Raw genomic sequence first — 288,358 nt, forward strand, 5'->3', positions numbered from 1 at the left:
ATATCTTGGTGCATAGAAAATACTGAATAATCATAACAACAACAACAACAACAATAATAATTTATTTTCCCTTCCCCTCCCTTCAGTTCTCTCTTTCAGCTTCTTCCCTTGGGCTGAGGTCCTCCTGTTACTGCCCTGCGGCTGTGCGCCTGCTTCTTCCAGACCTTACTTGTGCTGCACTGGGCCTGTTAACCTTATGTCTTTGACCCCTTTCCTCTATTGATTTATCCATACCTTCTTTTCCTCTTTTGGCCTTTCCACTGCTGGACTTAGATAAAACCTCTTTCCTAAAAGAGAAGATCATTGAGGTGCTCTTTGCTTCATGCATACTGTCTCATTTGCAGCCATGTTATCTGTCTTCCTTATTGCCACCTCTATCACCAGAAATCTATCTTCTCTGTTTTCAGTCTCATTTCTGGAGCCTCTACTCACTGCACTGGACAGTCTCATGTGGCTTATTTTTAAAAAAAAAAAAAACAGTCATTTAGGCAGAAGTAGCCAATTTATTTCTCTAATTTCTCATTTTATTTTTTGGTTTGAAAGTGACCCGATTGTGTCCCTCTTATTTTGTTATGACCGGTTACTCCAAACCCATGGAGCCCACAAGGGATCCTGGGGGATTGTAATCCAACTCCTTCAATCTAATGATGAGAAACCAGAAGCCCATGTTTCCTGATTTCTGGCCCAGTCCTGGAACTCTTCATGATACCTCAGTTCATCATATACTTTAATAAACTTAGTTTATATTTACATAATACTATTACCTTTGCAGTGGGCTTTCACATCTAACTTCTCATTGAATATAGTTTAAAAGCTACTCTTAACCACTACCTTCTAATCATATCAGCCACAACCCTGCAGTATTTCTGCCCTGTGACTGTACCTCCTTGTTCTGGGCCCTCGGGTAACAACACCGAGTCCTAAATTGTTTTCTCTAATGCTTTCTTACTCTCTGGAGAACAGATTTTGTTACGTGCTTCATTATCATGGTAATATTTGCCTCCAACCCTAAGTAGAAGCATTAAAAATGTGCATAATTACATATCCTTAAAAAATATTATCTTAATAAACATCACTTGGGGTGGAGGGGAGGTGATGAGTAAAGAAAGGGTAAACTTCCTCCTGAAAAGAACTATGAAGCAGTCTGAATGAAAGGTTCACTTCAACAACCGAAGCATCACTACCAGATACTCAATGTAACCTCACATTACATCTCTGTGGTGCTTCAGCATTTTCTAAATCTTTTCACACACTCTCTCTTTTTTACTTCTCTGGGGTATCACATTCTAGTCTACATATAGTTCTTTTTTTTTCCTGGAAATTAGTTATGTCCTTTTCCAGACACGCAGCACTTTCTGCTTTGTTGTTGTTTTTCTCTCTGACAGCTTGTGTCAAGAGGGACCGGAGGAAGAATAAACCTCTTCGGATCTTAAGCCTGCAGAGTCAGTAGGAGCAGAAACGGTGTTTTTCACCTGGATATTCTTAGCATCGTGCACTGTTTCTGCCACATGCAGGTGTTAGGATTGTGTAGATCAATGAAAACAAAAGACTGTGGTGGGATTTCCATGGCATGCCCACTCTCCACACCCTCTTCTGCAGCCCACCTTCCTCTAAAACGTGCTGTTCTACCCGTTTAAGTCATTTACTAGTTGCTTGTAGACATACTTACTGTTTAGACTGTCTTGCCTTCATCTCAGCAAGCATCGATCCTTAAAACAGCCCCCGAAGGAAAGCAGGCAACTTCACAAAAGAAGTGGTTGAGAAAGAGAGAAATTAAGCCATTTATTCAGACATAACAAGTTGGTGACAAATCCTGAGCTGGACAGAACTCAAGTCTCTGGCTGAGAGTTCATTGCTCTTTCCGTTTAAACCACACTGCTTCGTGAAAGTAGACCTGCAGGAATAATAGAAATCCCTGTAGTGCAGTCTGACTAGGAAGATTATATGGAAACAGACCCACTGCACAGAAGACATTTGACCACGCGTCATCCTGGTCCCCCTCATGTCTTCTGTTTATACATTTTACTTGAGTAGCAGGCAGGTAGCACAACAACCGTCAGGATGAACTGAGGCCACAGGTTTATGGTGCTGAATGTGTTGAGTCATTTCCCTTAGTTCACACGTCTGCCTCACTCTGTCTTCTAAGTTATTATCATGGCTTTAATCGCTCCTTTATTTTGACGTTTGGGATTTTTTTAGATGTTATTCAAATGAAATATTGATTCTCACTTATGAGACCCTAGTCCTTCCCCCTTGGAATTGGCTATTTATTTGATACAATAGCTAAACCAGTAGGATTGAAAACACTTTTACAAAGACATTAAAAAGTTGTTTACAAAAACGACAGTTAATTTACAGAAAATAGAAACCGAAACTTGAAATGATTGCCATCAGCCTTCTCTAATGTGTACTCAGCTTTTTCCCTCTATGATGTAAATTATTTTTTAAAAAGACTATTACCATTCAGGTGAGGAAAAAAAAAAAAAAAACAGCCAAATCACTGAATTAGTTGATAGACTGTGATTTCTAGTCTCCAGCTATTTTTATATTCTTTTGTAATACAGTCGTTATTTCTTCAGGCTTCTGTAAAATAGTAATTTAATCCCTAGGTAAGGAAACTCTATCTGATTTCTGTATTATTTATTATTCCCTGATTTTAATCTTTTATTTGATAAAACCTCAGCTTCTTCTGAATACACGTATTAATAGTAAGCTAAAAATGCTGCCTCTCAGTGAACAGAATGAATCAACTTGGGGCATCAGGGAATCACTATCAGAGAAATTAGCAAGTAGGAGGTGCCCACCCCGCTGGAGGGAAGGCAGGCAGGGCTGCAGCCTGAAAATATTGGAGAAGCTTGTTGGGAGGGCAAGACCTCATATAGATGATCTTTACACTTGTAAAATATTTTGCTTCTTGCCTCTGCTTGAATGCCCTTTGTCATTTATTATGATTGGATTTATTGTTCCAATAAGGTTGTACCTGGAGTTTTGACCACAGTCAGAACAAACCAAATCACTGGATCAAGCTGAAGCCATAGATAAATGACATAGTAAGGATTCATGCACAGATTTGCTCTATTGCCCTCTCAAATTTCTCTTACCGTTAATCCTTCCAGCAGGTGCTCTCTGAAGGTCATCAGAGGTCAATATGATTTCAATAAGGTTTTAACTGAAGAATGGTCTTAACATTCAGTGACCTGCAGCCATGTTTATAGCTGAGACGCCACTCCCCCTGCTGAATGGTCACCTTGTACGTGAGTCACCCAGTCTGTGTCTCATCTCCCAACACTGCTCGTGCTCTGATACGTTAACCACTGATTTCCATAAGCCCAGCTGCCCCCAACACTAACGATCCAAACGATCTGAATCATTTCCCTGCCTTTGTCAAAGCCATCTCACTTCCTGTGTTTTACACTTTTGCTTACCCTGTTTCTATCTGGAATGTTCATATGTATCTACTTCATTTTCCTCTTCATCATTCTATCATCTACGTGCTCTACAGATTATCTCATCAGAGCTGATCTTTGCTGACTCTCCACCAAAATACTTTCCCTGAACTCATCCTGAAATAACTTTGTTATCTGCTGAATTACCGTTTGCCATGCATTAGTATAGGCTTCTCTAACTGTCATGAAACGGAATAAGTGGGGAGATGGAACTTGAAACCTGCTCTCTTAAGGCAGGCTCTGGGGGAACAGGCCTGTCTGGAGGTGATGGAGTCTAGATGCTGTTTTCAGAGTTTGAAGATGGTAACAACCAAAAATCAGTATTAACCCAGGCAAGCTGTCAGTGCAGGGTCTAAAATCAGGTATTTCAAAGCATGGGTGAATCAACTTGGGAAATTGTTTTAGTAAATAGAAGGCAGGCTGGCAGGGGTGTGATATAAAACTATTGAGGAAGATAGCTAAGAGATAACAAGAATGACATGGCCTAAGTTGTTAAGTAATTAAGCCTGTTACTGAGTTACTAAGTCATTTATGGGGTATAAGACAACATAAGAACATAGATTAGGTCAGGATTAGCAGCAAGGGTGAAACAATATTGAGTTCTGAAATAATGAGCTAGAAATACTTAAATCCTTCTTGCCAAAGGTAAATAAATATAAAGGACATTTATTGGTTCTGGGTGAATTTCAGTTCTTTTGTTAAGAAGGCTAGAACAAAAATATTCTCTTCCACTGAAAATGAACAGTGGAGCATAAAATCCCAAATGTAGCTGCAGGTTCCATCACCTACTGATTTGTGTGTGTGGAGCATGAAAGGGAAGTCTCCAAAACAAAAGCAAATGGGAAAAAAGTAGAAATCAGCATTTACTTGCAAAGAAATGTAAGGAAGTCAGACTTCAGAAGATCCACCCCAACGAATTTAAAAACAGGACAAGTTTTTTTTTAAAGCAAGCAAACATTATTATGAAGACTATCAAGTTTACATAGTGTGTTCATGGTGGAAAACAGCAATTTTATCGTAGTTACCATATTCACAAACTTCATGACATTTCTTTAGACAATAATATTGCAAAAGTTGACAATAAAGTCATTCTCATTAAGGAGTTAGCAATTGAAAGGAAGTACTCAAGGTTTTATTTACTTGGAGGACTAGAGCTAGAGAGATAGGTTCTTTTTTTTTTTTTTTTTTTTTTTTTTGTCTCAGAGTGTGAAATGTGAGGTTTTTTTCTTCTTCCTTCAGTCGTAGGTTATGATGTATGTGTTTACAATGGTGGCAGTGCCAGGTGTCACTTCTGCTTTTACATCCTTCTTGTGGTCATGCTTCCTCCCCTCTAGGACACATTTGTCTACCTACATTTGCTTAACAATTTTCTAGATTAGTATGATTGATTTTACATTTTACTCTGACTCATCTAATTTGCAAGGATATAACAAGAAATGTTGATTAATATATAATTACCTCTTTATATGTTTTTTTGATGGGACAATATGATACTAAGATTCGAGTTTACTTCTGTCTATAGGGTAAAGCCCTATGGTTTTAATTTATTTTAATGCATTTACTAGCTCCATTGAGAGCAGATTAGCCTATCCAATTCTCTCCACATGATTTCTTCTGCAGTACTTGTAATTTTAAGGGTGTCATTTTTGTAAAAGATACCCAAATTTCTCAGTGTCTCTACCCTGCCAAAAAGTGACATTCTTTCCCATCTCCAGGGCTGAGACTCCCTATTCCAACAATAGAAGTTGCAGGTTCAAGGACCCTGCCATTAGGTAACCCCAGGTGGGCTCCCAACTCAATTCAGCATCCCAGCTGTGTTGGCACTACTCTGGAAAGCACATCTTCTAAAGGAACAAGAATCTTGCCCAGCCTCCTACAACTCCACCCCAGCCTATTATACTCCTGTGCCCACTTTCCCCACGAATCCCTCTGTCTAGGGATCAGGTGCTGGGGCTTAAGTTGAGAGCTCTGCTATGAAATGTTTGCGGCCCAGGTGCCACTACCAATGAGTTTCCAGCAGAGGTAGTGGAAACCTTGGCCCAGAGCAGCCGGCCACTCGCCCAGGGGGTTTATGGGTCTGGGCTTTCCCATTATCAGTTAGTGGGAAAAGTCATGTAAATGTGTCCCTACCTTAGACTGTACTGACATGTGGTTCTCCTCCTCAAGGAACATCAGAAAACAGACAGAAGGTGATGGAGCACTTCAAAGAGAAAAAAGGCATCAGATAACAGTTGCTCTACAAATGAAGAGGAAAGCCAATTATCCCAACTGACGGGGAAATCTAGAGCCTCCCCTCTGTCCCCAGAGGGTTACCGGCTTTATGACTGTAGTGTCCCATGACCTTTATAAGTTAAAGTACAGAAGTCGGAAAATGTTCGTTCATTTTAGTCCCATGAGAGTTGTTACTCAAGGATTAGTCGTAGGACTTGTAATTCTGGGTGTTCTTTATACTGCATGTAAGAATTACGATAGACCTGAATTCTTTAACGTAACCAAAAAATGAAGATGCTTGCTGGGAGCAGGAAGACAAGAAGGTTATAGAAACAAGTTTTTATGGAGAATGAATTTTCAGTATGTAGTAAGTTACACTGCGGAAGTATCAGATAGAATTCTCATAGCCTTGGTATATGAAATCTCAGAGTTTTAAGAAGTTAATTTCCAAATCAATGATCTTAATTAGGCTTAAAGCTATCCTTTGTTGGTGTCTTTCAGAACTTAGGACATGATTTTCTGACTTATAATTTTTTTTACTTTAGACCAAAACTATCAAACCATATGCATTTATTCAAGAATTTCCCAAGATTAGAAATATTAGTAAGCTTCATTTTAATTAAATAGAAAAACCCTTCAAATTTGGTTTTAAAGTACCAAAGTCCTTAGCATTATTTGATTCCTTTCACTCACCTGCCTTCCTTTGTCTCACATAGCAATGAAGTCCATTAATTCAACTCAGAAATAAACCTCTATATTTTTTCCTCTTAGCTACACAAAGTTCAGGAAGTCACCTGTGTATATATAGGTAAGCCAATGAAAATAGGAGCTTCATTAAATTTAAGAGATTGTTTAACCTAATTTATTAATTTTCTTCAGAGATAGTAAAATATATAAGAATTTGTCTGAAAGATATTTATATCAAATAACAGAAGGTCATTATCAAATTCTGGGCCAGTGATGATTTTCTCCCTATTTTATTATGTACCTTTATGTGCTGTTTATTTATAGTCCTCATCCAGTCAGATGGTGAGTCAACTTAGGGACATAATTGTTGAGATTTAGTAATACCTACTGTTGGCATACAGAATATTCTTTGCATCTTATTTTGATTCATTTTTATATTTCTGTGAGATTTTCCTGTTTTCTTTTGAGAGGACAGAGAAAGCTATACACTTGAAATGCTTCAGAGTTTGCGGAAGGGGATGCAACTCCAGACAAGTCAAAAGCAACAATTCCCACTACAAAACGTATTCAGGCTCATCAAATGCTTGGTTTAGGCAAACCAAGCAAAACCTCTCAAAAGTTAGAACTCTCCATTTTACAAGCTATGTAAAACTGTCTTCATTAGCTATTGCTACAGCAGTGATTCAACTTCAGTGTGCATGAGAATCACCTGGAAAGAAGGCTTATTGAAATACAAATTCCTTGATACTCACCTGGTAATAAGTACTTCAGTAGGTAAGGCCTGAGAATTTGCATTTCTAACAAGTTCCCAGGTAATGCTGATAACACTGGACTGGGGACTACTTTGAGAACCACTGTCCTAGAGTGTTCACAAAATGACCAACTTTTGTGTCACATTAACTGTCCAAAGTTTCCTGACCTGGAGGGGAGGGGTAGAAAGGGTAGTAACACTTAAAAACAGACTGTAAAGGCTAATTAACCTTTTTTCATAAGAATAGGGAAAAACTTTCATTTCAAACCCACAAAAAGCTTTACGATTTCATTCATCTGTCAAAAGGAAGCATAGAACATGACAATTCACTGACCCACATCTCAAAAGGTTCCAATGAGTGCAAAAATTTTGAGCTCATGTTGTGCAAAAAGGAAAATAACACAGAGGATGCTAGAAAGTATCAAAATCTTCAGTACACACAGACTCCCCAAAAAAGTGTAAAATGTTATTTGCTAGATTTCTCAACACTTTCACCCAAACGAGAATGTCTCCCTGACATTACACAAAATCAAAAAGCTGTAGCCTGACAACAAATTTCCAAGAGTCTTGGACACAGAGGCCCAAAATGAGAACGTCTGGATTATGCAGGCAGAAGTGGTATCACATGGGTGATCTGTAGTCCAGTCCATGAGCTCCAGGCCCTGCTGGTTGCACTGGTGTTTTGTTTTGTTTTCTCTGTTTTTGCTATTCAAGAATTCTAAAAATTTATAATTTCTCCCTTTTCTCCTAAGAAGACATAATATATTGAAACAGTAAAATTTTTATTCTTTAATAGTGAGTTCCTGGAATTCTTACTGGAGAGATGGTAATGTTTTGAAGACTGAAATTTCTTCATGAATGAATAGGTGTCCTCTGTGAAAGTATATCATCAGCTCCTGCATCCACTCACAGTTCCTCTTTCCAGTATTTGTACATCTTTACCATTTGTCTCTGTAAATTCACTCATGCTTCCCAATTGTCTATTCTTATACTTAGAATCAGTTTATCAAATGGTAGTTTCCATTTGTTTTTCCTTGGCTGGTTCAAAGCACTTCATATAATTTCCTTTAAATCATCTTCCTCCCATCTCACTATGCTGCATTATTTCCAATAAACTTTTAATTGTCCATGCTCTGTTAGAACTAATAGGGTTAAACCGTGCTTAAGCTAATGGGTTTAGCTTCTTCAAAAACAAATCATTCATGAAAGCTGCTAACAAGCCAGAGTATTCACTGAATCTAGTTTCATTACTTCTCAGTTTCCTTATCTTTCTCTCTCTTATTCTCTGGGAAATAGTCATAACATGCTCGTGCTAATAAATAATACGATGAAAAGTAGAGTACAGGCCAAGGAGTCAGAATCTTCTGAAAGCTGATATGATGCTTTTTTGAACACCACGCTTCAGACTAAAAGCTCATAACTCTCCAAACTCATCTTCACCATAAGGCAGAAAACCACACATCTGATAACGTGTGGTTTCACCATTACTTTACACAAGCACTAAGGATGAGAAAGCCCTGTTGTGTCAGATACAATGATACAAAATTTTTCAGTTGGAATTAATTTTTCCAGAGGGAAATAATTTCACTGTTATTTTTTGTTACAAAAGTAATATGTTCTTATCATAAACAATAAGTACAAAATGCCTTTTAAAAAGTTTTGGGGGGGAGGGTATAGCCCAGTGGTAAAGCTCATCCCTAGCATTCATGAGGTCCTGGGTTCAATCTCCAGTACCTCCATTTTAAAAAATAAATAAATAAAAATAAATAAATAAACCTGATTATCTCCCCCCAAAACAAAACAAACAACAAAAAATAAAACTTTAAAAAAATTTTAAGGGGAAAATTACCAGCAGTACTACATCCCGAGATAATCACTGCTAACATTTAGATGTAAAATATCCAAACAGTTTTCCTATGGATAAAATTATTTTTGCAAGAAAGAACATATTAGACATGTTATTTTGAATAACCTATGTTTTTCTAATTGTGTATACCACAAAATAAATGTCTTCACATGACAGTATAAACCAATCCATTCTTTTAAACAACAAAATACATTTCATTGTGTAATATACATAATACAATATACCAGAAGATATTTATGGAGGCCTATGGATGGGAATTTAAGTTGCTCATAATTTTCCTGATCACATTGTATTACAAATATTATAAAAATAAAAATAATATTTGTAAAGATAGTTTTCTCCTGTATTATTTGTGCAGGAAAATTACTAGAAAGAATTTGCTACATCAAAAATTTATAATAATTTAAAGATACTGGGCCTAGTTGACCTTCAAAATATTGTGCTGAGTTGTACTGTATATTTGTTTCTTTTTCTCCATTTTCACTACAGCCAATTATTTCACTCTTTGCTAATTTCTGAAGTGAAAAAGACAAAAATCCAATATAATAATTTACAAGGGAGATGAATAGGTAGAAAAGGAAACACAAATGGCCAGAAGTAGTAAGAGATGTTCAATGTCAGTCAATCAGATTAGTGAAACTTTAAAAAATTCAATAATATTCAATGTTAGCAAGGGTATGTGTATTAGACATTCTCCTAAGATGTTAGTAGGAATATAAACTGGGGCCATGTTTTGGGAGTATATTTGGTTACAGCAACATAAAACGTTAAATTCATACATTCTACAGCAATTTCACTGACAGGAATTTATTGCACAGATAATCTTGCAAAAGTACACAAACCAAGATGTGTTATTAATATTATTGGTAGCAGATTGTTTAAATGAAATAGTCATACAATGCAGTTGTTAAAAGTAAGAATATCTTGAAGATAAATCATTGAACAAAAACACAAAGCCTTGGTAATCATTTTGTAATGTATACATAAATCATCAGACTGTACACCTTAAACCTACATAATGTCAATTATGTTTCAGTAAAGCTGGAGGGGAAAGCACAAAGCCTAGGTTCTGAACATCCTTTTGTGTGATTCTAAAAAGTAAAGTTATATTTTCTATAACTTGTTTAATATATACATTCTTTACTGGGGCTATGTGTTAAAATCGGGTTTAGAAAGGCACTCAAGAAGTTGTCAACAGTTACTACCTTCAAGGGAAGTTCTGGATGTCCATTGGCAGGAGACTAGAAGGGGAGAATTTTATATTTTATTTCTACCCTAATTGAATTCCTGGATTTTCTTACCAGGTGCATGAATTATATTTTTTATGTCAGCATGAGTTATCAGGTAAATGAAATAATGGGCAGTTTCTATTTTCTCCCATCTATTTTTGTGTGTAAATAAAGAAAAATAAGTCTTGTCTTTTTTAAACTTGATAATTTGTTTATCACTTTTAGGAAACTACTCTATCTTCCTATTTCCTTTCACAAAGACTATTTGTTTTGTACAGTAATCATTTTTTTCAAGACAAAGTTCTTATAAGGTAGATACAGAAAGTAGCATACACCTTTTGTATACATACATACATAAATTCACATTGTGAACAAAATTGTGTAATGTCATTTTTTCAGGCTTCTCTCTGATCTATCAATCTACAAAGTTAAATACCTGAAATCACTTCCAAAATAAGTCCTTTTGTAGTCAGCAAAATGAAGCAATTACATGAATAAGTTTTTCCACTTGGCCTATTTTTCTGCCCATGATTATTAATCAGTCTCAATGACTACATTTTCCATTTTCCATTCACTTTCAGTCACTATTCCAAGTGGCCGGACATTTCAAATTACATAAATAAAATAAAACAAAACCTTTGCCCATTGAACAAATGATGCACTTCATTCATATCTAACTCTTCCAGCCTCTTTCAAAGCACTCAAAAAAAAAAAAAACAAAACCCACAGTATTGTTTCTATAAGAGGACACTCAATATTTTCATTCTATTTGGCTAGCTGGAATTTAAGTGAAATTTTACTCCAGCCAATTCTAACCAAATAACCAATTAATTTAAATTGACACCTTGTTATCTACCAGCTTTTTGAGACATTTGGCTTGATTGTTTTATGGCTTTGCCTTGTCTCTTCTGAATTCAAAGTCTGGAGACTGTCTCTTCTGAAACAGCTGTTTCACATAACGGTTCTTTTGAATGCTGGCTCTTTACCCTGGCTGTGCATCAGAATCACTATTTCTAGACACAATCAGGTAGAGATCTGGATTTAATTGGGACAAAGTGGGGCCAGGGAACTTTTTTAAAGCTCCAAAGATGATTCTGCTGTGCCCATACCTAGATCCTGGACCTCAAACATGACCAAACATCATTCTACATTAATGATACTTACTTACTCTCTTAAATTTAATTCAGTGGTCATCTTTCTTACCACTGATAGATTCCTGTAGACTGATCTGGACTAGTGATGATGTGGCTGTAACAAATCTACTTAAAACATCTGTGTTCCTCATAGGAATTGCAGTGTTTTAAGACTGATGGTTCTTAGGTCTGATGGTTCTTAGCTCTAAAAAAAGAACGATGCTTGTCCCACTCCCAAAGTCTAAAGTGATACTAATGTGCAGCCAAGGTTGAGAACCACCCTATAGGACCAAGATGCTTAAGAAAATCCAAGTCCTGTCTTGTCAAAGACAGTGTCCCTCTTTCCCAAAGAAACCGCAAGTATAATCTAACCACAGGATAATAACACACAAAGGGAAACAAAGCATAACCACTATGTGTACACATACTCTGTTCTTTGAAACTTCATTTAAAAATTCCTGTATCGCAGTTCATTACTAGAACTTTGATAGAAAATATATGTTCATTCTGCAATACAGGGCCAGTCCTAGGAAAAATAATGGGATTAGAAAAAATTTTCCATGGCCACCTGTCAATTTCTTTTATCAACGTCCCTTTTTTCTCTACCCCGGAACCTCTCTTATATGGCAATGTCTGAGAGCTTGGCTCTCAGCTGATTAGCCAAGACATTAGCTTTCAAAGGCATAAGATATTTTCTTACAAGGACGGAGAGTATTAGTGTTTAATAGGGCAGGCTATGGGAAAATTTCAGTTCTCTTTCCAGGGATATTACATCTTCTCACTCTATTCATCAGAACAGTCAGGTCTCTAGACAAGGACAGAAATGCACAATTAAAAGTGAATTCCTGGTGTGTCCAGTACTATGTTGATATTAGCTATGGTCTGAATGTTTGTATCTTCCAAAATGTATATGTTAAAGTGATGGTGTAGGGAGGTGGGGCTTTGGGAGATGATTAGTTCATGAGGACAGAGCCCTCAGGAGTGGAATCAGTGCCCTTATGAAAAAGACCCCAGGGAGATCCCTTGCCCTTTCTGCCATGTAAGGACACGTGAAAAGACAGCTGTCTATGTACCAGAAAGTGGACTCTCAGCAGATACCAAATTTATGGGGGCCTTGATCTTGGATCTCTAGCCTCCAGAACTGTGAGAAATAAATTTCTGTTGTTTATAAGCCCAGTCTGCGATAATTTGTTATAGCAGCCCAAACAGACTGAGACAATGGCAAAGGTCACAATTTTTTTCAAAAATTGTATCGAGTGCATTACTCATTGCTGTTTTTGCATTTTTAAAACAATACATACCCATTATGAAGCATTGGAAATGTATATAAAATAGTGAATAAAACAAAAATCCTTGACAGAAATAGTCACTATTAAAATCTTAACATATTTCCTTTCAATATTCTTTCTCTGATTTATATTACACCTATTAATATCAAAAGAAAAAAAATCAGAGATTTCATTCTGTCCTTTGCCTCTGGACCATCCTGGACAAATATGTAGCTTAATTATCCAAGCTTCTCTTTTACAGACTCCATGCGTATTAACCCTCTTCTGTTGAGACATCATTTCCTGAGACAGAATAAATACGGTTGCTAATATATTAGCTTTCTGAGTTAAACTATAATTCAGTTATACTTCTCTAAGTTTGTGGTAGTTGAATTTTGAATGACCACAGAACATATCTTGGATGGTTTCTAAAGATGGTGGCTATTTTCTTCTGCAATTTGTTTCTCCCTTTTTAAATTCACTGCTTGTAATATAACTATAATACAGGGTACCTTTTGGCTCATATTCATATTCTTTCTCTCTTTCAAAGTTTGTGTATATTTTCATATTTATGTATTTGAATACTGTATGTCAAAGTGTGCAAAACAATAATGGGATTGTACTGTACATACAAAATTGTATACTGCTCTTTTGAAAAGTGATTAAATACTGAATACATATGAAATAATATTCATAAAATATATATAAGATATGCACATTCATAATAAAGCAATAATGTATCCACCCTCAAGTTTTAAAACTAGGGCATAGAAATACCTTTGAAGCTCACTTGCTTTGACTAGCCCCTCTCTTCCTTGCTCTACTCAGTCATTTATTGGATCCCAAATTAGTTTGTTCTCAGATCACTTCCTGTCTACTCTGCTACTCTGTTTTGTATTTCAGGAAAATACATTTCCAGGCATCTTTGGCCTCCAATTTCTCACTAGGCTAGCCAGTGGAAGGCAGTGGGAGAAGCCAGGGTGTCAGCTCTGTCTCCTATGGTATCTCCAGTAAAGCATGTCTCTTTCTGAGGGCCCAACTCCTGACAGATGTCTCCTACTTCCATTAAGCCAATTACACTAGAAAATGCTGATCTTCACTCTAGCACCTGCCTGAGATTCTGGGCTCCTGTCTCTGATAACACGGCTCCTAACACTACCGTTCTGGCCCTGGGGGCATTACTGGTTTCCTGCTCTCAAGTAGCTAACTCACCATGCCTGGTTTGGCTTCCATCATCTGTGTAAGCAATTATCTGCAAAAATCAGCTCTACTTGAAAGACCAAGAATAATTTCTGATTTATAAGTGGACACTAAAAGCTATTCTATTTCTAGTTTGCTAAAAAAGATTCATCAAGCATAATTATTTAATTTTATTGAATGTACTTTCTGCATCTCCCAAAACGATTATTTGCTTTTCCTCCTTTAACTTGCTAATGTGATGAACCAGATTCATACATTTTTTCTATTGTTAAAAATCCTTGCATTCATGGAATAAACCTAGTTTTTATACTATGTTATCTTGTTTCATAAATTGCTGGACTTCATGGGCTAATTTCTAATTTGGAATTTTTGCCATTAGGTTCATGAGGGAAATTGGTTATAATTTTCCTTTATTGTACATTACTTTTATAATATTGGTATCAAGATTGCAGTGGCCTCATAAAGTGAACTAACACATGTTCCTTCTTTTTCCATTCTGAAGTACTTTTTGTATGACAAAAATTATACATTTCTTGAAAACATTTGTTGGAATTTACCACTAAAAATGTCTGGTTGTGTTGGTTTTCTTTCGGAGGGAAGAATTTTTAAGTTCTAATTAAATATCTTTAAAGGGTTAGGAAATTTTTCAAGTGTTTTATTTCATCTTGAACATTGATAAATTTGAATTTTGAGAAGTTCTCATATATTCTTTCCATGAATATAACTTTTCCCTAATTCTCTTTTTCTTTGATAAATCTTATTAGATATATTTCTCAATCTCTCTTTCACATGTCCATTTTTCCTTTCCTCCCTGTGCTGAATTCAGCATAGTCCCTAATCTGCTCGATATTATATATTTTTTCTAATTTATATGCCTGACATACTTCATTGATTTCTAAGCATATTTAATATCATCTTTATGGTTACATAGTAGTTCCAATATCTGAAATCTTTATAATTCTATTTTACGTTTCCGCTCATGATGCCTATTTCCTTCTGAGTTTTGTGACAGTCTTATTTTTAATGCCATGTTTGTTTCATATAATTTTGTCTGTGGTAATTCTTTGAGACTTGAGATACATATAGATTTCTCCAAAGATTCTTTGCTTTTGTTTTGGCTAGATTCTTAGAGATAACATCAACAAGGGACAACTATAAAGTAAATTTCCAATTGAGTTTTTTAAAAAGTTGTTTAGATAGTGAAATTTTAAACTTCAAATTCCTGTGAGGATGGACTTGTGATTTTTCTCCCTCAAACTAGCACTAAGTTTGGGGCAGGAAGATTTCCTAGTTGGCCCCCTCTGAGAGGCAGGTTTTTTCCTAATCTGCCACTTCACTGAAATTATAGTCCTTTGGAGTTCTGGCTTTAGCAGTTTTCTCTATAAAACTGCTACACTGAGGAGGCACTAAGCTTTGTCTCCCACTCTCTCATATCCCAGGTGGTGATAAAAAATGAGTCTCAGGGTTTCAGGGACAGCACTGTCTTATGAAAGTCTCTGGTTGTGGTGGTTGCAGATCTCTCTGGATTCATATATTCTTCTCATGTTTAGCCTATGGGATTTGCCTAAATTCCTTTGCAAGTTAGCAATACACATTTAAATTGACATTGGGGGAGGGTATAGCTCAGTGGTAGAGTATATGCTCAGCATGTACGAGATTCTGGGTTCAATCCCCAGTACTTTTATTAAAAATAAACAAACCTAATTACCCCCCCAAAATAAATTAAATATAACATTTTAATAATTAATTAATAAATAAAATTGAAATGTGCATTTTATCTGGTATTTGTACATGTTACATAGTAGGGTGGAGGTTCAACAAATTTAGTCTACCATATTTCTGGTAGAAAAATACCTCCAGCTTTTTGAAAATACTACATCAGTCATCTTATTGCCATTTATATTTTTCATAAGTGTGCCTTTAAACAACTCCACAGCATTTTTATGTCTCTTTGTTGTCATATAGTTAACTAATCTGCACCCTCCTCTCTGTGTTTTGGAAGTGAAGTTTATACTCAACTCTATTTTAAGCATGTTGTAATAAATACCAATCTATACATATACTAATGATTATTTCTTAGAAAGAAATTAGTGAATTATGGTAGATAAAGATTTTTGAAGGTTGACATATGTATTTTCAAATTTCATGCCAGGAATAATGGTACCATTTTATACTTTGATCAACTGCATATGAAAGTACCCATTTCACTGCCTTCCTACCAACACAAGTCTCCGTGTTTTCACATCTATAAATCTGGCAAAGACCTGGAAGGCTGCTTATTATTTCACTTCGATACTGGAGTACTAAATTACTCAGTACTTTATTATCTATTTTCAAACACAACATAAACCATTTTTGTATTGTTTTTTATGTTAATATAAGCCCTTAATCACTACTTTCTACATCCAAAATCATTTCCTAAGCAAAAATTTATGTGGCTCTATTTATGCGTTTTATATTAGATTATTCTCTTATATTTATATCCTGTGAGGTTTGTCAGCATTATATATTAATTATGAACAGTTGATCATACATATGCCTTCATTAGAAATACTTTTCTGTAAACCTAAATTTCATAAATCTTCCTTTAAAAAGCTTTATAGAATTTCTTCTGGTTTTAATAATTGTAGATAAAGCTCTTTTCATCCATTTCCTATTGCTTCTATTTGGTTGCTCTCTTTCCTTCTGTAAGATAAATAAAACTTTTAGTACCAGACTCTATGATATATTATTTCTTACTCCCAACCTCCCACAACATTTTACGGATTCAAATTGACCTTTTCTTCCATTCTTCTTATTTCAAGTTACCAGTGTGTCAATACCTGGGAAATCTCATCAAGCGTTTAACAGTCCGTACCCTACTGACTCACTCTTTATTTCAATTTGATCTTCCTTATTCTCATTCAACTCTTTTTTTTTTTTTTAGTAATGTTAAGTTCTTCAAGCTTTTTATTATCTAATGCATTTCTCTAAATAGCAACTGTAACCCTCACTTGCCCTCATTCAGCAAAAAAATAAAATGCACTAAGCTTCTTGGAGGCAAACTATCATACCAATTTGAAAACAAGAAAATTGATGTACTGATAAACCAACGAGAACCTTAAGGTCATGTTCCTCACAAGTGGAGCAGAGTCAGGAATCCCTTGGACCCTCCTGGGTTTTATTTGAACAGGCTAAACATATCACTTATTAAAAGTTTTTCTACAGTTCTCAAATATTTCTCTACATTTGTCCATGTTTACACTTGTCCTATTTCTAATTCTCTAGACCTTGCTGCTCACAAAGGGGTCCTGGGACGAGCTTCACTTGGGGGCTTTTTAAGAAGGCAGAATTTCAGGCCCCTCCCAGAGCCATTGAGTCAAAATCTGCAATATGTCAAGATCCCCAGGTAATTTGTATGTGCCGTTCAGTTCAGAAGCACTGCTCTGGCAGACTGGAAGACTCTTCTATCTGACTCATCAGTTGCAGGAGGCATAATTAGTTAATCAAGAAAAAGATCACATTCCTAAATGAGAAGGAATAGGCACTGGCTGCATTTTGATTGTCAATGTGGTTTATTCAGTCCCAATTAGAAACAGAGATGACAGAGACCCAGACCAGGATTTTTAATTTAAGATATGCCTATGATGCAGTTATATTTGCTGAATGAAACTGCTTAAACTATTCGATGCAGGTTTCTTCTTTCTTGTCTTTGAGGCAAAGGAAGGAAACATGAGGCTTATAGAAATCAAGGAGCTAGAAGCCGTCTAGCAAAAACATGCTATCCAACCTACTCCATTTCACCATATTGCTTTCTTGATAACTTAGTACAGAGACAGTTGGCATTCAAAAAGTCAACTCTCCTAATTCTAAAAAAATTAAGTCATTTCACACTAATTTCACTTCAGGCGTTTTATAAAATACTATTTACGATTCTTTCCTTCTTGCTTCATTAAAATTTGATTAGCAGTATGTAAAAACTTCCACTTTATTATCAATCAGTAGCCTCTCTTCTGATCAGCATTATTACTGTTTTTTTCTATTAACTTTAGAAAATGAGATTCTGGGAAGTATACTTAAACTTTGTGATCCTAAGATTTTATATTTCCAAATTGAAGTTACTATCCTGTTGCATCACAAAAAAGTACTTAAGATGGTTTAGATTATATTTAATTGTTGTTGGATGAAATGTACTTAGTGACTGAAGCCAATTGTTATACAAACCATGTGTTTTCCATACCAAATTAAATGAAATGGAAAAAGACAACAGTTCTATCCAATATTACTGCCTCAATATTGCACAAATTAGGAACACACATATTCTATTATATATGTGAATTCTGGGGCTTCTCTTTTACTTAGAAATAAAATGATGAATAAATAAATAGTGTGTATACATAGTAACAAAAGAATGGCTAGATCTAGAAACCCACATTACCTGAATAGCCAGCTGAGTACTTTAAGCAATATGCATTTCTACTTCAACAAGTTTTGTCTTAAACTTCAGTGATAAATAAGCAGAGTACACTGACCATAATGAATACCTTTCTTGCTGAGTCAGGATTATTACAACGCAGTAACAATGTGATATAGTTTAGAGTTAAAAAGTGACTGCTCTGGGGGAGGGTATATATAGCTCAGTGGTAGAGGGTGTTCTCAGCATACATGAGGTTCTGGGTTCAATCCCCAGTACCTCCATTAAAATAAATAAATAAACCTAATTACCTACCCCCTCCCCAACAAAAAAGTGACTCCTCTTAGGACTTTTGAGGAATTGACAGATATCAATAGCATATGAAAAGAACAACACATTGATAGAATTTCATCTGCTACCTCCATGAGCAAGCTTTTGCTATTTCTAAATGTCAAAGATTCCCTTAGCTTTTGAACCACTTCCACTTGTGTTTGAATTTACTTGTAATCAGAGGGCTTGACAGTCTCTACCTTTCTAGTGCACATTGTTCGGTGAATACCTGTTCTCTGGTTTTATCCTAATCTGACCTATTTTGATTTTTTCACCTCTGAATCTTATTTCTATTTTATAGTAAACATTCATAACACATGTATAAATAAATAGAATGGGAGGTGGAAAACTTGTCAAAGAACTGTGTTTAACTTCATTCACAGACTAGACATCATAACACAGGAAAAAATATGAAATGTGTACATGTTCAGTAGCTTTCCATGCAACTACACTGGTTATTCCAAAGTTTGCAGGAATCAACATTTGTTGAAGATTCACTTGGTCTGTGATGATTAATTTTGTGTGTCAACTTGACTGGACCACAGGGTGCCCAAATATTTGGTCAATCATTGCTCTGGGTGTATCTGTGAGGGTGTTTTGGGGTGGGATTGCTGTTTAAACTGGTAGACGAAATGAAGCAGATTGCCCTCCCTAATGTGAGTGGGTCTCATCTAATCAGCTGAAGGCCTAAATGGAATAAAAAAAGCCACCCTCCCTTGAGTAAGAGGGGCTTCTTCCTGCCTGACTGCTTTTGAATGGGGCCATCAGCTTTTCTCTGCCTTCCTGAAACATCAGCCCTTCCTAGTTCTTGAGTCTGCCAGCCTTTGAACTGAAACGACACCATTGGTCTCCTGGGTGTCCAGCCTGTGCGCTCATCTTGCAAATCTTGGGACTTGCCATTCTTCATAATCACAGGAGCCAGAAAGAGAGAGAGAGAGGATACATATATCCTATATATATATCCTCTATATGTATCCTATTAGTTCTGTTTCTTTAGGGAACCCTAATACAAGGTCCCTCACATAACTTCAAAATTTTGACTAAGAAATAATAATGAAAATGTACTTCTTACAGTATTCCTTAATATCCTACTATTTCCTCTGCATCTGGTGTTCTCATTTGTATACATGGTTATAAGATCAGAGGCTAGCGGAGGTATTTGTCATGACCTCGTAACTTTTTCTAACATATTCAATTTCCTGACCAGTTCATGCTATCCTTTTGTCCATCTCTGCAAGATTTGGGGATAAGTAATAGATTAGCTCATGGTGGCTATATTAAAGATGAATTTATCTTCAATCAGTCCAATTTTTAGAAAAGAGACTAGTGAAATTATTTCAGATTATAGCTTCAAAATCATTGTATGGGTTATAGAGCTGGAAAATAGAGTTGACCCTCTCCATTCTCAGTTGGTTATAAGGAAAACTGTATCCACAAAGAAAATAATGGAGACAGAATCTCTGGCTGCATATTCAACAGCAATTTCCGGTTCCTCCTTGGTAACAGATCCCTCTAACCTGGTCTCGATGAATCATGAAGGAGTCTGAGTCAACAAGGTAATGTCATTTCCTCTTTGCTTGTGATTGTTTCAGAGGCAGGTCTGTGATCTATTTCTGACCTCTGAGCTGTAAGAAGAAATATGCTGAGGATTTCCGAGAAAGATTTTACCTCTAATAAAAAAAAGAGAAGGCCTTTTTTTGCCCCTTTCTCTATTTTCCTACTTTGGAAACTTTCAAATAAGTGGAGCTGCAAAGCTGTTTACAACCACGAGGTGATAAGCCTGATGATGACATTCAGTGCCCTGAGGAAGGCAGAGTTAAACGGTGGAGAGAAACTAGGTTTTTAGATACCACTGAGCCACCAAACCAACCCTGGGACCAAGTACCTTAAGACTTCTTGTTAAGTAAAAATCAAATGTTGCTATGTTAATTAGGTTTTCTATTGCTTTCAACCAAGCACAACTAAACTGGGATAATCTAACATGATGAATTATGTATTAAAATGTATGAAGCTATGTTTATTTTTCAGTTGTTTCTGATTATGGCAGTTTCATACTGAGTAGCCTATCTTCTCTTGCATTATACATAATTGCATTAGGTTAATTTCTCTTATGATGTTTTCTGTTGATATTCCCATTAATGTAATACTCTATGGTTGCTTTTGCATGTATAAGTAAACCTCAAACATATATTACTAGATATAGATATTCTGGAGATCAAGCCTTTGTCAGTTTCATTTGCAAAAATTTTTTCCCATTCCGTAGGTTGTCTTTTTGTTTTACTTATGGTTTCCTTTGCTGTGCAGAAGCTTGTAAGTTTCATTAGGTCCCATTTGTTTATTCTTGCTTTTATTTCTTCTAGGAGAAAATTTTTGAAATGTATGTCAGATAATGTTTTGCCTATATTTTCCTCTAGGAGGTTTATTGTATCTTGTCTTATGTTTAAGTCTTTGATCCATTTTGAGTTGATTTTTGTGTATGGTGTAAGGGAGTGTTCTAGCTTCACTGTTTTCCATGCTGCTGTCCAGTTTTCCCAACACCATTTGCTGAAGAGACTGTCTTTATTCCATTGTATATTCTTGCCTCCTTTGTCAAAGATTAGTTGACCATAGAAATATAAATAAAGTATTTCCTTTACACTAATGGTCTAGGGTACCCCTCAGAAGTTCACAGAGTTTAGAGCAAAATACTTCCTTTTGGGGGGCAGAATACCATTTTTGTTCTTTAAAGAAACAGCCCTTGATTTGATTCCAGGGCATTGTAGAGAGCTGAAGTCCTATCAATGGAACCAACATGACAACATGAACTGCTATCATGAAATGAGTGCTATCCAATTAACTAGTTTCTCCATCAGCAGGTGGGAATATATATGTGGACTTAAGCCAAAACAGATTCTGAGGACACAGTAAGCTGCATGAGCTTACTCTCTGCACCGCTGCCCCTCCTTATTCTTCACCTATGTCTTCACGGGAAATTCCCTATGGCCAGCTGATCAATGAGGGGGAAACTGAGCCTGATTTACAGAAGTCGCTGCACAATATGTCAGCGCCAGACGAAAGTACATTGCTTAGGCATTATAGCCCACTTGGGTGTAATTTAAGAGAACTTTAGGCTGTACATTTGGTTGTTCACTACTCTTGTAAGGCGAGATAATACTGATTTATGCGTGGTGTCTAATAATTGAGCTAAATGATTAAGGACTTTGAAGGAACAAGATTAGAGAATTGGTAGCAATGAGTTTGGGGGAAGAAATATGTGGATGAACCACTGAGAATGAACCAGAGTATGAGAACATTTGTACTTAATATAAATGCTCACTAAACTATCGCCGAGAAGATTATCAATCAGATAGGCAGGTGTGACACAACCTCTTTCCCTAGGTACTACATGACTTGTTCAGAAGGCTAATGAACAAAGCAGGTATGATGGTGGCAGTAGAGAATATGCTCATTGCTCACAAAAGCCGATTTATCTGGAGGAGTATTAGGTGTCCAACATGCAAGCAGCAGGACAAAGCGTAAACACCCAATAATAATGTCTTCAGTGAACAAACCACTAGCTTTTTGGCATGCTCAGTGATAATCTTGGAACTACTCTATCACAGTGGCAGCAGGGAATTTCATTACTAAACTAGATGTTTATTCTAGGATTACATTGTCACTATCTGCATATTATGCTTCTCTGATTACCACTCTCCAAGAGGGTATTGAATGTCTTATATGCCACCATGATATCCAATTCTACATTGCTTGTATGTAAGGAACTTGATTTGTAAGAGGAGAGTAAATATTCACTGGACTTGCCTGTCTCACCTTTGACCCTATCACCCCAAAATAACTAATTATAGAATGGTGGGTATTCTATTAAAGACTCAATTCCAATGCCAGCTGAGAGACAATGGCTTGTAAGGTTGGGCTGATACTGGAGGATGTGGTGTGTGTTCTGAACTAGTAACCAGGTATGGGCATGTGTTATGTCTCTCATAGAGCAAATACAAGGAACTTTGATCTGGATTATGGATGTCAGAGTGGCATCCTTCACTGTTACAACTACTGATCCTTTTCAAATTTATGTCTTCTATCCCTGAGATTCTAGACTTTGCCTAATTGGTACCCAAGGGAAGATCCACAGCAATATTCCATTGACTTTAAGGGTGAGAGCCTGCTATGTGACCTTCTAAGGCTTCTCATGCCTCTGGACATACAATCAAAAACTTAAGAGGTGGTTCTATTGTTGGCTGGCATAATAAACCTTGACTCGAGAGAGGAATTAAAATTGCAATTTCTGAGAAAAAAATAAAAAGAACCCAGGAGATTCCCCTTGGCTGGCTCCTAATTCTGCCAAGTCCTGTGGTAAAAAAATTAATGAAGGCTAATTGCCAAAATGTGGAAGCAACCAAGATATCCTTCAATAGGTGGATGGATAAATAAGCAGTGGTACATCCACACAATGGAATATTATTCAGTGATTTTTTAAAATGAGCTATCAAACCACAAAAAAGACATGGAGGAAACAAATGCATTTTGTCAAGTGAAAAACAGCAGTCTGAAAAGGCTTTATACTGTAGTATTCCAACTATATGATGCTCTGGAAACCATCCAGAGACAGTAAAATTAACAGTGAGTGCCAGGAATTGGGGAGAGGGGGATGAATACACAGAGTGTGGAATTTTTAGGACACTGAAAGATTCTGAATGACACCGTAATGGTTGATACATGATATTATATGTTTGGCAAAATCCATAGATCTGTACAACACAAAGAGTGAACCTTAATGTAAACTGGGGTTTAGTTGATACTAATGTATCAATATTGGTTTCTCAATTTAAGCAAATGTACCTCACCAAAGCAAGATTCTAAACCTTCTTGGAACTCTCTGTACTTTCTACTCAACTTTTTAATAAACTTATAACCACTCTAAAAAATAAAATGTATTAATTGTTTAAAATAAAATAAGTTAAGAATGACGACAGCATACTCATGAAAGTAGATTTTGAAGGACGTTTCTGTCAGGAATAAAGATTTGGCCACCTTGCAATGTAAAATCCTGACTAGCAGAGACATTAGTTGAGGGCACATGGTCATAGATGCCAATAGTGACTGGTGACTATCCACAGAAGCAAGGGTCTTAACTTCCAGCCACACTGTCTTTCTTGTACTGTCTTCACAATGTTTACCTCTTCTTTCCTCTCTTTTCTCCCTCTCTTTTTATATAGGGTATGGTAGGGGGTGGTTAATAATTTTGAACCATACATGACAAAATATCAAGATAGTATAGTGATGGACTTGGAAGAGGAATAGACATCACACAGAATTCTTGCATGTAAAGTGGATGCTTTGAGATTTTCAAAGCAGTAGACTGATGAGATTTTCAGACTGTTCCCTTGTTGAAGAGAGTGTAGGTTAGTGTTCACTTATCAAAGAAATTGTTGCATTCTGTCAGGAAGAAGCATGGGCCTTTTGTGTTTAATTGGTAAAAAATGTATGTTGATATTGAACAAATCAAAGCAAATAATGATTTTTTTATTATTTGAAGTCTGTTCCTGTGTTTGAGGAAATCCCCAGCATATCAGTCTTAACGGTTGCAAGAAACTATCTCTTGTTTTAGAAGCTGAAACGCCAAAATTGTGCCTTCTCCGCCTCCTTTGCAGCTAGGGTGCCCGCCTATGATTTAGGTTCTGCCAGTATGTTTGCCTGTGCTGAATTTTGACTTAGAAATTAACTAAAAAAGAAACAGATTCAGTTAAGGTTTCTCTGTTTCTAGAGGAGGTAATGAAGCAGCTGTGTATTGTGAGGCGCCGGGTGGGCGTGGTGATGGTGGTTTAACAGTTGGCCTCGGATTGCACAACAGCCACAAGGTTGCTGCATTCTGCGTTCTGCGAGCTGCAGCGCTGGTTCTTAGCGGTGCTGGCGGCGGTTTCCTCTCTGGACCAGTTCCACAGCGTGCTTTGGGGCATGTTTCCTGATTGCTTAACTTTAAGTCTGGCTTTCCAGCCTTTTCAACAGTTTCACAAGCTCCCCAATATTTCTGTGATTAATTTATTTACTGTTAACATCACGCATGTTAGGCTTCTGTGATTTATATTTTAAAAAATCCAAGATATACAAATGTAAGAAATGCTCAGCAAACGTGTCTTTTTAAATTTAAGATATATTCTATGTCACATCAGGTAACATGAACAAAATTCAACAAACTGAACTGAGGTAAAGACTGAAGATATTTTAAGTCTAGCTGGTCTTAAAAATGTAACTGGGTAGATCTTATATATATGTAAGTTATATATAATCATAAACTAACACTTTAAAAGGTCTAGAGTGTTTGAGTCCAAATGTTCTGGCTAAAAATGTTGATTCTAATCTTGTGAGAAAAAAGGGATATGAAAATATACTGATAATCTGAATCAGTATTTTTCAATTCTAGGAAACAACTTTTTAAATAGATTTTTCAATAGGTATTACACAGAAGTTGAAATATTTGGTTAATAAATATGAAAACTGTAGGTATAATCATAATTAGAATTTTTTTGTTTTTTATTTCTTAAAATGTTTAATATGCCCTGTGCTTTGTGGATCTCTAAAAGGGTGAAAAATACAGCTCGATATTTACCAAGTGTATTTGAATATGGACTATTTTACTTAATAAGTTAGCAAGTAAGTATTCCCCTAAACACTCTTGCAAAAACTAGTATAGATCAATTATGATCTAACATTTCAGTGCTAATATATTTGAATAATTTTGGTTGCAAGTAACAAAAAGCATAATTCAAACTGGCTCTTATGATAAAGAAAATTTGAGATAACAGTAAAGACTTAAGCATAGTTTAATGCAGAGGTTTAACAGTGACACAAAATAAATGCTTCATGTCCTCTCTGTATCTCCACTTTACCTTTTTAGGTCTCCATTTTATTCTATGGCTTGAAACTCCACGTCATCGCAAAATAACTCCCTCATGCTTCCTCTGCCATGATCAGAGAGAGCTATTTTCCTCTCAGTCCGTGAATAAAAGAGTTGTGTTGCCTTCTGATTTGATTAGCTGAAAACAGATGCTCCTTCCTGCCCCAATTATCATGACCAAGTGTTCTTGGCATGGGGATCAACCCCCTCAGAGGTTGTCACGGCTGGGAAATTCACTGGTTAGGGGTGTGCATGGGCAAGGGATATTGAATGCTTAGGAGGCCACTACATGTATCGCCAACAATGGGTCACTATGTGTTTTTCATTTCAGCAAACTTTGCCATTAAGATACTGCTAGAACAGCAATTAGAGGAGTAGGGCCTGGAGCCCCCAACTTTGTTGATCTGACAAAATGAGGTTGCTTTCAACTGGATAGTTCTGAATCTTACCTATGCCCATACGTCCTAGTTCAAATTTATTAAACAGTTTTTAGACCCATATGTATAGGATATTTCATGTGTTTGTGTATGCATGTGTCCATTGTGTATTGTATATGATATATAGATTATATGTATAAATATTTGAAATCTATACACACACACGCCCCTCCCCACACACATTCCTATGTATAGTTTGGAGGCCTTCACATTAAACTGTTCTCCATAAAGTGTGAAGAAAACAAATGGGTGCAGAAGTAGAGAAGAAAAACTTTTACTTTATGTACATTTGTAGTGTGTGCATCTAAACATTTTACATTATAGATGTATTAATATCATCATAATTTTATTTTTAATTATTTCTTAAAACAACAGAAATGTATTTTCCTCACAGTTTTGGAGGATAGGAGTCTGAAATCAAGGTATTACCTGGGCCACGCTCCCTCTGAAACCTCCCTCCTTGCTTTTTCTGTTTTGTAGTTCTGTTTTGCCGGTGTTTTAAGTTTCTTGGCTCATAGGTGCACCGCTCCAATCCTTACATAGACTTCTCCCTTTGTTTGTCTGTGTCTTCACATGGTAATCTCCCATAATTTTAAATATTACTTTAAAACAGCAGATGATTCTTAAATAAATTTGGCTCCCACCTAAAAGAAACCAAAGTATATGAGGGATGTGATTTGATTCTCAGTCTCCTCTATAGAAATTTAAAAGGCCCCTACTTTCAGAGGGGCCTGACATAAGTAATTGCACACATGCACCAAGGTCTATAACTGTCAACCAGACACTGTTTAACAGAGAAAGCTACAGAGTGCGACAGAGAGATGGCAGCTCGTGGGTTTGCGTTCGTTTCTGCTAGTTCTTTCCTCTGTGTCTGCCGTGTTTCATGTTACTGTTATTTAGCTACTGAGCTAATGTGCTTATATTTATAAGGGGTCTGGTGTGAACCTGTAAATAATCAAAGACGCATTAGCTCCCTGGAGGGCCAACATGATTCTCTGAACAAGCCAAGACACCTAGGGACCTAATCATGCAATTTCCCTAAGAAGCCCAGCTTCGAGGAAGAAGTCACATCACTCAGCAATGAGTATTATAATTACTCACAGCAGTTTGCCTGGTGCTATATAACATTCAATTTGCAGAATTAAAGGTAATGTAATTCAAAAGAAAAACGGTTGGTTTTAAACAATGAATGGCCACAAGTGTCTTTGGGTTAGAGCCTCTATATTAAGAGTTTTACAAGGTTTAAACTTTTAATTAATATCTTATTTAGCTTGCTATAAATTCCATTAAGCTTCTCCAGGACAAAACAAATCGGAAGCTGATCTCTGATTATAAGCCAAAGGACAAAAAGCCAAAGAACCGAGACAAATTTTGAAGAGGTCTATCATGACTAATCTTTCCAAAAGGATAAAAACTAATCAAAGAAGAACCAGATATAGGACAAAAGCCCTGTGAAATGCACCAAGAAAAAAATAATTTAATTTTTTAAGAAAAAAGGTTTACCTGCCAGAGAAGAGCTAGCAGTTTGGGCAGGAAAAGATCGAAATAAAATGCCAGAGTATTACTTGAAGTCTAGAAGATGAAGCTTTAGATGTTCTCAAGAAGAACTGGGATCCTGAAAGATATAGTTCAGTTGAAAGTCATGACACATGACTTTCCTTTAGTCTAATCTTAAGTCAGTGATTTCTAACTTTTTAGGGTTGTATTATATTAATGTTTAATTTATATCCCCTGTACCTAAAAATTGTTTCATGATTTATTTTATCATGAAAATAACAAATGCTGTGGCATTAAATTTAAATAACTCATTTGGTTTAAACTGAAAAATAAATGTCTCCCTCTCACCTAACTACAATTTTACCCAGAGGTGGGTGCTGTTAATAATTCCTTGGTCATCCTTGTATGTTACATTTCCTTCTTTAAAAAGTAGTGTATTATACTAGTATACATACTATGCATTCATGAACCTTGATTTTATCATTTAATAACATGTCTTAGAGTTCTTTTCATAACAGCATATATCTCTACCCATGCTTTTAGTTACTGCATAGTGATCATTCGGATATACCATTATTTATTTACCCTGTCTCTTTTTGGGGGGCAGGAGGGTAATATAGGGATCTTGTTTTATTTTGTATGTCTTCTTAGTGAGGTTGAACATTTCAACTTATATGGTAATCATTTATATCTCTTCTTTTGTGAATTTCCTTTTAGTGTTCTTTTCCCATTCTTTTTTTTTCAGTCATTGAACTATAGTCAGTTTACAATGTTGTGTCAATTTCTGGTGTACAGCATAATGTTTCAGTCATACGTATACGTACATATGTTCGTTTTTGTATGCTTTTTATTATAGGTTACTACTACCCAGTTTCTTATCAATGGTTATTTAGATTGTTTCCAGTTTGCCCTTGCAAACAACACTGCAATGAGCAATTCTTACACATATATTTTTGCACATATATCATAGGATGCTGTCAAAGAGAATATATGCTGTTAATTTTGATAGATGCCATTAAATTGTATACCAAAAGATTTAATCAGTATACACACTTTCTAAGTGTATGTGTGAGTATAACCTGGTTCTCAACCAAGTAGTCAATGACCCTAGATATTATCAAATACAAGTTTTGCCAAATTATTAGTTGAAAAATGACAGTCCAATGCTATTTGATTTGCATACTTAGAATTATCAGTGAGGTTGAGCATATTTTCACATATTCATTGGTAATTTTCTTCTCTTTCTCTATTGTTTCTCTTTTTCTATATAATACAAGTTTCCCCTGCTATTCAAAGGCAAATTGTTCCTGTGAAAACTTTCCTAAGCCAAAATGGCGTAAAGTAAAGCAGTCACCTAGGACATATCTTGCTAATGGACACACAAAATAAACTGAGATAAAACACAGATGCTCACAGACAGTTTGAAGCTAGCAGTGGATTGGTGCTGAGACACTGAGTGTAGTTCCCAGGTAGGAGCTTGGTGGTGCCACTCTTACTGCTAGGGTTGCGGAATGCCTCTGTAATGGCTTTCTGCAAAACAAACACTGAATGCTATTTTTGCTTTTTACCTTTTTGCATAAAAGCAAAAATCTTTGAATTTCTTTCAGTTAGTGAAAAAACAGGTACTAATTAGGTCTTTTGTAAAAAGCAAAGTGGCATAAAGAGAACTTTGGAAAAGTGGGGGATACAGGTACTTATCGATATCATCTACCCCTTTTGTATATTGGGTTCTTCACTGTTTTCTTAATAATTTCTAAGTTTAAAAAAATGACCTTTTTGAGGGGAGGGTATAGCTCAAGAGATAAGAGCACATGCTTAGTATGCATGAGGTCCTGTGTTCAATTCCCGGTACCTCCTCTAAAATAAGTAAATAAATAAACCTCCTCCCTCAAAAAAACTTTAAAAGAATAATAATTTTTAAATGACCTTTTTATCTGCTATATATAAGTCTAATAATTTTTCTCAATTTATCTTTTTACCAATAATTATGGAATTTCTTGCTGTTTATAAAGATTTTTAAAAATATTTTATGTAAACTAAATTTTATTCTTTGCCATTAATATTGCTAAGTTTGGAATCTTCCAGACCCCCCTTCAGAGCACCTACAGGAAGTTTTCTTCAGAAATAAATTGTCTTTTTCCCGTTTGATTATTGAGCAAACAAAAACATTGTCAGTGTGAGGCCCTGAGGAAATTTCATTTGTGAATAATTGCTTTTGACCCTTATAATAATCCTATAAGTACTATTTATCATCACTATCTTAATGATGAGGAAACCGGAGTTTAAAGAACTTAAGAAATTTTCTTAAAATCATTAAAAAAAAGAAAAGTACTGAGGCTGGAATTCAAATCTAGACAACGCGAATCTGAACTTGAGCACTCTGCCTCTACAATAGCCATTTCCTTTTGAGAGTTCTATTACAATGCCTGGAACATTTATAGCACTTGTTTTTTCATGTCTGTCTCCAAGAAATTTGCTGGACGGTAGGGAGTGTATTAATCTCTGCACTCACCAGAACATAGCATCAAGCCAGGAAATTAGGAAATGATGCAAAATATTTACTGGAAGAATTATTAATCTGTGATAGTTATTATAAACATTCAACTAACTGTGTGTGCTTACCAATTAATATAAGGGGTCAAAAGAAATGGAAATTACAGACCTTTCCTTAGAGAATTTGTAGCTTACTCGAAAATGTAAACTATATATACTTATGAAAAACTGAAAGATATTTATAAAAGAATATCCAATTAATCCCCAAGAGGCTGTATTAATAATGAAGCAAACAAGTGAATGAATGAATGAATGAATGGTTTCGCTTTGCCTTGCCAGTTATTTTTTTCCAAATTTCTATTCATGTCTTATTATTTTTTTAAGTATCAAATTGGCTTTCTAACAGGAAAAAATTGAGGCCCAGATTTGGAAACAAGTTATTACAGAGAAGAAATTCAGGATTAGGGTCAGATTCTGTGCAACTATGCTGATACAGAAAAGACTGATTTTTAGCTCAGTTCTTCAACTGAGTGCTGGAGCTATGAGAAGGTGAGCCAGTATAACTGGCTTTGAAATATGGCTCTGAAAAATTCTGTCATTATGGCATGCCCCACACTCTGATATTTGACCCCTGGAAAAAAATGATGATATCACACTGAAATCCTGACTTAGAATTTTTTCTTACTGCTCCCTAAATGGATTTCTTTCTACTTCATTCTTATTTTAAGGGCAGACAGAATTCTTACTCATACAAAAGGGATAGTCACATGAAGCTTTTCCTTCAGTTATCATTAGAGTGAGAAAGTTCATCAAGGGATTAAATATATGTGTGTGTATATTATATATATACATTATATATATAATATGTGATAGGATATGATTAGTATAATATGGATATATTGTAGGATATGTAGGCTAGGTTACAGGCTGAATTATGCTTTTCCCCAATTCATGTGTGGAAATCCTAACCCCTAGTACCTCAGAATGTGACTGCATTTGGAGATAGGGACCTAAAAGATGTAATTAAGGAAAATGAGGTCATATAGATGGTACCTAAACCTATAGGACTGATGTCTGTATTACAAGAGGAAAGTTGGGCACAGACTTGCATGCACAGGGAGAAAAGACCCTATGAGGACACAGGGAGAAAAAAGGTGGCCATCTACAAGCTGAGGAGAGAGGCCTCAGAATGAAATCAACCCTGCTGACGCCTTGTCCTTGGACTTCTAGCCTCCAGAACTGTGAGAAAACAAATTCTGTTGTGTAAGCGACCCAGTCTGTGATATATGTTGTAGCAAACCTAGCAAACGAATACAGGATATGTGTGTTGTGTGTGTGTGTGTGTGTGTGTGTGTGTGTTTGAGACAGAGAGAGAGACATCCTTTCTTGGTATGTGGAGAGCAAAAGGGAAAAAAATCTCAACTCTCTCTTCCTTTCTACTCTTTCTGGATGGCAGACTCTTCTATCATGAATACAAAAAATAATAATATAACAAAGTAAACAGAAAGGAAAATAAGACTATTTTTGACCCCTGTGTAAAGTTTCCTAAAATTGCTGCAGTGTAGCTTTTTATTTACATTGAGAAGTTGGTGCTTGAAGTTTGATTAACATGGAAGAATTCACTCCTGTTTCAAACATACAGAGATAATAGGATGAAAAATGATAGAGAATTCTTTTTAGCTGAATTAGTATAGTAGAAAATAATTCCCTGCGCCCACCAGGCACAAAGCCAAGTGTCACGTTGCAGGTTGCTGTAAGACCTAGGTCTAAAGACTGAAAGTTGGGATAAATACTGAGAGAAAAAGAGAAAAAATGATAATGCAAATTTGATAAAAATAATAACAATATTAACAAGTAGGGTAAAGGGTATGTGGGTATTATGTGTGCTACTGGTTTTTTTTTTTCATTTTCTTAATTTCAAATAAAATAAAAAATTTAAGTTAAACAACAGGAAGATATTTTGGGGTAACATTTTCATGCCTAGGCCTTTTGGATCCAGGAAGTACTCCAAGCTCTGAGCAAACTCAATAAGAATAAACCCATACCTAGATACACCACAGTGAAACTGCAAGGTGCCAAAGACAAAAGGAATATCTTGTAGTCCACCAGAGAGGAGAGCAGATAACCTACAAAGAAGGGCATTAGATTATTGCAGACTTTTCTGCATCTGCAGTGAGAACTGGCAACAGAGAAATAACATCTTCCAAGAGTTGATAACCATCAAATTAGAATTCTACAACTAAATACACCATCATTTGATGGACAGGGATTAAAGATATTGTCAAATGTTTACGGAGAGATTGAACTCACAAATGTCACTGTAAATTTGCTTGTTGATATGTGGTAGATAGACATCTGACAAGCTTATTGAGAATTAATTAAAAGCTCTTCAAAGCTTAGGGCATGCAACCTCATTGAGCACATGGAGCTTTGCACTTGATGTAGAAGATCCTCTTGCTTCCACTTCAAAGAAGTTGCTGCAATTTCACTATCCCAAGCGTGAGAACCTCTCTTCGGTTTGATTCTTGGTCTTTAGTCCCTGCTAATGGATATGCATATTTATATGACACAAGTACTTCTCTTTTAGTTGTTTAATTCCAGAGACCAATGTTGGGCCAACTGATGTCCTTCAAAGTCCAACGACCTCCATTTCTGGGCTCTCAGGTGTCTGACATTCTTTACTGTGTGTGTTTTCCCTAACAAACTAATAGCCCCAGGTAATGCCTACCTTATCAGAGTCAAACTCCACCACCCTTCACGGACCCTAAACCTCTTACCTCACCTACAACCAATCAGACTATTGCACAAGCCAATCAGGTACCTTGTGACTCGACCTTATAAAAGACCTCAATAACTGGCCCTCAGTGTTCATGCAGGCACCTCTTGCCTGTGTGTCCTGCTGTTGTCTGTGACAGCATACCCTAATAAAACTCTTTCCTATTCCCATAGTTTATCTCTGGTAAATATTTTTACCACCCCGCATGTCACCATGCCACAGACCAGCTGCCTCGTTGTGTCCCACAACAACCACTTCTTTCAAAATTCATTATATTCACCCCAACCATATAAAGTTGTGCTAAGTGAACTTGGTTAACTGTATTTGACTGCATGGCTAGTATTTGGTTGGTACATTTCTTTATAAAATATAGTGTGCTTGGATAGAGAACTCTAGATAAATTCAACTGGGGGAATATTATCCTTGGCAGTTTCTGGACCTTTAGAGATGTAATGTTAATTCCTCCTTCAGCAAACCAACAAGCCCAAATAAAAATTTTCATAAATATAATGATTTTGATCATGCTTTCAGATGGTATATGAAGTAGCCCATGAAAGACAAATAATATCCAGGAAAAAAACCCAGTTATTTCTTTACAAATGATGTTGAGAAAGAGAAATGTATGAAGTGTAAGGAAGTATGTAAGAAAAGCTTGAGCATAGATACATCTTTTATTAAAATTCCTGGATGGATAGTGGGTAGGACATCATAAGGTACTCTTTTCCTGAGAGTGTCTGACACAATTGCAATACTTTATTAAATAAAAATAAAAATTACATTATATGAAAAGACAAAACAAGTCAAAGAAACTGGACTTTTTAGATGAGTGTTAATCAATGTGGATCTGAAAGTAAAAAGGAAAAGGATTTGGGCTTGGAGTGTGAGGAGATTTTAGTTGGGGCAGAAAGGCTTGTAGTGTCTTTCCAGGAAAGTTGGATTTTAGTTAAGATAAGATAAAACAATCTCAATGGAGAGATAAGTCCTTCTTCAGAGAAGAAACTGAAAGTAGAAGGGGATATCTACATCATAGAAAGGGGAGAGGGAGGAGAGCTGTGAGAGGAAGGATCTGGAAAGAAAATCTGGTCCATCAACAGAGGACTGGATAAAGAAGTTGTGGTATATTTATACAATGGAATACTACTCAGCCATAAAAAAGAACAAAATAATGCCATCTGCAGCAACATGGGTGGCCCTGGAGATCATCATTCTAAGTGAAGTAAGCCAGAAAGAGAAAGAAAAATACCATAAGATATCATTTATATGTGGAATCTGAAAAAAAAAAAGACACAAATGAACTTATTTACAAAATGGAAACACTCACAGACATAGAGAACAAACTTATGGTTACCAGGGGGAAAAGGGAGTGGGAAGGGATAAACTGGGAGCTCAAGATTTATAGATACTAACTACTATATATAAAATAGGTAAACAAAAAGTGTCTTCTGTATAGCACAGGGACCTATGTTCAATATCTTGAGTAACCTATAATGAAAAAGAATATGAAAATGAATATATGTATCTATATACATGACTGAAACATTATGCTGTACACCAGAAATTGACACAATATTGTAAACTGACTATAGTTCAATTTAAAAAAAAGAAAATCTGTTAGTCAAGAAAAAATGATAGTACACAGAAGTGTGGATGCTTCAATCAGTTAAGGCTGCAGCAAAGGGCAAGGGTGTGAGGCTGAATGGAACGTGTTGGCTGCACATTTTCCAAAATAGTTAATTCCAGGAGCCCCCTGGCCCTCCCCATCAGAGGGAATAGCACTGGGTGAAGCTTAGACCTTTCTAGAAGAAGAAAGCTAAATGCTGTCTTTTAAAAACTAGTACATAAAAATAATAATTATGAAGGAATTATGAGGGTATAATATGTCCATTAACTTATTCAGTATGTAGAGAGAGTTCTCTATATCTATGTCAATGTCTATAGCACCATTAATTTATTTTACTTTTTTCCCTCTCTTCTCACCCAACCCTTTCAAGTACTTTTAAGAACACTGTGGTGCCCATTGCCTCTAGGGAGGGATGTGAAAAGATAAAGCAGAGAAAAATGTTTTTCAGGCTTTGGTTTCTAAAGTTCTATGCCTTAGGGAAATAGAGAAGATTCTAGACGCATCAAGATATTTAAAGGCAAAGCAGAATTTTCTACCACCTTCTCATTGAACTAAACCCAAAACCAAAACCAAAACAAAACAAAATCCGAAATACTTTAGGTTCAAATCAGAAGAGAGAGAAGGGAAGATAATGAACATGGAAAGAAGTTAGATCTAGAGAGAGAGCCACCCTTCAAAGTCATCCAGACAGGAATGAGGGATGTTGCAACAAAGACCTGCAGCCACAGGAATTGTTGGGGGTCCAGGAACCTGGAGCTGAGTGAGCTGACTCAGCCTGCACTCACATAAGCAGACTATGTTGCCTAACCACAGGGGTGATGCTAGGTGAACTTCCCCTCTGTGACCTTGCACAGATTATTCCTCTGCAGCGTTGTGCCTCCAGATCACCAGTGACCCCGGTCAGTGCCCACAGGGGTGGGTAATGACATTCCTAAAATGTCACTGGATGAAAGAGGGTGGGAGAGGTTTATATGAAAGAGAAAGTCCCTGCTCATGAACCCTGGTAATGTTACAGAACCAAACTTGGGTCCATCTGCCTGACATGCAAAAGCCAATTTATTGACAGTGGGTTGTGGTGAAGGAAAGTACAGTGTTTGTTTATTGCAGGGCCAAGCAAGGAGAATAGACAGCGCATACTCAGAAGACCTGAACTGTCTGATGGCATTCAGGGAAGGGTTTTTAAAGACAAGATGAGGAAGAGGGTCACAGTGTGCCCGATCAGCTCATGGACATTCTTATGACAGTTGGTGGTGAGGTAACCAGGTGGTATTTGGGGAGTCAACATCATCAACCTTGGGTTCCAACCAGTTTGGAGTCTGCATGCAGGTGGTCAGCAGTAACCTTCTTCCACCTGATGAGTTTTAGGATCTGCAAAATAACTCAGAGATATGGCTCAGGATATTACCTTTAGTCCCTGAGGAGGAACTAAAGGTCCTTGACTTTGTTTTATGGCTAAATTATTATTATTTTATCTTTCTTGACTGCTTTCCTTTGTTTCTGTATTTTCTCACTTTTCTAATTATATTTCCTTTTTAGAACACAGGTAAGGCCTAGGAGGCTAAAGCTTTTTAATAAATAAGAGACAAGGGATATGGGAAGTCTGTCCCTGGGAAAGCCTTGCAGGGTCCTGCTTGGTTTCAGTAAGACATACCCTTACGCCTCCCACTGATGTCAGCTAAACACTATCTAAATGGCCCCTCGAAGTAAGATTTTACTGCAGAAGTTCATGTTTAAAAGAAATATTTTCTTTTAGAATTGAGAAAAATAGAATAAAAGAAAAATAAATACCTCACTTACAGAAGTGGAGCAATGTTCACACTTCATATTTTTGTTAGTTCTGAACTTTCCAAGGGGAAACAAGTGATCACTTTGAAAACCAAGCTAAATTTATTTAAAATTAACTAAAAAGTTTGAAAATCATGCCAATATGCACATAATCATTGAAAATTTAAAAATAAAGAGAAAGAATTGAAAACATTCATAATACCATCATTCACAGATAAATACTTGAAACATTTTGGTGTGATTTCCAAGCACACTGTGAGACATAACTGTTCGGATGTAAAGAATTTTACTCTATAGAAGCTTGATTTCAGACTGTCTTTTCAGCTTACAAGGCATGGGTTGAGCATGACCAAATGGGAGCTCCCATGAGGGCATGATGGCATCTTTGTAAGTATAAAGTTGGTGATTGTTTTGCTAAGTTTTCTTTTCAAAAAACTCCGTTTTCTGGTTTATACCAGCAATGATCTGGTGGACTGTTTGCATGGTTTTTATTGATTTGTTTTGTCTTTACTGTTTGTGTCAGTCAATAATTACCACAATAACACTGAGTAACAAATCCACTCAAACCTCTGTGGCTTAGAACAGCAATCATTTGTTCTCATTTATGTGTCTGTGCCTGGTCTAGGCTGGAGGAGACTGGGCTTGGCTCCAAGTTGCAAGCTGAAGCCAGATCTGCCCTATATGTCTCTCATCCTTCTGCGAACCAACAGATTACCTAGGTTATGCTCTTCTCATGGTGGTGGTACAAGTGCAAGAGAGCACGTCTAACCACACTAGTACATTTCAAGCTTCTGCTTGTTTCACACCTGTGAACAACCTACTGGCCAAAGCAAGTCAATGGACCATCCCAAAGGAAAGGGCAGCAGTGTACACTGTACCTGGCAGAATGCCAAAGACAGTCACACATCCAGCAACAATAAGAAGTAGACTTGTCTCATGCAGATTGGAGGGTAGGAGGATTTTTGAGTAATAATGGAATCTATTCCATTAAATTTCAATACAAACATCAAGTATCATAAGTTTGCTCTGTTGATTCTTGAAGTGATTGTATACTATTAAGGTTAATGGTACTTGTATTTTAATATATAAAAATTTGCCCTATGGCAATTTTTCATAGATGACTCTTTTTCATAAGATTGGAGAAGAGACATACATTTTTAATGAGTTTATCCTCACTAAGTAGTTTTGTAACCACTTTTCCATGACAGTAACTAGTGATAGCATTATTAATTCTAATTCTTGATTCTATTATAAATTTTCTTTGTAAACTATAAGAAGTTTAAACACGTAGAACAATCATTTTAAACACCAAGTATTCCCTACACGGGGCAGTAGAAATGCCAAAGACCCTAAGAGAAGAGAGAGTCAGATTCAGGAACTAAGACCCTGTAAACTGCTTTTAGGGATCAGAAACTAGGGGAAAGGGAAGAAGGCTCTTTGCTGTGAAGTCAAGTAGAAAGTTTCTGAGAGCCTGTCTGCTGATAACACCTCATGCTTTTATGAAAGCAAAACCCTAAATGAAAACCAACAATGCGACTCTGAAAAGAGTGCTCCAATGTAGCGCCTTGTTTCATCCAATTCAACTTCCCTAGAACTGCAAGTGTTTACTACAGGGTGACTATTTATGTCACCTTCTGCCAAGGTGCTGCTGATGCTTTTGCTATAAATTTCCACTTCAACAGCCCTGGAAAGAACACTATCTATTCCTTTTTCCTTCCTTCCTTCTTTCCCTCCTCCTTTCCTTCCTCCCTCCCCTCCCTCCTTTCTGCCTTCTTTCTCTCTCTCACCTTTCCCTATATATATTCATATATTTGAAAACAATGTGAAAAACCATTCAGTTTATGCCTCTGCTATTAGAGGGGACCACACCTAAAATAACCTTAGACAGAAAAAAAAATATGGCAAGAGTTGGCAACTTTTAGTTGGAAGTTTGCTAGTGTCAACATTTCAGGAGGCTGGTGTGCCAGGTGGCAGGAGGAAATAGAGTTGTATTGTATGGGATATATGAGCTACTGGCACTGATTTAAAGCGGCACTGCTATTGTGGCCACACTTGGTCTTGATGGAATCAAGCTTAGGTTGTGCCTGGCACAGCTCAAGGCTAAGCTGTTGGCTAAGATTGATTTGCTTGGACAGGCAATAACTTCCATAGAACTGAAAGCATTTAATACAGGGTGACTATTTTTGTCACCTTCTGCCAAGTTTGCCATACAAAGCTACTGTTGAAGAACTCAAGCCAGCGGATACTGAGCAAGTCATGTCATGTGCTTTCCCCTTCACAATCGTTCAGTGGCTGAGAAATTCAGATGTCTGTGCTTCACACGTAAGTTCCTTCACGATTTGATTTTTGAGTAGCTTTCTAGCTTCACCTCCAGGAATATTCTGTCCTCCTCATGCTTCATGCAGTGATGTGGTACACGTTTCCCTCTCTGGAGAAGAAAGTTGAAGCCTTGCTTTGGGGTGATTCTGATTTCTGTTGTAAATATTCCCATGATAGCTGATTTCAAGCTACCAATGTGAAATCACTGAATATGGAGTGGGAAGAGATGTGTACAATTGGTCCTGCCAGTTTACAGGAGCCAGCTCAGGCACACCACTGACTGACTCCAGGCCTCCCCACTGCCCGGAATGTTCTTCTTCACTTTCTTGACTCCTACTCTGCCTTCAATACTCACCACTGGTACTTACTTCCCCCTCAGCTCAATCTGAGTTATATGCCCCATGTCTGTTTTTATTTCGCACTGCAGAAGGGTCCTCTCCTTCTTTCCTGTAACAAGTATTTACTGAATGTTTTCTGTGTTTCACACTTTAGCCTAAGTATAAGAGAAATACTGTGGAACAGAGCAAATTACTCAGGCTCTGAGCACATTTGCTCAGCATCATAAGAAAGGAAGACAAACAGAATGTGTGGTTTTGGTTTTGTTTTTGTTTTCTGGCCAGGGGAGGGTAAGCACAGAGGAGGGGCACCAACACAGAACATAGCTTACAAGTATTCTATTATACTTTGAGAAGAAAATGAGAAGAAATCCAAACCGCAAGGAATAATATAATATATTTTTTGAGATATTTCACTCCCTAAAAGATGGATGAACACCTCAGACTCAGTCTAAAGAACCCTGACCCAAGGTAGACAGCTAATTATGAGATTTTTATGCTGAGATTCATACAGAGTTTCTGGGGGAAAAGAATCCATCCTCTGCCTGAGTTTGCTAAGCTGGAATGTTATAGGTTTGGGGTTACCAGAGGGCCATTTTCCCTGTTGCTTGAAAGGATGAAAATACTGAGCAGAAATGGAAATGGGAAGAGAGAGAAGAAGATGGGTTGTGCTGAATCCCCAGGTCAATTCCCTGAGCCCCTAGGTCTGCCAGCTCTCGCTTGGGTTGGCTAAGTCACCCAAACATCCTTCAGGGTTGGCTAAGTCACCCAAACATCCTTCCCATTGTCTGAGCCAACAAGTCAAATCTTGCTTTTCCTGATTTGCATTAGAGTTCTGTGATACAACCAAATGATTCCTGATACATACAGTGACCCTGGATGTGACCTCAAGGAGGCAAGACTGGATTATAAGAAATGCACTCCCTCCCTCCAACCTTAGGGAGGGACTTGTTCCCTGTTCCTCCAGCTCCTTCCTCAGCCTCAAATTGTATGGGTTCCCAGAAGGCACCGAGCACATCGTTGCTTACACGTATGAGTAAGAGGAAGTGCCTGTGGAGGGACTTACCACTTACTTAAAACAAATCCATCGAGACAACAGACAGTAAGTCAGAAAACTCCCAGAAAAATTGGAGGAACTGAGGAGGAATTAATTAGTCAACTGTGGATAGTGGTGATGGAGAGAACTTTGAAAAGCAATTCTTTAATAATAATTAATTCTCACTAAGCAATTTCTGTATTTCTCTTTGCATATGCTTATCTCATGTAAACCTCTGCAGCTGTTAAGGGTTAGGAAGCCATTGTTCTCTACATTTTCAGATGAGAAAACTGAGATTTTACATAACAACCAACTGAGATGGTATACTTTGCCCTAGTTTCCTTTCTAGGAAGTTGGAGAGTCAGAGTTTGATGCTAACTGTTTTACTCCAAAGCCCAGTGAGCTGAGTGTTAAAATTGTTTCACAGTAGATATCACAAAGACGGAAAAGATCATATAATGGAAGTTTTTACTGGAATTTAAAAAATGTATTATTGTAATTACATGGAGCACAATTCACTGCTAAAATACAAACACAAACCCCAAGTGTTCAGTCATCTAAAGCTGTTTGGAAACACCACATATCCCTCTTAGGTGTATTACAGACTCAACATCAGTTAGAGAGAAACCTACTCAACTTTATTTGCTCCTCCTTCCCCCATATTTGCTTGAATATGGAACCATTTTGGGGGGAGATCTCATTATATCATATAAAATTAATATCCCATGGGATACTCTTGGGGAAATGCTTCTCTTCCGTGAAGAAAGCATGAAATGTTGAAGGTCATAACAAAGTGAAATCAATTAATCAATGCATATGTACTGAATACATCTAATATACTCAGCACTATGCAGGGGCCATTTATGGGCAGTGGAAACAGAATAAGTAATGGGGTGATCTATATTTCAAGGAATTTAAAACAAAGCAATAAAAGACAATAATTAAGACTTCAAATCCGTCCAACAATTATCCTTTAAACCACTGTGCATTATGTTAAGACAGTCTCTATCTTAAGCTTTGCAGTGGTTACTGAGTTGAGTAAAACTAATTCCTGCCTTCAGGGAACTTACAGTCTAGAAATGGGGAGACTAGGAAAGAGTTGGAGAAATCAGGAAAGACTTTTTGAAGAAAATAGTATGCAGTCTGAAGGAGTTAGCTTTAAATTTTTTATTTTTTATTTTTAATAAATAAAAACTTAAAACTTCTATCTGACTAGAGTATCTATAAAAGAGAAAGGTCTTGCTATCCAGAATATATAAAGATCTCCTAGGAAAAAATAATAAAAAAGTCAGAAAAACAAATTGGAAAATAGAGAAAGGATATGACAGGCAGTCAGTCATATTCAATTATATTTTTATACTCAAAAGACTACAGATTGTCAGTAAATGCTTTAAAAAAAAAAGTCCAACCTCACTAATAATCAAGGAAATACAAATAAATAAAAACAAGATGAATATTTTTTGTCCTACCAATTAGAAACTGATTTAAAAATTAATATTACCTATTGCTGGAAATATTGCAGAGAATTAAGTATTCTCAAAAACAGTTGGTGGAGTGTAAAATAAGATAATTTTGAGAGCAATTTGCTTGTAGCTATCAAATTTTTAAATTGCCAGTTCCTGTAATTCAGTCAATCCACTTCCAACAATCTATCCAAAGGAAACTGCTGAAAGTTTGCATAAAGATGTGCATTTATTGCAAATTGTTTTAATCACAAAACATTTTGAAAAGCCCATCATGACTGCAGAGGCACGGTTAAAATGTATTATGACGCATCTACTCAATAAAATTCTCTGCAGTAGCTAAAAGAAATGAGCTAGATGTCTGCAGTGGCTGAGAAAGTTCTCCAAGACAGTGGAAAAATCAAGTTGGGAAACAACATGTATTCTGTGATTCCTTTTACATTGAAATATAAATCTATGAATATATGTACCTCTGTGTGTGGATATATGAATGCAAGAATGGGAGGTTATCATAACTATTAATACCAGTTATCTTTGGAATGAGGAGCAGAGTTAGGGGGTTATGATGGGTGGGGATTTTCAAATTTTACTCTCTGGACTAATGCATGTCTTAAATGGTTTGCACTGAGAATATACTCATGCAGTATTTATACATGTTTAGAAATCAACAAAGGAGAGGTATTCAAAATAAAGTAGAATTAATACAATTGAGTATAAGCTGGGAAGGATGCATTTGCTTGGGATGGTGAGGCATCTAAGTGAACTAGGGCTGAGGATGCGGCTGTGGTAGAAATGGGAATTAAAGTTTAAAGAGAGTCGAATGGGACCAAATTAAAGCGAATCTTGGGAAAGCGCAGTTCAGGTTTCATGCTATAGCTTTAGTATTAGTTAAGTTCATTAAGGTTGCTAGAAAGACCCAGAAAACCTCAACATAACCACTGTGCTGCCCCATTTGACCTTAGTTAGGGGGTGTGGTAGGGATCCAATTCAGATGAATTTCACAATGAACCACTTAAATTCTCCATTTTCCAAGTTTTTCAGAGTTGACTTTGGTTTGTTCCTACTTTGACTGCTAGACCAGTCAGATGAGGTCAAGACAGCAGGATTCGTTTTCTCTCAAAGCAAAATTACTAGCAGCTTTATAAAGAAAAAATTGCCCGAGTCCACTTTTTAAGAAGAGGCCAGTTGGGCATAGCAGAGATTTTGAATTTTATGGATTTCTTTCCATTACAGAACAATTGCAAGAAGTTACATAAATCTAATATTTGGAAAGAAATTTGAGCTCACCTTCTTTCCAGTGGTTTCTCAAATAAACTAAATCCTCTCAAATAAAATCCTACTTCCTCACTCTGATTTAAAGGCTCTGGGTGACCTCTTCCCACAGACTCATCCTCTTCCCATTCTCATTCTGATGCTACCACGAAGGCAAATTGACACAGTACTGTTTCCTTAGCTGACCAAGTCAGCTGGGTATTCCCTTGGGCATTTGCTACTGATAACACCATTGTGCTTTTGGGAAAGGGGGCTATTCTCTTCGCTAGTCCTGCCTCCCTTAATCTCCATGGAATAGCAGAGGTCAGGCTGGTTAACTTTCTTAAGATTTTACTGAGGGCTGGGATTCATTTGGGAAAGGAAGTTCCCAAATGAAAGGGAAATATAACTGCCACTAAAAGAGGCTATTTTGAGACCCCGTAGGCTCCAGGCCTCCCTCGGAATCCATTATAGGGCTTCTTGTTGGCTTAACTCCTGGCCTGCTGCCATTAGTGGGGCCAGTTTACTTAGTGAGACTTCTGAACATTTATTTTCCTGAAAGTTCAATTCAACTGCTGAAAGATTTGGAGAGAGGAAAAGGTTCACTGGCGTTTGTGTGCCACCTTGGACCACGTAATTGACCCCTTTAAAAGCCTCAGTCTCCTCTTTTCTAAAATGTGAAGAATAATAGTAATAGCTTCCTTATAGGGTTATTATTGTGAACTAAAAGTATTGTGAGCAGTTATCAGGCTGCGCTCATAAGTTCTGGGTAAGCGTGGTTCATTACTACCCACATCACACCATGGAACTTAATGCCACATCTCCATTATCTTACACTTCTGCAGTTGAGTCTTCTAGCATAGATGAGGAGTTCACATTTTCTTTTTCTAATAAATTCTATCTGTTGGCTTGGGATCATTTTTTCTAAACCAGTGGGACTTTTTTGGTTAGACTCTGTCATCCAACACATAGATTGTTATTTCCAATTACTATGGCATACCGCAGACGTTCTCTCTCATCATGAATAATGATTTTTATTTTTTTAACAAAGTGATTAAAAGCCAACTATGTGCTATGTTCCTAAATGCACGTGATTGTGTGTATTTGTGTGTGCACAAGTGTTTAAGGCAGGGATATGACCTCATTTCACAGTGCATATAGCTTTTAATAAGACCACGAATAATCTACATGTTTAAATAAGAGTCTGAGATGAGGCAGGGTAAACGGGATACTGGCTGTGAGCAGAGTTTGAAAGATTCAAGCCATAAAGATCTAGAACAGGAACACTGATGCCTTGGTAATTTTTATTAGAGAAACTTATCTTGTAGAAATGCACACTAGGTGAAAAGATTAGTTTTTTTATTTTTTATCTTATCCCTTAAAATTTAAAAATATTTAAGTATATCACACCTTAAGGGCATGAACAAAGTGAGGTTAGCTTTGTTTAACAAAAACAGGGCAGCCTGTGAAGCCTGAAACAAAAATCAAATATGGGACAGATCACAAGAAGGCCTATTTTATGGAGTGAGTAGTAAACCATGAGGTGACAGACACAAAAAACACTTGGTAGCTTTGAAACTATTTCAAATTTATGTGTGCTGTGAGCACTGCTTTGGGAATGCAGTGTTGGTGAGTAGACAAATATAAAATAAATTCGTGTGCATTAATAGATTTTAAGATTTTTAGAGAAGTTAGAGCACAGAGTGGAAGGAGGAAGTATGCATGAAACCCAGTGGTATGTGGAAGAAAGTGCTTTTGGTGGCCAACAGGCCTACAACAAAGCAGCATGCCCAAGAAGGATTTGAACCTGGCCTGCCCTGGTCAGGAAGCATTTCAGAGGAGGTATGAGCAGATGTACTGTGGCCGTTCCTCCACTTCATGTAAGGCTGCAGTGGTCCAGGTTATGCAGAGGAATGTTCCCTCTTGTAATTCACATAGAAGCTGGTGTGTTTGAGGCTGTGCAACAAATCAGTTCGTTTTTTCTTTCTGCAAGATAAAGGAGTTGGAGCATATGATCTTTTATTGTTTTGTCTCTCTAGAATCTTAAGAATCCATCAGGGAACACAGTCATTCCTAATTTCCCTAAACAACGTGTTGTCTCTGTCAGTATCTGAACTGGACTGGTTAAGGGTCTGAGCCAGTTTGACAACTCTTGGGTACTTACGCTGATAAGGAAGCAGACTGAAATTGGAGCATCCATAGAGAAAAGAGGGTGCAAATCACGACCATTCATGCAACATTTCAGCCTCCCACTTACAATCCAGGCACTGCACCAGGCACTCGGGACACAGAACCAAAAGAGCCATGTGGTCTGCTCAGGGAAGCCCTCTCAGTGGAGAAAAGATCAAGAAGCAAAGTGCCACTGGAGGCCTGTGCTAGGGCAGATGGCAGCACAGAGGCAGGGCACCTACCAAGGTGTCCTTAGGTAGAACAGGATCAGAGCAGTACCTCATTTCTAAACAAGAGAACCGGCTTGTAGGAGCTCTCCGTTGACTCACTGGCAAAAAAGGTGGCTTTTTAAAACAAACCAAACAGATATCCATCCTTTAGGGGATCCCTGGCACGTGGCAGTTGATTCTGCCAATTTTTCATGGACGGAAATACCGAGGAGGTAAGAACTGCTGAATCTCTGCAAGTTAAAGTCCCTCAAAGGGGGCTGTGTTTCCTAAAGGGCGCTCCAAAGGGGCTGAACTACTTCCAACCGGGAGAAAAAGACTCTGGCAGTCAGGGTACGGGAGGGTGTACGTCTGGAGTCATTTCAAGGCTTTTTCCATCTTGCCTGATGTGGCAACAAGGAAAGACTTGTTCGTTTTATTTATTTATTTTCCATCTTTAACGATTTTTCTTTTCCTCCTTTTCCCCCTCCCAGCCACTCGGGTTTGGGTTCTCCATATGACTCATAATTCCTTCCGAAAGTGGAGTCGAATTCATAAAAGTGGTGGAGGTGGTGGTGGGGGGGTGGCGGCAGGCTGGGAGCCCCAGGGAGTCTTCACTACCGACATTCCCACTCAGCCCCCGGCGCGAGTGGCGGTCGGGCTGGGGAATCCACCCTGCGCCTGGATGGCGGATACTATTAAAGCCCCGGCGGCCGGGACCGGGTGACTGGGCAGCGGGCGCGGCGGGCGCGGGAGGGTCTGCGGCGGGCGGCGCCGCAGCAGCCCCGGCACGGCCGCCGCCGCCCGCGGGCGCGAGTGTGCGCGGGTGTGGAAGGCCGGCGTGCGGGCCGCGAGGGGTGTGCGCGCGTGAGGCGGAGCGGGGCTCGCCCCTGGTCGGCGCCCGCCGTCCCGCCGGTGATCGCTCTCCGGCTGTCTCCAGCACCCTCGGCCCCCCACGGCCGTTGGTCCGGGCGGGGGAGGGAGAAAGTGAGACTCGGTGTCATCACCATCCATTGTCAGGAGGGGAGGAAATTGGAATCCAGCAGCGGCGAGCAGCAGCTGGGCGGTCACATCTGGGAATGCAAAGCCGACCTCCCCCTCCTCCTCCACCACCTCCTCCTCTCTCACCCGGGATCACTTCCGAAACCACTTCGCCTTCAGCCCCTGCCTCGGCCAGAGGTTTCATTTTTAACTGAATATTTACGAAAGCTGGAAGCGTGAGAGGGGGGTGGGGTAGGGTGGAAATAGCGGCTGCTTCTTTTCCAGGGATTTATTTAATGGGGATGTGTTCAAGGCAAGAGCGAATTCAGAAGGATATCGACGTCGTGATCCAGAAGTCCAGAGCCGAGAAGGACTGCCTGTTTGCAGGTGAGTTTTCGCCTTTCCAGAGCCTCGGACCCAGCATCAGCTTCCTCTGCCTGCCCATTACCCCCTTTTCCAGCTTTCTGGCCGCGACGTGTGTGGCTGGGGACGGAGGGTGGGTTGCACGTCCCCATTCCGGGGTTCATTTGGCAACAGCTGCTGCAGCGAGAGCGGGAGCCAAAAGGGGGAGGGGGCGCCAGCCTCTCCCCTTCCCCCCTTCTGGGGCAGCCCCACTTTTGGGGGCAGAACCCTGGTGGCCCGAGCGGGGGTCTTGGCGGAGGGGCCGTGCGTTGTATTTTAGTCCCCAGTGGACACCCGGAGCGTCCGAGCCCGCCTCCCGGGTTTCAGCAGCAGCGACCCAGGCGGCGGGTAGGACCCGCCGGGTTTGCGCAATGGGCTGAGCGGCGGCGGCGGCGGCGACCGGGAATGGAGCCCGCTGCGCTGCGTTGCGCTGGCCGGCTGCGCCGGGCGCCGAGGCCCCCCCCGGAGAGCAGCGCTGGGCCGATCTCTGGCCCCTTCAGCTCCCTCCAGTCCCCTCTGACTGGCAGTGCGTTGCTCCGGAAAGAGAACGGATTCCAGGGGTTTTCGAGGCGCCTGGCGCCCCTGCCTGGGGGTCGCCTTTCGTCCATTTTGCTCCCCCGGGAGAGGGACTGGATTTTGCTTTCACAGCCGCGAGCTCGGCAGGGGCCGCTTCCGGCCGCCGGGACCGGGAAATTCCCGCCGTTGCTATGGCACCCGGCACTTGTTGCGGGGGGCGGCTTCCAGCGGCACCCGGCTTGGGGTGCGCAGCATCCCCTCCCGCGCCGCGCGGAGAGCGGACCTTGGGACTCTACAGCCCTTGCCTCCCGCCCCGCCAGGCCTCCACTTGGCTCCGTCAGATAAGGGGGCCCAAGGCTTAACCAGGGTTAAAAATCCACTTAAGGGGTAGCTTTTAACAAGACTTTCGTTTCAGATTTCAGATACTCAGACTCCACCTTTACTTTCACCTACGTTGGCGGCCCCAAAAGGTATTTATGTGTATAGAGTTGCTTCATTTCCTGTTCACAAGCTTGTGTTTCCTTTGTTCTTAGCATGTTCCGTGTTCGTGTATTTTCTTCTTCTTTTCTTGTTGCTGTCCTTTAGCTACATCCCAGGCCTGAGGTCCCTCGGTTTTAAAGAGCAGTGGGGCAATAAATACGTTTGATTAAAATGTTTCTAAGATCATGCCACAGGCCGTGAGTGGAACTCTCACACTCTTCAGGTTAAAGCTGCTCTACGGTAGCAGGTTGTTCTTGAGGCTTTAGGGGCTGACATAGGCGAGTGCCAAACCGTAATATTGGGCATAAAAGACAAAAGATGTCACAGAATAGCTTGATCACATGTGATGCTTTTTCTGGTGAGTAGGGGCTGCAGGTTTGCATGTTTTCTGAAGGTTAACATAAACATGCAGTCTGCCAGTTCTCCATACTTTTTTTTTTTTAAGGAGTCTTATTTTGCTTTTCATAGTTAGTTGCAAAGAATTTGGGAGTTACATGTAGCTGGAGTGTTTAACTTCTTTCTTGAGAGAGAAGAATGAAAGATGCATATATTATGTTAACAGTGTGAAAGAAGCCCAAATCCAATTGTGTGTTTAAGAGGTAGAGTTAAAGTGAAAAGTAACCATTAAAATATGCCTTCCTGTCTTCACTTGTTAAGGTAGAATTTTCTCCCTGTTAGCCCTTTGGGGATACAGTGGTTTAAAAGAGCAGTGGCCACATATGAGAACTGTCAGAGATTTAGCCTTGCTGTTAGGGCTTGACATTCAGTACCATTTGATCACATTCCAAAATATCTCTTAGCTAATGGAAACATTTATGAACTTACATATTGCAAAAGAAGCTTTTTTCTGTAAATAGATTTTTAAAAAGCTTGGGATTGATACGAATCTAAAAAATGCTTAGGATCTGTGTTGCAATGTACATCTCAAAAAAAGCTTTCATTGAAACAGTTATCACGTTTCCCACATGCATAGTATTTGTAAGCCTCAAGATTAGTATATTGATTTCATTTATTAGTTGAAAATATAACATATAATATATACTTATTGGGGGAGAATAAAATTATATTATTTCTAAATTTCCTGTAGCACCATCATTTTTTTATGAATGAAAAGAATAATTAAATTAGAGGAGATTCAACTAAATTAATGCTGCTCCTACACTTACTATCCAGAAGATGTAGGTATATGACTAATGAGCTCTTGGATTGTTTTAATAGTTAAAACTGAAAACATTTCTGCATACAATCAGGTTCATACCTGCTTGAGTTGTCTGTTTCACAGTGGTGGTTTGTCTCATGAGAGGTGTAGACTGGGAAAGCCCTGGGGTAGGCTTTTCAACTAACTAGCTTTATTATTTTCAATGAGGTGCTTGAATGTTTTGGCCACGATTTAGTTATCTGTACAAGGAGGGAGTGAACCATACTCTTAAGATCTGTTAGATACTGCACTAAGATTCTTTACCTGCAGATAACTGAACTAGTGTTAACACAGCAAGAGGTGCAGAAGGTATGAATGCCTCCAGGAGCAAGGCCAGGAGGTAGGGATGAATCATTAACTAATAGAGATAACATCAGTTTTCACTGTAGGAACAAACACCATGGTTGCTCTTAAAGTAAGAGATATTTCCTTTGTTAACCCACCTAAGAGATACTTTTCCCCTGATTTCGATACCCGAGAGGATTTGCACAGCTAATGTGGATAACCTGTTTTTAAAGAAGAAAGATAGCTGGTACCACTGTCGATGTGATTGCTTTGTCTTCTCAAAAGCTTGTTCCATAAAATTATGTATAAAAGATTGCTTTAGTATAGTAATTATAATACCTTTAATGGATTTGTAGCTAATGGCAGAAGATAAATTTTCTGAAAGAAAAGTGTTGTTTTCATGAACTACATTAACTACAGATTTGTAGCTAATGGCAGAAGATAAATTTTCTGAAAGAAAAAATATTGTTTTCATGAACTTCATTAACTACATTAGAATCTGGTATTTATTGTGTATTTCTCATTGCTATGTGCCAATCAGGCATTTAAAATTCAAATAATAATGGTCTGTTTTGATTTAATGTACTTGTCAACCTGTAATGTTCAGTTAATAATTATAATGTTCATTTCAGGTAAACTAGACTTATTTCCTGATTAAAGGAAGGTAGGGATCTTATGGGGAGATAGTACATGTTTATCTTGAATTATATTGTAGTGTCATTTCATCTAAACCATTGAGAACATTTATTTTCAAGAGATGATTTCAAGAATAATTTTCAGTTAAAGCTGTAGATAAAACTTAATATGCTATTTCCTCTCTGACTCTTCCCAAGAATAATTACACTTTGTCTTAAGACAAGAGTTGATCTTACATGTTACTCTCCAGAAAAAAGAAATAACATTGAGACATTTTTCTTTTTCCATGTACCTCTTTTATGCTTCTATGAATAAAAGGAGAGGCAGGAGGCAGTCATGTCAGGGCTGGCCACTGGCCTAGTAAATTGGCCTTTCATTTGGAGGTTGTCAGAGGGGCAGAGGGCCTGTTAACATTTGCTCTTCTGCCTGGGTGGACTTTAGGTCAGAACTGAGGGGGAGCAGATGGTCTGCTGGAAGACTGGGTTCACTTAGTTCTCCCTAATGGGAAGGTTCATGGAATTATTATTATCCTCAGTTTTGGATTTGCAAACTGAGGCTCAGAGAGTTTAGAAAACATGCTCAAATCTGCTCAGTGAAATTGTGAAGCTGCTGTAAAAACCCTGTTCTGTCACACTTCTGAGACCTGTGCTCCTTCCTCTGCACTTGTGTTCCTAGCGTCTTTGAGACACTTGAACATCGAAAAAATTATGCAGATGTTTACTTGAGAGTTGTAGTTTTAGTGTCTTTTGATTGAGAAATAATGCAACATGTTAAATGTTGAGAATTGGTTATTAATATCATCTACATATGCTTGAAAACTTGTGGTATATAGGGCACGATTAATTCATTCCTTAAAACATCTCTGATTTCTGGACTCCTTGGAATAACTCCACAGTTGTCAGTGGTCCAGGGTCTGCCATAGACTCCTTTCAAACGTTCCCTCCCAATTTCAGGGGTGTGCTAAGAACTGTAAACCAGACGCCTCAACTTGTATACAATTTGTGAGTTTGTGCAAAAGTCATTCTTTCCCTGTACTTTGTCATGCTGTGATCTCCTGCCTCTTTCTTTCTCCCGTTTTGGTTGGCGGTAGACTCCTTAAGACCATAAAGGTTTGGGGTTCTGGTCCTTCATCTCGCTTGCAGTCAGTTGTGCAGTTAGTGATAGAAGAAACGGAAGGGGGAAAGTGAGTGATGACAGCTACTGAGGGGGTGGGGAAGCAGCTGAGTGCCTGGGGCCAGAGGTCAGCAGAGTCAAGAGGAGAGAGCAGGGGGAGCCCCATAAGCCTGGTCACAGATCCCATGGAATTCCTTGATTGTGAGCTTTTAGCAAGGAAAATATTGTGAAGTTACAACTGAGGCTTTAAGTGTTGATTGTAAAAAAAAAAAAAAAAAAAATTAGAAAAAGAGATAAGCCAAAAAGAAGAAAATTTACAAAATATGATTTCTCCATCTTATATTAACATACTAGAATTTATTCTTTTAGAATTTTTATGTCTGTATGCATGTAAAATGTATGTATCCAAAGATTGTATTATATTCTTGAGACCTCCCTGTTTTTCACCCAAGGATATAACTTTAATGTCTTGGCTTTAGAAAGGATATGAAAATAAAGAAATGCTTAATGAGTTAGGAGTTTTCCAATCAAGGGTGTGCATGATAAGGAATCTAATATTTATATTAGAAGTTATTAATAAATTAGAAATTGGATTATAATGAGATAGATGTTCAGAGACGTCTGTAAATGTACACCCTGTGTTGTATGAATAGACACTTTTTCATGTAGTCATGGATAGTTTGACATCTTTTGAAATGCACCGTTCCTTCTTAGGAGTTTCTGTCCCCATAACTGTTTTGGACCATCGTGTGTGACACTAACAATGGTACTCTAGCATGTCCCTCAGATCACAAGCTACCTTCTCTTCCTCCTGGGCCTTTGCAGGTCCATCCACATCCTACCCTCCCACCTCTCAACCCTAGTCAGCTTTCATTATTTCATTATTCTCAATAATGAGGATTTGGCTTTGCTAAGCCAAATTCTCCTCTGAGAAGCCTTCCCTGGCATGCCCTACCCTGTTTGGTTTTGTGAGGTGTTTCTAAAATCATGTTGTCACATTGTATTTGTTAGCACCTGTTTACTTAATCATCTGTCTGACCACCAGAGGAGGGTCTGTTCTGTTCATTGCTGTTTCCCTAGTCCCTGGCTTGCTGCCCACTACAATATATTTTCTCAGTAAGTACATATACAGTGAATTACTAAACAATTGCCAGAACACCTTCTGGCAGGTGAGAAGCAGTTCCCTAACTCAGATGACCAGCTGTAGAAAGACTCAGATAGTTCAAAAAGCTCCCAGTCTGGTGATACCACTTGGAATGGAATTTCTTATGAATCCAGAAGTTGCTTACCCAAGTTATAAGCCTTGTTCAGATGTTTTCAGGAGACAGACAAACACAGAGGCTTAGGATTATAGAGAGTTCTGGGCACTGTGGTACACTGGAGAGTTTGGATTCTAAAAGTAAAAAGTTAAAAAAATCAACAGCAGTCTGGTGATCAAGCACATCTTCCAGGGACCCTAATCCACCTGGGCTCCCAGTATATAATTCCTTACTCATGGGATGCTATGGGAAGAGACGATCTACTTGAATGCTAAAGTACATTTTTTTTTCTTTCGACTGTCTTAGAAAGGAGGTGTGTATCTGCCTGCAGGAGTGGGGGTGTTGGGAGGATGGAGAAGTAATTCCGTCATCTCAGAAAGATTCATCAATTTTCGTTATGAAAGAAGTACATTCTCATTCTAAAATCTTGAAATGTGTAATTATTTTGAAACCATCAGGTGCTCCTGAAGGTGTCAGAATAAAAAGAATGATTTTTTTTTAAATAAAAAATTTAGAATACTCTTCTTGGCAATTATTGTCTGCATAATTTTTGGTTATTATCAGTTATTATCCAAAATGATGATTTTTTTTAAAAAAAAGTATGTTCCTTGGAGCCCTGGGAACCTACCTGGAAATCTTGGGGTGACCAGTGGAAGGGAGTGTGAAGGAAGCTGAAAGACTGAGTGAGAGTCGGGCTTCCGTATCCCTTTGTGAATTATAGCTGCTCTAGCTCTTTGCTGTTCCGTGTAACATTTTCTTTGAAAAAGATTTCATTATTAAATGAGTTTCAAAACCACTGACCTAAAATAACCACCAATTTAACACAAGTTTAACTTTATTGAAGGTTATATATTAAAAAAAATTTGAACTCCATTTATTTCATGGATTAAAATACTACTACTAATCATATTTATTGGGCATAGTCCCTGCTATGCGTTTTGCCTACCTTACATCCTGTGCTCGCAGCAAAGAAGACCAGTAGGTATTTTGTTAGCTGCTTTACATTTTATAGCCAAAGAAACTGAGGCTTGGGTAGTTCAGCTTATTTACAGTTAGTAAGAAGCAGAGTAGGTATATTCCAGTGGAAGTCAGTGTTTATATAAGGTTTTAAGGCACATGGGTTGCACTGGCATGACTAGAGTGGCTGGGAATGTTTGGGCGTGGGGAGGGTTGCTGTTGCTGGTGGGATGTCTGCCAGGGGCAGTGTTGCAGATCTACTGGTTGGCAGGGGAAGTGCCCGAGCCCACTGCTGAGCATTAATAGTGGTGAACTTATGTACATTGGCTGAGGAATCCTTATGCAAATATTGGACCAATCCATTTAAATTCCCCATCGTTTCTCTCTGAAGCATTAAAAAAAAATACATATAAGTGAAATTTCACCCGTCCTGAAAATATTTTGTAATCCTCTGCACACATTTGCTTTTGGATAGATTGTGCTATAGTAGATAAGCCTCGCTTTAAGACAGTTGCCAGAATCGAATTTCGATCAAGTTATTGACATGTCATTTTCTTTTTCATTCTCTAAATTTCTGAAATCTTGTGTTTCACGTGCCCCCAGGAAAGACTAATCAGAAATATGCTTGTATGAATGAGGCTTGTCATTCCTATTTTGTTGTGATGTAACTTGGGCTTTCTGTTCAGTCATCTCACTGAATTGCTGGCCACTTCAACTCAAGGCATCAAAACAAGCCATCCTTTTTAAAAGAAGCTTCTCTTCCCAGCCTCTCCCTGGTCAGTATCACATCACTTGAGCCTAGTGTGGGGAATCACAGTCTCAGGTTTCAGGTATCCCATCTTCCTCTTTTCCTCTTTTGAAGCTCCCCTGACTTTTACTTTGAAGTTATCATTGTGGCATCTCACCTCACCCCATGTCGACACTCGTTGAGGCCCTGATCTCCTTAATTTAGGTCACTTTAACCAAGTGTCTTAAAATACTTAAGAGCTTCTCACCCATTCAGTTCACTTATACCTGCACTCTTTGAGCATGAATTTAATCATAGAGCATTTACCTGCTCAGAAGCTTTCAAATGCAGCCAGAGTTTTCTTCATATCAAATTTAAACCCCATTCCTGGCTTTCAAGAGCCATCTTCCCCATCCGTTCATCTGTTTCTCAGCCTTTCAAACACTGACTTACTGCTGTTTGTTTATTGACCTAATCTCTCCACTCAACAGCAGTTTACATTAATTTAGTGCATTAAACATATACAGCTGTTCAGGTTTTATTGATTGGTAACATGTGTTGCATAGTATTCTTGGTTTGGCTATCAAGATTATGGCTTTTATTATCATAAAGACCAGTTCATTTAATCTTTTCTTTGGCCACAAGTGGCATCTCTGTGAAAATGTATGATGTATGTATGCACATGAAGAGGACTTGGTGAGACTTTGAGTAGAACAAGGTGGAAATGAGAAGACAAAATGGAATCTGAGGAGGATGGGACGAGAGTACGAACAGATTATCCCCAATCTGTTATAGAGAAACAACAAGTCTTGATTGTAGTTTATTTGCATATTGATGGCATCCGGTTTGTGGCTGACACCTTCTTGGTATTAAATGGAGGATACCACTTCAGTCAATGTTAAATTTGAAAGAGACATCCACTTAAACCTTTGTGCAGTCAGATCACTTTTCCCTATGCAGAAATGAGCAGAAAGTTAGCTGCTAACTGACTTTCCCCAGGATGGTCTTCACACTTTGAAATACAGATTGAAAAGACCTTCCCAATGGCCTGAAAGTATTAGGATTTGTCAACCAGCTCAGAAGTGCTGTAGTTATTTGGATTTTTATCACTGTTTTGTTTAGAAAGCAGATACAGGTTATTATCCAAGAATCATTTGTAGAATATTCACTGTATTTGAAGTATAGAATTGAGCCAGAGACTAATATAACTACTTTACATTTGTTAGACTTTCACATCTATGAAGAAAAAAGTTCATACAAAATTGGAAAACAACAAACAAAAATACTGTTAAGGACAGAGCTGTCTAAAAGAACGAAGAAGTCAAATAAAGTAAGTCACGAAAAAAATCAATATTCTGTTTAAAGACTGGAACTCCAGTTCCCAGCAGAATGCCCAGAATATAGTTTTTCCTAGTATTTCTTAAATGACAGTAATATTTTTCCTCTATTATGTGATAGCATTTCCCAAACTGATTAATTAGATGTTAGGTATGTGGCCAAATATGTCTGGGAAATGTTTAGTTACACAATATTAAACAATTTTAATGGTTGTCTTTTTAGGGCCTTTTATAGATTAGTGTGCATTATGCATACCCACGAGGTGAATGAAGCATTCAGGGTTTTTCAGACTTACTTGATTACAGATCTGGACCATCTCAAGAGAGTTGTTTTGTGGAAAACACTCTGGCAAACTCTGAGTCTTATTCATTAAAAATAGTTTTCAAGTAAACAACAGTACAGTATAAATGAAAATTGCCGATTCACACTGAGCCCCGAAGAATTTATTTTCAGTCATTTTTATAGAACTTGCTTTATGACAAGGGAAGCTTCAGTTAAAGGCACTTGGCATTTCTATACGAGGGTTTATTTCTCTGGGTCTCTCTCAGTTGTGTTGAATCCATTTATGATAAGGGCTCTCAACTCTTCAGATCAAAGCACTGAAGCTCGCAGGGCCCTCTTTGGCACATGATTAGAAGTCAGCTTCATAAGGAAGGGTTAGAGGCAGATAATGATTCTGTGCGGCAGAAGGACTGATTATGTCCTCTTAAATTCTGTCACTTTGACTGCAGTACAGCTTCTTGGGAGCCATCCTTGATGGAGTGTACATTTTGAAGAAGTTCATGGCAAGGGAAATCTGGAATTTACCTAAATGTTGTCTCTCTTTGACAAATTACATTTAAAAGATCAATGAGGGTATCTATTTTGTAAGTTCATTTTCCTTCCAGTGACCATGTGAGACGATTACTGAAGGGGTTTTAACACATCTTTCAGAATTTTGTCAGCTTTAGTCAGGAAGCAAACTCCCTTTTCTTTAGACAGTGTCAGTCGTTAACCTTTGGGCAGCCACGGGTTACTTTTGGTAACATGTGAATGGAGAAGGAATCCTCGGCTTTAGAGTGCGCTGCTGGTGGGGACACAAGGCCAGGTCTGTATTCAGAGTGATTCACGTGACGTCTTTTCTATACGAATATTCCAGAGCTTTTGTGATTCCAGGGAAACCAGTGGAACACATGCTGAGAATCTAGTAAATTTTAGGTCTCTCATTTGGAGGTCATTGTGCAGAATCTTCAGACTGAGTTTGTGATTGTGCTCATATATTTGTCTGTCTACATGCATTCATGTTATTGATCTTAAGAGCAAGGTCTTAGATATTGGCATGAGGGAGACCTAAGCAGGATGCTAAAATCTGCTTCATAGATAAAAGATGATGCAGTCATCCTTTCTCATTAAAATGCACCACAGCTAGATGTGCAGCAGGAAAAAAAAAAAATGTTAGGCCCTCCAGCTGAAAAGCAGACATTACTTTATTATCACCACAGAATTTGGTATGTTTCCTCTAATGATTTGTCATATTCACTTTAAGCTAAAGAAATTTGAATAATTCACTGTGAGCCACATTCTTTCTTGGTTCTTTCTCAATCAGTCCATCCTAATGGGAAAACCAGCCTAAAATAGTGATTTCAGTAGATTTCAATCAGCGATGCATATTCTCGGCTGAATTTGGCCCCCAATTGATGAAACTTGGGCTAAGAAAGATTTTAAACTTAATTTCTTTGAAATCATACTAGTGTGATTTAGTATGAGCTTTCTGTATTGACTTCCTATGTCATTAATTTAAAATTTCCAGTATCCTAAATTCTTGATGGCCAATGTGTACAGAATTCTTTCCAACTGTAGTTAATTGGCGGGAGAAAATCTGCTTAGGGTGGTAGTTTCATAAAAGGATTTTTTAAAACAGAGAAATGTTGACATCCAGCCTTTGGGTATATTCTGCAAAATGTTAAATTCAAATGTACTTTCAAATCAAAATGCAGGTGCTTCACACTACGCAGTTATCAGAATGACCAAAATCCAGAACACTGAAGACACCAAATGCTGGCCAGCATGTGGAGCAACAGGAACTATCATTCATTGCTGATAGAAATGCAAAGTGTAGGTACAGCCACTTTGGAAGACAGTTTAGGCAGTTTCTTAGAAAACTAAACCTACTCTTACCATGTGATCCAGCAGTCTTGCTCCTTGGTAGTTACCCTCAGTGAAGTTGAAAATTGAATGTCCACATAAAAATCTGCACTGATGTTTATAGCAGTTTTACTCAAAATTGCCAAAATCTGGACCTAAGTGTTTATCAAGGAATGATTGGATAAAGAAGTTGTGGTGTGTGTATATATACACACACAATGGAACACTACTCAGCCATAAAAAGAATGAAATAATGCCATTTGTGGCAACATTGAGTGACCTAGAGATTATCATACTAAGTGAAGTAAGTCAGAGCAGAACAAATATATTACTTATATGTGGAATCTAAAAAATAATACAAATGAACTTATTTACAAAACAGAAATAGACTAACAGAAATAGAAAACAAACTTACGGTTACCAAAGGTGAATTAGGAGTTTGGGATATGCAGATAAAAACTACTGTACATAAAATAAACAACAAGTTCCTACTGTATAGCACAGGGAACTCTATTCAATACCTTGTAATAACCTATAATGAAAATGAATATGAAAAAGAATACATGTATATGTGTAACTGAATCTCTATGCTGTACACCAAAAACTAACACACACTGTAAGTCAACTACACTTCAATTAAAAAAAAAAATGAAAGGATACAGACTAAAATTAGCAAAGGGCAAAAGCTTGTTGGGCAGAGTCCAGGAGAAACCAGCACAAGTTTCCAAGTGTTTTGTCAGTAGAGTCACATGGACACACACTTCTCCCAGCGATGATGTATGGCAACACATGCAAAGCGTTGCCAACCAAGGAAGCCCTCCTGAGCCTTTGTGTCCAGGGTTTTTATTAGGAGTTAGTCACATAGGCAGGCTGCACCTTTGTGACTGACCTCAACTACGCAGACCCCAGCCAAAGAGCAAAAACAGGTGTTTACAATAAATCATATTTGTTAGCATAACTGTCTGAACAAACCCAAGACTGTAGGCATACAGAAACACTCTTCAAGCAGAATATTCCAAGGGCTCAGAGCTCATTTCCTAGGAACTGGCCAAGGGCCAGTCTTAAAGACAGACCTTTCTTGGGAATGTGCAGGGTTTGACCATCCAGGGCCTGAGTTAAGGCTTCCCTGCAGTGTCCAGCACAGGACCGGACAGAGAAGGCAGTACTTGATACAATCATTCGCAGCAGTAGCCCAGTTTTAATTCCTGCAGTCCAGACCCCATGAACAAACAGAATAAGGAAAAGAAAAATGCTCCCCTTTTTTTGGTAGGACAGTTGCCCTAATTGATTAAGAAATGCAAAGTTTCCTCGATTTAAAAAGGCATTAATTTGCAAGATGCACTATCATTGAATAATAATTTCTAATAAAAACTTTACTGAGTATACACAAAAATTAAAAAGATAGCAGTAGCATATGTTCATTTATATAACTACATGCTGTTCTTTTTTTTTTCTCCCAGTGTGTCAAAGTCCAAGTCTAAACCTTCATTATTTTTTGAGTCTAAAGATTCTCCAGACTCACTTTTGGCCATTATCAGATCACCAGAGCATTCCAGTGATACTGGTTTTCCTTCCCCAAGTTCTAGGTTCCTGATCTTCAAAATACTTTAGAATAGTTGGCCCCCCTCCTTTTTTAATTTGAAAAATTATAGGTTTTTGTCTGCATTTCTTATTTGCTTAACCTTGTATTTTTTCCTTTTCTTTCATTGAATTGCATAATAGTAAAAATTAAGTAGTTTCACTGGAAGATCAGCTAAAATGTGTTTTAGCGCCACCACGAGAGCCCTTGTCTTGCCAGGTCCCTCATATTTTACCAGCCTCTCCCATCTTTGGAAAGTCCTCATATATTCTGATACATTTGGCAGTTCCTCCTGACTTTTCTTGCATTGTCTGACATGTAAGGGCCCTCCTCCTCCATAGGAAAAAAAAAAAAAAAACAACTCATTTCCGGGCTGTATCACAGCTTTACCCACCAGGCAAGTGGTGATTCCAGTGCAGGTGACACAGGGGTGACAATCAAATGAGGTGAATGCTCTGTTGAGGGCCAGGTTCTCACTTTTGCTGACCCTGGCGGATACATTGTCCCAACTTCTTCCTGCATAGAGGTTAGGAAGTTTCTTTTGGTATAAGTTTTAGAGATATAAGTTAAAAACATGAATCTTACAATCAAGAAAATTCAGTAACAAAACAAAGTCCTACTAAGCAAGTAATATGGAATAGACAAATCATTCCTAGTTTCTACCTCTAAATTACCCCTCACATTTTGGTCCCGAGGAGATTTCTCATTTCGTCCATGTAAAGGAAAGCTAGAGAAGCCATTGGAAGGAATTGGGTGGCTGGAATAACTTGATACATTCTGATAGCCCGGATTGCCTCAACATTTGCATGTTTAATTAAAGTACTTGTTTGTAATTTAAATTAATTTTAAGCAAGTAATAAAAGGGAAAGCTCTTCAGATGTTGTGGGAGAGGATATTTAAGGACCACATATTTATCGCTAGGCTCACACCTTCTGCCTCCTCCATTACCCTGGATCAGTGCCCGCTGTTCTTATGTTTCACAGTGCCCTCCCTTCTGCTTCTCACACCCTATGTGCTTTCTTGTTTCACGATGACTCTCACGGCTGTTGGAGCTGCTACAACAGGCGAGGTGGGAAACGGGAAGGGTAAATGAGCATAAAGGTCATTTGTAAACCGTCTGTGTTCTTACTGCTCCTCCATTCATTCATCTGTCTGTCTATCTCTCTGTGTGCATGTCTTTTACAGTGTGTATTTTACTTGCATACATCTACAATTCTTAAAGAGCAACTATTATCACAATTAAAACCTGGGGAAATCAATTTTTTCAAGGGAAATACCAATTGGCAAATAAATCAGTTGAATTTTTCCCCCCTGAAACTTGCTTAAGTGTGTTGATCATATACGCCCAATGAAGAAAAACATCACTGTATCATGAAGTGTGTTTCATTTTCACATGCCTTCCATATTGCAGTAACTCAGCCTTCCTCTTTCTAAGGGTTGGTTTCTGAGTGACGTTGGAAGCCATGTATGTGGTAAGAGAACAGAATTACAAAATCAAATTTAAATAAAAAAGTGAAATCTTGATATATTGACACAGATCCATTAGTCCTGTATCCTTTTGTTAGGACATGGGGGCCTGCCTGATTTTCATAAAAGCCATGCATTTTCATTCAAATAAACAAGCAAAAATTATTTTTGATACCCCCTACTTGGAAAAGTACATGAATATCTTGAAGTGTATTAGAAATTTTGCAAATGGTTGAAATTTTATGGAATGCTGAGTTATCTTCTTTTTTTCATGAATTCAAAAAGATAAACCCTTGTTTTCTTAAAAATTAATTTACATAGATAATCTTCCTAAAATAGGACATGAGTGAGTCTTAGTTCCAACTAAAAAGAATATGTGTTACCATAGCTATAAGAACAGAAGAATCAAAATATATCTGATCCCATTAGAAAATACTGCTTTTTCTTGAAATTTTAAGTTACAAGAATTTAATGACACATTTAAGTCACCTCTTGTTTCAGTTGGGCTATTGAGATTTGTTTTCCCAATATCTGAATTTTTTTTCCTTAAAATTGAGTGAGTTTGGCTTTGAATCCAGTCCATTCATTCTTGAAGGGCTATTGGGTCACTGGTCTGTGAGGCAAAAGTCATTTAATTATCCTGGTTGTAGATAGTTAACTTTTAAGCATCTTTTAGATCATGTTTACTTAAATGAGAGGGATTAGCACTGGGTAGCTGAAAAGGAGAGTGAATATTCCTCTTTGGTATCTATCAGCAGATTTACAGATTCATTATTCTTATAGCTCAAATTGTCTAAGAGCTTCAGATAAAATTTAATTCTGATTTCAACTAGTTGTGAAGCAGTTGATCCAAAATAAAATTAAAGTCCTTGTTTCGAAGTTGTAGGGGAGCCTCAAGATCAGAACAGAATTTCTTTCAACCTGAAGTTGAAAGTCTGTGAGTTCAGGATTAACTGAAAAAGCAAACTATGTGGTGTGATTGTTAAGGGGGAACTATTCCAGTAGTTGCTGTGACCTGGTTAAGGAACATTCCAGTCCTGAATCCTCCAGTTTCTCTCCTGTCTCCTCACACCCCAGTCTTCTTTTCCAGTTTACTTGTAATTTGATGTGATTGGAAACCAAATAACCACACCTGTTAGAATCATGTCTAAAATGTCACAGACTTTGTTCAGGGACCTGAGGGAGCATAAGGACATGGCCTTGTGACATGTTTATTGATGGTTTAAAATCATTTTGTATGTTTTATTTTCTTCTGTGCTTAATTTTATGGTTATTATTATTTCATATCCTCTGACTTAGAGCTTTGGTTACAAAGCAGTATAAATGTCACACATAGTACCATTTGTCATATTGGCAGATGGTGGGTATTTAGATAGATGGTTGGAATTTTGCTGTTTGAGTGAGACTATGCCATTAGAAGCTTGTTTTCCCAAGTATCAGTACATTCTCTACTTCTACGGAGTGGAGAAACCAAGATCTGAACTAAGCATAATTGAGTACATACCAAGCCGGGGGTGGGGGTGGGGAGTGGCGACTAACATTTGATGCCACTTCCTTTGCTTGTATGTTGTTGATTGCATTTTAATACGAATAAAAAGATTTTCTACCAAAAATATGAAAGTAATGTTTTGCTAAGCTAAATTTTAATGAAATCATTTGGGTTTATTTATAGTCACTTAACATTTTCAGTTCATGTGTTAATATTAATTCTACTTGCTGGAGAGAAAGTACAGGAATGATATTCAGTGTGATAACCACCTTGTTACTGCAGAAGTGGAGGAATCTGGCATTTTTAATATCAGGTGTTTTAAGTAAAAAAAAAATTGCCAGTTTCCCACAGCAGAGATAATCTATGCTTGCCTGGGTCCCGTTAATCTTTGTTACAAAATTATAAGCCTAGAGGTCTTATACTACTTTAAATTTTCAAAATTAGGTCACATAAATGTTGTATCAGACTTCTAATTCAAAAGTGGTATCCTCAAGAATAGTGAAGATAGGATGTGTTTGTAGCCTACTCCTTGCTTAGCTGTGTATCAGCAGAGGGGCACGTAGTGCATTTATGGTGTTTTCAAATGTTGGTGAACTGTTTTTCTTGATCTCTTATATACAAGTGTGATTTTTTTCCCCCTTTTCCTGAACTAATGTTGGAACATATGGTCTGATAAGTGTGAGTACATTTGGGGAAGGCAAGATAGAATGCTTCAAATTAGGGCTGACCTGGAAATGTGTGGTTTAGGAGGGGGAGGGAGTGAAAGGAACTTAAAGGCAATGGAGTGAATGGTGGAGAGAATGGATTAGCAGCAAAACTCGGGGATCCAGGATTTATCCTGAAGAGACGGAGGAGCGGTCCTGTGGCTAATGCAGCAGGGGATCAGATTGAAAGCCTGCCACCTAGGAAATGATTTAAGTACCACGGTCCTGTCTGGAGTGCGAGTGCTTTATTTACTTGGAGGAAGCTCTTTGACCCTTCTCATGGATTTCATCAATTTCAGATGTTATGCAAATACATTTTCCCTTTGGCTATTTTACAAGGACGTTGAGGATTAATTAAATTTAAAAGAAAGTAGTGCATTGAACTCCCAGGAGACAGAGGAGCTATTTGTTATTTTTTCATCATTCATTCCTTATTCATTCATTTTACAAATATTTGTTGAATATCAATTACAGTGAAGACATTATACCAGGTGCCCTAACTGGGAATACAAAGATGAATGATTTGGGTGACTTCTGCCCTCATTATGTATTGTGCTTATATTTTATTTTAAAAATTTCCATTATAATATGAGTGTGCAGAGGTATAACATTGCCAATCTCAGCAGTAGTTCACCTTTGACTAACATCACGGACACATATTTTTACTTTGTAAATTCATTTTTCTTTTCTAAATTTAGAACTGTTCTACCTTCTACTGTAAGTGAGACACAACATGACTTTATTTTTTTCTATATTATAATCAGTGCTATATGCACTATTTTTTCTTACTCAAAAAAAATTATAATAGTAAACCAAACTGAACTCCTTACACATTACTTCTTCCATTGCAATATGTAGGTCTTATTTTAGATGGCACACTGAGAGTAATTTTAATCTCATATACTTATTTGTGAAAATATTACTAAGGAGAAATTTAAAAAAAGAAAGTTTAAAATTAGAAAGAATAATATTCATATAATTTAATTAGCAATAAAGAAACAAACTTTAATCCACAATTTGAGTTAAAATATACATTAATTATCAAAAACTTAAACTTAGACATTTCCAATAAGCATTTATAGTCTATTTTTGTAGAAAAATGCGCACTATTTTCCAAAGAGGCTGGTGAAACTTTCCTAGCTTAGGTGACTTTTTAGTTGATTGGTTCTTTTTAGTTGATTGGTTCTTTTTAGTTAACTAATGAGTGAGTGTTTTGACCACTAGCTGAAAATATTAATCTTTCCTTTCAGTCTGAGCAAGTAAAAGAAGATAAATTTGTAATGTGCCTGGTTCTCTCCTTTGGGTTTGGAAAGAAATACTCTCCTTCCTAAATTCGTATAGAAAAGAGGAGAATATATCTCCTTGATTATTTCTCAATTTGGGTTCTTGTGTTTGGAGAAGGAAAATAATAGTGCTGAAATCAGGAGCCTGTGTCACTGCCAAATACTTCAGATATGTCGATGTACTGGGCTGGGCTGAAAAAATACTGGATTATGAATAACGGTAAGTGACAACTGAAGTTTTATATATATATATATATTCATATATTCTGTTTCTCTTCATCTTATGTAATGTTATAAAAATGATGAAATGCCTAAATGTAGCCTTGACAGAGTACGAGCATCCACCTTCTGCTTAAATCACATGAGCCCATCAGAAATCTTACGGTGATATTTTGGCGCTAACCTAATGTTATTTGTGAACTAGTGTCAGGAGTGGTTTCCAGGACTCACTTGACTTCCATATTTATAGTATGGATTTTTAAAAATGGTTTTTTCAGTTTGGCTACTTTGAAAGCCAGGAGCTTAGTAAGTGTCATAAATGGTACATATTTTATTCCTGCCTCCTGTTCCTTTCCCAGAAGCAGGAGTGGGATGAAGTCTCTTTGTAAATGGTGCTCTTGCTAGGCAAGCAGGGGACTTGTGGTTCCGCTGCAGTTCCATCCCCAAGAAGATCGAATCATTTAACATCTCTATCCCACTTAAAACAGTTGCTCTAGACTGTAAGCTCCTTTTTCAAAATTGCAAATTTTAAAGTATTTCTACTTTGTTTTTTTTCATTTAGTTTAAAATGTTATATGTAGTTGAATAGAGAATGGGATTAAATAAGCCAAATTTTCTGGAACTTATAGATCACTCTCTCAGAGCATGGAAAACCACATGAGAACTGTGTGTCTTGACATTTGTGTATGTCAGGATGCCCTCATTTGCTAATAACAGAATACCCAACTCAGTTGGCTTAAATAAAGGAGACTTTTCTTGGTTACCTAACTCTAGATTCTGTCGTAAATTGAGTTTCCAGGTTGATTGGTTCAGGGCTTAACAAAGTCTTCAACTACTTAGTTTCTTTCCAAATGTCGGCTCTTGCCTTCCACATCTAGTACACATCACTTACTCCAGGGGTTGCAAGATACTGCAGGCAACTCCAGTGGTTTTTTCGTCTTCCATATCCAGACAAGGGAGATGCTTTCAGAAGCTGATTATTTTAAGCCTAAATCATGTCCCATTGCTAGATTCAGGGGTAAAATTAGGTGTCCCCAAATTAACCATCCTGAGGAAGATAAGACATAATAATAATGAATAGTAGGGACATTTGTAAGAAAAAGAGAATAGATGTTGTTGGTATGACAACCACGAAGTCCACCAGAGAGAGTTTTTCCATTCCATTTCATAGTTGTTTGTTTGTTTGTTTGTTTGTTTTTGGCCTTGGAAAACCTAGGAAATAGTTTGACTTATCTTAAGCAAGTAAATGTGCTGTATGCTGTGTGAGAATAGTTCACTCTGACACACACCTCTAACAAGCAAAATACAGTCCTTGATTTGCGTGTGCCCAGGGCACTTCTGGAACTGCTGTCAGTATTTTTGCCAGGAACCTCAAAGATCCCTGGTGAGCAGGCGTTGCATAAGAAGAGACTTTACAGGAAGGAGAGATTCATTGGGAAATAGAACAGATTATGTCAAAATGAACCACGCCCTTCCAGTGCAGATGGTGGAGATAATGATTTGTAAATATTTTATTCTTTTGGAAATATTTTGCAGTTCATTTGAACTTACATTATTGATGTGGTTTCAAACTCACAAATGTAGCATATTAATACTTTAAACCAATAATGATGGGAATTAAAAATCAGATAATTCTCATCTCTGTATACAATGTAATTATGAACATTTTGAATTAATATTTATATAATGCCTAGAAGTTAATTCTAGCTTGACTCATCAAGTATTCTTCAAGTAGCATTTAAATTCTTTACTGAAAGAAAACCATTTATATGTGATGAGTTGTTACATATATTTTATTCCTTTTATTATATAGCCTTGTCAATTAAGAAAATTAAGAACATCTTGATAGATTATTGGCTGAGCTGTGGCCCAAGGCACTCAAATAAGAAAATGATCTGATTGGTTTGGTGCACTTGATCTTGAGCAGATATGATGCAGAACTACTTACTTGTTTGTGTCAAAGGAATGGGGTGTGTGTGGGAAGATGTTTAAGTATGAATAATTTTTCTTGCTGAGTTTTCCAAAGGATGCTATCTTGTTCCTGGGGGTTCTTAAGCTGCTGTTTGACCCTCTGGCCTTTCAGGGAAGAGACTCTTTAGTCCACCAGTTATCTGATATGTGAATTTCCAGGAGGCTCGGCTGCCTGAAACTTGAAACTGGCTGCTCTGTCCTTTTTCCCACCCCATCTACTCTTGTTAGCAGTCACAGCTCTAGAGTTCCTTGGCCAACATGGACATTTTCTGTGTTTAGTGAGTGTAGGTTAGTTACGCTGCAGTAACCAAGTAACTCAAATCCAACCTAAGGTTTTTCTCTCTTACTCTTTAAAGATGGATATACCCTTTGCTGGGGTGGCTCAATATAATCACTTGGGGAGTCAGATTGAAGAGCCTCTATCATCTATGCACGTTATCTGGAAACACACCCTGCTTAGTCTCTATTTCAGGGAAAGGAGGAAGCTGGAGAATTCACCAGGGGCCTTTGATAACCTCAGCCCAGAACTGACACACGTCTTCCTCTCAGGCTCAGGCCGTCATGTAGACCTGCCCAGCTCTAAGGGTAACAGGGAAGGGGAGCAAAGGGAAATGGGTGAGCGTTACTACACCTGCTATATTGTTCTATGACTTGGAAAATGTTGTGATTTCTGAACTCTTGGTGAGGTTCCTGGGGACTAACTCATGCCCTCACCCAACTTACTTGGTAGAATGGTTTCTTGGAATTCATGGATTGAGATCATTCCTCAGTGAGGTATATCACCCGCCATGCACCTGGATTGCAGGTGTTTTCTGATGAAAGATTATTTTGGAAACAATCTATCATTCTAGCTGCTAACACACTAAAGCTTGTCAGTTTCTAGCCCTAGGTGGAGACTGGGCCCTCCTTGAAGTTGTCTTCTCCCTGAAGCCCTCTCAGGAGAGCTGCTCTTAGGCTCAGACCCTTTGGCTTTACAGTTGGGAGCTAGGACCTGTGAATTAGGTAAGATGACAAGAAGAGAAAAGGATTCCCAATTGACATCCTCCGTTTCTTTCTTAAGGAAGTTAGAGGAATAGAGAGATTAAAAAAGCTGGAATAGCCACTGAGAAAAGATGTGGAGAGAGGAAAAGAGACACCCCCCCAACCTGTCCCCCAGTGCTTTCTTTTCCATTCTGTGCAGAATCCTCTGCTGTTGTAAAGCTCAGATGCTTTTGCTACACCTCCTTCCCTTCCCTCTTGCTGGTCTGTACCAAACTCCTGGTCATTCTCCCTCATTTATTGAGGACTTTGACACCCAGTTTGCAGTTTTCCAGTCAACCGTACATCCAGGCAGCACACCAGTGACTTCAAAACATTGATGACCTCTTGATATGCAGAGGCCTCTTAATTTCTTGGCTCTCTCAACACTAGTGTTTTCACATCCTAACCATTTTAGCCACTCACCTCATTGTTACACCCTGAAACCTGCTGTCTCCTAGAACTGCTTAAACTCTGACATATTTAACCCACATGCCTCACTCTCTGACACTGTCAGTGTGCCGTCTGTCCAGCTCTCACAGTGTTACTACCACTTCATCGAGACCTGGATCTCGTGGCCTGTTTACTTTCTTTATTAACTTCTCCCTAATTTTACTCCTTCCCCTTTTAGCCTTGTTCTGTCATTTCAAAGACCCATTGGGCAATATCCTCTCAACTCCTGTGTCCTTTTAGCTTTCTGTTGGACCCATCTAGTTAAACCCCATCTAAGATCTATCTACCTCCCCACTCCACTCCTCTCCCTAGGCTGATCTGCATTTCTGCAGATAGAAACCCAGGAGTGACAATTAATGTTCCTAAACATATGATCTCCAACCTCAGCTGGGTCCTCACATGCCAGGTACTACATAAATTGTTGAAAGGATATTGCATAGTGAGACACAAGTACCATCTGTCTCCCTGTTCAGCTCTCTCTCCTGTTTTCCATAGTAGTTACTCTTTCTCTACCTCCCTTCTCAAACCTCTTATTCCCTCACCTTCTTCCAAATGACATGCCATCAAAATTCACGTAAAAGTCAGTAACCAAAAGGTAGTAGCTCTTTTTACTTTTTGCCAGGTACCCCCAGTCTAATCTGTTTTTGATCATCCCATCTTCAGTCATTCGATGTCACTGGAAAAGGAGCATGTGGCCCACGTGCTGACATCCCCCTGTGCGCTCTGGAACACATCTTTCATCCACCTTCTCCTCACCAGTTCCTTTCTGTCTCAAGAAAAGAAGAAGAAGAAGAAAAAAAAAGCAAACAAGCCTGCAAAAAACCCTCTCTTGTTTCTTTATTCTCCTTTTGCTCCTGCTTTCCTCCTCTCCAGAGCCAAATTCTCCGATAGAAGTGTCTGTGTTCTTTTCCTGCCGTCCTTGGCTTTTCCCTTCAGCTGCACAGCAATCTCGTGTTGCCTCCTGTGCTCCATTGACCCAGCTCCTATTTTGCTTGACTTGCTCAAATGTAGCCTTTGACAGGGTTAATCACGGCTTCCCTTTAGAAATGCTCTTCCCCCTTGGCCTCCGTGATGGACTCCTGGTTCTACCCCACATCTCTGACTGCTGCCTCCTTTTATGGGCTCCATTTCCTATTCCAGTCCCTTAAATGTCAGTGTAACTTAACATTCCCTTCTGTTCCCTCATTTGTGCTTACTCCAACCATCCCAGGAAATCTCCATCAATGTCCTTGTGTTGAGTTAATCTCATTATTGTCATGTCTCAGATCTCCCGAATTCCTGCTGCTTTTTTTTTCAGCCCAGATCGATGTTCTTTATATCTGCGTGTCTACTAGGCACCCCAACTTGGACATTTTAAGAATCTTCAAACTAAATATGTCAAAGACGAAACTCATCTTCTACCCTGTCCCAAGTTCCTGTGCCATAGAATGACTCTACTACTCACTACTCACATGTTTACCCATGTGAAAACCTTGGGTGGCATCCGAAATGCATTTGTTGCCCACACTCCGTACGTATAATCAATCACCACGTTCTTATCAAATTTTTTACTTCCTTAATGTCAGTGAAATGTTTGATACTGAGTGGTGGCAACTTTCCATTCCAACCCCCTCTACCTTAGTTCTGACCACCAGATTATTCCTTTCTTTGATTATTCTAAAAGCCTTTTCCGAGTGACTCTCCTTTCAGTCTTGCTTCATTCCATTCCATTCCATTCCACCCACAGCAAAATAATCTTAAGTATAAATCTGATTATATTCTATATATAATATATTATATTATATTATTTCCTCCTCTTAAAGCCCTTTCTGGTGACCACAGAGTGAACCTAAATTCGTCATCATGTCATTCAAAAGCTCCTTTGTGATCAGGCATCTCTTGATTTTCCTAGCTGTAACTCATTAATCCTCACCACTTTATTTACTTTTGATATTTATTTTTATATTGCATAATTCACTCCTGTTTGTTTTGATTTCAATTTCATGTCATTTCCCCCAAGTTTTCCCAGAAACTCTCAAGATTGGAGTATGTGTCTCTCCCAGGTGCTACTGTAGCCCCTAATACTTAACCATATGTATAGTGACCTCATAATTAAAATTCCCTACTTGTGACTCTGTTTTTATACTCCTTAAATGCAAAAAACAGTTTCTTTTTCACTTAGCACAGTGCCCGAGTTAAAGTAGATGATCACGACGTTTGAATGAAGGAGTGAATGCTCTTGGGACCTAATTAGACAGTCCTATTGATGGGAAACTCCTTTGTCCCCATGATTGCTTTTTCTTCCACAGGATGGTAAAAATTAACACCCTTTACCTCTCATCCATTTGACGAAATCTTACTAACAATTTAAAAATTCTGCTTAAGTAGTCACACTGGGTCTTGGAGGCACTTGCTCTGCACTCCCAGGGCACCCCATGCTTCTTTGTTACACCAGTTTAAACAGTGATTTATAATTTTTGGCTTGCCTGCCTGAATTTACTTCTTGACTTTATATTCTTTGAGGCAAGAATGTATATTGTTCTTATCTGTGTCTCTAAATGACTGGCCCAGGAAAAGAAGAGCTCTTAAAATTTTTATTATAAGGATATTGAGGACTGCCCTTAGGAATCCTTTATATAAATGAAACATAGCATTTGTCAAGATGATCACCAAACTAAAATGCAATTGATAGATTTTTAAGCTAAATTGTCAATTGACAATAAATGAAAGGACTATTTTAAATGCTCTCTTCCTTTCCTTTTAAGGATTTATTACAACTGACCAGTGATTTCCCCCACTGGTTTGTAAATGGCCTCTCTCAAATAAAACTTGAATTAGCGTGGGCAGTCGCTATTATGGCCCCGTGTTTTCTTCCCCTTTATTCATTCGTCTAACACTGCAGTCGAAAGCATCCCCAGGCACAGGATGGATTACATGCAGCCAGCATTTTGAATCGAAGCCATGTTCTGAAGCCATTAGGAAATTAATTCTGTCCAGGTGTTGCTGATTGTGTTGATTTTCTTAGGAGGTCAGAACCTTCTTCAAGGTAGAACATAATAATGTTTATAGAAGTCTTGGATAATGTTATAGAAATTTCTAAACTTTTTTCGTTTGTTATATTCATATCTACATTGCCCATATCTTTATGCATACTTGTTCTCATAGCCCTGACAATGCAGAAGGCTATGAAGAAGAAAGTAAAATTGCTTTTAGTTTCAGCACCCACAGATCATGGATTAATGGTCTGATATCTTCAGTGTATTTTTCTGTACACACAGACACACACACACACACCTGCATTTGCTCTCTCTTTCTCTCACTCTTATTTATTATGTATAAAGAAGGATTATCCTAAATTCCTAAATAATGTTTTGTTAAATAGCCTTTTTTCTCCACCTAGCAATAGCAATAAATAATTATCTATAACCCCTTCCTGTAACATATTTTATGCTTGAAGCTACCATTTGTGAACATTTTTGTTGCTTTCAGTATCCTGCGGTGAACAAGGATCCTTGTACTTACATTTTCTGGCGCTTGTCTGTTAACTCATAATATATTTCTAGAGTGAAAATTCTGAGTCTTTTGACACATGTTGCGAAATTGCCCTTAGAAAGTGACACCAATTTACACTCCTGCCAGCACTCTTATGACTTAGCTCTTGAAGGATGTGAGAATTCTTTTTAATTTTTGCCAGCTCCATACACACCAAGTTGAATCTCATTATAGTTTTAATTTGCATTTATTTAATTGGTAGTCAATTTGAATATGTTTTCATGTTTATTCTCCTGGATTTGATCAAAATCTCCTTAGAGAGTCTCAGACCAACCTATCTCGTTGGAGGAGGATTCAGCTCTGCTTATAAAATTTGGTGTCCTGGAGGCATTTTTTTAGGGTGGCTTCGAGAACCTTGGTTTTAACTATAAGCTTTCAGTCCAGCTTCTTGAAACTGGGGCCATCTGTACCTGACTGTATATTCTGTATGGAATAATCCGCTCCCAAGTATAAAAATGGAGGGGGAATAATACAAGTGGCCAGTGTCTTGACAAACATGCTGAATTGTCAATGCTCAAGGAGGCCTGAGCTTTAAGTAGGACCATTACCTGATGCAGTGCCCTGGGTGCTTAGAAAATGAAAAAGGTAACAATCTGGTCCAGGTTCCTGCTTAGTCATCCAGACCTTCTAAAGCAGTGAACTAGGTTGTAAATGATTCTTGGAGTCTGACCAGTTTAGCTAATTGAATATTCGTTAGACACACTTCACAAAAGCAAATGGGTAGTTTCTGTAACCTTGACTAATAATGGGTGCTCATTAATTAATGATTGGTATTGTCAGTAGAAGAGCAAAATATTTTCATAGGTCTTTTTTTTTTTACATTTTTTATTGAGTGATAGTCATTTTACAATGTTGTGTCAAATTCCAGTGTAGAGCACAATTTTTCAGTTATACATGAACATACATATATTCATTGTTACATTTTCTTTTTGCTGTGACCTACCACAAGATCTTGTATATATTTCCCTGTGCTATACAGTATAATCTTGTTTATCTATTCTGCATATGCCCATCAATATATACAAATTTTGAACTTCCAGTCTGTCCCTTCCCACCCCCCACCCCCTTGGCAAACACAAGTTTGTATTTTATGTCTATGAGTCTGTTTCTGTTTTGTATTTATTTATTTATTTATTTGTTTGTTTGTTTATTTATTTATTTATTTTAGATTCCACATATGAGCAATCTCATATGGTATTTGTCTTTCTCTTTCTGGCTTACTTCACTTAGAATGACATTCTCCAGGGACATCCATGTTGCTGCAAATGGCGTTACGTTGTCAGTTTTTATGGCTGAATAGTATTCCATTGTATAAATATACCACATCTTCTTTATCCAGTCATCTGTCAATGGACATTTAGGCTATTTCCATGTCTTGGCTATTGTAAATAGTGCTGCTGTGAACATTGGGGTGCAGGTGTCATTCTGAAGTAGGGTTCCTTCTGGATATATGCCCAGGAGCAGGATTCCTGGGTCATATGGTAAGTCTATTCCTAGTCCTTTGAGGAATCTCCATACTGTTTTCCACAGTGGCCGCACCAAACTGCATTCCCACCAGCAGTGTAGGAGGGTTCCCTTTTCTCCGCAGCCTCTCCAGCATTTGTCATTTGTGGACTTTTGAATGACGGCCATTCTGACTGGTGTGAAGTGATACCTCATCATAGTTTTGATTTGCATTTCTCTGATAATTAGTGATATTGAGCATTTTTTCATGTGCCTATTGATCATTTGTATGTCTTCCTTGGAGAATTGCTTGTTTAGGTCTTTTGTGCATGTTTGGATTGGGTTGTTTGTCTTTTTCTTATTATGTGTATGAGCTGCGTATACATTGTGGAGATCAAGCTTTGTTGGTTTCATCGTTTGCAAAAATTTTCTCCCATTCTGTAAGTTGTCATTTTGTTTTACTTATGATTTCCTTTGCTGTGCAGAAGCTTGTAAGTTTCATTAGGTCGCATTTGTTTATTCTTCCTTTTATTTCTATTACTTGGGTAGACTGCCCTAGGAGAACATTTTTGAGATGTATGTGAGATAATGTTTTGCCTATGTTTTCTTCTAGGAGGTTTATTGTATCTTGTCTTATGTTTAAGTCTTTGATCCATTTTGAGTTTATGTTTGTGTATGGTGTAAGGGAGTGTTCTAGCTTCATTGATTTACATGCTGCTGTCCAGTTTTCCCAACACCATTTGCTGAAGAGACTGTCTTTATTCCATTGTATATTCTTGCCTCCTTTGTCGAAGATTAGTTGACCAAAAGTTTGTGGGTTCATTTCTGGGCTCTCTATTCTGTTCCATTGGTCCATATGTCTGTTTTTGTACCAATACCATGCTGTCTTGACGACTGTAGCTCTCTAGTATTGTCTGAAGTCTGGGAGAGTTATTCCTCCAGCGTCTTTCTTTTTCTTCAGTAATGTTTTAGCAATTCTAGGTCTTCTGTGGTTCCATATAAATTTTATTATGATTTGTTCTAGTTCTGTGAAATATGTCCTGGGTAATTTGATAGGGATTGCATTAAATCTGTAGATTGCCTTGGGCAGTATGACCATTTTAACAATATTGATTCTTCCAATCCAGGAGCATGGAGTATCTTTCCATTTTTTAAAAGTCTTCTTTAATTTCCTTCATCAGTGGTTTATAGTTTTCTGTGTATAAGTCTATCACCTCCTTGGTTTGATTTATTCCTAGATATTTTATTACTTTGGATGCTATTTTAAAGGGGATCGTTTACTTTCTTTTTCTGTTGATTCATCATTAGTGTAAATAAATGCAACTGATTTTTGAACGTTAATCTTGTAACCTGCTACCTTGCTGAATTCTTCGATTAGTTCTAGTAGTTTTTGTGTCGACCGTTTAGGGTTTTCTGTATATAGTATCATGTCTTCTGCATATAGTGACACTTTTAGCTCTTCTTTTCCAATTTGAATCCCTTTTATTTCTCTCTCTTGCCTGATTGCTGTGGCTAGGACTTCCAAGACTGTGAATAGGCATTGGTCTTTCTTTTTTATGATTCTTTTTAAAAATAAGTGTGATTACTTTTTTTCCTTTAGTTAGTGCTCAATTTTCTTTTCAATTTTTAAATGCTGGCTTCACTGTTTAGGACAGTAATGGATTATTTCTAAATGCTCCCTCCCCCCCAGTAATACATTATTTTGATTTAAAAATACTCAGCAGATAAGGAATTATTATTTCCAGAAGCACTGCAAGTTGATTTACTTTTGAAGAAGTTGATTTACTTTTGAAAATTTAAGCTTTAGTGTACTTGAGCAATGTTTTTGTGATTAAGAGTTGCTGTGGGATTTATAAATTTCAAAAATTTTCACTTGAGTGAATTCAAAAGTCATTCTCCACTATGGCATTATTTGATATATTTCAATGGATTTACTGTTTATTTTTGAACAAAGACGATCCAGATGAAAGAAATATATGCTATTTATTGTTAGGAATTATATGAATCTTATCAATTAAACCTGTACATCAGTTTAATGGTTATACAGGAGAGATAAAAGATTTTGTCTTAAATGAGGGAAAGAAAAACAGTTACTTCAAATTAATTTCAAATAGATAATGTAGCAAAGGATTGAGGAGAATCAAACTGTGCCTTAGCCTCTTCTGTGGGTTAGTCTGTCTTTTATTAGTGTATAGTCACTTTGTAGATTGTCTGGGCTGCCTCAAATAATTTTTTAAAAAATTAGAATTCTTTTAAACTTTACCTGGGTGAAAACTGAAAGTTTTGTTCTAAGATTAGTTTAAAGTTGGGTAACTGAAAAATTGTCTCAAGTTTTATATTTGAGCATCTGAGGCACCACATTTTAATGTATGTGAAAAACATCTGTTAAATTTCTTGAATGATTAACCCATGATCTTCAATACGAAAGGATGAAGACTGTAATGCAGCCAGGATTATATGATCTAAAAACAAAGTAGCAATCCTGTTTTACCCATCAACTGCCTCCTTTCTCCTTCCCCCTTCACTAATGTTCTGTGCTCTTTATTTCCCATTTACATGCTACCCACGGATACCTGCCCTCTGCCCTCGCTGCTCTGATCCATCACCTTCTACCTGGTGTCTTCTGTAAAGTCTTTCCCCCCTTGACTTGACTAACATCACTCCTAGTTTTGTTTGTTTGTTTTATTTTTGTTTGTTTGTTTCTTTTCCTTTTTCCAGTCACTTCTCAGGCTTTGACCTTTCCACGTTTGTAGTTTTTTGTCTGTTTGCTTGCCCCTTGAGCTCATTGCCCTGTCCTTAATTGACTGTCTGTAGCTCTTGGAATTTCTTATGCTTTTGCAAACTTAACTCTGGCTATCAGACCTTGAGGACTCAACCCTCTTATCTCTCTCTCTGCCTCTGGACTTACTGCTCTTGCCTTGGGTGTTCTTATTCTCACTTAAGATAGTGAGACCCAGGCTTGCTGCCACAACTGTCACTCAGGACATGAAAAAGACTGGGTCTGAAAATAGGCCTCTATCCTTCTGAGTCAAAAACTCTAGGATTTTGGAAAGTTACTGGACAGGCTGCCGGCATCTTATCTGGAAATCCTGTCTCTTTTATTTGGATTGTGTTTGAAAGAAGAAAATTGGTACTTAAATCAAGATGTTAAAGAGGCTTAATGATTCCATAAGGAACCAAAATAATTTGCATCATTTTCTTGACAGCTGTGTTGGTGGTGATAGATTGGTAAAGCCATGTCTTTTTAAGTAAATAATATTCTCATTTGTCATTTATAATGTAATTTAGCATGAGGCTTATAAACTATTATTTACTATAATTCATTTCACTAATATTGAAAGTAATCAGTGTCGGATCCGTGGCACCACTTCCCTTTTATGTCTCCTTTGTAACCTTCACTGCTTAAGTGTCACAGGAGAGCCTCCTCTGTCTCATTAGGTTAGAGCCTCCCATTGGACATTTCTCACAGCATTGTACCTGAAATTTCACACATCTCTATATGATGCCTTGATCAGAGTTTACTTTTCCTCTGGACTGTAAACTCCACAAGGGCTTTAGGTGTCATGTTGTCCAGGGCCTAGCATGGGACACGCTTGGTGCTCAATGACTATTTCTCAGTGGAGCGCATCAGTAAACAAATGAGTGAGTTGGTGCTTCATGATTAAATTGGAGGTTTAGATAAGAAAGCCTCTGAGAACAAAATGTGTTAAGTATTTACTGGTTGGTTTACTCACCCACCATTCCGACAGATAGGCATGCACCAGGGAAACAGATGAATTCAGCGTGACCCCTTGCATGGTAAGGTGTGCGTAGTGATCTAAAGCTTTCCCTATTTTCAGGGCTTCTTGAGACTCCTAGGACATCTATGAATGTTAAAAGTGTAATACTCTCAAATCAGTTACCTCCTTGCAGGTTCTTCATATCCCCCTCTCATTCCTTAGCATCTTTTCACTTCTTATTACTTTGTCCAATGACCCTTTGCCTTGTATGAAGTGGGAAGTTATACCTGAGAGTTTGACATGCAGCAGAATCTCAATGAAAATGGAATTTCTAACCCCCCACTCGCCTCTAGCACATTGAAGAGCAGGAAAAAAGCAAGAGACCATTACTCAAAGAATAATCAGTCTCTTGTCCTGATGAGATTTTCGCTTTACTCCCTTTCTCAACAGAAGGAAAAGCCATTGGAGAAAATAAAAGGGAAACAAAATAAATATCTGAGAAGAATCTATGGGGCCAGAGGTTCCTTGAAAAAGGTTCAGGGAAGGAAAAGGATTAGAGGACTAGGTGTTGTATAAGATGTTCTAGCCAAGATGATCTGTGGCTTCTAACTGGTAAGTTAAAAATGTACCAAGTAAATCTATTCAAGACATCCCCCGCTGGGAAGACTTAGAACAGGATTTTACTTAGTTTCACAGGAAAAAAATTTTTTTTCCTTTGGGAAAAGTTCCAACCTTGCCTCCTTGGAACTATAGTGGAAAAATACTTTTCCACATCCCTCCGTTCAGGAAATGAGGACTTGTGGTGTCATTGGGTCTTGTGTGTCTTGTTGGAACAGGATGATACCTGTCCTAGATCCGTGATAATGTCAGTCCCATAGGACAGAGTTGTGTCTGTTTTATTCTTCACTGACTGTAATTCTTAATCCTTAATGTGGCAGGACACAGGTAGTGTTGAGTAAGTTTGTGTTAAATGACTGACCAAGTGAATGAAAGATTGAGAAAGGCCTCCCTCACTGGACCATGGAAAGGATTGCTGGGTTTGTTGACCCTTTAGATTCCTCTTTGCCAAGTCCATGACCTAAAGAACTTGGATCTTTGGCAGAATTGGGATCTGCAGAAGAAAATCACAGCACCAACAGCTATTTAAGACCTCACCATTTACAAAGTGTGTATGTACATTTTCCATGTAATCTCATTTCTAGAGCTGCCTCAGTGCCTCGGTTGGCTTAAGAGCACATCAATGTGAAGAGGTAGTCAGATCAGAGGAAGTATGTATTTACTCAGCCATCTTCAGTAAGGCATCATCACCTGCTTCAGGTTCGTCCCAAAATGATCTGAGAAAGAGTCTTGTGGGTCAGCCAAATTATTTATAGTGCCATCTCCATTATTCAATATGATGGAAAAACCAGTATGCTAAATGTCAAAGTTGAATGTTGTAGGGATCACTTGAGCATCTGTTTGAAATGCAGATGTAGATTCAGTAGGTCTGAGATGGGTCAAGATGTAATATCTCTAATAAGCTGTAGATGAGTTGATGCTGCTGGACTGTGGACCATATTCTGAGTAGTAGTAAGTTGCTAGGACATTAGAGGTCTTTGCTTGTAGCTGAGGTCTCCCATTGTTTTTCTCTGGCAGATACATTCTTGATAGGATAATGTCACCCATTGGATAAATAAAAGTTCCATTAACACGCAAAAGGACAGACAGCATGGCTCATGGAACCTGTCTTCACTGAAAATGAGTGGATTATTTAAGCCAGAGTAAATACATACCCATTTCTAAGAGTCCAACTGTAGGCATTTTGGTTAGAAAAATGAGACTTTCAGATGGTGTTACTGGTATAAGTTAAAGAAAATACTGGACTTAAGTCTTAGATCATCCACATTTGTCCTCTTCCTGCTAGGGCAAGGGCCAGATGTGCCAGGATCAGTTTCCAGAAGAAAGAGTTGCACTGATTTAGAGGTGAAAAAAGCTGGTGTTTTTAATATGTTGCCATTATGCTCAAAAAAAAGAACTTACCTCTATATGATTTTCCTCTAAAATTCTCTAAGTGAGAGGATAAAGCTTCTCTGTGGAGAAAACCAAGTTCCAACTAACTATTGATTATTCTGTAGATAATTTCATTCACAGTTGGGAGACAAGAAAATAACTTTGCACATAAAAACTTCTTTCCTTGAGTAGCTTATAGTGTCCAAATATAAATTTTTGTTTTGCTTTTCTGTAACACAGTGAAGTTGGAGACTTAATTTGGTCAACTGCAAGGAAATAAACATAATGTGACCTAAATTGACTAAACAGTGCTTTAAGGCAAGTATTCAAATGTGCAAGAACTGGAATATATGTTTGGTTTTCCTCTTAACTATTTTATTTTAGTCTCTTTAGGCTTATTTTAGTCTCTTGACTGTTACTTACACTTAATAACTGAATACTTGTGTTAGGCATCATTTCTCAAAATTGTATTTTCCCCCTATGAATGCAATATTAAATTAACGTGGTAAGGTTAATTCAGCTGCTGTTCCATAAACTCCCATGTCTTATTTTTTTTTTTTATCTAGCTAAAGCCTTCTCTCAAGATAATCATTATCCTTAGTAATAATGCTCACTCTCGCACTTGAGGTAGTTACTAGATAATCCTCCAAGTAGTACTCCAGATCTGTCTGCATACTCATTAAAACACTTTTTAATGGTATTAGAGTTTCTGAATTTCTGTATCTCTGAGACAATGGGAATTCCCCAGGTTATGCCATGGAGAATTTTTTATATTAGGATTTATATTTAAATCTTACATTGTTTGAGTACCCACATTCTGATTTTAAACGTGATTTATTTTTAATGACTGACATGAATTCAAGTTACAGATTTTAATTTTTGGAGTTTGGTTAACCTAACACAGATGAAAGATTTGACAGCCTAAGTCATCTCTTTAATAACAGGAGACTGTTACAGTAGTGGCTATAAGGATGAGGATAAGTGTGTGAACTGAAGAGATATTAAATGGCAGGATTTGGCGTTGACTGGATGTGTAGGGTTGAGTGTGTTGATTGTACATGGTGGGGTATGGACTGGGGGAAGTCATCAAAACAAAGTTCAAAGCATAGTGAATTTGGTTACCAAGGGATAAAGCCTTTATTTAATTTTTCTAACGAAAAATGTGCTTTTTACCTGAAACCTTTTTTATAAATATTAATTTGCTCTCCTTGGCATAGTTTTCATAAGTAGCATATTATATGACATCCTAATTAAGTAATTACATTTCCAATTTGAATAATCATTTTTGAAGTGACTTTGTTTAATAAGATTGGCTCTTTTGAAATCTGGAAAATTTTAAGTTGTTAAAGAGGAAATTTGCTTAAAAAGATCATTAAAGCACATGTTGATTAACGATTCCAAAATAAATTTTTTTCTTTTTCATAGATAATAACCACATCCAAGGAAGATCTTACCTTGCTCAAGGGGCTACAGAGAGGGTACAGTTTGAGAAATTTTGTTTTTGTTCAGCAACACAGTGATACACAGCATTTAGAACTTTTTCCTTTTCTATTTAGAAACTTGTTTTATGTCATATTTTCATTTTTTAAAAATTCAAGAATTTGACCTTGCTCTTCCAGCTCTGACTCATGAAAATAATGGACGTAATTGTGGAGTTGTGACTATTACAGCTCGTAAACATAAACTAATACGTTTTTCTTGTTTTGACAACTGACCTTTTAAATAAAACAGCATTCAGTTTTCCTACTTTTGTGGACTAATTTGCAGAATATATAGTTTGAAACTTACTGGAAATGTGTTCATCTTTAGTTGTATAATTTAAGTGTTCTTGAATTTGGTCCTTTTAGAAATAGAAGGAGCATCTTCCCTGAACTTCTAATTAAAACTTATTTAATGTCCCCAAGCAAGAACATTTTTTTTTTAAAGATAGACATTATACTACCCTTAATCGTACAGTTGCCATAATTAGATTTAGTCTTGTGTGATAATAAAAAACTTGACTTATGATCACTGATAAAGCAGTAAAGTAAAATAATCTTTTTTGACTTTTATATATTTATTTTTTAAAATTGAAGTACAGTCAGTTATGTGTCAATTTCTTGTGTACATCACAATGTCCTAGTCATGCATATACATACATATATTTGTTTTCATATTCTTTAATCTTTTAACTAAAGGAATAAATTTCTACTTTATTGATAGCCTCTAGAACCATGCCACCTTTAAAATTCACACCTGCCTGTCGAAGTGAAAGTACTCTGAAACGACAATTTTCAAGGCTTCTCATTTTGATATATGACTTTCTAACACATTTTTATTTTCTAAGAAGTGTTATAAATTCATGCTAAGTCAGAAAACCCTGGTTCATTCCAAATTAAGAATCTAGTTAAACGACACCCTTGCTTTTGACGTCTCACCCTTATCTCAAGAATGAATCCGATTCCACATCCCATGGCGGCAGCACTGCCTTCTCCACCCAGTTTCTGTGTCCACTCTGTTCACCAAAACTAGTGGGAAGTGTTTCTCTTATTTATGTAGTATCAGACATCTTTAATCCTCCTAGAGAGGTAATTGAGGCACCCACAAATGCTACGTGCAGAGACAAGGACTGGGTGAACCCATCAATTCCATGGAAAAGGAAACAGTAAGGACAACATATGCCTTCCTCAATGTCACTGTCCCATGAGTGCTTGGTCTCTCCGTGCCAGGCATGGTGGGTGCAGTAGTGAAAGGTCTGTCTGGGACCTGCCATTCTGTGCAGACAATTATACATATAAATAAACCAGATAATTACAGATGATAGGACACTTTTCAAAAGCAGATTAACAGGATAATGTGATAATCACTGAGAAATGCTATTTCTGATTAAGATTTCTTTTTTTTCACATTATTCTGTATAGAGACAAGGAATGGTATTTGAACTGTCCAACTAAGTCAGTTCATTGCTTGGAGGTTTATTTGGGGAGTTGATGTGGCCCTTGAAGGAGTCATGGTATTTTTCACTGCCACTGCTTATTCATTTCACCACCAGTACTGATTGAGTGCCTGCTGTATTCCAGGCTCTGTTCTGGCTGCGGAGAACAAACTGTCAAATTCTCTGATCTCAGTGAGCTTGCCATTTGTTCTCTCCTCCTTTGATAAAACCCACCTTGGGAACAACTGTCTGGAAATTTCTTCCCCCTCGGAAGAAAGCCTCAAGGGGAAGACTTAGCAGGGAACTCATCTGCCCATTTATACCCTCCATCAGGCTCGGGAAAGTGAAACAGAGACGTGGTCAGAGGGTTAGGCTTTGGAATGAGTCATGCCTGTCTAATCTCTTTCCTTTTAGTGGTGCTGGTAGCACCTCACACAGTGCTCTTCACAGGGGATGTGCTGGTGAATGTGAATGACTGACGACCTGTGTGTTGAGACCACTGATCTAGCAGCGTACGTGCTGCAGACTTTTGAGGGCCTTTATCCATGTGCAAGACACTAGTGTTTGAACAACAGACCCTTTTTCAGCTAATGGAATGCCATTCTCATTAAAGTGAGACTCATCCAGAGACCTTAGGAAATTTTCTTCTGAAGGTTTTATGTCAAATACAGCAGGCCATTAATAAATTTCTGATTTTACATTTGCCTAGTTTATATTTGCCTTGAGGCTGTTTTTTGTTTGTTTCTTTAAAAAATAGTTTTATTTATTTTTTGCCTTAAGGCTTTAAGCTTTCAAAATATTTTTGAAATGTAGGGATTGAAGTCTGTTTTTCATTTACTTCTTTGGTTGAAAAGTGTCATTTGCAGGAGCTTACTAGAAAAGAATAATGGACTGCAAAATTTATTGATTCTGTAAGTTTTTATTAGTATCTAGTATGTGGCAGGCACTTTACTGGCTGCTGGGAATATGAGGACAAGCACAATGAATGTGCTTGATTTTATTATGCAGTCAGGCAAAAAACACTCAATGAAATATCTCCAGTACTGCTGTGGAAAATATGCTATAATACTTGTTTAGCAAGATCCCTGTTTTCAGGATGACTGTAATGGGGCAGAGTTCATAAAATTTAATTTAGTGGAGAAATTTTATTAAAGTAAAATGAGTGTTGTGTGATACTGACAACATACAGGGTAGTAGTTCAAAGAAAGAAGAAAGTGCATTGCCTTGGGTGAGGCGCTGGGTTCTTAAATAGGAGTATAACTCAGAGAAGTGTCAAGGAAGATAACAGTGACATTAAGAATGGTACCATTTATTGGGTACTTACATGTTCCAGACATTTCCACACACACAATCTCTCATATACTTTGAGTTGACATTTTCAGTTTTCGAGCTTTTAATTTCTTTAAAAAAATTCTTATCATTTAAGTACTAAAATATTTGTAGGGAATATTTCCTTCCATTATCTTATCACCTTAATCATATCAGAAATGTAATGAAAATGAGATAGTAGGAAAATACATGACACAAAGATGACAAAGCCTTGTGTGGGAACTTTCTGTGGAATTAGTGTAGTACAAGAGCGTTCTAATTTAATGGCAATTAGTGAAGAGAAAATGACTTTAAAAGAATGAACTTTTAAAATACTTTTTGGTAGATATTTTACAAGTGTTGGCTTTTCATGTTAGCTAACCCCTAAATTGCTAATTGTTCCAAGTGCTGCTTCGACTTTTCATTTCTTGTTGAGAGTTTGCAGTGCTGAGGAAGTGAGGCATTTGTTGCCTTTTCTATTCTGGTGTTTGTTCTTAGGGAGAAGGCAGAAAGATCCTAGAGTCAGCACTGGAGCTGGAACAACCTTCTGTGTTAGATGAGTGAGGAACCTGAGAGTCAGCGGGGTAAGGTCTACGCCCAGGTCACACAGCCCGCGTGGACCCCGCGTGGCTCCCTAGCCACACTTGCTTTCTCACTTCAGGTCTTTCTTCACAACACATGACTTTTCTTGGTGGAGAAAGTAAATCTAAAATAACGAGCCCTCCTCTCCCCTCTTTTATGGTTTAGAAACCAAGCTGTTTGCTTATGGTAAAAAAACAACTCCGAATCAATGGACTGAGGTCTCATAATTAACCTTGCACCTTGGAAACCATTACAAGGTGGGAGTCAACTAAAATCACAGTCTGCTTTCTCACATTGGTGCACTTGGTGAAGGTAAAACTACAGCTGTGGCAAGATTGCGCAAAGGGCTTAGGCTGGGCTTTATTGCCAATGGCAAAAGACCACTTGAAAAGTAGAATAAAGAAAAGCTTATACTTGGCTTTGCATTTCGGCTCAGAAAATTCCTTCCCAGTTAATACTGTGTTTGGTTTTAGCTTCCACAGACTTTACTTGAAGTTCAAAGCCCGTGAACTGCCCAAGCCTTGTATTTATAGCTTCTTTTCTGTGGCCCTCCCGGTCACACACACTGTTACCTTTGACATCGTCTTTGGAATTCTGTGTTTTTCAGCGCTACTTGTCTATCTAGAGAGTTTGACCTTGTTAATAGCATTGTTTTGATTCTGCCTGCACACATACTCCCTAATTAAAAAAGAAGAGTTAGTTGTTTTGTTATAATTTTTTCTTTTTTTTCTCCACATCTTATTCAGACCTATTAAAATACTAAAATCTGAGAAAAATCTAGATCAAACCATTTGCATTTGTTTAGTTTTTGAGTGAAATGAGATGGTGATGTAGAGGAAAGAAGGCATGCTGTCCGCTGATATTCAGATAAAAAGGGTCACATTTGCTGTGCTCTCCAGCAGGGGACATGTTAACTTTTAGGTACCCGGCTTGTTGGTTAGGTGGGTGCCACCAGGTACATTACAGTGCTTGTCATGATAATATATACCTGGCAGTGGCCGTGGTGAAATCACTTAAGCTTTTCAGCCCCTGCCACAGTGCCAGGAATGTAGCTTTGTGAGAAAGAAGAATCCAGTCATGGTAAGAGTAAATTTGCTCTACGTTTACAATAAATTTACAGTAAAGAACACATTTGCAGTAGGTTTGTTGATGTCCGTTCGTTAACGACTCAATATCTCACAGCTTATTATTTTCTTGTATGGAAGTTTCTGTATTAGACGCTTAGGGCTCCTCCAGGTCGCCAGCTGAACGTTTATAAATCTTTGATTGTTTATTTTCCATATTTAGACGTGAATTATAGAGGAAAGTATCTGCTGTTTAAAGCGAGATTTGAGATTTATTTAATTGATTGCATATTGAAAACATTGATTTTGCGTTGTTGCTGTTATTTTTGAGCTGTATGTAACATTGGTTGAACTTGCCCTTGTAACTCCCGTTACATCATTTCCTGTAGTTAGAAGTTGTCTGCCGTGTGCCTCCTGTAGAGAAGGTGCCAAGTCTGCCTCGGGCTGAAGAGTCTGGCCTACTTTTAGCCCCTGAGACTTGAGGTGCCTCAAAGTCCTTATCATTCTGGATATCCTGATAATTCTCCTTGGCACATATGGATCCTGATCACCAACTGACCATCAGAAAGGCCATTTCACTCATCTTCTTTCAGGTTGTGATCAGAAATGTTGCCTATTTTTCTACCATCTTTGAAGAACGACTCTGACCAGTGTGTAATTAATTACCTGGGTAAGCGCGTGGTCATTTATTTTATTGGAGTCTTTACTCCCTAAATGCTAAATACTTTACTCCTCTGAAGACTTGCAGTACTAATGTCAACATTTCATTTCTGAACTTATTCCTTTAAATCTGTCCTCCCCAGTATGGTAGCCACTGGCCAAAAGTGACTGTCGAGCACTTGAAATATAGCTGAACTGAGATGTGCTGTAAGTGTAAACTACACACTGGGTATCAAAGGTTGAGTACAATGACAAGAATGTAAAATATCTCAATAACTATTATATTGATCACATATTGGAATGACACTGTTCTAAATATATTGGACTAAATAAAATATATTTTTAAAATTAATTTCATCTATTTCTTTTTACCTTTTTAATGTGATGGTTTAAAATTATGTATGTGGCTTGCAATATATTTGCTTTTGCCAGTCCTACTTTAAAATAGAAACACATGAAGAATGTTTCAGAATGGTTTTGGAAGCCTGGGTTCATTGATCTATTTGCAGAGTTGTAAGACTAGAGCAGTATGATTTTTAAATTTAGAACTACTTCACGATCAATAATTTGCTTCCTTATAAAACAAGTGAAAGCTTTAATGTTGTGTACGGGACGAATATGACATTTACAGATAGGCAGGCTGCAAACTGCAAATTGTCGTCATCTTCATTATCTTCTCAAGACAGATTGAGACTAATGTACACAAGGAAAAATGTTTTGGTGGAAATTTTTGTTTCAAATTTAAAAAATGTATTAGTTTAAAATTGTGATTATTGACTTGACTAGCACTGTATCGGAGATTTACTTTGGTTTATGTTCCACTTTGATGAGTTTCCACACACCAGAATAAATCAAAGGCTTTTCTACGTGTGAGTTCTATGTGCCTCACTTGATTATAGGAGAACAACCACAGTAGCTAATTAGCTTGTTTCTTTTTTAATTGCCACTTCCTAACGTGTCACACAAGTGAGGAAAGAAAAATATTAATTTGTTAAAGATGTCTGACTTATTTTTAGTTAGCTGGGCTCATTTTCTTTTTAAAATCAGAAGGCTGCAATGAAGGATATAAAAATTGGAAACGTCATGAGTTGCATGAGATTAATTATTGAACACGAAGTTTTTAAAAAAAGTACTTTTATTACTTTCAGAAATAGTTCACTGATTCAGACAGTTGCTCTGTCTCAGGCAACATGGCTCAGGAGAATGTGTGATTTCAGAGGTCAAAGATGAGAAGAACACTGGTGATGCCATTTGGTCAGACATCTAGGGACATTTTCTGTAATGTCTGGATTAGTTCTAAAGGGTAGAGGGGAGTCAGGCTACTGACAAAAGTTGGTGAAATAAGAAATAAAGGCCTAGGTACATTATTTCAAGACACTAAGTTGCAAGCCAATTGAAAAAATAAAAATAATAGCAGGGTTCTTATGGATACAATGTGAACATTTTAAAGTTGGTAAAATAAGATAAAGTGTTACAGAGATAGCCAGCCTGGGACTTAGAAATACAGATGTTTAAAAGGAGTTAGTGGAGTAGAGTTGGGACTTGATTTTCATAATAAGCTACCTGCATGTGCCGTTTAATTTTGTTGACATTTGTCTGCATTTCCTTAATATATATTTTAAATTTTGTCTCAGGCAGTATTCCTTAAAATGTGGTTCACGGTTTAACTGCATCAGAATTATTGAAGTGCATTGAAATGCAGATTCCTAAGTCCCATTGCAGAATAATTGAGCCAGTTTTTCTGGATGTTATGCTTGGAAATCTGTGTTTTAACTTGAATTCCAGCGGAATATTTTTTATATATTTATTAACTGAAGTATAGTTGGTTTATAAAATTGTGTTAGTTTCAGGTATACAGCATAGTGATTCAGTGTTTTTTGCAGATTATACTCCATTATAGGTTATTATAAGATAATGAGTATAATTCCTGTGCTATACAGTATATCCTTGTTGCTTGTCTATGTTATATTTAGTAGTTTGTATCTGTTAATCCCATACCCCTAATTTGTCCCTCCCCCTTTCCCTCTTCCCTCTGGTAACCACAAGTTTGTTTTCTCCATCTGTGGGTCTGTTTCTGTTTTGCATATACATTCATTTGTATTATTTCTTAGATCCCACATATAAGGGATGTCATACAGTACTTGTCTTTCTCTGTCTGATTTATTTCACTAAGCATGATATTGTCTAGTTCCATCCAGTTTGCTGCAAATGGCAATATTTTATTCTTGTGGTTGAGTAATGTTTCATTGTGCATGCACACATGTGTGTGTATGTGTGGTGTGTGTATATATGTGTATATATAGCCCATGGAATCTCGAGTACATTAGTGTGAGAACCTCTGTAAGGTGTCAGAGTATAATTGATAAAGATTTTCATGACATGTAAAGTATCTCAGCAATAGCTAGAAGGAATGTGCACTATACATTTATTAGGATTGGTATAATATACAACTCTTGGCAGCCCTGAAGAGCGTAATATTGGGATTTACAAAGTACTTTTCAGTGGTGGTGCCTGGGGACCAATAATGCCTGTATCTGTGGTAAGATGTCAGTGCTCTTACTTTCTAATTCTTAATAAGTCTTTCTTGGGATTTTATAATTAAAATATTGTGGGCAGCACATAGAAAATTAACCCTAAAGAAGGTATGCTTTTTAGTGGGATAGTGATCTGTTGTGATTACATCAGGGTGATATCCTTGTCTCGGTCAGCTTACCCATGTTACAAAGAAACACCATGAACACTACTTCCATTATGGTTATGATATGATGACAACAAATAACCAAATGCCTGGGCTCAAACTGGCTTAAATATGAAGGAAATCTATTATCTCAAATGACTGAAAGACCAGACCTACAGTGAGGACACATATCAGGGAGTAAGTGATGTCATCAAGGTAGTCGTTATAAGGTTGCATCCTAAGGCTGGTTTTCCTCCTGTTTTCAAGAGGGCTGCCATTAACAATCAGCATTTTGCTTGCTTCCTTCTTCAGATTAAACAGAAAAGAGTGAGGGGAAATCCATCATCCAAACCAGGAATTCAAAAATCCTTTCCTTCATTCTAATTGAGCCAAACTGGAGCTAGGGATGGGGCCATCTTAATGTAAGTCTTAGAAGAGAGAAAAGTGGATACTTAAAAAAAATCAGGATTTTTTTTTTCCGAAAAGAAAGAAGGGACCCTATAGGTAACTAACAGTTTTTATTATGAAGACATTTTAGTATATTTCATGACAAGTATTACTGGTGGCTTGTACAGTAAATAATGAAAACTTTCTACCCAGACAAAATGTAAATATGATGATGATATGTAACACTTGATGAGCACTTACTATATGTTGGGCAGCATTCTAAATAGTTTTTTATGTAGTAACTCATTTAATACTCAGAGCAGTTTGCTAAATTAAGTGCTATTGTTATCTCTATTTCATGGAATAGGAAACTGGGACATAGTGATTTGTCCGAGGTAACATAAGTAGGAAGTGGCAGGTGGGGATTTGACTGTCAATGTGGCTCCAGAGTGAACTCTCTCCCACCGGCTGCAGTAGGTCTGACACAGTAAGTGCTCGGCGATGTTGGTCAGCTTGAGTATGGTCTTAGGGATGAGAATCGCTGTGTTCGTGTATCAAGGTTATTGTTACAACTCTTTAGGTTACTGATGGTCATGGCGGATTCTCATATATATGTTAAATTAATTTCATGTTGAATTAGAGTGATTATTAAAACTGAGGTGATGATGATATAAAACAAATTAACCTACATTCCAATTATAAACCTGTTTGGGTGAACTTATATTTAAGGTTTCAGCAGTATCTAGTAAGATGCCTATTTTAAATTGCCTAAAACCATGCATTCATTCCCACCCCCCTCAATGTTTATTAAGTATCACATCCATTTATTCAGCCAATACTGGTGTAGCTTGTAAGTACAACTCTTTAGGTGAGGGCGATTCAAGGATAAATACAAACATCTTTGCTTTAAAGAAATTCATGTTTCTGTTAGGGAAAGCAAACAGATAAACACATAGCTGTAATATAGAGAAATAAGTACTCAAATAGAAGAACGAAGAAGCTGGCATAAAGAGGAGAGGTCATCAGATTGTTGGGAAATGGTGGAAGTCTGGGAACATTTTCAGAAGACAGACATTCTGACAGGTGTAATGGATAGATCGCATCAGGAGTGTCGGATAAAAACATTTCAAGAAAAATGAAGAACATTTACAAAGGCTCTGGGAACTGAAGAGCTTATGTGTTTGAATAATACAAGTCAAGTGCTTTAAAAAGTTTGGAAGGAAGGTGGTTTTTGGACCAGAGAAGTATTTTTAACCTTTAACTTCTTGATTTTTAGTTTAGATTTAGAATTCTTAAAGAATTATTTTATATTCAAAATGAAGACCCTGCATTATTCAATTTAAATGCATACTTTAAGTAGAGTGTGGAAATAATATCTTTTTCACAAAGCATGGTATATGTGTCTACTTTTAAACCATTGAATTACCTTATATCAATTTCATTGTAGTAGAATGAACATATTTCACAATTATGTGGTTGTTTCAAGGTAATGTAGGTACTCATTTTATTAAGCATCCTTTTATATCTCTTTATATACCTGAACTAGATTTTCTCTTAGGTATATCTTAAAAGCAGAATTGTTGGATTAAGATAGGCTTATGCTGAAAAACTGCTTTCTAAATTGATTGTATCAATTTATACACCAGGCAGAAATGAATGAAAATCACCATTTCCCCCCCATTCTTTCTTGCCAGTAATTGATGTTACATTTTAAAATTTGTATTAATATTGGGATGTTAAATCATATCCCATTGTTGTTTTAATTTGCATCTACAAACTATTAGTGAATTGGAGCATTTTGGGGGTTTATTGGAAGTTTGGACCTTTATTTCTATGAAGTTTTATATTTTGCATATATTTTATTGGGTCTTAAATATTTTTCTTGGTTACTTTTAGAAATTCTTTATACGTTCTGAGTAGTTGGTTTATGGGATGCAAAACTTTTAATTAATATCTGGTGTCAATTTTCTTTTATCTGAAAAATCATATAATCTTCTTCTTGTCCCATTTGACTATCTGGAGCCTTTTGATTGTAAACTTCTTGTGATGGTTAATGTCAGAAACAAATCTACTTAATAATTTTAATGCTTAAGACCAGGGTTTTGAGTCCAGAAATTTTAGTTTGAATCCAGGCTCTTCATATCTTGGATAGTTACTTAATCTCTCTAATTTCTACATAGAAATTGCTGTAATAAACTCCCACACAAACACAAATATTTAAGTTGGAGCTCAGAACTGTACCCACAGTGAATGGAAGGAATATTATTAGTAGTAGTAAGAAAAAGAACAGCACCAACAATTTTTATTTCATCAAATAGATTATGCTTTCAGAATGCTTTTACTTAAATAAACTTGTTTATCTGAGGATTTCCTAATTCGTATTTTAATAGTCCATTGTGATGCTAGTAGCACAGAATGATTGATTTCTGCAGTTTTCATGTACTGGTACACATGTATCTTGCTTATGAAATCACTATTCAAGGGCTTCATAATTTACACAAAAATCTATATAGCTACTTTTTTACTGGGTAGTCTTGCCTAAGTGTTAGATTTGCATGTACTTATGTAGCTCACTAAATCAATATGTTCTTTGTAAACTGATATAAAATCTTTTTATTCGCATTTATAAGAGCATTTATTGATTTAATAAGTCAGGCACTGGTGAACCATGCATCAGTGTAAATTGTTGTTGTACAAGCATAGTTCTTTAGACAGAGTACATAATGCATCATCCAATTAACATAAATATATGATCAGTCAGTACCTCCCGTGGCCCAAATCCTGCATGAAAGGAACTTTCTCTGATACATGGACGTTACAATTGTTTCTCGTTTGATGATTCTGCTAGGGTGTTTTGTACTTTGCAGATGTCTTAAATTTAGAATTTTTTAGTACTATTTCACAGTAATAATTAAATAGACTTGACAGCTATAGAATGAATAATCTTTTTCTTAAAGACAATATGGCAAATTCTAAAGGTTTTTTAAAAAAAAATCCTTAAGTTGTTAAAACTAACCTCTTAATGTCTGAATATAGTATTTGAATGATTTGAAGGCTGAATCTTTGGAAGATATTCCAAAGAGATATTCCAGAAAGAGGAAGATTGATCAATTCATTCAATAGGAGACATGTTCTACACTTCAGGGAACAGTACTCGAGTGTAGAGACCATACTGCCTGCTAAGATTGTCTCTTGAATGCTGACTCATAGTGACTGCTTCTTTTGGATTTGAATGAATGCTGATAATTATTCTGCTTCTACTTGCTCTGATCTTCTCTTGTTATCACTGGAGAGCTTAAAAAATTCTATATTGATATAAACACACATGTAAGTACAAAATCAGACAGTGTGGGCTTATATCAACTCTATTTATCATATTTTACAATAATATGCTTAAACTGCTTTTTACTGACTTGTCAATTTTAGACAGTTTCTGTCAAATGCCTGTTGTATTAGTATTTCTCTCTGTTATATCTCCTTCCCCCCGTAATCTCTCAGTATAGCCACTTCACAATTTTTGGTTGCATCAGTAAATCAACACTACATTTACAGTGACTATTCCATTGTATTATAACTATATATATTTTTCATATACAACTTTTTATTTCTTCCTAGAGTTAAAAATTGCCTGTGAATTTTTTCAGTAGTTTTTATTTGACTGTATATCAATTTTTTTCAAGTATTTCAAAATACTTACCACAGCTCTCAATAATTTTCCCAAATGGTCGAGCACATCAAATAAATCATCAGTGACTCATCTCTCTCTACTCCTTACCCATCCTGGCAACCGTCCTTGCGTCCTTTTTGCCCCCTTGAGTCTGACCCATTTTCTCTCTAGGTCTGATGTGCATGTGTTATCGTTCAGCATACCCTTGTATTGTAGCCTCTGTTTACTGGATGCCATACTTACCTTTTTTTGTTGAAACATACACTCTTTTAGCTGCCAAAGAAGAGTTGTGTTGGAGGTTTTGTTTTTGTTTTTTGAGTCTTGACATGTCTAAAATACTTTGAGTTGATCCTCATTTTAAGTGACCGATTGGGAAAGTCTAGAAATCTGGGTTAGAACTCATTGTCCCTTATAATTTTGAAGGCTGCTTGAATAGCCTTTATTTTCCAGTGCTATTGAGTAATCCAGTTACTTTGCTGATTCTGACTCCATTTTATATATAACTTGTCTTTGTATCTCTCTGGAAGCTTGATTTTAGAACTTTCTTTATCCTTGAAGTTCTGAAATTTCACAATGATGTGGTTTGGAGGAGACTTTTTTTTAAAAAGTCTGTTAAACTTGGCATTCATAGCAAGGCCTTCTGAGATAAAGGCTCTTGTCCTACTAGGGAATTTTCTTGTATTACATCTCTGATAGTATTTCTTTACCCCCTTCAGCTCTTTTTTTTTTTTTGGTTGACTCTATTGTTGAACTTCCTAAAATGATCCTCTATGTTTCTTACCTTTATTTTCATATTTTCCATGTCTTCATCTCTTTATTTCACTTTTTCAAGATTTTCTCAATTTTATCTTCCAATCCTTTTGTTGAAATTTTAATTGTCAGTATATGTTTTATTTCCAGGGCTTGCTTTTAATTTTTTTCCTAATTTTTTTTTTCTTTTGAAAGTAATTTCTTAAAACATTTAGTTTTGTTTCATGTTTAATATCTTCTGGCTATCTGTATCTCTCTATATCAACTTAAGTTTCTTCTGCTTTCTTCGTTGTTTCTGTTTCTCCAGGTTTCCTCTTCTGTTTGGTCTCCCACATTCATGTTGGAGGCTTTTTCTCAAATGTCTAGTGATCTTTCACTGCCTGTTTATGTTTAATAGTAAGACAGTGGGTAAAATATAATGATAATATATGGAAGCATTATAGTAGGAGGCAGTAATAAATGAAACTTTAGAGTACAGTAGCCACAAAGTGTAGAGGACTGTTTCATTTCAGGACTCATCCTCCCACAAAAAATATATGGTGTCATTAAAACCTGCTGCTGTTGCAAAATATGAAAGAAAGGGGAAAATAAAAGAGACAGAAAGATCAAGAGACCGAGAAAGTGATGTAGACAAAGAGTTAAACAGGGGTGCATGGATTGATAAGGGTGTGTGTATGAGTGTATGCAGGAGGAAGGGGGACAGCAGAAAGACAGAGAATAAATAACAAGGGTGTTTGTGAAGTGAGCTTAATGACACTTTAATAGAGAGAAATTTTGTGTTGATTTTGGCCAGAAAAAAATGACAATGAGGGAAATTCACATTAATAGTTTTCTGGTGTTAATTATTATGTTTTTATTTTATTACACCATTACTCCTGAAATAGTCCTTTTCCAGGTATCTAAAGGTGATAAAATGAGCACTTTTCATCAGCTCATTACTTATACTCACATTTCTTCTAGTGTTATCAAAGGGAGACTCTTTGTATGTCTGGCTCAACCTGAAGCATAAATTGAAAATTTTTTTGGTAATTTCATTGATCTTTGCTTAGATTCTCTCTTTTACTGATTTTTATCACTATTTTGGGATGATTTATGAGACAGTGGCTGCTGTTGCCTTAGAACTTTGTCAGCAATAGTAACAGAGGAAGTACCCGCATGCTTCTTAGCCATATCCTTTGAAAAAGGAAATCTCTATTTAGAAGAGTCAGAGATTAGAATGGGTTCAACACCCAGTGGTACTCAGTCTCACTGAGTCCTGCTAATTCTCACTTCGGTACCACTCCTTTGTTCTGGTAGGAACCGTTTAAAAGAAAGATAAGGAACAGTTTGTGTGTACGTGTGTGTGTGTGTGTTCCATCATGGCGTGAATTCTCTTGAATTTCATTCTCCTTTTTCGAAGTGTCATTATTTAAATGTAACAGATTTAACAATGTAGCTCTGCTATTGACATTTGAAAAAGAACGTAATTTTTTCCATGTCTGCAACCTACATATTTGATGAAAAATGATTATATCTAAGAGGTTCTCATTTGAATGACTTAACCTAGCCTCGATGTATCCATCTCTGTCCCTATCCCTGTCTCTCTGTGTATCATGTGTTCACGCGCAACATAGGCATGTCTAAATATCTTGATTTGATCTTCATTTTAAGTGATAGACTGAGCAGGTATGGAAGATGAGTGCGCATACATACACATGTGTGTGTGCACTAAAATATATGAATTTGCATGCTTTCCTAGCCGCAGCACTTATTAGTGTATTTAACTATTTTTTAGGAAGTGAATGATTTCTTGTTAACTGGCCACCTGTAAAATGGCATCTTGACTCCTCCTCCACTAAACACAACCTACCTCCCTCATCCTGCCTCCTCAGAGCTTGGGAATTTGGCCTGTTGTAGAGCTAACTCTTCTGACACCATTAGCTTCCCATGTCTCAAACACTGTCTATCAGATATCAGTTCCTACCTTTTTGCATGCAAAGAGAAAGCCAGCTTTGTTCAGGAAATCCCCGAGTGGAAATGAGTGACGATCTCTCCCATCAGGGGTAAAAGGGAGTTAGTTTCATCCAGTCATGCGCCGGGCCCCTCTTGCCCACCTCCCCACCCTGGCTGATTCAGAGATGGCCTCTCAGATGGATGGGAGCAGTTCCCTGCTCTGATGCTCCTGGGACTGTCTCCCGTGGGAGTCGTCCTGAGGAAGGAAACACACCGGAAGCCTCTTCCACTTTACACATTCTCGTGTCTGGACATGGTCTTGGTGCTACAGCAGCCCCTCGGGAAGTTAACCCAAAGGTGAAAGGGTGTACACAGACCAAAAGGAGAAACGGGAGAAGCTTGCGTCCTTGGTGACATTGTTGAGTTGCTGAATTAAATAATCAGAGAGTACCTCTCCTCCCACCCCCCACCCCCAATACTCCAACATATCTTTCTGTGCTTTTCTTATTTAATCAAGGTCTTATTTGTAAAGTCAATTCTGTTTGAGGCAAAAATACCATCGGTGAAACACATTACTGCTTTATCTTTTATTTCCATTTTCCATGGTGGTTATTAATTCACCTGTTAACCCTCTTTTTGTTTTTTTAATGACAGGCCAGGTTGTTTGTCTAGCATTATTGCAATAATGATAAGCTTTCAGAGAAACTGCAATCTAAAGGATTTTTCTGCAAAATTGATTTACCTGCTTCCTGAAGGATCTCATTCCTTCTTCCATCTCTGACAAATATTTATGGTACAATATGACTTTCTTCTTTATCAATTTAAAGTTTTATTAATCTTCACTTAATAGTGAATAGTAAGATGGGTTGAAATAGATTACAGAATAGAATAGCAGAAACTAAATTATCTTATGTCCAAAATAACAAGAGCAAACTGTATCTTGACCTTTGGTTATTGAGTACCATTTTGTAGACTTATCCCAGAGCTGTATATTTAGAAATAGATATTTGGCGTTTTGTTAAAAAAAAAAAAAAAAGCTTCTGGAAAAGGTGTTCTGTTTCTCCACAGTGAATATATGCTGTTTTGTGAAACATCTATAAACCCACAGAATGTTCATATTTTTCGTGCTTTCATCACTGTATTGTTGATTGCAGAAACAAAATAGACAGGAACACTTTGCAACCTATTCAGCTTCATATTTATTTTATCTTAATATAAGCAGATGTTTTATTCTAAGAGATGTACAATATGGTAGTGATTGTTAAAGATTCTTAGTAAAACAGTCTACCGGGCATTTAAGTTACTGCAGTTTATTATTTCTGCATTCGTTCATTCAGTAAGCACTGGGGACCAGGCTCTACAGACCACCCTGAATATGGAAGAATCCCTGTCCTCACGACACAGGTCAGGGGTAGGTAAAGAGGCAGACAGTATAGTGTATTCTGATGTTGTAAGTGATGGCACAGACAAATGCAGGAAGCTTTGGGAGCATATAGGATGGGAACCAAATATAGTTCTGGCAGGGAGGAGAAGAAGAAAGATTCTTTGGTATAAGGAATATTTAAAATAGGAAAGTGGGAGGCACAAAATTTTTTTTTAAGTTCTAGTGCTAATATTGTGCTTGATCTTTATCATGTTTTTATGTTCATGGCATGAAATTTATATAATAAACTCAATGCAGAGATACCGTAATAATAACAACTAGAATTTACTCAGTGTTTACCAGGGTGGGGATGGGATTTTTAATTTCAGGCGTAGTAATTGTGCTGTATTTTCCTCATCTGTAAAATGGAGTTGATAGTAGTCTGCATGTCATAGGGCTGTTGTGAGGTTTCAGTGAGGTTTTAAATCTCTAAGGGATTTAGAAGAGTGCTTGGCATATGGCGTGAGCTCAGTAAACATTAGCTACTATTGTTATTACTTGGATAATATCACATAATCTTTTTAGTAGTCTGACAAGGTAATGTGGTATACAGAGTAATGGCACCACAATGTCCACATTCTAATCCCAGAACCTGTGACTGTGTTCCTTTTCGTGACGTAAAGGAATCTGCAGATGTGATTAAGTTAAGATTTTGAGATGGGGAGATTCTCCTGGATTATCTCACAGTGAGCCCTGCTTAATTACAAGGATCCTGACAAGAGGCAAGAGAGGCTGAGCAGGAGAGGTAATGAAGGCAGCAAAGGGTCATAGTCAAGGGATTTGAAGATGCTATGCTGTTGGCTATGAAGATGGAGGGAAAAAAGCATCAGGAGCCCAGGACTGTAGTAGGTATCCTCCAGAAGCTAGAAATGCCCGAAACAGATTTCCCTCTCTGGCCTCGTGTGTGTGTGTGTGTGTGTGTGTGTGTGGTGGGGGATGGGGGGAGAGATCCCTGTTGACAACTTGATTTTGGCCTAGTCAAACCCGTTTTGGAATTGTGACCCCAGAACTGTAAGATAATAAATTTGTGTAAGTTTAAGTCGCCGAGTTGGTAGTGGCTTGTTAGAGCAGCAATCAGGAACAAATACAGATGGGCGCCACTCCTCTTCTTCAAGTGAGGGGATGAGGTCTGGGAGGTCAGGTAACTGGCAAGGTCGCGGGAGGCTGTGAGGTGTGAGCAGGGCTCTAGGCTGCTGGGCCTGTGAGGGGACAGTCACCGGGGAGGGACCCAGGACCTACAACTCTGCGCTGCTGGCAGTCGGCCCCCCAGCTTACCCTGCCTGCCCGTCCTGAACCCCTCAGCTCTTAAGGGGGCAAATGGCCGCTCTCCTCCTTGAGATCCATTCTTGCAGGTAACCCACTGCTGGCCTTTCCGCGCTGTTAAATCACCTGACACTTTTCCAGTCTCTTCTCTTTTTTCAAAAGTGTTAACAGTCTCTTTTCCACTGATGGCTCTCACATGCTTCCTGTCCTTGTGAATTTATACCCCCTTTCCTCTGTTTTTATCCTTATTTTAGTAAGAATTCATCAGAAAACAGCAATCAGTGGTCAGCCAGCCGTGCTCAACCCAAGCAGCATATTAATTTTTGACCAATGGCAGCGCCTCCTCTGACTTCAGTACCTTCGAAAGATTGCAGACGGTGGCATAAATTCAACCAACTGATCACAGTGAGAAAGCATCTCACGTGGTCTTTTGGAAAGCACCCACGTGTTTTGCAGTCTTTAGTTAGTAATCTTTCTGTACAGTCTTAATGGCAAAGTAGTAGGCAGAAGGCAGTGCTGTTACACAGCCTGCCAAAATATTCACAATGGGTACCTTTCATCTTTGAGGACAAATTTCCATGAATTCACTTACATTTTTATGAATTTTCTAGGAATTTACTCATACTTGCATGAACTCCTTCCCCACACTGGGGGAGGAAAGGGAATCGCAAGGCATACTTTCTTGGGTTTGTGTGTGGGTCAGAGTGTCCCAGTATTCATAAAGACCTTTTAGAAAAACGGAGTACTGCAAATAGAGATTACAATTGGTCAGTTAATAAGGAAAAAACAATATATTTAAATTTTAAAATGTTTATTTTAAAACAATTATTCAGAACCACCACATCAGGGGCAGTAGTAACAGGGGGAATAGGTAACTATTAATGAAAATAGTTGTTTTTAAAAAGCTAGTGTTTAAATTATACTACATGGTCCGTTTACCTTATAACTTATATTAGCAAATTCTTATGTCTGTATATGATTGGAAATTGTTGACTATTAGGGCTTTATAGAACATACATGTACAGAGCTGCTTTCTCATTCTCATGTAATTTAAAAGAATAATTCAGACTGTTTCATTTGTTCTTTAAAGATGAACACGGTATTAGATCTTTATTTTCAGTTTTTCAGTTCCCAGCTTTCTAAGTGTGATTCCATTCCTCTTGAACGCTCACTTGCAAGTGTGCATCTGAATGGATGAATCTGACGTTGTAGCAAGAATCTCGAATTTATTATGCTTTATCGAAATGAGTAATTCTTTCCAAAACTTTGCTGTGCTTCAGAATGATCATGTTAAGACTCTTGTGTTTCCACATGGAGGCTGAGAATTGCTAACTTGGAGCCTTCTGTGACAAAAGGAAGAAGCTGTTATCTCTTACATTAAAATTCTGTTAAATTATAAAAGAAGATGACTTGATGTTGTGGCACAGAGCTTTCCAAATGAGACAATAATTATATGATACAGGATAGTTCGGATTTAATAGTTGTGTCAGTACAGTGAATATCACATTTTTTTACTTGCTCATCAAAGAGTTTGACGGTTAAATGAGCTTAATGCCTGGATAATATTAATTCCTCAGATTAGAGGAATTTGGTAAATTTTTCTCACTACTAGTGAATGTAAATTGTGTTTGAATGTTTGACTAAAAGTACTGTAAGTTTACCATGTTTTTTATATTTATTCCATTCATTAATTCATGCAACAAATAGCAATTGCAAACCTACTGTGTATCAGCCACTGCTCTTGGTGCTGTGTTAACAATGGTGAACAAGGCAGAGCAGGCAGGGGAAGAGCATGTAGGGCATTTTAAGAAATTTGAGTTTTATTTTAACTACAAGTGAGGCTATTGGAGGATTTTAAACAGGAAAATTACATAATTTGTAAATACATAAATAAATTATATAGTATATAAATAGATCACTCTGGCTTCTCTGCATATAGTGGATTATTTGGAGAAACAAAGAGGGAGTTGGAAGACTGGGTGGAGGCATTAAAGTAGTTTAGGGGAAGGATGGTGGTGGCTTTCCTTGGGATTGAACAAGAGGAGATGCAGAGCCGTGGACAGGTGTCAGTGAGACATGATGCAACAGGCAGATGTGTGGGGGTGGGTGAGAGAAGCAAAGGAATTAGTCATGATTTCATAGTTTTTGGCTTGAGCAGTTGTTTACATGGTAAAGGTAGAGAAGTCTGGGGAAGAACAGATTTGTGGGTCAGGTAAGGAATCAACGGTTAAGTCAAATGGGAAGTTAGATTTCTAGTTTCGAGTTTGAAGTGTGAGCTCAAGGTAGGAAGGATGAATTTGGAGTTGACTGATACTTCAGTGGAGGTGGTATTTAAGATCCAGGCATAGACGGTGTGACATCTATGCAGATAGAGGAGAAAGAAGGGGTTGTAGGTCTGAGCCCTGGAACATTCCATAATTTAGGAGGTCAAGTGAGAAGATGGGTTCAGCAGTTGAAACTAAGGAGGGACAATAGACAAGTTGCTAAGAGAAAGGATGGTGTCATGGAAACTAAGAAAAGGAAGTGTTGCAAGAAAGAGAACGTGATTAACTGTCCAGTGCTAATGAGAGTTGGCTCTGATAGGGAGAAAGAAGTGACCACTGGATTTATCATAATTCCTGGGTGCAGGGGAGGCTGGGGAATATAGACTTTATTTGGGACAGCCATATTCCAAGCTAAACTCTGGTTTCCATAGAAAAAGGCATGGATAAATATTGGGGTCAAGAAGCTCTGTCATTCCATCCAACCCCTGACCCCACAGACATCTGTACTTCCTTGAAATATACCATACTCTTGATCACTTTTCTTCTTTCCTTCACTCACCAGAGCTGTTTAACGTGAGTCTTTGAGAATGAGACAATGGCAACCCTTCCTCCCAGCCGAGTTGTGCTAGGGTACAAGTCTTACTGAGCAGAGTGCAGAGTTCTCCTGGGAGCTCTCAGCCTGGAGCCCTTGTGCAGTGCACAATTTGTGCAGCTGTGCATAGCAGCCCTGTTTCCGTGCTCTAATATTGCCTCTCCTATGATCTCTGCTACTTGTGTGGAAAATCTGATCTAATTAAAATGATTCACGTGAGGTAAAAATGTTTGTTTTTTCCTTCCACAGGGGTTATGTATGAAATGTTTTTGAGTTGGGATGAAACTCTTTCAGTCTTTTATTATCCCTGTGTGTGTAACTTTCCGATAGCTGTCTCCCTGTTCCTATGGGAGGTCTGTCTCAGTACAGTTTTGTTAGGAGTATTGCAGCAGTGAGTACCGCCTCTGTTTCAGAAAGCATACCATTTAAACTCCAGTGGGTGCAGGCGCTTCTAAGTTAGTTTGCTAGTTTGTTTTCTAGAGGTAGCATTGGCTTTTGTAATGCAGTCATACCCTGATAGATGATTTATTAGACTGTTGATTAAGAAGTCAGTTGATTAAGAAGCATTAAGCTAATTTTGGCCTGTGTTGTAGTCCACGCATTCAGCAAGTTATCTCAAGAGTACAGAACTGACATTCTTGAGAGAGGCTATTTAGTTCACTGAATCTCTCCTCTCATTTCCCAAAAGTCAATTCTAAAAGTCAGGTACTTGCGACTTCTTAAATAACCAGTCCTATTGTTCTGTGCCTTCCATTGACTGTGGCTGATGAGTTCAGTGGGTGGAGTATCACTGAAATGGTCGGTACTCATATGGGAGTGAGTTCGGTAATATTGTGTGGCTGAACCTGTCTTTTCCTGTAACTTTTAGATGTTTTTTGAACACAATAGTGTCTTCTTTAGCATGAAAGTGTGAGTGAGTTCATAGAAGTGTTTTCTCCTTAGTGAAAAACGAAAAGTTCTTATTGGTTGGTAAGAAATCATGCCTTTGTTTACAATGTGTAATGATTTAAAGAGACTACTAGAGCTGTATTCTGAGTTTTCCTTTTTTCAGATAGTTTCTATAATCTTTTCTTTTTTATGTATTTTATGTTTTCTGTGTATCTATATCATGTTCTAAAAATGTGGTAGCTTTGTAATAGTATTAAGGAACATGACTGAGTAGATGAATCAGATTTTATTTTTCATGCGCAAGCTGTTTCCTTTTTCAGTGTGTCCAATTAAAATATGTTACAGTTTTCCTAGTGAGTGTTTCAGTGTAACATTTGAAGGATGAGGGACAGCTGACTGAACAGTTGTTTTTTGTGAAAGTTTTTAGGATTACTGAAATCTATTTTAAAGTTACCTCTTTTCTTCTCTGCCTTTAATTTCTAACAACGGGCGCTGGAAAACCAAAGTTCTATAGTTAACGGAAGAGTTTCAAAGTTATTAAATTTTACAATAAGCCAAATGTATTAATGATGTTAAAAGATGCTGTGGTACAAACGTCTGTGTGTTCACCAACTCCCTTTCTTCTTAAGCACACAGCTGGACTACGTTTTCCAGCCTCCCTGGCAGTTAGACAAGACCATGCCCTTTAGTGCCAGGGAACGGAGTGTGGATGAAAATGATGTATATGTCATTTCAAGGCTTTGCCCATGAAACTCTTCCCCATGATTTGCATGTTCTGTTTCCTGCACATATAGTTGAATGCAGAGGAGAGTGATGCCTTAGCAGATGGTTGGACACGACAGACAGTAGCCTGGGGCCCCGAATGACTGTGTGGAGCCGAATCACCCAAATTACCCGTCTTCTCCACATACTGTGATATGGATGAGAAGTCAACATCTGAAGTATTAAACTCTGAAGACTCATATGAAAATTGTTACCAAAAAGTATATGCTTCTCAGCCCTCTTAGAACCTGTGTTCTGCAGGAAATAGGATTTAGTGGAGATAAGACATTATCTCTGCCAGAAACAACTTGCCAAAATTTTCAGGCATGGATGTTTTATGTGCTTAAAATAAAAATTCTATGCATCTCATGTTATCCCAGATCTTTCTTAACCCTGCAAAGTGATGTGAGTTGGATACTAGGGATGTTTGGGACAGTCCAGCCTCAAAAAGGCATTTCAGTTCACTCTAAATCTGAATCATGAATATTTCCGCAGTAGATAATTAACATTGGTAATTGCACTGTTTTATAGCCAGCATACTGGAATGGTCTGTAATGCAGCTTGGCAACTGTCAGCAGCTATCAGAAGCCATTTGAAATAATTTACTGATTAGAGATAAGTTATTAATTCATGCTCAGCTTTTCTACTTGCTGAATGCTAATGGGGATTTTAGCCTCTTTAATATGGTCATTGCTTTTCCTTTACATGCAAATAATTGTAGTAAAATAAAAATTCCTTTACCTTGAGAATCAACTTTCAGATGCCTTTAATGGGTGAGATACACACACACACACACACACACACACACACACACACATATATAAAATTTTAAACTTTTATCATTTGGTTCTCAGATGCTTGCTTTAGAGTTAGATTTGTTTTAAAAACACTCACTTCAGAGTCCTGGAGTAAAGTCCTGTCTTTCTTGTCTTAGGAAGCAATGGAAAGACATTAAATTTCTCCTTCTTGCACTCTTGCCCAAATGTTTATTAATTCAGTACATTTTCTACTAAGAATAGATGGTTCTTTCTCAGTTCCTAGATCGAACAGTTTGCGCTCCTAAGTCTTTGGTGATGATGATGATAATATGATCAAGTATTTGGATATCAAAGGCCAGAAAGCCTGTCTTTTCTAAAAGAAGTTGTTGCTTTTGGCTGATACACATTTTATTTCATTTAGGTGGTTTGGATTTGCTTGAAAACTAGATTCTGGGGCTAATTCTATCACTTTCTTGCTATATGGTATCAAATAAATCCCTTAATCTCTCTTTCTCGTTTCTTCATACCTGTAACGTAAATAGTTAGGAAGCTCTTTAAGTTTCTGAGACAGTGTGCTCCACTGAATTTATGATTTACTCATGGCAGGTAGTACCTTTACCCTTGGTGATTGTAACCCTAGAGGTAAGAATAAGTTCTATTTTTTTTTTGGGCGGTGGGGTTCATGGGAGGTGATTAGGTTTATTTTTGTATTTATGTATTAATGGAGGGACTGAAGGGTAAGTTCTTGAAGAAGGAAAATAACAAAGAGAAAACTGAATCAGAAAAATTTAAAAAAAAAACACATCAGTGAGGAATATTTCAGGTTTCCCCAAAGAGGTTTATTTCTGTTCCTTATTAGATAAAACAAAAAACAAAACAGAACTGAAACCTTCTTTTAGGAAGAGGGGAAGGATATTTTTAAAAATTCTCGAAGTGTTAAGTCTTAGAAGCATCGAAATTTTTCTTAAATTATGAGAAATTCAGTTTTGTTTTAAAGTTTAAGTGGAGGGTTTGAAATCCTCCAGGAGAAATCACTGTCTTTGAGTCCACATCCATCTGTGCAGTGACGTGCTTATAAATATTCTTCAGGACCAACTGTAGAAATTCTTAAAAATCTGATTGTCTATTCAGATTACATGCCTTTCCTTTCTGCTTTTGGAATGAACAAATATATAGCTTGGTGAAACTATACTGTATGTGTGAAAATTGATTCTTTACTTTTACCTACCTTATTAAGCATGCAAATTGCTTACTTTTCAGTAGACACGTTTAAAATAAATTATAGCTAATCAAAAGTGTCATTTTGTTTCCTTTAAAGTGACACAGTGTATGTGCCAGCATGGCAAAGGAAAGGAATCAGTTTGGTTATCCTTTACTAAAGAGGCAAAAGTTGATTGGTTCAGAAATGAATTTGCAGCTACTTGAATTGACATTTATAAATTGATGCGTAGATGCATAGAAATCACCACTGTGTCCAAGAGACATGATTGCTCATGAATATATTGTGAAATGTTAGATGATTCTTCCCTCTTCTACCCACCTGTCTACAGTTTATTAGGGAAAAATAATGTAATTATGTTATTTGTTTTAAAATTATTTTGTGAAAGCAATATATAATACAGTTTTGGCTATATATGATACTCTTTTATATTTTCATTGTTATAATTGTAGTTAAAATGTCTGAACTTTTTTGGTTGGCGTGGTAGTTTAATACCAGTTAAATGAATTTAGTTGTTTTTCATAAAGCATTTTACATAATATCTGTGTATGTGTGTATTAGCTAGAGGTGAATGCTGACTAATGTCTTAAGTAAGAAAAACAATTAGTGAATCATTTACCTATTTGCACTTTTAATAAAATACTTACACAAAGGTTCAAATGAAAACCTTATATTTGAGTCTTCACTGTTAATCTGAGAAGGCGTTGACTAACTCTTGCTCCCTAACATGAGCACACATTAATCAGGGCATGTCTGTGAAACTCAGACGTACTTTGTGAGCTTACTGCTAATAATGGCTGGTTAACTAAAGCCAAATGAGTGGGCAAAATAACAGAAATTAAAGGGTAATGCATCAATTTACTAATTGTTTCCTCCATGGCAGACGTTTTCAGTTGTTTCTACAGTTTACCACACTGGTGCTGAAACCAGTGTTTACAGTCAAGTTACGTTGCAATAGAGGTGGATCTGTTAGGTCTTCTGCCAGTTGTTGTAAAATATAATCCGTACGTCCTTTTCTGTTGGTGTTTGTACTGCAGTATGGCAGTGCTAGTGTTGGCCTTAGCAGGGTGCAAGCAGAGCTGCTTAGTTTTCCCAATTCTGTTGCCTACATGTGAGATTTCCTTCAAATTGTGACTGTAGAAGCCACCCTGAGAGTCTAGGCTGTTCATGGCTGTGCCAGCTCCTCCTGTGGTATTTCCACGCCACTGTCAGTAGGCCGAGGATTTGGTTGCTTTATATGTGCTTATTCCACAGCTATGACTTGTTGATTCCAATTGTCCCCCTCTCAACCTTTTTTTTTAAAAATTCTTTTACTTAGCTGTGTGACAGATCTGAGTTTGAAACTTCGAAGCTTCGCTTTTTCCCTTAGGCTGTGACTTCGGGAATGTTTTTAAACTTGGGAGTCTCAACTGCACGATAACAGTGAATTTAGGGTGTTTTATTAAATGACCTAATTAAGTGCTTGGTTCATAAAAGGTGTTCAGTGAAAGTATACTGATTGAAAGAAGAATGTGTAAACTGTTTCGTTAGCTGCCTTCTGAGCTTTATTTCTGTTCCCATTTTATAGAGATGTTTTTACTGATAGGAGTACCTCAGATTTGATTTCAGAATCTGAGAGGGGAGGCTGTTTTTTTTTCCCCTCATTTAACCACATTGATTAATGTCACTCACCACGATAAAGCATATTGTATATTGCCAATGATGTCTCAATTAAAAAAAATCCCCTGAGAACAAAGCTCCATTTAACAAAGCTGGCTTGGGCACAGCGGTGGTTGAGACAGTTCCCTTTGCCCAGTGCAGGAAAACCCACAAAGAGCTCTGTGCACGCTGGCCTCACGTAGACTTGCTAGCTCCTGAGTATTCTCCGAGAAGGGCAGTACCACCCAGGGTTGTTCAGGCGGGACACGTGCGAGTACAGGAGGCATTGATCAGTGCTTGGACTCTGGATCATTTCTGTTCTTGGCCACTCTGCTTGCCCAAAAGGCAGGATTCTTTTATTTGGAGGGGGTTGGGGGAGGTTCCTTCGGGAGGAAATTCACACCTTGAAATAATACATCCCCGTTTCCTTTATTATCTCTTTTTGTGGAAATAACCAGAAGAGTGTGCCATTGGCAACTACTCCCCCATTTAAGGACAAGGTAATCCCATGCTATGGTAAAGATGATGTTTATAGTCATAAATCAAAACTATTTGAGATTTCTCAGGGTCTTTCAAGTTTGTAAGAGAAACACAGGCACTTTCTCTGTAGTCGTGTTTGGTGAGTGACGGGGCATCGCCCTGATAGCGGTTTTGGTAATCATTTTATCCTGAGCTCCCTGTCAGCAGGGCTATAGAATTTTTATGACCATCTCTGCCTTTTGTAATGAACATTTGAGCTACTTCCTCATATAAAGAGCCGGAGGCCCATTTCGACATGTAGTGAGTCAGCCCTCTAGTGTGCCAAATAGTCCCTTCTGTTGGAGTTAGCCCTGTGCCTGTGCCTACTGCCCCGCTTCCCACCGGGCTTGGCTTCCTCTGGAAAAGGTGGACACTGATCCACTCAAGCTGTATCCCTCTTTTTGTGGTGGTGTTCTTTGCATAGATACTGTGTGTAGACTTTGATCAAACTCTTGTCACTGGTAGATGTGGACAGTATGTTTAAAAAGTGAAATACTTCAGGCAGTGTGCATTCCTTGTTGCCTTGCTTTCAGTTCTTTTCAACAACATGTTTTAAAGTCGATTGTGATTTGCACCTTCTGTTGTGCCCGGGGCTACGGGTACTACAGGTACACAGGGGAATAAAATGCAATTTCTGCCCATGAATAGGTCTACATTTTACACTTCATTTGAAATCGAAAGACTAGGAAATGAAAATTTTGAAGAATGAGGATTGTGCATTTAAACTCTCCCAGTCCTTTTCGTTTGCTCATCCACAAATTTCTGCCCAGTTATCACTTTGGCCGGGAAACTTTCCTCCCCCTGCACTGTGGGCAAGTCACGTGCCCTCATTTTGTGCTCCAGTTTAAGATGTAGTCCTTCCTTTGGGGCATTTGTCATCACTGTAATTTTCATTTACTTGGGTGATATTTTCATTGTGTTTTCCTTCAATGGACACAGACTAGGTCTTCAATAATCATTTACTCTATACTTGGTTGAATGAATGTTGAGTTTCGACTCTGAATAACTGGTGAAAACTAATTATTGAATTCAGTTATGCCTTCTTTTCACTCTGAATGTGAATGTCATTTCTCTCAAGGACTTAATATTTGTCATATTTGTGAAGTCTCTTGTGTGCTTTTAAAAGTACTCCTTTGTTTTGTAGTATTTTTAGTCATAATATAGTCATAATGGGATAATTATGTTGAATTTTCCTCAAAGTCATGTTTGGGATTATTGGAGTGGGGTGAGATGTTTGAGTGCATTATTTAAGTGAGTGCATATTTGAGAAGAAAAATCCTGGGACTGGAGCTGAGCGGACATGGCCACTGCCTGCATTCATTAGTCCTGTGCCATTTTTCTAGGTGGAAATAAATTAAGCCTTAAGTATTTTCCTTTACATTCTAGTAAGTATTTCTAAGCCATTATCTTGTCTCCTTTGTTAAATGACAACATCCAGTGAAGACACTTCATTGATACTTGCAATTTTAGATAACAGAGTGGGTGTAGGGGATGAATGGATGCTATTGAATTAGATTGACTTGAAAGAATGATCTGAATTTTGAATTATCTATGAACCAACTCATTAAAAATGGTAAAAATGAGGCTGTTGATCTTAACATTTTGAGTTCTAAGAAACTTCTGTCATTTTGATATTTTCATACAGTCTTTTAAAACTGAGCTCACCCTTGTATTCTTTTTTCTCTCTACTACTACTCAGGGAGTGCTGATGGTTAATTGATGGTTATCACAGCTTCACTTTTCCTATCTGTCAAACTATTTGTTTTTATGTCAGGCCCTTGTTTTCTTAGGAATCACACGTTCAAAGTTAAGATCCTCCAGTTTCCTCAGATCTTAAAAGAACTACACAGATTTGTTTTTTCTTTTCCATTTTCTTTTTTTTTTGGCACCCATATGGGACTTCCGGTTACATCCCTTCCATCATTACTTGTCTTTTCTTTTCTGCGAACACCTAATACAGAAACACGTCTGAAAGAGCACTAGAACTAATATTTTAATATTTTAAATACTTTGACATTGAGGAATTTACATATTTTTGAGTTGATGGCTTCTCTAGCAAAGTTTAAAATGTTGCGTAATTTATAAGATGTGATTTTCATGTCACTCAAAATGAAATTTTATATGAAGTATTTTAGAGTTTTTCCATATCCTTTTGTGTCGGAGACACCTATATGTTGACTTGGAAAAAGATTTATTACTGCGATGAGACAAAGCAGAGATCTTCACTAATGTAAAAAAAAGTAACCAGTAGCTCATTTTTAATTCAAATTGACTGAAGATTTAAACATTTCTTTTTCTCATAAATTTACTTATTTGTGTGGCAGTTTTATGGTTCAGTCTTGTGGTACACATATAAATGTGCAGTTGTTAAAAATTGCTTCTTTTCTAAAGTGAAATTTCATTCATGTTAAAAAAAAGAGACAAATTTTTGCTCTCATTGCTTTGGCAACTATGAACTGAGGAAACATGAACAGAGTCACTTCATCCTTATGGGAACTTTCCTTTGATAACTAATACAGATTTGCAAAATTGACACCAAATAGAGTTAGACATGTCTCCATTTACAAAAACTGCTGCGTTAAGGAAACAATTTACAGAGGAAAAATAACTTTGCTTCACATTTAGCTGTTAAATACATTTGATGATTGGGTTAAATTGAAAAATTTCTGACTTGGAGCAAGAACTGGTATTCTGCAACATATAAATGCTAATAAATATGCTGTGTAGGTTCAATTAAATAATCATAAAAATGATAAAATTTATTGAAAGGCATTTGGGACCAAAGAAGACCTAAGTTCTGGACCAAGTGCTGTGTGACCAAGGGCACACTGATCGACCTCTCTGGGCCTTAATTCTATCACCTAAAAAAAGGAGAGACCTAGAGGGAGGTCCATTTTTATGACTATAATTCTATGAATGTTATGGGAGTAAATTTTATTTCTCTTTGCAGTTCAGAAAGTCAACTCTTTTTAAATTATTTCTTTCAGTTGGGTATGAATAGCTCCTGCAGGCATCGCCCATCCATCTCTTCCAGATTAGGAATCTCAAATGTTTTTCCTTTTCTTACCGATAAATTTGGACTCCTTCTTGACACCAATGACAACTTCAGTATCCTTCTTGCCACCTTGCAGACTTTAAACAAAAATCCTCATTGGTTTTAAAAGGAAAAAAAAAATGTATGCATTAGGACTATGAAGCCTGGCCTTGAAATATTTCTTACTTTTAAAAATATCCATTACCTGAACAGAATTTATTTTAGAATGTAAAATGGGAGAAAAAGGAGCTAGATGCATCTGAGAATGCAGTTCTAGTCAAACATTTCAAATGCTTTCTTAAAGCGAACACTTATGGAAATATATTAACTAAGGTATGAAAAAGTATTTTAACTTGTCTACTACGAATTAGGGCAAGCACCTGGGTATATTTCCTCTTTAAAATTGAAATAGATTTTTTTAAAAACATAAAACTTAGAGTCATCATCACAAATTGTAGATGGATTTTAACTGGATTTTGTTTGGTCTTAGTTTTATCAATTTTTCCTTTGTCAGTCCCTGTAATTTTATAAATGTCAAATCTATTTTATGTCTTGAAAAAAGCCAATGTGACAGAACTGAGTCTGTGAGGATTATTAACTAGTACTTTAGCTGATGAAATATTTATTCAATGCCAAAAATCACTGAGATATTTTTGTTTTATTTTAAATGATTTCCTTTGAAAATAACTTTATGCTTTTAGAGTACTAATGAGTTCTTTTGTTAACGATGATCAAAGGTGACTTGTAACAGATGAAGAAATAACTGCAGAAACATAAGTATATTAATTAGAAGCCAGGAATGTGACTGGTGAAGGAAAGGGTACCTGGAGGGGTTTGGCTGACTTTGGGACAGTAACTTTGTTCTGTTGACTAAATGTTCAGAAATATTTTGAGGAAGAAAAAGATAAGATATTGTGGCAAAATAATGAGAAGTTTCTTGCCATAGCAAAAGGCTCAGTGTGCAAAATCATAAGAGATCAAAAAAGACTTAGAGGAGAATGTCAGGAAACCTAGCCCTGCTTCTGGTTACACATGGAATTGAATTTATGTTTTATGTTTTTATGTTTCTTCATCTGTAAAATGAGGGTGTGCAGGAGGTGATTATTGTCATCTATTCCACTCAGACACTCTGAAATCAAGATCATATTATGAACTTTTTTTTTTTCATTTCCAAAATCTTTTATCTTTGGTTTGGCCTTTATAGAGTGAAATCGAAACAAAACTCTCCATTTTGAATTTCTTTGTTCAATTGCTTTCTCTTTCACTCTTCTGTCCAAAAGAATGTGCATATTTTTCTGTTGGACTTGAGTCAAATGAAAATGTGAGATGGGGAATTCATAGAATTGTGCATTTGCTTGTAGAGATCTGACTTATGTAAATCTCATAAGTCTGGTAGACATCTTCAGTGTATTTATTTGCTTGTTGAACCCTGAATGAAAGATCACTAGACAGCTTTTTATTCTTTCCATTGTGAAGATATAGTCATCCTGATCTTATTATGATGGGAAGTGTTCATTATTCCCTTCAGATTTTTTTTTTTTTTTTTTTGGGCTACAGTTATTGGGAAAGCATAAGGTATAGGACTCAATGCTTGGGTATTTATGTGTAAATTTGTTATTATAATGTTATGTGTTTGCTTATTTACAGAATGTGGCCCCGTGAGTCATCCTTTTAAATATTAAAAGTTGAAATATATAGATTGTGTACAGTTCATTAGCCAGAATTTCTAAATCTAAAATGCTTTGAAAATTGAAACAATTATTTTGTAAATTTGGCTCACATTTGGTGGTAAACTGATCTGAACCGACATGAAGTATTTATAGTGGGAACACTTATGCATCTCCCTCTATACGTATTTTTTTTTTCATGGTTGGATGTAAAATGTGTACTCTGTTACCTTTCTAAAATATGAAAAACTATGAATTTCAAAACATCTTGCCACTGGGGATTCAGATAAGAGACTGAGATCTTTATCATCATTAATTTTCCCAGAGGATTAGCATGTGAGCATAAGAATTGTTGTTGGCAGTGGAAATACAATGCAATAAATAGACAATAATTTAGTGCTTGCCCCTAAGAAAGGTTGGATTTAGAATCTGGAAGAATTAAGTACATACCATGTGGGAGATAATCTTAACAAACACAAAACCTATGGTAGAATTTCTGTATTGAAATTAGTGCATAGTACTTGTAATTTTTAAAGCCAGGGTTCTTTTTGCTATAAATGCAAATAGTGTTTTGTACAGATTTGCTCAACATGGTTGACAGAAATTCTGAATAGAAATAGTTGATATGCCAACTAATATTTACATAAAAACTAATTAATGGACTGCTTTGGAAACATTCAGTATTTCATTGAGTAAATTTGGCTTTGAAAACAAAGTAGTAAAAATTTTTTTAATGACAAATGCTAATAACATGCAATAATTTTGACTCAGCAGGTTGTATCTTTTTTTTTTTTTTTAGTTAACTATAGGAATGAAACTGAGTAATTTTCACATAATAGTGCTTTTAAATTTCTGATCTATACTCATAGATGACAGATTCAAAATTGGTGCAAAACTTGCTCCTAACATAACAGATGGTGTCTATTGGACTGTCTGGTGGGCAACTTGACTTTTTAAAATAACTGAAAATTCAAATTCAATTGCTAGTACCAATACTTTCTTTTTACATTGTAGTATAGTTGATGTACAATATTATAGGTTACAGGTATATAATGTTGTGATTCACAGTTGTTAAAAGTTATGCTCCATATGCAATTATAAAATATTCGCCATGTTGTACAATATATCCCAGTAGCTTATTTTATACGTAATAGTTTATACCTCTTAACGCCTTACCCCTAGATCGCTCCTCCCCCCTTCCCTCTCCCCACAGGTAACCATTAGTTTGTTCTCTATATCTGTGAGTCTGTTTATTTATTGTTACATTCACTAGTTTATTGTGGTACCAATACTTTCTGAAAATCTTTTTTCTGCTTAAAAAGTTTTATAATTTTAAATACTTAATGAAATAGTTTTCAAAAAGCTTTAAAATGCTTCCCTGATTGATTGACTTTAACTTAATATTCTTATTTTATAGGACAGTTTTTGAAAAAGTATATTAAGCTGCAATAGTAATATATATGTTTAGATTTCAGTTAAACTATACTCAGGGTATAGTTGTTAAATAATTTAGAAAGTGACATCAATTATTGACTCACTACCTCACAATTTGTTATACATATAAGGGGGTTTTGTCTGTGGTAAAATCTAATATCTTTATGATCTTTTTCAACCTCTTAATCATGTGAGGCTTTGTTTTATTTTCAATATAACTTATTTTCCTACTAAGTCAGATTGCCTACAGTTCACATAGATCTGATTCTCACACTCGTTCATTTTTCCTTCAGTCAATTTCTGTTGTGTTCTCAAGTGTTACAGTTACCTCCAAAAGCCTTCCTTAAGTGACCTTGTCCCCTGTAGAGCGTTTCCTTACCTTGCTCAGTTACTCTGTGCAGTAACTGATGACTCTACTCATGAGAAAGACGAACTTCAGTGACCTGCTTTGTTATGGAAAATAATGTTGGAAGCATTGGGAAAATCCTGTGGGAGTCCATGATCTAATGATATTAATTGCAAAATTATGGATAAGAGTGATACAAAACCTTTTAACAATGAATTTTATCTTTCTTTTTTTATGGAGGTTTTATTTCAGAACCCGTATAGATACTTATCCTCTTTTCAGTTGGTATATGTGAAATTCATAATAATTCATGAAGGATCTCTTGAGGATAGAGTTGGAGGTTGGGAATTCTCTTGGAGGAAATTTCATCATGTTCTTTCTCAGTGGCCCTCTTAAGAAGAGGAGGGTGAAAATGAGAAGAGACCTTTGTGATGGTGTTGCGGAGGGATACCCAGTTCTTCATTGGCTTTGGGCCGTCATGGATGCATAAAGTGATGCTAATCACACATACTCAGTTCTCCGTGATTACAGAGGGAGGCGTGTAGGTGAATTGTTTGCAGAAGAATCACATAATCATTTCAAACCAGTCAACTGGTCAGTAACATATTTACTGTTACACAACATTGATTCCCCTTCGTCTTTCACATCCTTACAACTGTATAATCCTCAACTAAATTGCAAATGTCCCCAGGATGGCTAGTATACATTTTCCATCTCAGATCGACTGAACAAAGACAGTTAATGCTTTCTCTCGTTCTTTCCCCCAGCCCCTGCTTTGCCTTTCTCGGCATTCCGTGCCCTGAGAAACTTCTTCATTGACTTATCTACGGCTAAGAGGTTTATCTATTTTTAGAAATAGAGAAGTGACTTTCCATGGGTGCTGGAGTTTTCCCATTTTCTTCAGTAAATTCACAGTGCCAGAATCAACGATGCCAAGACACATGTTTATTCCTTAACAGTCATTGCCAGCAAGGGAAGCGGAGAGAGTGGGACATTTATGCCCACCCTCAATTCAAACCCTAACAAGATTATATACGCAGAATCAAGTGTTAGACAAACCTATATTCTAGAGCCTCAGTATCACTATAATGTATTCTGTATAGAAATTCATCATGAACACAAGGGTTTGTGGTGATGGGAGGAACATTTTTATAAGTTGAATTGATGGTTGCTTCTCTGATTTCGTAGTGCTATAGTAGGGTTCCAGTGTACATTTGTACGGCTCCTGGGGAGCTATGTGAACAGAATGTTTTCTGTAATTTATTTAAAACTATTTGCATGGCCTGCAAATTTTGAAATTTCAAGGCCTTCAAGTGCCTTTTGCTGTTTTTTTTTTTCAGATTTTATAATCAATATTGCAAATATCAAGTGTAATATTCTTATGATTTTGACTGAGCCTATAAAATTATAGATGAATGTACTGAACCCTCTGTACATAGTGTATAAACACAATGTGACTCCTGTGTTCTCATTTCCGGCATTATACAGTACAACAGAATTCCATTACAATCACGTGTTTCATGCAGACACATTATAGGCCAAATTATGTCCCTTAAAATAACACACATATAAAAACAATCTGTTCCATGAGTGGAAGACAAGTATTATGCATTTCTCCTAAAATCAGACTTATAAACAGACTTAAGTTATTTAGGTTATCTTTGATAAGACATAAAATACTTCTTATTCTACCATGTTTTAAGAGTCATTCAGTGTACACGGCAAGGGAGCTATACATATATTTTGAGCTATACATATATTTTGATTCAATATGCATAATATTGAACTTCTGGGACACAACTGTGAATGAGATACATGATCTAGTACAATCAGATACTTTAGATCTAGTGGGGGAAAGAGATATTGATCTGATATTTACCTAAATTATAACCGTGAAAAGTTTTAGGAGGGGTTAGTACAGGGTCCTGTGAAAGTGTTTAGTAGGGGGACTGAATCCTGTCCGGGGCAGCTGGGACAGAGCAAGGTAGAACCTGAGAGGCAGGACCTGAGAAATTAAAAATGTAAACCAATTCCTGAAAGATATATAGGTTCTAGCCAGGAGGTAGAGAGGAGTTTCCCCCATTTTATTAATATATTCTTATTTGAGTTGTGGAATATAATTTTAAAATTAATTCTAATAGTTTTCCCCTATAAATGTACTTGATTACTATTATAACATTTATTCCAGAAAAGTTAGGAAGAAAAGAAAAGCAGACATCATTAGCAATAACAACAGTCAGTGATCCAAGCAACGTTCCCACCATAAAAGATACACTCAGACCCTTCTCCCCCACCAAAAAAAACCCTATACAACCATAAATCCATATTTTGATAAACTTGTATAAATCCAGAGTTTCAACAAAAATGGAGTCACCACATGAGATTACAGTTTTACGTTCCTTTTAGTGCTGCAGCATCCTTGTAATGGATATACTATTTATTATTTATATGACCAGACCCTATTCATGGACCTTTTAGTTACCTCTAACTTTTCAATAACCCCAAAGTATTTTAAGCAAAGTCTACTGTATTTGTAAAGCTGACTTTATTATTTTAGCACTTAAATTAATCTGAAATAAGGAGGCATTCACTTACAAATTCCAAAGCTTCTTTGTTTATGTTTACATGATTCAAATGAGAATTGGAGGTACAGACATTTTACTTACTGAGATACATATTGTTTACTAAGTAAAAGCTCATTTGTCATGCCATGCCCAGGAATCATTTGCATTATGATCATTTTATTTTATTTTGTCTTACTACTTAGCTTTTATCCCATAGAGTAGAATAATAGCTGAGGCAATCAGAAATTTCTTTGGAATCAGATAATCACTGCAGGGGCCACTGAACAATGCCCACTATTCCAGTGGAAACTACTCGGAATCTTTCTTGCCCATTTTAATATTTTTGACTGTGTTTCTTTATAGTCTTCTTCCTGTGATCGTAAGTAATTTCCAAAGGTAATTCTTCATCAAAAAAAAAAAAAAAGAAAAAACTACAACGAGAGTGTTAACTGGCCGTAGAGGCCTCCTTGAGTTTGCAAATCTAGAATCTTGAACTCTCAAGGTGATAGAATTGAACTTCTCTTCAGAAATTTTCATAAGAAATCTTTAATTGGGATTGTAAAAGCCTCTATTATTTGCTTCTCTGAGGCTAGAAAAGCAAAACCAAGACACAATCTACAACAGATTTCACCTTCAGTATCTACATAATTGGACAAGTAGCTGTTTGGTTGAGGCTCCCAACATTTGCTAAGGTTCCCACCGATCCGCCAGAAAGTGACCTCTCTCACCCCTCTTTTGGCCTGGCCATTTTTCTGGCAGAGAATTGTAGGCATAAATTCCACATAAAAGTCACTTTCCTTGCCCTACAGTAGTTGCTTGTCATTCCTGATTAAATGAAAATCATTTTAAAATATGATATTCTAGGAATAACTTTGGTTACACGTTGATTTGTCTAGTAATATCCTGGTTAAAAAAAAAGAGAGCGAGCAGATTCTTATTGAGCCTGTGAAAATAACCATATGGCCATGAAAAGTGAAGAGACTCATTAGGAGTTCCTGAATTCTAGAGGGATCAGTGAGGATCAGATGCTCTTTTAAAATGTTTCATTTTATTTTATGGAAGCGGTGTCTACAAAATTGGAAGTTAGATATACCTCCAAAAGAAAGAAAAAGAAAGATGGAAGTTTTCTTCGTCTAACAGTTAGAAAATAGAATATTAAGACAGGAACGATATCTGAACAAATGGCTGCCATTAAACATTCCTCATCAGTTAAGTCAATCATATGCAATTCTTATTTCATTGTCTTGGCTGTCAGCAGGGTCTGCCTTGATGTGGCCTTCTGCTTCCACTGTAGAAATCCACGTATTAGTGTTGAGTTTGGATATACATTCAAGGGATAGGTATTCTAATTGTAACTGGTTAAACTGCCCCCTTTCCTTGGTAGAACCATCCACATGGCTTTCTTTGTGTTAAATATTTGTTGCTTTGAGGCTGTCTTTTAGTTACATATTTACTGGCTTAAGAAGGAATTGCATTTGATTGAATATCTAATAATCAATTAACTTTGCGGTCAAAATATGTCAGATTTAAGTACATTACCCTTGTTTTCAAATAATTATACTTTCTACATTAACCTTGTGAGAACAAATCATATTTCAAAAGCTTAATGAAGAGTGAAAGGCTAATTGAGTTTAGTAAGCACTTGGAAATACTATTCTGCAGTCTGAAGGTATCTCTCCTGTTTTTTTGCTGACCTCTCAAAGGCTGTAGTCCAGAAAGAAAAAAAAGCAAGGGATAGGACTATGGCTCTCCAAATCCAATTTCACATACATATAGTATTGAAACAAAATAATAAATCAAATGCCCAAGAAGGAATAAAAAATTATATAACCACAAGGAAAAAACAATGTTTGTTACACCCTAAAGAAAATGACCATACCTTTGGCAAACAAAATAATAAATAACTTGTGAGTTTTATTGTGTAATGTCTAATAATATATTATAATCATTTTCAGGTCTTAAGTTCCATAAAAGTTATGAATATTACTTAAAACCCTAAGTAAATCATTGGTGTATTCTCTACTTTCAAATAATTAGGCAAAAATCATAAAATTAAGTCAAGGCTATATGCCTCAGTTTTTAATTTAATAGCTAGTAGCTGTTTACATTAAAATAACTCAATTTAATAGGTCTGACTACAAATTAGGATGATTTTACTTGCAAGAAACAAAAATATTTTATGCTTACTTGAACTGTAAAAGCAGAGTTATTTATTACTGCAATGAAAAAAAGTGCATTGATAATGAGATTTAGGTTTATTTTGATCAGGGCTCTGCCTCTGTCTCCATCTCTGAAATTTTCTAAGCCCCACCTTTCTGTTCACCATGGGTGTTAGAAGGCGGCCGGCAGAAACAATGGCCATGTGCTTCCTCATTCTCACCCAGGAGGAGCAAGTGTTACTTCCTAGAACCGTTAAATAAAAGATACAAGCTTTAGTCTGAACGAGTCACCGGGGACCAACCGCTGATGCCAACGTGTAGGCTCAGCGACTTCTCTTCCCTGCTGTGTGTGGGGGGGCGATTCTGGTTGGTTTATCCACTGCTCAGCCCTCCTCTCTGCCTGAGAGAAGGGATTCTCCTCCTGCAAATTCATGGGCTTCCGCACGCAGCAGGGAGGGGAAGGAGGCAGGCGGATAGTGGGGAGGCCTTGTGGACATTCATTACAGGATTATTTTACATCTTTGCATTCTTGAATTTTGGAGGAAGGGAGAGAGTTGAGCCGTCATTTTCACTGATCGTCTCCTCTCATTACACAAGCTGGTTTCTTCCACATGTCATCTTCCGTGTATGCCCGGCAAGAGGAGGAAGTAGATGTTCTCTCACCTAACAAATCAGCAGGAGGTTCTCCAGTTAAGTTGTCTCAGGTTCACGTGGCTCGTAAAGGCATATTCTGAAGTCCATTCTCTTTCTCCTGTGCTCTTCAGGTTGTAAACTAAATCATATTTGATAAGTAATTTTGTGAAGAGGGTTATTCCTAGTTAGAAGAACAAAGGATGTATATGTTTTAAATAAACATTCATTCCACAAATAATGACAGTATTCTTACTATGTGCTAGGTGTATGGTAGATGCTGGGATACTGTGGTCAAGAAAACGGGTGCCCTCTAGTCTTACAGGTTTCGCGGGGGGAAGCACATGTTAATATCATGCAAAGAAGCGTATAGTTACAAACTGTGTGACTGCTCTGTCCTAAGATCTGTCCAAGTCGGGAAGGTTCATCAAAGAGCTTTTTCCTAGGAGGTGGCATTTGAGTTGAGATTGGAAGGATGAGAATGAGTAAACAAGACAAAAAGGAGCTGGGGGAAGGGAGAGAGAGAATTCCAGGCAGAGGGAACATGGCGCGGCTAAGGACTGAGAGAGTCCTTTTTGTCGGAACACGAGGAGTGACCCAGGAGAATGAGACACGTAGACGGGCTGGATCCTGCAGGATCTTCAGATGGTATTAAGAATTGTGTCTTGGAAAAGACTAATTTTATGTACCTTTACTATTGGAGAAAGTTGGTGAGGTAGTATCTTAGTATGTAGTGCAGTTATCTCTCTAAATATTTATAATGTTTTCTTAAAACATGTTTTCTTGCCTCTACAAAGCCTTACTTCAGTTACAGAATTATTCCATCATATTTGGCCTTTCAGCCTTGACATGCTACTCAAATTGTTTGTAGCAGCTTTAAACTTTTTATAACCACTTACGACTTGAATTTAGATGTAGATTGGTGAAGGTAAAGGCACCTACATTTTAGTGAATATTTATCAAAAAGAGTATTGCATTAGTTATAGTTGCAAACTGTGCAGAGAAGAAGAGTCCAGACATTAAACTTTAGGGAAAGAAACACGGAAATTATACACACACACACACACATATGAATTTAATGTAGATTTCAGGTACTATTTATACATAATTAAATAGTAGTGACTTGGCATGCCCTATCCACCATTCATGTCTTGATGGAATTGCATTTGTGACCTCCTCTTATTTTTGGTTATGATTAAAGAAAGAGAGAGAAGCAGAACTATATTTAAATATACTGTTGGATTTTGCATTTGACTACAGCAGTTTAAAAGAGCAATTTTGCTCATACCATATGGTGTAGTAATACCATAAATGAAGCACGCATCTAGGTTACTAATCAAAGTGGACTTAGGCCTTTCAAGTTCATCCCTGTTGAGAAGCTGGTCCACTTAGAAGTCTAAACATTTGACCTGTAGTGTAATATTTAAGCATAGAAAGTTGCTGACTCACCCACTTCGCTAAAATCAAACAAAACACCATTACTTTTGATCCTGTTACTTCACTTTAAAGCATAACTTTAAAAATTATCAAAGTATGCTTTGAAAATAGGAACATGCATATTATTGAGAAACTTAATGTTTATTGGGCAAGCATCTTCATCCTTTTACCTTTGTAAAGGGTGGTATGAATTGCCCTATATTGACAATTTATTTCCTTGGTGGGAAAGATGAGTCTTCTGTTGTGGTGTGAGAACTTTGTGCTCTTGTCTTTGTGCTGAGTGATACAAAAGAAGGGGAGGGCAGATACCGGCACAGGGTTTCCACAGGAGACCTTGAATAAAGCATGCATGGAATATATGATGTTGCAACAAATTCCTGCTCAGACATTTCCATACCACTGCCTCTTCTGTCTAGGTGAACTGACATTCTTTCTCCTGTAGGTTCAAGATAGGAGTAGGTTTTATATGTAGTGCTCTTCTGACAACTAAACTAGTCAAACTACTAATTGGTTTGACATGCTAACCTGTCTACTCCTTTGTATAAATAACTGGTGCTTCCATTTTTTTTTTTTTGAAACATCTCAGAGATCTTCCCCAATACCATACGTATTATTGAATTTCAGCTAATGCTGTCGGGACTGGTAAGATTGCGAGTATCTCCTTCATTATGCACATTTGAAAATGAAAAAGACAGAGAATACATATGGCCTGGGCATTCAGAACGCATTCTACTTCTTTACGTCACAAAAAGCCTGTTAACAGAATGTGATGAAAGGGTCTGATGCTCTTGTGCATGGTGGTTTGTACCCACAGGGACAACTGCTGTGCACCAGCATTTGCTGATTTTTATCAAATATTTAAGCACTTGCCTACTACTTGGTATGTACTCTGTCCAGGACTGTCGTGATATATCCTCAAGTAATTTTGGAAAAAGATATGATTAGTTCGTGTACTCAGAAATAATTTGTTGATGGATAAGTTGCTGTGTCAAAGCCCTGGGAATTTGAGGATGAACCTGTCTGGTCTGTATCTTCAGTCTAGAAGACAGCCGATGTCAAGGTGAAGTGGGACATGGGGGAAGGAACACCCAAGTCTGCCCGGCTTGTTGGAGAAGTTCCATGGGAAGTTGTCCTTGAGATTGAATCTTGAGGGGAGAGGGGAGTGTGCTCTAGGAAACTAAGTCTATGTGTAAGAATGATAATAATTATAATAATTTTATTAATGAAGCAGCTGATGTTTATTGAATACTTTGGTGTCTTTTTTTTCCCAGCGCTTTGTGCATAGCGTGTGCATATTTACCCCTCACAACAGCCCTAAGAGGTACTACAGACGAGGAAACTGAGGCAAAGAGTGGTTAGTTATCCAGCCCTCCATCACCTGGTTCATAATGGCAGAGCCAGACTCACAGCCCAACAGTCTGCGTCCACTTTCCTTTGTGTGGAAAAAGATGACCTGCTTGGGGAATGGTAGGACCTGAAATGGTTGGAAGTTACGGTCTGTGGGTATTTGTCAGGGTTTTGGCTGGTCAGGCACTTACGGGTCAGACCAGGAAAAGCCTTGGAAGACTTGTTAAGGAGTTAGAATTTTATTCTGTAGGATCAATGTCTATGTTTTTTGAAAATCAGATCCAGATCTTACCTTTACCAGAATCACTTGGGGTGCTTTTTAGGGATGTGCACTCCCAGGTTCATATCTACTGAATCAGAATTTCCTTGTTGCAGAAAGTGACCAAGGGGCTTGTACCCTGATACAGTCTAGTGCTGAGTAGATTCCAGTTCCCAGTAGCAGCTCTGCTCTTATTTGCACCAAATACCTTGATATTTGATTTACTGACTTGAAAATTGACGTAAAGAAGGCCAAGAGTTCCGTTATGTGTGTGTTGGGTTTAATTTGCTTGCAGACTATCCTATTGAAAATGTGAGGGGGAAAAAAAAAGAGAAGCTGCCTGCTTGATGTGGAGGTAGGGAATTTTTGAGTCTTCTACCTATGGCTGGTAGGGCTATAGTTGAGATTACTCATGTGAAAAAATAGAGCAGTCAGCATGGCTGGAAAGCATTGAAATATGAAAATAACATGAAATGTTAGACATCAAAAGGGATTAAGAAGACATCTTCAAAAGCAAGAGGGGACCCAGGGAGAGGTGGAGTTCAGCAAGCAGGGAAGGAAGTTTTTATGATGTCTTTGTTTTTATTAAATGCATCTGAGAATTCGTGTAAGAAAAGGACGAGAGAAAAAAAATAATAAAAAGGCTGATGGTGACCTGAAGAAGCAGAAACTTGGTGTTTTGAAGTGGAAGCCAGATTGTAATGTACATGAGAAGTGGTGGTCAGTGAGAACAGCTTAGATTACTCTTTGTAAAAAAACCTAACTTTAAGAAGAAAAGGAGGGTGATAATTAGAAAAGGCTACAGGGTACAGGGAGATCTTAAACGTTACTAGAATTTTTTCTTTTTATACAGTACACACTTATAAAGATTGAACGATACAGATACACAGAAAGAATGTAGTTCCCTTTCATCCAATAACCAAGAGATAGCAACTATTATTAGAACTTGGTATTTTTCAAACCATGTTTCTATCAGGATATATTTGTAGTAGATATGTATTTACACATTTTTAATGAAAATATACAGTCCAAACTTTTGTGTGTACCTTAATGTATCGGAAACACATCTTTCATTAAATGTTATTTTACACCATTCCTTTTTCATAGTTACTACCGTCACGGGGTGTGTATATAATAGTTTGTATAATCCTATAATTGACACTCTTGGTTTTTGGGGATACTTCTTCATAAATAGTGCTACCATTAATATGTTCGTGGATAAATCTTTTCTCACTTCCATAATTACCAAGTTTGGATTAATTTCAAATTGTGGAATTGTTAAGTTAAATTAATAGAACAAAGCCCTGCATAGACTGTTGGTTTATGAGATCCATAAATCAAATAGGTTTTTAGTCTTAGATAAAAGGACAGTGTTTCCTTCTTTCTGGATGCAAGGAGAGAAGTATGAGCTTGTAGGTGGTTGGTGGGAGAAAGAGTGAGAGAATGCCTTGGGGAAGTAACTGTTAGATAATCTATTTTATCTTTGTGTGCATAGTGAAACGGCAGGTTGTTCTGCGGTGTTGGAAAGTTGTAAAGGTTTGGAAAACTGCTGAGAAGAAAAAACAAAGGAGCATATGAGGGGTGGGTTCTGGGGCTGCTGAGCAAAGCTGTGTATAGCTGGTGTCGTGCACCACGTGGAGGTTGTGGGACCAGATCTCTTAATCCCATTGTCCTTTCCAACAGCATTCAGAGCCCAGTGCTAGGAATCCAGAATGCAGACATGAATTCATCTGGTGGTTGTTGGCCAGGCAGGTAGCCTGCATGGGCAGGATGTGGGTGCATGTGGGGCAGCTGAAGGTGGTTTGTAAAGACCAGTTAGGTACCTACGCTCACGTAAGAAGCCCAGAGGGACCGATAAGGAACACAGTGAGTGAACTCATGGAGATTTAAGGATCAGAGAGGAGGAATAAAGTAGTGAGGGATGAAAGTGATAAAATTGTGGCCAGAAAATGGGATTTGGGGGTTGAGATTTTAGAAGGAGAGCTGTTATAGTCCAAGTCGAGGTCCAAGGTGTAGCCATGGATTTGGTGAGTGAAAATTAAGGGAAGATGAGGCCATGGAACTGTATGCAGCCTACTGTTCCTCATGTGGATGTGAGTGATGTAAGGAGTTTTAGTAATGAGGAAGAGAGTGCCCTCGAAAGCCCTAATTCTAGAAAAACGACACACGATTGGCAGCTAATGATGGTAATGAGTGAGAATGCGACAGCTGTTTGACCTGGATGTTTAGAAAAAGTTTTTGGGAGATAAAAATGATAATGAAGGTGATGATGAATGCTTGGGGAAGTAAATGGCATCAAAAAAGCAAATGTGAGCTGCTAGCATGCCCCAGATCTCCTTCTAGCCTGAGATGTACGAGCTGGTTGTGGAGATGGGTGGCGGGACAGCGTCTCCTTCACCTTGTAGCCCTGAGGAGGCCGGAAGAGACTTACGGGTGCCGGAGGGAGTTTCCTTCTAGTAACTCCCAGTGGGTCTGGGAGTGAGTGGGGTACATTCGTCCTCAGGAATGAGCTGTCCTCTTGCAAGCAAACGTACAGAGTAGACACATGTACTCATAAGCATCGTAGTGAGGTTGGAGGACTGCTTGCCGTTAGCTGCAGTTTTGTGTTATTTTCTGTATTTTGCTTTTTCTCATATACATTCTAAAAGTGGTCTAGGGAGGAGAGAAAAGATTTGTAAAGATTTGGTTTATCAGAGAAATTGCTTTAGACTTTAAAGAGTAAGGTAAAAAGAGTATTGCTCAATAAAATATTAGTTTTTGCTTGCTCTGTCAAAACTCCCAGGTGTAATTGAAAATGTTTGTGTTGGATCCAGGTGTATTGAGTTAGAGATGGCAGATCATAACAGCATTTGGGGACCCACTTATTATTGAATTCAGTACCTCTGAAAGGTCTTCTCAGTCTAAACCTCTTTTATCTTCAAGTTGGAGTTCCCCTCTCTCATGTTAAACTGCTCTCTTCCATTAGCTCCTTACTGTTCTTAAAGAAGTTTCTTTAATCTGTGAGCTTAAGAACTAGATGTAAACTCGATCTAGTCTCCATTCCCTGCAGACATTTCAGAAGGAAGAGGGTGGAAATGGAGCAAGCGGTGAAGTGATACCAGAATGACCTTACCAATGATTTGAACTATAGGAGTAAACAAATATACAAACCAAACACAAGATTAGTAGGTCGTGAACTCTGAGGGCTCTCCCAGGAACTGCTCCAGAGGCTCTTGGCAGCTGGGAGGTGTCTTGGGCTGGGGTAGATACTTTCAGAGCAGTAAGAGGTAGAAGCAACCATTTTATCTAAACAATTGTTGAGATTGTAGAACTAACTTACAGATTCTAGTTTAAACCTTGTGATGTTGAGAACCTAGCACTGTGCGGTGCATACAGTTTCTGCCAAACACGTATTGACTGACCAGCACCTCAGTGTAACTGTCGTTTAGCTTATTCTGAAAATCTGAAGGCATTTCTTTCCTGAATCAGAATTCAGAGCTTGCTCCAGGTTTTTCTTCCTTCTCACGCTCACCGTCTTTCACTTCCGCTGCTTCTCAGTAGTTTAGCCCACTGTATTATTTATTATATATAGCATTTGCTACCCTTACTCTTACATCTATTCAAGCTTGGTTCTTTACTCTTTTTTTGGCCCTACCTATTAGGTCCTTTAGCTTTAATCAGCCATGTCTGCTTCTACTAGATTGCTTCCCTAAGAACTCTGTAAGTGAAACTGATTCGGATTTTACAGCCCTGGTGATTTTCCTTCTGGAGTACAGCTAAGAAGATGCCATATATCTGATGAGTCATTTTGTAGGGCTTTTGTTTTCTATTTTGTATTTGAAAATTTAGGTATGATCATGGACATGGGCATATCTCCTAGTATCATGAGGGTAATAATACAACCGTAAAATAAAATCATCTGCGCTAGCTTTGGCCTCTGATAAATGTAATATATTGTGATTTTGAGCAAATTGAATTCCCCAGAGGACATTCATTCATGTAAAATTTCACTTCTGTAAATTTTCCTTGCTTGTGCTGGAAGCTGACTAAAATCGCTCGGCCCCTGCTGCCGTGTGTCTGGCGTTGTCCTGGGGGCTTTACGCCTGTTAAGCCATTAAATCATCACAGCAGGCTTGCGAGGCAGATCTGGATTCCCCCATTTTGCTGAAAAGAGGTGGAAGCTGAGCATATAGAAATGACTTTGCTTATGCCAGCCAGCTAGGACGGCTCAAAGCTGGAACTGGACTCGTTTGTTTGACCCTAACCGCAGCAGTCTCCCTAATTGGAGATAGACATGGGAATGTGTTAAGGCTTCATTTTGGACTTAGACATTGATTCGGATGGAAGATGAAGCCAAATGCTGTTGGTTGAGATGGTAAACTGTTGGGAATTAATTCGGCTTAGTACTGAGTGTAATCTCTGGCAAGGTCCCAGGCTTCTGTCACATAGTACTGCCAGATGAAGGGTTGCCTTGATCATCAATAATTTCATTTCTACATAATATAGTTCCATTGTATAAGGGAATGAATTGTGGGAAAATAAATTCACCTAAGGTCATAGTGTGTATTTCCCCCAGCTTGTATGAGGCACCAATGGCTTGGTTATTTTAGCTTCTGATTTTTGGCATTTAATTCAGGGCCATGATTCCCAAAGCTGGGCTGTTGGCTGAGGTCCAATATCTGCCATTTGTTCCTACTTGTCCTTCCCGTTCCATACCCCTCCACGCATGTTTGCTCACGTTTTATTATTCAATTCGATCTCTCTCTTCTTCAGTCTATCCTAAATGTTTCCAATCATAGTAATTCTTTCAAAATACTAATTTTGCCTTAGAATACTTTTATGCTTCATTCTCTGATTTCATTTATACAGTAATATTGAAATGACAAAATTATAGACATGGAGAATTGATTAGTGGCTGCCTGAGGTTGGGGATGTTGGGATGCAGGGAGACAGGTATGACTCTAAAGAGGGAAACCTTTAGGTGATCACATAGTTCGGTATCTCAGTTTGCGATAGTAGGTACATTATGCAAATGCAAGCAGATGGCATAGAAATATATCCAAACTTTACACTAATGTCAATTTCCTGCTTTTGATGTTACACTATACGTGTGTAAGGTGTAATCAGTAGGGGAAACTGGGTGAAGGAGACATGAGACCTCTCTGTACTATCTGTGTAACTTCATGTGAGTCTATAATTATTTAAAAATAAAAGGCAAACAAAACAAAACAAAACACTGTTGTGCTTTAAAATATTTAAGTTCCTTTTTCTCATATTCATTATGTTCTATATGCTTTTTTTCTTTCAAAATTAATCTTTTATTCATCTTCTGATTTTTTTTTCCTACCTAAATCTTATTTGGCATTAACACAATGTTCACCAGGTTACCAAGAAATGCTTCTTGAATTAATTAAACAATTAAATGTGGTTTATGAAAGAACAGTATATTAATATTTGGTCTCATTACTAGCCATCTTTGTTTCCTACCCACTTCCTTATTTAGTCTTTCTTGTCTCTGCCTAATCTCTTTCCAAGGACTCAGCAGTATGTCAGGGATTTGACTGGTGGAGTCCTGGAGACGTGGGCTTGCCTGCGAGGGTTGCATTGCCTGTGGCCACAGTCACAGAACCCAATGTCCAGTCACAAATTCTAAAGGGCAGTGGCTTTTTGAAGGCTCAAGACTCAATGTCATAGGGCAAGTTGAGCCAGGAGACCCAGGATATGAACTAGTGAATCATAATCGTCAATCCATTCAAATTTATTAAGACTAGCTTTGTAGCCCAGTATATGATTTATCTTGGTGAACATTCTATCCACCTGTGCCTGAGAAGAAAAAGGTAATATTCTGTATATCTTTTTTGTGGTTGTAGTTTTCTATGAAAATCTAGTTCAGATCATCTGTGTCTTTAATGATTTTTTTGGAGGTGAGGGGTTTGGTTCTGTCAGTTTCTCAAACTGATGGTGGTGCTCTCTGTGTCTCCCTTTTGTTCTGTGAGGTTTTGCCTTGTGAATTTTGAAACTCTGTTATAGGTACACGCACACTAATGATTGTTGTGCCTTCATCCTGATGAATTGACCCTTGTGTCATTATGAATGATCCCTTTGTATCTGTCTTGAGGTTTTTCTTTGTTATTAATTTAAACACTTCAGTCTTCTTATGCTTACTGTTTGTATGGTATGTCTTTTCCATTTTTAAATTTTCAATCTATCTGTCTTTTTATTTACTGTAGATCTCTTAAAGGCAGCATAGAATTGGATCTAGTTCTTTTTTATCCAACTGTCCATCTTTGCCTTTTATTCAGTGTGTTTAGTGCATTAGCATTTAAGGCAATTCTTGCTATGGTAGGATCCAGGCACCATTTATTATTTGTTTCCTGTAAACAAATATCCCTTCTGTTTTTTGTTCCTCTGTCCCTGCCTTCTTTTGGATTATATGTTCAAAATGATTGTAAAATTCCACTTTAATCTTGTCTTTTAAGCTTTTTTGTGCTTGCTCTAGGAATTACAGTATATATTCTTAAGTTTTCCTACACTTATTATTCAGGGTTGACATTGTACCATTTCCATAAGATGAAGGACCTTTTGACTGTATACGCCCATTTAACCCTCCTTAACACTGTTCCATAACTGTCACATGGACTGCATTTATGTAGGTCGTAAATCCCACGATGAAGTGTTAGAATGCTTAAACAGTCATGTGTATTTTAAAAGCATTAAGAGAAAAATAGTCTTTTGTATTTACAGTTTCTGGTGCTCTTCATTCCTTCTGGATATTTGACTTTCTGATGTCATTTCAGCCTGAAGAACCTTGTTTGGGATTTCTTGTACTTTGGGTCTGCTGGGACATAGTTCTACAATTTTCTTCTCTGAAAGCTTGTTTAGTTGCCTTCACTTTTGACAGCTGTGTGGCCTGGATGTAGCATTCTGGATTCGTAGTCGTTCCTTTGTCCTGTCCCCCCCACCCCACCCCTGCGCTGTGTCCTTTGCTGCTCTGCTATCTTGTGTCCTCCATAGTTTCCTGTGAAAACTCAACATTGATTTCTGTTTCCCTATATGTGTAATTTTTTTCTCATCTTTAAAAATGTTTTCTTTGTCATTTTCCTTTTGGTTTTTGTGTGTACCTGGGTGGAGCTGTCTTTGCAGGCATCCTGTTTGGGGTTTTCTGAGCTTCTTCAATCTGTACATCTATGTCTTTCACCCAAATTGGGAGATATTTTAGCTCTTTTTTTTTTTCCCCTGCATTATTCTCTCTCTTTTCACCTTCTAAAACTCTAATGATACAAAATATTTGCTCTTTTGCTAGTGTACCACAGGACGCTGATGATGTTTTTGTTTGTTTCTTCTTCAGATTGGATTTTCCTTTATGCCTTTAAGCACTTTATAATAGTTTTTAAATGATTGAAGGCTAATCCCAACACTTGGATCAAATTTTCTCTTGAATATAGGTTCGATTTTCCTATTTGTTCATATGTCAAGTAATTTGGATTGTATTGGATTCACTTTGTGAATGATACATTTGCATAGACTCTGTATTCTGTATGTTCCTTCAAAGAGAATTGGTTTTTTGAGGAGGGGTGGGGGTTCTTAACAGGCAGTTAATTTGGCTGAACTTGAACTAAATTTTGAGTTTTCTGTGACAGGTGGCAGCTCCACTGACCCATCCAAAAAGCTAATATTTAATGTATGCTATGTGTATGTGTTTCACATAAGTAACTATGCTAAAAATCCAAATAGACATGGACCTTAACCTCACAAGACTTGCAATCTAGTTGGTAGAGATAGGAGAGAAAACAAACTATGACACATTCCCATGTGTCATACGTGATCAATACATGGAGACAGTGGGGTTATTGAGCAAGGAATTGTTAAAAATTGTTTTTGAAACACCCCAATCCTTCTGAGAATAAGAGGTAGTTTATTCATTCATTATACATAGTGATGGTGAAAGATTGGCTGATAAATAGCTATTAGTTACACTGTCACTATTTTGCTAATTCTTTGAAGGAAAGGACATGTTTCAAAAGCACGGCATATTGTGGGGAAGCGATGTTAAAAATAAAATGCTTAAATTCATTAATGTTTAAATTCTTGACTGCCATACTAAACAGGAAGAATACTTCCTTTTTTTGTAAGAAAAGATAATTTGATACAATCTGAGCAAATGACGTACATGATCATAAATTTCTGAATGTTAGGCACTGCTGAGCTAAAAAGACCTAGTTCTGCTAAAACAAGTATCACAAAAGATACATATTACTATGTTATATATCTTAAAAGTCTAAGTTTCTTTGTCAGATATCAAAGAGGCTTTCTAATCTGTTTTGATATCTGTTTATACTTATATCTGTATAAATGAATGGGTAACATGGGGTTGGTTTTTGTGTAAAAGCATATCTACCTTAGCAGTAACTTTTTTCTTTTCTCTCTTTTTTTTCCTGTTTTAACAGTGTATCCTATTCAGTACATGTATCTGAAGATTACCCAGGTATGTTTTTCTTCTTAATATTTTCGTTACAAATATTCATGTCATGATTCCTTTGAATATTTTTTTTCTTCTGAAGATGTAAAATGTATATGAATATATCTAGGGGTGAAGCTTTAGCAGGGGAAGGTTTAAACAAAAAAGAATTCTGTTGACTGTGAGGCACATGTCTTACCACAAGATGCAGTCCAGAATCAAAATAGTTCCCGATGAAAAGTACTTTCCTTGAGCCCATATGATAGCTTCAGCCTATTTACTTACCTCATTACAATTAAAGATTTACTAACCTGGTTTAGTTGTTGGTTTTGGAACATCATTTGGCTTTTTGTAATCTAAAAATAATAGGTAAGAGTAACAACCAGAATAATAACTAAAAATAATAATAGTTGAAAATAATAGGCCTTTCTTAATTTCTCTTAAGTGTATAAATAATTAAACAATTCTCACAGCAACCCTCCGCGATTGTCACCATGATATCCGCATTTTACAGATGAATGATGACACTGCTAGTAAGAGGAAGAGCGGGGATTTGAACCCAAAAGTCCAGAGCCCGTGGACCCTACTGCTAGACTGACTAGGCTTCTTGCATGTACACAGCTGTCCTCACTGTGTGTCCTGAAATAGACCACTAGGTCCACAGATACTTTGTCCATAGAAAACAGAATGTAAGATCATTCCAGATCCATTTCTCTCTGAATCAAACAAGAGTCCTTCTTCTAGGCCATGATCAGTCTTGTATTCCAGACTCACTATAATCTCATCAAAGATTACAGGATGTGTGTGCCAGCATTGAAGTCACGATAATTTGAAGATATAAATAAGATGTGTTTCTCCTTAGTATTTTGCTCACAAATTATATCTATAATTTTATCTTGAGTAAGAGCATAATCTCTGTAGACGTAGTGTAGACCAAACATGCCTTGATAGTTTACCCTAAAGAGTATAATACAAGAATCTATTGTTTATCATATTCTGTGGCCAAGAATAGCAAATTTTAACTACCTATATTTCATGTATATATACATATTTTTTTTTACTCTGATATTCTTACTTAATAAAGTCTGATAGTTACCAAGCTAAACTGTTATGATCTGTCAGGGTCACAAATTGGAATCATAGTTCCAATTCCTATTCACTTTCTTGGTTGAAACTGGGATCATAATTTTATGTATAAAATGACCGGATTGCTATAAATAACTTTGATTATACATACTTTGAGTATTTTTTTTTAAATAATATATTATGAGGATATTGTAAAACTTATTTCTTTAGCATTTAAGCCAGGTATTTCCTGTGGCAACTTGCATTATGCATTTAACCTTTTTGTAAGACCAAATGTTACATTTTAAAAATGATTTCATAAATCATAAACTCCCTTACAGTTATTTTGCTATGATCTCCATATGTTTTTAACATACTGTTCTATAAAGTTATTGTACAGTTTAACAAGGAGTCATTCATTATTAAAGATATGCCTATTTTTTAATAAAGTATACTTTTAATAAAAAGTGTTCCTGGCAGATTTTATTAACCAAGACATGAAATATTTATAAAGAAAAAAATTTTGTGTAGGTGACTTTGCAGTCAGCCCTCTCCCTTATTATGATGCAGTCTTTTTGACACTGAATGTTTGCTTAAGGATGTTAGGAAAATAAAAGCCCCACTATTTGTTGTAAATACTCTAATTACTGTGCTTCTCATCTGAGGCACTTCCTAGAAATGTCAGCCATGGTTGAGGGGTGCAGGACTTTTAATTCAAGGTGATAGAAAAAAATGCCATTAATCAAAGCCCAATTTGAAGACAGTAAGGGAATTATTCTGTAGCACAGGAAGTATGGTAGATGATGCCTTTAACAAACCAAGTGAACCAAATGTTTAGCTCCCTCTTGTGGCCAAGGGGTTTTAACTCCGGTTTTTCTTGCCATAAAAGAGCCTCACTGGAACTACAATGTATAGAAATTGAAATTAAATAAATTAGTGGGTTTTTTTTTTATTATTTGTGCTTTTTAAAATTGAATTCCCTTCTTGGAGCAAGTCTGTAGTGAATTTCCAATACAATTTCATTTATAAAAAGAAAAGGAATGTAAGTAAGTAAAACACAAAGACAGAGTGCATTTGGGGGTAGAATTTTGAACTGATTGATACAGCCAGTTCACCGTACACAAAGTATTTTCATTCACAGTACTGAACTGATTGTAAATGCCAGTCTGTGTATAGACAGAGCAAGTGCTATCATGACATTTTATATGTGAAGAAATGTGCTCTGAGAGGTGAAATACTTCCCAAGGATGTGTAGTTTGGTGGTACCCAAGTCTGTAATTCTGTTCTGATTGCTGTCACTTCTGAAGAAGAAGTAGTGGTATTTTTATGGTGCTTTCTTCAAAGTGAATGTTAATTACTATGGTAATATTTTCCCCATTATTAAATTTTAATGTGTAATTATTTGTACCAGGAGTTCAGTTAATATACTTGATTTCTCATCTCGGTAATACTGTAGGAAAAATATGTTTGCTTGTCCTTTCCAGTTTTCATACCTGTATTTTTTTCTCCTCTTGCACTGGCTGGAACTTCCAGAATGATTTTTAATAGTAGATGTGGAAGTTGGCAGCTTTGTCCCTTCTCTCAAAATTAGTGAGCATTCTTCCAGTTGCTTTCAGAAAAGAAAGTATCATTCCTTTTCTCATTTACCAAGCTTTTTTTTTTTTCTATTTTTTTAAATAGTGAGTATTAAATCTTTATCAAGGTTTTGTTTGGCATCTAATGTTTTCTCCTTTGAACAACAAGGTGACAAGTTATATTAGCAGATAGCTCACTGCTGATCTGTAAGAAATATGTGTATTTTGTCATGTTCTGTGTTATTACAGACTTCAGATTACTGAAGGAATTAAACTATTCTTTGGCATTTGATAGAATTTGCAAGCAAATCTATCTGAGACTGGTATCTTTTTAGGGATGGTTCTAGGGCAACTGTCATTTTTCTGCCATGATTAGTGATTTTTGTTTTTCTATTTCTTAGTCATTTTTTAACATGTATTTTTCTTGAAAGCCCACTATGTTCGTGAAATGTCCAAATTTTTTAGCAGAAAGTTTTTTTTTTTTTAATAGTCTGTAACTCTAAACGTCTTCTTTATCTCTGTGGTTATTTCTGCTTTCTCATTTCTGTTATTTTATATTTGTTCTTGTCTTTTTTACCCCCTTTGATTTTTCTTCCAAAAAGTTTGCCTATTATAAAAACTATCTCAAACAAATAGCTCTCTTTTATGTTGCTTTGAATTTCTAAATGTAGCAATCTTGGTAGTACTTGTATTAATTCCTTCTGCCAGTGTTCCTCAGGCTCTTTTCCCTACTCCTGCTGGATTGTATGGTTCAATGATTATCTCATTATCATTTGAAAGTTGGAATTTTCTTTGCCCTATGAAACTGTATCAGCATAATCCTTCAAATTCAGGATTACGTCACCCTCATTGTATAACTTTAATTTATTAAGCTGCCTGTGTCATCTATTGGAACTCACTTCATAGTTTGTTTTTGTGAAAATGAAAATTTAGAGGGTCTTTAATTGAGTTTTAGATAGACATAATAACATGAATATAAATGAAATACTAAAGATGCATTGGCTCTTCAGAATAAAATGAAGTAGAGTAGCTTTCTGATTTACCTGTGCTTCTTCATGGAGTTTATACTGTACACAATTTTTTGGGTTTGTTTTTTAAAGATCAGTATATTACAAATAACAGGTTATTGGCTCTACTATGATCAGCAGAATTCTTCCTCATTAGTTCCCACCTTTAATTATGTGGCTTACCTACTGGTAGGTGTGAGTTCTCTCATCCTTTTTATATGTTTTACAAGATTTTGCGATTGTTGAGTGACAGTCTTTGATATTTAAAAAACATGGCAAAGCATTGATTTTTGGATTCAGACAGTTTCGCCACTTACTAGCTATGTGTAATTACTTAATGACTTAAATAATTTGGGCAAATTAATTAATTTCTCTGAGCCTTGGTTTCCTCACCTTTAAAGTAGGGATAATAATTGAATGACTTGGGGTTGACATGAATATCATATATAGGGAAAATATCCAGATTGTATTATAAAACCAATATAATTATAATTTATAATTATTTCTATTAAGTTACATAGTAATGAATAATGGAATGATGGGTTAAATTATGTTGCATTTGAAATAGATTAAAAGCAGTAATTTAAGAGATGCGTTTCCATAGCTCTCTACTCATCTCTCCCTAGTTGTCCACGGAAGTTCTAGTAAAGCTTGCATAGTCTTGTAGGGAAAGGAAGAGAAAATATTCATACTGTTAACAGCCTTTAACAAAGATCTATAGGTCCTCTACAGAACATACACTTTAAAGAACCTAAATGTCCTCAAAAGTTTTAAGAAAAAATATTGGCAGCTCTAGGGGAGACTTCCAGCTAAGGAATTTGAGTTTGAAAGCATTCTGTTCTGTTTTTGACTAATTACCTTAAATGCATTCGTTACCCTTTTGTGTCCTACTTCCCTATGTCTAAACAAATGTGATGTTAATATTACAGATGTCAGAATAGTTTCAGGAAGATTTAGAAATAAGTTAAAGAACAACAGCAACAGAAAGCAGAATCAGTTCATACAGCTGGGATGCTCCTCAAAGATCATCCGCAAACCTCTTCATCTTATAACTAAGCAGAGGGTGGTTTAGATTAAAAGGGATCAACAGCTAGTTGGTAGCAGAGTCCAGATCTGAAGTGCTTTGTCTACTCCCTTACATTTCTGTTCTTGACTTGGGTGTACCTCTGTGATCTGGCCTCTTGTATCATAATGATGATTTAATAGATACTGTCATGAAAACTAAAAACAGTTTGATTTGGTTTATATTAAGCCAAAAGCAGAAATTTAAAGTGTTCTGATGCCTAAATACTAATCAAAATACAAACTGGTAGAAAATCTTTTAGAAAATGATATGTTTGAAGGCATAATCCTGTCTTTCAACATTATGCAGCATAGATTTACCAAATTCTATTCTTTTGAATCAAATCTCACTGCCTTCCAGTGTCAACACTTTATGTAAGCCATCTGATCCTTTAAACTGAGTCATTCACTTCCCTGTTTTCTTAAACAGGAAGTCCTAATTTATTTGATGCTTTAGTAAAATCTTCCTCATTCCATGACGCTGAGATGCTCTATGATACCGTGTCCGCTGTGCGGATTTTTCCGGATCTTCCCGTCCAGTTGGCTGTCAGCTATTGCTTCTGTTGCTTTAATGCTCTTTTTCTTCAGGAGGTTCAGTAGCAAATAACTAACTCAGTAAGACTTTGAATGATGGCTTAAGAAATTTAAAAACTGGCTTTAAAAGAGAGGGTTTTTTTTTTCTCCTCACCTGAAATTAAAGTATGAAGTTACTGACAGAAGAACTCTAGATAAGTGGTCAAAAGCTCAACTAGTGTGATGAGACAGTAATTAAAGTTATAGTAAATCTGTTTCTTATTCAGGGGTCTCACCTGATAGACAAAAAAATCTCACACCCTCCCCTCTTCAAGATGCTACTTGAAGAGGAAATAAGGCAAAATTTGTGATTAAGACAAATCAGAGTAATGAGGCGTACCTGCTTTGTTTCAAATCGAATCCACCCCCATCTCTTATCACCTTCCTGAATAACTTAAAGCCTTATGTTTATTGAGAGTCTCTGTGGCTTTTCTGTGAATACATAGCACTATGATTTACTCACTACTCAAGGTCTAAAAACAGTACAGATGTTTCTTTGGAAATAATGACTTAGCTATCTGTCAATTAAAAGTCATGTTCTTGCTGTACTGACACAATATTATGAAAACTTGGCTCAAGATCCTTTATCATATATTCACAAGTCATCTGAACACTCATTTCCCTAGCAGAAATCAATATAGGCTTCTATTATTTGTTGGGTGTATTTTATACTTTTATTTTTTATATATATTTTTGTATTTTTTATACATCACTGATGAGCATATTATAGGACCATTATTTTAAAAACTGGTGAAATGTTTGGTGAATATCTGTATCACAGATGCCCTATAATCATCAAAGAGCAAAGTAGAATAAACAGCTGTGTGTGTTATGTTACCATATGCTTGAAGATCAGTATTTATCAGGGAAGAATCCTTAATTTATAAAAATACTATTTTCTCCCCCCCCCCAGAGGAAACAAATAATGAATAAGAAACTTAAAGAATCAATGGAATAATTTAATATTTTGTACATTCAACTTGTATTATTCACATAAAATTTGTGGAAGAAAAAAGTGAGACTTTATATCAATTCAAAAATATATATTAGAATAATATGTGGAGTATGACTTACAACAAGTCTTTAGCTTAAATTCCTTAATGACTTGGTGTTGAATCTTTTTTGTTGCACCAAGTGATCTTGTTGAGCTGTGTCCCTCCACTCACTGACCCTGCTTCCTGTAGTACATGTTGACATTGGTATTGAGAAGGACCCTCTTCAGTGAGTTGGGGCAACGCAACCAGTTGCATTCAGATGATCTATTGCCATGTTGGATATTAGAGGCGTGTTTGGATAGTCTCTATCCCAAGTCTGTATTTTTCTAGGAGATGCACACGTCTTTAAAGAAGCCATTTACAATTCATTCACACATGAATCTGCAATTTATTTTTTCTGAGATTAATCAGTAGTGCATGCTTCATCAGTGTTGGAAGTCAACCTTAATTTTTTTTTAATAAAGGTTGTATTTTTTCAAGTAACAATGCCATTAATTGTCCATATTTCTTTTCAGATAATACCTATGTGTCAAGTTCAGAAAACGATGAAGATGTATTAGTTACTACAGAGCCAATTCCAGTAATTTTTCATCGAATAGCAACAGGTAATAGGAATACACTATTTTTTAAAATTCTAGGTTAATATTTTCTTAATTGCAGGTAGCTTTGTATTTTGGTTCCCTTTAACCCGTGTAACAGATATTTATCTCTGGCACCTGTGAATCCGGTTCTCCACACAAATTTTCTATGTAAAGTGCGTTAGTTTGTTTTTCAACACTTTTTTTGAATGCATAAATTAGTACTTTCAAAAAATCTTGTTTAAAAACACTGTTGATATTTGCTCTTGTGAAAATATTTTCATACATAATGATACTGCTAGACAAATTGAATATTTAAAAAATGTACTGAAGGCAGTGTAGATTCCATGAAATATATATAATGAGAGCTGAAGGAATCTGTATGGTGGCACTTTAGTTTGACCTTTTTTTTTTCTTGTCTATTTTTTTTTAACATTTTTTATTGATTTATAATCATTTTACAATGTTGTGTCAAATTCCAGTGTAGAGCACAATTTTTCAGTTATACGTAAACATATATATATTCATTGTCACATTTTTTTTCTCTGTGAGCTACCATAAGATCTTGTGTATATTTCCCTGTGCTATACAGTATAATCTTGTTTATCTATTGTACAATTTTGAATAGTTTGACCATTTTTGTGGGCAAGGAAAAATCAGAATAGCTTATATTTAAAGTAATTCTCCAACGTAATAAAATTTCAAAATTTCCCTTAACTCTCTTGCAAAGGAGAGAGTCACCTTTGGGGTGTTTTTGTACTGAAACTTACGAATGTTTGGTAAATAATATACTGAAAACTAAAATGACTTTTTAATTATAACTTTCAGAATTAAGAAAGACAAATGACATTAACTGTTGCTTATCCATAAAATCCAAATTACAGAAGGAAAATGGGGAGGTATGTAAATTACATTTTATATTTTATTATATTTCTTTAAAACAGTATAGATATATTCTAAATTTCCTATGTATTCGTAGTTCATATCATTATTATCTAGGTTAAGACTGAATATAGTGAATGAGGTGCAAGCTTGTGGCTTAGCGACTTGTGTGTGGGGAAGGTGGTGGCGTAAAATTAACCTAAAATTAACTATCTTTAAAGTCATAGGAAGAACATCTGGTTTAAATCTAAATAAAATGCATGCAAAGCCTAACTTTTTCTCTGTATTTTCATCCAATAATGTAGGTGATTGAGGTGCACTTATGTAATATGGTTATAACTGTATGTGTCCAGACATAGTTTTGGTGGGACCCTTAACATTTCTTCTGTAAAAGATGGTCTTTCTAGCGAAAGGAGCACAGAGACTGGGTATGGTCTTCTTTTTTTTGACTAGTGTTAAAACAACAGCAACAGATTCATCCCCTTTCTTCACCTTTACAAATTCACTTGAATCTGGAAATAAACACTGGCAGGATGGACAACTCTTCATTTTAAAACCATGCACTTGATAACAACCCTCCTTTCCTCTCCAAGTCACCTTCCTGCTCTTCTTAAGCTACCCAGAGAGTCACTGATTGAGCAGTCGTCTGCTAAAACCAAAAACTGTTAGTATTTTGTAAAATCCGAATACCCTTTTCTAGTTTTTTTTTCCCTTTTGAATTTGAAGTTTGGTTTAGAAATTTAGGGATGGTTACAGAATATTGGACTGATAGATTCCTGCCTGTGTCTAAAGGAAGCTACCTTTCTTTTCTTTCATTTTAACAGAGCCAGGGATAGAAACGCCACCATTAGCTACTTTAGATGAATTTTCATTGTTTGCACTTTAGACGCATAATGGATGTGGTTCAGTTAATTCGAAACTGAAGCTTGAAGTTCAGGCATATTTAATTAAATATCCTTTTGAAATCTGAAATCTAAAACAAACAGTTTCTACATACCGAAAGTTCTCTTTATAATGTGATTCATACTTATTTCCATAATTTGATTTTTATATTATTAGATTCAAAGTGTCCTTTCTTTCATACCATTGTGTAGAGTTGGCAGTGGAAGTGAGAACAGTCTGGGGTAACTAATGCTGAGGAACTTTTTAATAAAAAGTGTATTAACATGAGGTTGTCACGTGTTTTATCAGAACAAAACCAAAGTTGTGATTGATTATACGTAGTTCTTTTTATACACATCAAATACTAAATTGTACAACTCAAGATCAGCAAAGTAGAACTTCTAAAAAGGACGTACAAAGAGCTTAAAGCACCCACAAAACTGTCCCTTACTACCTTTTGTTTCTGGCTTGTTCTGCATCACGAATATTTTTATTTAAAATCTATATGCTACACATGATATGCACAAGACCCACCTATTCCGGCCACTTGCTACTTTCTTTTCAAAAGGAGGCACACTGGTTCGTCCGTTAAAATTACTTTCTTTATTATTTTAAGGAATCAAGACAAAATAGTACAGTGGAAGAAGATTCTGAAGGTGATAATGATTCTGAAGAATTTTATTATGGAGGACAGGTAAGCACACCAGGTCCTCCCAAGTGTCCAGTCTCAAAGGTAGCAACAGCCAGACATGTTCCAGTGGAAACCTGTGCTTGTGATCTGTGAGACCTGTGTGTTGCTGAGGGCTCTGTAACTAACTAGGAAATTCATGTAGTTTGTTTCTCATTTTCTACATATTTCCAGAAATTAAGGTTTCTTTTACAATTTTTTTTAACTATAGTCATTTATTTATAGAAGTTGTCTTACTTCATTACAGAGATTTTGCAGACAGCATTTTATTGTGCTTTTAACTTTTACATTTACTTTGAAATGGCGACACTTCTAATAAAAGCATGGATTGTTTTAGATAGAAGATAATTAACCTTTATTAAAATTGATGGGCCCTAATTATTGAGCATCCTTATTATTTGTATTCATCGTTTTCCTTCCCTCTTATCCTGATATAAAGTGTCTGTTGAAAAGTTGTTACGAAGAAACATCATAATTTATGTACATGAAAGTAGCATAGCTATATATGCATAGATACACAAGGATTAATTATATTTTTCCAGGATAATGTTATAGTTTAAAACTGAACAATTCATTTTAGGATATGGCTACGTAAGTTGTCTTGTTCTGTTTCTGTAAACTTCTTGATCAAATATCTTTTGTAACTTGGATAGTATAATGGAAAGGTAATATGTTAAAGAGATGCTTTAAAGCCAAAGTTGTTATTACATAAAAGAATACAAGCAATTTATGCTTTCAGAATAAAAAATCAGTAATTTGTCAATCAGGCATAGGCAAAGAAGTATAGATATGGACATAAATAAAACTAGGTTTTTCCCTCCAGAAATGCCTTACTAAGAATGGGGTACTTTTCCTAATGATTCTTTAACCAATATAGCACTTTAACATTTTGTAAAGTAATTCTTCCTGTTTTTGCTTACACAGCTAATTCTTACAAAGGGGAAGTAAATGCTGTTTTTCAGCCTAGAAGTTTTCCATATTATCTGCCAGACACTTGCTTCCTGCCTTTAACAATGGCATTATCTTCGTATCAGAGTAGTCTAATTTTACTCTACAAAGTAGTCTAATTTTACTATAATAAATTACAGTAGATGGATGTGAACCTAAGAACTTTAGTTTATACACCGCTGAACTATCTGCACTCTTTAATAAAGACGACAGGGAGAATGCCCGTGGCAGAACCGAGAGGGGAACCTGTCAGGAGATTGTCTGTAGTTGGTTCTCTTGATTGTCTTCACCCTAAGCCACTTCTCATGAATCCTCTTCCGTCAGGTGAACTATGACGGGGAGCTGCACAAGCACCCCCAGCTGGAAGCGGACCTGTCGGCAGTGAGAGAGATATACGGGCCACACGCAGTTTCTCTCAGGTAAGTAAGTACTCTGGTGAGTACAAATTAAAATTATTTGGAGAGTCACTGGGATTTTCTTTTGGAGTTATTTAGAAATTTTCTTGGGCTTAATTATATTTGAAAGTATAGGAAAGAATCTATAACGTTTCTACTTACACAGAATGGCATATTTACGGCTGGTGGTTTTGTTTTGTTTTGTTTTGTTGTACATGTGATTTAAGATGACATTGCATTAAAGAAATTAGTTACTTTGGAGAGCTAGTCTGATAAAATATCAGTCTTAAGTAGCATCGTAATCAGTTCCTACAGATTTGGCCAGCTGGGCCCCTGCTGTTCTCATAAATCAAGGGAACATTCGTGTAGACAATAAAAGTAAATAATGCGTAACCACTGGTATCCAAATCTCATTGTGATATGTGATCTGGCCCCTAAAAAAAAGGAAAAAAAAAGACATAAATTTGCACAATGTGTGTTTGAGTGATAATGTATTTTATGCTGCACTTACTTAATGTTTTACTTGGTGATACATTTCCAGACCATTTTTTTTTATCACTTTAATCATTCAGAAATCCCCACCATCCTTATTCACCTTTTTGTTTCCTCTCCTTAATTTAAGAAAAATCCTTTTCTGCCATCATACTAGTTTCCTTCCATGAGTCAGATCTCATTAGTTCAGATTTTCGTTATTTGCCTTAAGGATGGTCTCCAGGTCCCCATGGAGTTCCAGACCCCTCTCCCAGCCTCACCTGGGTTCCAGCCTCACCCACCGAAACCAGGACTGTTCCCTTCTCCACGTACATTGTATTTCCTCTTGACTTTGGCCATTTGCCCGAGCTGGTCTCTTATCAGGCAGTGCTTCCCTCTCAAACCCGGTTGCTGTCTTTATTCAAGCCCCGTCCAAAGGTCAGCTTTTCTCTGGGCCTGCTTTGAATCTTTCTGCAGATTTAGCTGTTCTGTCGCCGGCACTCCCCATCGCATTTGGCTCGTACCTCGTTTCTTATTCTCTTCATGTCTTGTCGTTATTGGTTCACTTCTCTCCCTGTAGACCCTGAGTTCTCTGAAGGCTGGGGGAGCACACTTTTTTGTTGTTTGCCTTCCTTTTGTTCTGTTTTGGTTTCCAGTCATGCTTGTACTCCGGTATTTCGCATAGCACATGGCATGTATAAAATACAGGCTGGGGGGATCTTGATTGTTTTCAGTGGCCAACATCCATGAAAAATGTTCATAGGAACTGGTTACATTCTTTTCAGTGGAGGTGTCCAGATTTTGAGAGAGCGCACAAATACTTTTGTCAGGAAGTATGATACGGCTGTAATTTACAATTGCTAGGTGTTTTATTTTCCCTTAGAAAGAGAAACTCACAGCCACCTGCAGCCGAAATAAGCTGGGGTTGTGTATCTGGACCCTCTCTCTCCTACTCATGCAGGTGGATTAGGCTGCAGTTGAGTGAGAATGATTGGGATTATACTTGGAAAAGCGTATCTTTGTTTCAAAGTTCTTGCAAATTAGCTGTGATCATTTCACAGTTGATCTGTACTATGACTCCAGGACAGGACTATGGAGATTCAGTAAGTAGTATAGAATGAATAAATGAAGAAGGCAATAGGGACTATCAGTAAATAGTCCCAAACAGTGACTAATTCTTTAACTTTAGTCGAACTTTGCTTGAAAACTTAAAACTTGAATTGCAGTAATTTAACTGCACCCCCCCCCCCAAAGAAAAAAGTCTGTGGGACATTGTTAATCATTCAACACAACATAGAATTCAACTGATTTTCATTGGAAATACGTGTTTTTCTTTAGAGGATCACCTTAGCACACAAAAGCTGATTGCTTTTAAAGATGTTTTTACACATATTTCCATGCTATCTAGGCCTGAATCGAACCATCATATAGATATGAATATTTTTGTTTCTTCAGCAAGCATTTATTAAGTACTTATAATCATCCCTATTAGTATTCTCCATTATTAATAAAATTATTGATAATTATGAACTGTTGAAATCACAGAAATATTTGGAATTTCATTTGAGTGAGGTATCTAAAGTCATAAATGGTTTTTATTTTTTTCCCTCTTGCCTCTTCCACTTATAAATTTTGATCCAACTTAAATCTTAATGAATGCAAGCCATGTTCTTGCCTGCTCTAGATTTTCTCTAACTACAGAGGATGTTTCCAGAATAAATAATTTCCCAGAGGCCTCATGATGTAAAGGTGAATCATAGCAGGACTAGTTTGATTTACTTAAAATAAATAAGAATGAATTTACTGTCTGGTCTCAAATACTGTGGCTTGGACACATGGGAGAAGGAGTAGTTGGACAGAAGGTCTCAGAGTCATCTTCCTTGCAGACGTGTAAGTCTATTGAAAACAGACTGTTCTAATTAGCTGTTCTTTTACTTAATTGAGGTTTATACGAACTTAATGGAGTTTGAAGAGCAAAAGTACCTCAATATGCATAATAGGCTATTTGGTGTCATTTTTTTTTTTATGTGACATCTAATGAGAAAGGCAGCTAACCACATCTAAGTTCTCTGTAAGAGATGAAAGTAGCAGAGATAGGCAAAACCCTCTGAAAGTGAGCTGAAGGAGACCATGGAAAGAGTGACTGGTGATATGTTTATTACTTACATAGAGAATTTTAGCTCTCCCTGGCCAAGTCGTTCACAAGCAGCATTCTGGCTGTGTTGAACCACACTTGTAAACAGTGATGACAATTCTGATTCATGGGCTCTTGTGCAGGAAGGGAGGTAGGTCTGTGGGAGACCATGAGTAACCCTATGATCAGTCTGAATATGGCTCACCTTGAATCATGCAACAAAATGAGGATATTTTATGTTTTTCATTATAATTTGACTCCTATACTCATGTATTTATAAAAAAAAAATTGATCAGTGTCATCGAAAACAACTTGAGGTGGATAGTTTTAGAAAGGTAAGGAATTCCAAATCACAAAATTCTCATTTGGTCAGGAATGAAATGGTTCTGATAGTTTGCTTATGATGTTTCAATCTTTTACCCCATATAAAACAGTATCCTTTGCTTTATGATCATACCATCATCCATTGTTTTAAAAGTTCAAGGCAAATTAATAATATTCTAACCTTTTTATTGTGAGTAGTGCTTAAAGTAGCTTGGAAGATTGCCAGATTGTGACTGTTCTGCATTTTGATCACTCTTTGTGGTTGGATGATTGTATTTGGAGTTGATGATTTGGAGGACAGGGCATGCTGAAGATTTTTTAAGATTTGAGGAAGCTCTGCTACTATATCCAGGCCCATCAGCCAAGCATGTATCTCCCAAAAAAGAGAGAGAGAGAATGAGAGAGATTGAGAGAGAAAGAAAGAAAGAAAAGGGAAGAAAAAGCCACATATACCAGGGTGGACCACTTTAATTTCTCTGGATTTCTGAATTTCCTTTAGTTGTGGGCCCGTAGGACCACATGATAGATATTCCAGTTCTCTTCTGGCGTATGGATTGTATTTCCCTAACTCTTATAATGTGGACAACACAACTAGTGTTGGCATAAGTGCTAGTGTGTGAGTTCCCCCATCCCCTGGACTCCATCACTCTGGGCCCCTTAGCAACTCCAATGAGTAGCCTTCTGTCTCCTGCCAGGATTCCATAGTAACCAGGTAATGTGAGTGAGATATAAATCTTTCTTGTGTATTAAACCAGTGAGAGTTTGAGGATGTCTATTACCACAGCATAACTTAACCTTCATTGAAGTATGTCATTTGTCAAAAGAAGATCTTGGAGTTGGATGTTTGTCATGTCCCTTCTAGCAAATTGATTCTCCTGCTTCTGCCTCTGGAGCCTAGACAAAAAAGTCTGACTCTGAAAACCACGGGAAAGTGATGACAGGAGGCACACAGATGAAAGAAACAAAGGGGAGACTATTTTTCAAAAACATTGGCACAAGATCCAGGTGTTAGCTTCAGCATGTCAGGTCCCAGACAGTGACCTCTACTTCCAATGCCTGTGCTTTCTTCAAGCAAAACCCAAGGATTTTTAAACTGAGGGCAGAATTGTAGCAACTGTTTACACTGTACCTATTATACACTTACTTTATGTGGGTTTCCTTTCTTATCTGGATCTAATTTTTAAGTTCCTCTCAGCTCTGTTATCCCTTAGAGAAATTTATAGCTACTGTGAATACAGTCTTGCAAATGCTTTAATCTGCCAAGATTTCTTCCTGACTACTGAGTTTGCATATTTCTTGGCCTATTCACAAGCATCCCTCCCACCCTGAGCATAAAACGCACATTGAGTAGCCTGCAGAGACAGACGTGCAAGCTGTTGGGTTTTGGATGTCATAGGAAGGTGTATGTTTCTTCCCAAAATATACTTCTTCTCAAAGTATAACTGACCAGTTGTTGAAGGCAGAAATAACCAAAAAGCAGTAGAGGTTTATTTCCCAAGAACTCATGGTAGCATTTCATGTATGTATGTGTATACATATAATTTCCTTGACAGCTAATAAAGGAAGGCTATGTATATAAAATACACTTTTTGTAACCAGCACAATCACTGCTAATTCTCAGCAGATGGTATTATAAAACACAACTGTATAACGAATAAACTGTAGTCTCATAGAGAAAGGAGGACCAACATAGGTGTTCTAACATTTAATGTATTGGGAGTATGTGGTGTCTCATTAATGAGGATGTTCTATCGATTTGTTCCATTGAAAAACAGAATGATATATATATATATATATATATATGTAACTGAATTACTTTGCTGTATACAAAAACTAACACAACATTCTTAACTATACACCAATAAAAAAAAATAGGAAAATGAATCACTGAGAATTCTAACACATAGTGCCCTCAAAAATACATGTTCATAGAAAATTATATTTCATACATATGTTCTTAAATGAACTAGACTACATGTAAATATGCAAGATCAAATGGCTCAATTTCAAGATATATTGATTCAAAGACTGACTCAGATGTCTGGAAAAAAATTTGTGGAGCAGTTCTCCAACCTTCAGTTTCAGAGTGAAGTAACTGCATCAGATCATTTCTGTGTTGTTTCTTTTATCTTAAAAAAGTATTCAAGTTCAATTTGATGTGATCTTTTCATGGTGAATAAATAGAGGCAGGGCACGGAATTATTTTGGGTTATTATAAACCCAATACAGCACTCAGTACACAATCAGATAACGAGCTTCACAATTCAAGTTGCATTCATATTTTAGGCATTCGCCTTGATTCTGCATTTGCTATTCATGAGATCCAAGGCTACTGAAAGGTATTCAGATACAGAAGCGATCCTGATGACTGGGTCGCTGCATCTGGACAAGCTGTAATCACGCTTTGTGATCCCGCAGTGGGAAACGTGAAATTACTGGCATTATATAAAAAGGGCATCACAACAGAAATTGGTTTGCATATACACAGTGTTGTGAGTTCTCTGGAGTGTGGCATGGAAACAAAAAGTGTACCTATTTACTGATCTACACCTGCAGAATCCAGTTAATTGCAAACCTTTAATGCCTCTGCCACCTTAAAATTCTGTATTGGTGCTCTGCTCTGGTGAAGAACACTTGTAACCCTTTAGTTCCTTTTTTTTTTGGAAAGAAATTGATAGTGTGAGAAATAGGGAACTTTTAACCAAAACAGTGTCAAAGAAATCATATAAAGAATACTTTAAAATTCACATATGAAAGGTTTTATAAAGAACATATGTCACATTCTGAACATAATTTTATGATAAATTCTGTCGAAGTGGTCTGGAAATCTGTTTATAAAGAAGGAGCTGTGGGTAAGGTTCATACTGATTTTTGTTATCTCTGATTCCTTTTTCCCTGCCTCTCAACATACCAAAGTCTTGCCAACAGAAATAAATCCAGAGTTGTTCTCCCCTATAAAATTGGCGAAGATGGGAGAAAAAAATGCTTGGTGATAATGAAGATTGGGAAATGGTCACTGTGAGACCTGGCTGGTGTGATTATAAGTTGTTTTAACCTTCTAAAATAGTAGCTAAACAGTATATTTCAAGACTCCCAAATATAGTTACACTATTTATTTCACTCAGTAATTCTAGAAATTATACTCTGAGAAGATACCTGTGCATACATTTTTATGCAATGGGCTATTTATCAGTATTTGTAGTGTAAAAAAAAATCAAAAGCAACCTAATGTTGTATTATATAATTTTACTTATGTAAATACAGACATTTAAATGTATGGTTTTTGAAGAATATTGCACGTATAAAGAATACTCATTATGGAAGAGAAAGAGCAGAACAAAAGTCTTTACATACCATGTTACCCTTAATGATAATCGTACGTGTTACACGATATATTAATGTATGAAAGAGACTGGAGTGAGAGGTAAACAGAAGGAATGGTCTCTGGGTGGTGGTATTACGATTGCTCATTGTCCAATTTTCTCTTTCTCATGTTTTATATAATGAGTCTATATTACCATACCCGGAAAAGTAGCGATTTAAAAAAAAACTAACATAGCATTTTTTATAAAGTAAATTTTATCCACAAACTATTGTTAATATATAAGTACTTGGTCTACTTTTTCGATTTTCCTATTTCTAGCTGATTTTTAAAAAGTATTTTATTTCCCATAGTTTTTTTGGTAATCTGCTTGCTTAGTAAATAGTATTTTTGGAAGTTTTCCCTCAGGTTACTAAATATTTTTTTATCAACATTTTTAGTAATGTGTAATTTAAAAACAATCATATCAACAAGCCATAGTTTAAGTATTTCCTTATTATTCAATTTTTTTCTAACTTCTACTCATATACATTCTTCTAGGTAAAAGTTTTCACGTATTTGTTATAATTTTCTTGGGAACGGTTGTAGTCAAGTCCTCTTTGCACCATGGAAATATCTTTTGAACATCATTAGTGATCTGTCCTCATCATTACCTTTAATAGCTCTCTCTTAATATGCCTGACTCTAGATTTTGACTTTTTATAATATTACAGATAATTTGCTGATGTTCAGGGTTAGCAAATTATGACCATTGGACTCTGGGGCCTGTTTTGAAAAGCCTGTGAGCTACAAATGGTGTTTGCTTTTTCAGAGGGCTATTAAAAAAAAAACAAAAACAGAAACAAAGAGGAATATGTGACAGAGATTCTAAGTGGCCTGAAAAACTAAAAATATGTACTATTTTGACCTTTACAGAAAGTTTTCTGAACTCTGAACTAGAGGCATAAAAGAAATGGTTCATGTGTTTGATCCTTATTCCTGTCTTAGGCTCTATATAATTTCATGACTAAGTTGGCATATTTTTGTATCCAAATTTGCATATCATGTCTAAATTTGTATAAAGTTATAAAAGTTTTTATCCTTTATGAATAACACAGATGTTTCAACACATGCAATTAAAAGAATTCCTTTGTGAATAATTTTATCCCTTTTTTCTCTATGTAACCTTTGAAAATATGACCATGCAAAAATAAAAAGTATAATTTGTAAATAATGAAAATGTGCTCAGTGTTTTGATATATTTTTAAGGAGAGAATGGAAAAGGCATAGAGTCCAAGTTATAATTTTCTTTTTTTTTTAACTTTTTTTTATGAAGTTACAGTCAGTTTACAATGTTGTGTCAATTTCCAGTGTAGAGCACAATTTTTCACTTATACGTGAACATAGATATATTCATTGTCGCATTCTTTTTCGCTGTGAGCTACCACAGGATCTTGTATATATTTCCCTGAGTTATACAAGTTATTATTTCCTAATGTGATGCATTTTTTTGGTCATAGAAATCAAAAAGCAAAAAGACTCCCTGGATTCCTTTATTCATCAAATTACAGGAAGCCATTTATTCATTAAAAATGCTTTCTCTGAACCCTATAAAAGTGCCAGTTTTGTACTACCTTAGCTTTACTTGAATATATAACACACAGAAATTTTCCTGAGTACTTACCATGTGCCTAATACTGCACTTAACGGTTTTGAAGTTGGACATGAATTCAATGCCTGGCTTCCCTACTGACCTACCTGCTCTTTGGCAACCTGTTTCACTTTCCCTGACCCTCAGTTTTCTCATTTACAAATGAGGGTAGTTATTGTGTCCCTGTCATAAGGCTCTGATGAGGACCTAATGAGATCACCCATGAATGTTTGACCTGGTTTCCAACACAAAGTGATCATTTATTGAATATTGAATTGACTAAGCACTTGCATAAATAAATAGGATCCGTGTATTCAGATCCCAGCTCTGCCACAGAGTGATGAGGATGAGTTACCCTATTACTCCAAGCCTTGGTTAATGGGGATGTGAACTGGAAGTGGTAGTGGTACCTAGTGCACGATGAGCCCACACATACAAAATCCTTAGAGTGATTGCTGGCTCAATAAGTGCTCGGTGAATATTGACCATTAACCTACATAATTTCTATGATCTCCATAGTTTTCTCCTTCACTTTGTTTAACATTGGTAACTTCAGAATTTCGTAAAATGTCCAAAATAGAGACCTATGTATGTGGAGAATATCAAAACTACTGTTTTTACGCTCTTTGATTAACTTTAAATATGCTGGGTTTTGGTACAACGTTGGCTGGAAGAAAGTCGGCCTTCGTGATGCCTTTGTGTGGAAAATGCTGTTGTTATTTGTTTTAATTTTGATAGATCAGACTTTTAGAGCTGCCTGTCAAAACATAGTGACATTTAAGTGGCAGAGCGCCTGGATCAGGTTCAGAACCGCTGATGTCTGACATGACGGGAGTATTTACGGGCCCGATACTGTGGCAGTCACTCATCCTCCACCCCCGCCTTGTGTCAGAAGCACCTCTTACCCTTAGGAGCAGCTCTTCATCTTCAGAGAGAACAGTGAAAACAGAGTGGTTGCCTGAAGATTATTTAATTTGTCACAGAGAACTGGTGATGTTTGTTTGAAACTATGAACCAAATAACTCTTGAGTTTACGCATGCATATGAGTGTATGTAAAATGGAAAGATGTCTATATGGTATGAATAGGTCACACAAGACCATAATCCAACTAAATTGAGTTAGTTAATTCATGTCCACAGTCACTTCTGAGCTATGCGTGGAAATCAGGGATGAGAAATCATGGTTAAATTCCAGTTTAAAATAACCTAGGTCACACTCTGTTCTAAGGAAAATGAAAAGATTAATGTTAATCTTTGCTTTCAGGGAATATGGAGCCATTGATGATGTAGATATTGATCTGCATATTGATGTTAGCTTTCTTGATGTAAGTATCAACTTACACAGGGTGATTGGTGCATTTTAAAAACACACTCTTATCCTTGGAAGAAATTTAGCTTTGGTTTCTGTTATATGCTTTATATACTAAGTTTCTCTTACTATACCATTAGTAACGTAATGACTTTGTTAAAGTGATTTATGAAGAATACTATGCTGGTTGAAGAAGCAAAGATTATATAAATGTATATATATTTCTGCCTTGGATCTTTTAGTATATTCTGAAACTCATGGGCTGGAAGTATAGTATGTTATTATTTCTTTTAAGTTTCACTTTAATTTTCAGATGTAAAAGGCAAAAAATAAAAGTACTTTAGCTTTTTTTCCCCACAAATCAGTAGGTTGTGAGATAATTTGTAGGCCTTATTGATTTATGAATTTCTTCAAAATAAGTTTAAAATTTTTTTTTAATCTTGGAAAAAATCAAGAACTCTAAAAGATGACTAATTCATGCTTTAAATATTTGCACAGGAGGAGATTGCTGTGGCATGGGAAGTGATTCGAACAGAACCTATAATTGTCCGACTACACTGTTCACTTACACAGTATTTAAATGGCCCAGGTTAGTTTTATTTCTCTGTTGTTTTGAATATTAATTAGTTGTGCACTGTGCATTAAGCAAAGTGACTCTTCATTTGGTAATTCTAAACCTAATTGTAGCTATCTTGATATTGATGTTTAAATATACTTGCATCCTAACAGATACTTTATCGCCAGTGTAACTTATAGAAACAGAAACTTATAATATTTAGTTGTATAGGTTTCAGAAGTTGACAAACTGCTGTGAAATAAACACAGTAAGACCTAAAAAAGAATTCCACATATAGTAGAAGCTCAGTAAGTATACTTGCGATTGCTCTTAAGTTTAATTATTTGTGTCTCTGATTCTGAGATTTAATTTTTTTTGATGATCCAACCAAAATTATTTATTTATTTATTTTAACATTTTTTAATTGAGTTATAGTCAGTTTACAATGTTGTGTCAATTTCCAGTGTTTGATATTTAATTTTAATGTTTATTTATCTCACCTTTTCTTGCTGTTGGATTTAGCCTAAATGTAACAGAAATATGTTTTTGAAAGTGGAGATCGTAATAGTATTTTTGTTTTCCAATACCTGAAGGGCTGATTCTTCTGTATCTCAAAGGATAGCTGTTTATAACAAAGGTCGCTATCATAAATATTGCCAACACTTACTGGATTTAAATGTTTTCTCTCTCTGCTAACACACACACACACACACACACACACACACACACACACACACACACACACACACACACACACACACACTATCTACTCATGTTGTTGCAGTTTTCTACTGCTGCAGAGCAAACCACTCCAAAATGAAGTGGCTTAAAACAGCTTATTTCTCATCATTATTTGGGCTCAACTGGGTAGCTCTTGCTTGAAGTTTCATGCTTTTGCAAGCAGATGGTGGGTGAGGTTTATGTCATTCAAGGCTCTGCTAGGCTGGATGCTCAAGATGGTTGGGCTTCAAATGGCTAGCCTCTGATGCAGGTGTCATTTCAGAGCTCAGCTAGGACTATTGACTAGAGTGTCTCCTTACACATGGCCACTGGGCTTCTTCGTGAGATTTGGGTTTCTTGTAGCATGATGACTGGGATCCAAAAGCCAGTATTCCAAGAGACAGGGTATGGTGAAAGGCTCAAAGAATCTTCCACTGTATTCTGTTGATCAAAATAGTCAAAGAACCCACCCAGAATCAAGGGATGGGGACATGGATGGCACCGCTTGAAATTGTGGCCATTTTTAATCTGCTATGCACACTTCACCATGGTCTCTGTGTGTTTTTCTTTAGGAATATTAAGGGACTTACATCTACTGTTAGGTTTTTTTTTTTTTTTTTTTAAGATCACCTTTTACTTGAGTTTTTTTTTTTAATTTATTTTTTATTGAAGTATAATCAGTTACAATGTGTCAATTTCTAGTATACAGCACAGTGTCCTAGTTATGCATATACATACATATATTCATTTTCATATCCTTTTTCATTAAAGGTTATTACAAGGTATTGAATGTAGTTCCCCATGCTCCACAGAAGAAAAATTTTTAAATCTATTTTTATGTATAGTGGCTAACATTTGCAAATCTTAAACTCCCATATTTATTCCTTCACATCCCCTTTCCCCTGGTAACCGTAAGATTGTTTACTGTCTGCCAATATGTTTCTGTTCGTAGATGAGTTCATTAGTGTCTTCTTTTTTTTCTTTTCTTAGATTCCACTTATGAGTGATATCATGTGGTATTTTTCTTTGTGTTTCTGGCTTACTTCACTTAGGATGATAATCTCTAGGTCTATCCATGTTCCTGCAAATGGCATTATTTTATTCCTTTTTATGGCTGAGTAGTATTCCATCATATAAAGATACCACAACTTCTTTATCCAATTGTCTGTCAATGGACATTTAAGTTGCTTCCATGTCTTGGCTATTGTATATAATGCTGCTTTTCATATAAGAAAAATAACCTGTTCTTTCAAGTTTATGAGATATATTCTCATTTTGAAAATGTTTCTGTTGAGTCACTACTTTTTAATTTTTGTATAATGTATTCTACTTAAATAATCAACATATAGTAGCATATAGTGACTGATTGGACTTAATGCTAGGCAAAGCCAAAATAGATGTTATATATTTTTATTTTGATTATTTCAGATACATAGAAATGTAATAAAGAAGAATTCCTCCAAATCCCTCTATACTGAGAAACCTGTAACAGTTTGGTGTTTCTGTGCACATATGATTTATTGTCTTAAAGTTGACATTGAATTATATAAATAGCTGTACACCTTAATGTTATGTGATGAGCCTGTCCTCCAGTCGTTAAATCTTCTAAAATGGAATGATTTGTAATATCTGCACAATATCCCAGCCTGTAGGTGTGTGTTTTTGCTGTTTCCCCATGTAATTTTCTATATCGCTCATTTTAGTTCTTTAGTGATTTGAAATGTACTTGTTCTATTTTATTCTGATGATGGTTAGAAGAAAAAGAAGCCCTCATGTATGAACTTTTTTTTTTCAATTAACAGGGTTAGGAAGAAAACTGGGTCATTTTATCTCTACTCACCCCAATTCCATCTGTGTGAGATGATGGTGTGCCGTGTACCACTGTTACTCATGTGTTTATATAATCTTGAATTTCAGGCAGAGATTTTCCTTCACAGTATCTCTTTAAAGATTTGTCACATTTGCATGGCATTATAAATATTTCAACAATTATATTTTAATTCATGTTTAAATGACTTTACTGTTCAATAACATTCATTTTAGTAACACAACTCATCTATAATTTAATCCTTTTTTTCATCTCTGTTGGTTGATTTACATATTTAATAGTTTGTAAACCAAGGAAGCATGAGGGTTGTGCTTCATTTTTCATATCTGAGAATGACTCTTTGTTTTGTGAAAAAGACAAACTTGACCAAGTATTTATTTTTGGAGTCATAGTAGTTCTTCCCAAAAAGGCAGAAGTGCTTTAGAAACTTCTGCTAGTTTGTGTCTGAAGTTTTTCATTTTGTTCATTTGTGAAAAGTCTATCATGGTTTTGTTTGTGTTTTGTTACATGTGCTTATTGAGCTGTTTTTTCCTCCACCCTTACCCCCTGGGGTGACTGATGTGGGAGTACAGTGGTCCAGCTGCTCTGCCTCGAGGCTGGATGGTGGGTCTCCCCTGTTACCCACAGGACCAGGCTGAAGCTGGGGCTTGATCTGAATTTGAACCCTTGCTTTGCTTTTCCTGTTTTAAAAATCTTTTCTCCCTTCCTCCCATCTCCTGGGAGCAGTCCGCAGTGAATGATTTGGCCTCAAATCTTCACTCAGGGTCTGCTTCTAAGAGAACATAACATACGTTGGTGGTCCAGGTAAGAAGCGGGTGAGCATCGGCTCCAGGAGGCCATCCCTTCACCGAACTGCTCTGGAGCAGAGCAGAACTCTGCTTCTCCGTTCATCTGCTCCTTTATTTTGAGATGTGTCATGGTAGTCTGCCTTTGGCTTTCTCATCTTTCATAGAATGGGGAGTTTTGAGTCAGCCCTTTAGGGCCCCTTAAGATTAGTTCCATCTGTTCCATTTGTAGTGAAATTTGCTGGAAATTTCTCTCACATGGGGACGGCATTATTCCAAGTTTCTGGTCCTCTCGCTGGTTTTCTCCAATTTCTAAAATGTACTGATTATGATGACGCTTGTTCAGGGCGATTTACTCACATTGCCATCTTCCTAGTAAATTTCCCAGAAGATTTTTTTTTTTTCTCAGAGAAATTTAAGGAAGAATTTAAAATGGGCACTGATACGAAATAATATATGACCGGACGAGAGACAATGATACTAAAAAGGAACACATAATTTATTATTCCAGAAAAAATAATTAGGTTTTATCCTAGTTTATGATTTGGATTATCGCAAACAAATAAAAAGGCGAGAATATTTCTTGAAGATTGTTTTGCATGTCTTTGACAATATCAGCATTTATAGTAAAATGAACTTGCAGAAAATGTATGACTAATCCAAGGTTTAGACTGATCTAGTTAACAGTTCTTCCTGAAGAGCATTTATTCCTAGGGTTTGGGGAATGTGTGAGTAATACTTATGTGAACTGTCATACCTGGATAGGGCTAATCTGACAGTCTATCTGTGAGTGACCAAGAATGATAAGAATTGGAGAAATATACTTCCTTACCCACTTTGAAGTTAAAGATCTAAAGATTATTTCTATTGTACATGGGGAAATATACTTTAAATAAAAAGACACAATGGTTATGATTCTTATGATGCTATAAATTTTTTCCAGAATTGCTGGTATATAAGTTTAGTTTCTCAAGGACAGGGCTGTTTTTAGTTTAAAGTGATAAACAACTAACATTATTAAAAATATTTGCCTGTGCAAATCATCTCATTATTGGTACCCCTCCATTTACATGATCAGAGTGTTGGAATAATTTCCACATATCTTGAATGATCCTCACTTACTGCCTTCCGAACCTTAATTATGAGAGACAAGGAGAAACTGAGTAACTTTTGCCTTTTTTAACACATGAAAATATTATGCTAGTATATCTTTCTCATTCTGTTGGGAAATTTGGTAGAGGCAAACATTCAAGTGTTTAATTTAGGAAGAATAGACATTTCTATAGTATTTATGACTTTTCCTGTAAAGGAACATTTGTTTGTAATTTCTACTTTTCTATGTTCTGTGTTTCTGTCTTTTGGTTTTGTTTTTGCCTTAGATCACTAATTTTAGCTAAATTTCTTTCTGAATATTTGTTTACTACTTGTTTGCTTAATGGGACTTTAGTATTCCAGTTTACTTTCTAACTGACTATTATTGGTTATCAGAAAGCTATTACTTTTGAAAACATTTTTAAAAATTAATCTAAAACATTTTTAAATTTATAGAAATATTGCAAAAGCAGTACCGAGTCCCCATGCACTCTACATCTGATTTCACTATTAACATCTTATATGAATACAATTGTAATAATTAATTGTGTTAATTTTAATAGTAATATGAATTTAGTCACTTGAATTTTGGAATATTTTTGGAAGTAACATCTTGTCAGCTTTTTCAGTATATTCCAAAATTTGGGGTCATTCAGATTTCATACTACTAATTAAGTCAGTTTGTAACTTATCTTTTCTTAGACAATTGATCATTTTGCTAAAACACTGACATTCATTTTCTAGTCATTCATAATATGAATAAGTTTTGGTCTGTGTATTATTCATTTGTAGAAATTATACATTTTGGATAAACATTTGTGTCTACTATAACTCTTCTCTGTCTATCCATGAGTCTTACACAATTTCCTTCTGTGAAGATTCCAGTTCTTCTAGTGCATTTTGGATCTTTCTACCTCCATGTTCCCAGTTACTTTTTCCATCTGCCTGTGAAGAGTTTGTGTCTTCTTAAATCTTCTTAGAGAGAGCACACTGTATTCTAATTTTGTCATCTTTTTCTTTAAAAAATAATGCCCTTGACTTTACAAGGTGTTCGGATTTTTTTATTCACTTTTCTATAACCTTGATTGGGACACGTGGGATTGCAGTGATGTACTCTTCTGTGTAAGGATCAGAATTGTTTCTAGAAAAGAAACTAATGGGTGATACAGCCCCAGTTTTCTTTGATCAGTTGGCTGTTTATATCCCAGACAAATAGCCAAGACAGGCAGTGAGGCAACTGGGAAGACCAGCTTGGTTTACGGCGTGGAGCATGTGTGCTCTGAGAATGTCCTATTAACAAGACAGCCTTCGCTCTGATCATCTGTTATCCCAGCTGTTAGTATGAATGTGCTATCCATGCTCCTGTTACAGTGTCACCCTTTCATTTGCGCGCTGCCCGCCATTTCCTACCACCAAATTAAGACACCCTTGCCACAGTTCTCCCTCTCCTTCTCGTACTGTTCATGTCTCTCCTAAAAGAGTCCCATCAGCAAAAAAATATTCCTCTCATCTTTAAACACGTTTAGACCTCAGATCACTCTACTTAGTGCCTAACACTCTGCCTCTTGTGGCTGTGAAATTTCTTGATTAGGGTTGTCTCTGCTCACTCACTTCATTTTCTTCCCTCTTGTTCCTCCTTGAATAAGCCCTAGACGTGTTTTGGACACATCATTTCACAAGCGCTACTCTCATCAATGCCACCGTGACTACCATATTGCTTAATGGCCCCGTTATCAATTTTGAGTCCTCCTCTTAATTAACTTAGCAGCATTTGATAACAGTTGTTTACCTGCTCTTTGAAAAACTTTTGTGAATATGTGCGAGATCAGCAGCATTCTGGAGTCTTCTGCCCTCCCAGCCATTCCTCTTCTGCCTTACTTGCTGAGCATCTAAAGGCTGGAGGTCTCGGGCCGAATCCTTAGACTTCCTTCCTCTATCTCTCCTCACTCGTAGTTTCTCATCCAGCGCCGTGTCTTTGAATCCACACATACACTGGATCTCCCAAATTTTTGTCTTTAGCTCCTTCCTCTCATCTGAATGGCTAAATGCTGCATTTCTCTATCCAGTTGCCTACTTAACTTTTCCACTCAAGTTTCTCACATTTATGATACCCAAAGTCAAGCCGCCAATCTTCCCCACCGCACCAAACCTGTTTCTCCTGCAGTCTTTTACATACCGGGAGTCGGTAAGTTGCATCCTTTCGGTTGCTCAAGCCAGAATTCTTTGATTCACCCTTGACTCCTCTCTTTTTCTGATACTTCAAATTCAGTTCATCTGCAAAATCTGTCAGCTCTCCCAGAGAGTGTGAGTCCAAAATGTTCACCACTTGCACTAACCCAAGCCACCATACTCTTGCCTTAATTATTATAGTAAGTTCCAGGCTAATTTTCCTATTTCTGCCCTTGGTCTTCACAGAGATGCTGCACTGCCCGTGGTCCTTCCCTGATCTCAGCTCCTGGTGTGACACCTCGTCCACTCCTCTCCAGCTCCACCACTCCCCTTGCTGTTCCAGGAATACTGAAGCACACTTCTTCCTCGGGGGCAGTGCCCTGTGCTTCCTCTGCCTGGGACCCTTCTCTTCCTGCCACTCTGTCTAATGTTGAAGCCTTTGCCCCTATTCAGCCATTTTTATTTTTACCCTGTGCCTTTATCACCATGTGACATGCTATCTATTTTCTTATCTTTTTCTGTCTTTTGTCTGTCTTCTCCCGCCGGACTAAGGCTTCATAGAGACAGGGTTATTTATGTGTGTGTTTTGCTACTCCGTCTTACAGTGGCTGGCACGGTGGGAGCACGATAAATAGCCTTTAAACCAGTGAATAATGAATGGTGAGTGACTTTTTCGAGAGGTAATCAATTTTATAAGCATCATAGTTATTAACTTATAGAAATGCATATACCTGGTAAAAATACAAAGCGCACGAGAGGGTGTGCAGTGAAAAGAGAGTCTCCTATGCCTTTCTCCCCACTGTTTTATTCTAAAAATAGGTGTATGTGTATACAGTGTCTCCCTTCCACCTAAAGAGTAGTATACAAACTGACCTCACATTGCTATTTACACTTCATGTATATTTTTTGGAACTCATTCTTGTCATCATTATACATATTAAACATTTACATATACATATATTATACATCAGTACATACGTACTAGCCTAGCATGGTCTCCAGAATCTCTCTGTAAAGTGTAAACAGCGATTTGTAGGATTGTGTATAGACAATTTTAAAATGTGTATGTATGGGTATACATACATATATTACTTTTCAGTGTTTTTCCTGGTTGCATTTCAACTCAACATTTAGACTGATTTTTTTTTCCTTTGCAGTGCCCACTGTTGATGTCTTTCAGATTTCCACAAAAGAGAGATTTGGATTGGGGCATCAGCTGAAAAAGTAAGCTTTCCAATGAATAAAAAATACAGTTCTGTTAAAGAGAACTGAGTTCTCTTTTTGCTCACCCTCACCCTGCCCCCCTTCACTTCTCTTTCCCCCATTTTTATTCAGCAGAGCTTTTTGAAGGAAACACCTCAGGAGAGGAGTTCATCCTGACACAGAACTGCACGTAATTTAGTTGGCAGAGCTCACGTGTAGAGCTGAGCCAGTTTCCTTCCCTGACCCCTGGGTCCACCCTCCTCCCCCCCAGCACCCTGCCTTGCATGTGAGGAGGCTGCCCTGGTACCCACGTTCCTGTTCCTCTGTGTCTCTCACGTGACCAACAGACAAGGAAGCAGTGTACAGATGGGTGTTTTTATTGCCTTGGTTTCTTTCCTCCGAGGTCACCTGGAGCTGACTAGTCTTTCAACTGAAGCTTTCTGCTCTGCTCCAGGCTGCAGCCTTAGCGTGACTCTCTTACTGGGTTCTCTTAATGGGTCCCTCTGCTTGTTCTCTGGGGCCTAGAGGTGGTAGCAGCCACTGGCCCTAGCCTACTGCACTATACATGGTTCCCAGACCTACACCCTGGAAATGCTCCTTTTGTAAATAAACCCTTACTTCCTGTTTGCACCATGACTAACAGTGAGTAAATTTATATTTTATAGACATAAAATTTCCCCAGTTGAATTGACTTTTCAAACATAGGAATGTAGCTCCATTAACCATAGCCAGAAGCTATACTGACTAAATCTCACACTTATCAAAATACCAGCTTTAAGAATTTGTGTTTATGGAGAATTCATGAAGGATTATTTATTCTTCTGAATATGCTGATGTTACTTCAATGTAAATTTGTCAAAAGAAATCATTAGATTATTGTGTACTTTTAAACACATGGCTTGGGCCCTCCATAATGTTTCAGTCCGCATGCTCACCTTTGTTTTAATGAGTTTGAATTTGACATCATACATTAGCCTTTACTGAGCAATGTTCTAAGAGAAAATACTTTGAAACTTTTCATTTTATTTACTAAATAGGGAAATTATTGTGGCCGTTTTCCCTGAGGTTACAGATGTAGGAGGAAGTTCACGGGTGGTAGCAAGGGTTGTGTGTATCACCAAGCTCTACACTGGTCTTAAGTTTTTATGACTTCACATTGCTCAGACGTGAGTTATGTGTGGATCACATCTGAAAGGAAAAATTCTTGCAAACCCCCTAGTGTTGGGTCCGAATAAGGGCATATAGAAATTAGAAAATAAACCCTTAATGTTTAGAATTCCATATCTCTGAAACTAAATTCAGTTTACAATGCATGTTTAGCACATTATATTATTCAGTGTTTTCTTTATAAGTACTCATGAGAGAAATTCTCTCAGGCTTCTGTACTGGGTTAGGTATGCTTTTCCAGTGCAGTTGGTTGTGTGTTTTCCAGTTGGCTTTTGTTTTTCAAGCCAGTATCTTACAGATCTTGGAGCTAGGCATGGAGCCTGCCTCTGTGTTAAGCCATTCAAGTTGGGTACTACTTCACCTTGGCACTTTTTTTTTCCCCTTGTATGATTTTTTCCCCTCACCCAGTTTTCTCCCTTGTTTTTAAAATTCTTTTTAATTCAATGACTTTATTCTTTTTTTTAGAGTGATTTTAGGTTCACAGCAAAATTGAGAGGGAGGTACTGAGATTTTTACATGTACCCCCTGTCCTCACACATGCATAGCTTCCCTATGTCTACATCTCCTACCAGAGTGGTGCATTTGTTACAGTTGGTGACTCTGTATTGACATATGATTATTACCTAAAGTCTAGCCTTCTACTTTATTGTACTTTTGTAAGCTGCTTAATAAGTTTATTTTTAAGGTGAAATGACATTGGTCCAAACAAGACATGAATTATAAAAGCACAAAAATCCAGGAATAGTTAGATTCTTACCCTTAGTGACATTGAGTACACCATTTGGGCTCAGAAAAAGAAATGATGTCTATAATCCCAACCCTGAGAAGTTAAGGAAAGCTGTATTCTGTATTCATCATTTAATCACCTTGTAGAGTATGTAACATTTTATTAATATTTCCATCTGAACGTTTAGCATTTTAAAAGTGTTACTTACTTTTATGGATAAATTTTAGTTTTTGTGGAAATGCTGGTATATGAAGTAGAACTTTTTTTAATGACCCTTGTTAAATTTTAGTTGACTTCAGTTTCTTTCCTAAATTAAAAACAACTGTGGTAGCCTGTGATCTTCAAGGTCAATTCTAGCCTAAAATTATGTAATAAGATTTAAAAATCTGCTCTCATTCTCACACTTAAGTCGTAAGAAGAAGCTGAAATATAAAGAGGTTATTTTTCAGAAACATACAGCAATTTGGGAAGACGGATTTAGACCCCAAGCCCTTTGTTATTGTTCAGGAAATAAGAAATACTCATTAAATTTTTTCTGTGACTCTTTATCTTGTGTGTTACTGACAACAAGACAGAATCTGAACAAAATAGCAGCAGCAAATACTTACGCAGTGCTTATTATACGTCAAGCACTGTTTTAAGTGCTTGACGTGTATTACCACCCTTATTTTCACAACAACCTTATGAAGCAGGTACTATTACTGTCCACATTTCCTAGGTGATGAAACCGAGGCCCAAACTCATTAAGCTGCTTGCTTAAGGTAACACACTGAGAAAGTGGTAGAGCCAGAATTTGACTCCAGATCAATATCTTTGACCCACCCACTAATCTGCCTCTCATGTAATCCTAGACACTTCTTTGCCTTAAAAAGGCATGGGATGTATTTTCAGCACTGAATGTGTATTGGGAAAATGTGAAGTCATTAAAAGAGCCTGAAGGAAAAAATACTGACCCAAAACAGATGTAATAAAGTGATCAGCCTTGAATAGGGTATCTATCAATCAAAGTCTAAGCATATCACAGACTATGGAAATAATCTTAAACTGACTTTATGTTTCATTTACATTGATCAAACTTAGGTTGTTTTTAAAAGAAAAAAAATAACACTGCAAATCTCCAGCATTGCCTTAAATACATACAAATATAAAATCAGGTATAAAGTCTTCATATGTTGAGTTCAAATTTATAAAACAAAATTCAATTTATAACTATAGTGCAAATCAAAACACGTAAATTTCAAATTAATGCACTAAATTCATTTTGATGGAAGATGTTATTTCGCTACTCTGTCTCACCACCACAGTTTGAACACAGCATTGGCTACTGTAGGGCACATTTGTTTTGAAGTCAGCGTGTAAAAATTTATAATGTTGCCCACATGTCCTCTCTTTTCTCTCTTGGAACTGATCTGGATCCTTTGTTCATATAGCTGGCTGTGACATCATCTGGTTCAATGTATAATTTACCTTGAAGTCTTTTTCTCTTCTTCTGTCATCAGCCAGTGTCAACTGTAGTAGTTCTTGGTGCCAGCACAGTGGTGAACTCAAACACCAGTGTGCGTGCTGAAGCCTTTTGGTGGTGGTCTGTTACAAGGGGGTGGTCATTATACCAAATGTGCTCACAAGTATATTTCCGATGACCACTGAAATGACACATGAATCACTCCGAAATTTCTTGTAGGAGACGGCTAACTGCCTGCTTTTGAATCCGAGAACATGTAGGGGGATCTGAGTGTCCAAGTTCAAGAGTTACTAGTTTAGAGGCGGAAGCCACACTTGTGAATGCTCATGTAGCATGAAAGTGGAAACAGTTTTAGCTCTTTGACTTGTCACTTTGTTCCAGTTAGCCTGTGGAGAATCAGAGAAGCACTTGCTGGGATTTTTAGGGAAGGGCACCCAGGAATGGCGATTTTTCATGGGAGGAAAAGAATCTGAATCTGTTTGGTACAGAGGATGGTGTCGCTGGGGATTTGAGGTTAGGTACAGGGGAAATGATGACCCTGATGTTTCTGTTACATTTAAATCTTGCTGAAATCTTGGAGAGAAAAAAATCTTCAAAAATTAAGTTGAAAATAAAAACTCTCCCTTGTCCTGAGCTCTAGGGAGAATTTACTGTGAATTTGGAACCATGCATCGTTGACTGCAGTTTAACCTGCTTCTTCCTCACTACCTCTGTGGCTAAAAAGACCCCAGATAATGCTGTACGTAACTTTCCTCTGAGTTCTCTAAGCTAGCTGACTAAAGGTTGGGGAGTGTGATGTAGTTTCTGGGGATCTGAGCTAATTTGGTAAGACTTCAAGGATCTCTAAAAGTTAATAATTGGCCTAGTGCTGAGTCGCACCTGCCCCTTGTGAATAACATGCTAACATAGGTCTGTCCGTATTGGATAATGCAGATGTTGCAACTCTGCCACTTACCATCCAGGCTAACTTGGGCAGGTCTCATTTCCTTACCTTACCTGTGAAATGTGTGGAATTATAACTACTTTCTGGGGATATCCTGAGCATTAAAGAAAAAAAAATCTGTATGTAAAGTTCCTATTGTACACCCAAGTATATTGTAAATTGTAGGTATTGGTACCATTTTCTTGGTCCAAAAGCAATTGTGTTAGAAATACTGAAAAGAGCATGAAAAGCACGCAGTGTTGAACTGACTTTTGAGAGAAAATCAACATGTTTAATTTATTACATACAATGTGTAATTATAAAATTTTGCATCTACTTAAATATCAGCCTTAAGGGACCCTTCTCCATTGCCACTTGAGAGATGGGGTACAAAAAAGCTATTGCTGCAGTCTGGGACCCTTCTCAGAAAACAAAACTGTGTCTTAAATCCAGTTGACATTATAGAACTCTCCACCAAGCAGTGATGTCGTGGTCTTGACTTAGAGAATATTGAGGTCAGAAGTCACCAGATTCCTGCCTTATGATAAATTCTAAGAGGATCACCTTTTTTTTTTTTTTAAACCAGCACATTTAAAACGGAATGGGCTTGGCTGAAGATAAAATTTGCTGACCTCCTCTTTCTCCGTAGAATCAATTTTACATGGTTTATTTTAACTTAGGATTTTGTAGTTTCATTTTGTTTTCTTTTTCATGAAGAAAAATACATAAGCAAATCAAGTAAAAAGAAATGAACTTTAATTGTAGTTTATAAATCATAATTACTAACAAAGACATTTTTAAACCTGTGTTTCTGACACTAACAAAATAATTCAAAATTTTCTTTTGCCACTTCAGCTAAAGGTGTTGATCCTAGAGGCTGTCTTTATGAATCTCTCTATATCCTTATTCTTTTACCAACTTTTTTATCATTTGTACTTTTAATTATATCACAGTAATTCATTATTAATTGTGGCACTGTAATATCAAGACATTTTCTATAGGATGCTTTCCTACACATGAAAACATCTTGTATGGTTCGAAATTACTCTCCCTAATTACCATGCATTTATTTTCTTTGATAACTGCATTCTCTACATAATAAAAATAAAGAAATATGACATTAACTTACCTTGAAACTGTGATAACAAACTTCCCTTTGCACTGACAGAATCATGCAGACATTTGTTACACAGCAGTGGAAACAGAGCAAAGAAAAATCCAATTGCCTGCACAATAAGAAGCTGTCAGAGAAGAAGGTGAAGTCTCCCCTGCACTTATTTTCTACCTTGCGCAGGTGGGTAACAGACATCCTACCATCATCTTGCTAAATGCCGGGCCTGAGGTATTCCATGGGTATGTAGTTAAGAGCATTCTCTCTAGTCTTGGCGTCTGTTTATTTTCTTTATGACTTTAAAGCACAGACCAAGTTACATGCATTCCATCAAAAAACAAGAGATACTGATTTCTATTTTTAGAGTTTTGTTTCCTTTATATGACTTAAATTTACTAAAATGCCTTTTTTTTTTGGTTTCGAATTACATAGAGTTTTCCCTACCAAAATTAACCCTTTATAGGGCTCTGGGTTAAGAAAGAGGGAAAATATTCCTTTTTTGGATATTTTGGATATTCCTTTTTTGCTTTTCAGGAAAGATGTAATTCAGTCCCTGTGACCTTTCCATACATACTTTTGGTTTCCATTTTAGCTAGATAGGCTGGATTAAAAAGAGGCGGTGTTTGTAGCAGAGTTGAGTTGACTGAGCCTGACAAGAGTTCTCCACGGTCTGTTACCCTCATGATTCACCCTGTATTATTGTTGTTCGATATCGAAGGTCGCCAAGTTATCCTCCCCCTGGTTGCGGTAAAAGCAAATCCAAACTGAAATCTGAGCAAGATGGAATCTCCAAAACGCACAAGCTGCTGCGGAGGACTTGTTCCAGCACAGTCAAGAGTGACGACGTGTGCGCCACAAAGTCACACAGGACCTTTGGTCGCTCCCTGTCCAGCGACCCCAGGGCTGAGCAGGCAGTGACGACAATTAAGTCGCACAAACTCTTGAACCATCCCTGCCCTGCAGCTGCCAAGCAAGAGGACTGCCTCACTCTCAAGTCGCATAAACTGTTGACTCGCTCATGTTCTGGAGACCCGCGCTGTGAGCACAATGCCAACCTGAAGCCTCACAAACTGTTAAGCAGGTCTTACTCCAGCAGCCTCAGGGTGGAGGAGTTGTGCGGACTGAAGAACCACAAGTTGCTCAGCAAGTCGTACTCCAGTGCCCCCAAGTCATCCAAAACGGAGCTTTTCAAGGAACCTAACGCAGAGGGCAGGAGGCTCTCTCTTACCTCAGGGCTTATTGGTATCTTAACACCATCTTCATCTTCATCTTGCCAGCCTGCTGTGCGTACATGTTTTCATCTTGAGCTCTTACATGTCAGCTAAGCTGCAGGAGAGGTTTTGGTTGATTGGTTTTATAAGAGCTGGTAGAGGAAAGAAGTGAAGTTTTTTTTTTGTTTGTTTGTTTTTTAATTTACTGACTTTTTTCTTTGTTTTTTAAAATTTACTAGTTTTTTCTGTGAGTTATTATTTTATTATTTTGCACACCCAGCATTTTCAGCTGGTACTGGAATGATCATTTGGATTCTGGAAAGATAAACATGTCATGGTCATGAATGCTATTGAAAATGAAAGGAAGTCAGGTGAATTCACACAGCACTTTTAATATTTCATTAAGTAGGTGTATCTGACCTCTAGTTTTCTCTCATAAATAGTGGAAGTCCGAGTTTGTCTAATAATTAAGTTAAGAGCAGTGTCCTTACATATACTTAAAGTAGTGTATATAAGAGGAAAACTTTGCCGTGAACTTGTAGAGAGGAGTAACATTTGCACCTGTATTCCAAAGCCTCACTTAAAGCTGCTCTCAGTGTCTACTTCATAAAACTGAAATCACTTTTTCCTGAAGCTGTTTTTGGGGGGGAGATGGGGCTGGGAGGTGACTGTGTTAAATACAGCTTTGGGTTGTATTTATTGGGAATCAGTCTTACACAAAGTTTACCTCTAGAATGATCAGCATTATAGCCAGTTTCAGATAAAGAATGAGACCTATCTTATGTATATTAATTACATAAAATGACAAAAAGTTCTGTTTGCTTTTAGTAAATCTGTGTGTGTGTGTGTTAAGGAGGGGCATATTTAAGTCAACTATTAATAAGAATACACCTAGCACTAGAGGAAATTGGAAAAAATAAGATACAATTTCAAAAGGTTCTCGTGCTCATGTATAGATTTATTTCTAAAAGTACCTTGTTAATTATACCATGAAATTATATTTGTGTTAAGAAAACATATATAAGGATGTTAGCAATTTTAGGTGGACATCCCTAAAAGCCCATTTCTTCTCAAAGCTGAGTATTAAAGACTTACAGTAATTATGTCAAAGGGTCACATAGTTGAAGGTTTCCCATGGTAGTTTCACCTAAGAAAGGTAATTTCAGATATCCTGTAAAAGAAAGTGTCAATGTCCGCTTGTATGGCTCAGCCTAATACAATAGTTTAGTATCGTACCCCTTACAGCAGCTGTCTAATATGCCCTTGGAGGAATAAATCTTTCTGATTGTAAAGTAAGATTGAAATAGTCTAAATGAGGAGGTGGGAGCATTCAATGATGAGTAATAGAGGACGTGAGTTTTTGTGATCACTTAAAGATGCCAGTCATTTTTCCTAGAAGACCAGAATGCTGTTCACTTAGTTTAAAACAAAGGTTGCAATAGCAATGGAGGAAAAAGCATTGTAATAAATTCTAAAGTCTTGCTGTCATAATTAATGTTTATTTCGCAGTACAGGTGATCTCAGAAAGATTACATCCTTATTCACTGTTACCAAAGTAAAAGGTTATAACTTATGTATTCTCCTAATTAAAAAATTATTTTCTCTTACTTTGCTTTTATAGCCAAATGGTGCCAAATGCATTCCAATACGAGACCGTGGCTTCCTAGTGCAGGTATGAGCCAAGCCTCCATCCACTGTAGAAATAGTCTAGCCTTCAGTGTGAAATCGTTCGTGAGCTTGACTTAATTATTTCTCTTTATTGTCTCTTTCAGACAATTGAGTTTGCCGAGCAGCGGATCCCTGTGTTGAATGAGTACTGTGTGGTTTGCGATGAGCCACATGTGTTTCAGAATGGCCCCATGCTTAGGGTAAGCTCTCATTGGTGGAATGTCAGTTTTGACTATAAATGAAAAGGGTTAAGATATAAAAATAAGTAAGTAAATAACTGCATTTACATAAATACTCTTTTGAGCCAATTATTTAACACACAAAGTTGTATAATTTTGACGAATCACTGTTTCTGAAGGAGTCTGATTCTGTCTGACTTCAAAACTGTATCATAAACACTTATTGAAGGCTTTATAAGTATAAGGCACCATGCTAGATTCTGTGGCACTTTTAAAGAGAAATTTGTCCTGTCCTTAGGAGTATATGTTTGAAAAGATAAATTACAAAGCATATAATACCATTTTATTAGAACGTTTTTCGTATTTCAAGATTTATACTTTAAAGAACATATATAAAAGCCATGTATGAGCATAATCATCTCTCAGGTTATATGATATATTTGTTTCATTTTATTTGTTTATGGGAAACATATATTTTAAAAAGTTTTTTTTCTTACTACCCATGTGCTTTCTTTTGGCAGTCAGTTATCCCCATCAGAGAAATATTGTTATTCTGAAACCCACATTAACTAACTCAGCATTTATTTTATTCAATATTTGAGCAAGTTTCTTATTTTTATTTGATACACGGAAACATATAGTTATGATGAGAGGGGGGGGGGATCCTTTGGTCACCTCAGTTAATCCCAATGAGGAGGCCCATTTTTATTTTGTCCGTGTGCATCTGTGGATCTTGATTTATTGCTTGACCCATGGCAATGCCGTTTCACTACAGGAGAGAATAGTAATGTTAAAATGGCACACGTTTCTCGAGTGCTTTTTATGTCACATGTTTGAAGTGCTTTACATGGATTATTTTATCTAATCCTCATAATAAGTTTATGAGGCCAGTATTAATACTATCCCTGCTTTACAGAGAAAGAAAACAGTGATTTTTTTTTTTTAATGTCACACTGCTAGTAAGTCATAGGGACAGGATTTGAACCCTGGCAGAATGGCACCAAAGTCCTGGGCTTTAATCACGATGCTACTCTCGACTTGTGTACTTGAATTGACTACTTTTACGTCCTGGGAATTTACTATGCATGTTTTGGGAGTTTGCTCTTTGTGGTTTAATTACTGGCAGTTCATTCCAATAATAAGTGATAGAAAGATCACAGTTGATTTTAGTATTCTCTGTGCCTTGCTCCGAATTCTGTTTTACTTTATATCTTTCTGCACCAATGAAGTTTGCTATCTCTTTCTAGAAATGGAAGTGCTTCTGTAAACAGGAAAGGAAACAACATTTTCTAGAGAAATATAGCTGGTTATCAGATGGTTTTATGTTGCTGTGATTCAGACTGATATCTAAGGAAATCAGAAAGCTTACTTTGGCTTCGTAAGTAGTAAGATAAATGACATATGAAATCAAATCAGGAAATGAAAATAAAGAAACATCTCATGTTGAAAGGAAAAGAGAGGTAAAGAGAACTGTCTTCTGGTTCTGTTAAATGGATATTCCACCTAAACCAGGTATATCATTTTTTTCTATGCCTGTATATTTACACTGCAGTATGTTTTGCTGTAATTTGAATTATTTCACAATTTCAATAATTTATAAAAATTATTACAAATATAATTTCTTATGGGGTATTAATTAATAAACTGACTCATTGACCACTTACTCAGACCAAATAACACACTGAAAACTGCAATGAATCCTCAAGGTATAAGAAGGATAAATTATAGCCCCGTAAGTGACTAAATAGCTTAGATAAAACCCAGTTTCCATAGAGTTCTATGCCCAGTGTTTATTACATTGGTACACCTTTCTCTGTCAAAATTCAGACTGTTTCTTATATTTTTCTCTTTTCCTTCAAGCCTTGATTGTTTTTTAAATGACGCAAGTCTTTTTTACCCCTACTTCCCAAAAGTCCTAAAATTTTAGCCACTGCTTCACTGTTCTGCCACTTTACTCGGAGGTCCGGGTAAGTGTGTCACACTTCCTGCAACATGAGGAACTAAACTCCTTACTTAGAAATACCACAATGCTCCGATTTTCTCTTTTGTTTACAAAGGTTATAAACACTCTCAGGTGTGAGTCCTGACGTGTAATACTTTGAATCTGCATAAAACTCACATTATCAGAAGGGTTGTTTATAGAGTCCCAGAATTCCAGTTCGGCAGTGCCGTTTGGATTGTAATCAGAAAACCAAACCCAAACCAAGTCACTGGCACTGTACATTTTTGGAATCAACTAGAGTGTTAATGTGGCAAACTGTTTTGGAGTTGCTTTAAAATGTTGATTTTGGTCTTCACCAAGTGTTTTTGCAAAACAGGAAAACAAGGATTTACTGCCAGAACTATCACTGTTTTTATCAGCTTGTGAATTCCTAGTGTCCTGGTCTTTTTGTTACACGCCTTAAACATCCCAGTCCTGGATCAGTGCAGGTGTCTGTCTTTCTGAACCCTGTGTGTGAGCTGCTCAGCTCCCGGTTACCCGGAGGAGACCATTCACGTGGCCATGTGGATTTAGTAGCCCTACAGAGCTGAAACTTTGTCGGTGAGACTTGATACTCAATCTGTGTGTCCCTGGCAAATCGACTTTCCTGTTTCCCACATCAGCATATGATATGAGAATTATGATCTCATTCTCTTCTCCTGCCACGTGGAAGTGTCCCAGGTTACTTGCTCTGGATTCATCAGGCCTGAGATTCTGTTGTCACCTCTTGGGAACAATGCCCGATCCTCCTAAAGCCAAGTAAGAAACCTGAGAATCTAATATTTTTGTGTAATCTCGTCTTGCTGTGGACCTTAGACAAATGTTTGTAACTCAGGTTCTTACATTCAGAGGGAAAAGAGCAATGCCCAGCTATAATTTGGTCATAGTTTAAGGCATTCCTATGCCTGTTCTTGAGAACCTGAGCACGTGGGTAAACCTGGGTATGTCCCATTTTACCTTCTAAGAGGGAAACAGGTAGGTCTTCTTGTGCTTAGGTCTGACTTTAATATTTGAAGGATAGATGAAAAAGCACAGCCTACTTTCTCCCCTCCCTCCCAAGTCACAGAAATTAACATTTCAACTTAACAGGCTAAGCTAAGTAATAATTATGACAAAAAACTTTTAGTTCAAAGATACAATTCTTTTTACATCCAAATTGAGCACAAATTGATTTTAATGTTCAAACGACAACTTTAGTTTTACGAGACGATAAGCATCACCTTGTGTGGAGACCAAATCAGGCTGATCATCCTGTCTCATGCATCCTTCACCCCTGAGAGATTCCTGTCTTCCTTGGTGGGCACTGCATCTTTTCCTACCCCAAATGTGTCTCTCTTCCAAACCATGAAAGGAGCCCAGAGTATTGGCTGTTAAAACTGGAAATACAGAGAATTAAAGGCCGGTAGGTTAAGTATTTCTAGTAGATACTCAATTCTTCTCATAGGTTTTTCAACCATAGTTTTTAAATTATGAAGTTATATTTACATCGCTCACTTCTTTTTAGCAAGAAATACACTAGCAACAAATTAAGAGGTTTGATAAATCATGAGTATGAATACCTCATAATATGCTTCAATGGAAATTCTTTTGAAACACTTATTTTGGGGTACACATTGGGTTAAAACACGTAGACGGGGCAGCTTATCCAGGTTACCTAATACTTTCACTATTTAAACAGCTCCCTATACTTCAAGGAGATTTTATAACTCTTATCTCACTTGGTTCTCTTTCTCACTTGGTCCTCATATCAACCTGGGGAGCTGGATCTGATTTTATCCCTGTTTGATAGATAGGAAAATCGAACAGATCACATATGCTCCAGCTGGAACAATAGCCACTTTTATCTGTTTTATATTTTGGGCTTATATGAAATATTTCGTTTGAACAAAAAGACCATGGCAAAAAAAGATTTGAAAGCCACTCACCTACACTGTGCTATATATAAATTCATAGCTAGATTCTCTTGAGTTATGTCATTTCTATTTGCCATAGGAAGTATTAAAAACCCATTGAAAACACAGAGTTTCTAAAATGCAGTTAGGTTCTAAAATATTCTTTAGGGCTTCAAACCATTTTTTGAAACATGCTTTTACTGCTCACGTTTAAATTTCTTTAATTCAAATAAAATTAAAAATGTATTCACCTTAGCTTAAAAACTTCTAAAAGGAATCTTAAGGATATATAAAGTTCCCCATGTTTTTAAATGGTGCGTAATGAATATTATGTCGCAGACTCTATAGTGTAATGGCATGAGGGACTTGCCATGGTTTTACAGTTTAAATTATAGGGACTAATCACTTGAAGGCAATATGCTAATGTAACATTAAGAATAGATAATGTTTTATAAATTGAGACTGATAGACTTACTGTAAGCTCGAATGAATTAGTAAATAGTGTGTATTTTTGGCTATACTTAGGCATACATACTTTGTATAAAAGTATGTGTAATAAAACACAATTTCACTTATCCAGCAGTAGTTACTCAGTGACTGTGTTCTATTTTAAATTGATGCTGGAGTTTTCTGTGCAAATAATATAGGTATAGCAGAATTTGTTGGGAGCAGGGGATTGGCTGGCAGTCGGCTCAGTGTAGGAGAATACTAATTACAATATAACTGCTTGTTTTATTAAAAAGGAATGAATCAGTTTCTTTCCTTGAGTAGAATGTCCTTTCTGTGAGCAGTGAGACATCTAATCTTGATTACTAATTACGGTGAGAACTTTTAGTGCGCCACCTTGTGTTGACATTGTGAACCTCTCTCAAATGTAGATAAACCTGGGAGGAGTAGTAATCTGCAAAAACTAGTTAGCAAATGGTTATCTCAAAATTAAGCTCATTTATGTCTAGAATACGCTGTTGAGCTATCTAGTCAGAATGAGTGCTAGGTAGAAAACTGTTATTATAAAAATTCACTGGCATTTACTTAGTATGGTGTTAGTATAGTATGTAACTTAATTGCAATATTCCTACCTCAGAAGTTGCTATTTTAAAAAGAAAGAAAGATAAAATTATTTTTATAAGAATGTAATGTGTAGTTCTACTTTGAATTTTTCAGTATGATAGCCAGATTTCCTTTTCTCCCTGCAAAGCAAGTTTTCTAGGGTACCTGATTTCCTTCTTCAAACAGCTGCAGTAACAGGATATTCCTAGAAATAAGCCTTGCACATTTGAGTATGGGAAGAAAGGCCATTTTTTAGCCAAAAAAAAAAAAAAAAAAAACAGTGAGAAAGAAGAAAAAGTGTCTGTAAAGTAATTAAGCCATCGATTTATCATTAGGAATGTAGGTTTATTATTTAAAATAATGGGTCAGTGGGTAAGTCCATGTGATTTGGAGATTTAGAAGTTTGAATATAAACACGTCTGGGAGGGGGATGAAACAGTAACGTGGGAGAAAGCATCGCAGGGAACATTGAACTATTACTCATTTGTGACCCATGATAAAGCATAGGAGGTCTGGGTGGAATTGGTAAATATCGCTTGAGACAAAGTCAGCCTGGCATATGAATACCTAGGATTGGGGACAAAGTGTGCTGCTGGAATATTAAAATTTCAAAAAATTATCTTCCATTTTTTAGTATATCACCACCTTAGGTATCTGCTTACTTTTTATACATCTCATGTGCAAATAGTATAGCAGAGTATTTTATTTCATTTTCATTTATATTGTTTAAGGCAACAGTTTGATACCAAAAAGGTAGTTTCTACCATTATATTCCCTGGAATATGAGTATGAACACACATGCATATATATGTGTGTGTATATATATATGTATATGTGTGTATGTATATATATATATACGTGTGTGTATATTTTTGGATGATCACGAAATAACTATAATTAGCTGTCCAAGATTCAAATTAAAAAATAAAAGCCAAGCATTATTTATATATACTAAATGAGCCTTATCCTGTTATTCAGCTTTGAAATTGATGGATTTTAGTCATTTAAAAAGTGTATGCTCATTTGGCAATAGTGTTATTAAAACAAAGTACCTTCCATGTCTCTGTTTACTTCCTCAGGGAACTTTGGGTATCCGATATAAGAATTAATTCCTATGGCCTTTTATGATTTCCAAGGTTGATCTTCCCCTGGAGTCTTGTTTGTATACAGTCTCACTGTACTCAAACACCAGTGCAGCATTTGACACTATAGTAAATGTGCAATAAAATGGCTGCTGTTATAATTTCAGACCACACCATGTTCCCAGAAAGTGAACAAAAAACCCAGTGTCAGTGGGGGAAGTTGAGGTGGAAACATATATGCACATAGATAAACACACACACACACAAAAGATTAAGAATAGGCTAAACACTAAAGTAAAAGTAGCAGAAGTTGAAGAGTATATCCAAACATACACAGCAGTATATAACTTGAGTCTGGATGAAGAACTTTCTCTAATTAATTTCCTCCCAAAGATAGTTTTTTCTGGTGTTTCTGAAATGGAATCAGACTGTCCATTTAAGGCTTACAAAGGAAATATACCAATTTATTTTTTTCCAAAAATTCTCTTTGGGGAAATGTCAATCAGAAATGTTTGTGTGATTGGTCATGCGTTTTTTCTACAAAGCCACCATGTGGGCTCATTGTGAACGTAAAGGATGCTCGGCACAGGGCCATCCTTGCCTACTAGTTAAGCAGTAGATGAAACCACCTCTGAAATGAGTGAGCATAGGAGCAGTGGCACTAACAAATGCGTCTGTCTGCTGTGCCGGGCACCGCGGGCTGCATCGTGTTCGGCTTCATCAGCTACCTAATGCAATGTAACTCGGGAGATAAGATAAATCAAACAGATGACACTGTATTAGATTTGAAAGATGAGAGCTCTTCCAAAGCAATTGCAGAATGTATATTTCAGTGCCGTTGACTTCAGGAGGTTACTGAAGTCAAAAGTCTTTGCAACAAAACCAATCTTTCAAGAGCTGGGTAGCAAGTAAGCAGAGTCATGCTTATCTTTTCCAGAGCAAATTACCTAGGAAGAAATGGAACTCTCTTTTGTAAATTTGTTTACACAGCTTTGGGGTTTGACCTCATTTTTCAGTATATCACCAGCTGAGGTATCTGCTTATTTGTTATACATCTCATGTGCAAATGTGTATTAAGCAGGTGAGATGGATTTTCCATTTTTAAGGATACTTTCATCTATTGTTAAATCATTCCAAATGCAAGTGCCTAAAACTAACTGAAATGGATTTTTTATCATAGTGTGACTCTATATCATTAAATGATTATTTACTAATTGTTACCTACATTTAGAAATTTAATTTTTTTAAGTAAAGTGATATTTCTTCCCTTTTGCTTCCTCCAGTTTTATTGAGATGTAATTGACATACAGCACTGTATATGTTTATTTAAGGTGTACAGCATAATGATTTGGCTTACATGTATCATGAAGTGATGACCACAGTGAGTTTAGTGAATATTCATCATCTCATATTAATACAAAATAAAAGAAAATGGGAAAGGAGTATTTTTCCCTGTAATGAGAACTCTTAGGATTTACCATCAACTTGCACATGTAACAAACAAAAGTGTTAATTATGTTGTACATTATATCCCTAGTAGTTATTTATTTTATAACTGGAGGTTTGTACCTTTTGACTCCCTTTATCCAATTCTCCTCCCCCGACCCCACTGCCTGCGGTAACAAATCTGATCTCTTTTTCTATGAACTTGTTTGTTTTTGAAGTATAATTGCCTACGTACATACAACACTTTGTTAATTCCTGGTGCACAACATAGTGATTGAATATTTCTGTACATTACAAAATGATCACCACGAAAAGTGTAGCTACCATCTGTCACCATACAGAGATACTCATTATTACTGACTACATTCCTCACACTGTACATTTCATCCCTGTGGCTCATGTGTTTGATAACTGGAAGTTTGTACCTCTTAGTCTGCCTCACCTATTTTTGTCATCCCCCCACCTACCTCCCTTATGGTAATGACCTGTTTGTTCTCTGTATCTATGACTCTGTTTCTGTTTTGTTAAGTTTGTTCATTTGTTTTGTTTTTTTAGGTGCAACATATAAGTGAAATCATGCAGTATTTGTCTTTCTCTGTCTGACTTATTTCAGTTAGCATAATACTCTCTTGGTCCATCCATGTTCTTGCAGTTGGCAATATTTCATTCTTTTTTAAGGCTGAGTAATATTCCACTGTATTTATACATACCACATCTTCTTTATCTATTTATCTATCACTGGGCACTTAGATTGCTTCCATGCCTTGGCTGTTGTAAATAACATTTATATAACATTTCTTCTTTTTTAACATTCTAAAACTGCATTTTCTATGCACATAAAGAATGTTACACATTTAATTTAGGAATTGGAAGATGAGGAAAAATGGTGACTGGATTCCCCTTTCTTTTGTAGCCTACCGTGTGTGAACGAGAGCTGTGTGTATTTGCTTTTCAAACCCTGGGAGTCATGAATGAAGCTGCTGATGAAATAGCAACTGGAGCTCAGGTAGTAACACCTGACACTGATTAGTCCATATTTTGATTTGAAAAATGTTTTCTGATTTACTAGTTAACTTCTTAGTTTGTTGATAGATTAGAAAAGCAAACCAGCATTTGATATTTTTAGATAGAAGCTAAGTCTTTCCAACTTTATCTAATGTGCGTTTTGTCCTTTTGCAATTGCCCAAGAGGAGAAATTAAAACAATTTTCTGTTCTTTGAAAAAAATTGCGTTTCTTTCTTACGTGGTAAAGTTGAGATACTGAAACCTTTGCACACATGCCTTATGTAAAATTTGTTAGTAAAGTTATATGCAGTAAAATGGGAGCCAATTTATTTTTAAAACTTAGATAAAAAGATAATGGGCAGAACATATAATAAAAAGAGAGAATTCAACTTTACAACAGCAGTATTTATGACATAGGAAGAAAGATACAAAGACAAACAACTTGGAAGTGGAGTAGCCTGCCATGTTTCTGGAAAGGAAAAAAATAGATTGTAAAGATGCCAGAATTTATTACTTCATGCAATTTCATTAAAATTTCAATCAATTTTTGTTCATTTATAGAACCTGACTGAATTACTAATAAGTCTGTAAGAAAAAAATTACAGAAGCTTAAAAAATAATGAATGTTAATCAAGGGAGACTTGGCCAACTGCATACGAAACCATATTATGTAATCCTATGATGTTTTAACAAAATATGGTACTGGCAGAGAGGAGAAAGGTAGATTATCCCCAAAATAGGTCAAGTTATAAGTACACTTAATAAATATTAAAAGAGGTATCTCATCATGTTGTAAAATAAAAATGGTTTAGTGAAGTGAGAACAGATGACCTGCAGCATGGGGGAAAAACCAGCTTAGCTCTGTGTGCGAAACTGTGTGCAAAACAAGATTCCTGATGGCTTAAAGGAAACTTCTGCTTAAAAATTCTATATAAAACTAGAGGCTAGTCAAATTAAGTATGCACAGCACAGGTGGTGCAGCAGGCTCGTACATTTATGCAGGTACAAGAAATCTTAAAGAAACAGATCAACAGATATGAGTCCGTATGTCCTTTGCATTTTTTACTTGAAAAAATAGTGAGCACTAAGAGCTAACAGTGAAAAAGCATGTTTTTCTACAAGCTTAATTACATATAAAAGGTATTAAAAACTGAGAAGAAAAACATGGAAACCCTAACAGATTAATAGAGGAAATGAATGCACAATTCACAAATACGGACCTATTATTAGTAAAGAAACATGAGAAAATATTGAGCTTCACTAAAAATCAACAGGGAGCTAAATGTAAAAGAATTTTATAAAATTGACAAAGATGGGTAGGAAAAATGATCATCCAACAAACAAGGTCATTCTTTTAGTACGTATCGAATGCCTGCTATGTAACAGGCAGCTCACTAGACGGAGGTACAAGCATTGCCACGACAGCCCAGGGCTCACGGATTCACACACCCTTAACCAAGTTATTTCACTAATGAACTCAACTGAGATGCAGCCACTTGATGAAATAGTAAGGACAGTATTTGTGATATAATGAGGTATAAATGAAAATAATGCAGACAGTAGGACATTGATTATATGATATGGGAAAAAATGATTCCATGATTAAAGTAAATTTCAAAAATAAAGCTGAATATTGTCCCTACACACGACATGCACATACTTGCATATTAGGAGCTCTGAGAATCGCTAAAACTTAAGAAAACGACTAGCCTATATGGAGAGGGTTTCTCCAATATATCTGACCATGGTGAATCGTGATCTTTTTCATCCTTTTATTTTTTCAAATGTGTAAGTTTTTCTCATCCCTTGAAACTAATATTGCTCAAACAAAAAGATACTTTAATATATGCTATTTGTAGCTCTGTAAAAATAAACTTTACACGAGTGTGTGTATGAATACACGTACATGTATATTTACATGGATATGTATGTATATATATAGAATTCTTCAAGTTGTAGAGTTAATATTTGTGCATTTTTGTAAATTGTCCGTCATGTAATTTAAAAAGGGAAGGAAGTAAAGCCTAGATGTAAGAGATTATTGATTAGAAGGAAAATCACCGTGTTAACAGGCTAGGTTGATAGACTAATAGGTACTTTTTCCCCCCACTTTATTATAAATACATCTCTAAAAATAATGGTTCTTAAAGAGAAATTACTTTTGGATTAGATAATGATAGTACTCGATCAGATCAATTTAGTGATTCAGCTCTAAAGGTGAATGCTCAAAAAGTCAGAGAATTTATAGTGAATTCTCAAAGTAGAATATTCTTTTCACCACTTTAAAAGAGATACCCTTTTTTAATTTTTTTAAAATTAAAAAAAAAAAAGATAACCCAATATTCTGGTTATAATCCTAGAGATTACATGGGAATGGATTGTTTTCCTGAATAGAAAGAAACAGTATCTCTGTAGTCTTGTTGCATCAGTGGACTCCTGCATTTTAAGGGGTGCTCTGAGGAGCTCTGGAGGTTTCAAGGGCGTTCCTTAGAGGAACGGAGCCCGCAGGAGGCTGGGCTGGGATGCTGGCCTCTCAGCAGCTAGGATTCCAGGCCTCCACATACTGCTTTTTCACCAGAACAGCAGCTACATTTTATTTTTTTATGTATTGGGGCTCTCATACACAATTTTCTTAAAAAAAAAAAAAAGAAAAGAAAAAAGAAAAATGTTTGAAAGGCCACTGGTCTACAATTTTAAATTTGCCTCTTTACCAGAATTCATGGTATATCATTTTACTCCATGGGAAAAATAGCATACAAATGCAGATCATGTAACATAAGCCTTTCTTTGTTCAGAGATTCTGGACGCTAACTCCTTTAACACATAAACCATAAAATGTAAGTGGCTCAAGGAGATAGACTTCTAACTCAGCACTACTGTTCGGTTCGAATGTTTGTTGGGCAACTTTGCGTGACGTTTGAGGGAAATGGATTCCGCCCGCCATGTGACTGTGCTGTCTTCCATACTTGGCATATGGTAGAGAGAGGAAGGAAGGAGTACCTGTTATTCTTCATCAGCTCAGCCCCTTCCACTCACTTCCCGTTGGTTAAAACTAGTCTTGTGGCCTGACACAGACGGAAGGGGTGGAAGTGTCTCTTGCAGAACCGTTGCTTCCAGGCAGTAGCGCTACACCCTGGAAGGAAGGAGTATGAAACTTTGGCAGACAGCACGTAATTTTGCCAGGGTAGTTACACTGTTTCTTTGAAGCTGAGTTAGGACATGTTAACACAAATATTCTGTTAACTAAATACTCTACCCCTGCATCCATTATTTGCCTTTTAACTTACTAAGTCCACTGTGAATTTATTGGCAAAACAGGGCATATACAATTTTTTGGGTAGTTTTGATTGTTTTCAAGCTTTTGGAAGAAGTTGTTTAATAAGAATTTGATTGAAAGGGCAACATTATTCAGGTTATTATTGTATCATTAGTACCTTTTTTACTGTTGCAGTGAAAAACACAACATAAAATTTACTATATTAATTATTTTTAAGTGTGCGGTTCTGTAGTATTAAGTATATTCAGATTGTTGTGAAACAGATTTCCATAACTTCTTCATCTTGCAGAACTGAAACTCTATACCCTCATCTTCCCCCAACCTCTATCCCTGGTAGCCCCCGTTCTGCTTTGTTTCTGTGAATTTGATTCATAGGTGTAGTATTTTACTTTTTGTGACTGGCTTATTTCACTTAGCATAATATTCTCAAGGCTCATCCATTTTGTAACAGGTGACAGAATTTTCCTCTTTTAGGCTGAATAATATTCCATTATATGTATATACCACATTTTGTTTATCCATTCATCCATCAGTGGATATTTTGGTTGCTTCTACCTCCTGGCTATTGTGAATAATGCTGCTGTGAACATGGGTATGCAAATATCTCTTCAAGATCCTTCTTTGAATTCTTTTGGATATACACCCAGAAATGGGATTGTCATTTCCAGCAGGACCATATGAAATTTCTGTTCTTTTAGAGGGAACTCCATTCTGTTTTCTATAGTGGATGCACCATTTTACAATCCCATCAGCAGTGCACAAGGATACCAGTTTCTCCATATGCTCATCAATACTTGTTATTTTCAATTGTTTTCTTTTAATAATAGCCATCCTAATAGTTGTGAGACAACATCTCATTGTGGTTAATGATACGAGTATCTTTTCATGTGCTTTTTGACAATGTGCATATCCTCTTAAAATAAATGTCTGTTCAGTTCTTTTGCCCATTTTAAAACCAAGTTATTTGATTTTTTGTTGTTGAGTTATTGGAGTTCTTTACGTAGTCTGGATATTAACCCCTTATCATCAGGTAAATGATTTGCAAATATTTCCTCCCATTCCATGTTGCTTTTTTGCTTTCTTGATTGTGTCCTTTGATGCATGAACAGTTTTAAGTTTGATATAGTACCGTTGTCTATTTTTGGTTTTGTTGCCTTTGGTGTAATATCTAAAAAATCACTGCCAGATCCAGTGTCATGGAGCTTTTCCTGTTTTCTTGTAGAAATTTTATAGTTTAAGGTTTTATGTTTAGATTTTTATTCTAAGTTAATTTTCGTGTACGGTGTAAGATAAGGGTCCAACTTCCTTCTTCTGGATGTGTATATCCAGTTTTCCCACCGTCATCTGTAGAAGAGACTGTCTTTTCCCCATTGAGTGGTCTCGGCACCCTTGTCAGAGAGCATCTGACCACATACGTGAAGGACGTGTACTTTGACGAAGCTTCAAGTGGATACTATACCATTAAATTTTTTTAAGATTTTTGTAAGATTGTGCCAATTCTCTCTTCCTAGAAAGTTTCAGAAAAGCCTATTTTATCTTACTGATGTTTCTTTTTCAGGAATTCTTTCTTGGGTTTTACTTTTATTGGGAGACCAGATAATGCTAAAAACAATTTGTATCTGGGTTAAGGTGCATCCTTCTGGGATATAAAGAGCGAGTGTGGGACAGGAGAACAATCAGGAGGGATTTGTTGTATCCTTATTAGCATATCTGTTGATTGGAAGCCAGTTTATTGCAGGTCTACACACACACACAAATATAAACGAGCGAGTGCGGTGGAAAGTGATGAGCTGTTTCAGTGCTACTCTTTTCTGCGTGAGCCCTGTGGGTGTGTATGTCTGTGCACTTGGGGATGTATTATTTATAGATCTTGTACCCAGTGGCTTGAGTATTGCTAGTGATTTTAGGTCACTGGAAGTTCTGGATGCTGTGATTGGGTGGATGTGTTCTGTGAGTATGCACACAGCCTAGTGATCCCTACTGGCATTCTGCCACGGAGGTCCCAGTGCCCCCTCATTAACCACAGGGGTCTAAAATCACCCTGTTCTTACTGAGCATTTTTTAAATGCCTGTTTAAGAACTTTCTGGAAGTATCTTTCACTATAAAGATTAAGTCAGCTGCTTCATCATAAGGTCTCTTGTCTTCACACTGTAGATACATCTGTTGTGGTGAGCTCTCTCCATTTAGACAGCGTCGAGCACATTGTTTTGCAAACTAGGGAGGGGAGCTATGCTCTTAATTGCTACATGGTACTGCCTTTTCGAAAATTGTGCAAAGTAATCATAGAAGAACACAGGAATAAAGCCATCATTTTTAGCAAGTCAGAGATAGTTAATGGCCTTTGGCAGAGGAGGGTGGGAAGAAGTAAGATGACGTCAGGAGATGCACTGCTCTGGGAGCCTGTCAGACTCATGTTTGCAGTTTCCTGCACCTGGAGTGCTTTCTCCCCTGGCAGTCACGTGTCCCCTTCCCCACTTCAGTCAGATCTCTGTTGAAACTTTTCCTAGCCACTCTAAAACCTCTAAGGCCGTACCCTCTACGGCCTTCATCTCTAACGCCTGCTTGATTTTTAAAGCATTTGACACCACCCGAAACAGTCTTTAAGCCTATATTTAACTGATTTTTTTCAGTGTGTATCTTCTCTGTTGAAATGTAAAGTCCACGAGAACCAGAACCTGTCTGGTTCACTGTCTTAGCAGAGAGCCTGCAAGAATGCTAGCACGTAGTATGTGTTCATGACCAAGACGTAGTAAAGATAACATTAATACAGGAGTAGTTGGAAGCAACACATACTAGTTACTTTAGATGAAGGGTCAGGTTTGGTCAAATTTGGGCTGAAGCCACAAGTTACAGATTCGAGAGGTTGAGCACAACCCTGAAATCCTTCCTAATTAATGATCACGCGAGGGAGAAACAGTGGCAAAGCACGGGGTAAACCTGAAGGAGAGTAACTGTCTTGTGTATGTATTTCAAGGTGGTAGATCTACTAGTGTCCATGTGTAGGTCTGCATTGGAATCTCCTAGAAAAGTTGTCATTTTCGAGCCATACCCTTCGGTGGTAGATCCTAACGATCCTCAGATGCTGGCCTTCAACCCCAGGGTGAGTAGCCACCTGAGCACACCAATCCCAAGTTCCCTTTGCTAGTCCTTGAGATCTGAGTCTCCCTTAGCTTTCTTCTTTCTTACCTAAACCGCTGTGTCATCATATCCATGACCTGTCATGAACTCTGTATCCGTTTAGTAAATATGATTGTTTTTCCACAAACTTGATTTACTTCCACCTTGTCTTTCATGTATCCTGTTTCTTCCCCTCCTCTTTTCTCCTTTAAAATCATTTTTACAATTTCATCTTCATGAAACTAGACCCATTCTGATCTTGACACATCCCATCTGCATGGAAGGTAGGTAAATAGCTCTAATAAATTGATTTATAAGGGTCGGTATGATTATTTTAATTTTGTTATGTATGTTTTGAGATTCCAACTTCTGTAATCTCACTGTAACTTTAAAGATCATGGGTAGAGGGGCGTTTTTCTTTTTCTTTTTCTTCTGTGTTTTTATTTCACCCCTCCTTGTCTTCCCTCTCTCCCTCCCCAGTTATCTGAAGGTTAGTGAAAGTTTAATTCATATTGTTGGTCAACTGGCATTTCTCGAGAAAACAGTTTTATAAATATTCATGGTGACTTAGCAGAGTTCTTCTGAAATAGCACAGTTTTCAAATTGCATGAGAGCCAAAATTGCCTTCGTTTCTGTTATTATTCATCTTGAAATCATTTTATAGAAACAGTGACTACGTAAAGCTTCCTCGGAAAACTTTTTCTTCAGAAGTGGAAACAGTGCACTTAAAAAAGAATTATCAGTTGAGTGTATAGAGTCATTTACACACGTCTTAGGCATACTTTTTTGGCAATAATCTTCCAGTCAAAAGAAAATAAAAGCAAAACGAAATTGTCAGATTTAAAGTGGACTTTTGTGTTTCAGAAGGATTCTGTGCTGATTTTACTCACCATGGCTTAACTTTTTAGTGTTGAACATGAGAATCAGGAGCCTAATCCCTTTGTTGTATTTATAGTTGGTCCCTTGCAGGCTGAACATGACTTCACGTACTTAAGCTAGAACTGGCAGTGTTTTCATTTTTCCTTCCCTCTGACTAAGTCATAAATCCTGTGTCCTTGGCCATCTTATTAAAGGCTTCCCTTTTCTGTACACAACACAGTCATTGCTTTCAAATTGATCCTAATGGAAAATTCAGGTACAGAAATAATATGTTTGTCTAGTAACGTGCAGACTTGCAAAGGCTTATAGCGAATACTATTTCTTCTTCCCATTCTAATAGAAGAAGAACTATGATCGAGTGATGAAAGCATTGGATAGCATAACTTCCATTAGAGAAATGACACAAGTAAGTATATCATCTTGTGGTCTTGCACAGTTCAGTTTCACTTGAGTGAACTGATATTTTTAAAATATCTGAGAGTACTGGCCATGCAGTGAAGTGTAGGCTTTTCTGTTTTACGAGAGTATAATTAAAATCATAAAAAATTAAAATTGTTTTGTACTAGGATGTTTTAATTAAATTACATCTGTGTATTGGCATGCTACCACTGTGACTTCGGAGGGTAACTGCATAATTATAATCCTAAGGCTCTGCTCTCAAAACTCGGGCAAGAATTTTTCACAATATCTTAAGGCAAAGGTTAAATGTGGTACTGTCTTCCTAGACTGCCAATTTTAATTAATGGTAGTAATGTCAAAGCAGCATTTTAATGTTAAAATAAAAACAAATATTCTATTAAATGTAAAGTATACACAAACATTTCAGATATAACACAAGAATCTCACAACAACTTTGGAAGACACCAGGCTCCTTGAGAGTATGAGCTGATATTTTTGACCATTAGGGAGATTCTGGTGGAAGAGTTTGATGAGAAAGGATCAGGGTTTATTGTAAAAATCTAATATATCACTGGGCTATAGTCCAGCACTGGGAAAAGCACATCCTATTGAATTATTGAGGCTTTTCCACTGCCAAAGACTTGGAGAGGTTTAAAGCTCATCTTTATAAGTAGAAATTAATCATCTTTAATTGACAACAACACACATTATGAGTTCAGTTTGCATATGGTGTTTTCAAGGCTTGCGCTGCCCTAGAGGCCCTTGCAGGTTCATAAGTATTACTCTGGGTCGTTGCCTTTCTTGGAAGGGAACTGAGCCCTCCAGTCTTGAGGCCCAGAGTTTCTGTTCCACTCTTCCCTCCACCCCCAACATCACAGCTGCTCCATTTGCAGATGTGCCCCCAAAGTACATTTTTACATTCCCAAATTTGATTCTTGATTCTTTCTATAGTTATTTATTCATGAAGTCGATTATTCATTCATTCATTCATTCAACAAATAGTATGTGTCAGACAGTGGTAAACGAGAGATCCTTTAGTTCACAAGCTATGTTATTTGCCTAAAAACCATCATCCTTTCCAGCATTTTTTCTATGCCCTTTCTACATTATCTGAATTCCTTTTCAAACAAGTATTTATTATTTATATAAGGAAAAGAAAGCAGTCAACGCGTTTCCACTTAGGAGGGGAAAAAGAACCTATTGCAGAATCTTGCAGAGTTAAGTAAACATTTTTATCACCAAAGACTTTGATATAGGGTATTTATACTATACCCTACATCCAGATCTTTCTTGGATTTAAAAATAGCTACAGACTCTGACTCTGGGAGCAATTCCTTGCTAAGAGCTGCTTCCTTTATTCTGGGTCATGTGTAAGCTATTTTAATAGGAGGCAATGGAGATGATTGAGCGTCAGCTTAAGAAGTTGGAAGCCCATGTGGTATAATTTGCTCATCAGTGACATGGCCTGTGACCTTGGGCAAGTTGCTTTATTGCTTGATGTTTCTTCACCGTCAAGATGGTCAGTAGTAATGCCGCATCTTCCTTTAGGGTACACTTCGTACGGATGCTGTCAGGTTTTATCATGTCAAATCCCTTAAACCTCTCCAAATAAGTATAACATTGTACTGTCCTATTTTCTAGAATGTCCTGCCCTATAGATAGACCTAAATTGTCACAGACAGATTGCCTTTTATTCTATGAAAAGGTTAATTGGCTAGGTGAATTCCATTAATACTTTTAAGAGAAGGGGTCATCTTCTTACGTAAATGTTGCCCAACTTTCTCATGTAAAGATCTACCCGAAGTCAGATCTACCCTCAGATATGAGCATGAATTGTAGCTAATACAAGTTTTGCGTTCACGTTAGTTAAAAGTTGAAAATGTCCAAGAGAAACCAGACACTGGATGAAGGTGGCAGGACAGATTGATTGGAGTGCTGCAGTAGGAGAGTGAGACTCACAGTATGAGCTGAGCTCACCTCCAAATAAGACAGAAGGGACTGAGGTTCTTAAAGTGAGAACAGAGAATCAACGAAAAGGGGCTACAGAGAAGTGAAAATAGGGGGTTCTGGAGAAATGGACAATTTCAGGGGGGAATAAGTGGAGAATTACTGAAAGGTTGGTAGTGTGAGTTAGTACCTTTTGTGTTTTGGCAGCTCTGGGTTTTCTTGAGGAAAGACTCAGCAGGGGTCTGGGGGACGTGGCCTAGGGCATGGAAGTTAGGCTACAGTTTGAACAAGCCCCTTAGCAAAGTGTTCAGGCAAGTCGTTTGTGCTGCACGGGAGTTCAGAGTTCATGTCGCCTTAGGGAGAAACAACTAAGGTAATGATTGCTGTTACCATGTCACAACGGCAACTATTTGGGTTTAACTGGATTAGACATACGTGTTCAATCCTATTTTCCTTTTACGAGAAAGAAAAATAAAAAGGAAAAAAAGGAATTTTAAAGAAAAATCACGGAGTATAATGACTTTTTTTTTCCAGGCACCATATCTGGAAATCAAGAAGCAGATGGATAAACAAGACCCTCTTGCTCATCCCTTACTGCAATGGTATAAATTTAGTTTTCCTCTTAATGAAAGGAGCATCATTTTCTACTGCCTGCCTTGGGGGGGGGGCGAGGTGGGGAGCCTATTTTACAAGACCTGCAGTGCTACAGTTCTATAAGCCTATAAGGCCTGGTGATTTTACAGCCCAAGAGTCCTTAATGACTCTCGCTTTAATTAAAACTTGTACATCACACGGGGAAGAAGTTGCTGTCATATGCATTGCACGGATAGACAGTGCGGTTGACAGCAGTTTGTTGTCAATACTTTTTAAAACATTTGATTGGCTGGATTACATGGTGAAGCTGTTTTGGTTCATTTACCTTTTTCATTAATGAAGACCAAGTGATAAAACTGAGTTTTTGAAAATCTTTCTACAGTGTATGTTTTATATCATTTACTCCCTGAACAAAGACAGTATAAGTTTGGTAAAGTCCGCTTGATGATCGCAGATGTTGCACTGTTTCAGGGCAAGCCTGGTGAGGCCATAGCATTGGTCCACCAGGGGTCCTAGACCCCAGGAGGACGGTTAGACTAAGAATAGTTGAGAGGTGGGCTGAGAACTCACCTTGGTTCAACACTTACTTCAGATAATTTGCCCTCTGGTTTCTCATCTACAAAAAGAAAACAGTAGTATCTACTCACCATACCTAAAAGGGTTTTATGTACTTCTCTTTGAAATCACTGACAGCTAACTCAGTGACTCTGGAATTTACCATGATTGTCACGTAGTAATACAAATGTAAAGCTTATAAGAGTTTGGTCTGAATACGTAAGTATTCCCTGCTACAACCAGGAAGTTTTGTTTTTTTTTTTTTTAATACGTAAAGATGGGCCAAGGGGGAAAGAATCTGGCTACCTCATGATTCTAATTACTAAACTTTGACTTAGGCAGAATTTTACAAAACACATATAATTTAGTCTAATTAGACCATGACAAAAATTAGGTTTCAGAAGTCTTTCTGTGTATCTTTTATAATTTATTATTAAAATTCTGACGAATTGAATGAAATAACACATAGTTTTTATTGTAGCTTTTTAAATTCTCACATTAGGTCATATTCAAAAGTAAAGGTAAAATTCTCAAATATCTTATCTCTTTTGTTCCCTGTAGTCAAGCCTGATTATTCACTTTTGATTATTTGTGATCATTTCCTTCAGCTTGTTAGTCATTCTTCTTTCAAAGAGAAGAAAATTTACCAACATGTTTTACAACTTTCCTTAATTATTATTTTCTGTACCAGAAGGCATAAAACAATTCTTTCAGATACCTGAATTTTTTATTTTCTCAACATCATTGTCTACATATGGTAAATAACAGTCTGTATATAACTATTGTGTGTGTATATATATGCACAAGGATCCTCAAATAGTTACATAAAAAGATCTTTATAAAAATCCATTCTTAGTGTAGGAGGTTGGAAAGGAAGCAGATGTATGAATCAATTTCTAAACTTTGTATTTGGATTATCATTATTTGAAAGTATGTTCATGAATGTTCATTTTCCTGCTATCTGAGGTTGTGGTTATTAAAAAGTGTATCTCTTAGGATTTAAAGACCTACTTCTGTGTTTTCTCAGATTAAAATACTATCTTTTTATTGCATAAGCTCTTCAAATTCTTTCAGGAAGCAAAGCAAAATGATGTAATTAAATAAAATTATTACTCAGTTGATGTCACAGCAGAAATAATTTTGAATCACTTGCCAACTGAGGAGAAAACTTTAAATATATTTGGCATACATTTGTGACTGATGGATTATTTTAATTAATTTCAGGGTTATTTCAAGTAATAGGTCACATATTGTGAAACTGCCAGTTAACAGGGTAAGTTGTTTTTTCACATCTACATACAGAAATGGGAGGAGTACTTATTACGCGGGAGAATGGACCCCTGTGATTTTTTAGGCAGCCTTTCCAGGAAATTGAAGTAAACTCAGGATGCGCCTAATTCTTACTCGGTTTGAAATTACCATGTGCCCTAGCCCCAAGTTTTCCCAGGAAATCAAATTCAATTTCAGGCTGCTACCTTGAACTTTTAAAGTAAACGGGTCAATACGAAATCATTTAGTTATTCCACATGTGATAGAAAGAACACTATCTCGAGACAGACCAGAAAAAGGTAATGTGCTTTTTATCATCGGTTTAGTGTTGGCACAGCTTCACTTTTCTATATCGGAGAAGATATTGCTTCCAGATAGCTTACTTTATCAGCCTAATACGCTTACAAAATAAAGAAAGAGCTAATGGACTCTGATTTCGGGTCTTATCTTCACCTAGGAGCAGTATCTGAAATCTCAGCTCTCCCGCCTATGACTCTCTAAACTCTGAGATTCCTGTATGTTGGATACCTATAAAAGTACATATATTCTTAAGTGAAAGGGCAGCAATTAGAAAATTTAGTCAAGCAACTAATCCAAAGGACTCTGTTTTCACTTTTTTCCCGTGAACAAAGGAGGAAACTCTAATTTGAATGTAGGCAATTTCCAGTTTTTATAAATATATGCAAATAAAGCATGATGATGATAATTTTTGTAGTTTTAAAATCTTGAATTAACTTTTCTGCTTAACAAACTCTCAGATATTTCCCCAGCTGAATAGTTAGTGGATACTTAGGGAATTCAACAATAAAAGTCTCAAAAAGAAATGTAATTAGGAAGGCAGATCTGCTTGAATGTGATTACATAGCATATTCCAAAGCTAAATATAAATGACTTTGGATTGTCTGTCTCCTATTCCTTTTCCATTAGCCTAAAGAATTACCCTTCATATCAGCAATTCCATGTGATTTATCATTTATGCAGAAGTTTTTTTTTTAAATGAATGATCCTGTTAATGTGAATTATTATGGTTTGAAACTAGATAATTCCTAAACCAGTAAAATTTGAAATTATCATTAGCCTGATTATAAGTTAAATTTGACATATTTTCCTGTGTCGTTATTTTAAATGGCAGCAACTGAAGTTTATGCACACTCCACATCAGTTCCTTCTTCTCAGCAGTCCACCAGCCAAAGAATCCAATTTTAGAGCTGCTAAAAAACTCTTTGGAAGCACTTTTGCATTTCAGTGAGTATGGCTTACTGTTGAGGGGGGTCCCCGTTACTGTGTCCCCCACTCAGTGTTCTGGAAATGTATGAGGAAGAAGACATCCTTTTAGTAGTTTGTCGGCACTGGCTAGTCCACTGTATGACACTTCACTGGGAAGGAGAACTCTGAGAAGGCACCATGACTTGTTATATTGTGACCACATTAAAAGATCTTTGATTATTTTTTTTAACTCATTTACAAAACAGAAACAGACTCACAGACATAGAAAACAAACTCATGTTACCAAAGGAGAAAGGAGAGGGAGGGATAATTAGGAGTTTGGGATTAGCAGATACAAACTACCGTATATAAAATAAATAAACAACAAGGTTCTACTGTATAACACAGGGAACTATATTCTATACCTTGTAATAACCTATAATGGAAAAGAATCTGAGAAAGAATATTATATATATATATATATATATATATATGTGTGTGTGTGTGTGTATGTGTATGTGTGTGTGTGTGTGTATATATATATATATATAACTGAATCACTTTGCTATACACCAGAAACTAACACAGCATTGTAAATCAACTATTCTTCAATTTTAAAAAAATTTTTTAAAAGGTCATTGTTTTTTTGTTTTTGTTTTTTTTGCTTCTTCCTTCCCCTCCTCTGCGTTTTAGTGGCTCACACATTGAAAACTGGCACTCCATCCTGAGAAATGGTCTGGTTGTTGCTTCTAATACACGACTGCAGGTAAATTTTCTGAATGCTTTAACGAGACCTCATTATTCTTCAGTGTTGGAGTTCGGTAAGCAGTCCTGTTGTTATGTTTTTACTTGCAAAAAGGAAAGCATGTGGGCTTTAAAAAATTAGGCAGAAGTAATTTTCACAAAATAAGTGAAGCAGAATTGATCTGTGCAAAATATAAAGATGAAAAGAAAAAGAAAATTGAGTTGTCTTATGAGAAAATAGTAAAATCACTATTTGACCTTAAGTAGAAAAAAATTATCAATCGAAAAGTAAAACCATACACAAATTCTCTGCTAATCTAACACTTGAGCACTGCCTCAGTGCGAATACTTGAACGGAAGAAAAGGTAGGACTAAGAAGAAGCAAAGTGGAGATTGGACTCCAAAGAGCCTTCAGCCAGCTGTTTTTCAGCCCCCAGGACGGCACTTGGGCAGGATGTCATGGGTGTGGTCCTTGTCTTTATTTACGCCTTTCATCGCCAGCATCCCACCTCCTCCTCATGCAGCTGATTTTCATCTGCTGATGGAAGGATGTCAGGAAATGAGATCTTCAACCCAGTCACCTGTGCAAGATTCCAAAAGCTAATGACAATTGGGGTGATACAATTAAATATAAATGCCCATAAATACACATTTGTTGGCTTAATATTCAGTTCATACTGAATAAGGTGCAAGGGCCCTGGAACATGGAGATAATAAGAATTTTAATTGTTCTGAGTAGTTTCAATTAATGAAACTCTCTGTAACTTGAAAAATCTAGAGGAGGGTAAGAATTGGGTGACAGTGCTGTATCATGAAATCTGGAAAGGATACTTTGTTGATATCCTAGCAGGTGAGAGTCCTGATCAGCTTTCTGTCGCATGTGTTTCTACCTGTTTTGTTTCCAGTATTTTAGAGTCATTAACGTAAAAGCCTACTGCAGTACTGTATATTAAGTGACTGTCATCGGTAGGAAGGAAAACTTGTATCAAGGATTTTTTCTCTGGCTGTCATTTTCCATATATCAGTACACTCTCAATTTCAAGGAAGGATATTAGTACTCTTTTCAAATTAGACCATGGAATAAGGACGTTATCATTTCTAAGAGCTAATGAGACTGATGGCCTTCTTTTGTGGAATTATAAACATTTGAAACCATCAACTGACCACTTCCTCTCCCACCTCTTTGCATCTTAGCTCCACGGTGCGATGTATGGAAGTGGGATCTATCTTAGTCCAATGTCAAGCATATCATTTGGTTACTCAGGTAAGCTTGTGTTTCATTTCTAACCTCATATTTAACAGTTTCTTGTGTTGTTGTTGTGTATTCCAGACACAGTCTTTTATCAAGTGAATGAAGCTTATTTGATACATCTGTGTTAAGTTCATCTGATAAATGTCAGAAGTGAAAACAAAGATTACATGTCAAGATGAATTTATAATACTTTCCCTCATATGTAAGATGGAATATATGTTTTGTCAGTTTCAAAATTAATTTTTGTTTCAGTAGTTTCTGCATTTATTCCGTCTGCAGTAAATGTTGATAGTATAGCATGTGCAAAGCATTATGTAGAGCAATGAAAACTATACATACAAATTAATCTTCTCTCATTGGGTGTTAGTCTGTATCATGCTGACTTCTTGTCTTTGAATGATTATATATTCCATAAAAAAGTTTTAAGCAATACTTAGGATTAGAAAAACAGCCTCAAAACCGTCCTACTTATTGAACTTCTTGTTAATATTTTGGTGAGATTGTTTGAAAAAATATTTTGGAGTAAGTCGAAAGCATGTACTGAGGAGGAATACAAAATACTTAAAGAATGATGACCAAATTGTTAGCATTTGTAATCCTTAGGTAGTACAATTTTGGGTGTTTTTTTTCTTTGCACTTTAAAAATGTTTGGAATATCGCAATGATCAGTGTAATTTTTTTTAGAAAAGTAACTTACTCTGTTTAAATATAAAGTTATTATGCCCACTGTAAAGAGGTTGAAACTACACAGAATTATATAAAATAACAAAAGAAAAATTTTCCTACAACCGCGGTGTTTAGTGTATTTCCCTTCAGATTTTTAAATGCTTTTATATTCACGTACCTGAATATGTAGTTGGTTTTACTCATGTGCTTGTGTGTGTGGTGATATGAGCCCACTCGACAACTTCAGCAGATGTCGTTCACATGGTGCCTGGATGGTGAGTCTTAAGATCCTTAGATTCTAGAAGAGGGTACTTAGGGCTGATCGCTAAGGGAACAGTAACCAGACTCACCTGACTTAATTACTCTGCCCAAGTGCATGCTCTGTCAGCCACAGCAAGTGGTTTCCCAGTGTTCCGTGTCAGTCTTCCCCAGAGCACGTGTCCTAAGAGCCCTAGGTGGACCCCGTATGCCTGTTCTGAGCCACCCTCGGATGTCACGTGGTGCCACTTCCCATGATCATTATTGGTCAAAGCAGTCACAAGCCCTCCACATTCAAGGGCTGGGCAATTAGACTCCATCTCCTGATGTAAAAGTGGCAGAGTCACATTGTAGAAAAGCTTATGTGTTGAGAAATACTGTTGCAGCGACCTTTAAAAATACAATATGCCAAGATAACACTAAGAAAGTAAATACCAGAAGAGTAAGATAGTATAGGAAAAAAATAACATAGTTCAATGGAGGAGACAATTAAAATCAGACTCTAAATCTTATTAAAATAGAATACAATAAAAAACCAACATAAAATCTGTTTGAATAAATAAATACAGCCTCAGCAGAGAGATGGAAAACACAGCAAGTCTTCAAGTATGTGATTTTCTTCTTCTTGTACTGGTTGGTGTACAGACTCTTCAGATGGGTCCACGGAAGCGTTTGTGGGGGTGACAGAAGAGTGTAAAATTTGCCTGTGTGAATGTTCATTTGTCTAGGAAGAGAGTCTATAGCTTTCTTCCGATTTTTTAAGTGTCCTTGATCTGGGAAAAAAAATGTAAGAACCCCTGCAGTAAGATGAAGTAGTGTTATACTTGGTGTTGAGAGCTGCAAGTTTAGGAGATAGAGAGCAAAACATACAGCCTCCCTGCAGACAGCAGCCTTTTCTCAGAACTGTGCCTCTGAACCCTAGGTCTTCCCCAACTTGCCCCCACCCACGTCGGCACCTTCCGGGGAATGACTGACTTAGAGGACGGTTACATCCACAGCATTTGCAGTTTGGTCCGTCGGTTTTGCCCATTCCTATTAAACCTATTATTGAAACAGCAGGAAATAAGCACACTTTTCAACTTCAGGATAGTAAATGAACATTAAAAATAAAATATAGCTACATATCTACCTAATCTAAAACAGATATGAATTTTAGTTCTATTTTGTGTGTAGTAATTTACAGTAAAAAATCATGGCATTAACAGAGTAAGGTGAGACTTGTGAGTATCATAGCCAAAAGGACTTACATAGTTTTCCATCCTTGGAGGAATAGTGAATTCTACAGGAATTGCATATACATCAACGGTTCATGAAGTTAAATAGCAGTATAAATATATTTTTCGGATATTGTTCATATTCCCCACCCCTTATTCTCTTCACTCACGAGCAGTAAGAAAGAAATTTAGGTCCTGAAAAGCCTTTTAAAATCAAGTTGTGAGAATTTTCTAAGTATTATCAGTTTTATGTAAGAGAATGTCCTATCTTTTTTATTTTTTAACAGTTTTTATTGAGTTATAGTCATTTTACAATGTTGTGTCAGATTCCAATGTAGAGCACAATTTTTCAGTTATACATGAACATACATATATTCACTGTCACATTTTTTTTTTTGCTGTGAGCTACCGCAAGATCTTGTATATATTTCCCTGTGCTATACAGTATAATCTTGTTTATCTATTCTGCATATGCCTGTCAGTATCTACAAATTTTGAGCTCCCAGTCTGTCCCTTCCCACCCCCCGCCCCCTTGGCAACCACAGGTTTGTATTCTATGTCTATGAGTCTTGTTTCTGTTTTGGATTAGGTTTCTGTTTTGTATTATGTGAGATTCCACATATAAGCGATCTCATATGGTATTTTTCTTTCTCTTTTTGACTTACTTCACTTAGAATGACAGAGAATGTCCTACCTTTTCAATGCAAAGAACAACAAACTGAATTTTCTCCTTTGTAGCTGGACCAGGACTTCCAGAACCCACTGTCTTCCCACTACCCGCTCCTCCGTCCCTGGGCTGGGAGCACAGCGGCTGCTCCTTCAGGAGCCCCCTGTGACTGGCCTGAGGCTGCCAAGCCTTTGCCTAAAGTAGAACTTTGCAGTATAGATGGATTATATTTTAAGCCGCATCATACAGTTTTGTTCCTAAATTACTCTTTGCTGGTGTTTTTAGGGATGAACAAGAAGCAGAAGGTGTCAGCCAAGGATGAGCCGGCTTCAAGCAGTAAAAGCAGCAACACATCCCAGGTGTCGTAGTGACTCGAGTGACTGCTTCTGATGAGTGAACTCTAGCTCCTTTAGCCAGCAGGATTTCAATAAATACTCAGGCTTTTTAAGTCTGCAGAATTATTTTAAGTGGTCATTACTCACACAGGAATGAAACTCACCCTAAAATGTAATAACCCAAATGCCTTTATTCAGTAAATACTCAAGTATTTCTTGAGCTCCTACTGTAATGCTAGACATCTCCTAGGCATTGGGCTACAGTGGTCATCAAAAACAGACAAATCCTCTTGGAGCCGACATTCTACTCAGTGGATGTAAATACATTAAATACAGATTTAGATAGAATGCTGGGTGCTAGTAAATCTTATGGGGAAAAATCAGGGAAAAGGGATATTGAATGCTGTGGAATGGGACATAGAACTAGAAGGAATGTTAAATGGGGTGGTCAGAAAAGCATGCTCTGGGAAGGTTCTGTCTGAGTAAAGACCTGTCAGTACTGAGTGCCCAAGCCATATGGCTCTCAGGGAGAAAGATCATTCCAGGCATAGAGAAGAGCAGACACAAATCCCTTGCTGTTTCAGAGAAAACAAGCATTCTGGACAAATTCCACTTGATAAATAATGTGACTTTATTTTTTTTTAAAAACCAGTATAGTTAATCGAATATTCAAAAACAAAACCTCCAGATTTTCTACATGAGATGTTTCTGAAACTTCTGTACCTTAACGATACTATAAAAATGGGTTGGTTTTGGATAGTTAGATGATGTGGAATAATTGATTTTAATGTTTGAAAAGATCATGCAGCTTTAATTTTGTTTCCCTTGAAATAAAGATGCTAGGCTTCCAGTAAAAATAAATTTGAGTTCTAATTCTGTGTGGTGACGCTGTTGAGCCTTAATTTAGCATTTTTTTAATTCACTTTTCTTGAGAGTGATTTAATTATAATTATGTACAGAATTAAGTGATATAAAAAATATAGCTTGGCATTAAGAGAGAATTCAAGGATATTGCTGCTAGTCTAGATAGGCCTTTTTTAAAACTCTGGAGCTATCTTGGTGACTATTATTTTTTAATGATGATCATTTTTTTTCACTTGAGTGACTGTCCCATTTTTGCTCTAATGTTTAAATTCTTTTGGAATTTAGTCACAGAAAAAAGGACAGCAATCCCAATTCCTGCAAAGCCGTAATTTAAAATGCATAGCCTTATGTGAAGGTAAGTTGAAAGTTTTATAAACCACGTGGCACTAATTCTGTATCTTATCTGTATTTAAGAATTTCAGTATATTTACAGAATTTTCATGATGGACTAGTGCAAGCCTTATTCCTTTTGACCATCTCTAAGGGCACAAATGGAAAGTGGATGCAGCAGAGATCATAAAGGTTAAAACCAAAGAGCAGAATTGGCAGGAATTCAAACAGTGCTGTATTTTATTCTTGGCAGATATTTCAGAATGGTACTTATCTCTTTCTGATCAAGGATTGCTTATCTCTCTTGTCAGTATGCCCCCTTCTTCTTTGCATTGGTTTCTGGACATACAATACCATGAAAAATCTGAGAGATGAACCAGGTGCTGAGAAGATAACCCAATAGGCCTTTCTTGTTCCTACACTGAAGTTATTCTTCTATTCTGAATGTAGGACAGAAAATTGATAGACGATTTGCAAGATCATATACTTTCCTTTGTTCTTGCTTTAAAATTTGACTTTGGCTAAAAATTTATTTTTTTTCTTTTTGTGTTCGGAGTTTCAGTAGCCACTGTTAACTGTCTTTTAAGTTTTCAAAGTGATAGTTACAGAGGAGCTAAGTTGCGTTCTACATGGTTCCCAAGTCAGGACCTATTTGCTGTCATAACAGGCAAGAGACTTCCTTCCTACTGTTATGCTAATCGCGTTCCAAATGTCAAACTGTTGCTTGGCATTTCACTAGTTTTATTTAAATTTCTTGGTAGTTTATAGTAAGGTTAAACATTTTTCTTATGTTAATTTATGCATGTATTTTTGCTTTTAGATTTTTAAGAGAAGTAACTTCAAATAAAATAGTTCTGTAATTTTATCTTCCACTTACAGTGATCACCTCACCTGACCTGCACAAACATGGAGAGATATGGGTCGTCCCAAATACTGATCATGTCTGCACCCGATTCTTTTTTGTGTAAGTATAAAGGCTTAAATTTGTACAGTACTGTCTCCTCCATAAATGAGGTAGTAGTCACTACATTATTATTTGGTCCCCTTAGCTGCTGATATATTAACAGACGGGTATTTTCTCATCAACTGAACGCTTTTGTTTTATTTTAAGAAGCTATGAAAAACAGCGATGTTTAATTGCTTTTAACTTAGAAGAACTGAAGAAAAACATGGTGTCTTTAACCACTGTCTGTGTGTATGTATGTACACATGTGTATATAAGTGTATATATACATACATACAGGTCTTACATGTATCTAGCTAGATATATACACATAAATAGACACATATTCTTTGTATATTTAAAAAATACTAGAACTGAGAATGAGGACAACAATAATGAGAAAGTCTTAGTCCTATGAGAAGTTGATCTGCATTCCATATAATGTAGGCTAGCAATGCAGGGCATGTTAACGTGGATTTTTTGACACTGCTCTAACATAAGAGCTGCATTAAAATACAATAACATTATTTTTCATCCTTAAACAAATCAGTGCAGTAGACCTGTGTGATTTTCACCCCTCCTTGCCTAACTCTCAGCCTTTTCCCATACCTGTTTCTTCCTCATCCATGATTGTATCACAGAAAAGACCTCAGGGAAGAGTTGAATATATCTGTTTTGTACTTTTACATCATTTTCTGAAAAGAAGCTGGAGAAATGCACTGGCTTGTTTTATAAGCCATGTCAAAATGACTATATCATGATTAGTTCAAAATACAGCGTAGCTGTAGCATGCTACACCTGCAGCATTTGATCTCTTAGCTTGTGACAGACTGTTCACAATGAAAATTTTATGAACTGCCTGGTTTTCTTTTGGATGGTCTGAAACTGACTTACAACACAGATTTATATGTTATGTATTTGTGTATCTTTTGTGTTTATGATACATACTAATACATAGAATATATAGTATGAGACGTATACATATCTATAGATTTCATTCTTAATGGTGAGGCAGCAATGGGTATAGTGGAAAGAGCCCCCCTGCTTTTGATCAGACAATTTGTTTCCAGGCTGACCAGTTATTAGGTGACATTGGCCAAGCCGCACAACCTCTCTAAGCTTCATCAGTAGATCATATAGCATCATCCGCAGAGACAGTAGGACAGTATACTTGTGTCAGTCAGAATCCCAACAGGAAGCCACTGGCCCATGAGGAACATAACTTCTGTCGTCCGCAGTTAGATAACTTACAGAAGTGTGGTTATAGGGAAATCACAGGTCTAGTGTAGTAACTTGGGCCTGGTCGCACCAGAACTGATGCACATCCTAAGGTCCAGAAAAATAAGAACAGGAAGCAGCCAACAGAACCTGGCAGGAGAGCCGTTTCTAGTTCAGTGGCTTTGAAAGGAGTCATGGCCTTCAGTTCAGGGGTTAAGCAGCCCGAGGTGCCCTTGGGGGGCTGGAACCAAACAAAACCTTGACCTCCTGCCACTGCCCTGCTGGGATTCCCCATTGGCCAAACTCTACCATAAACTAGAGGGCAAGGGAGCATATTGACTGAGTCCACGTGAGTCAGCCTCCTGGGGCAGAAGGCAAGGTAGAGGAGGGAGCATTGGAGCTCCCGGGGCTCCTAGGAAAGCTGTCTTCACGCTGCTGCTTAAGGTTATGATTCGGAGTAAGTTAGCACAGTACAGGTCTCCACTGAAAGGCACTCACTGAATATTTTTTCTCTTCTTTCTTGACTGATCTTGACTATTATCCATGGTTAGAAGATCAGCCTTCCAAAAACCACTTCCAACCACAGTTATTTCATTGAGTGACCTGGAGATTTTGACCAAAAAAATTACCCCAAATTCCTTTCCTTAACCTGACGTTAATTAGTTAACCTATACCTTTTAGCGTCTCGCTAAAATTCAAATTTGTTGAGCTAAATAAACAACTTTAGATATGGAAGTAGGCAGTAAACGTTTCTAGTATTATTTCTTTGCAGATTTACATAAATTACATGCAAACTGAATCAGTAGCGATAGATGTGTGGGTGTGGGTTTGTGTGTGTCGACTGGAGAGAAGGATTTCTGTATTTCATAAGAAAAAAGTGAGGAAGGACCATCTGAAGAAAAGAGAAGAAAACACTTTCAATACATTCAGATGCTCTCCAAACAATGCAAAGGAAAAAAATTTTGTTAAGAGAATGATTTTCTTTTTTTTTATAAACACAAATGAGACTTCATCATTTTTGTCTACTCTGTCAGGAGAGAAGGAACTAATTAAGGACAATTGATAAGATTCAAAATACATCAAAAGGAGAATCCATTCACTAATTAATGTACATTCTAATTACAACTATCAGTTTCTTTCTTTATTTAGATACAATCACAGAGTTCTTGCCTCCCTAGTGGGGGTGACATCTAGGAAAAGAATAAGTTGATGAGAAGGAAGTGAGTTGTCACAAATATACCATCATTAGATAGAAACTCAACTTCTGTTCTCGATCTATTTATTTATTTATTTTTATACAATATGTGATCTCTAATGTTACACACGCTTTGCCTCAAGACTAGGATATAAATTAGTGAGGGCTCTTTTTTTATCTGTTACTAAGTGAAAATATTAAGAATTATAATAAGTTCTGTGCAAATCTGATTTCCATAATGAAGGAGATAATAAATAGTCATTTAATATCCTAATTACATTCTTTCCAACAAGTAAATAATAACAGGGAATGAGAGAAAAATGAGAGGAATTTTAGGGAACAGAGTATCAGAAAAAAATTAAAACTAAAATTTAAAGGAAGATGTTTGTTAGAAGAAAAAAGAAAATAAGAAGTTTTAAAAATTTTTGTTGGAAAATTCTAAAAATCAAATATAAGTGCTTTAGGCAAAATGTCATAATTCAGATGTTAAGAACAGATCCCAGCCAAGTTTGAGTGTCTAGGAATTACTGCTAAAGCTTGATTTCATTGCTGACCTCGAGACACGTGTGTACAAAGACATTAAGGTCAGTATGTAGAAATAAGGCAGATGTTTTAAAAGGGCCAGAAGGTGGGCTTAACCACGGGATGTGAAAACCAAACAGACAGATAGTGCTCTAGTCACGTACAACGGAAATGTTAATTTCACAGTGCATGGGATTTTAAAGCTAGAAAGGAAAACTTGCGATGGGTTTTTTCCATAATTAGGACTAAATAATAAAATCCAAGAGAAGGTAAGAGATGATTTGGCTGAACAAACAGGTGTCGTCTAGTGCCATGGGCACCCCATGCTGCACTGCCCCCCCACCGCTGCTGTAGAAGTGGGGATATGTCTTCTCCCTCCACCGTTTTGGACCAAGGAAAGGTTAAGAACTACCAGGTTTTCGTATCCCACCTATTTGATGTTACCACCTACATGTTTAACACTTCAGTGGTTCTTTTGTTTAGAGCAGGCAGATCCACAAATCAATCATTTCCATATTTTCTCTGTTACATAGATTTAAGGTATATGTACCCCCTCCTATTTCTCAAAATATTTCAAGAAGTTCAGAAATTTGAGAGCAGGAAGGACCAAATAAAACAGACCATTTGTAGAAGAGATACATGGGGTATTTTTAGGTTCTTGAGTCAAGCAGATCTCAGTGCTAAATAAACTTCAGGAATTCCTATCCAAAGCCTATTTTATCTTTGCAGGTAAAGTTCAAATACCACCTATTCTGCGAAGCTCCTAATCAAAATTAATCTCTTCCTACAGCTCAGTGCAGAACTTCCATTTAAAATTCAGTTCATTCATTGTATCCGACTCTTGCACAGGGCTGTGAACTTAAGGGTGGACCCTTACGCTTGTTTTTTTACTGTCCTTTGTGCCCTGCATCAGCTCATCGGTACCCGATGCACAGTTTCTTGTCAGTAAATTTTTACTGAAGAACCAAAAAATGGCAAAAAGGAAAATATTTTGGAATATGTATGGGTTTTTTTTTTAATTTATAGAAGAAAATGTATGTTTTTTATTTCAGGTCAAAGTTTGAAATATATCTAAAGAGGTAGCTACAAGAAAAATGTTTAAAATAAGGACTGTATAATGGCCATTATGTGAAATAAGAGATGTCTTGCATTGTCATTTTCCAAAAGATACACAGTGTTTGAATGAGAACACAGCGAGAAGACAGCTTATTTATGAGGTTAGAAGACAGAACATTCAGTCATGGCTCAGTGACATAAGCTGTGTGACATCAGGCTGATACGATCAGGGAACTTTGCTTTATCCCCAGTCTGTAATAAATTCAATTTCTCTGTTTCTAGCCCAGATCTCTTTCCAAGATTGAAACTGCCACATCATTCCCCTGCTTAAAACTCTTTGGTAGCTGCTTACTATTTATAAGATGAAGTCCAGGTTCCTTTACAAAGGGAACCAGCTGCCTCCTTGGTGCTCTGTTCTTCCTTCTGTACCACTGCGTTGAAGGTCGAGGAGATCCAGTCCCCATCTGCCATTTTTCTCTGCCCAGCATCCCTCACCCCGGGGAGTTACGCCTCACGACCTGAACTGTGTGCTGGGGTTTCCACACTTAATGCTTTTGTTCGTTCCTTCCTCCTCTAGGCTGGGGTTGTCTCTTTCATTCTCTTCCCTCATACTTGTTTATCTAACCCCCGCGCCTCGTTTAAATATTAGTATATGCCTTCCCTTCTCCCAGAAAATTCTCTTGGTGCCTTTTTGCTGCTCCTTTTTGTTGCTATATAATACCCTGGGCATGTTTTTATTATTGGGTTATTCTTTTTTTTTAATGTATGGTCTTCTCCATTACTCTGTATACCTCTCGAGGTCGAGGACTATGTGAGTCACTTGCGTTTGCATAGAGGTTGGCAGATACGTAGGAATGAATGAAATGTTCATATTATAACTGCTTGCTGGATGTTTCTTCCCGAAAAGTCCACTAGTACCCAAAAATCATTATGCACAAAATGGAACCCATTATTGCTAAATCTGCTAACCAACTTCTCAGCTTCCTCAACTTATGCAGTCATTTCACACTTCAAAGAGACTTGAAACCTGAACTGTAGTTTCCAGTTTGTTTTTCTGTGCTCACTGGAGTCATCAGTTCCAAGTACATCTTTTCACAGTCTTCTTCTATAAATACCTTTGTTTCTGTGTGTTTCATTCTCCCCCCTAGAAGACACCAAAAGATTCCTCAGTATTCTCCATGCTTCTGATTTCTTCATTGCTCATAATCTATTTTGTACAATGTCAGAATTTAAAAATATTACCATTATTGCACTAATACTACATTATTACCTGTTCAGTGCACAGAGACTGAAATCAAAAGTAAGCCAAAAAAGGAGGCTGGGTATAGCTAAATGGTAGAGCCCATGCTTAGTTAGCTAAATCTTTTTTTTAGAAGTCCTGGATTGAATCCCCAGTACCTCCATTAAAACAAACAGACAATAAAGTAAACTTTTTTAAAAAGGTAAGCCAAAAGGGAAACAATCATGACCCATCATATCTCCACTTAGAGTTAACTACACTTAATCTTTGGTGTGTAGCCTGCACTTCTGTGCATATAAAATTTTAAGATCATACTGTCTATACCAAATTAATTTTCAAAAAGCAGAGTTTTGATTATTCCTTGCTTGTAAAGGCTGGTAGTTACTGACAGATAAAAAGATGGCATTCTGCAACATAGAGCCCATTTTACTTCAGTTACATGCACGAACCACTGATTGAATTAAATTATTATCCAGTCTGTTTCTTGAAAACAGCTTGGAGTTGTTTTCCCCACTACTGTGCCTTTGCGCAGTCAGTCCAAATGCTTGACCTTTTCACCAGCTCAGCCTTTAGCCAATTTTTCAAGACTTAACTGTGTGATGGTCTTTTCTGTGGGGCCTTTCCCGATGTCCCGGTCAGACATGACATCTGTCTTGACTCTGAGTTTTGCTTGCCCTTTCTTTGTATCAGCTGCCTTGTCTGTCCTACAGTTATTTGCGTAACTCTATTATCTCCCCTAGTAAAATGCAAATTCTGTCTGTGTTTGGGGATCTTACGTCTTGTGCAGAAACACTTAATACATATTGAATGAAAGCAATGACAAAAGACCGAATGTTCTAACTTAATGAAGAGATTTATATAAAGTAGACACCACACTTACTGCATTAGATTTCTTACAAGAACGTGGGAGAAGTTCTGGGTGTCATTCAGTTCACAGTGAATTTCTCCTCTGTTGCTAATGAAAAACTGTGCTATCATTTCTGGGTTCCAGATGTAGGGAGTCAGAAAACAGATTTATGTGTACCAATCTTAAAGCTGTCACAAAGCTGCTATCATCAGCTGCTATAATCAAAATAAAGGTTGTCAATAGATTCAAATTTTTGTCCATGAAATGTCCTAATATACCTACCCAAGAGAGTTCCAGATAGACAGCTAAATTCCATCTATTGTCTTATTTTCTCTCTCACAGCTTTTTAAGTAAATTGATTTATTTTTCATTAAAATTTTAGTAATCTTTTTTGTATTCCTGGAAACAGAAGTAATTTTTGTATTGGATAGTTTCATTTTTCCTTCATTTTTCTAGTCAGATGTATCATTTCCCTACTGATATCATTCTTGCTCTATTTCTTTTTTTGTTTTTTAATTTTATTGCTTTCTAGTCTGTATGCTATATTGTAATAAATGCCCTAATGCCACTAGTCATTCATGTATCCAAGCCCTGCCCACTGACCAAAGCAAATGGAAGTTGGTTTTCCCTTTATTATCGTACAGTCTTCATGGTTGAAGCCAGCTGAATGCCTCTGGCCGATTTTAGCCTTCAGCCCACAGCTGTCGTGCTTCCTGGTGGGCCTCACGGACAATGGAAAAAGAAGCATTTTTCTTAATACTTTCAATCTCAGTCTCTCACTCTTGCGCTCTCTTCTCTCTTCTCCATTAGCTTTGAACGCTTTTTAAGTGTTGGTGAGTGTGTAATATTTGGCGACAGCAAACCCTTCCATTTGACCGGAAAAGAGAGTGAGGGGGCAGTGATGGGACGTGACTGGAGAGGATGTTTAGGTTTGGATTATGAAGAACCCAGCTATTCCACTCCAGGGACATTGGATTTTGTTCTGCAAGTGAAACGAAGGGCATTTGCGTCACTCTAGCAGGGCAGAGAACAGTCTTATAGGAAGGATGGGGGTGGATAAGTGAAGAGATAGATCAGTTATAATGTCATAGCAATAGTCTAGGTCAGCGTTTCTCACTACAAAAAATGCATTTGATACAGTGACTTGGGAAAGAGCAAGGCTTACGTCGTGTGGTACAGTCAGTACTCCCTGTCCTTCTCTCTTCCAATTTCATTGAAAAGTGCTAGCCTGGACAACCTAATTAATTTCAAAGCATGCTAACTGTACACCACCTGCAACTTGAAAATCACTCGTTTAGGTGAATGATAATGAAGACCTAAATGATGGTAAGGGCATCAGATGGAGAGAAGGCAAAAATGGGGAGAACTAGGAAAGTAGAAGCAAGATAATTTGATGATTTGCTGGATTTGGAAACATGCGCTAGCCAAGAATGACTGAAGTTTTCTTGTTGGTAGAGAGAGTAGATGGTGGTATTTCAAACTGAGGTACTGATAGAGTAGAAAAGAGCAGTCTTGGGGTAAATTAAATGCAGTTTTGAATAGATCACTTTTGTGACTTCTGTAAGAAAATCATAGTTAGGGAAAGATGTAAGGAGTGGAGATGCAGTTTTAGGAATCAGCGTGTGGGTGACAGTTACAACAATGGGAGAGACTAGAGTGAGTCTGCATATCGTGAGAAGAGAGCTCACCGAGAAGTGAATTGTGGATAAAACCAGGATTGAAATGGGAGGCCAGGGAAGAGGGTGCAATGAATGAGACTGAGAATTAAGAAGCAAAGGGCCAACTCCGGAGTGAAGAGATGACACAGCTTCAAGGAAAAGAGCCATCCGCTGTGCCGCGTGCCGCAGACACAGAGGATACAGCCTCCTGCCTTCATCAGCCGGAAGGCCACGGGCAGCCATTGTCAGTACTTTTCAGTAGAGCAGTAGGATCTGAAGAATGATTGCAGTGGGTTGAGGAAAAAATGAGAAGTTAAAATACATTACAGGCAATTCTTAATCAAAGTCAACTTTAAATTGAAAGGAGTAGAGATGATAGTATGTAGGCTGTGTGTCTGTTAAGGCAAGAATATCTTATTCAACATTGTGTCCAAAGTATACAGGGCGTAGGAAGTGTGTTGACTGTACCAGAAGTGCCATGGAGAGAACAAACATGTTAGGAAGTTTAAGGTGGAGATCCACGGTGGACGGCATCTGAAATGGGAAGCCACCAAGAACCAAAACTGTTCTAAGACCTGCCACTCTTCCCACTTCTCTCCAGGCACTCTGGTTCTTTTATTGTGTCTACTCCATTCTCCTTTTGTCGGTCTGTTTTGTTTTCCATAAGCTACATCCTTGCGGAGTTAGCCCAGCTGACTTGGTGAAACACAGTTACCTCCTTTGGGCTGAGCCTTCAAGCCAGGTTGCTTCCACAGCCCTGGCTCCGGATTTTGGATGGCTTACCTTACCCTTGGTACAGTGACTAACCAGATTTTCACAGAAATCAAGCTAACATATTTTACTTGCTTAATAAAATATATCTTTACACAGTTTGCCACAAAACATCTGATTAGATCTGCGTAATTCTAAAGCATTTCACTTTACATGTCCTCTGGTTCTTAACATGGCACTTACTGTTTGGTCTCCTGAGAAAATATTTATAACTGGGCTTTGTATCACGTATCCTATACTTTTTTTTTTTTTTTACAATAATGTTTCACCATTGGGTGCCTTATATATACACATTTGTGTGTATTTGTGTGTGTGTGTGTGTGTGTGTGTGTGTGTTTGGGTAAGAACTAACCAAGTAGACAATGTTGGGCCATTTCTTAGGAATTTAAACTTAATGCAAATGCAGTTATCACTAGTTTTTTAAGCAGTTGATTATGCAAGGACCTACATTCTCATTGCTGTATGTCATCTTGTTTCATTTTTCTGTATTGTGCTATTTCAGGAGAATTTAAGTATGGTGAGGAAAAGACAGGGGTGCACACTAATCTTTGAGACACTGTGCTTGTACCCCTTGTTATCTATTTTGAAGTAATTGTCACTTCTCTAAAGCTTCTGTCTTGAAGTCATTTTTATGAAAGTAAAATTAATTCATCATCTATTCTACTCTGAATATTATCATGGAAGTTTAAAAATGCATTCTTGGGAAATTCTTATTGCCCAAGTAAGTTTATTTGAGGGAATGAATTGTCATCTAAAATGTAATTATTTCTTTCTAAAGGACTTAGTAATTGCTGTCCTTTAATGTTATTTTTTCACTTCTATTGCTTAGCTAAACTTAGCAGACTTACATTCTTATATGAAGTGCCGGCATAAATAAAACTATGTTATAGTCAGACTAAATAGAGCAACCAGTGATAAGAAAAAAATACGCAGCACTGATTACAACAGAATAATAATTAGAAGGCAGGCATGGCAAAGGAGCGATGGTAGAAAGTGCAGTGATTTTTCTAGAGTCTCACTGATCAGCAAATAAGGAAATGATTGAAGTAGGAGTAGAGTTAAGAAGTCCAGAACCTAAGGGACATAAACCTGAACTTTTTATTTTCTTTCTCAGTGGGCTTCATGTAACAACTGCTGGGGGACATGTTTGCAAGGCCAAGGACACTGGGGTGCTTCCTGCCTCTCAGGCGATGTTTTGTGTAGGGTTAAAAAAGTTAAAGTTAAAAATGAAGGGGCAAATCAGGGCATGATGTAGAGTAGAAGAAGCCGGTGCTTAGTAATGCTAGCACGTTATTAAATACAACTGGGAAATGACTGTCTTTGGGTCTTGATTCCCTTGGACTATTTTTCAGATATCAGGTAGCATTTCTAAGCTGTTTTAAATGCTTTGGGGATGTTTTTGAATGTTTCATCTTTCTGAATGTTTTATGTTTCTATGTTTTGTGTTTTAGCTATGAGGATGGCCAAGTGGGAGACGCAAATATTAACACACAAGAAGGAGGCATTCACAAAGAGATCCTTCGAGTAATTGGTAATCAAACTGCTACTGGTTAAAGGACCACCATTTAAAATTAACGTGATTTGAAAGCCTTCCTCGGGTTCAAAGCTGGATTTTGAACTGAAGAAGATGATAAAAATAATTTATTGTTATTATAAACAAAATTAACCCTTTGAATACTGATTTTTTTCTTAGTATTTCTAAGTATCTCATTAAATACCTAAAATGGTACAAAATTTATCAATTGTAGGGTTATGGAATCTAGTAATAAAATTACAACAGCACTTAAACTGAAGTTTGGGTTGCTCACACAATAAACAGATTGAAAAAACAGTTTTGTGCTGATATTTTTATATTAAACTCTTTAATTGGAAATTTGGTATTATATACCTACATTTTAGGGCACCAAAATAGAATTGAGAACATTTTATATTGCCATCTAAATCTATAAGATCCTTTGCAATAAGTATAATGTTTGCACATTCTCATGTGCTGTATAATTAGCAGTATGAATGTTTGAATGTTTTGGGGAGGGATGTTTCCTCTTCTGTTATTTTTCTTTATACAAAAACAACTAGGTTTTAGATGCAGTGCTTTGCCCAAAAGTATGTAATATACATATCTATAGATTCATGCATCAGAATGTGTGGTTATGCATATATGTGTGTACGTACACATATATGTATTTTAACAACAGAGATGGCACAGCTCCACAACTCTTTTCTCATTCAATGAAAAGAAAATAATATTCAGTAAGCAGGAAATCTGGACGTAAACCAAGATATGAGCCAAATTCACCACCATTCATTCACTGAAAATATTTGCAAACAAGTGTTCTATTTGTTTAAATAATTTTCCCCTTTGGTTAAAATTCAGTTCGTTATAATGTTATGACTTGGGGATCATAGACACCCCTGGTGGACTAAATCTGTATTCGAATGATCATATGTTGAAAAGAAAGGCCTCAGAATTTAAACATACAGTATATATATATTTTTTATTTCCTATAATGAACATTTTTTACATTTATTTATACCACACCAGCATTTTTATATTTTTTCATCTAATATTTATGCTTATTTTTTTCATATTGAGAAAGAAGACAAACTTTGAAGTTTCTTTTATATTTAAAGAACACAAATAAGTTTACAGAGAACAATAACACCAGCTCTCTGCATTCTCCTTTCAAGAGTCATGTGCTCATCAAAACCATTCTGTTTCTTTAGGTCCTAAAGTTCTTAGTCATTGCAAGTTTTAAGTGACAGTGTTGATTTTCCTACATGATGTTTTGGAATAAGGCCATTCATGAGAGCAGTTTAATTAGCAAGTCTGCCACTCTTCAGACCCTGAATCAAGGCTCATATCTGATTCTAATTTATTCAGACAGAAAAAATTAAAATGTATATTCATTTGCAAGTATAATGTTATAAATTCTTGTGTTTATTTCCTTTGGTGTAAAAGGTGAGAATAAAGGTCATACACATTGTTAAGGGTTGCTATTTAGGAAGTATTTACTAATCATTTGTTTTCTTATATTGTAAATAATTGATATGCCACTTATTTCTGCAAACATAGACTTGAAGTGGTTGGGATATTAATCATTGTGAAAGGATCCACTTATAACATTGATCTGTTTTGACTTGTGCCTCTGAATTCAAGGCCAGACTGAAGGATAATATAGGTGTGGTAGGGCCAAGATACAGTATCTTATTTAGTTTCTGTGACCAGATATTTGAAGACTTTACATGGGACAAGAAGACTACTTGTTTCTTTCTGCCAAGGCTCCCCAAATCTGCCAGATCCCTTTGACTGTGTTTTTAAAACAGTTTTAAGCAACAAAATTACTTTTTCAAATTAATTTTGGGGACATTCATTTATATATGACATAAATACGAGGATGTAATAGCAGAATTTAGAAACTGAAATTTTGGAACCCAACCTGTTTGGCCACTAGAACCACTGAGGCACCTCCAAAAACTCTCTCTAGTGCCTCCAAGCGTAATTTAAAAATCACTGATCTAATCCACTCAGTTTACTTAACAGTTGAGTGATCTGTAAGGAGGCATATAGTATTAGAATCTTAACGGGAAGGGTAGCTTGGAGGACTCAAGGGAGACTGTTTAGGGGAGACAAAACTCCATAGTGCAAATTTCTACTGCCAACTTAATAATAAAAATAGATTCATCTATCAGAGAAAGGAAAGTCGTTGATAGTTTTAGTGCCCATTAAATACTATAGATAACGGACATCTTTTATGATAATTAGACGTCTTCTCATGGTAGTTAACTGAATGTTCTTGCAGTGCAGAATGACAGATTTTAGTTTGTTTTGAAAAATTGTGTCAAAGCCTTCGTAAGCCAATATTGTAAGTAAAACCAATCTTTTAATTGGCCTTTGATATTGAGAATATTATAGCATACTGATGCTTATCTTTATTTCTAAAGAATCTGATTTCAGTACCCACCTTTAGTAAATGAAAAGTCATGCTTTCAAAATCCAAGCAGGTCCTTAAAATTTATAAGTTTAAATATTATCATGCCTTGATTCAGTCAACCCTGTTAAGATTATATCATTTGACTTACCTGATGATTCTAAACGTGTGATATTGTACTGCATTTATATCATCATTTCACGTCTGTTCACTAATGCTTTGTCATAGTTCTATTAATTGTGTATCCATTACTACTTAATATTAACCCGTTGAGCAAAGACAGTCATTTATTTTCATTCTTGAAGTAGGGGAAGAAGGACCTTAATTTGTTAGTTCTACTCTTCCCCTGCATTACTGATCTTGTAAACATTTCACTGTGACTAATTTGTCCTCTTTCGTTGTCCATATATTTAATAAGAGAAGAAAATGGTTGAGTATTCGAGAAGAGAAAAAAGTATTCAGTAGAATATATACAACCTAGTGCTATGGAATACATTATGTAAGGTACTTCTGGTGCCTTAGATTGCATTATGTTGAAAAGATTTTTATTTTGTTGCTCAGCAGATCTCAGACAAATGTTGGATTTGAAGGTGGTCTTCAAATTTAAATTTTAAATATGAGTGCCACATCCTTAAATTTACTATCAAATCCTGTGTAATGTAAGAAACTAAGCCAAACTATTGTTAATGCTCCAAATGTTTCTCATTGAAAAATTTAAGAGTTTAGAAAAGAAATCCCTCAATGATTCTCCCCTTTCCCCTAAAAGAAAGGAAACTTAATATGTAAAGTCTATGAATCTTTACACTGAAGGAGTTTTAAGCAGTACTTTATACCGTAATACCGTAACTTGCCTTAGGGCATGGGGTTTCAGAAAGTTCAAAGGAAAACCTCATCATCCTTGTTGAAGTCTGGATGACTTCATCAGGTGGTGATTTAATATGTCATGAAGGGCCCTTCAACCTTGGACTGTCTACCATCCAAATATGTGGATTTCACGGTGGCACTTGAAGCACATTTTTAAAATATTATGATGTTATTCTGTTGTCCTGCTGAATTCTTCATTATTACACTACCTCAAGACAAATGATCATCTGTTTGTTAAGATAAATTGGGTTTCTAGTATAAGGAACAAACAAAATTTTACAAATGGAAGTCATCAAATAATTCAGTCAGAACCATGCTGGATCTATATTGTCAGTTACCTCTGGACAATACAGTAATACGAATATTCCAGTCACCAGTGATGAATAACATAATTATCACCCAATGGGTTTTATGAAGGGGCTTCAAGTTGCAAAATTTGAAATTAATTCATTCTCTTTTAGGTTTGGTTTTCCACATGGGCCAATTTTATGTCCGTTCACTTAAAGTCACAGAGAATTTGCCCAACGTAAGCAATTAAAGAACTGAGATGCCCAACTGCTATGCCAGAATGGCAGATTGAATACTCAAGTATTCTGGCATTGAGTGTCAGCTAAATTTTTGTCCGATTATATATACATTTGATGTATATTATTACCCAGTACATTTTTCTTGGTAATTTTGTATACACTATGATATATTAGGGTAAGTTTTTGTAGTTCAAAGGAATTTCAAGTAGTTTTTAGACAAAACATATCCATGAGTGTGAAAAAGCTGTGTTGAAGAATAGATTACATTACACATTTACCAGCAAGTCAGTAAAAAATAGTGCTTATTTACATAGTCAACATAATTTAATGGTCTAAAAATAATTTCTTCAATCTGCCCAGTATTTAATGTATCAGTTGGATTTTAAAAAATGCAGCCACTCCTTTATGTAAACATCAGGATATGCCTGTGTTCCTTTAATGATACAGCCTTCTTTACATTACATTTCTTGACTTTTGTGCACAAAATAGTATTGCAACTTGCTATTTAGCCTTCGGTGCCTTCGAGTTATTATAAATATTTAACGATCTGTACATAATGTAAATACTGCCAAAAGATCACTAAGGCCAAATATTTTCTCTATTCACTTTTTATTGCACTTGCTTTCTATTGCTACTTAAGCCTCTTTTATCCAGCTTTGTAATAGTTCTAACATTGTAGCCAATGTAAATGTTTACTTTCAATAAATCTGAATTTGTTCACCAAGTCTGGTATATGTGGGCACTATTTTGAAAACTCACTTAGGCCTTAGATACTCCTCGTGATAAATCTTGCTTCTGGGGACTAGATATTTGAAGTTTTCAGCAAACTCTAAAACATGAGGTTGCCCTATTCACTGAAAAATACTTTTAAAATAAGAGGGAATAAAAGAAAATAATTCTTCTTGCCAGTATTCCCCAAGCAGTTGCCATCAGTTTAATTGGTCATGTGAGTACCATTTGAATTTCAGGGTCTGTCAAGAAATACAGGATTCAAGCAGAAGATTTTTGTACATTTTGTAAGTATGCTCTGTTTATAAAACACCTAAGCATAATACCAAATGGAGCATTTCAAGTGAACTGTCCTGAATTTTCGAAGCATTTCTGACTTGATTAGTAATTGGAAAATGATTTTTAAAGCACCACTTTTTATAAAATACCTTTCATTAACTGAATAAGACAGTAGTCTATAACTAAGTACGGTTCTCTCAAAACATGAATGGTAAATATTTATGAGAAGCTAAGTTTATATCCTCATAATAAATAAAATAGCATTTTACTCATGTTAAATTTATAGCTGAAAACCATAGATAACAAACTTGTATTTTTTAGACTTGTTTTCACTCTAGATTTTACTCTAGAAATACTTGTTAAAGTCTAGTATGCATCTTGACAGTCAGTATAAGGGATAAGGGAGTATTAGATTTTGTGTTGGCCTCAGGAGCCTTCAATCCACTTGGGAAAGGAAAACACACACATTTGAAATAGTTCACGAGCAGCACAAGGCCAATGATGTTGAATGGAAAAGACCAGTCGTGTAAGCACCACTCAGGGAAGGAGCAGATCACCTACATCAGAGCGATGGGAGAAAGACCATGGAGGACCATGGGCATTAGCAAGATGCTTAACAGACTGTCTCCAACCTGTGGACAAAGGTCTTTAAAACAAAGATGGAAGGACAATTGGTACAGGAAGGAAAGTAGGCGTACAGATGCAAGAATCTTGAGTGAACCTCCAAAAACTCATAAATACTTTCACATTCATTGCAATAAAAACTGCAATCCAAAGGACATTTTGATTATTTAATCCTTTGTTAAAAAGATGCTTAATCCTTAAATTAGTGTGAATGAGCAATGTGTTACTAATTTCCATTTATTCACCACTTTTCATAATCTTTTTGCGACAAAGTTACAGTGATTGGCTTGTACATCTGCTTTTGCTTTGCTTTGTAGGTAATATAAATGTTAGAAAGCAGTTACTGTTTTGAGTTTTTAGCTTTTGATTCCTCAGCCAAAATTTTGATGATTTCATCTTTTTGACTTCATGGCCCAATCTTACTGATGCCTGGAGCTGTCATTCCCTCTGACAGGGAATGACATTTCTCCTCATAGGAATATAGCTGAAAAGAATAGTTCGTAGTTCTACGTTTGAAGTTAACTTAGAAGTTACACAGGCTGGTGTTTTTTTGTTTTGTTTTGTTTTCTTTTGTTTTTTTGAAAGCCAGAGTTGAGAATCCATGAGAGTTTGCTATTTGGCCTCTATTTCTGTTCCCATCTTTTAGGTCCCTCTTTTTCATTTTTTCAAATAGTAGTGACTTGTATCAAAGAAGACTAAAAATTTCAAAGGTACCAAATATATAGTTTAAAAATCATGTATTCTTGAATTTCAGAGAAGAGAAATTTTTGATTAGACAGGATTTGCTTTATGTAGTACTTAATAGTCTAGAAAGCATTTTCACACAGATTGTCTCATTTTCCCATCAAAATAGCTCTGTGAAATGTGGTAGGAGATATTTTTATGTCTTATAGATGAGAAGTAAACACCTTGCCAAAGGGATCACTCGGCTCCAAACTGAGGGTCAGGGTTCCTGAAGCTCATCTTTGCGCTCTTCCTAATTAACCGTGTTTATTACTGCTGACATCCCAGCTGGATGGAGAGCAGATGTGAGAATTACAGCAGACTAATGGGAAGAGTCAGTGAAGAGTCAGGTCCAGTTGCCTTGAAACACTGTATCAGGGAGTCTAAATACCATTGCACAGGCTGGGGGTGGTTTTATTCTAACCAGGAGAATCTGGAAGGAAAGAAGTCTGCCCTTGATGTAATTGGCAATGGAGAAATCATTGTCAGCCCTTGGGTGAGTGACATCAGAAAAGTGGAGTTTTGGAAGCATGCTGGCAGCTGTATCAGAAGGATTTCAGTGAGAGGTAGAAAGCAAGAAACGTTAGAAGTCAGTTTTAGCAATTCTGACAAGTACAAAGGCCTGGAGAGGAGGAACTGAGAAAAAGAATGGGTGGAAGAGACAGGATCTAGGAAAAAGCAATAAATTAGGAAATGAGAGATGCAATTTATATGTTGAGGATAAGTTAATATAAATTGAGAATGATTTTCCCCTGGACTGTATTGAGGATCAATTCCAACTCCCTTATTCCTTTTAGGATTCTGGAAAGAGAGGACCAACTGAAGACTATGGTCTGGCAATGCTCTCTCCACACCAAGAAGCCTAAAAGCACATATTTAGCCACATGAAGGGGAAATGTGGAGTGGGGTGCTCTGGGCCACAAGGGGACATGTTTGTGAACACACCTCACCTTCCTCCTGCAGAACTAGGCCTGCTAAATACTGAGATCTGTACTAAATACTGAGATCTGTACGAGGATGGTTGTAGTAGTTCAGCAAGTCTTGTGTCTGTTTTGATGTGACTTACCATTTCCCAGATCTGTCAGATTGTCAAGTTGTGTGTGTGTGTGTGTCCAATGCACTGCAGCCTGGGGAACACTGAAAACTCACCGCCTAGGATGGTAGCACTTTACCCTTCACGCCCTGCTTGGAAGGCACTGTCCACTGTGATGGCTCCATTTCCCACTGTGGAGCCTGATGGACTCCTAAACCTGCAGATCTTGTCCCTGTCTCTCCCCTGAGCTTCAAATTCATGTGATCAAATACTGCCAAACAAGCATCTGTTCCTTGGTGTTCCTAGGATACCTCAAATGAACTCTAACCAGTGTTCCCACCCCCACCATTCGACTCTCCTCTTGCACTCCTCTCCAAGAACCAGTGAACCCCACCATCCACCTGTTCACTCAAGCCAGAAGACAAGTCACCCCCATTCCCTCCCTGCCACTTAGTCCCCACCAATCTATAGTCAGGTCATTTCTATTCCTCTTTTTTGAGTGTCTTGAGTGCATTCAATTTTCTTTTTTTTTTTTTTTTAATTTGTTAAAGGATGTGTTTATTTACTTTAGCACCTTTATTGTGTGATTCCTGTGCAGTAAACTACACATATTTCAGGTGTACAAGTTGATGACTTTTGATAGATGTGCACCCCGTGAAACCACCACCACAATCATAGCTAACATTTCCATCACTCCCCAAGAGGTGCAATTTTCGAATTCCCAATCTATCCCTTCCCACCTCCTTCACCCTCTGGTAACCATAAGTTTGTTTTCTATGCCTGTGAGTCTGTTTCTGTTTTGTAGATAAGTCCATTTGTGTCCCCTTTTTCAGATTCCACATATAAGCGATATCATATGGTATTTTTCTTTCTCTGACTGCACAATTTTCTTGATCTCTCCTGTAACTTCTTTTGTTAACTTTTATGTGGTTTATATCATTATATTCCAGTGATTCTCCTTGACTATTGAATACCAGGGCCCTCTCCCCAGAACAGACATTCAGCTAGCATGTATGGGTACAGCCTTATGACTCTCAGGATTCTGGAAGTTAGGTCTGTGTTAGTAAAGAGACACTGCCTTGAGTCCCACATGCCCAGATGCAGCAACTAAAGGGTTAACTCAGGACACAGAAGACCCGTCTGCACTTTGGTCCCTACTGAATAGACTACTAGATATTTTTAATATCACCACTGGCTTGACCCCCCACCTTTCATCATGCTAAAGCTAATGTGATCTTTCTAAAATGCAAATGTGATTTTATAAACCCCTTACTTAAAATCATTCAGTGTCTCCCAATTTACCACTCCATAAAATAAAAACTTCCTGCTTCCCTCTTTCCTCTCCAGCCTCATTTTTCACCACCACCCCTGCGATCCTTACACTCAGCGTTGGAAATACACTGGGTCATTTGCAGTCAGAGAGCAGCCTGTGCGACTCACCTCCTCTCACTTGCTTTTTCTCTCTGCCTAAGACAGCTCCACTCCCCACCTCCAACTTTCACTCTTGGCCCTCAGTCTGTTTTCACTTCTTTCAAACTCTTGTACTCCCAGTCTGGACCAGATGGTTCTTCTACATCTTCTCAGCGTCTTTGACCATCACTTACCTACCTTATCTAGCACACAGTGAGAAGGTGTATTGACCTGTCTGCTGCTTTCTCCCATCACCCTTTTCCATGCCACCAGGCCAGATTATTTCCATCACCTAGTAAGCGTTTGTCACTTAATATGCTCGGACGAAAAGTAAATTACAAATGTCTATCCGATGAAGGTGGTCTTCAAATAGTGACGTTCAAGCTAAAAATATCTTATAATTGGCATTCATAGATTCATAAAGCTAAACAACTACCCAGCAGGGGGAATATAACAAGCGAGGCTAACATCATCATCATCATCACCGTGGGCTCCAGCTCCATCACCTGCAGGAAATGGAGAAATCCCTGATTTCTATTCTGTCCCCCTTGAATTATCTATTTTCATCTTTGTGCTACTCATCTTAACTTTGGAGCAAGCAGTACCTGGATTAGAAGGTCATTTTAAGGGGCTGAAATGAAACATAAAACTGGATACTTACGTATTTATAATTTAATGTCACTAATTTGCATAACCAAAGGATCATTGCTTTGCTAAATAATTACCTTAAATAATGAGCTTCCTTAGCATATTTAAGAGTTCATTTACAGGTCATTAACTACTTGACATACAAGAAAGAGAGATACTTTAAGCTAAAGTGCTAATATTCATCACCAATAAAACTAAATCAGTGATGGAATTAAGTGTATCTATAATTATAAGTCAGTGAGGAAATAAGGTTCTTTCCAAAAGAATTGCATTCTTCTAACATGATATAAATTGCAGCGAACCTGAATTTTATTACGCACAGTTATCTGTGACATCTAACTTAATTTTTGCATCTTTATAATTGGGACCATTTCAATTCTTTATGTGTTTCCTGGTTAACTTCTGGGATACATATTTCTTAATAGGTGTAAGCTTACAGCATAGCCAATTTTCTAGTTCTTATATGCAGCAGCCGTGGAACAGTATAGCTTTCTGCAATTTATTATTTGGAATCTTTTTCCTTGAGTTTTCTGCCTTTTGCAAATCTATCCATAATTCAAGGCCAATCTTGTGTACCCTCAAGTACATGAATACTTTTTAGATCACCCAGCCATAAGTGATGTCTTCTTGCTCCAAATTCCTGCAATACTTTGTAGTTTTGGAGGACTGATTTATCATTACCACCATTTCTGGGGCTTTTTGTATAAAAAAATTGCATTCCTGAACATTACCTACACCACCAATAATCTTTCTTTGTTAATGTAATGCTTAACTTCATAAATTTAACCTGTTAAACATTAAGTGTTTAATTTTTTAAAACCTTGCAATTAAATAATATTTAAATTTTTATTAGTATTACTGAAAAAAGTGACAAAACAAAGAGTGAGTCCAGCCGCTTTGGGCTGAAGGTGACCGCAGTCTCTCTCCACTTCTTTCATCCTTTCTTCACTTCTGCTACCCAACCAGGGTGCTTTGGGGAAAGTAACAGGGAAGAGTCATCATTCATTACCATAAATAATACAACAATTATTACCATATGTAATATAATAATTTAATGAATAAGAGATCCACCATTTTCTTTCTACTTATGGGAGTTTCCACAATTTGTTGAGAGCGAAAGGGACTGTTCACATGTTAGACAAAAGGCAAGATACTAAGCTGCATATAGACATTCAAAGGGCCTCCAACAAATGCATGATTCACTTTTTAGTGTACAAAAGTTTTTAAAGTACAAGTAAGCAAATATTAACTCATAAACATATTGACTGTTCTGTAATGTTGATTAACACCTGTTTACAGGGATTGGGAATGCTATTTCAGCTTGCGTAATTCCAAGGATGAGTACTTGGAAGAGTGCACCAGCACATTTCTCATCAAAATAGCAGTGCTGAGGGCTCACTGACCACCTCATTTCTGTTCTAGGCATCTTCATTCCCAAACTCACCAGGTTGAAAACCGTCTCTCATCCCCATTACATCCACTCAGTCTCCAAAAATCGTCCTGTCTCCATCCAAAATATCTCTGCTCCCCTGCACTGCTACAATTAAGTGGGAGCCCTAATATTTTCATTTATCTCTTCAAAACACTTTTTTTCTTTTTAGCCTATGATATGTACCAGACTCTGTAACAGGTGTTCTTCAGATGCTCATCTTTCACTCTGAACAAGTGGTTCCTGCCTTAAAAGAGTTTACAATCTTTAAGAGAGTCCATATAGGGACAGTTACAATCCACGACACTGCATGATGTAATAATGGGTACATGGAAGGAAACCTCTCAGCGAGCCTTGAAAACCTCTTTGTCAAAGTGCTATCTACTCAAAAAGCCTATGGGTTCTCATTACCATAAGGACCACACATCCTCGCAGAGCATTCAGGCCCCCTGTGAAAAAAAACTAAACCATTTCTGTCTTTATTTACATATCACAAAATCACTTCACATGACTTTTATTTTCAGTCAAAACAGGTTCCCCATTAATCCCTGAATCCACTAAACCTTGGACATTTGTTAATTTTATGTCTTTCTTCCCACTGTTCCTCTTTGATTCAAATCATTCTACCCATTCCCACTGTCAGATCAGTTAGCCTTAATCCTCTTTTCTTAAAAATCTCAAAGGAAATCCTGTCTCTTCTCCGAAGCCTAATGCCAGATGCAATCTATTTCTTCCATGCTGTTTCACAGCCATTAACTCGAGTATTTCTTGTGGATTCCATCACATTCTGCTGTAGGTAACAGCACCAGGCTTGCCTCATTTCTTCCATTAGAATGGACTCTCCTCCAACTAAAATACTGTTTATATTTATTTTTGTTATCCTCCACCACCCTGAATAAGTTGGCAGCAAATATTTTTGAATGAACATATTGAGAGATACAATGTGAAAATACTGCAGTCAAAAACAGTGTTACTGTATGCTATGGACACTCCCTTCAGTGACTGCTCTTCTACCACAAGGGTACTAAACTACAGACTGAGCGTAAATAATATATCGGAACCTTGTTTTGCAAATTCACTATAACAAAATGGTGACTGTGTGCAAACAGGACCTAGAAATCCCCTCTGGAAATAAGAAGAATAACTGAACCTCAACTCGGTTGTTTGCTGTGTTCCCGAATTGGTTTTGAAAATACAGCTACCTTGATACATTTTTCTTACAACCTGTTTCTCAGGTCCAATAGTAGAGTGAGGATTTCAGCAGCACAGTGGAGATGGCAGGAGGGGGCTGATGAGGGATCATAGAGCAAGGAAGGCCGGCAGCCAGTGGGGTGGCTGGGGAAAGAAGGGGAGGGGGAAAGGCCCCAGCAGGGGAGGTCCTGAGCGCACCAAAGGCACCTCCTGGCTCATGTTACAGCCTGGCCAGGCCTGGTCAGGATTGGTGTGGTTGTTGACTTCAGAAAGGAACTGAAAAGTGGAGCATAAACCCTGAAGCCTCTCTTCCCCTTAAGGCTGTGTAGCCTCATCTCCACTGGTCCCCCTCTGCATCCTCAGTAGCCATAACCTTCCTGTTTCCACCTGAGTATGAAATTCCCAGGAGACTTACAGGGACAGAAATTTCCTTTGACGTATTAGAGGAAGCTACTTCATTCCTTCCAGTATCCACAGGACTACTTCTTTATCTGTGGCCAGAAAAAAAAGGGGGGGGGGGAGGTGAGGAAAGGATTTTTAATAAGCTAAAGTCCATTTACACAACTGGAAAAGCCCTCAGAAAACCTGGAAGGATTAGCCATGTGTTTCGTATTGTTTTGTTTTGTTTTGAAGTGACATGGGGTGAGAAGGTGGGCGGGTGGCCTCTCATTCCTTATGGAGCCAACAGAGTAAAGGAGCCCAGCTCAAAAACAACAGGGAAAGTGGGAAGGCAAGGGAGCCCTCTGAACCACGGAGAGAAATGCATTATTCAGCCCTCTAGCTGAAGGGCTCACATTCACCCTGACTCTGTCCCACGCTTATTTCTCATGCTACTTTTTATAAAGAAAATTCAGCTTTGGTTTAAATGCTTAGAAACTTACTTGGTTTTCCTCTACCCTCGGCTGCTATTATTTCTGTCAAGTCGTCTAGCTATTCAAGTCAAAAATTTACGTCTATTCGTCTGTTTTTCCTATTATTTATCCATGTAAATAAGCATTTTCTTCAGCATGACAGAAACTTCACTTTACCCACACCCCACCTCCACAACCATCCTCCAAGTCATCTGTGTTGACCTGTTTTCAAAGACATCAATCTGGAAGGTGAGAAGGTGAAAGTTTGGCCCACGCTGGGTTGTGACATTGTTGACAAGCTGTCATCATCTTAGGATGTGCAGACAAAAAGCAGCAACGTGAGCACAGTTGAGGAATCCAGGTAACCATGATTTTCTACGTAACCACCAATAGACCTCACAGTCACAGGGAGATCAAAGTGAAAAGGTTTAACGGCAGCCACAGCGATTGGCATGTGATAAAGACGGCCGAGGCAAGGAGTCAAATATGCAGTCCAGGCTACAAGGTACCAACTTCTCATCACAACGGAACTAGCTAGTGTGTCCAGTCTGCCAAAGAAAGCCTGTAATTCATTCCTTAGCCCTTTGTTTTCCCAGAAAGTGCAGAATGGGGCCCTGGGTAGAGTATGCCCTGGATACTCTAATTAATTAGACTGTTCTTTTTTTTCTGGGATTTCTAAGCCTTGCATAATTTGGCCTCCCATCAATCCAACCTTATCTCCCACAATCTCCTCCTGCCAACACCCCAAATTCAGCCATTACTTTTTTTCCCTCATGTCCCTTCAACTCACCAGGAGCCTGTCCACTCTCCTGAGGGCCCCAAATTTCTCCTTTTGCTTACAAGTTTCTCTTCCTTTGACTTCTAGGTACCAATCACCAATCCCTTATCTGTAGGCTCAAGCTAAGCTCCACCTCCTCCATGATCTCTTTGCAGACTGTAATGTGTATTGTTAAGAGGTACTTCCCAAGGGTTTTTTTTAAATCCCCCTAATATTTTGTAAGGGCTCAGGGAGAAAGAAAATATTATTTATACTTCGAATTTCTGCAAAGTTCAGCATATAGCAAGTACACAATAAAAATTATTGAATAGACAAATTGACTTGACCACTTAATTGAACTTTCAGAGAAGAGAATGAGAAAGTTGGGGTTTGAGGAAGGCAGGCACCCGTGTGTACTTCTGTTTAAAGTCATCTCACTAGCATCTTTATCATTTACACTGAGGGCTCTTTGTGTCTTCTGAGGCTAAGGCCCTGGCATTACTCCTCTGTCTCGTGTGCTTAGTCCAGTGCCTGCTACAGAGAAGACACTCAATATACCCCAGTGAACGAGCCGCTTGCCCAGTACGGAATGAATTAATAAGTGAAAAGGGCAAGATCACATCTGGGTCTGTAAGAATGCTACTCAAGCTTCTCAGGGAATTTGTTCTGTGTTGAGAATACTCCTACGGGCCCCAGAGGAACACATCCTTGGACCAACAAGGATGGTTAGATTTGAGTGCCTGGAGGAAGGAAGGGGCAGGCCCACTACTAAGCAAGGGGACCTACCCGAGGGCCCCCATGAGAGAGGAAACACGGGGTGTGCAAGCTTGAGAAGAGCATAGGTTTCTGTTAATTTTATTCTCTTCAGTGGCCTTGATTTGCGTCTTGCTTTTGCTACTATCCATTCACTTTGAATTTCCCTTTCTCGTCTCTGTTTTCTCCTTTATCTTCTCCATTCTCCCCTCTGACTCCAGTTATCCTGAAAGGCAAACTGAGGGTAACAGAGAGTGAGAGAGGCAGGAGATGCCCTGGAGGCTGAGATGCTGTATATAGAACAGGTTTTGCCCATGAGTCAGGGCTGAAATTAGGGCTTGTTCTAACGGGATGTAGTAAGCAACTTGAAGCATTTCACTGCATTTTAATCTCTTTAAAAAGCTAAGAAGCTACTGTGCTGTAGGTTCTCTGCCGGGCACTAGGTGGATACAAAGGGGAAGATGCCTCAGTCCGTACCCTGTAGGAAAGTTTCAGTAAGAGTGATGTTGATGCCGATGGTGATGTTATTGACACAACATGCAAGGCACTCTTCTTACTTCACTTCATACTTACAATAACCTTTGAGGCTGACAGCATTATTATCCCCATTTTACATATAGGAACACTGAAGCAGAAAGGCATAGGGGTTTGTCCAAGGTCGCCTTTCAGTGAAGGGTGGAACCAAGGCCACCCAGCTCAGGCTCAGGCTCTTAACCGCCCTGTGATTTTGTCTCCTTCACCCCCTGATCAGCCCAGTTCCAAGCACAGGATCAACATGCCAAAATGTTTGCTGAACTAAATCGCTTTGTACACGGTGTTTATGAAACCTATGCCCTTTGAACTAACTCTGGCATTTATAATGGCCCAGAAAAAGACCTTCATCGGTGAGAGGATCTTTACAGAAAACGAGCAGAACAGCTGCTCACACAAATGCTACACACAAGACTTAGATCGAGAGTGTTGCCAACAAGTTCAGCAGAATCCGTTAAACTTCTGCTCCAGAAGCACGTGAGGTCAGGTCCAGCGCCCTATCACCTGCCCGGGCTGCGGACGCTAAATAATGCTCCTCTCACGGAATGTTGAGTGCGGCATCTCCAAGGAGAGCTGTTGGGACAGGCTATATTCTGAAAATACATCAGAACAAAATTCAGAAATTGTCGCAACAATTCACATCTCCTGGAATAAATGAACTTGAGAATCCTCAGGACTATAAAGCCTTGGAACGGTGTCAGATTTATGAGGGCCAAAGCAAAACACAGAAAATGCAGCGTGTCATAGGGTTCAGATACCCATGCAGGAAGTAAATTTGTTGTCAAGAGGTACGACTTCCATCCAAAGCATTTTCTCATGAAGTTGTTGGTCAGTTGTGGAGGGAACCATGGATTACAAAGATTTTTCTGAATCGTTTTTTTATTGATTCATTAAGGCATTCAAGATGTATATTGGCCGCCACTCATGTGCAGTTACCACGCAAGGAGTTAGGAATACAGAGATGAAACGCAATGAAGTGCTCATCTATTCCTGAGGCCGGGGACGGTTTTGTTTTTGTTCACTTCTGTGCCAGGCCTGAGCATTCTGGCCTTGAGATCTGCTCTGCATTCTTCCACGCCTCCACGCTGCAGGGGAGCTGCGCCTCCGGCATTTCTCCTGCTCCTGCACAGGCTGCCTTCCAGCTGGACTTGGCCGATGGGAAGCACTAAGAGGAGACTGGAGAACAGGAGAAGGGAGAAGACAGGCTATTTCTCCCTCCCTTTGCTCCTCCAGTGGCCTCTCCAGCAGAAGCCGTTTCTCCTGCATGGCTCCAGCTAGCTCCTGCAGGACAGGCTAGCTGGCAGGACTGACTGCTGGACTGTTCGGATTCACATCTCCTCAATCACCTGAGTAGCCAATACCCTGCACTGAAATCCCTCTGTTGTGAACACTCAAGCTGCTTTCTATTTCAGACCTCGACTAATAAAAATGCAGTATTCCCCCAAGTGTTGAACAAGCCTCACACATATTTATTGCTCATATATGTTAAATGAACCAAAGAAATAATGAGGGAGGACAAACAAATATATGGATGATTATAATATATACATTAGGGATGATAAAATGGATCTGCACTATAGTAATACAAAAGAAAGAGAAGTTCTTGGTGTGTTGGAGAGTTTAGGGAAATTGAATTTTGGAGGAGAAATGCTCAGGCTGACAGTAGGGAATGTGCTTTCTAAGAATCAGGAAACACAAGGAGATGAGAAAGAGAAAGGCAAGAGTGTTCAGGGATCAACTTAATATTGTTTCATGGGTTGGACATAAGATTACTGTCTGAGAACTGTGGAAATTGAATTAAAAGATGATCAGCTCTAGACTACAAGGGCCTCATGTCCAAACAGGAGTCCAGATTTATCCTGCAGCATCAATGAAAAAGTGCAAGCAAGGCAATTACATAAACACCAACACAAATGTGCTCCCCATGGCAGACCATTCCAAAGCTGAAGCCAGTCCAGCAGTCTATGATTACTTAATTTCTACCTTCTTTTGTTTGTCTGTTTCTGTTACAAGAAGCAACTGCTGCTGAAATGTTTCATGGAGTTAGAAACGATTTTCAGGGACAGAGGATGCTTCAGTCTGAGGTGCTGTTGTGGATACTGATTAGCTGAGCCCCTCAGGGTCGGAGATGCTCCGTGACAATAAACATCAGGCGCCTTCTGTTTTGTTTTTAACCACTGAGGCGTCATCTTATAATGTCAGAGGTGTGCTCTTCACCACCTGCCAGATGGCTGCAATGTGCCAACTGCCTAAAACTCCACGACAACTGTCACATACAGAACAGAATTATGTAGAAATCGGTAAAGAAACGGCAGGGAATCAGGAAGCTGTGGTTTTACAACCAGGTTAATCTGGAACCTTTGCAAAATATCCTAATACTTGTACCTCAGTTGCTGGAAGCAACATCTGAGCCGTTTAACTCGTGCAAAGGGAACAGTAGAAGCAAATCTTGGTGGGGGGAAGGGCATAGCTCAGTGGGACAGTGTGTGCTTAGCGTGTACTGGTTCAATTCCCCAGTACCTCTGTTAAAAAAAAATTAAATTAAAATACATAAATAAACAAACCTAATTACCCCCCTCAAGACAGACAAAAAGAGCAAATCATGATGAATATATGAATCACAAAGATTCTGGGGTCCCGCCTGCTTTGAAAGGACTTTTACAAATATTTCACTGCCTCCTGACTTCTTGAACTTTAGATATGATTGGCTTAGATGCCTAGGTCAACACCTCTGTCCAAAGCCTCACTCAGATTTCTGTGGACAGCTCATGTGAGCAGGTCACCTTCACCTCCTGCATCCTGACATGCGCTGGGTTCCGTGTCATACATGCTTCTACTCACACGTGGAGCTCAGCTGTCCCCTCATTCTCCACACTCCCATCATGGCAGGTGTGGCACTGCGACACCAAGGATTTGTACGTCTGCATTAGCAAGTTCTTCGGTCCTCCCTGCCACTCTGTCACTGGGCTTCCCTCACCGGCTCCACTTCAGCTACCCAGGCCATTCTGTATCAACCCCACCAGGATACCTAACAAGGAATTTAAATGATCACATTTTCATCTTCTTAAATGGTTGCCTTTTTATTCTAGCTTATTGACCAAGTCCCATCTTAACTCCAATAAGGAAAAAATTTTTTGAACATGTTAAGGCAGCATAAGGTAAGGGGTTAATGTAAGTGACTTTATCATTGAGGATACTTCTATGGTTTAAATCTCTTTAGGTCCTTGGTCCTTGGGGATGTGATGAAAACGGACTGCCATCTCATTACTGCCAGGTTCCCTGCTCAGCCTCTGCAGACCCCTGCGCAAGTGGACCTCTGCTTGCTGACGGAAGGAGTGGGAATTCTGACTTCCACCAGTGCCCCGCTGGCTAGCAGAGGTAAGAGTGCCTTGTAACTGCTCCTTACAACCAAGTCCACAGAGGGACGTTGTCCTCGTTCCCGGGGCCAGTGATGGAAGCCCTGACTACTAGGTATCCTCTGACACCGCCCCAGCGGGGAGTGGAGGGGACACGTCATGACTGCCAGGTGGCAACGGAAGTCTAGACTCTCCACCAGGCCTCTGCTGGTGTGGGCGGGGTGGAGTCAGTCATTTTTTGGTTTTTTGGTTATGTGTGTGTGTGTGTATGTGTGTGTTTTCTGTGATGCTTAGATAAACTAGAATCATTATTGTCTAAAAACTCTCTTTTTTTGCTAGGCTGTCCCTTTCTTGGTCCTTTGGCTCTTGTTAGGGCTTCATTTTTCCGTGTCTGTTGACATTTCTGGGTTGCTGGCTTCTTCAGCTCCAAGTCTGAAATATATCAGTGGAAAAAACAAAACAAAACAAATCAAAACCCCCCAGATAACTCATCATTATTTTGTCCCTTGGATCCTCAGTACTCTAGCGAGTTTGCCTTCTTCTGTCCGTCTTTCATAGACTTCTTACACCTTTTGCACATAGAATGTTTAGGGTGTTCAGCTGTACTTAGTTGAGGAATAGGGAAAATGTATCTACTCCATCTTCTGGGAAATAGAAATAGATTTATTTCTCATTTTTGGTGAGCTTTTTGGTTTTACTATTGCATTAACTTTCTATTTATGATCTTTACATATTCAACTATTCAATTATCATTGCTACTTTTATTTCATTACCTATTTATAGTTTGAGGTTATTAGCAATGTCATTTGGTTGCAAGTATTTTACCAGCTTTTCGATGGACTTTTAATTTTACCTGTAATGTTGAAATGTAGATGTTTGAATATTTATGGAGTTAAATCCATTGATGGCTTTCCCTTACATAAGACATAAACAGTCTTTCTCCATCCAAATATCAGATAAATATTTGTACACAATTTCTTTTAGAGTTTTTTTAATGACGTCATTTTCTTTTACTTTTCATGCTTTTATCCACCTCAAATTAATATTTTTCTATAAACTTAGAGGACAAATTCTTCAAACTATGTTTTTAGGGGAAGAATTTTTGACTGTGTTGAAGACTTGGAAATATTCCCAAATATTCTCAATTTCAGTACAGAATCTTGCTGCAAAAACAACAGACTGTATCATTTATTTTCTCCATGGATGAGCAGTGCCAGTCCATCCTAACGGTGTGTCTGCACTCACCGTGCTCATGTGGAGGGTGATGGGAGGGGAACTCTGCCTGCATTGTCATGCCTGGGAAGATGGCCAGGCTGAAAAGCGTGTGTGGGTGGTGAAGGATTCCTGGACTGGTCTGTCAGAGGATGTTGGTGGAACCATCTGACCAGGCCTTCTATCGTTTAACACAGCATTGCAAGCTCAGCAAGAGAAATTAGCTCAGCTGAAACACTAATGAGGTTAACACTTCAAGCATCTTGACTCAAATTTAGGTAAGGCTGGAAAGACAAACAAGTGTATCATGGCTCCTTCACAAATGTTTCCCTCAGAAATATTAGTCTTTGTTAGGTGCTCTTGGCCCCAGTCAAGGTCATTTCTTGCCCCTGTTTTGGAGGCCAGGGGACTCTGTAATCATGTCCCAGGGCACAAAGGGGCCAGAGTACACGGTGCTGCCACCTTGAGACACCAGGAAGGGATTCTGTGGTAGAGGGCACACTGCTAAAAACACGTCCTTTAGTGCTCTCTGCCATTGTTCCATTGGCATGTGTGTGTTTGTTTACTCTTTTTTTTTGTATCTTTTTAAATTAAAGTATAGTCAGTCACAACGTGTCAGTTTCTGGTCTTTGTTGTTTTCTTCTGGTTTGGTTTTGTTTTTTGGTCTGAGCTTCTAAGTCTAAATCAAAGCCATAGACTGAATAGAATAATAATTCTTCTCTGTTTAATGCAGCTGAGAGAGAACTCCTAATGCTATATTAATTAGGGTAACTCAGAAATGAAGTAAAAAAAAAAAAAAAAAAGAATCCCGCTGCTGAGGTGAGAACAGCAGTTGCATTACTGCTAAACATGACAATTACAAAGACTGCATAGAAACATGGAAGATATTTTGGGGATAAACTAAGTGAAAAAAAAAAAGCAAGATGAGAAACAGGATGCTCACCATCTTAGGGAATAAATACAAATTATAGCAGTAGTAGCTTCAGGTGTTTTCTTCCCCTCGGTCCTATGTACTGTTGCATATTTATGAGATATCACCAAATCACATTTTGATTAATTAAGGAAGAGGACTGATCTAAAAGCAGGAGCTTGCTGGGTGCATTTTGCTGCTGGGTCCCTGGACTGACATAGTGACTTTACCGTAAGGCTCCCGTTGGCTAGTTCTACAGCCATAAAATTGTATTATTGATCGTCACCTCATCACTGCTTGTATTTTTTTATTGCTACGCAGCCCAAAAGTAGATTAAAAATAACTCAAATGTTACAGCATTTTATAAATTTGTATAAGCAATGCCCAGATAGAGGAGAGTATGAGATACAGTGTCTCCTACTCTCCCAGAGTAGCCCCACTGCTGCTTCTCTGAGCCGTGAGAGGGACGTTTAAAACCAGTGGGACCAGGCAGTTCCCGCAGAACAGGTTTGTTTCCTTGGGGCTGTGCTTTTCACGGAGGCCCTTTGCCAGGAAGCCCAGACCCAGAATTTCTTTAGGGACAGCTAGAGCCTTCAACCATGCCAAGAATTACTTGGGAAGAAAACCCCAGAAGCATTCCGTTCTCCCGAGGAGGGGTTTGGGTGCAGATTGAGGCAGATCTATGACTGTGTGTGTGACTTCAGGGCAAGTGAGCTTCATGCTTCACAGTAGCAGTGAGCAAAGCCTGAGAGTTATTTGCAAGCTGAGAACAGAAACTCACATAGTTACAAGATGATAAAAAAAAAAAGAAAAGAAAAGAAACTGTATAAGCAATACGTGAAAAATGAAAGAACACAGGTGCTGGCCCAAACAAACACACACACACTCACACACCCACCCCCCTCAGGGGCTGGGTGCTGTTAAAAACTCTGGCAAAGACAAGAGAAAAGCCCTCTGGCTTTTTCAGCAAGTGTGAAGCTAGAGAGATCCTGGCCGGACTAATCTAATTGTCCTCCCAGCCCTTCGACTCTCCCCAGAAGCTCCTCGATAAAATTGTTTGATTCTTCCCCCACTCAGCACACACACAAAAAGTCCTCTGGAGCCAGAAGAGGGAAAAACAATGAATAAAAGAAAACAGAACGGAAAGTAAAGAGAAATTAGCCTCATAATAGGTCCTAGTCATGCCCTCCATGACTCTGGTTAGAGAATATTGATCAATTTTCTCTCAAAAACGACTAAACTACTCAAACTTTTCTAGTAGCCCGTGAAAATGTGCTAGAGAGAATCCTAAACGTGGGGACTGTGTATTAGTTTTATATTTTTCCAGCAGATCCTTTTATTTGTTTTAAGAGTTGGTTAGGGATGGTAACAAAATTCTAGAAAAGTTGTGAATATTGGGGTGCAAACTGACATGTCACTGAACTGGTGATCAGAGAGTACCAGGTAGCCCTTAGAGAGGGAAGGGGAGTCAGGAGATTGCATCTCCTCAGTCCTGTGCCTGATCTTGGTGCTCTGGGCTGTATTATTATCATCACAGATAAAATAAGAGGCTCACAGACTTGCCCAAGGCCACACAGCCAGGACAACTCAGCTTGGAATTACAGCACAAGCGCTTTGCTCCCCTCCAGTCCTATTTAATGTGTTTATACTCACATTTTCTCAGTTGCTTCCACAGGCCCCCCCACCCCAAGACCACTGAGGTGCCATTGCTCCAGGCACTAACCGGGAGGGGGCGAGTCCTCCGGGAACACTCAGCGGGCACCAATGAGAGAACAGAGCAAATTCGCACCTCCGTGCTGTGTCAGCCTCCGCTGAGGTCATTTTAACTCTAGAGCTGCACCTTTCTTCTCTGTTCCCTGATGGGTCATTTACATGGCAGATCAGTGCCTCCTATTAAAAATCTGCACACATATTTTTCCAGTCAAACTACACTATGTATTTTTAGTTTAGAAAAATGAAAAGAGTAATGTAAATTTTCCAGACTAGCATTTCTCCAGGACACATTTACCTAACCTGTTTTTTCCCCCTGCTTGCCTCACTGTTTTCCATATTACACTAATCCTTAAATGCCAGCAGTATCCTGGTGTATGTCACTATGCACCTGACACTTGCCTCTTCTGGGGACATTCTGTTTGCGTGCTCTTGTGTTATTTCACTGTTGTTAGCTCTATCAGATTCTGCAAATGTTAATGTATCCGTCACAGGAACATTCAAATCGTAAAAAGAAATATTGGAAACTGGAAGCTTCAAAGTAATCATAGAGCTTACTTCTCTTATAACCTTCTTTCAGTTTTAAAAGCATTCACATTTTTATTGGCTGATTGCGTCTTGCAAAGAGAGGGGATACAAGCAAAAGAAATGATGACATTTTTTAAAAGGTTTTATCTCTGCAGCTTCTCCTACTCCTACTTTTCTTTCTTTCTTCTCTTCTTTTTATTTCCCCTAACAAGGTATTATTTGTAGTATGTTGAAAATGTATTATTTGCAGTGCATTGAAAAAGAAAAGTTGAAAAATGGGTATGGTTTCATAAGATTGATTTTTTTCTCACCTAGGGTTACATGAATATCTAATACAGTGGCATTCTTTATATTTATCATTTTCTTAGCCATTAGCTTAGAAAAAACTATGGCTACATTCCTATTTTAAAACGCATTATGGTTGTTCTCCTGAACAGAGTGAAACCGGGGAAAGCGTTCTTTTCACAAAGCAAAAACTTCCTGAGACTAAGCCTGGTTTGGATGAATGTGTGTGTGTGTGTACGCCCATCATTCCCGAGCTGAGCTGTTCATAACCTGTGCCCCTGCAGAGACCTCCCTTGGTTGCTGTGTGGGCACATGTCTTTGTATGGCTTTGAGAGTTTGAGGTGGTGAGCACACAAAGGAAACATTAAGAGAATGGTGGCAAGTGGATGAGCTCAGCATGCAACCCATTTTTGAAAGGGAAAAGAATAGAAGAAGGTTTCACAGTCAGCATCTACAGTGGACAGAGTCCTAAGTCACTCTGAAGATGACTATTGAATTTAACATGCTTGGCATGGAGCACGTTAAAAAGGACTGGGTCCAGGATTTTCTCCATAAGCATCTTTACTGTAGATATATTTGCTGTAAAGGATAAAATAACAACAACAACAAAAATTAAAATGGAACTTTAAAAAGAACATATTGGAACGTGAAAAGTGAATAACAACGTTTAAGACTTTATGGCAAAATGCAAAATATTTGCATATATTTCAAATGTGTGTAGATTCATGGCAATACTATGCAAATAACTGATTTTATTTTGTGGTTTGTACCTAAGCACTTGTCTTCCAAGTCTTTTTGTTCATTCATAGTATTTTACACTTTTCTTTTTTTGCTTGCTGATTCGTCCCCTTGTTCAGCACCACACTTTTTCTTTTTTGTTTAAAGTTCTTCCTTCATTAAGAGAGGTACCCATTTTGAAACGCTAGGATGCACATTTGGAACTAAGCTTTGTGAAGACCTCTACCCTGTTGTCTTTTCTTGGCACGTTATCATATGTCTGTTGATGGGCATTTCAAAGTCCTATGGGAAATGTGTGTTCAACTCTGAGCCTTCAAATCCACCAAAGGATTTGCAAACTGATGTTATTATTTTCTTGTAAGGTGTGCAATCTGGCTTTACATTGTCTTATTTCATACTTCCCACAAGTTTTATCAGCGTGTTTCCTATCAAATTTATATATGTGGTGGTTACCCACTATTTTAAGACCACCATGTCTACTCATCACTGCATAGGCCATTATGAGGGCTAAGATTTAAGCAATATAAAAACAGGAGTACTGTGACAATCAAGAAAGGAATCCAAACTGTCAAACAGCTACTTTATCTTTTACAGTATAAAACTGCCTTATGGCAATTAGTTATGCAGTGAAAATGTTTGCAGACAAAATGTCTACAGCAAAGAAATTTACAGTGAAAGAACCTAGAACCAAAAATAGTAACAGATTATAACAAATAACAAAAGCCCTTAAAGAGTTAATTTTCTCCCTAAGCAAAATAGATTTCTTGCACTATTGCATTTGCTCACAAGTATTCCATGTTGGAATTATGGAAACGCTGGCCTGTTCTACGGAACTAAGATGAGCCGAAACGATGACATCTTTCTGCTGGTTTTTCCTTCATGTAATAATGACCTTTCACATTTTGCAGGTAGAGTGGTGGCAGTAAGCTTTGTCTCTTTGCCTCGCTTGTGTTTATTTACTTGAAATGATATTTATCTCTTGTTTCTCAGTTTTATTTATTATTACAGTAAAAAAACAAGGAGGTGTTTTACCCAAGTGAACTAAAGGTTTTTGGGGTCCTTAACAACTTTGAACATGTTGAAGTGAAACCAAACGTCTGAGAATTGCTGTTCTGAATTTCTTCCACCCTTGTTTAATCTCCTCTTTCTGTAATTGACCTATGGGTGGCTAAATCTTATTTATGGTGTACACTTCACATTTTTCTATTTTGTCCACAAACCCCAACTCTCTTCGTATGCCTGGGCTCCGCAGGTGTGTGGAACAGACCCACAGAGGTAACCAACTCAGTTTTGCTGTGGGGAAACAAGAAACCAGGAGAAAAAGGAAAAAGTAAGAAGAGATCACGTAATAAGAGCACAGGTGTGTAATGGGTGTGTTCAGTAGATGTGGGCCGTGCTCCTCTCACCAGGGGAGCAGATTAACGCTCCTTTGTCTGTAAAATGAAAGAGGAGATCAGTTGCTTTCAAAGCACATTCATTCTCCAGGGCTTTAGATCCTGAAGATGTGCTGATGTTTCCAGTTGGAAATGAGAGACCGGGGCGGGTAGATTTCCTCCTGTTTCAACCATGACAACACCACTTCCAGATCATCTTATAGATCAGAATTTGGGATAAGATTTCCGTTTGATAAAAAGGAGTTTACACTAAAAAGCTTGGAAACCCCTGGACTAGATGATTTCTGAAGGACCTTCCAGCTCTAACTTGACAGAAAAGCAGGGATCCCATTTGGAAAATATGTCTGCTTCAACAAAGACAATAATAATTTTAGGTTTTGTTCTAAACCTTATGAGTTGGGGAGATTATCTCAAATGAATTTGAGATGGAAACTGTACGCAGATTCTAAGTGAAAAGGTGGTGGAGAGAATTTTCCTATGTTCTACTAGTGATCCTTGTGGCTTGGACATATGAACACAACCCTCCAACCAATACTTGTTTACACTTTCTGTAATGGGGCCCCAAACTTCAGAGAAGCACCTTTACCTTGATCTGATAGAACATGATTGATTAGAAAATCCAGGAACCTGTCAGAGGAGTTTCTTTACTCCACCAGAGTTTATGGAACATTTGCCTTGCAGTTGAGGTAAGGGGAAAAAAAAAAAAAAGGAGAAGAATTGCAAGATGTAAATAACTATTGAAGTGGAGGACTTTTTATAGATGAATCAGAGCAATAAAATATTTCAATGAAGTGACTTTTTTTTTTCAACTTCAAGAAATCTTTCTTGTATGTTCTGTTTTCTTCTCCTCAGCTTAGTAAATATTTAGACAAGAGACTTTCTGGCATTGACAACTTAAATGTTGGAGCCTAAAAATGTGAACCAACCTGTGTGAGTTTACTAACAAAAGGCACAATAGAAGAGACAAAATCCTTTGATGCGAGGATTTTGACTCATCACCTGAGTCCTTGGTTTTACTTCCAGAGGATGAATTGCTACTGTGTTAACCAACTATGCCAATACTAGGATTGGCTTAGGAATATGTTTACAATACAAAATATTTCCTGAAGGAACACGTCTCTTGGGAAGAGAGAGCATTTCTGGTTTCATCTCTGGACCCCCTTCCACCCCAAGAATTCACCTCCCCCTACCCTCCACCCTCTGCACCCTTCTGTTATCATTGGCCTCTTATGCATTGTAAGTCAGAGAGTTTCAAGTAAATGATAATTACCATTTTCACGAGAGGGAGGTTGTGATTTTTCACTTCCATCTTACAGTTTTACCTGTACTTTGAAAAGCTCTATCATTCTCTACTGTTTAAAACACGGCCCTACTGTCTTAAGTTCTCCTAGGAAGGAGGCAAAATGTGCTCATTTCAATTCCAGATAAAATAGTGTTTGAATTCAATTTCTCTGGATTTTGGAAATTGCTATTCAAACTTCTCTGGGACCTTTTAAAAAAAACAGTGGCACTTTTGTTAAAAATGAAATCACAAGGCTTAAAATCTGTAATGAACAACTGTTTGCTATCAACGTAAGAGTCGTTTCCCATCAGTTAGAGCTCTGTCACTTTCAAGCTGTGTTTCCCAGTGTAGCTCCCTATAAATTTATGACATGCTCGAGTTTTGATTTTCTTCTCACGTAATGAGTACTCAATTTTTCACTTGGATCATGAAAAAAAAAACTTGAAAGATAAACGACATTATGCAATTCAGGTACTACATCGTTTGCTGCTCCACAGGAACTATGAATGAGTTACTCATGTTGTGCAATTATTAATGACCTTACTGTGATTGCCTTGATGAAAGTCATGCTCTCCTACTTAGTTATTTCGGGGGTCTTTTGGGAGTTTTTTTTTGGTTTCTTTGGACCAGTTCTGTACTGAAGTAAATTAGCAAATTTATGTCTGCAACTTCAGCTCTAAGTTACATATAACCCATTTTTATGTGCTTATCTGGGAACGATCCATTATTGACTCAGTTTGGAGCAGACATAATGTACTAATCTTAGTCATCAGAAATATGCCCTACTTAGAGAAATTTTCCATTCACTTTATTTCTCAAATACGCAGACCGCTTTGAACAGTTGTTATCTACAAACAACAGAGAGAGGTGATTTCACACTCTAAGAATTTATTATAAGTCCCTGGAGAATTTGACAGATCCTTGTGCTTCTAACTTTTCTGCCTGAAGTAAATTTCAGCATAAACTCTTACATGATTAAATGAGCTTCACCCGACAATTTACTTGCATGGTTTGAAGATCTACAGCAAAGCTGATGGTTGTATTTGGGAGGAAAACATATGGCCCCTGCTGCTGGTCTGACACAAAACCAAGCAAAATGACTTCGAGTTTTCCAAATGCTTATTGACATCTAGATTTAGAATAGTTATGAAGTATTGCTTCCTTGTTCTACCTTTAGCTTAATTTCTTACTTTTACTTTCTCTCTCCCCCTTTCCTTCTCAGCCACATAAACCTCATCTCCCTTTTGGTCAATCTGTTGTTATTCATGTACAACATTTCTGTGGGTGACCTCAAGACCTTCTGGAACTGGATACTATCCACTTCTTTTCACACTGCTCTTCTTCCTTATTATTCTAAAGAAATGTCATGAAGGAATGAAAAGGCCAGATTTATCTGACTCAGTATTCTACCATCTGCAAAGATTGTCAGGACTCTATCAGAAAAACATCATAACTCTTTGTGGGAAAAAAAAAGGGGGGGAAGTATTTCTTGTTCTATAGTATTTATTTTAGTTTGATTTTATTGTATTAGTTTGCTCCGGCTGCTGTAGCGAAATACCCCAGACTGGGCGGCTTCAACAACAGAAATCTACTTCCTTACTCTTCTGGAGACTAGAAGTCTGAGATCAAGATGTTGGCAGGTTTGGTTTCTTTTGAGGTCTCTCTCTTTGGCTTGCAGATAGCAGCTTTTCACAGTGGTCACGCGTGGCCTTGCCTCTGGGTACATGCACCCCTAATGCTTCTCTGTGTCCAAATCTCCTCTTCTTATAAGGACACCAGTCATATTGTATTAGGGCCCATTCTAATGGCCTCCTTTTAACTTAATCACCTCTTTAAAGGCCCTATCTCCAAACTCAGTCTCATTTAAAAAAAAAGGGGGGGGGTGGTTTCAATATATGAATTTTGCAGGAACACAGTTTAGCCCCAAACACCTGTGTTTTCATAGAACCCTCCTTGGGTAGCCACAATAGATCTGTCCTGGCATGATCTGGTTTTCTATCCACTTAATCATGAAAATGCTCTTTAGTTTTCTCATCATATCTGAGATGCGATGAGTGGCATTATTATTGGGAATTAGAAGAGTTTTTCTCTTTGCCTTAGGATGGATTAATATCCTTATGTATCCTAGAGGGCACTGTAGGTGCCATGTTACTGTTTTGATTTGTTTTGATTTACTTTAAATACTGTGTTATTTTGCAATGAAGTTAACTCAAGAGCAAGGACTGCTAAAGGTCAAGTTTTAAAGACTTGTCATCTAGCTTCTATGTTTGGAAAGGAAGATCCACACTTAACCAGAGGGAGAAGCTAGATTGGAAGCAGCTATCAGCAATTTGGTGGTGTATAAGTTAGGGCCCTCCAGAGAGACAGAACCGATAGGAAATATATCTTTATAGTTACCTACCTCTCTATCTATCTATCTACTATCTATCTATCTATCTATCTATCTATCTATCTATCTATCTATCTATCATCGACCTATCTTAAGGAATTGGCTCATCTAATTGTGGGGGCTGGCAAGTCCAAAATCTGCAAGGTAGGCTGGCAGGCTGGTGACCCAGGGAAGAGTTGGTGTTGTGGTATTGCATCCAAAGGCAGTATTACTTTCTCTTCCAAGAGGCCAGTCTTCGCTCTTAAGGCCTTCAGTTGATTGGATGGGGCCCATTCACATTATGGAGGGTAACCCTCCTTACTCAAAATCTATTGATTTAAATGTTAATCAGATCCAAAAATATTCACAGCAACACCTAAAGTAGTGTTTGGCCAAACAACCATGTACCTTCGCCTAGCCAAGTTGACATATAAAATTAACTGTCATGGGTAGATTTTAAAACACAGTAGTAACAACTCATTGTGACACTAAGTTCAAGAGCATGGTTGATGTTCTTGCTCTAAGTTAACCACTCTTAGGCATCCAACAAAGGCAGTGTTGTCAACTGATCTGTCAGAAAGCCACGTTACTGTGGAAACGGTCAGCGTTATAATGTCTTTTCCACACGCACCAGCTACATAATACGTGTAAGAAGGCCACCCAAAGCATCACTACATGTTGTGAATGTTTGCCTTCTTGGAGGCACAAAACTATGCAACATTGCCTCTTGCCATTAGTTTGGCTTTTGGAATCCACTGTGTATCACTGAAGACATGATTCTACGTTGACATCATTTTTCGGCAGTGATTCACATTTGGGAGGTGGGAGCTTCTTGAACTCTTTCTTCAAATGAAATTTGGAAGCAAAAACAAATGAACAATGAAATGGAGTGATAAGAATGGGTGAGTGCCAGTGGATTCTTCACTTCTGCCCCCCAATCCCCCAACCCATCGACTTAACATCATATTTTAAATATCAGGAAAGGCCTTGTTTCTCCATAGTTCACATACTGGTGATATCACATCTTCAGAATACACTCCAAACTATGAGAAAATTTTCTCTAACCTGACATAGCTCTCATAAATCCTCTGCTTTATAACTAGTGCTTTATTATTTCAGCCCTTGTGGTGGCCTCATTGGTTCTAATGTATTATTTTATTCTTCAGTAAGCTCAATTATGTGCCTTTTGAGGCCATAACACTTTTGGGGTGGGGAGGGGAGGTATTCAGGTTTATTTATTCTTATTTACTTTTTTTTAATGGAGGTACTGGGGATTGAACCCAGGACCACATGCATGCTGAGCAGAGCTCTACCACGGGGCTATCCCCTCCTCCTATAACACATTGTGTTTGTGAAGAGACTCTGACTCCAAAGAGGAGGCCGCATAGCCTGCAGGTCTTCTCCCTGTGACTGAAGGGGAGGGGCAGTTCCAGGGAGAAAGGATAGGAAGAGAAATGACAGGCAGGACAAAGGTGGTGGCTGTCTGCATTGGTAACACTGAGTCAGACTAGCTTAATTTATAACTGGTAGCCTGTCTTTAAGAAAGTAGAGGGTATTTCACGAAGTATTTTAGAGAAGTATTTAGAAAGTATTTCAGAAATACTTTAGAGCAGTGTTTTAGAAAGCTTCCAAATAGATTGGTTCACTTTTTTTTTAAGTTCCAGCAGACATATGAGTAAAAGTCAGTTTTGAGAAAATTTTATTTACATAAAACTCAAAGAATACTGATTAAATAATGCATTTATTTACATGGCTATTTTATAATAATCTGTGGAAAAATCTGGGTGTTGCTAATGCCTGCCCTGAATATGGTCTGATCTGAGAACACAGGTTAAGGTTTACATAAAATTTCTTGCCACTCATGAAAGCCACATTTCTCAGACTATTTGCTGAAGGGCTCTGGGTACCCCCCGGGAACTCACAGGGTCACAGCAGGATATTTCAGGTTTTAAAGGAAGACTTCATATCTGTCAAACAGAGGCAACTTACTAACTGAAGGACATTCACAGTTTCAACATTAAATTGTACTACATGCCTCTTAATGATGTCTTATCTGAGAAGCTGAGTTTTCTGAAGCTGTAGTGGTAAAAAGCACGTAGCATGCAGAAATCAGTGTAAAAGAGGAAATAGAGGTTGCAATGTCCAATCTGACTCCAAGATTTGAGAAGAAGTGCGGTGCCCAAGAGGCACATGCATCCAATCCAGTAGGATGTAACTGTGGTCATTTAAGGATGGAAATAAAACCAAGATTTTCTCCCAGTTTATGTGTGTGTATGTGTGTGTGCATTTAAATTGCTACTAAGTTGCTGGAACAAAAATATTTGTTAATTTGTTTGGACTAAAGTACTTTAAAATTATTAGATCATTCTTTTGGCCTTGTTGTTGCCATGAAAAAAAATTATACTGGGGCACCAGGAGCTGAGAAAGTTTGCAAACCTTTATGCTGGGGATTATGGATGCATTTGGTATCTGCTACCAACTGAAGAACGGGTTTTAAATTATTTTAAATCTGTAGTTTTTCACAGGTAATTGTGTATGAAATAAAGAAAGTGAATGAGAGAAAAAGAGAGAGAGGAATTTTGCATACATTTTGGCTGTTTTCTGTTTATTCAGTTTTTTAAAAGGACTATTTAAACTTAAAAAAGCATAGCGATGTTTGAGCTCCCCTCAAAATCTCCTGCCCATTCCTGACAGAGTTCACCCCACCTGGGCAAAAATGGTGTCACCATAAAATCAGAGACCTAAGCGGCATCCTTTAGTCCTTCCTCTGTTACCCGCCACTGTGACTCTGTCACTGAGTCTTGCTGCTTCTCGCTTCCATGCACAGCTCACATCCATCCATCTCTCTCCAGCCTCACTGGCACCCCCTTGCCCAGACCACCTCCCCGCCTCCTACAGACCTTGATGGTGGCACAGCTTTCAACAGGTCTTCCTGCATCCACTCTTGCCCTCTTTCTGTTCTCAGCAAAACAGCCTCAATTACCTTTGAAAGTATAAATGGAATCATGATTCCCTCTTGCTTAAATCCTTCAGTAACTTCTCATTTCACTTAATGAAAAAAAAAAAAATCAAAGCTCCTTGCATGACTTAAATCTTATATCATCTGTCTCTCCTCTGCCTCTCTGAGCTCGTCTCGGCGTCAGGCCCTCAGACTCCCTGCCCCAACACGCTGGCTTCCTTCAGCTTCACAGACACCAAGCTCTTCTCCAACTCAGGGCTTTATTGCCTCCCTCTGCCTGCAGCGCTCCCAGCCACCACCAACCACGTGACCGACTCCTTCAGTTTTCTGGTAACAGCTTAACTCTAACTTTCTCAGCAAAACGTTCTCTGGCTGCACTCCCCAGAGTTAAACCCCTCTGCCTAATCTCCTAAGTAGAATCTTTCTCATGGTCAGAACTGATTATGGTTTTTAAATACAGTTGATAATTTACTTCTTTATTGCTGGCTGGCCTCGCTACACTCCAGGCTCTACTAGGGTAGGTGGTGGTCTTTGTACTTTTCAGTGTATACCTAGGACCTAGCAGTGTCTCTGGTTTCGGTGGGTGCTCAGTGATGCCTGGGAAGAAGTGAATGAATGAATGAATGCGTGAGTGAATGGGAGGATGCCCTCCACTCTACCGGACGTGTCGGCTGGGATGTGGGGGTGGTCTGCTTGATCTGTCCTGCTCTGCTGGCTGCTCCATCTAGTCTGGTCGCCTTGCCCTTGGCCCTGGCACCATCTGTAGAATGGAATTTAAAATGTTTCCACAGTCTACAAGCTGAAGACAAATTTAAAGATACAAACAAGGAAGCACGGTCCCCCTTTCCCCTGAATAACTCTAAATTCCCTAATTTTGCAAGTACAAATAGAGACTTCAGATTACTTTTCTTGAATCATTGTTTCTTTTTCCTGCTAAGAACATGGCTGTTTTAATACTTCTTAAAAGGTCTGAGTAATTATTATACATAAGTGATTTCTTGAGTAACTACTTTCTTTGTGCTAAAAATTCTATGCTGGCTTTTCTATTGATAGAAGCCCCAGCAATGATGTTCATGTGAACGACTTAGGAGCAAGGTTCTCAGGGTGTCTGCTTGCTGCAAAGCAATATTTCAGTTTTCTGAAAATAAATCTTATCTCTAACTTTCTGCTCTATTAAAAATGGTACAAAATCCTAGAAAAAAACTTTATTTGGCTCATGATGGGAACCTTGTGCAATGGTGCGCTGTGACGGTAAGAGGGGGCTTTTGAGAGAGCGTGCATTTGAATTCTGTATATTGAAGGTGTTTTATTAGTTTTAATTTTTCTTAGTCTTAGTCAAGCATGTATGTGTATATCATTATTAATTTAACATTTTATAAGTACTTAAATGTTTATTTCCTAAATATTAAGGGTAAAGCTCTAGAGTAAACACTAACTGACAAGTAAAAATTGTGTGTATTTAAGGCATACAGCATGATGTTTTGATATACATATACATTGTGAAATGGTGACCACAATCAAGCTAATTAAGACATCCAGCCTTTCATATAGTTACCTTTGAGTGTGATAAGAACACTTAAAATCTACTCTCAGCAAATGTCAAGTACAAAATTCAGGATTATTAACTATAGTCACGATGCTGTACATTAGATTCCCCAGAACTAATTAATCTTATATCTAACAGTTTGTACCCTTTGACCAGTATCTTCCCATTTCCCTAACCCTCAGGCCCAGAAACCACCATTTTACTCTGCTTCTCTGAGTTCATCTTTTTTAGATTCTACAACCTAGGGACATTAAGCAGAATTTGCCTTTCTGTGTCTGGCTTATTTCACTTAGCATGACATTCTTTAGGTTCATCCGTGTGGTTGCAAACGGAGGAATTCCTTCTTTTCCATAGCTAATTAATATTTCATCACGTACAAATACCACATTAAAAAAATCCATTCATTTGTAGACTGGCACCTAGTTTGTTTCCATATTTCTTTCAATTATTTTAATTAATGAACATACATCGAAAAGATGGGAAGCTTACTGGTGCTTGAACAGAAGATTTCTTTACAAACATGTTTTTAAAGTATTCTATAATAAGGAAAGGACAAAGAAATAGTTATCTTGGGGAAGCATTAGTAGTGGATGAAAAGACACAGCAAATTTCAGAGGTCTCTGTTAAATGACCTAGGCTGGAGGATGACCCAAATAATGAGCAATTATCTGTACTGACATCCACCTCAAGTATCAGGGGTACATTCAGTGCAAAATATGCCCTGGTAGCCATGGCCCTCTCATCCTTCCCACTGCTGCTTAGCAGAAGAGCTCTGAACTCTTCCCTAGTTCTCATTCTCCTGCTCAGAAAAAAAAAAAAGGAAGAAGTTGAGTAGGTAGATGCATCCTCAGTAACGTCCAAGAACGTAAACGATGTAGCAGGGGGAAGGCACTTGTTCTTCCTTCCGGCTCCTTAGACCGTGGCCTGGTCCAGGGTGCTCTCTGATGGTTAAAGACCCAAGAAAGGATGTTCCCGAGCAGATGACTCTCAGTGACACAGTCTCTACCAAGTGTTTACCTTACTAGAATGTACCAGAAGAATCCCGATCAGTATCTCTCAGCTGGAGATTCCACTTACCCTCTTAGAAGATTGTTCCGGTTAGGGAAAATTGCTTCAGAGGAAGGGACAGATTCAGGTGAAGCTGGCGACACAGCTGAAGATTGCTGACTGCACCTTTCACGTGGGGCCTGGTATAATTTTGTCTTCTATTTTACTTAAAATATTTGAAATTTAGTAGAAAGCTGGAGGCTTAGCATTGTATCAAGATCTTTCAAAATTCGAAATAGACTTCCACAAAATAACGGTAAATAGCATTGTGTTTATGCCCTTCCGTGTTTGGTTGGGAGACTCAATTTAATCTAAAAAATGCAATTAAAATGTAGGAGCTTTGTGCCCAGATTAAGTCAATAGGCACTAGATGTTACTCTGTATAAGGTGCCACAAAAATAGCTGTGCAAGATTGGAAAAGTTTAATGCGTGGTCTCTGCCATCACTGGGAAGAGGAGACATAATCACAGGAAATACAAAATATATAAGGCAGTATGTAAGCCCCAAGCTAAGTGATTCAGCGATTTAAATTTAAAGACTGAGAGTCTCATTTTAATTGCAAATTACATAATTGCATTTTCATGGTTTACAATAAATGAGATGAATTTCTCTCCAAATTGTTCTCCTCCTGGAGAGGCGACCTGGCCTGCATCATCTACGCTGAAAGCCAGAGCCCAGCACCCCCGGCAAAAATGCTGTTCTGAAACTACAAGGCCCCATGCACACCTTCTGGGCTGCGGAGACTGGAAACGGTCTGCCTCAAATAAACAAGTGAAATATGCAGTTATCACAGAGGTCTGAATTTTGAGAGAAAAGAAAAGATTTCCTCTTCTCGGGCACTGTGAAAACAAGTTATTATGTTCTCCCAGTAAACAAACCAGAATTAATTTGTGGGTAATTACACTCTGGTGTTTAAAAATTATCCTTGGATCTTTGAAGTATTTGGATTCAAGGAGAAGCTGTGGCTCAAATGTATGGTTCAAAGACTAAGAATCTCAGGCTAGATTTTGTAGAGTGGGGCACTCTGTGGCAATAGGATAATTTTCACTATCTTCCAAGCAATCTGTATTAGTGGTGGCTATTTTCTCTCATAAGCAGGAGAGCTGAGTCAGCCAGTTAGTCCTATATCCGAGTTACTATATTGGATGCGATTTTCTGGGTGAACTATTTAGCTATTATTTTAAATATTGAGAGGCTAATTTTTGTAAGCTTGAGCCCAAGGTCAGCTCACTTCTGGGACTCAGAAGTATTCAAGAATGTCTGATAAGTTGGTAATATAGGTGTTACACATATATGCGCTCACATTTTTTGATTCACACAGTGGAAAGTATTGGTATAGAAAAGGAGGAAGAGAACTGGGGTGGGCATCATCGGATCTGATTCAAACAAGGGGTTTTATAGTGAACCCACTGGACATCTGTTCTCACTGGCCATTTCCCCTTCTCTGAGATTTACTCCTATTCCCTAGAGGCAAATGCCCTGCAGACACACTTGTATTATATAATCCCAGCCATGGCCGATTGGACCTGGGGTGGGCATTCTATTCAAAATAGGTCACTCTGATTTTCTTTCTTGAAATTGAAATTCCGGGATAGCCATAGGACTGAATCATATAAACCATTGTTATAGACACAGCAATATAGTCTGCCATGTGAAAGGAACGCAGAAGAGTGATGGATATACCAGACCCTTGAGGTGACTCAGAGAGGAGAAAGTCATTCTCACACTTAACGTGGAACCATCCTTGGCATAGACACCAGTGTTCTCATGGAGAGAACAGAGAACAATGGCGGGGCAAGGACCCCTGGAATTGACTCCGAGGGTCATCCAGCAGTTGACAAAAGGAAAATGGTGCTGGTGGATGAACTTATGAATAACACCTGGAGACCTCAAGCTCCAACAGTGTAAGATTTGCAAGCATGATCTGAGGAGAGTAGTGAGCCACTGAACTTTGGATAAACAGCATTGAAGTGACCACTTTGGTACCCAGGATTGGTTAGGTGTAAGGAAACTTGCAATCATACAAGCAAGGGCTGTATTTCCAGAGTAACCACTTTGCAAATCGTAACCAAAGAGTAAAGCCTGGTGGTTGTTTTTCATCCCAGACGGACTTGCACACTTGAATAAGAAGTGTCACTCAGTGGCTAGGTAGCTTTGGTCACATCAGTTACCTTCTCAGGATCTCATTTGCTCATTTGTAAAGTGAGGCATCTGGACAAGATGTGGGGTTTCCCCGTCTGAAACTTACATTTCTGGGAAGTTATATGTATCTTATATTTGTTCTCTTCCCTCTTGAAAAGCATTCACAAAAAATATTTTCTGGTAGCTAATTCATTTATTATACTTAAAATTTATTGTCTGTATGTATTTTATTATAAATCAACATTTGTTAACAATCTTTCTTGTAAGCTGAAGTGCAAATGGGCAATTTTCTTAAGATAGGATTTCAAAACAGTAGGTTTTTTACCATGGATTTCAAAAAGGACGTAGTGTGCTGAAATGAATCTTTCCTCTATGAGGTATGGGACCCAAAAGCTATTATAAACTTGCCTCTGGTATATGTCAGTGACTGAGCATTGGGAAGACGTAATTCAGCTGTTGTTGAAAATCTGATTTGTGTTTGCTGAAGTGTTCCAGGAGCCCCTTGAATGGAGACCTTCCTGACGTTCTTACCAGTGGTGAAAGTGCCCCCATGGAGGCCTGAGAAACGAAAGGGGGGTAGGAGCACCGAGAGAGAGGATGCCAAACACACCTCCATCTTCAATAGGCTATGCAAGGTTATGCGATCATAAATCTTAGCTCGTTAGGGGAGTCAAAAAAAATGGAGACACAAGGATGCAGAACAAAAGATTTCCACTGGAGAAACAAAGTGAATCAGGATTAGTATAAAAGGTTATCTTACATTAAATTAGAAGGATACTTTGGGACTAGCCTTAGGAAAACTTCGAAGGAGACAGAGTATTGGGGAATATCTCCATTTTCTAAAAACTAGAGGACTTTTCCAAGATACAATTTTTTGTGTGAGTTAAAGCACCATCCTGGATGTATGGATGTGGCTTGAAAATGAACTGCAAAATCACCATCCCTACTGTAGGATGAGAGTTCTTCCATATTTTGGGATTACTTTCTTTGCTGGAGCCACAATGTCCCTGTATTCTGCAGAAATTCATAGATACAATGACAGTTTAAGAGCTCAGTGCATAAAAGTAGTGGATGAGGAAAGAGAGGTAGACAGAGAAAAAAAGAGAAGGGGAAGAAAGGAAAACTTAGAATGTCAAAGCATATTAGGCAAATGTATATGGTGGGATATTCATAAATGTGATTTAATTTTTACCATGAAAGAGATTATGTTGAATGCTGAGAATCATGGGAATAAATATTTTTCCTTTGGGAGAAGAATGAAGGTTTCTAAACAATGTATCAAATGTCAAGGAGACAATATTATACATCGGTTGAGGACATGGATGTAGGCGTCCGGGAGATGTGGGTTTGAATCTGAGATGCTGCACTTGCTAGTTCTAAACATCAGTTACTTTATCTCCAAAGTGAGCCCATCCTCAAAGGGTTGCAGTGACGATTAGAGATAAAAGGTTTACGTTTTCCTATACTGCTGCTCCCTGAATAAGCCTTCTTTACACATTAGGTCATTTAATCCTTACAACTAACGTCTGAGATAGATATTATGCCCGTTTTATTGATGAAGCTCCTGACAGGCAGAAAGGTTAAGTTCTTTCCCAAAAGTTGAAGCTGGCCAGTGGCAGCAAAGCCAGGTTTTATGACTCCAAGTCTAGAGCACTTTGATTTACCTGGAACTTTGACCAGAGAATCAGAGCAGAAGCAGGCAGAATGAACACGGCACGCCAACTGCCCTGCTTCTCTCTCCTCCCTTCACCATCCCTTCCAAGCTCTGACTGTCCTCACGGGGCCAGAAGTATGATATCAGGACTGCTTCCTTGGTGGTGGTCCTTGAGTGACTCCTCTTCTTCCAGCACCATTCAAACTCAACTGGGAGTGAATGCTGTCTCTCATAGCAGACTTGGAGATGAATTTTATGTCCGGTCACTATCCTGTGATGAGGGTGAAAGGGTCATCACTACTGCTCTATCTCAGGCTATTACAATGATTTAAGATAAATTTGGAAGTTCTTGAAAACTCCCAGGCTTTGTGTCTTCATAATACATCTTCATTCTCCATGCAAAAGATTATTCATCCAGCCACACAGTTATTAGGAGAGATGGTTAACTGCCCCTGTGTTTGCGCCTCTGTTGTCAGCTTGCAGCTCATAGCTTTGGGAAGTTTGGGAAGCTGGCCTTTGGACCAGGCTGGGCTCTTCTATATAACAGCTTTCTAGCACTGGGTTATGCAGAGTGGTTGTCTCCTCCTCAATCAGTTTGTGTTTATTGAGTATTTCCTATAAACTCAACATCAAAGTAATAGGGAAATATAAAATGCCATGATTTGACCTCAAGGACTTTCAAGAGTACCCTAAGGAAGGTCAGGTCAGGTCAGATCCGGGAGAAGTTGCTCTGTTCAACTAGCTTTTCTTCTACAGGACCGATTCAAGCAAATCAGTCAGAAAATGATAACTTTCTTTGTTTGTATTAGATCTTGCAGCCACATAGAAGGATATTAGACTGAGGGAAATGTAAGGTATCAATAAAGAATGATTCTGGGTTCCTTTTCTGGCTTTTCAAACTTTTTAACAGAATAAACCAAAATTTTAAAGGCTCATTGTTGAAACTATAACTTAAAACAGAAGACCTAGATTCTAGTCCTGGATCCACCAGTGAGTAGCTGTGTAGTCTTAGACAAGTCACTCGACCTCTCTGGACTAGTTTTCTTTTCTATAAAATGAAGGGGCCACCATGTGTGAGAAATTACATGTTTATAAGATCTTTTTTTCAGCTATAATTATGAGCTTCTGGGGCCACTCTCCACAAAAGGCTTTTATTTTAGAGTTTAATTATTATGACAGGTGGACGGACTTGGCTGTGGGTGCAACCTCTGGTCTTTACTGGAAGTTTCAGATCTCTGCAAGTAAAGTGGCAACTGTGGGCTCCACGGCATGGAAGAACTGAAAGGTGGGTCCCTCTGACCCAGGGCTGTGGCTCCACCAGCATCCTGTGAGACACCCCTTAAACTGATGGGCCCTAGATGATATCTAACCACAGTCACAGCTTAATGAAAAGAGATTGAGAACTAAATCCTGCTCTGACACTAATTTGAATTATTACTCTAGACAAGCTACTTACGCTGTTAATTTCACATTTTCTTCCCTGGCCAAAAGGGAATAATAATATAGATTCCACTCATTTCATCAAATTGTTGTGAAGACACCCCCACATCTCCCATACTAAACCCAGATATAAAAGTACATTCAACATCTTTGCTGGATGGTGGTCACAATGCAGTTTGTGACGATGGATCTCACTTGTTCAGAATATGTATGTCACTCGCTGGCCAATCCATGTGATTAATCTTAAAGGACCACTCTTAGGTTGCTGCTTCCCTATTCAAAAACCTTCTACTAATTGACAAAGGTAATCTGAAGGTCGAGGTCATAGGTACTGTTTAGACTCAACATCTGCCAGCTCAGTGGTCCTCAACTGTGTACACAAAAGTCTTTCACCCTCTTTTCCTCTCTACTCCATTTCGTTAGCCACTTCCATGAGGCTGTCAGCCTGGGCTGCTGATCCCTTCCTAATTCTGGTCCGCATCCGCCTTCCACTGAAGAGCTGCCCACCTCATGCTGCTGTAGCCTCTGCCTCCAACAGTCATTAGTTCCCTTCTCCAGCCTCCATCTCATCTGCTGCTGAGCCCACCAGGGCTGCTGCTTCTTCCTGTTGGCACAGTCATGATGCTGATGTCCTGGGCTGCTATCCAAGGTCCTCAAAGGTCTGACCCCAATCTACTCCAGACTCGCTTGCCTACCTCTCCGAGGGGGAACTTTTTGCTCAGGCTAAAATTTATTTTTTATCTCAAGACATCCTCCATGCTTAGAATAACTTCTGCCCTCCCTCCTCTTTCATAACGCCTCAATCTTTGCCATCTTGCAAGGTTTAATCAAAACCTCACCTGCTTTAAGAAGCCTCCCTTACAGCCTCATGGAGACTCAGTTGCCTTTTTTAATCTCAACAGAAATGACTCATCCTTTGCATCCTGCTTCTGATACTGAAATGCTGTCACAGCTGACTTTTAAAGGAAGGACTTTAGTCCTGCTACAAACTTTGTAAATCCTCACATTTAAGAAAGTTTTTTGGACCCCTTTCCTTAAAGCCTAACTGAAATACATATTATTTGGGACAAAAGGTTGGGTAGAGTAAAAATGCAGAATAAGTTTGTCTTAATTGATAATTTTTAAAGTGAGACCTGGAGGTGATGAAGTGATGAACTGAATAGATTCATGAACTATTTCCAAATTGTTGACAACACTCTTTTCGCAGCTACTTCAAAAGACTTTTCAAAGCCCTAAACAAGTAAAGAGAGTGGGAAATAAGGTAAAAGCAATACCAGCAGCAAGTAATGGTTGTGTTTCTGCTGCTTCTTTAAATGCCTAAGAGACCAACACAGGTGTGGCTTACTCAGCGGCTTCCTTCCAGAGCCAAGGACGGGGCTGCACCAGGTTATCTGCATCCAGGGGCTGCTGCAGCTGCCTTGATAACTTAGTTCCCTTGGGCTGCTATAGCAAAAATGCTATAGGCTGGGGGCTTAAACAACAGAATTTTATTTCTCACAATTCTGGATACAGGAGAGTTCAAGACCAAGTCTGGTAAAAGCCTCTTCTGGTTCACAGGCTGCCATCTTTTGGCTGTGTGCTCACATGGCAGAAAGAGTAAGAGAGCTCTCCGGAGTCTCTTTTAGAAGGGCATTAATCTCATTCGTAAAGGCTCTGCCTTTATGACCTAATCATCTCCAAAGGCCCAAATACCATCACACTGGGGATCAAGTTTCAACATGTAGTGTTGGGAGACACAGACATTCGGCCTTCAGCACCCGAACAACAGAACACAGCAGAAGTAACGCTGTGCCACTTCCCAGGCCGATGCTGTAAGAGATCGGCAGCTTCCACTTTCTGTCTCCTGCATCCACACCTGAGGTTGAGCCCCCTTATGTGAAGAAGCCCAGGCAGTCCCACGGAGAGGCCCAAGGAGAGAACTGCAGGCCCCTGGCTGACAGCCAAAGCGCAGCTCCCAGCTGAAACTGCCTCCATGCAAATGAGCCATCACAGAGGTGGACCTGCCAACCCTGGACAGGCCGCCCCAGCTCATGCTGTGAGGATGAAAGGTGAGTGGTCCACAGACAGGCCTTCCAAGATTGCAGATTTTTTTTACCAAAATGAATGATCATTGCTTTAAGCCACTAAGTTTTGGGTGGTTTGTTATGTGGCTATAAACAACCAGAAGATAGTTAGAATCAGTTCCTGTCATTCTGGCTGAACACAGAGTTGGCTGAGCTGACCTGACAAACTTCATAATTATATATTGCACAGAAAAATCTGCCAAAAATGGGGATGTTCTCACATCCGGATGTTTGCCCAAAGAAAAATGAAACAATACAAAAAGCAACGGCTCAACTTCCCAGTGAAATGATTACAAAATAATGCTGCTTTAATTTCTCATATAAATTCTGCACGCTGGAAGAATGCCATTAAATGGTGTCCAGTCTAGATTTTCTTATTTTTGTAATAGCCATTGGGAATAAGGTCCAGGGAGCTGAGTTCTTAGGCTGAAGAAGATGTTTGGATGTTAACAACATTGCTATTTGGGGGGAACTGATAGGTGATGTATGGATTTGGGGGCACCCTACCCTCACCAAATACTTTGTGAGCTTTGATTATGTAAGAAGCACTGTGCTGAGCTTTGGGGGTACAGTGTGACAGAGCAGATATTGTTCCTGCTTTTATGGGGCTTACATCAGGTAGGAGAGATAAACAGTAAACAAAGAAATATATACCAAATCACTGTATCACGACAATTTTGATAAACGCCACAGAAGAAAAATACAGAGTGTACCAGAGGATATATTAGCAGAATCTTGGCAGTAAAAACATCCTCCTGGGAAATGGCATGGACTGACATATGAAAATGAGTCAGAATTAGCCAGGTGGAAACTGGGGTGGGGGCATCTTACGGTGAGAGAGCAGCAGCTCCTGTGTTCGGGCCAGAGCAGACAGACTAACCTGGGGAGTGATGGAGGGTGAGGTTGCCCCAGGGGGAGGTCAGCAGTTGAATCATGTGGGTCTTTTTAGCCCCTGATAATAATTTTGAATTTTCATCTAAAAAGTGACACCCATGATAAACTTTAAAAAATAAAATGATTATATTGATCTTTTTTTTTGTTAAGTCCCAGGAAGAAAAGTTTTGAGGGTGATGTAAAAAGTGAACTGGATGCATTTTAATGTAACAAAGGAGAGTTTGGCTGGAGAGGAAGTTGGGGCCATATTGATACCTGACTTCTCTACCCAACACGTCCTCTCAGAACTGGCTGGCATCGTGGCTTACCCCCAGGGTCCTCCCGTCTATGAAACTCCTGGTGACACTGCAGCTGAGGTCAGTAAAGACTGCCCTGGAGGCAGCAGGGTCTACCCTGGACTCTTTCTAGTTCTTTCTGGGGGCAGGGAAGAGAGCATGACCTGGCTCAAGCAGGAAGTACAGCCTGTGAGATGACTTTCTTCTCCACACGAAGCCAGGAGAGCAGCAGCTACCAATAAAAAACAGAACTGATTATTCCGTAGACAGCATTTTATTTTTCAGGCTCAAACTAATCAATGTCCTGCTGTGGGGGCCAGAGACACTAAATTGCTGAGGTAGCTGCCTTCAGATGAGAAAATATTGAGCACCTGCACTCAGGTCCATAAATAACTGACGTTTATGGGCCCTGGGGATGGAGTTGTTGATCTGAACGTTCCCACCAAATGATAACTTGGTGGTTACACCGTGTCTGTCTCAATGGCCATCTAATTTCAGGAGAAAAGCATCTGTTTGGCCAGAGCAAAAATGTATTTAAGAAGCACACATCTTTATCCCTGAACTTTTGGCTGAACTTCTCCAAATGCACAAAACCCAAGAAAAATTCTTCTCTATAATTGTTCAGTTTGTTTTGTAGTTGAATATGCCTAACCTCAAATCTGTTTTGTTGTTGTAAAACCAGTATAAGTCTGTGAGTATTATCAATTTAATTTTATTCATAATCAAATAAACATTACTGAATAATAACTCAAACTACGTCAAGCTATATGTCTCAAACTATCCTAGTAACCAACCTCTTACATCCGATAGCATTTTAAAAATGAACTTGGCCATCCCAGACTTAACTTTTTTAATGAAATTATTTCAGTATCACTTCTATTTCAGGCACATAGGATGCATTTGGGAACTTCTTTTGCATATGGAAAGATGACCCTAAGTTATAAAAGTTTCTCCTCTGAATCCATGAGGCAGTCTCTCTTCTGGTGGCCTATGGCATGAGTGTTTATAAATCTATTATCATAAGTGTATAATTTTCTGTCCATCTTTCAGATCATCCCTAGATGCTTGTTCAGAGTTATATTTGAAAAATTAAATAACACTTTACTTTTCATGCATATATTCCAGAATCATAAAGGCAAACCTTGGATCCTTCAATATTACTCTTCATTTTAAAGGGACATTACAAGAACAGGGTGATGGCTGGTCTGTCACAACTGGGATCTGGAGTTCCTAAGAACGTCTCCTAGTATCATTGTCTCACCTTTCTTATCCAGTTCATTTGGGATTTCCCAGTTCCACTGTAGCCCTCCCCACTTCTCCACTGGTTTATGGAAAAGACACCTTCCTTCCTGTCTCCTTACCCAGTCACATGAAACGTTCACCCCAAATCAGAGACATTAATGGCTCCCTCCTGCCCTTTGAACCTATTTTAAATTCTGAAACTCAGCTTTCAAGGCCCCCATTAACTGGCTCCCACTGAACCACTGTCCCTCAAAGGAACTCTTCCTTTTTCATCATTTTGGTTGTCCTGTGGAATCTGCCTCCTACACTCCGCACATACATAGAACCCCTATTCTTGTTGGCTGCTCGACTCTAGTCGTGCTATTTCTCTCCATGTAATGCTCTCTCTCTCCTCATTCCATCATTTCAAATCTTGATCTTAGGCTCCTGTCTTGCTAAAGACCCACATTCTATATTAAACCGTATCAGTTGTATTAAACCCACGTAGGTAGTGAAGGAAAACATACGGTGCAAGGAGATGACAAAGAGAAGCCAGCCTGCCCCCATCACAGACTCAGGAAAAAGCTGCGCAACGTGTTGCTGCACGTGCGGCTGAAGGCAGAGGGAGGCGCGCGGCGAAACGCGGAGACATCGCTGCGCAGTTTGCTTTGAGCTCAGTGAGGGTCCCACGCCTGCCACCTAGCCAGGCATCAGTCCAACCACACAGAATGTCAATTTTGTCACGTGTTACAACCAACTACTCTAGTGACAATCCTGTGTTTTTTATGTCAGTTAAATCTCTGCAGGTCCGTTTGCTACAAAAGGAAAAACAAAACAAAACAACACCCTTTAGTAGGATTCTTGGGATTCTGCAGAAAAATGGAACTAGGGATGCTCAGGACCAGGGGAACCTGAGACATTGAAAGGAAGAGGCACCATCCTGAAAAGAGGAGAATTAACTGAAGTTCTATGAACTGAAATAAAACTTCAGTAGCTTTGTACCATTCAGTGTCAAGAATACTGTGCACTAGGCACATTCCAGTCAGAGGACTGGAGATTCTTCTTGGCAGAAAACAAATAATATAAAGGAGGGGGAAATATATATATATATATATTTATAAAATATAAAATATATATATATAAAATATATATGTATGTATATATATGTATACACACATACAATGCTACTGATATTTGGAAGAATCCTCTGATAAAATGACCAGATCTCTACCCAAGCCCTGTATGGCAAAGTCTACCAGTTGTAAAGTTTTTCCGAAGCACAAAAGATTGCAAATTAGTGTTTCATTAATTTTAGGAAAGCCCCTCCTTGAAAGACAGAGATGAAAACAACCACAGAGAGGAAGAGGAATTTGAAGGAAACAGAAGAAATGATGGGAATATAAGGAAACATCAGAACTCTGACCAGTTTCCTTGGAGACAAGAGAAAGTATTATATCTATTGAATAATAGAGGACTATGAAAAATAAGCAACTAACAATAAAAAAGAACTTTTGAAAAATAAAATTATGATACCTGTTATAAACAAGGCGAATATAACGTTGAATATAAATTTCAAAAAGTAAAACCAAAAACAGAGATTGAAAATAAAATTTGATCAATACAAGATAAATCAATATGAGATACTCAACACCCAAATAATAGGAGTTCCAAAATAGAAAAGAATAAGGAAAATTTAATAGTGATGCTAATGATGATGATGATGATGATAAATACTTCTTATTTGAAAGGCATGAGGCTTCAGTTTGAACGAGCCCAGTATCATAAGTGCGAACAGACCCACACCAACTCATGGTATGATGACATTTGGGAGTTTTAAAAAAATGTTAAAATCTTAAAAAAGAAATGCCCCTTAGAAAGGATAAAGAATCAAAACGGTAACAGACTTTTCAGCAGCAACTCTAGAAGCTAGAATATAATGGGGCAAAAAAAAAAAAAAATTAGAATTTTGCAAGACAATGCAATGAATTCCAAACTAAGATTCTAAACTCAGCTAAATTATCAGTCAGGTATAAAATTAAATAAATTTTAAGACCCTTTCTCATGGGTAGCTATTAGAAGATTTTCTCCAACAAAATAAGAAAATAAACCATAATGAGAGAAAAACATGCCCAAGAAACATGGAATAGTGTCTCAGAAGGACAGCTCCAGCAGGCCTTCTGGGCAACCAGACCAAAGTAATGAGAAAGTTACCTAGGAAGATCTTAAATTTAAAGACCAATATGCATTTGGCTATATTTTCTTTAAAGGTAAAATGCATACAACTAGAACCAACTTCTATTTCTATTGTTTTGTAAACTAGGCTGAGTCTTCCCACTCACTGTGGACACATCTACAGATAAAATATGACAAATGGCAAACTCTAAACATAAGGAAACAAACAAACAAAATAGGTTAGTGATGCTACGATCCAATTCAAGCCCTTGTTTTACAAATACAAGATGTTTCCTCAATTCGACATAGAGATTCTGTTTGTTTGTTTGCTTCCCCTACCATGTTTGCCTACATACCCATTTCACAATGGTAAGCCCATAGTTAATGCTGTGACATGACCCCAGGGCGCCTTTGGCATAAACTTACACTGTCTCTCCATTAAAGTCCTTTCTCTGACTCTCTCCTGCTCCTACTATTAGTGTCCGCTGACTTCTCCCGTTGTTATAATCTGCTCTCTGCAATTCCTCCAGCTCTGGGAAGAGTGTCTGGAATGCCCACACTTTACCTATCTTCAGGAGCATGTCTTTGACAAGAACCAGACTGTTCTCACCTACGCCCTTCTCTGCAAAATAGACAGACAAGTTCTTCTCAAAACTGGCACCGCTACTTAAATTTTCGTTTAGTTCTTCTGTTATTCTTAAACCCTTGGGAAAGCAGAGATGTGATAGTTATTAGAAATCTTGTCGATAGAAATTACATCAGTTTCTTTTTAATCTCTTTATCAGTGAAAAAACAAACAAATAATGCAAAGAATTGTGGGTTTGCTGTCTCCAAGAGGAGTTGATGTGGACAGATCCAATTACCTTAAAAACCAGCCTTGTCTTGTCTCTTACCTTTTAGTGAGCTTGTCATGTTGATCAATCCTGTAAATTCAGCCAAGGGCTGTACCGTCAACTTAATTTCATTGTGTTATACTGTCAGTTTAGAAATATCTTTACTTTTTAAACAAATAAAGGAGTGTTTAATAAATCAAGGGTAGATTAATAAAAGATGGTTTAATTTTAAATTTTAACTGGATAGGATTATTTATACTTGTTTATGTACCAAAAAGGTAGGGATGTATAAGCTCTTGCTATATGGGAACACATTAAATGATACCAGGTGATAGTGTTGTACTTAATTTTCAATAGGTAAATGCAATGAAATCCTCTTCTTTGGTAGAATTAAGTAAACAAAAAAAATTGGAGTTCAACACTATATACTATGTGGCTCAATATAATACATGTTGGTATTATTTTGTAGAGTTACTGCCCTTCAATGGCTCTTGGACTGGGAATCAAAAAGCCTGGGCTGGTTATGAACTAAATATGTAATGTTAAGAAAACCACTTAACTTCTCTGCAAATCAGTTTTCTCATCAGTAAATTGAAAGGGTTGGACAAAATTATCTTTAAGATAAATTCCCAGCAATATATGATTTTATAATTACTATGTTTATGACAGAAAATGACCAATAAAAACAGAATACAGAGAAGTTTTGCTTTAAAAGTTCATACAGTGACTGGCTTCAAATTGATAATCTAAGTAAAAAGGATGTATGTGTTGTTTGAAAAAGTTACTGTAATTCAGAAGGAAATGCGAAATGAAAGTTCCAAACTGTTTTCCTTTTGAGTGACGCCATAAGTTTTGAATCTATAAACAAGTTTCTACTGCATAGCACAGGGAGCTATATTCAATATCTTGTGGTAACCTATAATGAAAAAGAATATGAAAACGAATATATGTATGTACACGTATGGCTGAAACATTATGCTGTACATCAGAAACTGACACATTATAAACTAACTATACTTAATAAAATACAAAAAAATTTAAAGTTTTATATTATAGTTCTTTATTAATAGTATAATGTTGGGCTCATATTTATATAGTAATTTAGTTTCCCAGCTCTCATCCTTTATTTAATAATAAAAGCTATCGTATATCAAGGGCTTAATCTGAGTTTGTTGTTTATTATAAGCATTTTATGTACATTTTCTAATTTAATTCTCACCGTATGCATATGATGTTAATATTATCAATAAAAATACATAATAATATAAATATAATGACCGGTAAAATGAGGAATAGTGAGGCTGGATAATTGTTCAAGGTCTGATAATTAGCAAATGACAGATTTTTTTAACCTGGATACATCAGATTCCAAAGCCATCTCTTAGCCACTGTGGTACCCTGTTTATAATTCTTCATAAATATTTTAGCAAATAAATGTGCTACAACTTTCTCCAATTTCTGGTCACTCTTTAAAATGTTGGAAATCTTTTTTTTTTTTTTTTTTTTTTTTGCTGAGCAAGATACTCACCATTACAAAAAAAACTGTCATTTACTCTTAAATGAAAATGTTAACAATAGAAGATGCTTCTTAGCCATTATGTAAATCAAAGGTCTCGTGAAGGCAGAAAATTAACACAAGACTTTCTTGCCATTGTCTATCTGAAGATTGATTTTTCATGGGCTAGATAAAGCCACTGTCTTGAGTACAGACACAAAGTCAATGGCAAGTTAGAGATGAGCAAGCTTTCAGGAGGCACAACCTCCCTACTCAAACCGATCACTCAATGTAATATCTAGTTCCAAAAATAAAGGTGCTACGACCACTTGAAAGTTTCATTTATACCTTTCAAATGAACAAAGTGAAAAACTAACTCTTACTTTTTGTGTAATCCATGTGTTATGGGTTGAATCATGTCCCTAAAAAATGATATGTTGGAGTCTAAACCCCCAGTACCACAAATATGACCTCATTTTGAGACAGAGTTGTTGCAGATGTAATCAAATTAAAACGTGTGGGCCTTTTTGTATGGGCCCTTAATGCAAATGACCGATGCCCTTAAATAAAAAGGGGAAATTTCGTCACAGGGATAGACACAGAGAGAAGACTATATGAAGAGACAAAAGGAGAAGATGGTCATCTAAGGCTGGAGAGAGGCCTGAAACACAAACCTCAGAAGAAACCGACACCTTGAGTTCCAACTTCCAGCCTCCAGAGCTGTGAGACAATAAATTTCTGCTAAGTCACCCATTGGCAGTAACCCTAGCAAACTAACACATCATGTTTTCTAGGCCACGTCAACAGTGTGTTAAGAACTTTAAAGTATCATATCAGTGTTGTTCTGACTTACCACTTTTTAGAAAAACCAGACTTATCAATTTACTCACAAATAGTTATCAGTCCTATGCACTCTGGAACGTTTCCACATTTTTCTCCTTGTATTTTCATTGCCTGTCTGACATGCTCTTGTCGTAGCCCCTGCTTTGTGAATCCTGCTCTGGTTTCTCTCATTTCCCTGGTGGGAACCAAGATGAAGACCCAGAATAGAGGGCGTACGACAGGCCACTAAGGACAGAAGGATGCTCGAGACTTGGGCACAGTCCAGCAGGCTGCATAGGGAGACTACCATGGAGCTGGGATCCAAAGAACCCCTTATCCTCAGGGCATATTTCCCTTGGTGATCTTACAGGTAGTAGGTGGCTGCTCTCAGACTCAGAGACCCTAATCTTGGTCATAATGGTTACAAATACTGTGCTATGAAATTAGTAATTCAGTGGTATTATGCATTCAAAAAATATGCCGACTGACATTACTTGTCAGCTATATGGCTATGCATAATTAAATGTTTAATAAAAGGCTAAAGCCCTTATTTATATATTCATTCAGCAAATATTTATTTATGGTCTCCTGTGTTCCAGGCATTTAAATCATTTGTAGAAAGTCACAATTGTAAAGGTTTTCTGCTGCGTGCTTTTGAGCATGGTGTGTAATCCCCTGAGCCTGGTTGCCTGTATTTGTATGAAAAGAGAGTTGTATTATATTACCTGTAAAGGTCTTCCCAGCTTTAAACTTCTATGATTTTTATGATTCAGTTCATTCTATGTTTTAATAATTCTTTGTTTCCAACTTTTGATGTCTTTAACTTGTGCAAAATGCATTATCCTGATTGTAAAGTCCAAATGTGTGGATGATTCCTTGATCTGGTTAAGGCTGCTCACAGGCTTCGAGCTGTTAGAGTTTTCTAGGTCATAGACTAAATTTGGAAAATGGCAAGATTTTAAGCAGCCTCTGCTTTAGATTTAGTACCATACTTTCTATTAGCCCCAAATAGCCCTTCTTAACATTTACCTTCAACTCTGAATATGCTATAAACAGTCCACTTACCTTTTCAACATTAACAGCTATTGTGAACCCATTAAAAGGGCACCATTGTGAAGTTTGTTTTATGTTTCTTTCCATTAAAACGTATTATTTTCAACATCTCGCTGTTTTACTTCTTTTCCCTGGTGTTGAGCACAATTACCACAATATTCTTATGGCTCTGCTTTAAAGCTCACCTCTCGGCTGAAAGCTACACTACGTTGTTAACTCTACAAGGTCCAATAACATTTTCCCAACATGTTGTGACTGTCACCACTGGAGAGCAATGCTCTCAGGGGAAAACGTGGGGTTGGTATGTAGCACGTTCCTTTCTTCTATGCCTTCCTAATTTCAGATAATTATTGAGTTGAAGTTTATTAGCTAATTGTGTACATGCTGTGGTATTCAAGTACTTTCATTTACGTGGTTGACAGTAACTAGAGTTTTTTTCAACACAGGTATTTTTCTTCAGATTTGGGAGGTGAAACTACACTCTACTAATTATGGTTATTGGAAACCCAGTATGGCTTTAACTCAGATTTAATCGGTTGTAGCTATTAGGGAATTATTTCATGCACGTTGGGGAATTGTATTCATTTTTCTCTACCTAGATATCACCCAATGGGAACTGTGCTGAGATGTCCACAAACCACGGGGAGTTGCTTCACCCGTGACAAGGGGAGCAAGGTTAGGGACAGGAAGTCGACCCACTTGAGCCAAATAAACTCAAGTTCAAGTTCAGTATCGTGGTAACATTTTAGCATTTCTAGTTCTGCTCTTCTCAGTGGTTTCAGAAAACATAATAACTTTGATTTCAATTAAAATTCATTTCTTGGGTATATACTTGGAAAGCTCTGAGCTTAGTGTGAACTGATTTATTGGTCAATAAATCAATTTTGGAAATTGAATTTGATTTCATTGCTACTTTCAGCAAGGCTTTGTAGCATACTCTGTTTTTGGTTCACAGTGTCATTTGATTGATAGCTCTGTATGAAAAGATCTCTTTGTTAAGGATGAAAATTTATCAGACGTGTTTCAAACATGTTCATCAGTTCTCCACATTGTCCTCAGGTTCATACTTGCTAGTGCTCTGATTGGGATTTCATATGAAGGTTGTTCATCTGGTAACCTTGAGTACCCCCAAGACCACGTCTCGAAAGACATTCGAGAAGACTTAGCTTCCTGACCAAGATCAAGTGAGAAAAAGCAAAGTGATTTAAGGCATAAAAGACATCTGCAGATGGTGGTGATGATGATGGTTCTTTTTTATAGCTTTATTGAGGAATCACTGACACATAATAAACTGCACATATTTAAAGCTTACAGTTTCATCAAGAACCCATCAATACTACAAACGTTTCCTCTTGTCCATCTGTAACTCCCCTTCCCATTTCTACCCACTCCATCCCCAAACCATGAATCTGCTTTCTGCCATGATAGACTACGTTTTCTAGATGTCTATATAAATAAAATTATGTAGCATGTATTCTTTATTTGTCTGGCTTTTTTCCTCTGAGAATGGTTAGTTTGAGTTTCGCTCATACTATTGTGTGTACTGATAGTTCACTGCTTTTATTGCTAAATTGCATTCAACTGTATAGACAGACCATGATGTGCTCATCCATTCACTTATCGATGATAGCCAGCAGGAAAAAGTGCAGCTCAGCCTCACAACGACAAGGAAGTTAATTTTAATTCTGCCAATAACACACACAGTCTTGGAATAGGATCTTGCATCTGTACATATCAACACCTTGATTTTAGTCTGAAGAAACCCTATGCAAAGGATTCAGCTAACCTAAGCTGAGATTCCTGACCCATGGGATCCATGAGATAATAAGTTTGTGTTGTTTTAAACCTCTAGGTTCATGATAATTTGTTACACAGCAGAGGTCAAGTGCTTCCATGAAGAAGTAGCCTGTAAAGAAATCAGAGTTTGCCAAGGGAATGGTGCGACGGGAGAGGATTGCCGACAGAGGATGCAGCCTGCTCAAATGCCTGGTGGTGGAAAGAAAGACGGAGCATTCGAGGAACTGAGAGGGTACCATTGGCGGGGTGTAGCTATTCAGAAAGAGAATGAATTGAGACGAGCTTGGGGAGGTAACCAGGCCCTGGAAATGTTTGGGCTTTTTGTTAAGAGCCCTGAGACCTTGGAAAGGGTTGTTAATATGTGTTGCGGGGTTGGAGAAGTGGGGAGGATGACTGATGCCATCAGGTTTGCTTTTTTGGAAAGATTATTCAAGCTGCAATTTGGAGGCTGGGCTTAGAGGGAGCAACTGTAAATGTGGAAACCGGTTAGGAATGCAGTGTCGTAGTCCTGGGGAGAGAAGTGGGCAGCACACAGCTGAGTGTTAGCGGTGGAGGCCAACAGTGAGCGAATTTGAGGAATACTTAGGAAAAGCCTTCGACAATCACATGGAGGTGTCAGGCAGAGAGCTGCATGTGCTGATTCGAAGCTAAAAATGTAGGTCTATGCGGAGACAGACTCCCAGACCCGTGGAAGGTAATGAAGCCATGGGTGTCTATGAAACAAGCTAAGGTATCAGATTCTTCAACACTTAGCTTCTGTAGGATAATATTGCAAAGAAGACTTTTAGTAACCAGAGATACAGGAAGAAAACAGTGTGTCAAGGAAGCCAAAAGAAGAATATTTTGAAAAGAGAATTTTGAAAAGGAAGGAATGGTTCACAGTATAAATAAATACTGAGAAGCCAACTAATATGAGGTCCGAAGATGTCAGTTGAATTCTGGAGCTTTTACAAAGAGCTGTTCCGGTGAGAGTAATAAGGGTGGGGAGGAAACAGAAACATTGTAATACAGACAGCATCCGGGAAAGTCTGTGAAAAAGGAGGATTCTAGCTTAAGGAGAAAAGAGATCAATGAGATTTTTTTTTAAAAAAAATTGGTTTGCTTGTTTGCTTAAAAATAGGAAGGATTTAAATATCAAGGGAAAGATCCAGAGAAGGATGAACCACTGTCATTCATTACCGCTGTGCTTTCATTACTTGGTGTGACAACAACATTTTTATTTAACAGCATATGTAGTCTTCTGAGACGTTAGAACTTGTCTTTTTCTTTTACTTCTTCCTTTAGGATCCTGGCTTACATTTGAATTACAAAGAACTCCAAAGGAAGTTTGTTCAATAAGCAAATACAGGAGCTCAGGCAGAGCTTTGTGTTCGTTGTTGTAGTTGTTCTATGATCTGGGCTATTCAATTAACAAGGCAGTACCTTTAATAGCAGCCCTGTCTTCTGAGAACACTGTCTAAGCATCTGTGATAATTATTCAGGCTCTAGAAGAGGACTACTACTCACCAGGGGCTCAGAAATCTAATGGATGAGCAGATGAAGAAAAATACTGGAAGGTCTGTGGAGGACGAATGGGAGGAAAAACTGGAGGAGAACTTCTATTTCCTGTAGTATTATTAAATTCTTCTTTCAAAGTTAAATTCTTGTCCTAAGAAGTCAATATTTTTTTTTTCTGATAGACATAAGAGCTAGAGCCCAAATTCCATCATCATCGCCATCCTTAAATTCAGGCTGTATCCATGCCACACAATAATTGTAAGAAAGTTATGGCAGTCATTGTTCATTGATTAACAAACTTTACATGTGAAGTCAGCCTTAGCCATCATACTTTCTTTGTTCCAATAGGATAACTTCAATCTTTACTTCCCAAGCTTCTACTTTCCTCCTGGACTTCCTATGACCATTCAGGAATCAGCCAAGATTTTTCTATATGCCCTGCCCTCAGGGCATGGTTGATATTGTAAAACTGCTGAGGAATTGCTCACTGTGAGTCTCAAAATAAACTTGTGAAAAGTACATCAGAACCTATAGCTTTGAAATAAATGAACCTACATATTTTCGTGCCAAAAGTCTGAACTTTATATCATAGAGGAATGATCAATGAAGAAATGCAAAGGGCCCCAGTCAACTCTGGGAGACTGCCCAACTGCTACCATGTCAAGCACTATCTTTGCCAATACCAGGAAACCCAGTGGGAGTCTCACTGTAGATGGTTCAGTGACCATTAAACGATGCACAGAGCATTGATCATGCAAGGAAAACCTCGTGGTTACCATGAAAAGTGGTCTCCAAACAAGGTGAGTGAGGTACTGTCCAAAGAAAGTAGAATTTATTTTCACACGGTCTCTGATGTTAGAACATAATTAGTGAGGGAGTTTCTACGTGTAACCTTAAAGTGGGAAGTCCCACCCCTACCGCTATGTGCCATTTTTTCAAATTAAAAGATAATGTCATACATGGGGCAGGTAGCATTAGAGGACATAGAGGAATGAGGCTATCACTACTGAATAAAATTAACAATTGGGGATGATCACCTGTATCCTCTTACTTATTAAGTCAAATTATCAGTCTGTAAAACAAGTCTGATTCTGAAAATCCATACCAACTACCTTAACATTCTTTTTGTTTATTCCATCATACATGTATCCAAGAACATTATGTGGATACTTCACTTGGCAAGTGACATGTGTCTTTTTTTCACTCATGATGTCCCCATACTGTCAGGGCAATGAGAGTTCCTAGTGTGTTCCAAAGGTGCATTGCCAAGCCATGCCCTCTGTGGATAGTGAAGTAATGAGCACTTAGAATGGATTCTTGTGGCATTAACTTATTCTGTGTAATTCTTCAGCATGTAGACTCTGATAAATTTTGTTTATGTAAAGAAGTTATTTTTTTGACAATTTAATTCTGGTAGATAAGTTTGCTCCTAATTTACTGCAGGCTTCTTTTAAAATTGATGGATATAACATATAAGTTGCTTAATTATTTGACTGACGTGGCTTCTGAGAACTGTCCAAATATTTTCTTCTTTTGGCTTAAGAATTGCTTGGGACTAGCTTTCATATAAAATAGCACAAAATCATTTATTAAGAAATATATAAGATATATATATAGAAAAAGTTCTAGAAGCTTCTAAAAGGGTATATATTTTATATATATATATATGTTCTAGGAGGGTATACGGAAACTGTATACAATAGTTAACTCTAGAGAAGGAAGTTGAATGGCAGAGATGGGGATGGTTGCAGGGATTGAGGAAATTTTTAATTTTTTCTATTTATAATTCTGTATTGTTCTTTTGGGTTTTTAAACAATGACCTGGTATTAACACTGTAATTGAAAAAAATGTCTGTGACTTAAGAAACTCATCCGGCTTCTTTTGCACATGCTTCGTTTCACGTTTTAGAGTGCATTTTCCCCTTTTCTAGGTCATCGCTGTTTACAGTTTTGCATATAAAACACACTAAAACAGATAGCTCTCTGACTAGATTATAGAATGCTTTTGTTCTTTTCCTCCTTTTCCTGTGAAAAAGATTTGTAAAATAAGATCAGTAGAACACTGAGGTTAAATAAAAATCAGTAATGGCACTAAATTCTCAAGATAGACATTCAGTAGCAACTATTAATCACTGATTATGTGTATTTTATCTACATATCATCTGCAGATAAATTTATTTTAGCAGAGTGAGTGGATTTGTTTTGGTAAATGCTTAGAGCAGTATATTTCCAGAATAGGCATTTCAGCAGTGGGATAAATTGTGCGTTTATGTTTTGTATAGGGTGCGACAAATCCATTTATTGCTTATTTCACTTTTTATGATTCCTATAATAAGAAGTACAATAAAATGGAATATGAGTGTCCTGAGACACTCACTACTCTATATAAATAGGATTTTTAATTAAGGAAGAAAACACATGATTACTTATTTTATTAATTTAATCTTAGTTTTTGTCATTATATGTCTTTAAATCAGCTGCAGTATATTTGGGTCTGAAATACCATCACACTGAAAAAAAGTCTAGAAATGATGAAGCGAATGTTGCTAAAGAGATCAAGATGTTATTTCAGGACATTATTCGGATAGAACTCTCATTTATTTTGTTTTAGATGGTGGTCCTAAAACCACCAATGTTTTTTTTTAGCTAAAGTAGCTTTTCTTTCTTTTAGTGTCACATAACAACTTTGCTATCTCTAAGTGATTTTAATACAACTTCTAGTTTTTATAACAATTTCCTTGATAATTAAATTCTAAAGGTATGTGTTCATTAGAAAAAAGAAATACCATCATTTTAAATTTGGAGACAAATCAAAATAATAGAGAGGAAAACCACCTAGAATAATTTTTTTAATATTCAGATAATTTTTAAGGAAATAATTATCATTTAATTAAATAAAATCAAAAATTATTTTTGAAAACCTTTAATAATTCAAGGACTATTTATCAAATCATTACCAAGTACGAGATAATGCAATAGGTATTTTAGGACATTCATTTATTCATTCAAAAATACTTACTGGGCATCTACTATGTGTCAGGCTCTATTCTAAATTCTGGGGATATGTTGGTTAATAAAACAGATCATTCGAAACAATTTTTTAACACTATTATGTCCCAGCCATTCTTTTTGGAACTGGGATACAGTAATGAACTAAAAACATTCCTTGTTATCTTGGAGCTTATATTCTAGCTGATAAAGACAGACATATGTAAGGTAAATAAATAAAATATATAGTATATCACAGCGATCATTGCTGAGAGGAAGTATAAATAAAGTAAAGTTGGAGGTCTGAAATGTTGGAGAGTGTGTGCAAATTTTTAGATAGGGTGCCAGGGTAAAATTAACCAAGATCATCACATTTTAGTAAGCACCTGAAGCAAGCAGGCAGAGCTATACCTGGGAAATAGCTGATATCTTGACAAACAGAAGCCTAGGCAAAAGCAGTAGAAAATGCAAAGGCCCTGAGATAGGATTGTATCTGAAGTGTTCCAGAAATAGCGAGGAGATCAGTGTGGATGTTGTGCAGAGGACAAGATGGAGTGACTAGATGAGATTAGAGGGGCAATGAGGAAACAATTACCTTTGTAATTGATTTTATATGGCCTTATAGGTCATTGTAAGAATTTGGGCTTTTACACTAAAAGGAATGGAAAGTAACTGGAATTTTTTGAGCAGCAAGATGACACGGCTTGACTTATGTCTCAATAGGATCACTTGGTTGTCTTTAAACTATACTTTCGTGTGCAAGGGGAAAAGTAGGGAGACTAGATGAGAGGCTGTCCCAATGACTGAGTTCAGCTATGATGCTGGTGAAGTGGTCAACATCTGAATATATGTTGCAGTCGGAGCCAACAAGATAGTCAGACAATCTTTATATGGAGTGGGTGAGAAATCTAGGGGCCAAGAACCACCCCAAGGTTTGGAGCTGATTGTGTTAGAGTAAGAGTTTCTATTTAACTAAACTAGGGAAAATTACAGCAGAGACAGGGTCCCCTCCCCAGTCCCACGCCTGAGAGTGGTGTTAAATTCAGTAATTCAGTTTTGCATGTGTTAAGTTTGAGATGCCTGTGGACATTTGAGTGACAATGTCAGACTAGATGGTGAACAACTCAGGCTCATGAAGTAGCATGTAGATATTTAAGGCCATGAGACGGGATAAGGTCATTCGATGGGAATAAACCCAAGGTGGATTCAGAAGAGTGGAGGGCATGAGAAGCTGCAGATATTAAGTATAGACAACTCTCCAAGGAGTTTTGTTGTAAAGGGAAGGAGAAAAAGGAAGATAGCTGGAGATGGAAATAAAATGAAGATGTTAAATATTACTACAAAAATGGCTGTAAGTAATATTTGAAAAGTATGTTTTTGAACTTCTTATTACATAATTTTGATTATAGCACCTCATAAAATTCATATTATAACTGTTACTTAAAAAAATAAAAAGTAGCATCTCAAAGAGGTCACAGTTTGATTGGGATGTGGAAAATGGAAGACAATTACTAAAGAGACTTCATACCTAAGAGGCTCACCTGACCAGTGAGCATGATTTTTACAGTTGTGTTATGAGCTCAAAGAAATAGCACTGACTGTGATGAACTGATCGTACTCAGAAAGGGTCAAGTGATTCTATACACCTCACAAGAAAATCAAGTAGCAAGAGGCCATTGTATTAGAAAGGAAGTGGCAACAGATTACAAAGTCGTAAAGTGATTTTGATTTAAGTTGGAATCAGAACTTTGGGGGGGAAAAGGTCACTTAGGGGAGGAAAGTTTTCCCAGAAGGAATTGGACAAAGGGACATGGATATTATGACTCCTTACTCTTTGTGAAGAAGCATTCTTAAAGTAAGAGTCAGGTATCATAAAACTTAAATATTCTATATAATAGGTCTATTACTGTCTATTAAGGGTTGAATTGTATTTCCTCAAAAGATATGGTGAGTCATAACCTCCAGTACCTCAAAAGTGAACTTTCTTGGAAATAAGGTTGTTGCAGATGTAATTATTTAAGATAAGGTCATACTGGAGTAGGATGGGACCTTAACCCAGGGGAGAAAGCCATGTGACCTCAGAGGCAGAGACGGAAGTGTTGCCGTCGCAAGCCAAGGAGCACCAAAGGTGGCTGGTACCCACCAGAGGCTGGGAAGAGGCACGGAAGTAGTCTCCCCTACAGGTTTCAGAGGAAACACAGCCTTGAGCTCAGACTTCTAGCCTCCAGAACTGAGAAACACTATATTCTCCAATAGACCACAATACATTTCTATTGTTGGAAGGCACCCAGTTTGTGTTTTGTTATGGTAGTCTTAGGAAATGAATACACGGTCTAGTCCCCAAAACAGTAGTCCTGGCCCCGCATCCATGGCTTTGCTTTCTGTGGGTTCAGTTACCCATGGTCAACCATGGTCTGAAAATATTACACGGAACATTCCAGAAATAAATAATTCATAAGTTTTAAATCACCAACTGTTCTGGGTAGAGTGCTGAAATCTGGTGCCCTTCTGCTCTGTCCTGCCCAGAACATGAGTATTGTCCCTTTGTCCAGGGACAATTCTCCCCCATTAGTCACTTACCTGCCATCTCAGTTAACAGATCCACTGTTGCGGTACCGCAGTGTCTGCATTCGAGGAAGCCTAATTTTACTTATTAATGGTCCCAAAACACAAGAATAGTGATGCTGGTAATCTGGATATTCCCTTACTGTGCCTGATTTATAAATTAAACTTTCTCATAGGTATGTATATATAGGAAAGAACACATTGTATTTAGGATTTGATAATATCTGTGGTTTCAGGCATCCACTGGGGGTCTTAGAGCATCTCCTCTGCAGATAAGGGGGGACGACTGTAAGAAAGTATAACTTTAAAAGTCTTGCCTAGAGTTTGGGTTCCCTTCTAAAACAAATTTTTTTAATGTAGCAATGGGGCAGCCATGGATGAGTATACAAAACAAAGAATTTGTAGTATTACTACATTGTTAAATACAATTATTAAGCATCAACAAAATGACACTTTACCTACATTACCCACATCTCTAATGCAGCCCATCTGCAATGTAAGCATGATTGTCTGAATTTTACAGGTGGGAAGTCAGAAGCTTAAAGGTGTTAGAATAGTGAGTGAAGGAAAATTCTTCTGATCAAATCTGAGCCCTTCCTGACTGTTACCTGCTTCCCTTCTTTAAGCCACAAAGACAGTAACACATAGGTAAATTATCAGGATGAAATGTGGTTTCCGTGTTAGTAATTTTCCAATGCTTCAGTTTTTAACACATGAGAACGTTTGCTTCATGTTTTATATATTTCAAGTTAAAGAGATTCAACCAAAAGAGCCATCAAATAACTGCTCCACTGTGCATGGCTTGGATGAACAGAGGCCAACATAGAAGAAGTCACTATGTGACTCTAAAAATAAGAATTAAAAAAAACCAAACAAACAGATGCCATAATTTCTAGAAAGGTTGCTCAAAGGAATAAAAGTAATTTGCTCCTACCGCAAACAAGCAAAGAAAGAAAACAAAAACCTGACAGTTCTTTGCAATAATGTATCACCTCAGGTAAGAAAATGTAAAATGTGTCAAAATCAGAATACAAGAACATAATGAAAAATGAGGTTTTTTTTTTAACAGGTTTATTGAGTAGAAAATCTGGAAATAATTGTACCCTAAAACATGGAGGAAAGATAATATTGCGATTTTTGTTACAAAGTCAGAGGCTTGCGTTTTGAAAAAGTGGGAAAAAATAGATATAATTATGAGAGAAAATGTTCCATAACATGTAACAGGCTCCAGCTTTGATGGATAAATTTCCTTACTGTCCAATTCTTCGAGAGACTGTTTTTATTGACCTCACCTGGCTAAGTTCTCGGCCGTAACCCTAGCTGAATTTCATTCTGCCTTGTCCTAGCGTGTCTTTTTCTTGTTAGGCTGGGGAAGTTCAAAGGTCAGGCAGCTGGACAGAGCTGTGGCCATGGAGGCACCATTTTCCTCGACTCTGGTCCTTCTCCTCTCTAGCTCCTCTGTTCTTGTATTATCGCTGTCTTACCCCAAAGCAAACCACTCCCTGGGGCAGCTGACGTTTGGGGAACATATTGCAATGGGTTCCACAAAGCCTATTCGCGTTGAGAAATGGAAGGAAAGACTGTGCTTCCTACATCAGCCCCATAACATATTCCTCTGTGAGCTCAAGATGAAACTGCTGTTTCCTGTCCCTATATCAGCAAAATCACCTGCAATCATTTTATACGTTATTGTGAAACAGCATAGTAATTAGGAAGACAAACTTCAGTACCAGACTGAGCAGTTGTCTGGTTTCAGTCTTTTCTACTTACATGTGATGCTGGACAAATGATTTAATCTCTCTAAGGCTTCCCTGATGGGATTTGTGAGAGCAAAAGACATGACGCTTGGAAAGTACTAACATCAGTGCCTGCAGAAAGTGGACAATGACAACAAAATATGTTCATTATTACCTGTGACCTTAGACAACTTACTTAACTATCCTGTGCCTCAGTTTCTTTATTTTTTTAAAAAAATGTGATAATTATATTATCTAATTCATATATCTGTTGTGAAGGTAAAAGAAAGAATATTTTAAAAGCACTCAGAACAGTGTGTGACAGAAAGTAAGTGGTTAATAACTCTAAGCTTCCATCATCATCATCATTGGTAGTATTAACATGATCAGCTGCATTACTTATTAATGTGCTCGTAGTAGAGTGTGATGCAAACTCGGTTCATTTTGATAGACATTAGGTGCTTCTAGCTTTGTGTAGGTGGAGTAGTCTATGCGATTTTAGGTTTGCTTGAAAAAAAAATCTTCACCCCACTCCACCTCATTTTTACATATCTTTCCCATAGAGTTCCCCGTGACTAAAAGCTCACTGTGAGACTCCGAGTTTAGAAGTCGCTACTCTGATGGATCACCTTTAAAGTGAGAGGGAGTTTGAAATAGGTAAACATCTTGATTTGAAGAGTAATAACAAAGACCCAAATCCAATTAGAATATAGATCAATTTATCAGGTCATTTTCCTTCTTGGTAGCAAGAACGTGGTAAAATTCCAGAGCAGCTGGATACTCAAAGGGGTGGAGTAGACCTACAGGCAGAACATGATCAGAACACCAGGCAAGGAAAGGACATGTGACAACTGCCGAAGAGGAACCCTTGCTACTTTAAAGGTTAGAACAGGTTTTATCCAAATGACTGAAAATGCTGAGGCTGCTCTTCTTGCTCTTGTTCTTCCCTTAATGCAAACATAGCTCCACAAAGGTCTGGACAGGGAATTAGTGGTAGAATTTGATTTATAAAAAATTTCCTCCAAATGCTGCAGGAGGCAATGTCCAAGGGAAAGTGTCTTCCCTCAGAAAGAAATCAATGGATGCATTCATTCAAATCTTCCATAATGGGAAAAGAGGCTGTTGATAAGAAATGGTTGCCTGATTAGTCTTTTGAGTAACAAAAATGCAATAGGAAAGGTACATGAAAAGAAAGAATTTGAAAAGTGTAGGCTTATGAAGAAAATGTTCTCAGCAAAAAAAAAAAAAAAGTCATTAAATTATAAAATCGTTGGTGAACTAAAATGAAAGATGAAATTGGAAATTTAGCAAGGAGTATATTAAATACTAAAATATTAACATTGGCATTGAATTGTTGATTTTAGTGACTTTGAGCAGCACCAAATTTATGTAGGATTATGAATAATGTGGTGAATCAACATTACATAGACACTAAATGAGAACATTTCAGAGAAAGTCATCCCATCACACAGACTTTTTGAAGTTCACTAACCTCAGAAATTCCTCCTTTGGCCCAGGTACAAAATTATCCAGACTGATTTTCTATGTATTCACATTCACCACATAAGAAGCAATCAGGAGATAATTAGCAGTCCTTGCATTCACTTTAAACTTTACAGACTCAGCCAAAGGAACAGCTATTTCATTTTGTAAGGCTGTGGCCTTTAGAGAAGTGACTGTAATGATCTAATACATAATCAAACTAGTATCATTCTGATCAAATGTGGAGTAAGTACTTTTTTAGTGAATGTATAGATGAAAGTAGACGTTATTCTGTGTTAGAACACCACCACCAGGTGGAGACAAACTGAAATAATGGGTATCCCCCACAAAAAAAGAGGGTTTGGGGGACTATCACAAAGCTGACTGACCCCAAATTTATCTTCCCATCAACTTAGACAGTGTGTGAAATTTCTACCATTAAATTCCCATTCTGAGTGTTTGGTTTAGCTGGAGATAAGCGAGGTGAGTGGGTTAATAAACACCAACACATTTGCTTCTGTTAGTTATCAGATAGATCTACTGTCGTCTACTACAGGGAAGAGCCAGGAGAGAAAGGGACACACTGTGTGAAACATCTGAAATAAGGACCTGCCTGTGGAGATGTAATCCACACAGCTGACCACACAGGGCAAGAGTGCCCTGGTGCTTGTTGGAGAGGAAGGCTCTAAAGGTTGAAGACGGAAAACCAAATTGAGGGAGAAAGAGGAAGTTGATGCAATTTCATGGAAATCATCACTTACTTGACAATTTTGCTTAAATGTGGCTATTTTGTAACATTTCTGAGAAGAGATTTTTCTCATACAATTAAACTTGGTTCAAAAATTGTTAAAATCTTTCAGCATTACCTTAGGGACTCTGAAGACAATGTGGTGTGCCTTATTGTATCTGGGATTGAAACACAAAAAATGAGACCTAACTTTGTAAACCCAGAATTAAACCATTATCATCCTTATTTGCATGGAAAAAAAAAAAACAAAAACAACACAACTTGATCTTTGTCTTACTCCACACCCGGAAGTTAATTGAAGATGGACCACAGCACCACAAAGCATGTAGAGGAAAACTTTGGGTAGGTAGAGATTTCTTGAACAGAACACTAAAAGCAATAACTATGGAAGAAAAAAAAGATGTGCTGGATTTCATCAAAACTAAATGTGCTCATCAAAAGTCACTATGAAGAAAATATACAAATCACAGATTTTTTGCAATACTTGTATCTGGAATATATGACATCAACAACAAAATATGAACAACCCAGTAAGAGGATAGCAATATACATACTTCACAAAGTGAAATATACAATAGACCAATAAGCACAGGAGAAGGTGTCTACTATTATCAGTTATCAAGGAAATGCAAACTAAAACTGCCCTGAGATACCATTTCACATCCATCGGAATGGCTGTAATCAAAAAGACTGATAATACTAAATATTGACTAGGCTGTAGGGTAGCTGAAACTCTCATACTTTGCTAGTAGGAGTATAAAATGGTCCAACCATTTTAGAGTGCTGTTTGATAATCTATTTTAAAGTTAAATATGCATCTACCCTATGACCCAGCAGTTTTACTTCTAGGTAGTCACTAAAGAGAAATGAAAACATAAGTCCACAAAAACTCAAATGTCCGTTAACATGTGAGAAGATAAAAAAAGGTCATATAGTCACACAGTGGAATATTATACAGCAACGAAAAGGACTGCCTACTCTATGCAACAATATGACTACATTTCAAAAAGCATTAAATTAAGCAAAGGATTCCAGGTACAGAAGAGTGCATAGTCTGTGATTCAACTAATATGAAGTCCAAAATTAGGTAAATATATGATGAGAGAGATCAGAAAGTGGTTGCCTTAGTAGCAGGAGGGAGATGGAGGTAGTAGGATGAGATTGACTGCAAAGAGGCTTGAAGGGATATCCTGGTGTGATAGAAATGCTCTAAATTTTGTTTTGGCTGATTGTGTCATGGATGTATAGATTATAACAATCTTAAAATCTGTGCATTTTTAACATTAATTATATATCAATAGAAAATAATCCTCAAATGGATTCTTGTACATTGAATTTCCATTATCTATCAGGCACCGTGCTAGTGGCTTTACAAATAGTATCTATACACAAATCTAACAATACTTATGGGCTAATTTTTTCTCCCTTATTTTAACATACAAGAAAATTGCAACTCTTTAATTAAATTGACTTCATGAAACTTATATGGCTAGCAAATGACAGAATGATATTTCAGCCACAGTCTGATGCCAAAACCCATGCTCTTCCCAAATTGCCACACTTTCAGAGTCAATATTTCTTACAGTCCCCAATGGCAAAATAAACAGACAGAAATTTGTGGATGCAGTTGAAGTGGATGGAGCTATGGAGAAAACAACTCAAAAACTGATCTGCTGTCTGAAATTTTGTTTGTAAGAACTTACTTGTCAATGGAGAGGGTGTGGAGAAAAGGGTACCCTCATATATTGTTGATGGGAATGTAGTTTGGTGCCGCCATTATGGAAAACATTATGGAGATTCCTCAAAAAACTAAAAATAGACTTATCATATGATCCAGCAACCCCATTCTTAGGCATATATCTAGAGGGAACTCTAATTCAAAAAGGTGCACACACCCCAATGTTCATAGCAGCACTATTTACAACAGCCAAGACATGGAAACAACCTAAATTTCCATCAACAGAGAACTAAATAAAGAAGTTGTGGTATATTTATACAATGGAATATTAATCAGACATGCAAAAAGAATAAAATAATGCCATTTGCACCAGCATGGATGGAACTGGAGATCATCATTCTACGTGAAGTAAGCCAGAAAGAGGACGAAAAATACAATATAATATCACTCATATGTGGAATCTTAAAAAAAAGACACAAATGAACTCATCTACAAAACAGAAACAGACCCACAGGCATAGAAAACAAACATGGTTACCAGGGGAAAAGGGAGTGGGAAGAGATAAACTGGGAGTTTGAAATTTGCAGATTACTAACTACTACATATAAAATAGACAAACAACAATTTTACACTGTAATGCACAGGGAACTAATATTCAACATCTTATTGTAACCTATAATAAAAAAATATGAAAACAAATATATGTATGTATCTGCATGACTGAAATATTATGCTGTACACCCAAAATTGGCACAACATTTTAAACTGACTATACTTCAATTTTGAAAAATGGGAAAAAAAGAACTTATGTGTCATAGAAGCACAAAAGGAGTCTCAGCACAATAGTGAACTCACACAATGCCTATTATCTAAATGATTTTGATATGAACTATTTAAAGAAGCTAAGTTATTTGCTGCATGCACCTGTTAGAATAAATCACTTTATAATCCTTTTTGATAGAATTACAACTGTCAAAAATGGTTAAACAAAAAAAGATATTCTTTCTTCTTGTATTGTTCCCTGCTAAAATAGCACTTTACTGACTAAGAGAAAGCAACTATAGAAACATAGAGAACGAATATGACTTTTAAAAAGACAGCCTCAGTACTACTGGAGTAAATGATTCAGCTAGAGAAATTCTCAGAAGCTGTCTTTCCATAAATGAGTTTCTCTTGCTTTCTGTCATAGTGCTCAAATTTTTTCTATTAGAAACAATTTTTTTTTCTTTTTTAGGGCTTCATGGTGTTTTGCGTCTTCCGAATGTCTTATTGAAATGCAAATACCTCTTGGAAGAGGTGACTCCTTAGACTTTATCAATAAAAACATGAGTTTGTAGAGAAGGAAGTTGAAAACTGAAGGTAAGTTGGGAACCAAATTGCGATATACATACACCTTACATTTGCACAATGTTACTTGTCAAATTTAGCCAATAAAGAGAGAAGAAAGTAAGTATGTTAGTCAGGTTAGGACAGGATCTGCTATGGTATCATATCCATCCTGAAACTCAGTGGTTTTACACAAGGATCACTTCTCACTCACAAGATACCAGTGTGGATCAGGTGACCTTTGAGACACCTTTTGGCCATGTGGTGACAGAAAGATCCAGGCTGCTTCCATCTTACTGTTTCACCTTCTCAGAAGTGGCATCCATGATCTGCCAAAGGACATGGTGTGCGCCACCTCCACTCACATCCCATTGGTCAAAACTCAGCCTCACCACCTCACTACAAAAGGGAAGCGGGAAATGTCTTGTTGTATGCCAAGGCACAGGAAATGATGTAAATGAACACAACAGCACTGGGCATTCCACAGCAGAATTATCATTAGTAGTGAAAAGACATGGAAAGAGAGGTTAGCAAATTTCAAATGTGAATTTGGCCAACTTTAGGAAGCATAGAGGATGGCCCACCTTGTACAAGAACATAAAATTTAAACACAGCTACCTCATTCTACATACATATTCTCCCAGTGTGGACCTTTGCCATCCCCACAGGTGTTGACTGGCCTTTGATTGCTCAATTTTATTAATTCTAAAACCTTATCCTCAGGAAGATCTCATTTGTTCTTTTCTACTAAGACACAGGAATGTCATCATTGGGAACGTGGTCAGACCTAGTTAGTTCTCTGCCTTCTCTACATCCCTAAGAAGTTCATAGCTGGGATTATGTGCCATTCATACCCTCAAGTCCTCAAATGACATGCACTTAAAAGAATGTCGCTTATTTTAAATCTGTTAAAAGAAAAGAAAGAAAAGAAAACATTTGAGTTGCAGATTCAGTATGTCTATAAATTTTCTACTTGTACCAGCTTCTTTGGAACATGGAGCTGGACTTCAAGGGGAATATTAATTGAGATTCATTTTATTTAAATATTCTTTATAAGAAAGGGATTTCCAAGTCTTATCATCATTTGCATTTATGATTAAGTGCACACCTGAGAAGTTAAGATACAGAGATGAAATTTTGATTTTGTTTGAAAATTGTCTTTATAGGTATTATTTTATTACTAAGGAGAAAGATTTAGCAAATACTTCTACCTAGTTCTGAAATTTCTTTTCATCAAGATAAGGAGATAAAAAGCAAATTCTTTATAGAAACTCATTTCAAAAGACTTTACCATTCTTTGACAGAAAATACTGTTTCATATATTATATAATAAAAATGGATTGTTACAAGCTCAGTTCAGTAAGATGTTTGCAGTAATTACTCCTGACACTGTCACAACATTAAAGTGATTAACAAATATTTTATAAATATAATAAAGATGATTCTAATAAGTGAATTCTCATTATATTTCTTTGCAATTTGATAAGCATAGCAAAATGTCAGATGGTTCCCATTACTGCAGAAATCAATTGGCAGGTGCTAAATAATTTTCACAAAATGATTAAATCAATGTCAGCCTCAGAGTGAAAAAGTGTGTTGGGCGTATTATGAGTAGAGTGACACTGTTTCTGAAGCCCTTGCTTTCTTAGCATGAGGGTTAAATAAATAATAGATTTATTGAGGGTTAGAGAAATGGCCTCACAATAAAAAGGTGAGGTTGGTATTTATTATGAATAAAACCAGAGCAAACAGCAAACCACCACCACCACCACAACAACATTCAACTTCTGATTTCTTGATAATTATATGCATTGGCTCGCCAGGTATTTGGTAGAAATCATCTTTTACACCATGTCAATTAGATGAAAAATTCCGGTCACAATATTTCTTTCAGGGTACATGATTTTGATGATTTTTGATCCCCTTTCTCACTCTTTATGTCTTGGTGGCCATGATGCAATAATCTCTAAGAATAGGGAGATGATGAGGCTGAATAGAGCAGCTGTGTGACTGACCATCGCAGTGGCCACAATCCCGAGGACCAAATCAGGTAGCTGGGGCGAGGATTAGCACGCGGGAAACCGCTGACTGGGGAGCACCGCCTCTTCAGCTCCAACACAACATGACACGTCCTCTCCAGCCAAGGCATCTGAAATATGAGATTGTGGAACGAACCTGACTTGAAGTGAGGGCGCTTTCCTGAAGGAAAGAGAAAATTAGAGAGAGGAAAAAAGGCTTGATTATAAGCACTATGATTAGGACCACGATGACCACAGTTCAAGCTGGAGCGTAAAAGGCTTTTTTTTTTTAAAACAGACATCAGTGAATATGGTAGATGCGGCTTTGACTGTCCTCAGCAGTAATCTTTGTTCAGTCTAAATCTAGACTTCTTATATTCTTAGCATTTCAAATGTGTTGAATGAGATTTAAGAAAAAAAAAATTGTCCATGAAAATATTAATGCATGTGATTTCTGGAAGTTATGAAAAAACAAAAGATAATACAGCAATTATATTTTCAAAAATAGTATAGATTTAAAGTTAAGGTAAGTAAAGTTTATCTTTTTGTGAAGAAGTCAATGTTCAGCACACAGGATAAATTGTGTTATCTCAGGTCAGCACCTTTTTGAAAATCTTTCTTTCAGCCCCACCCCTAAACACACACACAATTTTCTCATTCAGGAATATCATACATTTTGTAAATGGACAACAGCCTTACTTTAATTTAAATAAAACCAGTAAACACAGAAAGATGGTATTTCTTTATTTTCTTATATTTCTTTCTAATAATTCTTTCCTGGCATGAGCTTTTTTTTTTTTTTTTTTTAATACTAAAAAAAATTTTTTTGGGGGGGTTAATTAGGTTTGTTTATTTATTTGTAGGGGAAGTACAGGGGATTGAACCCAGGATCTTGTGCATGCTAAGCCTGGACTCTACCACTTGAGCTGTATTCTAGACCCTGGCATGAGATTTCATACACGGAAAGTAGAGGTAAGGAAAGGGTTTCAATTTGAGAGTCAGCTGAAGGAGAGGGTGGAGCCAGCAAAACTAAATTGGGGGGGGGGGGCTTTAATATTTTCTAAGTATATGATTCTTTGAATTGTTTTAGAAATGCAAAGGATTGATCCCATAAAAGCCCATCTGAATGTCTTAATCCTAAAGATATACTTTCTGGTTCTGGCCAAATTCCAATCTCTGTTGAGAATAAATTCACAATGTAAGGGAGTAAACCCATAGAGGTTAGGATAATTTTTGGTGCAAAGGAGTTTTAAAGACAGAAGTTGAATATGTCTTTGATGTTATTCTTTTTTTAACTTGAGAAATGAAATTCTCTGGAAGTAATAACAGAGGATCAGTTTGCATATGAATTAAGTTATGGCTATTTCTCAATAATTGTCTAAATATTATTTATAAATGAAACTCATCAAGAGAAGATGGTCCTTAGGTTCTCAGATCAACTCCTCAGATATACCAATGATAAGAAGCCATTCTATCTTAAATTACGCATTCCTCCTTCTAACAAATATTCATTGAGGACTGATATGCTGATCTATACTAAACACCAGTCTCTATGGCAGTGAATCGAAATCCTCCATTTTCATAATATAAAACTCAGATAAACCAAAATATGCACATTTTAGTTTTGCCAAAACATTTGGCTCTTCAATAATGCTCTCATTTCATTGCTAGAGCATAAAAAGTGGAATTTATTTAATTTTTTAATTTTTTAATTGAAGTGTTGTCAATTTACAATGTTGCATTAGTTTCTGGTGTACAGCATAATGATTCAGTTATACATATATAATCTTTTTCATTGTAGGTTATTACAAGATATTGAATATAGTTCCCTGTGGTAAACAGTAAGACCTTGTTGTTTTCCTATTTTATATATGGTAGTTAGAATCTGCAAATCTCAAACTCTCAACTTACTCCTCCCTACCCTTTTTCCCACCTGGTAACCATAAGTTTGTTTTCTATGTCTGTGAGTCAGATTCTGTTTTCTAAAAAAGTTCTTTTGTGTCATTTAAAAAAAATTCCACACATGAATGATATCATATGGAATTTTTCTTTCTCTTTCTGTCTTGCTTCACTTAGTGTGATAATCTTTAGGTCCATCCATGTTGCTGCAAATGACATTACTTCTTTTTTATGGCCGAGTAGTATTCCATTGTATAAATATACCACAACTTCACCACACGGTGACTCTGAGGTGCTTGTGATTTGGATGCAGAGACTCTTAGATGAAGTTTGAGGGTGGGGATGGGGAAAGAAGATCATGAGTTTGGATGCAGACACCTTGGTTTCAAGGTGCCTTTAAAGGAACAAAGAAGAGATACAAAGCAGGGATTCATATACACTCATCTGGTACTCAGAGGAGTGATCCAGACCAAAGATAACATTTGTGAATCAAATCATATATACTGCAATCCTAGCAGTGGGAACAAATGATACCATCTATGGAGTGACAAGGGAAGGGGACAAGGCTTGAGAAGCTCCACTATTTAATCTGAGCAGAAGAGGATAAACTTGCTAGGAAATCTGAACAGCAGCAGTCAGAGATGTAGGGGGAAACCTATTCTTTACCAGAAATTAAGAGAAAAGAGTATTTTAAGAAGTGGTAAGAAGTCAACAATGTCAAATGCATCTGAAAAGTGAAGACTCAGTAATGTTCATTGGGTTTAGAGACACGTAGTCCATGCATGACTTGGGGGAGAGGCAGAGGGGATTCATATATGAGATAAGTTGTTGGATGAGATAAATTCTATGGTTCTTTTCAGCTGTAAGATTCTTGGTTTTTTTTTTTTTTTTGTATGGAAAAATACATTTCTAAATATTTTATAATAAGATTGGTATTTCCCCTGCCCCCTCAAGAATGTTTTCAAAATTTAGTATTTATAACTTTTCAAAGGTCAAAATGAAAATATTTATATCTTTTCTTTGTGTTTTAATAAAAATTTCTTCAGCTAGGCTGCTTCCTGACCTTCCTCTCCATGGCGATTCACACAATGTTTGAGTTATAATCTCAAGACTGATTTCAAACATCTTCATTCTTTCCTTAATCTGGGAAACCAATGGGACCTATGAAATTCTAGTCAGTGTATTAAACTACAGTTCCTCAGAAATGTAAATTTATGTAAAGCTGGGAAAACCCTAACGGTCTTTAGGATGCTGTCAGAGATTGCTGTCCGTTGCTAAATGACACTGGGGTCTATTCTTAGCTCTGTAGCTGATTCACGGCCTGATTCACACCATGCCCTGTGCTGTCATTTCCCTGCCTGTCAATGTGCTGCCCGCACTCATCTCCACGCAGAGTTCTGCGGGTGTATTGATGGTCAGAGACAAGTTGCTGCAACAGTGCAGCCTTTCTTAAAATGTGATTATCTATAATCTTCTTTTCCAGGCTGCATTCCCCTCGGAGTGTCAGGTGGTTGGATTTTAACTGCTCTTTCTATGAATGGTTCCAACTAATCCTAGAATTTCTGGGGCTCCACCCAGGGGCCCTTATAAGTAAATGATTACTCTGTCTTCTGACTGAGTCATACTTTAATATCACAACCTGTACTGGTGTTTTGAATAGCAAGTTAAGTAATGGAGCTGCTTTCTGCTCCTCCCTCAGTCCCATTGCTGGTCTCCCTCCAAGAAATGCTGACTGAGAGGACAGATAGGCCCCCTCTCGGTCACGCTCTGTGCTTCCTCGCAGAAGTGGTTATCTCCCTTCTATGCTCTCAGTAGTTTTTCCTCCCACAATTTCCAGAGGAGCCTCTCAACGCATCTCTGTGGCAGTGGCAGCCCTGCTTTTAGTGGTTTCTCAGGGGACTAGTCTTCTCTCAGAGCCAACTTCTCTCAGCAGTGTGACTCAATGACCCTGACTCCTGGAGCCTTCCCACAGTTCTGATGAGAGGGAGCTGGTTAAACCCATCCTGTTTACTGTTCTTGGCTCCTGATCAGTAGCCACTCTTACTGCCAGGCTGGGCCGAGTCTCCAGCATCCCCTGTTCCCTTCTTGATGTTTCTTAGCTAAATCCTTAACCAGCCAGGTAACCCAGAATCACTCTCAGTCACATCTGAAGGTGATGACCCAAATGTCCTTCTGGAACTCTTGAAATGGCTTTGACAATTACAGTCCCGCAAAACAGCCTTTCCAAGTTATTTGAAATCAATCTAGAGTTAAAGAGAAAAAAGCCTTCAGCACATTCTACAAGGTCACTCTCTTGATTTTCCTCTTTATTTATCTGTGCCCTAAAATTAGTTTACTCAGGGCAAGTGTTCTTAACCATTAATATTCTCTCAAAAGGCAGAGTCCATACAACTTACAGGCAGTGACCTAACTCAACACAGAGGACACTTGGGAACTCTCTCTTCAAAAGCCTCTACTTCACAGATCACTCAATAATAATGCATGGCTTAGCTAGGGAATAGCTCTGGGTATCCCCCAGTATACTTCAAGGGAGACAATATAGCTGGTAGCCCTGAGTATGAGATCTGACCTTAGAATAACCTGCACTAAAATCCTGCCGCTTCCACTTACCGATTATGTAACTCTGGGCAAGTGACTTTATTTCCGCAGGTCCTAGTATCCTGTGTGTGGAACAAGGATGATAATTACATCTCTCTTATATTGGTCAGCAGGCTATAACAGTCTATAAAATTTAACGTTGTACGTTTTCCCACACTCATCACAGATATACAGAGAAAATATATATTCTTTTCTTTTTAAAAGTTGTTTTGATCGTCCTCATGACTCCCCCCTCGGAAAAAGAACCTAAAGAGCTCACCTGGTAACTTCAGTTCATTGCAAAGTAAGCATTCCCTTTAGGTAATGCTTGGCCTCTTTAGATAAAAATAATCTTTCAGATTCCTACCCCCCTTCTCCCACAGCACTCCAAGATGGCATCAGATATACGAAGGGCAGGTGAAATTAACTGCATCCTCACTGCATCCGGGAAGGAACCGTCCAGAGATCCATGTGATATCCTCGTGCTTTTCTCTCATCTCCATGGTGATGACTTTTTGTACCCTGCTTGCCCTGCTGGAATCCCAGCTCAGGCACTGACTGCTCTCTCTCTTGGTTTCGTTAGCTTCCTGTGGAGCATCCCCATGACTCAGCCTTCTGTTGGATGCTACTAGCCCTCTAGGCACCTCCCCCCGCAAATTAATTCTGAGGTTAAACCTAGAAAAGAGATATCAGCACCTTCTCTCTGCTATCTCCCAAGATAGCAAGGACAGGCTTCTTTTCCATCCCTCTGGATCTTATCTTCCTCCTTCACAGCTTCAGCCTTATAGCTAAAGTTTAATGGTGGATTGAACATAGATATTAAAGTGAGATTTGCTTACTGATGCAAGAACTCAAATTTGGAGGTACTTTAAAATATCATACCTGTGTCACTCTCTTCCTGTTAAACCTTGTACCCTCTTCCCATTTCCCACACTAAATTTCTAAGAAAGTGGATGTTAGGTATGTGAATCAGATTTTTTTTTTAATCTATCCAAATTTGACCAGATAATCCAGGATCTCATGGAGGAAGTTCTGTTCCCTACCCTGGGAACCCCTGCTCCCCAGGGTTTTGGGTCCCTCTTAGCACTGGGACCACTCCTCTTCCAGCTGCACAACTGCAGAGGCTGAGCTGGGCATCACCAAGAAAGGAGGTGGGTGGCGTCTCGGCCTAAAGGCAGCAGGAACTGTACTATGGCTCTTAGCTCCTTCCAGGCCCTCCTTTCCCTCTCAATCTCTGGACTGAGAGAGGAGTCGTTGATCTGAGCTGGCTACCTCTAGACCATGTGATACTAGCCTTGGTTTCAGAGAACTGTGGGTTTTCTTTCTGGCTTAGCTAAGAAGGCTCTTTAAATTTTTACTGGTCCCAATTTTATATCCCAAGTTTTCACTGGTACAATTTGGCTTCCCTCTCCTGAGTCAAAGAAGGGACCTTAAAGATCACTTTCATTGCCCCACCCTTTCTTCCTTCAGCTGACTATTTGGTGTCTACCTGAGCATTAGTTTTTTTTTGTTTGTTTGTTTTGTTTTTTTTTTTAGCAGAGTTACTGTCCTGATCTCACGATGACTAAGTATAGATTTGAAATCAGTCCAAAGCGCAGATTTTTGCTGCACATAAATCCCTTTTAAAGAACAATCCTGACAGGTTTACCCACTCTGCAACCCCCAGCCCTCTCCCCAAGTACTAGGCTTTTCCTTCCCTACTCATCCTAATTGGCTTTTTTCCTTATATTCAAATGTATTCACTTGGGATTCAAAATCAAACGTTGTTTATACATGGAAGAATGAGCATCTCATTTGGTTTCCTAGTGAAAATTCACTCAGCTCTGGGATAGAATTTTGAGAGCCACGTGCTACAGGAATCCTCCATTTAGGTTGCTTGCAAAAGTCCAAGGAGCTCACTGATGGAGAAATTTAACACAGCCTCTAAGTAACTGGGGGACTTTTAATTAGAACATACGATGGAGGAGTTGACTTGCAGCATTCCTAGCACATGCCTAAAAAGACCATAAGAAATGACACAATGGCTTTTTCTCCTGTCTTGGCATTTGGTCAGGAACACCACGGGCTTCACTTTGGTTGGGTTAAGGAGAGGAGGTATAGAGGAACTCTTCATTGCACAGTTAACTTTGGGCCAAGTAATGACCCTTAGACCAAATTAGTGAAAAGGTCCCCTGATAGCCAAGACCTCACACAGTCCACATTTGGGGACCTCGTGAAGTATGGCCTCACAACCAGATGCACCCCGGTTGTGGAACAACTCTCAGAAGTATAAATTCTGGGCAGAGTTCCCGCTTCCTCCCCAGTCCCCGTCTCCATCTCCAGGGCCAGGGGAATGGTCAGATAAAGATGTGGATGCAAGTGGAAGTACCTTTCAGGAATATCAAAGTCCACGACTGGAGAGGGCAGGTGTTACACTGGACACAACTTATGCACTTCCCCTGCTCACTACATTGTCAGAGCTATCCACAGTGACCCAAGGACATGTATAAACAAAAATGAATCATATATAAACTTGGAAGTAAAAGAATAAAAAAGCAAGATATAGTCAAGTTTTTCTTCTTTCAAAACCAGGCCTTTTCATTTCCATCTGAGCCAAGGTACAAGTCATCTCGGGGAAGGAGCCTCCTTAGCTGTTCCCCTCACTGGGATGTCAACCCCCCCTGCTTCCAGCTGTGTGGCACCTGGGGTGGACTTGAGTAGCCTTAGCACTCAATGGGCTGTCACAGCCTGCAGCAGCTGATTGACAGGGGAAACCTACTTCCTTCGTGTAGATGATCATTATTTTATTGACATTATCATCATAGACAAACAAAACTAGCTACCTCAGGTGATGCCCCAATGCGTACTTCAGAGAGGAAGCCAAACTAACTAATTCAATGATAAGCTCTTAAATATTCATTTTAAAAATCATTTCAACATAACTAAGTGATCATGGAAATATGGCCAAGCAACTAACAACAAGTAACCAGGCAGGTTAGTTATTATAGCTATAATTTTAATAGTTATTATTATTATTGTCTGCTATTACAAGAGATAGTTGTTTGGATTTTTTGTTTTAATTCGGAGAGGTGGGCAATTAGGTTTATTTATTTAGTTATTTGTTAATGGAGGTATTGGGGGTTGGAACCAGTGAGCTCTACCACTGAGCTATCCCCTCCCCCCATTTTCTTATTTTAAAGAACCAGATTATCTGCCATTTAAACTGATGCAAAAAATATGTTTCCTCCTTCTCTTCACTCCCAATATTTTGGATGTTGATGTATTGATATTGGGTAAAAAAAATGATATATTTGTGAGTAGAGACTGATTTTTTTCAGGCCCATGACACATTAGATCAAAGTAAAGATTTTATTAGAAATAAATCTATTTAGTTCAGTTAGTTAGGGAGGCAAAGGCATCAACGGGGAGATCGTGTGATATACGATACCCAAGCTCATATAATTTGGGAAATATTTCAGTCAGGAGCAGCTACAGCAAGTCTGCACTGGTTTAAACACACCTACAGCCTAGTTGTGGGAGAGAATGCCTTTATGTAAGCAAACTGAAAAGCATCTTCTGTAGACGACTCTGCACAGGAACAAATGTGCAGTAGCACCAAGTCGGCACGCTGGCCTCTCAGCGCAGGCTGGCGGGCAGCCAAGGGCAGCCCACTGGGAGAGAAAATTGAAGGAAAAAAAATAAAGTGGCTGCACAAGGTGAAGTCTGATGGTGGCTGTGGAAACTCTTCTGGGCAAGCGAGGGGGAAAAGGTCAAGGTTTTGCTTGTGTGGTGCCTTCTGAACCCACTGCTGGGGTGTCCTAGTTTCACAAAAGGCCGAGTACTATTTGTAGGGAAAAAAATACACATATATACCAGCTATTTCAGAGCTTGAGCACTGAAGTGTGCTGTTAGGAATGGATATTCTCCAGTGGCCACTGTTTTGTTTTTAGCATCTGTCGATTGTAGGTTATCTAGATTTCCAAGTCTATTTACTGACCTCTGGGTTAGGATCAATGACTCCTTCAAATTAATAAAGTCAGTGGAAATGCTTCATTCTGAGAAGGAACAGGAAGAAAGTGACATCATAGCAGAAAGTTCTCCTGGATAAGAGTGCACAGAGTTTCTCAGTCTTCTGGCCACAGGCTCCCGTACCTCAGTCTTAGTCAAACAACTCTCACCGCATGATTGCGGCCCAGAGGGCTCCTGGTTGCACAACACAGAAGCGCATTGTCTCTGAGGCCTCTCCTCACCTTACCAGCCCATGATGTCCTGTCTCTCTGACAACTCCAATTTCACAGTTCGTTCCACAGATGATTTTTGAGCTCCTACTGTATGCCACAGACTTGGCTAGTATTCCCTGGCTCTTAGCATATGGTATACAATTATTTGTCATTTTTCTGACCATGTCTCATCTAGGGCCAGTGAGCCGCAAAGCTTGAGGTGACATCATTCGTATTGGAGTCTATGGAAAATGACCTCTCCTGGACCTGTGCTATGCGGAAGTTTTATTACTTTAACAGAGAGGACTGTACATTCTGTGAGAACAGAGCCAACGTGTCTTGAGGTATCTCTCTGGTTTAGCAAAAGATACTGCACGTAGTAGTTGCTCAGTTAATGGAAGCATATTCTTATGACAATGATGATTATTGTGAATTTAATCTCCTCTGAGGAAAGAATCAAGTGTATGCATAGGTTGTTTCAGTTGTCTGGTCCCTGCTCTTTCCTGACCATCTTATTCTTATTCCTTATCTTGAGAATATGCAGTTATTCATACTGGGGAGAGATTTCACTGTGATAGACTTTTATCAAGGAAAAGAACTAAGTTTAAATCAATCAGGTGAAAATGATGTAGCTATAGATTCCCATGGCTTATTTTAGCCAGAGACAAAAAACATCTTTGCTTTCGCCCTAATATTCAAACTCTTTTTATAGTAAATAACAGAGAAGTATTAACTTCTTTATCTTCACACACACAATTGGAGTTCTTTATGTGTGTTTTATTGCCATTAGGGTTGCCAACGCTCCCTCAGGGGTCTCTGAACAAACCTGTGGCCCATTGTTCACTGAGATCAGTTGGAAATGACTTAGCTCTTTTTGTCCCAGTTTCTAAGCTGAGTTTTTGTTCCATGACGATATTTTCGGTTTTCCCATATACATGAAATAGTTTCACAACTCATCTTTGGAAACTACATACAGTTTCAGACATTAAACTTTACTATTTACATAACTTCCAGAGATAATTTCAAACTAGTATAATTGAAAACTACAAATATAAACAAATGCAGCCCCCAAAATCAATCAAAGACCCAATTTGCAAATATACATTGTTCAACAAAGTGTTAGACCTGAGACTGGGACATGGAAGATTTTAAGCCATGGTTCCTGTGCTCAAAGAACATAAAATCTGAAGATTGATGGAGATATTCACAAATGGTTGAAAATAATATACTGATATAAAAGCTGTACTTTGCATTGTGTTGTTGTAAGTAGGCCAGAAGAGCCTGGAAGATTGGTGTAGAGTGGGTTGAAGCTTGGGGTTAGATTTTTAAAATGGGTTAGAATTGAATTCTGAAGGGCACACAGCTAAGGAGCACTCTCAGTCTCCATCACTATCAGAATAACCAAATATTTAATAAGTATCATCTACCCAACTGAGAGCCTATACACATGCTTTTCCCTCTACTTGAAATATTTGTCCTTAGCCCTCAAATTAAAAGTTACCTTTTCTATCTCAGCCCCCTTTCACCCCAGAGTAGGTTAATACATCCTCATTCTATCTTGCATTCTTCCTGTGTTGCCTTCATCAAATCTGTAATCAAGTGCTTACTCATGTAATTATATTTTTATGTATATCTCCTTGATCAAAATGCAGATTCCAAAGGTCGAAGATCAGGTAAACTTTGTTCATTATGTAGCACAGTGCCTAACACAGAGTAGGTTCCTGAAGCCTAATATGTGTGAATTAATGAGCTAAGCAGAGTAGATACCGGGGGAACAAAGATGAACAAAGTTTGGTGTCAGTCTTGAAGAACACACAATGTAACAAGGAAGAGGAGGTGCCCATAAGGCTGTTAAGATTTTTAGGGGCAGCTTTTCCAGAAAAGTTTTATAATAAAGAATATTCAGTGCAGAGAGGATTTATAGCGTTCCTGACTTGTGAAGATCACTTTGTCCCACAATATATAATTCAAGCTACCTAATATAAGCCTGAATGAGTACACTACGAGATCTACTTGCAGATTTTAGAGAATTATGAGACAAATGCCTTTGAGAGAGTGAATGCATTTGAAGCACAGTACTTTTAAAATAAATTACAACCTGAAATGGCACTCGAGGGAGAGGGAAGAGATTCAAAATGCTCTTTGTTCTTTGATTTTTTTTTCCTCATTCATATGTAATTATTCTTCTCTTTGGTCTTTGGAATTATTGTTTTATGCTTCCCTTTTCAGCTTGTTTATTATATTACAAGATTAATAACTGTCACACAAAAATAACCAGTGATTATATGCATTTACTATTTTATGAAGCAAAAGAGATGGCAATTAGCAGGTTTTAGGATGCTGGAGATTTTCTTTTTAGACATATTTTTCCTAATATTAATCACTATATGTAAGTCATCACATTGCTCTGTTGTAGTGGTTATAATTATGTTGGATGAAAGAAATGATAATTCAGAAGTGCATATGAGTGTGTATAAATGTAAATACTGATATAAAAATTGTCTGTAGTGAAGGCTTAAGAGGAATACAACTGATTCAAACAAAGCTGAACATTTTAGTACAAAGTGAATTAGGAAAATTGATGTTTTCTCTTTGTTTAAAAGAAAAATGAGAAATGTATCACTCGTGTGGTGAATGTTGACAATGGGGAGGCTATGCATGTATGGGGGCAGGGGATATACAGAAAATCTCTGTATCTTCTCAATTTTGATGTGACCCTAAAACTGCTCTAAAAAATAAGGTCTTAAAAATAACATACAAAACTGACAGAAATGTTATCTATGATTGTAATAGGAAATCAAGATATGCACAAAGAAGACAATCATATTTTATGGAATTTTATGGAATTTAATTTAGGGATATCAGTTTTATGGAATTTAAGTCCATAAAATATTTAGTTATTTCTATTTTATCATACTAGAAATGACCTTGCTGGGGATGAGCTTGCTGGTAGTGCCAATATTGCTGGTCCCGGAAAAGGAGCTTAAATGTTCATCAAATATTCTCCCTCAATATAAGTCTTGTGTCTGGGCTTTAGAATGCAATTTTAAAAAATACTCCTTTTTTTTAGGTGCAAATATATGTCCTTCCTTTTTAGTTTAAATATATAAATATCATACATTAGGTATATGTAATGAAACATAAAATACTATGCATAGTTGAATCATTCAAGGATACATTCACCAATGAGTTACATAATATCTGGCTTATATGGCTTTAAAGAAGTTGATTTTCTTATGTAACAATAATTTTGGAGGAAGGCAGTACAGGGTGAGTGCAGCTGCTCCAGGAAGTCATCAAAGAGCCAGACTGCTTCTCTCTTTATGCTCTACCACAGTATATGACTTTCATCCTCATGGTCTCAGGATGGCTGCTGCACTTCCAAGTTACACATCCACATTCCAGGTAGGAGGAAGAGGAGAAATAAGGGATTTTCCCCCATTAAGCCTTTTTAAGGGAAGGGAAACTTTATCCAGGAATTGTTTTCTACATCTTATTGGCCAAAGCCGTGTCACATGGCCACCTCCAACTGTAAAGATGGACTTGGAATTTGAGAATTATACTCTCCAGTCTCTTGGAGAAGAAAACAACAGAGAAGGGGGTTGGAATGGTTGTTAACTGAGCCCAATTAAGAAGTCCTTAAACTTCTAAGAAGAAGCTCTACCTAAGAAGTTCTACCCTCCCTTGGAGGATCCTTATAACTTAGCGAATGCTTCGGCTACTCTAGCCGTGTAGCAAGCTACCCCAACTTAGTAGCAAAAATAGTAATTTTTTATATGCTCACATACTGTGTTGGTCAGTAATTCAGACAGGGCATAGTGAGTGGAGATAGCGTGTCTCTGCTCCATCCACAGTGACATGATGATGCAAAGGACTGAGGGTGACTTTCATAATGGGGGGACTGGAACCATTTGAAGGCTGCTTCTCTCCCATGCCAGGGACTCAAGCTGGGATGACTTAAGGCTGCGTTCAGCTGGGTATCAACCCGAAGGCCCTACACGTGGCCTTCTCAGGTAGCTTGCACTTCTCTCAGCAAGGGGGCTGGATTCCCAGAGAGAACACCCCAAGAGCAAGTGTGCCATGAGACCCAGGCAGAAGCTGCATGGCCCTTTCTGACCTAGCCTTGCAAGTCACATAGTGACCTGTAAGAGCAGTCACAGCCCATCCGGATTCACAGGGAAGAAATGAAGACCCCCTTCTCTCAATGGGAGGAGGCCCAAGGAATTTGCAGCCACTTAAAAATACAGCCCCAGTAACAAGGATGGGACTAAACAGGGAGCATGATTCTCCAAGAATGACTTTGCTTTAATTTTCTTTTCCATCTTTGCCCTTCCCACTGCATCCTGAGAAAAGACAGTGTTACGTCTATTAGGAGAAAGCTCCTTTCCAGTATTTCTGAAGGATGGTGAGCTGTGTAGCCCACTAGGCAGGAGAGAGGGTGCAGAGATGAAGATGTTCCCAGCCCTAGCTCGCTGCCAGCCCAGTCGCCACCAGCTTGGCCAGCGCGGTGCTGCAGGCACTAATGAAACAACCCCATCTTCATGCAAAGTGGCTCTCCTCTGAAGGACTGCTGGGGGTTTTTCTTTGTGTGGATCCTCTGAGTGTAGAAAACTGCTCTTCTATTTTCCATGCAGTGTGGATGTATGACCCGTGTTTGTGCTAAGGCAACCAGACATAAAGTTAGATCACAGAGCAGACAGTGAAGTGGAACCAGGGAAGGTCCCCTTTATCAGAAGGGAGGAGTGGATATATAAAAAGTTGTTACATTCCTTACAGCACAGGAAGAACATCACAGCAGCGTTTCTGAGTGAATTAGGTCCCTGAAAAATAATTTCAGTCATTAGATACCATGTTTGGTTTCAAGGCCCTTCTAGTAATATCCTTTGCAGCTAAGTGCGGTGGAATGATTTAATCCTGGCTCTGACACTTAGTAACTCTGGGACTCCGGGCGTGTTTCTGCAGCTCTCTCTCCACTTCTTTTTCTCATCTCAGAAAATGGGGGTAAGAATGCTCATCTTTGTTACTGTGAGGATTAAATACATAGTCTCCCTGGGGTACTACTTTTGCTTCCCTGAAGTGCCCTGCCCCTGCCTCTGTCCCTGAGGATGGACAGCCCCTTAAGGATGTCAGATCCCCTTGGAAACGGTCCACGATGCCGTGAAGGACTGAGTCAACTGCCTCTCCTATGTACCCCCTCAAGAGAGCTCCGGGCTTACCCTTGTCAGAGTTCTTAACATTCAACAGTGCACTTCACAAATTCTAACAGAAAACAATTATGTGTCAGAGATTGTACCTGGGTCTGGAAATTCAGCAATGAATATAATCAGAGTGATCTCTGCTCTGGTGTTTTGTACACTTTAGTGGAGGCAATAAACAAGCAACCAAATGAAAATAAGAATAAAAATAATTCCATACAGTGATAAGGGTTATAGGGAACCAAAGAATGTGGTAGGAATGAGTGACTCTTGAGGACATCCTGTGGGTTGATGGGAAAATCGTCACTAAGGAGATGGCATTTGAGTTTTGAAATCTAAATATTGAGTTGTCAGACATGTAAGCTCAGTATGGAGGCTCTCATGAGCGCTTTCTGTGTATTAACTCCCTTTATCTCCACAACAATTTCCTGAAGCAGAAACTCTTCTAATTCCCACTTTACCGATGAGGGGACCGAGGTAGACGGGTGAAGTAACTTGCACGAGATTACAGAGCTAGGGAGTGGCAGAGCTTGGATTCAAACCCTGACAATCTGCCTCCTAGATTTGTTCTGCCATCAACAAATCTAGATGACATAAAGGGTCTCATTCAGTACTTAGCATCAGATAAAGAATTAAAATGTTAGTTTTCTCTCCCTCTCTTACTCCCCAGCTCCCTGAGTTGGACTCTTATGGTCTACTGCTGAATCGCAGTAACTAGAAGATTTATAGGGGGAGGGAAGGTTCACCTTCATAATGTATCAAAAAATAAATTAAGAAAACAAAGTCTTTTAATTTGCTAGCAAAAGATGAAAAAGAGTAACTGGTGAGTTCTGAAGTAAAACACATGGAAGCAAAGAACCTGTAAAGTAATAAATTTCCTCCCTCTAACATAAAAATGATGGCCACTGTGCTTTAAAGAAAAGCAATTTGGAAAACTTGCATGCATACACGTTTTGGGGAAAATGTAGGGAAAAATATAAAGTTAGTTAAATACCTTTAATAGGCACTTCAAAGACCTGGACCGTTAAATCATTTCCACAGCTTTTTGACTGTTATCACCCCCGAACTGTTGCCAAAACCACTCCTTGAAAGGTTGCAATAAATCTGAAAGGCAAATCAGATTTGGAAATTTTGCATGAAAGAGAACGATATCTTGTACTTTAGAAACACTTTTCAGCGTCAGCCCAGAGCTTCCTCCTGCCAAAGATGCGCTTGGGAGTGGTGACCTTTGCGCATGACTTCTCTTTGTTAGATTTTTGCCCTACAGAATTTTGGAAGCCTGGTCACAGGAACATTTCAGGATACCAGGTGGTTTTGAAATGCTTGGTTGAGCTGGGTGACTTATCTAGGCCTGAATGTAACATTTGAAAAAAAAAGTAATTCTTCTATGAAGAAAGTGAACACCTATACAAGATGGATCAGTCACAGTATTCGCAGGAGTAGCTGTAGCATTCTTGCTTGAGTTTGATGGAAAGGATGGTGTTGAAGACTAGATGTTCGTGTCCCTCTAAAATTCCTGTGTTGAAATTCTAGATCCCAAGGTGACGGTGTTAGGAGGTGAGATGTTCGGGAGGGGACTAGGGCATGAGGGTGGAGTCCTCAGGAATAGGATTAGTGCCCTTAGACAAGAGATTCCAGAGAACTCCCTTAAGCCCTCTGCTTCATGAGGTGACTGCAAAAAGACAGCCATCTGTGGACCAGGAGGCTGGTCCTCACCAGACCCTCAATCTGGGGGCATACTGTCCTGCATTTCCCTGCCTGCAGGACTGTGAGAAGTAATTGTCTGGTGTTTATAAGTGACCCAGTCTATGGTACTTTTTATAGCATCTGAATGGACTAAGACAGATGGTGAGCTTAATAGGAAGGCAAGAGATTATTTCCCATATGTTTTTTTTAAACCCAGTGCCATGTTCAGTCTCTTTCTAGTGAAACGTGTAGAGTGTCACAGTCAAGTCATTCAGTCTGTGAAACTTCTGTCCCGAATGCTTTGTCTCTAGACGATGCACTAAAAATGTTGGTAGTGCTCCAGCAATGTTAGGGTGAAAACCTTCTGCTAAGTGAATTACCTGAGGTGGGATAGTTATAAAAAAAAAAGTAGCATTATGTAGAGTTAACTACCTGGCATCCACACAAAGGATCCAGGGGTGATGCATACGGAGTTTCTATTTTCAACCCAATTTATAACCCCAAAGTTAGGGAACTGAGCCTACTCAGTAATAAAGCAGCACAAAGGGAGGAGAAGGGACAACAAGAAAGCAATATTTGCTGCAGCCCAGCACCCATCAAAGAGCTGACAGCCAGGTGTACAAGCAACTACCGAGTAGCAAGTCAGCCCTGGGCAGCTGGACGCAGGGGATACAAAAGAAATGTTACTAATTAATCAGTGAGTTACAGTTACAAGGGGCGGTCTGAGCTGATAGTTATAGCCTGCGCATAATAGATACTCAAGAAATTTCAAAGACTGATGGCCTGAATGACCAACCTGATGTGCTTGAAAGGACAAACAAAGAAGGTTTTCCGTGTTATCACGCTATTCATTTGGAACAGAGGGTGTGACAAAGGAAATCAATGAATGCAAATATTAAATGCAGTTAGTGGTTC

At 37.6% G+C, this 288,358-nt stretch overlaps 1 protein-coding gene across 3 annotated transcripts; it reads left to right on the forward strand.

The window, feature by feature from the left end:
• Nucleotides 1-45,012: 45,012 nt before the first annotated feature.
• On the forward strand, nucleotides 45,013-208,419 carry PARP8 (poly(ADP-ribose) polymerase family member 8). Of its 3 annotated transcripts, none has more exons than XM_074357970.1 (27): nucleotides 45,013-45,031; nucleotides 46,062-46,163; nucleotides 47,110-47,164; nucleotides 128,246-128,283; nucleotides 135,048-135,137; nucleotides 135,939-136,009; nucleotides 137,491-137,568; nucleotides 138,835-138,929; nucleotides 148,051-148,111; nucleotides 148,594-148,684; nucleotides 156,403-156,469; nucleotides 161,895-162,020; nucleotides 162,556-163,120; nucleotides 164,670-164,720; nucleotides 164,821-164,916; nucleotides 173,260-173,352; nucleotides 179,604-179,729; nucleotides 180,966-181,031; nucleotides 183,506-183,573; nucleotides 185,345-185,393; nucleotides 186,522-186,634; nucleotides 187,289-187,361; nucleotides 188,534-188,603; nucleotides 191,682-191,755; nucleotides 192,881-192,950; nucleotides 193,805-193,889; nucleotides 203,827-208,419. In XM_074357970.1, exons 2-27 carry the CDS (start codon nucleotides 46,073-46,075, stop codon nucleotides 203,927-203,929), a joined length of 2,565 nt encoding a protein of 854 aa, XP_074214071.1. In that variant the 5' UTR covers nucleotides 45,013-45,031; nucleotides 46,062-46,072; the 3' UTR covers nucleotides 203,930-208,419. The 3 variants fall into 3 exon arrangements, with proteins under 3 accessions (XP_074214071.1, XP_010964608.1, XP_010964607.1); XM_010966305.3 differs by lacking the exon at nucleotides 45,013-45,031 and adding an exon at nucleotides 45,718-45,974; XM_010966306.3 differs by lacking the exons at nucleotides 45,013-45,031; nucleotides 179,604-179,729; nucleotides 180,966-181,031 and adding an exon at nucleotides 45,713-45,974.
• Nucleotides 208,420-288,358: the final 79,939 nt, after the last annotated feature.

This window comes from Camelus bactrianus, chromosome 3, assembly GCF_048773025.1.
Source record: "Camelus bactrianus isolate YW-2024 breed Bactrian camel chromosome 3, ASM4877302v1, whole genome shotgun sequence".
Lineage (NCBI taxonomy): Eukaryota > Metazoa > Chordata > Mammalia > Artiodactyla > Camelidae > Camelus > Camelus bactrianus.

Bases quoted from the DNA above. Each gene is read 5' to 3' on its own strand.
- PARP8 (XM_010966305.3), top strand. From the start codon at position 45,875: ATGCAAAGCCGACCTCCCCCTCCTCCTCCACCACCTCCTCCTCTCTCA. The intron at 148,112-148,593 runs GTAAGTATCAAC...ATATTTGCACAG, and splicing joins TTGATGTTAGCTTTCTTGAT to GAGGAGATTGCTGTGGCATG. The intron at 181,032-183,505 runs GTAAGTATATCA...TTTTTTTTCCAG, and splicing joins CCATTAGAGAAATGACACAA to GCACCATATCTGGAAATCAA.